We start from the raw sequence: 288,358 nt of genomic DNA, 5'->3' as shown, positions 1-288,358 counted from the left end.
TTTTGTTGCCTGGTATAAGAAAAAACTGTGAGTTTAGTAGATGTCGACTGAGAAAGCATGACAATGCAGAGCCTGTTTTTTTTTTTGCTTGTTCTTTTTTTTTCAGCGTGCCCTTGAAGTCTGCGCGCTGTGAAAGACCTTGGAAGCGGTTGGTGGGTCACCCGCTGGTTGCCGAACCGACGTCCCGGTGGTTAAATAATCTCACACGAGTAGCGGGCACCGCTCGTGCGGACTCATGGGCTCGCCCGGGTTGCACTTGAACGCAGCTGAAAACTCTTCGAGGTTGCGCACGGCGGCGTTGCACGAGCTGTTCTCGTGCCCGCACCACTTGTGACAGCTGCTGATGAAAAAGATCTGGTCAGGGGTGTAGACCTCGAGCCCCTTGAGCAGCACGTGCTGGTGCGTCCTGCGGAAGGCGTGGAAGGCAAGGCGCAGGGCACTGCTCTCGAAGAGCGCCTGGCCGCCGCCGCCGCCGTGTCGGCACTCGAGCCTGTTCCGGAACTCGTCGGCCGTCGCGTCGTCCCACCAGTTGCGGGACCGACCGCGCTCGTCGTACCAGCGCCCCTGTTCGTCGAAAGAGTGCAGCAGTTCGAGCGCCATGCGCTGCCCGAGTCCAGCGTAGTTGAAGGCGGCCGGAAGTGTATCCTCGAAGAACGGCGTGTTGAGCATGCCTGCCGACACAACGATGGTGTTTCGTTGAGCCGTGTAGAGGACGTCGACGGACGCCTGGTTCGCCTCATGTGCGTCCCTGTGGCCACTGTGCTCGGTGACGTTGATGTACGACTTGAGAAAGTCCTTCAAGCTGAGGTCGCTGACGCGAGCATAGGCGCGGTTGACCTGCGCCTCGCTGTGGTGTCGTGGCAGCACCCAGGTGAGCTTGCGCAGCTTGAGCGTCGCCATGGCCTTGGGCCGGTCGCCCATCCAGTGGCTGGCGCGCACGCTGTCCGTGGCGGCCGCACGCAGTCCGTCGGCCATCGCCTCGACGGCCCTGCGCGAGCGGCGCGTGGCGAAGTGGCGCACCACAAAGGCGTTGTAGGCGAGCGGCATCAGGTTGGCCGCGTGGGCCAGGCAAGTGGTCTTGACCAGGTTCGGGTTGGGCTCGAGCCGGCCCAGCTTGGTCTCCAGGGTGGTGCGGAACAGCTCGTACTGGGTGAGCGAGCCGAGAACGCGGGCCGTGTGCCACGCCACGTAGCGCCGCAGCGCGGCGTCCCCGCGGTGGCGCCGCAGGAAGTTTGCGTACCAGCGCACAGCTATCGGCGCCTCGACGTCCACCGGCGTGTGCGAGTTGGTGCCAGGCAGTTCCGTGAGCCAGTCGCTGAGCGAGCCGCACTCCTCGGCCACCACCTCCAGGGGCACGGTGCGCGTCATGTGATCGACGGCGGGCGGCGTGGCCAGCTCCCGCTCGATGAGTTGCAGGTCGTGCGCCACGGCTTGCGGCTCGTCCAGCAGAGCCAGCTCGGCCACGCGGAGCACGTAGCTCGGCGGGCTGCTCGCCGGCGGCGGTTGAGCGGGTCGCAACGAGACGCTGGCGTTGTGCTCCACGGCTAGCAGCAAGTGCAGCGCGTGACGCGTCGAGAGCCGCAGTAGCGCCCGGAAGGCGCTGCCCACCGTCGCGTTTGCGGGGCCCAGGCCCAACTGCACGATGAAAGCGCGTAGTGTGTCGGGCTCACCACCGCCGGGCGACAGTGAGGCCACGCAGCTCTGATACAGCGCCACGACCTTGTCGACGGCCGACTGGCCCCGCCGCGGCACCCGGTACGCGGTCCAGGCGTAGTTCATGATGAGCTGCACGCGCGATCCGGCCCTCTCCATGCGCGGCCAGCCGTCGCACACGAAGCGCTCCAGGTCCTGGCAGGGCCCCACGCTGCGGCTCAGCGACATGTTGAGCGCCAGCGCGGCCGTGCGGCACGCTGAGGTCGAGCAGAGCCCCGGCGAGGAAACTGTGCCCCGGCGGCCCAGGCACGTGGCGAGCCCCAGCAACGACAGGGGCAGACCGACGAGCATGGCTCCGGTGACGCCGCAGCGCCACTTACTGCGACGTTGCTCGCACGACATTCTCCTGGAACGGGCGCTGATGGCCGCTGTGCCGCCTCAAGTGGCCATTGTCATCATGCGCCACGAGACGGCGGGCTTCGCTTCGTTTTCCTTTCACGATGGCGCATACCCACTGTGGGGTGTATTGGCCAACATTTGTGTGATATCAGGATATTGTAGTTGCTGCTAAACTTGGTAACATTTGTCAGGAAGAAATGAATGAAAACTTAAAAACTTGAAGAAAACTTTAAAAACCATGAAATGAAAACTTAAAAACTATGAAAAACTTAAAAACTCCTTGAAACAACTTTAAATTTCCTCCGCGGCTGAGCAAACATCCCTGTGGCACTTTCTAAGAGAGGAGACTCCTATATAGAGAAAGAATATTCTGAATGGAAAAATTGAAACGCAGTTGTATGAACCTTAATTCCAAAATGTTTTATTTCGATAGCAGTTATATGGACACTCCAGGCGCATTTCTGCCGCCGCTGTGAGGTTCCGTACAAAGCCCAAGGGTGATAAAGTCGTCGCCGCGCGCCCTATGCTATATGTTCTCGTCAAAGTGTGCGAGGGTGAGCCGGCGCTCGCTGCTCAATCTCGTGGTTCCAAGCTCGGGCGCGTGTGCATGACCAGGCCGAGCCCGGGCACGCAGGAGGAAATTTGTTGATGGTGATCGTTATTATTAGTGCCTTGCCCTTTGTAGCGGGCGATCAGACGGAAAACCCGGTGTGCATGCATGGAAATGTTGCTTTTACCGCAGTGCTAGCTTAACGGTTAAGCTGTTGCGCTGACAAGCTCCAAGACGCGGGTTCGATTCTCGGCCACGGCGCCCGCATTACTATGGGGGCGAAATGCGAAAACAATCGTAGTTGATGTTCGCCTCGATGTCGGTGAGAGAAATTGAACGTGTTGTGGATGTCCCGAAGTCACATTTCAGTAGGCAAGGCTATAATGCTGATTGCAAGGGGTTAACTGTTTATTAAGATAGAATAGGCAAGCGATAGAATGGAAACTACAGTTACACAGACATCGGACTACGAGTCAAAAGTTACAATGATGTTACAATTTTCATCCTCTTTCTCTTAGCCGAATCTCCACGGAATCCCCCTTCAACGGCCATGCACGTACCTAAAAGCGATGGTACCTGTGGTGCGCGCAGTGTGCACACAATGGGGCTCCAGGGTGACACTATCCTGAGTTCCAATACGCAGGCCGTTGCCACAAATCCTTTGCAGTGCTACGGGTATCTTGTCTCACAACCTCGCAAGACACACTTCCACAAAGAAAACACGTCCACGCCCGTTGGGGCATATCTGGTCCGTTCGCGGAATGTCTCGGCATGGTGCGGTTCAGCGGCGAGGGGTTGATTTCAAAGCCACGGCACTGCTTCCGCGAACACTCCGACTGGCGGAAGCCCCAATTCAGTTAGACCGCTTACACGCTCTCCGTACGCCGCGTCTCACTGCACCCACCCCCGACGGCTAAAACTCTCCGCCACAGTCTTGGTGTTGTTGCGACTGGGGGTGCGAAGATGTGGAATATACTTTGATCGTGGAGGAGTAAGGGAACATGGGGCTGGGCCCGATATCCAGGACGTTTTACACACAAGTTTATATTACATATTTACAAGAAATTCAAAGTAGTACAGCAAAATAAGTTCATGACGTAGTTGTAAACCAGCCGATCACTCCAGGCGGCCGTCGCTCTTTTTATCCCCTGCGTGCTCATTGTCAAGTCGCCTCACCCAATCTGGTGTCAGGAGACCGGTGACATCAGGTGCCACCAATCCGGAGGTTTGTTGCCCTTTCCCTCTGAAGGGAGCTTTGTCGGAAACACGCACATCACTGGGCACAAACAGGGGATGGGGAATAGCACACTGACCCCGTCTCCGGCGTGGACGCGCCAGTTTGGGCGGATGACAGGTGAAGGACCATCCCCACTCTAATTGCCCAAACCTCTCCTCACAGAGGTACTCCACCGGTGGCCATAAATCATCCCATTTGAGAAAAATTTTGACGAGGCCGTCGGCCCGCTCCCTATAATTGCGCTATCCGTGAACGGAGGCTGTCGCGGGGTGAACGGCCGATCACAACAGTGTCAAACCACGCGTCTCTTTCGACCACACTGCATGACCCTTACATGTAGCCGCCCGCACGAACAACGCTGAACTCCACTCCCGTGTACTTAGACTTAGGTGCACGTTAAGGAACTCCAGGTGGTCGAAACTAATCCGATCCTCACTACGGCGTACCTCGCAATCATGTCGTGGTTTTGGCACGCAGTACGCCAGAATATAAAGGAAATGTTGCTTATGCGCTACATGAAAAGTATTTGCATTATAAAAGTACAGGGGCAATAAAACACAACAAAAAAGATTTTAAAACGAGCTTTACAACTAACATGAAAAAGCGGATAGGAGCAAACCCAGGGCGTTCTTTTTAATGCTCTTGTCTACACTTCATGTTGGAAACAATAATGATTGCAAATTGTTAAAAGAGGCTCTTGATTAATAATTTGTTGCGGAAAATAAAAAAAAGGTTAAAGTTATATATGGTGAACAGCAAGTAAAAGCAGATGGAATGTAAATTGCTCATATTCTGACTTCGACACGAGACTCAATCACGAGGTACAATATAAATTATATAATCAAACTGCCCGCACCATGCTTCATGCTATCCCTGCAGATAAGAGGTCCCTCCATTTTTATGAAATAAACATAAAAAATGCGCTCAAAATAACACGCATTGACACAAAAAGACTGCACCCGAAAACAATGCTGCTGGAATATGACTGTGTGAAGGCCAGCAGAGAGGAAAGCTGCATGTTCTTGTGCAAAAACAGCATGTTGTCCAGGCTGTCCGGCTTCAGGCAGGTCCGCCTCTCTTGGAGTGCTGTTACGGTTGGCGTCTAGCACCCCGTGCAAAATGGATTCTCGACCACCATGCCTCACCGAAACGAAGTGTGACTTCCTAATTCACCATGGTTGTCTCGAGTGTATGCCGGCCTGGCGGACGCCCGGCAGTGTTTACAGGCCCCTTTTTTGTGTGTGTGCGACTTGAGAGGGACCCTGTCCTCGAACTGTCAAGCTCTGCAGAACTTCCGCGAACCAGCAACGCGCATAAGAGAGGGATAAGCGGTCTACAATCCCGGACCTGCGACTTTGTACATACGGAGGCGGGACGCTCTTTCCTTGCTGCAGGCTTGGTATCTACGGAGGCGGAACGCCCTTCTACAAACCAGACTCTGTGCCCGTCACGTGACGTCGACGGGAGCAAGATCCCTCCCACGATTTTAGAGAGCCTATTTAAGCGGCTCCGAAATGTACTTTTTTAACACTTCGTTCCCTTATCATCTTTCACCAACCTTTGAATAAACCGTGCAAGTTTCGCATTAGAAATCGTCTCGTGCTTGCCTGTTCGCCATGGTCTACCGGATGCTTGAAGCCCGCCGACAACACCACGCTACCCAATAGTAACGTCGGTCGAGCTTCGATAAACAGGCGTCGCAACAACTCGGCAGCAGTACGATACGCTACCTTGGAGTACGCAACAGTGCGTACCCCGCCGCAGTAAAATTGCGTTCGCTGCTTACAGATTGTACCGTACGTGTCAGCCTCACCTTCTCGGGGTCTAATCACCTACAGTGTATAAGCAAGACCGAAACCTTTGTTTCTCTCATGGGAGCATCAGTGATCTTGGCCCATTGCCTGTGCTGTTATTTTTCTGCTGGTGCGCATGCATTTGCCTTGATCGTACGATTTGGTCCTACGAGGTCTTTTAGCATTTGAATATATATCTACAGTATAGACTCCCTTTAAGACGAACTCGAAGAGACCATGAAAATTTGTTCGTCTTATCGCAAGTTCGTCTTATCAGAAGAATAACTGGTAACATGACCAGGTGCATCCAAATTTCTTACTTCAAAGCGGTAAATGAAGTAGGCTTAGAACGGGGGAAAATGACATAAAAAGCATTTATTTAGGTGAACTTAATAGAAAACGGTTTTCATGTTGTACTGTTGCTTCGTTTCATCCAGTCCGTAATGCATTTTTGGCGCTTCTGAATAAATCGGCGAGCAGCCACAAATGATGTCATCTCACCTAATGACCTTAAAATCCTTCTGTGCTTTCGTGCTGCTGGAAAAAGTTCATCAGTGAGTTAAAGTAGGCATGTGCCGCCTCACAAGTCACCGGTGCAGGCTCCGTGCTAGCGAACGTGCGAAGGAGCGCGCTGAGCGCGCGGCAATGTAACGTCTAGAGAGAGAGAGAGAGAAGGAGATTCTTGTTGATGGAAAGGAAAAGTTGGGCCTAAAAGTGCAGCGCAGTAACTGTCTCTCAGCAGAGGACACCTCAACCACGCTGCACAGGGGGTAGGGAATGAAAGTAGAGTAGAGAGAAGTGGGGAAGGAAAACCGAGGCGGAGCATCGCGGAGGAGGCGGGCTGGGTTTACCTTTTCTGCCAGTTGCTACAGGTTTCGTTTGCGATACGGACGTACCGGGTTCGTCCCGTTATGACATCGTCCTCGCGTGCCGTACAACAGAACACAGCCGTACGCTGTGTGTGCGAGTGAAAGCGTGCGACGGTGAGCCCACGATGGCTGCTCAATCTCGCGTGCGCAGAGGAAAAAGGTGGGGGGGGGGGGGCGGTGAAGCGAGCCAGCTTCTGTCGCCTGCATGGCACCGGGGAGGGGAGGAAGGAGGATGTTGTACTTCGGCCAGAGTGTACTTCGGCCGCGCGGGCTATATCTTGAACGCGACCTGCTTTTGGGGCACAGTCTACCTGGACCGATGGCTCGTAGTTTTGCGTGCGCTGTGTTCTCGCCGCTCAGTTTGTATTGAAGCGATGGACAGCGCGAAGTTCGCTCGCTGCTTCTGCCGCGATTCTTCATGCCAGCGTTATGACAGCGAGCGTCCGCGGTGATAGAGTGTGATGTGTTCATGTTTGCCTGTGCACGTTGACACCATGCTTGTCAATTTAGTTAATAAGCGAATGTTTACAAGGAGGCGTTCTACTCCGGCGGCTGCGGCCTATGGCGCGGCAGCGCGAACCCTGTCTTTAATACGATCTGCGATCCGGACAGTCTAGGTGTCACCGAGGGCAGATAGCTTCTTATTGTTATGTTTGGGGGCTCAATCCCATCGCTCGTGATCCGTTGTCAAGATTGGAGTCGGGCATGAATTAGAAGGTAGCTGGCCCATGCCGTCGTCCAAATTATTCACGCTGAGGACGTTGATGAAGGGAAGGACTGCTTCTCATCGAGAACGAGGAATATGGGTTTATTTACAGTATTTATATCAGTCTAACGTGACTGTTTGAGAAAGTACATCAGTCTAACATGAGTGCTTGAGAGAGAGTGACCTGAGCAGCCGCACAACAGCGGTTTTTAAACACTCGGTCCTCTCCCGATACAAGGTGATGCGAACGTTCGTTTAGTCATCGCAAACTAGCCGCCTCCCCGCAACACGGTTTACACACACACACGCATACACACACGTGTTTACGGTCCGAAACCGACACCACACGAATTTCATAGAACTCGGAGCCGTTCCGGGTAGCGCGTTGTCTTGCGTGTCGGTCGGTGCGTGGGAAGGAGTGTCCGTCGGCGTTCCCGCGGCAGCTCCCCCGCCCGTAGGAGATCAGGTCCGCTTTGTCGTGTTGCGCACAAAGCCTGCTTCGTCGAACTCCTTCAGTCACAACGCATCCTAGCTGAACCGACGGAGAGTGGAGGATGCGCGTATTGATATCGACACAAAGTCGACTTCGCCACGCCGTGGCTAGAGGTTGGCGGCGATGCTCCCGAGATGTTGCTTCCACAGTCGCAACTGGTTGGCAAAACTTGCACTGGAGCTGGCCGTTCTTAACAGTATGCGCTATAGCACCCATACGCTTGCGTGTCACCCGTATTCACGAAGTAAAACGTCACTGTTACCTTTTGTTTTCTCTTCTTGTTTTCGCCTCTGTCTACGGGTGATGTGCGCCGCAGGCCTGCGGCAGGATGCCTTGATGCGCGCGCTCACGGGCGCGGCGCATCTGGGCACCCTAGCCTCGAGGATCGGTAGCGGTGGCGGTCACTCCTAATGTTCGTCTTAACCGAAGAGCACGTCTGAGGCAGTTCGTCTTAAGCGGACATTGGGTCTATGGAAAATCAAACAAACGTTCTCATGTTGTTCGTTATATGCAAGAATTCGGCTTAACCGAGTTCCTCTTAACGATAGTTCACTGTATATATATGTTCTTTTTGATAATGTTTTGAAACAATGATCGTTTTTGACGAGCTCTTTGCGCGTGTCACTTCAGCTTGGCACAGAATGCCTTGGACCATGCAATGCAAAACGTTCGCGTGTGCTCAAAGGTGTGACTTATGCCTTTTAATGAGCGGGCCCGAGACCGGCGCGGGCCCGAGCCCTGCCCTGGCCCGCCGAGAAACGCTTCGGACCGCCCGGCCCGGCCCGTGGGTCGGCCCAGGCCTGTGCAATGCAGTAGGACAGAGACCGCCGTGCGCTGTTTTCGCGGCTTAGTTCGCGTTGATGTGAGACGCAGCACGAAGGTCTATTCGCTCGCTGCTGCTTCGGCGGTTCCTCACTCCAGCGTTTTCACAGTGAGTTTCCGTGGTCATCGAGTGAGGTGTGTTCATTTTACAGCGAAGCTGTATATGGCTAGGGTTCCGTGCATTTTTGTTCTCCGTGAACAAAAACCATCATCATCAATTACTCATACCCCCGTATGCATTCATACTCCTGTAAGCAAGCAAAAAATGCAATGGCTCATGGCCCCGTAAGGCAGAGGCTACAAGCACTCAGCAAAGTGAACAGGGCTTAAATTCTTTCTAATCGCGCATACAAGATACAGAACAGCATCTCGGAAACTGTCCTCATCAACGGTTCATACCCCCGTGAGCAACGGCTCATATCCCCGTAAGCAAGCAAAAAATGCAATGACTCATGCTCCCGTAAGGTTCATGGCTACTCACTCTGCGTGAATTAGCAGCGATGACACGTTGCCTCTGTTGTCGTTGTCGGTGATATCAACGTGGATGTGTTGGTGCCGAAAAGGGAGCGGTTTATGCGTTCCGTGTTGGAGACATATCCCACCCGCCGTGGTTGCTCAGCGGCTATGGTGTTGGGCTGCTGAGCACGAGGTCGCGAGATCGAATTCCGGCCACGGCGGCCACATTTCGATGGCGGCGAAATGCGAAAACAACAGTGTGCTTAGATTTAGGTGCACCTTAAAGAACCCCAGGTGATCGAAATTTCCGGAGTCCTCCACTACGGAGTGCCTCATAATCAGAAAGTGGTTTTGGCACGTAAAACCCCACAATTTAATTTTAGACATATCCCTTGCGATGTCACATCGCTCTGGCCCAACCGACCACCCAGCGGCGTACGTGCATCGATTTGACATTATCAAAGAATGTGATTGTAGTTACAAGTGAAATAATGACCACCGATCAAGACAATAAATGAGTGTGCGTACCTTTCGTCACGATGACCACCCATCTAGACAATAAATGAGTTCGTACCTTTGTTCAAAATTCAAAACGCTCTTTTCTGCATTGAAGCAGAAAAGGAACTGGGACGCCCATGTATTTCGTCCCACCACTTTGGGAAATATAATATCTCAAAGCTGGTGTCATCCTGGAAATTCATTTCAAGTGGATACCTCATGCAAATTCACCGGCTAGAATTCGTAAATTGCAATATGTGCCGTAAGGTGTTTAATTAAGAAGGGGACAGGGAAATTTGTCAGCAGTGGCGTAGCTAGGTCGTCTGGCACCCGGGGCCCTTAGCTCTTCTGTCACCCCCCCCCCCGGGTGTAGTCGAGGAAGGCGAGGATATCGACAATTTTCGGGTGTCTTCAGACGTATATGACACCCCCCCCCCCTTGCTGGCCCCGTGCACCCGGGGCCCACGGCCCCCCGGCCCCCCCTGTTGCTACGCCACTGTTTGTCAGGCATTTGTATGCCTTTAGACCTTGACTCCTCTCTATTGTACGAGAAATCAATAAATCAAATTTACACATTTTCGAATTTTTGGTAATTGAATAAGTGCTTCGATTTCTTGGGATCGTAATATGCAACTCTACGAATAATCCAGCTCGAGGACAAGAATTATATGCTATGTGCCACAGGCGATCTTTAAAAATTCCGGAAAACTTAAAATGATCACCCCTTATATTAGCACGTAATTGAATGAAACTAGAATTATTCAAGAATACCTTATCACTCTAAGCTGATTTGGCGTTTCTCTTTAGTGTCGCTTCAAGACATACATGATGGGCTAGTTGATAATTAATGACTTAGTTATTAGCAGTACACTTGAATAAAGACATGGACACAGCAAAAATGAGGGCACGCACGAGGCGCTGAATTTTTCACTGCTTCTTTTTGTGTGTGCGTGTGTGTGTCCGCGTTTTTTTTTTTTTTACAAGTGCTGTGTGAATAAGTGGTAAGGAAGATTATAAAAAAGGACAAGGTGCCTCAGAAAGGCTGGTCAACGTTTAGATAGGAGGACCTATCTTCGTTAAAGGCAGCCTCGTCATCCTCGGCTTGTTAATTTTAACGGGTTAGTAGAGTGACGTCGCGTGTGGTTGTTGTCGGTGGCGGCTGGTTGTACAAGGAGAGACCAAAGAAAATGAGCGCTGTCGCCTGACGTCTGTTAAGCGTGGTTCCTAAGACGAGGGGAAAAGAGCGGGAGAATGGGAAGGCGGGGAGAAAAAAAGGAAAAGAGAGAAAAAAGACACCAAGAGGGAAAAAAGAACAAGGAAAAAAAAGGCAAGGGAGGGTGTTGGGGGAGCGAGAGGTTAGGGAGCATTAGTATGTTATGTTTAGAGGGTATGTGGAAAATATTTGCTGCGATGCGCAGACATTTTTTGAAGTGTGTTGGGTAATTAAGGGTCAAATAATAATTATCAAACCTTCGTTATGTTGCCTGTGTAGAGGCGTTCTTAAAACTCTCACAAAGTTCCCCCACTTTCTATAATTGCAGAGAATGGGGGTCATGTTACGGGTGAACTGTATCGAAAAATTAACAAGCGTATTTTACGAATCGCGCAGGAAGTTTGTCCAATATCTTGAAAGAGCTCAACGGGCCACAGTGTTGACATTCTGAGGGAATAATTGGCATATCATGCGTAGGAAAAGCTTCGAGAGCGTCAGTTAATTACCTCCTTTGCAAAAAAAAAAAAAAGAAACTCTTTAAGGAAGTGCTCTAGGGCGTTATATGGCGGTTGTCAGCTATGCTTCTCTGCGTCCCGAGAAAACTCATTTGGTCCACCGAGTATGTATTTGGTGAAAGCACGAAGCATGCATGGTAAGTGTAAATTGGCTAAATATTTGCGTTTCTGGCGAAATTATGAGATTTGGAAATAAATACCCAACCGACATTTTCTCCATATTTTCATGTATTATACGAACTTCGTCGTTCGTTTGCCCGGTGTCTTCAGTGAAATAAACAAAGTATACCTTGTTTATATTTTGTGAAAATAAGGGGAATGTTATGGGTAATGTGGTCGGCGAAGTGCAGAATATGTGGGTTAATTGTACAGCCTTTGAAGCAAATTACGCATCCAAGTGTTCCGCAACGTTATAGGTGTGTTTTAGGAATGGCGAATAATTTAGCCCACTGTTTCGAGGAACTGTAATTGTCACCCATATCACATTTGGTGTAAGTGAGGGAAACGTTACTCGACGTTTAGTGGCTTCGGCGTTGCGCTGCTAAGCACAAGGTCGCGGGATCAAATCCCGGCCGCGGCGGCATTCCAATGGTGGGCGAAATGCAAAGACGCCCGTGTGCCGAGCATTGGGTGGACGCGTTAAGGTCAAAATTAATCCGGAGCCCTCCGCTACGCCGTACCCCGCAATCAGATCGTGGTTCTGGCACGTAAATTGAAAAGGGAAACGTTATGGCCAACGAGCATGCGAACTTAAGAGGAAACTTAACTCGGACCCAACTCCGACGCGGCCCATTCAAATACATGTAAAACGCAAAAACGTTTTTCGTAGATAACCCCAGGGGCAGTTTTAATGAAATTTGTTGCATTTGAGAGTGAAAGTTAAATTCTAGTGACTGTTGGAAGCGGAATTTCGATTTAGTGCCTGAATATTGTTACAAGAATTTTCAAAAATACGAAAGTTTGAAAAAAAAATATAGAAGCACGAAGTTTACAAAAAATAATAGCTCCATATCAAGAACAGATATCGCAGTTCTGTAAACGGCATCCATTAGATCATTGAAAGTGGACAAATTCGATATGTCATTTTATATCTCAATTGAATTTTTTACGTTGTGTACAAGGGTTTTGCAAAAGCTGTATTTCCATATTATATTTTTTTTGAGATTCATATGTAACATATCAATTTTGTCCGCTTTAGATGTGCTATTATATGCAAGTCACAGAATTGTGCTATCATTTTTAATTGCTGAGTTACAGAGTTGTATACTTGATAGTTTCGTTTTCTGATTTTTTTTTATTTTTGCCAATTTTTAATAAAAAATTGACAACCGAAATCAAGAATTCGAAACCACCAGTCTGTAGATTTTAAGGTTTTCTTTTAAATGCAACAAACCTCATCAACTTTGGTGTAGTGGTTGCCGAGAAAAACGAATTCTCCTTTTACATCTTTTTAGATAGGAGCACCGGAGCTAAAGCTTCCTTTAAATAATGAACCCAAACTGAGAAGGTATTGGAACTCCCGCTCTGCTTACGTAGATTGCCACTTTGTTCTGGACTAAATGCAACTGCAGCCGGACCACTTCACCAAGTTATGGTCACATACTCAAAGATATACAGGACATCTTAGCTAACGTTAGCCAATTGAGCTACTAAGAGAGGGAGAAAGAGAGAGAAATAAACTTTTTATTTTCTGAAACTGTAATCCGGAGTCAAGATCCGGTTCACCCTAGGTGGGAGGGTTCCTTATTCCAAGAACCCTCTGGCTTGGACTGCCTCTTTGGCCCGGGCGACGAGACTGCGTTGGTCGTCCAGGTCATCGGAGGAATGTTTTGCCTTCCACGTTTCTGGGGTGGTATAAATGTGTGTTGTGGTGAGGAGGAGGAGTAGATTTTAATGAGATGAAATCAAGAGAGGTCGGTCTGGAGAGCGTGTCTTTAGCCTGTTATATACTCCTCACATGGGGTAAGTGAAAGTGGGTGATACAGGAATGGTAGGTGGCAGATGATTATGATATGGTACATTGAGCTAGGTGTTGTCCATTACACGGAGTAATCTTGCCCACACAAAACGTTATCGCGCAGACACATTTGGCACTGTCTTCAGTTCTCAGAGGCCCTGGAGACGACCGTCTAAGTCGGTCTCACATAGAAACTTCAAAAGTGATATTATGGTGCGTTGGGCATGGTCAACTCTTTTCCACGTGCCTAAAATATTTTCTTCCAAAAAGGGGCGCGAGTCCCAGCAGTCAACACTAAACTTAAGTGTCCTTCGCTCGACCGCATATTGAGGACACACGCAAAGTATATGTGATTCATTTTCTCGGGAGCCGGGAGTGTGACAGACTCTACAGTCAGGGTCACGTTACCCTTCAGTCTTATGAAGGTATCGGCGAGTGTACGCCACACCGAGCCGTAATCGACTGATGAGTGTTGCCTGCAGCCTCTCCGCAACCGAAGTGGAAGCCCGAATCGCAAACCAGCGTCGAGTCTATGGAGGCGCTCTTGCCGATGTTCGGGGTTGTACCATCGTCGCGCTATATATATTTTGATGGAGTTATGAAGCAAGGCGTTGATGTCATACCGGGAAAAAGTAAGGTTTATAATCTTCCCGTCAGTGTGTGCCTTTTTTGCCTCCGCGTCAGCCTGCTCATTTCCCGCTATTCCATCATGGCTAGGACTACATTGCAGCAAGACGATATGCCCAGATTGAGACGCCTCAGCAAGCAGAGTCATGATGTCGTAAACCAGATGACTATATGCGGTTCTGTGATTCATATAATTGCTTATGAGTTGCAGCACCGGTTTTGAGCCACAAAACACTGTCCATTTCTCGAGGCTTTGTTGAAGTATGCAGGGGAGTGCTTCTCGAACGCCGGTCGACTGAGCTGCTGTTGATAACGTTCTGTGTCCTATCTTGAACCGTCGTGTAATCCCCATTCGAGGAACCGCGTAAGCTTCCGCAGAAGAGGTCTGTGTTACCGAACGACATACGAAAACATGTTCGCTATATTCATACATGTAAGCAATGTAGGCTAACGCGAAATGCTTGAGCACGGCAAGCGGCATTTTCGATTTCTTCGTTATTCCGGCAATGGAGAGTCTTACCATGGCTTTGCCCCTGTCCACAGTGGAACTTCCGGTATGTCAAACGGTGCGAATTTCGACTGCAGTAGATCTTGTTGCTTCAACACGGCTTCTGAGTAGGCGACGTCAGGCCGTATGCTTGTGACGTTTGTCAGTGGATGATTCCTGTGCCTAGTCGGTAGCCTTAGATCTAGATGCACTCGCACTGGCTCATGTCGCAGATAAACTCGAGCTGGGCAAGCGTGCCTTTGCAATAGTGTCCCATGATGTATAAGCGCATCCTGGTAGTCCTAGGCAAATTCTTAGCGCGCGCCTGAGTACTTTCAAGTGTGCACGGCAGATGTACTAATCCGATTAAGTACAAGCACACTGTAGCGGAGGTATCCAACAAAAAAGTGCCTGGTAGAGCTGCAGAAGAGATTATTTGGATGGCCTCCACGATTTTCCAGACATATGTCGAATGACTTGAGCAAAGCTGTCCAGCTTTTTCCTTAATGCCGAGATGTACTTCGACCAAGGTAAGTCACGGTCGATGGTGACTCCAAGAAACTTGTAATGGGATACCGAAGGTATAACCATCCGATCAATCATAACGGTGTAGCAGGCCATTGACTTCCCTGTAAATGTCATGGCTACGCTCTTTGTCAGTGAGAGCTGTAGTCCACGAATGTTTAAGTATGTTGGCGTTATTGACAGTGCACGCTGTAGCTTCGTTTTTACTTGCAAGTGCGTTAAGCTCGTGGTCCATATGCAGATGTCACCTGCGTATACAGAGACCATGACTGTGCCTACGAGTTTTTTGATGAGTCCAACTAGAAAAAAGTTTAAAGTTTGGCTCAGCAGACCTCCTTGAGGCACCCCACGATAGACGGGATCGTTCCTTGTGTCACTGTCTAGAGTTGTCATAAATATCGTTTTCTCTTCGAGATAGCTGGCTATCCACTGATGCAGACGGCCACCAATGTCATATTCTTCAAGGACATTTAAAACTGCATCATGTAAAACATTGTCAAATGCACCCTTGATATCAAGAAAGACAGCAGCCGTCACTCGATGGCGGTGTGTGTGTGCTCTTCAGCCTCTATGGGGCACGTTGTTTGGAGTCGTCTTGTGAAGTGGGGTCTCTGTATGCGACACGGAGTGGGCAATACTGGAAAGTGTTGCAGGGTGTCTGCGTGGCTGCATATGTCTATGAATATAGGGTAGGATAGAACTTGTGCATGATTATTCCGTGTACATAAGCATTTTTCTGTAGGCGGCGGAGGATGACTCCTTCATCTTAGCTCAGGTTCTTGAGGTTCTTCCGATCGCGAGTCGGTAGTTTTGCAGAAGCTACGAGTAATTTAGGGTAATGTCATCAACGTTGGTGGCCGGCCTGGTGTGGGATATGGTAGGAAAGCCCAGCTGATATATGCATGCTTGATCACAGGCGCAGATCATCAATCCTAGCAATAGACATAAAGGACACATTTGATGACGTGAGCCACGAAGCCATCCACCGCGACATCGAAGATAAGGCTGCGGAGAGCGGATCTATAATTACATCAGCAGCTGTTTGACACACCGAACGGCAACAGTAGGCATCTGCAACCCCCGCAGTGATAATTTCGGCTACTCAAGAAAGAAACCCCACAAGGATCAGTTATTTCATCCCTGCTTTTCTACATCGCAATGATCAAGCTACCAAAACAATGCCATTTATGCCGATGATACCACGCTCGGGACAAGAACGCAATGTACAAAAAGCCGTCCATGCTATCGAAACGTACCACAGAGACAGCGGTCTCAATTCGCACCCGAAAAGTCGGAGCTTCTCGTTCTCATAGCACCGACACGAGGAAGACCACCCAACTATATCTAACCCGATCCTAGCGTCTCCCTCAACGGAACCAAGATCCGTACAGTCGACTCCCTTTGCGCACTCCGACTTCGCATTCACAAGGAAGGACGGATCAGGGGCGGCCACTGTACCATGGTGGCTAGACACCATAACTGTACCGCGTCTCCATCGCACAGTGTCACAAGTTATACGCTCTATTAACTCTATGTTATACGCACCTCGTCAAGAGAATCACAAACCAAGCTGAAAAAAAAAATACACAGAGATAAAAAACTGGCACAATATGCGGTTATGAGAGTGTATAAGTAACACCTTTAAATTAAAAAAAAAGAATTTGTTTAAATAATCTTCTCTAATAAGCCAGCTAGGTAATTAGTATACAAAATTATCCTGGTGACGGAAGCGGACTGGCGACCTAATGAGATATCGTACCTTTCACCATCTTTCTTTTATCGCCTTGGCTAACATAAGCAATGCCTTTACATTAGCTAGGATCATAAAGTTTCCTTATGGCTAGGATATCCTGTGGGTACGTTCGATTCGCCTGCACCACTTGAACCAGTTCGCGAGGTGCTGCACCCTGCCATTCGTTCCAGCGGTGCAGCAATGGCGCCCGCAGAACCACGACGTTCGTTTCAAAAGGCGCAGGAAAGGTACAGGGCTGGTTCATGATTTTGCTGCACCCGCTCCACTGTCGGTGCAGACTTGGTGCAGGCATATTGGTGCGAAGCAGCACACGGGCGCGAGCACTGTTAGAACCCCGCTTACGCACGTCTGATGTGTCTACGCAACTGGTGTGTATTTACGCCCCAGCAACCGATCATACATGCAGTTCAGGACCTCTCAAACTTACGCACTCCGTGCACATTATTGTCTGCTGCACCGCGTCTGCACCTTTGCATTCGTTTCGAGTGTTTTGCTGGGCCTGCACCTCCGGAATCGAGTTGCACAGTTTCTGAGAGGCCGCCGTGAACTGGTTCACAGTGGTGCAGGCGAATCGAACAGACCCTGTATATCTTCGAGTATATGACCAGTGGCGTAGCAACAGTGGGGGGGGGGGTGTCATATACGTCTGAAGACACCCGAAAATTGTCGATATCCTCGCCTTCCTCGACTACACCCGGGGGGGGGGGGGGGGGGGGAGGTGACAGAAGAGCTAAGGGCCCCGGGTGCCAGACGCCCTAGCTACGCCACTGTATATGACACTACCTTGGTGAAGTGGTCCGGCTGCAGTTGTATTTAGTTCAGAATAGCGGCAGTCGACGCAAGCAGAGCGGCTGCTTTTGTTGATTTGTTTTACGCTGAGCATTTACGATGGACAGAAACAGTGAAATAAAGCACGCAATTCCTGCTTTGCTAACTTTATTTTCGAACCCCGGGTCGCATTCAAAAGCGCCGCCACGCACTGCTGGCAGCTCTCCAGCGGGCTCCATTTCGCACATGGAGCTTGCCTCAAACCGGTCCCCCTAGCGCGTTGACGCGATTGTTTTCCTTCTCTTTTGAAAACGCTCTTCTCTCGTTCTGGTTTATTTAGACAAATGGCGTGCTTTTCACTTAACCGATATTTTACTGCCGAAGATGTGAGGGAAACCCACTAAACACGCAAGCAGCTATTTGATGTCTAAAAGATGTCTTGAACGGCTCATTCAAAAGCCTAGTAGCTGTCTTGATCAAGACATTTTGTAGCCATGGACGTCTAGAAGTACTTCAGTAAGCCCTGCTAACGTTACGCTAAAAGTTGGCTAATGGACAGCTTGACAAGAACAACTGAAGACTTTTATTAGACATTCCCTCAAATTTTTGCGGCAGCTGTTACAGTAACACGACGTTTGCCCACAGTTACAATTTATTTTAAACGGGGCATGGACATCAGAAAAAAAAAAGTTTATATTGTCGGATAGAGTGATGCAGAGGTAGTTTTTCCAGATGTGAACCATGGGAATAGTGTAGTACAGCCTCATTGGTCAATTTGTGCTTTTAATTAGACCAATCAATTGAATGCCACCTGTCAGAATTATTTTGCAAATAAAACAAGATCTGTATTGTATGCTGATATAATTCCAATGTTCACTCATTGACCTAAACAAGAACATCTCTGCATGAAACACGTCATTATTGACAAAACTCCACCCTGCTGGGTCTCCACCAAATTGAAATAGTTTCTAGCAAAGAAAAATTTTGTCAGTGATGCTGCAGTTCAGGCAAAAATTACATCCTTGATTCAGCTACAGGGGGCACAATAGCCTTACACCAGTATACGAAACAGAACACTGTGCTGCAATGAGTTAAGAAATAAAGGATAGTACACATCTGGAAAAACACTCTGCGAACCACTCTAACTAGCAATATAAATATATTTTTTCTGATGTCCATGCTTCATTTAAAAGTAAATTGTAACTTACTTTCTGGGTGCCTCTTGTAAGGTAGCGCCACATGCTTGCACAGCATCACGCAGAAATAATGGCGAGTTCTTCAGCATACCATCCATTATTGAATTCCTTGTATGTTGCATGTTACAAGAACTGAAAGATAAATCATAATATGCTGTTATTTTTTTTCATAAACTGTATGATGAGCTTTTCATGCATAAAAGGTGATTGCAAGCAAAAATGCAGCAAGGCATCAACTTCACACCATGTCACATACTCATACTTTATTACCTAATAAATTAGAAAAGATGCAGAAAGTGTAATTAACGAGAGTGACAAATAGCAGCAAAGGTGATCATGGATAAATCTTGAAGATGATTGCCGCCGCTGCCAGAGTAGGCCAGCCTTCGTAGGAGAGCAACTGGCTGCCCACAAAAGCTTGCTGTCACAGGCCACGCGTGACGGTTCTTGTAGACATAGGAAAGCAATACCTGCACAGAACAGGAAAAAAAGGCAAGGGAAGAAATGGGAATGTTGAAATTGGAACTTCAATTAGCAATATGTGCTAAGTAAGAAGTTTGGCTCACATTAAAAATAAATTTAAGCACTCCCATTTCTCTTAAATTACGGGTATCTTAAGGTATGTATGCGATGATGTTTAAAATGACTAGTATATTTCCTATCATAAGAAGCCAACAAACACTGACACCAAGGACAACATAGGGGAAATTACTTGTGCTTAATAAATTAAATAAAGAAACGATAAATTAATGGAAATTAAAGTGGATGAAAAAACACCTTGCCGCAGGTGGGAACTGAACCCACAACCTTCGCATTTTGCGTGCTATGCTCTACCAATTGAGCTACAGCGGCGTCATTTTCCCATCCACTTTCTTGGGTATTTATGTGTCCTAGTCGAACGCTGGGAGTGTTAGCCAGCGCCACAACTCAGAGACCTCGTTCCTGGCATATAGTCATTAAGTTGCATAGCAGAGTCAAAGTCAGCCTTTAATTTATTGTATGGTGTTTTGTGGCTAAAAAGCCACTTATCAACCTGTCAAACAAGTCTGAGAAGCTTCCTGCAAAATATAATCAGTTTAAAACAATAATTCACTCTGCAGGTAAATGATGTACTAACTTAATTAAAAAGTTAAATAGCGTTTTATATAGTTGAACTAAAAGCAAGTTTGGCATTTTGCACTGCCTAGCTGTTGCCTTTCTTTCAAACTTAAACATGACACAGTACAGAGTAAGCAGGTAGCATGCAAAGGAGGACTGGTGATAAAGTAGTGTTCCAAAGCAACAATCCTAGCTGGATCAATCACTTTGTTGATATATTTTCATGTGACCCTAATTGGCTTCGGGCAATACCTCACACAAATGGCGCAACACCTTGGATGATGCGTCATACAAAGTTGAATGTATCTCATGATGTGATCAAACAATAACATTGCCCACTGACTTGGAAGTGTTAGCATGCTGTTTGCGTGAGAAAGTGCAAAGTGATTCGTATAGGTGGCAAATTCATCAGTGTATCTATAGCCTCAGGTAATTCTGAGCATCTATGCTGACTTGCAACTGAGAAGTCACTGCACACAAAAAGGTGTATTCAAGTAATGGTCCATGCAGAATAATTGCCCACCTAGTGAAAAGGCAAATGTGGCAGGCTAATGGGCCAGGGCAAATAGATTGACAAATTCTGATAATACCTCCAATGATATTATCGAAATAATGATGATGATGATGTGTGGTGTTTTATGGCGCAAGGGCCAGGTTTGGCCAAAGAGCGCCATGACAGGTGGTAATGTGGACGATGTATTGTGGACGACATGCACAATGAACTCATCATGGTAGATGTGATATGGCTGTAAAAGGGCCTAAAATCTGTAGCTGTAAGTGGCGTAGAATATATAGTTGCTAAAATGATGACGGTGAAAAGGCAGTGATGTGGGCTATGGCAATGGGCTGTCGTTAAAACATTGTGCAATAAAACAACACTGACACCAGAGTTTTAAGAGAGCCCTTGAATGCAGGGCTGTTAGTCACGTGCTAAAAATTGCCAGGCCAAATGATTTTCAGGATGTCAGTTTCGTCTAAAAAATCTAAGACTGTTTGCAGTTTGAAAAACGGTTCGTCGCCAAGAAAAACTGCAGGATGGAGAGGTATATTTTCGCGATATGCAGAAGGGAAATACTTTTTCCTCTCCGTTTCTATTGCAGGGCACTGGATAAGAACATGGATGACTGTCAGGCTATCGCCGCACCTATTACAAGTAGGAGGATCCCCGCCAGTCAAGAGGTAGGAGTGAGTACTGTAAGTGTGTCCTATCCTTAATCGGCAAAGAAGTACTTCCTTGTACCGTGCTGTTTTGTCACTTATCTAATTCCGCAATCTTGGTTTTATAATATGTAGCTTATTCAATGTTTGTGTATCCCACTCTGCTTGCCAATGTTTCCTCAATTCACGGCGCAGAAAGGGCTTTAGGTCTGTGGCAGGAATGGGGATATTTCCATCTGTGTCACTAAAACTCACTGACGTAGCGTTTTCGTCAGCAGCTACGTTGCCTGTTATACCTTTATGGCCAGGTACCCAGCATAGGATAATCGCTTGGTTGCAGATATATGCGGAGCACAACAAACTATATAGCTCATTCAAAACGGGATTTTTATGCTTTCGTAAGCTAATCAGCGCTCTCACGACACTTAGTGAGTCTGTAAAGACAACAGCCTTAGCGACATTTCTGCGCCTTATGTGTTTAATAGCCGAAAGTACACCGTATGCTTCTGCCGTAAAGATACTGGTGTGTGGGTTTAGTGGCCCTGATGTTGAAAATGAGGGTCCGAGAGCTGCGTAAGCAACACCAGCAGGAGACTTCGAAGCATCTGTGTAATATTCGTCACAGGAATACTTCTCTTTAAGTTCAATAAAATGTGACTGTATGTGAGCCTCAGGTGCTTGTTTCGGTAATTCTAAGAAAGAGATGTCACACTGGATAGTTTGCCACTCCCAAGGCGGTGGAAGCCGAGAGGGCGCCATTAAGACATTCTCTAAAAGAGAGACCCCTGTTTTTTCTGAGAGTGCTTCCAACCGGAGGGACAGAGGAGGCCGGACACCTGGGCGGTTACGGAACAGCCTGGCCGTGGAGGAGTCGTGAATAATTGAATGACATGGATGATCCACAGCTGATTTTACCTTCAAGGCATATGAAAGACTTAAATATGTCCTTTGGTAGTATAGGGACCATTCATTAGATTCGGCGTAAAGGCTTTGCACAGGGCTAGTCCTAAAGGCACCTGTAGCAAGGCGGATGCCTAAGTGGTGGACAGGGTCTAGCATTTTTAGAGTACTAGGTCCTGCAGAATTATAGACTATGGCGCCATAGTCAAGGCGTGTTAATACTAGACTTTTGTACAGCTTTATTAGGCATCTCCTGTCGCTTCCCCAAGCTGTGCGTGACAACAGCTTCAGAAGATTCATAGTCTTGAGGCACTTTGCCTTAAGATACTTCAGGTGTGGAACAAAGGTTAGCTTACTGTCTAGAAGGATCCCTAAGAATTTGTGTTCACAGCTCACAGATAACCGTTCTCCATTGAGATTGATTACGGGTTCCGCCAGTATACCTCTCTTATTAGAGAACAGGACGCAGGTACTTTTTCTCAGATTTAGCTTAAAACCATTTTCGTCCGCCCACTTAGACAATTTATTTATGCAAAGCTGTACATGTCGCTCACAGATACTTAGATTACATGATTTAAAACCTATCTGGATATCATCTACATATACAGAATAAAACATACTACGTGGTATGGTAGTCTGTATGGAATTCATTTTTACAATAAAAAGAGTGCAGCTCAGCACACCTCCTTGTGGAACACCAGCCTCTTGCGTAAATGGACGAGACAGAACGTTACCAACTCTAACACGGAAAGTGCGATCCGAGAGGTAACTCTGAATGACGCATAGCAAGTTGCCTCTAACTCCCATTTCAGACAGATCACGGAGGATTCCAAAACGCCAGGTTGTGTCGTATGCCTTCTCCATATCTAAAAATACGGACAGGAAAAACTGTTTGTGGACAAAGGCATCACGGATATTTGTCTCGATGCGGACAAGGTGATCTGTTGTGGATCTACCCTCTCTAAAACCGCACTGTAAGGGATCGAGTATCTTGTTGCTTTCAAGAAAATGGATGAGGCGACGGTTAATCATTTTCTCAAATAATTTGCATATACAACTTGTCAGAGCTATAGGCCTATAACTGTCGGGTGAGGAAGGGTCCTTGCCCTCTTTGAGAATGGGGATTACGATTGCTTCTTTCCAGGTAAACGGAATGTAGCCTGCGGAGAACATAGAATTGAAGAGTGACAGTAGTGTTTCTTGGGTTTCAGGGTGTAGGTGTCTGATCATCTCATACATTATTCTATCACTTCCTGGGGCGGACTTGTTGCAACAGTTCAGTGAGGCCTGGAACTCAGCCATTCCGAATGGACGATTGTATGCTTCATTGGATGAGCTGTTCCAACCCAATTTCATCTGTTCTGCTAGTCGCTGGTATTTTAGGAATGTATCTGTGTAATGAGATGCACTAGAAATGTGCTCGAAATGTGCTCCTAGACAATCTGCCTGATCCTCCAGTGTGTCTCCTTGTGTATTTAATAAAGGTAAGGGATGAGTTTCGCGGCCTTTTATTTTGTTAACCCTGTTCCAGGCTTTTCGTTCGTCTGTATACGAGTTAATGCTGCTTACGTAGTTTTTCCAACTTTCTCGTTTAACGCGGCGGCGCGTTCTTCTACCTTGCGACTTGATCGCCTTGAAATTAATCAGATTCTCTGTGGTTGGGGAGTTACGGAGGAGGCTCCAAGCCTTGTTCTGCTTTTTCCTGGCTTCCCTACACTCCTCATTCCACCATAGAATGCGTCGTTTCGAGGGCAACCCATTTGTTTGGGGAATGCATACTGATGCAGCCTCAATAATGAACGCTGTTATGTATGCTACTGCGTCGTCTAAGCTTAGTTCAGAGATATCATTCCAGGGCAGCTGTGTTAGTTCGCGAAACTTTGTCCAGTCGGCTGAGTCAACTTTCCATCGAGGAAGATGTGCATGACACTCACTTTGTTTTTTAAGGTTTAGAATGATGGGGAAGTGATCACTTCCATAAGGGTTATTAATGACATCCCACTCCAGATATGGCACAATTGTACTAGACGCTATGCTTAGATCTATCGAAGAAAATGTTCTGTGTGTAGAGCTGTAAAATGTTGGCTTTTTCTTGTTCAGCAAGCAGGAACTTGAAGAGAACAGGATGTTTTCTACAAGCCGTCCTCTCGCATCACAGCGAGAGTCGCCCCACAGTGGGTTATGCGCGTTTAGATCACCGACGACAATGTAAGGGTGATGCAGCTCATCAATAAAGCTTTGAAATGTTGTGCTAGAGAGTTGATAACTTGGGGGGATGTATACGGACGTGATAGTAACTAGTTTATTGAATAGTACTGCTTGGATAGCAACTGCCTCAAGAGGAGTCCGGAGTTGCAGTTGCCGACAAGCAACGCCTCTGTCTACTATTATTGCTACACCGCCGGACGATGCAACAGCATCATCTCGGTCCTTCCGGAAAATAGCGTATTGCCTAAGAAAGTTTCTATGCGTAGATTTAAGATGTGTCTCCTGAACACACAGCACCTTTGGATTGTATTTGTGCAAGAGTTCTTTGATATCATCGAGGTTGTGGATCAGGCCTCTCACGTTCCAGTGTAATATTTGTGTATCCATCTTGTTTGTGTTTATGTGCTGTGTGTCAAGAGATATCACTTAGGTTGGTTCAAGGGACCTTTCCAGGCCCCTTGATGCGGGGTATTTCTTTTTTGTTGGCGCGCTCCAGGGAGCAACGCCGTGCCTTCGGCGTCTGAGACGCCGGAGAAGTTTTTGTTACATCCATCGCCTCATCAGAGGCGCTGGATGACGCCCGCTCAGCGGGCACGCGCGGGGGTTTTTCGGGCCTGTCTGCACGAGCAGTGGCCCTGGGACCGGCAGGCTCGGAGGTCTGCTGGCCCTTCGTCGTAGGGGGCGGAAGAGCCGTGGCTGCTCCCACCAGGGGGGCTGATGGCGTAACCGCCGTCACACTCCGTGTGACTTGCGCGGCCGCCTGAAGATGTAGCGCTGCCCCCCGGCGCGCCACATCGGTGTAGGAAGGACTGGACTGATTTTGGAATGCGAAACGCTTACGTGCCTCTGGAAATGATAGGTTCAGTTTTACTTTCAGTTCTATGATTTGTTTCTCCTTTTTCCAAGTAGGGCATGATCGCGAGTAGGCGGGGTGGTCTCCTTCACAGTTGGCACAGTGGTTTGTTGATGTACAGATGTCGGAAGCGTGCTCAGAAGAACTACACTTGGCACAAGTAGCACGTCCTCTGCAGTTCTGCGACCCATGCCCAAAGCGCTGACACTTGAAGCATCGACGCGGATTTGGGATATACGGTCTGACGCGAAGCTTACAGTACCCAGTTTCTATTGTTTCAGGTAGGTTGCAGGTTCCGAAAGTTATGATTATGTGTTTGGTAGGTATTTGCTTGTCATCTCGCCTCAATGTTATTCTTTGAACTTTGACTACGTTCTGGTCTTGCCATCCTTCAAGCAGTTCGCTTTCGCTCAGTTCGAGGAGGTCATCTTCTGAGACGACACCGCGCACTGTGTTCATTGATCTGTGTGGGCCCACTGAGACGGGAATTTCCCCAAATGCTACAACTTTCGACAGTTTGTCATACTGCGCTTTATCGCGGAGTTCGAGCAGAAGATCGCCACTTCCCATCTTCGTTACTTTATAGCCTGGGCCATTTGCTTCAGTGAGAGATTTCGCTACAACAAATGGTGAGATCATTCTGACGGTTTTCTTATCGTGCTGACTATGTACACATTGGAAAAGATTGTTTAGGCTGCATGAAGGAAGTGAATGTTTCATCGGTGCGCCCCCTCTTCAGGGAGCGATCAGGTAGCGGATGAAAGTTGTTTGCCATATAGAGCTGGGAAATTCGGCGGCGATGGTGGCCACCCACCACCGAGCCCAACAAGGGGACGCTACAAGGTTGGAAGATTACCTGCAGACGCCAGCCATGCATCGCCGCTATAACCTAATATATATATACCCAAGGCAGGATATATTACACACGGTTAACCCTTGCCGCCAGGAAATACGGAAGTAATAAGAAGTGAGGAGACGACAGGAAAGATGTAAAAGTGGGAGAGAAAGACGAAGATTGGAGAGGAGGACAGGAAAAGGTGACTGCCGATTTCCTCCAGGTGGGTCAGTCTGGAGGTGCCGTCTATGTGAAGCCGAGGCCGAAGAGGTGTGTTGCCTCCGCCGGGGGGCCTTAAAGGTCCAGACACCCAGCTTCGGCTCAACCCCCAGGATCCCCTTTTCCCCAGACACGGCTAAGCCGCGCACGGTTACACGCGGGAGGGTCCAACCCTCGTGTGCTCGGGTACGTGGTGTCGCAACACACCAAACGCCTGCTTACGCAGACGCCCCTGCGGGGGATATCATCGAAATAGGTGATAAAAAACAGCACAGGTAAAATTGCAGTTATGACAAAATTATAAAAGCACCTCTGCAAACTGCTGGAACCCTCAGCATCATGCCTGTTCTACACGCACATATGTTGCAGCGCAATCTATATCTCAGACGCAGGCACCTCCACAGATCACTTTGTGACCTACTCACAATAAGGTTAAAAAACAGTCTGGCACAAGCTACTTGATGTGATTCATTTTGCAAGCGCCAGCCAAGTGCTGATGGTGGTAGAGCGAAATTGAAGTTTGTCCTTGTATGGAAGCCTTGGCCCATGTTTTATCAATTCTAGCGGCAAAGCACACCTTTTACAGCACACATAAATTTTAAATTAGACTGCTTGCTAATGCTGTACAGTAAGTTCCTGTAAAGAAACTAAATCACACAGAAAACATTTAGAATACCAAACTAATCAAATACTGGCTTGAATACATTTGTGCATTAGGGAAGCAAGGTGTAATGTACACTGTTGTAGAAAATTTTTACTCATGTATGGAATACTTCTATGACACAGCAGAGTTAATTTGCGGGTTCTTACATAGCAATGACTACCTACAGGTAAATTTTGTAAGGCTTAGGGAAACTAATTGTTAGTAGAACTGTGTATGTACACTGGCACTGAGAAATTGGTTATAATAGTGGCAGCTTATAATGGACCAGTGCAAAAAAATGGCCATTTGTGAAACACCAACTAGCTATTTTACCACGAAGCGCTCCCTGGCCTTAACCCATATAAAAAGCACTGGGAGGACCAGAGAGGGTGCAGTACATTGGCTTACACTGATCATGATGAGGTCCCGTCATCCAGCTAGTGCCAAGGTACAAGAAGGATGTCCAGCCGTCTATAGAGTGAAAGGGACAAAATAAGATAGCATCAAGTCAGTTGAAAGGCAAATTTGCAATTACAAATAAGGTGACCCGGTCACAGTCATTCATTAATAAATGCCAAGCTGTCGTGATTTCACTCCCAGATGAAGCACCTACTAGGTTAAAGGTTTTGCTGCTTATTTAGAACAAAACACAAGTGAAATTTGTACATCAGCAGACGATTTAATTTGGAATTGTATAGATGAAGTGAACACTGCAGTTATATTTTTGTTTTGCTATAAAGTAGGAACGCTACAAACTGCATAGTCACTGACACACACGCGCGCACACGCAAGAACAAAAGGACACAAAATAGGGCGAGTTCAGTCTGGTTCAGCATTACAGCCAGCGCGTCGTCTTCGAATGCACTCCTTTCGGTTGGCTCGTGCTACGTTAACCACAGGCTAACAAGCAGGGCAAAGTTCTGACTGTTGTTGCGGAAGTCGTGGAGCGCGGTAGTGCTGAACGGCTGAACACAAGCAGAACCCTCGTATAAAAGTAATGACGAAAACTCGAAGGGCAGAAGAGCCCATGTATCAAGAATTGTCGCGGGTAACACCTAAATATATTCACATTGTTGACGAAAAACGAAGCGCAATGTATTTCACTTACCGGAAAAAGTGTTATCCGAACGTGCGACGTACAAAGACGCACCGAGACACGAAGGCGGCGAACGCAGATCCCGCCATTGTGGTAGTAAGCCGTCAGCGAAAACACGCAATACAGCCGATGTCACGAAGCACTGATGCAAAACACACGGCACACAGCATCAGCACAGCTAAATGACTCCAGTTAATATCCAGTATAAATGTACAGAACGGCTTAGAATGACGCACAACTGGATAACGAACCCACGACCGAGACAGAGGGCGGCAATGGCCGTTTTTTCCGTGGTTTTTTCAAACTTCCTGCCTCCCAGTGTCTCCAGCACAGAATGAGATGTCCGACAAATTTGGATTGTGCCGCCGAAGTGATCGCAGCGCGGTGGCTCTGTGACACCGCTGTGCAACACCGGCGTTTCGCTCCTGCTGCTGTAAATACCTGCTGTGCGAGCATAGAATGGTTTCCAGGCGTCGTGTGCGCGCCCCGGATGGAAAACAATAACACGCCCTTGATTGTCGAAGTTCTGGTGTGAAATTATTTAATATTAAAGCCAATTAACTTATGTTGCTTCCAACAAGTTCGATTTGTCTGTGGCGTCTTTTATTCGCTAACGACGACGGCCGACGGTAACCGCACATTTAACACGTCGTTTGGCATTTTATGCACTTTTAGGCAAAAAGATCTAGAAAAGTTCTTGAGTTAGACATTCTGAATGCGTTTACCAAAACAGACTCTAGTGACACCAGTAGTGGGTTTTGCCGCAGATAGAATATATACTAGCATATTCCAAGTGCTGAGGTTATGTTTAGAAGAAATTCTATTTTCAGTCTTATCATAGACCAAGACGTCTATAGCCGTTTGTAGCCGTTTCAAGAAGTTTTTAAGAGGTTCTGTGTTTCGTGGGAAGTAATGAATTACAGCTAAAACCAGAAGGAGCTTTCACCGAACTACGTTGTGTTCTTACTAGTGAAGTGGGCACGATCAACAGGTGAAGCCGGAGATAAGACGGGTAAGCTGGGTGACTATGGTTATTCGATGGATGACTAATAAAATAAAAAAAGCGCACACAATTTAAAACACTCATTTGTTTTTTTTTCCGTTTGTTAATTTATGCTGACTTAAATTTTCGTTTTTTTTTTTGCGCTCGAAGCAATTACAGAAGACGTAAGATGTTTTTCAAAAGAAGGCGCATTTGAATATATATACGTGTATTTTGCTTGTCTCCGGTGACAGGCAGACAGCGGAAGCCAGCATCGATATACAGGGCTATCAACGCTCTAGGGCATTGCGGTAATGGTAGGCTTCTTTTGGATGCCGGCCAAGTAGGCACAAGTTTCTCTCACAAAATACATGAGAAACACGGTGATACGCGCCCTACAAAGCGCCGTTACTGCTCCAACGCTCGCATTTTGCGCGCGATGCATCCGCTCAACAGCGCGAACAATTGAATAGCGAGTGGCTGAATTATGAATGGCTAAATAAAATTTAAAAAACTAAAAAAATTTTCTGAAAACGAGTGTGCCCAACGCGGCGTTTAAAATCGTGCCTATAAATTTTCTTAAGCTGTATCAGGCACCACAGTAACCAACATTACTGATAGGGACTATGTTATTGAGCGGAAGGCTTCTGTTGCGCATGCGCTAGGCGTCTGGCCGGCATCGTCATTGTTCGTTTTTTTTCTCATGCGAGTGTGTATGGCGGGAAGGCCAAGGAAGCGCGAACCTTGAAGAATAAGTTGAGGATTCTATTTTTCGGTAAGAACATTTGCAAATTCTTGCAGTATATAACACGTATGCCAAGTGTGCTGCAGGACCTACGGAAATATTAATATTGTGCGTCCTTTCTCTGCAGGAAATTCAAACTTGACCGCGAAAACCGTTGCGCGCGCAACGGCCGCGCAAACCAGAGTAAGTACTGTTTCGTTTGACTTGAACAATCATTGCATACCTCATTTTTGAGATTTGGCTTTACATGTTAACGCTACGCACCCATGGAGTCTGTATGTGTTCGTTAATTGCGGTTGTAAGCAACGCTTGTGCTACGCCGACCCATGTGGTAGCCTTCATGTGTGGTACCTTCTTTTTTTGCGCTGTTGCTTTTCCTTGCTGAAACGCTGCAGACGGAGTAACAGTAAAACGTTGTCCGGGCATTCGATGCTGTTTTTCTGTTTGATGGATATTGAAATTGAACTGTGTACGCACTGTGTTGTAGCAATCTCACCCGAAAGGTAGCTGTGCGAACACGTTCAGATTTCCTTTGTCGTAAGGTGAACTCAGGCGCTACAAGTTCTGAAGCAGGGACTCTATTCTTGGCTCATCATTTTCGGGGATGCTGTCAGGTTTGCGTGATAACAATCACGGCCCTTTGCTGAAGCGGAAGGCATCTTGTCCGTTCGCTTATCCCCGAGAGGGATTGATCGATAAAAGCGGCTCAGAAACCATCACGTGCCTATTTTCAGTGTCGTCTCACTGAATTTGTCTGTCTAGAAAGAGCTATGCAAAATGGATGCACACCGTTCGGTATTCAGACGCATGCAACATTTGCAACTGCAGAGACGGTTTGTTTGGCAAGAAACCAATACACGTATGGAATGGCGGCTCAAAGTGCGATTCCACACGTTGTTGGGTGTGCACGAAGTGCTTTACTAAGTGCATGCAAAACGTCTGAACTACGTGCTTCCCTTATGCCCTCGAAGAAAGGGCATAACCAGTTTATGAACATAATGTTGGAGTTTCTGCTTAACTCGTTAGTATCATTGCATCAATGTTGAAATTGGTGCGACAAATTTTTACGACTGTTAAAGGAGCACCAATGAGACCTCAAAACAAGTGCAACATTTTTAAGTCCTGTACTATAATCTGACACAGCTAAGCGAAGTTACCACTCGAAAATGTGGCCATCACCTAAGGCTATTAACAGAACAAGACTCTCAGAAAATTGAAGATAATGGCTTGTGGTTACTAGAGGTGAAAATGACGCAGTAGCCTTGTGCCGACATATTACAGGGTTCGCACACCTCGAAATCCTTGAAGACCCTTAAAGTTGAGGGGAAAAAGAAAGATCCATGGTCCTTAAAACTCAGAAATAATGGTGCTCCTTGAAAACTGGAGTTGGGGTGCGATTTTTGCACCTTTTTAACCCCCTTATGAGGGCACCTTGCCACGTATTGCGCACGGTGCGGATGGAAGCCTCCGTTTAATCACACCCATTTGCTGGCCAGAAACCCTGACCAGCTCACTAGAGAAATAGAAGCTGCAGAGATTAGGAACAGGAATTGTGTTAGTTGCGTGTCAGTCTCCTTATTGGAGAAAGAAATGGTTTTATTGCATTAGCCACCAGTGTCAATTGAAACTTGCTGGGTTGATTTGTTTGTCTCCCTTCATTTTGTAAGGTGATATATATATATATATATATATATATATGTCTGCTTTTGTGCAATAAACACGCAGTTGTTAGTTAGCACTGTGTCCTGTCTGTTTCTTTCATCATCTGTGTGCTTCTGTGCTACTGTCTAAATAATATATTAGGGTCATTTTTTTACCTGCACTATGCAGGCGAGTGTAGTGTAGGGCAGAGACTATGATGTTTTGTGCTGCACTGGGCTGACTGGGTTGTAGCCAATAGCAAACTGCGCGTCCTCCCCATTAACAAGTGAAAAGCGCCTGACTGCACTTCACCTAACTTTGCATCCGCTGGCTGCATATATACTCTTGTGTGATTACGTGGTTTCTGCAATAAATGAAACTGCAGCTAAATATATTATGCTATAACAATGCTATGCTCTAACACTCTATCACTGTGCTATGACACAGCACTGAATCTTAAACAGCCTATCCGTATACACGTGATCCCTGAGTAAGATAATTTATTTTCTTGGAAGATAAGTTCACCCTCTTATGTGAGGCATGGTTGTGCTAGCACTTCGCTGCTGTGCCCGCCGTGAATATTCGCTGTCGTTGCCATATATGTGTACTGACAATTGCAGACAAAATAGCATCGCATGTTTGTGTCGTCTGCTACCTACACTCATTGAAACTGCATTGTAGAAAGTTTAGTTTCTATGCTACACTTGTGCCATAAAAGTTGGCTTTGTGTCGGTGGGCAGAGCTACACTTTTTCTGCACCAAGACGAAAATGTGACTTATTGCACTAGGTACACATGCAGCCCTTGGAGGAAAAGAAATAGTTTTATTGGCATGCAGAGAGCGATGGTAGACTTATAAATTAATTATCTATCAGTCTAGTTGGGTTTTTTCTCTAGTGTCCTTTTCAACCTTTCTTGTCACTTTTGGTGTCGTATGCTACATATGCAACTTTCACATGCTTGCTTTTGGTATTTAACGAGATTTGCAACAGTAGCGAGTGAAGTCACTCTTAGTGATATGGCAAGTAAACTGCTCTCATATCTTGAATAATTGTATCAGAGTTGTGTGTGACGCAGGAAAAGCATGCTATGTTTTCTGAAATATAGTGTGCTTACTTTTTCAGGATGGTTTGGTATCCGAAGATTTTTGCCATTAAAAAGAAAGGGGCAACGGGCACGGAGCTCCCGTTTCCATCGGGGCGTTGCTCAATTGGCGGGTAGGTGTTAACCTTTGGACTTTACATGTTTAGATGGTGGGAGTGCTGAAGCTTCCGTGTTGATCAGGGTTTCCACATTGTACCCTCAAAGAGCTGAACGGTCTTATCCTCACCCGCAATCAAATGCTTACTGGCTGTTTTGCTGCTGTGCAGAGAGAATTATTGATTGACGAATGCTCGAAATCTTGGAAGAGGCTTATAATTCTTTTGCTTTCGCAAGACCTGCGCGAAAAGTAGCGACATAATGGACTTGTCACATGTATGTTGCATTAGTCATTTTCTGGAGTGCTGACAGAGATATCCAAAATCACTTTTAATTGTTCGATCTTGAAAGTGTGAAGGGCATAAGAAATCTGTGTGTGTCTTCGCAGTTTGGCTCTGTTTTAGTGCATCAATTTTTATCAACAGATTTTGTTAGAAACAGTTTGAGCTCTTAGGACAGAGGCAATAAAGTTACCTAATTTGGCAATATGCTGTTTTATCTTTTTAAGAGTACCAAAATCCAACCACTTTTATGGAACATGTACTGTTTTGATATTCTAATGAAATCTTTCCTGAACTTCACATTTTGCTAGTTCTGGGAAAACGTGGAGTATAGCACTAATGTACTTTTGCACTACATTTTGAATACATATTTATGAGAAGTTGCAGTGGCCACAGGAAATTAAAAGGGGTATAGTCTGTGTTCTGGCTGGCTTTCTCAAGATTGCATTTAAATTTATTGAGAAGCTGGTAGTTATTAGTTAAGCTGGTAATGAGGCACTTAATTCTGTTCATGCATTGTTTAATTGATGTGTATCTGAGGCACTGTTTAGTAATTCTCTAACATATTTCGTGACACATTCAGCATAGTGATTTACTTGCGTGCATGCACGTGGACTTGTGAACTGATGTCATTCAAAGAGAAAAAAAGGAGAAATATGTAAGCACACACACTGTAAGGCTAAAGCTAGAAAATGGAGGTTTAAAAACATTATTGCCACATGGAAGAAAGTAATGCGTCTGCTTGCCTTTCATTAGATGACATTGTGTTAGTTGTATGTCAATGACCATGGTTTGACTGTGGTTTTTGCAGAGATAGTTGCATTCATGCTTGTTTGTTAATATGCCAGACAGAGGACAAAAAGAGAAAGATAAATTGTTTTAGACTCAAAGTGAATGACACCGGAACATCTGGCTAGCTGTATCACAGTGGAAGCAGGAAGCGTTGCTACGCCAAATTCTAGACCGATTATAGCAGGGTATCTGTTTTGCTCCATACTTGACAGGAAGTCACTAGTGTAGTTCTAATGTAGGGTTCATATTCAGTGGAAATATCAAGACACAATAAAAGTTGCATTATTTTGATCATTTTGGTAGTGCAGTTTCACTGTCTGCTGCCTGTTTATGTAACAAAGTTGCCTGAAATGGCAACTGTTTTCTTATCGCTTGCATTTTACAGAAAATATGTACCTTGAACCTTGTTTTTTGGCTGTCTGGGGATGCTGTGCACTTGAACGAGTACTGATGCAATTCTTTTAAAATCATGCTGCACATCAGAATTTCCAGTAGTCTTGCTCTTCGAAAATTTTCCAGCAGAACCCATCTTGGATGGCTCTCAACAGTTAATCTGATTAGCTTTGAACAGGGTGTGCACAGGTCCTTGGCACCCTTGAAAAACCATTGGATTTCTTGAGTAATAAAGTGAGATGATCATGTGACCCACTTTCCATCGGCGATAAGCATGGACCTGGCAAGCTCCCCATTTTGGAAACAGTGGTACTGTATAAAAATTTAAAGCCGTGGCGATTGCAAACAACACGTTCCGCTTCGTGTGATGACTTGTGTGGAATTGTAAAACCGTGCACTGTGAGAGAAACTGTGGCTCTTGGTGCTGGTTCCCCTCTCCTGTTTATGCTGCTTTTTTTGCGCCTCATTATGAACTTGAGAACTTATGAACTTAAAGCGATCAAGGCTGTAATTTACGATATAATTTTTGTACTCCTACTGCAATAAAGCTAACATTGTTACAGTAAAAATTTCTACGTGGGACGGCATTTTGCACCCTTGAAATAGCTTTGGCAAAGCCTTGAAGGTCCTTGAATACCCTTGAATTTTTGTCTCTGAAATCTGTACAAACTGATTGAAGCAATTTAGTGAAACAATGTATTTCCACCGCTGAAACGCGTCATGAATGAGGCATATGCTACAGTGGGGCTCTTCTCTCGAGCTTCCCCTGGACACGCTGCGGCACCTAGTGCCGCCATCATGAACTCCTTGGTGTGGCCTCTGAGACTGTACTGGTGGCGCGCCGGTGTGTATGAGCTCTGTACTGTAGCTGAACTACTCTTTCGTGCTTCCCTATGGATGCGCTGAGCCATCTGGCAGCGCTGCCGTGAAGTCCACATGTGGCATCTGAAATGTTTTGCGCGCTGGTGCGTGCAAATGCTGAAAAATGCATCATGTAAGAGGTGTGTACGACAGCCAGGCTCCCCTCCCACGCTTCCCTCTGGACATGCTGCACCATCTGGCGGTGCTGCCGAGGAGTTCAGGTGCGGTGTGCTTGATGCGGAGCACACCAGCGCGTGTGAATGGGAAGGTTTGTTTCCTTACTAGGTGCATACCCAGTGAATAAGTTGGTGCGAAGGAAGCTCATTGAAGAGTGGCACGTACCAAGTGAAATTGTGGCGCAGCTCGCTGAAGTGTTGGCATGAAAGAGGTTCATTGAAGGGAGGCACATACCAAGTGTATTCGTGGTGCAGCTCACTGAAGTGTCGAGCTGCTGTACTTGATGCATCCAATGTGACATGGGTTCGATTCTGCCTAGCAGAGGAGAAATTTTAAAGGTTTTCTTTTTGATTGAAGAGGTTGAGGAAAACGTTTAGATGCCCAATGGTCACCGAGCAAAAATTTATGAAGTAGCCCAAGAATGCCAATCGTGTTCTGTTTGCTCTAGTGGATCCCTGCTGGAATTTTCTTTAGGATGAATGTCAAGCATGTTAGACAAGAGTTTAAAAGGCACCAAATGCTTGAAGTTTTACTTCCGTAGCCATAACAATGGCATTTAATATTTATTCTTTCTCAGATGAACCTGTCTCCCAGAAGAAGGGAACTTAAAACTGAAGTACAGGAGTGTGATGAACTGCACTGGTTGGTGCATGTTGAAGGGAATTGAACTGCGCAAAAGAGGGTAAACAGTGTAAATGACAGACACAGCGCTGACTAATAACCAATCTTTATTGCCCATTAAACACAATAAATAAAAAGACAAACTTTGCAGATAATATAAAAATACGAATTCATCACGACCCACTGCTGCCGGCGGGCTATCACTCATTTGATAAGTAGCATATTTAATTGCACTGTACAGATGCAAAATGCACACTACCACTTGAATTGCTGTGTTGGTATATGTGAAAAGCTTTTCTAATCTCGAGCACATCCTCTAATATCCTCTAATCCTCTAATATAATAATATAATAATAATAATAATAATAATAATAATAATAATATCCTCTAATATCCTACAAACATGCAAGTTTTCAAGGTATGGTCCAGAACCACATGTTTTGAAATTTTCTGCCAAATGACTTTCAACTGAGCCTTTAAGTAAGTTCTGTAAATGCTCCTTGTTCCTGTTACATTGGGCAAACAGGTCAATGTATTAATGATCGTTTACGGAGTGTACAGAGAGGATGCTACAGGGAGCAACGTCCCCATTGAGATTAGTGAACTTTCCACATATACCAACACAGTGATTCATTTGTTGGTGTCCCTTCTATATCTCTACATTGCAGTGAAATGCGATACTTGTTGAATGTGTGATAGCTTGCCAACAGCAGTGGGTTGTAATGAGCTTGTGTTTCTGTTTTTTGTGCAGATTATCTCCTACCATCATCATCAGCCAATTTTTGTGTCCGCTGCAACAAGAAGGCCCCTTCGAGTTACCTCCAGTTAAATCTCCAATTACCCCTGTTTTGCGCCAGCTGATTGCAATTTATGCCTGTAAATTTAATTTCACCACACCACCGTTTATTTGTCCTATGCATTACATGGCCTTCCCAGGTCCATTTTTTACCTTTTAGCCATGTTTACTCTCTGATCCACTCCACTCCGCTCTCTTCCAGTCTCTTAAATGTTATGCCTAACATTTCTCGTTCTGTAGCTCGTTGCTGGTTCTTTGTTAACCCTACAAGCTTCTGCCCCATAGTTTAGTACCTGTAGAATGCTCCCGGTGATGATGGTGTATGCACTTCAACTGATTTTTATTCCTCTGCAAATTTTCTTCTCAGGATCAGGGCCCCCTGTCTCAGTCTGTCCTATATATCGCAGTTAAAAAGTTATTTATTTGTATATTTGTTTATATTTTATATTAGTTGCAGTTATATATTGCTGCCTGAATGTTTCGCCAGAGTACCTAATGGTGGCTTCTATAGGTACTTAAAAATCTCAAGTTATTTAAGAAGTTATAGTCACAAGTAGTCATGTCACATCCAAGCTTTGCAGTTTATCATGTCCTCCCATGGTCTGGTCACTTTTTGTTTCTGCTTGTAAAATGTAATGTACTTGTTTGCAGTGTGGCTATGTGGTGGGCTGTGAAAATGTGATCAGTGTGTTGTATGTCAAAGTGCGTCTTATGAGCTGGATTCAATTCTTTTTTAGGGACCCCTCCTGTGACGTACAGATACGGAGTGCGGGATCAGCACATTGCCTCCTTCTCGTTGACGCAAACAAGCAGGTAAATATATAAACTTTTCTTGACTGATAAGTTTGATTGTTTGGAATAATTGCCAGCATAGCTGTTACACTTGTGCTGATAAGTTGCCCAGTACTGTGCAAAGTTTTTTTGTGTGTATGTGTTTTTATCTATTTTGTATTTTGCATAATGTTACCATTTCATGTATTGCAGCAAAAAATGCTTTGGCATGAGCCAATGATGAGTTTCTCACTTAGACCTCCAGCTTTTTGTATCGTTATGTCTTTGTCAAGTTTTCAATGTCCAAATTCATTTCTAGCATTATACTTGAATCTTACAAACCTTGAGTTTGGTGATTGCTAGTAACTTCATAGGCAGTTGTTTTGTTTGACTCTCCATTATGGCTCAGTGGCTATGACATTCCACTGTAGAGCATGAGGTTGTGAGTTCAGTTGCCGGCTGTGGCAGCTGTATTTTGATAGGCAAAATCCATATGAACTTCTAAATACTAGTCACTATGGGGCACTTTGAACAAATTTGCATGGTTCATTCAGTGCGCCGTGCTTACGTCCAAAATGCTTAGAGGTATAGACTGGCAAAATAGAAATTATTCAAGCCTCACTGAAAAAATTTATCTAGTTTAGGGCCAATTCAGACTCATTAGACCTAGCTAGACTCACCCAGACACGCGGTGTCATGGTTGAGATGGAGCAGTATGGGGATGGCCATAGAGGAAGGAAAGTGTAGGAGAGGCCCCAGACAGCACGGGTTGGAGAAAGTGTGGCGAAAGTTGCGTACCATTTTTTGCAAAGAAACACTGGGACTGGCACCTCAAAAGTCAACGTTGCTGTAGCAACCGCACTCCTGAAGCTCTTGCAGCTGCTCTAGGCCTCTGAAAAGTGAGATAAGGTTTTTCTGGCCCGTGTCTTTCTTGCAACGCATTCTGTTTGCAAGACAACCTGACTTTGAAGCATGGTGTGTAAGTTTGAAAGTTGTGGTTTGGGCCTGTGAGTGTGAGTGTTAGTTAGCAAGATACAATCACGGTGCAGGTCTTTGTCATCTTCAATGTGCGATGGAAAAGCATAGGAGTGCATCTGCTGTACTAAACCTGTTACAGACGTTTTGTAGGCTTTATCCAGGCGCGTGTCGGCAGCACACACTTCCAGCGGCTCATAGCAATGCAAGTTCAAAGTTCGTGCCTACCTGCTTCGGCGAGCTGATCAGAGGCGCAAATGGAGATGGCACACAGCAAGATGGGTGCATTTTCGGCTTCAAAAACACGACGTCAGGGCCACTCCTATATTGCTTCTTTCCTCCATAGGGATGGTGCACGTTGTCAATGTAAAAGTTGCATACCATATTGTTTCAGTAGTATTTCTTCCCTCTGTTAGCACTCAATTGCCTACACAACCTTACACTTTACATAGGCAGAATTCAATAAATGGTCACGGACCCTTTCTTTTTTTTTATGTAATCCTCACTCAGGCTTACTCGTTCCATTGGAGTTTAACTATCTATAAGCAGTACTACTCAGCCTTGCATGCTGTCTTGTAGACTCAAAAACATTTGCAATTGCATGTGATTAAGATTTATTTGAGCTTGCTCAAACTCGCACATGCTACAATTCATGGGGAATCCTTGAGTCATGTCTGCTTCAACGCTCGTCAACTCTGAGAGACTTGTCCCTATGCGGATACACTTCAACTCTCAATGACTTTTGCCAACCTCTTTTCGGTGGCACTATTACTTTCAAACAAGGAGCTGCAACTGTGATCTTTCCTGTTATGTGGCTATTGCAACTTGTGTGGTTGCATGGCATCTACTTTCATGTATGAACATGAAAATGGTATAGCTCATGATGCCAAGGTATACATTCCGTGGCCTGCTCCTGATTGCGCAGAATGCCAGAGTTCGATATGATGCCTCAATGTGTGTGTGCCGCCGTGCACTGACAGAGGGCGGGTGCTCACATTGAGGCACCCTTGAGTTCGAGACAGAGGGGAGCTGCGTCAAAGAAGGATGTCCGAGTGTGGGTGTGCACTCCGGCGTTGACGCAGCCCCAGCGTGGTGTAGTAACTCAAGATTCATAATGGCAGCCTGCCATAGTGTCGCAAGACAGCCGTCTACGCTGAAGAGAGTAAATGCAAGTGCTCAGGCTGTGCACGCTCTACGGGCTGATAAGAGTGCCGATGCGCATGAAGCTCATGAGGCCTGTCTTGCCCAAATGCTTGGAGGCCCTAGAGCAGAACAAAGTTGCCCAACAGATGCATGGCTGCCATTACTCTTGAAGAATGTAACGAGGGTCTCCTTGGTTGCAGTGCAGCCACGGAGACCCGATCGGAGTCGACGCAATTGCATGTGAAATACGATATGATTAAGATACAAAATTAGTAAATAATGAACATAAAAAAAGACAGAATAGCAAAATATAATCAACATTTTAGCATCAACACTTAGTTGACCCTTTGGAGGGGGTTTGCGAGTGCGCACCTTGTATGTCTGCCATGTTTCTTTACAATAAAAGCAATGCTGATGGGTTACCGCCTTCAACTTGATTGGTCTGGTAAGTTTGGCTTGAACAGGCAACCCATGGCTCCAGTCTTGAGCAGGTTCCACACAACTGCAGTTGGAGTGCGGTTGGAATCAGTGGAATGCACCATTAGATTTAGTTGCATGGTAAAGAACCCAAGGTAGGTAATCCTACCTGTGAAGCCCACCACTATGAAACTTGTGTTGCTTCATGACATTACACCTTGTAAGCCAGCTAATCAAAGATATCAGTCAGTCAATATCATTTTCTCTGCATTTAGCACATGACAAGACACTAATTAATGTGTAATTGTATAATTTATGCAGGCCCATGTTGTCAACGTCGCTGGTACAAAGGAAGTTCTAAGGAATAATGAACACGTTCCAAATCAGGCTTTCTTGAGCCATGGTGACATTGTGACAGTTGGCTCACGCCAGTTCCGATTTGAGTGGGTGTCCACGCAGAAGAAAGAAGGAAGGCAAACTTCGCCTGCTGCCACTGGTTCTCAGCAGCGCAAAGGTAACAACTAATATTGCAGTCCTTTGTTTATTTTTACATTTACAGAAGTTATGGATAGGCTCAATGAGGTCTGAATTGTTATTCTGTCAGCACACTCTTATACATAGCTTCATTAATGCATCTTGTGTTATTGCTGCAAAGCAGTAGGTTGCCACTGAGTATGCTTTGAATGCAAAATGAGAAGATGGTTTCTTATCGCTGCTGCTGATAGAGTTCTTGAATACCAGTGGGAATTTGTTGCATGTGTATAGGCTGCCAGTGTTGCAGCTTCATACAAAGCAATTTTTACAGCCATGTATGATGTAATGTGCCTTAAATATTCACGTTTTGTACTGCGCTTAATTGTACCTGGAAAACCATAATATGGGTACAGAACATTCGATTTCTTCGTATGCACTATCATGTTCAGTATGAGCTGCAATGAATGAGCCGTAGTCGGAGCGCTCGTCTGGTCGAGCGGGTGGCACTCGAGAGAAAAGTGGAGTTTCAGCTTCAATTCCAGCAATGCGCATAACCCCGTGCCTTCATCTTCTGCTATCTTTGCAGAACGATGATACACTATGGAACATCTCAAGACTGGCATTAGCCTTGATGTTCCTAGTAAATAAACATGTCTTCAGCACTGTCTATCTTTAGTCTTACACTTACAGATGGACCAAATCCTTAAAAATTACAAATGGTAGTTCTTATAATTAATGTCTTTATTAGTTACCATAGCACACTTCCCAACACCTTTTGCATTGGATTATATTGTAACGAACAATTAAGGGAGTCCAGACACAACTATTTATTGTGGGCGAACTTGTGCCCTGGGGGTAAATAAAAAGGACTGCCGCGTTCTGAAAAGGAGATCAAGAATGCCTTCTTCTTCTATCTCGAGCGTCGCTTCACCTCTTCTTCTTGCAGACGCTGACAACGGCCATCTACGATGCAAGTGCGTGCGGCGAAAACAAGTGCCATCATTTCGTCGTCTTTTCTTTCAATGCGCCGTTGTCGTGTTGAGGGGGGGGGCGCACGAACCTGCGCGCGTTGTTTAAATGTTTCTGCCTTGTGTCATTGTCCCCCCTCCAAAACGCATCGTCCCGATGCGTACAGCGACTACATTGTTCACAAGCTGTTGTCCAAGTGGTATATGGCACAGAATAGACGTTTGGTAGAATATTCACTGCCTGTCATAATATGGCTTCAGTCTGACCACATGTACAGTTTCCGTGCGACGCCGGCATCGTGATGAGCTGACTTGTCCTTCTGGCGTAACTTCGTAGTTCAGGGGACTGATGCGGCGAAGTACTCGGTAAGGGCCGAAATAACGGCGCAAAAGCTTTTCGGACAGGCCGCGCGTCCGCACGGGAGTCCACACCCATACTCTGTCGCCTGGGGCATACTCGACTTCCCTTCGCCGCAGGTTGTATCGGTCCGCGTCGATGCGCTGCCTTTGTTGAATGCGATGTCGCGCCAGCTGACGTGCTTCTTCGGCCCTCTGTGTAAAGTCGCTGATGTCAGGGTTCTGTTCTGTACTGTCGCTGACAGGCAGCATTGCGTCCAAGGGTGTAGTAACTGTTCGACCAAAAACAAGCTGGAATGGCGTTACCTGAGTGGTCTCTTGCAATGCGGTATTGTAGGCGAATGTTGCATAGGGTAGTATCTTGTCCCATGTACGCTGCTCTAAGTCTACGTAAATTGACAACATACTGGACTTCATTTCCAAAATTAGTCAGGAAGACATTCGAACACCCGTCACGCAGCTGAACCAGACCTCTTGCCATACAGATTCCTTTTTCGAGGAGGAGCCCAGTGTTACTATCTGCTATTCCTTCATAGTCGCTGAATACGGTACTTCTTATGGCAACAGCTATGCTGGACCTTGGGGGTATCGTGACGTCGTCGTCTATAATCTGAAGAGCATCAAATTGTTCTTCACACTGGAATGTCGCGATGGCGTGCTTCGTTGAGAACGACACACAGGATTCCTGCAAGTTGATAACTGCACCGTTCGCCTGCAAAAAGTCCATTCCAATAATTAAATCCCTTGAACATTCTGGCAGGACAATGAAACTGGCGACGTATGTAAAGCCGCGTATTCCGATTCTAGAAGTGCACCTGCCCACCGGGTTGATAAGGTGTCCTCCGGCGGTTCGAATTTGCGGTCCTCTCCAAGGAGTCAGCACTTTTTTCAGTCTTCTGGCAAGCACTTTACTCATAACGGAATGGTCTGCGCCTGTGTCTACTAAAGCGGTAATTTCGCAGCCGTCTATAAGCACACATAAATCTGAAGCAACGTCACTTTTTCCGCAACTGCTCTCGCGTCCGTCGTTCAGCGCTGGAGGCTCTGTTCTTGCGTCGACAGCGGCCTCACCTCCACAGGTCGCCGGTATTAGTTTTCCCGACGTGGGCTTTGAGGGCGTCGCCTTGGGGAGCTTGAGGATGGACGCGGGCTCGGTGATCGATACCTCAGCGGCACTGTTGACCGAGGTTGATGTTGCTGTGAAGTCTGCGGGCTTTGGCGCGTTGACAATCTTGGATCTCGAAAGGGCGTTCACCGCTTCTTGGGCAAGGAGCATTTACGGAAAACCCCCGAAGTCCCGCTCTGCGTATTCGCACATCCTGTAGAGATGACCAGCTTCGCCGCAGTGGTAGCACAGTGGGATTCTATCAGGAGTGCGCCATATGTCAGCCTTCCGGAATCTCGTCTCCGGCGGAGACGGCAAGAACCGAGGTTCGGGCACATGCGCAGTTGCCGCGATGAAAGTACGTCCTGGAGATCCTCTGAGTACCTTGGCGTACGATACCGTCGGCCGTACCGGTGACGACGCTTGCGGCTGTGCTGGCGGGTGCTGTTCGCGGACTGCTTGTCTCACTTCTTCGCGAACCACTTCCGCTAACGAAGAGACCGCTGTTGGGCCGTTGTTCAGCTGTTGCCTCTGGAGCTCTTCTCGAACCACAGATCTTATGAGTTCTCGTAAGACCTCGACGCTGTTCCCGAACATTGCCGACATCATATCCATGGAGGCGACGTTCATATCGCGGTTGTAGAGTCTCGCACGCTGTTGAAGAGTCCTTTCCATAGTTGTCGCCTCGGAGCGGAATTCGGCGACGGTGCGTGGAGGGCTCCGAACCAAACCGGCAAAAAGCTCCTGCTTCACACCGCGCATCAGGTGCCGAAGCTTCTTGTCCTCGCTCATACTCGGATCGGCCCGGCGGAATAAGCGGGACATATCTTCGATATACATTGCCACGCTTTCGTTGTTTCGTTGGCTTCTTGCTTGCAAAGCGGCTTCAGCTTTTCCCGGCGGTCTGTGCTCGGATACGTGGCCAACAGCTCCCGTCGGAAGTCATCCCACGACCGGAGGACAGCTTCATGGTTTTCAAACCACGTTCGCGCACAGTCTTGCAACGCGAAGTAAACATTGCGGAGCTTCCGGTTTTCGTCCCATCCATTGTAGTCAGCGACGCGCTCGAAGCCTTCCAACCAGTCCTCGGCGTCTTCGAAGGTGTCGCCGTGAAAAGGCTCCGGCGTCCGCGGCTGATCGACGACGATGTGGGTTGAGGCTGTCTGGGACGTCATTTCAGGATTGTCTGCTGCTGCTATTATAGTTTGCTCCGGCACAAGAGGAAACTCAGGCGGCTCACCACGTAGGCGACGGCTCGCGCGCTGGTGGACAGGCGTGAACTCGTTGGGTCTGAGATGGCGTGATTCCGGGCTGCTTTCTCCAACTCGAATTGGGCTGGAAATCATTACCCCGCACCTCCACCAGAATTGTAACGAACAATTAAGGGAGTCCAGACACAACTATTTATTGTGGGCGAACTTGTGCCCTGGGGGTAAATAAAAAGGACTGCCGCGTTCTGAAAAGGAGATCAAGAATGCCTTCTTCTTCTATCTCGAGCGGCGCTTCACCTCTTCTTCTTGCAGACGCTGACAACGGCCATCTACGATGCAAGTGCGTGCGGCGAAAACACGTGCCATCATTTCGTCGTCTTTTCTTTCAATGCGCCGTTGTCGTGTTGAGGGGGGGGGCGCACGAACCTGCGCGCGTTGTTTAAATGTTTCTGCCTTGTGTCAATATGTCGTAATGTAAATCTCTCCTTTTTCTCCACTGCAACCTTTTTTTTTAATTTGGTTTTTCATCCATTTTCATTTCCATTAATTTATCGATTTAACTTTATTTAACTGAATTTAATTATTAAGTCCCCTTTGTTCTTGTTGTCTGTTTGTTAGCTTCTCGTGATATATGATTAATAAAAGAAATTAATCATTTATACAGGGATAACAATTCCCAAATACGGAATCACCAGTTCTAGCTTTACCTCCAAAGTCACGTTTTAAATAAGTTTAAAGATTTGTATATAATTTACAAGCCTATAACCAGTGCAGTCAAATTCAGTTTCCACACAGAAAAAAACCTAATTATATTGAACTCTGAATTTTTTCCAAGTGATGTTCAAAGTAAAAGGTGCATTGAGATATACTGCTAAATGCACCACAAAAGTTAGTTCATGGTGGCTGTGTTGAATGGGCTTGACTCGATCCTAGCTGAGGTCTGGCTGCAAAATTTTCGTCATGTAATGCTGCTGGTTGAAATGGTAATGCAGTGAAACCTCCATATGGGGTGATCAAGTTTCTCAAAATTTTTAACGATCGCCTGTAGCATATGTGTTGCAATTTACAAATTGTAGCTGGTGAGTTTGCAAATGTATTTTTAACATCCTTTAACAACCTTAATCTTTAAACAGTGAGCTTGATCATATTGTTACATAGTGTTCTTCCAATCGTTTAATTATCAATCCTTCAAAAACTAAATTCCTGATTTTCCGTTCTAGCCAAAGAATACTACCTGGCCTGCCTGAGATAACTCTAGATGGTTATCACATTCCCGTCTCTGTGTATCATTTTTGTGCATCAAATTAGATTCTAACCTAAAATTTTCTCAACACATTGCCTTCATTAAGCAAAAGTGTACCTTTGGTATTAGAGCATTTATCAAATCAAGAGCATATTTCTCCAAAGACACATTATTAGCATCATACTTTGCTTTCATTTACAGTCACGTTAATTATGGCATTGTTTCCTGAGGAAACGCATATCACTGTCATATCTCGTCTATTCAGCACTTACAGAACCAAGCAATACGCGACAGTGGGTTTTTCACGAGTGCTACTTTATTACTTTGTGAGAATAACATACTTGTTGTAACCAACTTGTTCCACTATTATCTAATAATTATGTTTTATAAGTTGCTTACTAAACAGCTTCCATACCAAATCAATGATTCCAGGTACCTCATTAAAGGGACACTAAAGGCAAATACTAAGTCAACGTCGACTGTTTGAATACCATTACAGAAACCTTGCAACGCTTGTTCCTTGCCAAGAAGAGATTTAGTTTACGAGAAAATTGCACCTGAAGGGTCCGAATACTTTTTTCGAAATTCAAATCTCCTGCCACCCAATCGGGAGAGTGGTGACGTTGCATATGCCATCACCGCCCTTTGCTGCCGTCGGTGAGTAAAAGGGCACCCAACAGATGGCGGCAGTGAGCCATGACAGAGTGGTGGATTCGCCGCTGCAGCTTCTTTTCGGTCAAGTGGCGCAGACCGTTCGGGCATCCCGTGACATCGCATGGAAGTTGAATTCTCTACTACTTGCAGTTTGTCCGAGTTTCGTGAGTCAGAAAAACCAGTGCAGCACTACGGGATAATTACTGAAACGCGAAAGCGTGGGCGGCGCAGAGTGGAGCGAAAGCGAAACCTTTCGACCGCCCGCATCGTTGTCGAGGGAAATTTCAATAAGTTGTTTTTTCTAAAGTGAAACAGAACTGGACAAGTAGCATTTTATTTCATCTTATACAATACGAGGATGTTTTGTGGAACGAGTGGTTGAGTACTAGTGGTAGAATTTAACTGAGCGCCTTCGTCATCAGGCAAGTACTTGAATATCCCGGGTGAGTCTCTAATCATGTCCTGCATTTACCTCAATTTCTCGATTATTAAGGCTCTGTTTGCAATAATATTGACACCTGAGAGATTCTCGAGCACTAATCTATCACTTTAGCGTGATTAATATGTGCCTTTAGTGTCCCTAATAATAGTAATACCAGGTTTGCACGTAACTCCAATTTTCTACTGCCTATGGTTCATTCTAACTATGTAAAAATGACATCTTCATTCGCTGCTATAGAACTGTGGAATAGTTTACCGAACATCATTAACTCTTCATCCTTTCATGCATTTAGTCATGGCCGTAAGCTTTTTTTATATGTATATAACTAAGTTTAAGTCATTCAGTACACTGCATTTGCCATTTGTATGTATTGAGTTTTTTTTTTTATGCACTATAGGCTTGTGTTGTATTTTCACAATTGTGTTTGTTTCTTTTAGTTAGCTTGCTCATCTTTAATACATCTCTCCATTGTTATTATTAACCGAGGGTCCCGTTACAGGCGTTGACTTTGGGACCCTCGTCTGTATATTGTCTCTTACCCATTCATTGTATTTAAAGAATAAACTGAAACTGAAACTAATGTTCCGGATGACACCGGTCGATGAAATCAGTTCCGATACGTGGCGAAACCACGACATGTATCTGAGGCACGCCATACTGGGGGAATCAGGAAATTTTTTTACCACCAGTGCACGGGTGTTACTGCATTTTGCCCCCCATAAAATTGCAGCCGCCGCTGCTTCTGGGATTTGATCAGGCGCCCCCGGGCTTAGCAGTGCAATGTCAAAGCCACTACGCCACCACAGCGGATAAGTTTTTTTTTTTTTTTTAACAGCGAGTTTGATCGTGCATATCGTCAAACTGCTGTCATTCTGGAAATTCATTCCAAGTAGATACACCTTGCAAGCCCACCGGATACATTTAGTAAATTACAATATGTGCTGTAAATTATTATTTAGGAAGTTAATTAGTGATTTTTTTACTTAGCTGAACATGTGTTTTGATTTCTCATGCAAGTAATGTCTACCTTTTACCAGCTCAAGAATCCAGGTCAAGAACTAGAATTATGTTATGTGCAGCAGGCAATTTTTACAAATTCCAGAAAACTTAAAAATTATCACCCTGTATAATAAAAGTCCTATTTGTAGCAAACAGATTTAAATCTTTTTTTTTCGTTGAGCCAATGTTTCTGTTCCAGCAGTAAAATGAGTTCCTAAGTGCTTAGAACAGTCTTTTTGAACAGTCCAGTATGTTGTCAATAAGACTTCTGAACAGAGTCCAGCAAGAAACTTTAGCAATAATTGCTGAACCAAAGGCACTGGTGAAGGTGGTAGAAATCTGGTTGAAATGAGAGCTTTGGAATAGAATGTACCTACTAATAGTGGCTGTCTCTTCTCAGCGCTCACTTATTTTTTGCCACTTGCAACATTTGCATATTAAAAGATGCGTGCAAATGATGAACCTATTTTAAGGCAGTGTTTTGTTTGTCACCAAAACTCTAAGTAAATGCATGCAATATGTATGCAATTTTTAAATTGATACGTAACGGAACCAAATTGTTCTGTTTTGTCACGAGAAAAAAAAATGTGATAATTAATTGGGAAATTTAACAAAAAGAAAAATAAGCTTGCTACATTGTAGATCGTGTAGAATTGAGATTCATTATATCGAGGTTAGACTGTATTTGGTTGGCAAACAGACACTGGGAGCATTGGTTATGTTGTCTTTTCTGCTGTGCATAATGCGTAGTTGACATTAAGCAAGAGCAATTTTTGTGAGATATGCAGCTGTATACCACTCATTCAAGAGGCTTGTCCTCAACAGTGGCACTCAGTAAATGAATTACCAGAGACGTGTGTACCTGAAGTTCTCTTCATCGCCTGCATAATTGACATTGCTCCCTTGTCAGGACTTAAAGGCAAGTTTAAATAAATTTCACTTTGAGCGCTACAAGCCATTCGTCAACAGCAAAGGAATATACAATCTTGTTTTAAATGGAGCTGCCAGGGCATCACTGTGCTAGGGTCACACGCTTTGCGTTAGGTAGTTATAAATAATCATGCTACAGCATCCGACAGAGTATTGGCAGTGGGAAGGTATGTGCTACTGCCCACTCAATTGTATTGAGAACGGTTTCTTACAAAGACACGGTGATTACCACTTGTGACTGCTGCAAAAAAATAGCATGCATTAGTAGACAACCACATTTAATTAACTGTCACTTACCTTTGTGTGTGTCAGATTACCGACAGTTCTTCGTATTCATTATCATGCAGCTGTGGCAGGACCCAAGTGTTCGAATTACCAGGTTTGCACTGTATCTCCAGCGTGGCAATAGCCACTGCACACATTTGCAGGTGGAAGACACATTGCTTCGGAGAATTTCGCACTGCTTCAGGGCTGATATTTTTGCAACACAGTAACCATATGTAGTTCTTTTGTTATATTTGACATTTGACAAGAGCTTCTGGTGCACTCTGAACACCAGGTCATATCAAGTGACTGTCTGTTCAAGGAAATATATAGCTTACTGTGTCAGATCTTGGTCACTTGTGACTTAACTATTGTGAAGGAAGTAAATAGTACTGGTGTAAAGCTGTGTAAGTTAATATGTTGATGAAGTGGGACATATATCTGACTGCTTTTGCACCTGCAGGAGGCCCAAGAGAGAGTTCAACAATGGAAAGTGACATGGGCAAAGAGAGTCCTGCTGTGCAACAGGTGGACGGGACACCTGGTGTCGCTACACCTACAACTAGCTTCTTTGACCAATCACTTTACAAGACACCTTGTATCCCAACAGAAGTGTTTGTATCACCTCTGTCTGCATCCAACTCAAGTAATGCTGGCCATCAAATTGAAAGGCGAAGCCGTTCCAGGAGTGCTATAGTGCATGGAGCTGCAAGGAATGGTGAAGCCACTGTGCATGCTAAGAGGCTGTCTTGGAGTGATGACCTACCAAACTCTCCTAGTGAACCGTCAGACTTCACTGGTTCTCGTAAACTCTTGAAAGCAAAAAGACAAAGCGCTATTGCAACCACCTTTCTCGCACCAACGCAAGCTGTAGGCTCTCCTAAAGGGTGTGATGGTTCTGGCATTGACCCAGTTGCCGAATCTCCAGTCAATGGCCAACTGTATGACTCATCAGCCTCAACACCTTTAATAGATGAGCCAAGAATGCGTGCAATGCGCTCAAGAAGTTCTTTAGCTAGCATGGCAGATACCTCTGCTGAGCATGAACGGTCTGCATCACTCAGGAGACTGAGCAAGAGCCTGGTGAAAAGACGCCAGAGTTCCGAAATTACCACAGAGGAGAATTCTCCCAAACTGAGGCGGCAAAATGACTGTGAAGATGCACAGGATACGTCTTTGGCCAGTCACAGTGATTGTAATGGACAGTCTGTTTCCAGAAAATCACTGGGTGAAAACTCTGTGGAAGAGTGTACAACACACATCAAGGGTCTTGCAACATCAGGCACAGCTAGTGGAATTCTTGTTGCCAGTACCCCAGTTGCAGGTGTGATTTCAAGAAATAGGAGGAAAACTGGCAGTGTCCGAAAAAGTAACAAGTTGCTGTGGCAGGCGCAGGCAAACAGATCTGTTTATTCCACTCCAGAAGTACAGAGCAGCTGCCCAGCTTCTAGTGCTGCCACACCTGAACTGTCATTCTTAAGTAGCCGTAGCAGTTCTCGCATGGCACTTCGAAGGTTTAAAGGGAATCAGTCACTGGATGGGTTGCAGACATCCGACATTTTGGATGACACCTTAGGCTGTGAGTTGATGTTCAAAACGCCTGGATCATCATTTAACTTGAGTATCACAAAAGAATTCAACTCTAAAGGAAACGGCATGGTTCATGATGTGTCTGATTCTTCAGCACATAATGAACCTGCCCACAAGTCATTGGTGAACGCTTCACAGGCCACAGATACAAGCTTATTGCACACCTCTGGAAGAAGGCGAAGCACTGCTTTGGCGAAGATATCTGAACATAATGATGTGCCAGAGCTTGAGGTGGTTGGCACGTCACCAAGTTTACACAGCCTGAACACTGCTGTGGAGAATAGCTTCAGCATGACTCGTGCAAGGTCCAGCCGCACATCAGTATCAAAGAAAGAGGACTCTGAGGTACTAGAGGGTGGTGTGTTTGGCACACCGAATGCTTTGAATGCTTCAAGAGCTAAGCGCACTCCTGCATCTAAAAAATCGGGTGAAGAGACCACAAAGCAAGGAGTGGTTGCCACTCAGCAGTCCCTTAAAGTTTCAAATGCTGGACACACTCCAGCTTCAAAGAAGACAAAGGAAGAGGAGGTCCCAGATCAAGAAATAGTAGGCACATCATTGTCAGAACAGGTCAGTTCAGGCAATGTCAATGTTTCTCTGGGAGATTCCTTTGAGTACGGCAGTGCTCCAGCAGCAATGAATGTCAGTGCAGGCAAGCCTGAGGTAGTTCGCACACCTAGCAACTTAAGTGCTTCGAGGTCTAAGCGGACACCGGCTTTGAAGAAGGCTAACAAAGAAACAACAAGGCAAGAGATGTCAGGCACCTCGGAGTCTGTGAATATTCTTGGAACAAAGGGAACACCAGCTGTGAACCATGTAAATGAAAAAGAGCACGATGCCGCTAGTACGTCTTTAGTTAAAGATGCGAGTTCAAACAACATAGATATTGCTCTGGGAGAGCCTGTCGGCTCTGCAAGGGCCGCTAGATCTGGTCGTGTGTCGGCTTCAAGAACACCAGCTTCAAGGAAACCAAACGAGAAGTTGTCTGACCAGGAGATTATCAATACTCCACTGATGAAACATACATTAGTTTCAGATAAAATGGATGGAGAGAACCCACAGCAGGGGATTGGTGACAGAACTAATGGATACACGACTGTGGAAAACAGGGATGCTGTTTTAGAAGAGTCGTTCAGGTCAAGGAGCACGAGATCTAGCCGCACACCAGCCTCATACGTGGTACAAATGGACACCTCGGAGCTCGGAGCTGTAGGCACGCCAAACAGTTCTAATGCTTCAAAAGTGAAGCGGACTCCAGCTTTGAAGAAAGCAAGCAAAGAGGGATCAAGTCCAATTGAAGTGGACACTCCAGGGCCCTTGAACATCTCGGGACCTCACAAAATAGTTGCCTCAAAGGAAATTGGGGGTTTTGAACAGTGTGCAGTAAGTGCTCAGATATCAGACAGCATGGGTGTCGCTGCAGGCGAGCCTGTGAGGACAAGAAGGTCCAGTCGCATGCCCGCTTCAAAGGAAGCAAATGAAGAGGTACTGGAGCAGAAAGTACTTGGCACGCCAGGTACACTTAATATTTCATCGGCAAAGTGTACGCCAGTATCTGCGAAGACAAATGACTCTTCAAGGCAAGAGGTGGTGAACACTCCGCACTCCAAGAGAGTTTCAGTCTATAAGCCAACACCAGCTTCAAACAAGGCAAATCGAAAGGCTTCAGAGCAGGAGACAATGGAAACATCTCCATTCAAGCATTTGACTTCAGGCAACACACATGTTTTGAAAGAACCTGCCAAGACTAGAGATACAAGGTCCAGCTGCACACCATCCTCAAAGGAAGCAAATACAGAGATTCCAGAGCAGGATGCAGCTGGCACACCAGGCACAGCCGCGTCTTCGAAAGCCAACTGTACCACACCATTTGTGAAAGGGCCGGAAGAGACAAAGGAGGGAGGTGTAGCACAGTCCATCAGAACTTCAGGAGCTAAGCGGACACCTGCCTCAAAGAAAGTTCAGCAAAATGAGGCTGCAGAGCTGAATTTACTGGACACATCACCATTGAAACAGCCGACATCAGTCAGTATGCATGTTGATCTGGAAGAGTCTGTAAGGACTAGAAGTGGCAGGTTGAGCACTGCTCCGGCATTAAAGAGTCCAAATGCAGAGGTGCCAGGGCAGGACACAGTCAGCACAACAAGCACTTTGATTTGTTCAAGAGCTACACGCACACGAGTATCTATGAATGAAGAGACTGCAAAGCAAGGTGTGGCAGACACTACCAAGTATTTTAGAGCTTCAGGAGCTGAGCATACTCCCGCTTCTAAAAAGCTGAACCAAGAGAGTGAACCCTCGGAGCAGGAGTCATTAAGCACATCGCCATCCAAACATATGACTGCAGGTGTTACTGAAGTTGCTGTGGCAGAGTCTATCAAGACAAGGCACTCAAGGACCATTCACACGCCAGTCTCAAAGAAAGCCAGTGCAGAGGTGTCGCAAGAGGAAGCTGTTGGCACACCAAGTACAGGGAATGCTTCAAAGGCTGAATCCATGCTAGCATCTGATAAGAATTTGCAGTCGTCCAGAATTTCAGGAGCTCGGAAAACACCAGCTTTAAACAAGAGAAATCAAGAGGGAAAGGCAGCTGAACAGGAGACAAGAAGCACATTACCACTGGAAGATGCAACTTCAGACAATACATATGCTGCTGTGGAAGAGTCTGTCAGGAAGGGAAGTGCGAGGTTGAGCTACACAATGGCATCGAGGAAGCTGAGTGCAGAAATGCCAGAGCAGGATATAATCCGAACTCCAAGCGCTTCGAGTGCTTCAAGAGCCATGCGCATGTCTGCCTCCACGAACGAAGAAATTGCAAAACAAGATACAGTGGACACTCCAAGGCCATTCAGAGCTGCTGAAGTAAAACAAACACCAGCTTCAGCCAAGGCAAACAAAGGAACCCCACAGAATAAGACAGGCGGCGTGTTTCCATCTAAAGATGAGACCGTGGGCTTGTCACCATTTAAGCATGAGGCTTCAGGTAGTGAAGATGTTGCAGATGAAGGGTCTGTAAAAACAGGTGGAAGGCCTAGCCGCACATCAGCATCAAGAAAACTTAATTCCAAAGTGTCACAGCAACACGCAGTAGGCACACTTGACACCTTGAATGCTTCAGGAGTTAACAGCACTTTAGTATCCATGAAGACAGATGAGACAGCGCAGCTAGATGTAGTAGGCAGTCTGCAGTCTTCTAGAGCCTTAAGGGCTAAGAGGTCATTGGTTCCAAACAAGGTGAATGAAGTGAAAGAGGCACCAATGCAGGAGACAGTTGGTAGTTCCCCATCCAAGCACATCATTTCAGACAGCACAGATATCACTGGAAAAAAGCTATTTGGGCGAAGGAGTGCAAGGTCTAGCAGCACAACAGCTTTGAAAAACGGTGAGCAAGAGAATTTGCAGAACAAAGCAACAGGCACACCTAACACAAGTTTTTCAATCGATAAACAAGTGACATTTGTGAGGGAGCCAAATGATGTGAGCACAGAGCACAAGACTGTAGATGCTCCAATCAAGAGAGCTAAACACACACCGGCTTCAACCAAGCTATGCAAGGAGCAGGAGGTGCCTGGACAGGAGACTGCTAATGAACCTTTATCTGCTGCTGTGGAAGAGTCTGTCAGGCCTACAAGAAGCCGGTCCAGCTGCACATTGGCATCAAAGAAGGTATCTGTAGGTGCCCCAGACCCAGAGGTGGTACTAGGAGATAAGCAGATAGCATTGTCAGGGAAGGCAAATGAGGCAAAGAAGCAAGAAGTATTTGCTACTCCAAAGTCTTCAAAAGTTTCGGGAGATATGCAGAAACCAGCCTTGGGCAATGTGAGAGTAGAAGAAGATGCACAGCATGAGGCATTGGAGTTGCGATCTGAACGTGGGACTTCAAATGGTGCAGATATTGCTGCGGAAGGTTGTGTCATGAAAAAGAGCGCAAGGGCTAGCGGCACACCAGCTTCAGAGAAGTCAAATTTAGAGACAGGGGACCTTGAGGCAGCTGGCACACAAAGCAGTTCAAGATCTAAGCGGACAGTTGCCTCGAAGGTTAGTGGAAAGCTCACAGAGTCGTTGAATGCTGGAAAATCCAGACGTAAACCAGCGTCATGCAATGTGAATGACCAGGATGAAGCACCAGAACAAGAACTGATAGGCATGTCGCCATCTGAACATGTGGCTGCAGACATAACAGATATTGCAGTGGAGAAAACCCCCACCAGGAGTGTCCGGTCAAGCTGCACGCCAGCTTCAAGGCACATGGATGCAGATGTAGCAAAGTTGGAGAGTGTAGGCATGCTAAGTTCTCCAGGAGCCAAGCGTACACCAGCTTCAAAGGTCACAAATGAGCTTGACCAAGACAGAATTGACACTCTGAAATCCTCGAAAGCTGCGGGAGCTAAACGAACATCAGTTACTAAAAATGTAAATGAAAAAGAAGAGCCATCAGCACAGATAAACAATGTCAATGTTGCATTGGAGGGCTCTGCCAGGCCTGTAAGAAGCACGAGGTCATGCCGTACTGTGGCTTCAAGAAAAGTAAATGTTGAAGTCTCTGAACAGGAGACTGCAGAGCAGCCACACCAGAAGAAAGCATCTAGAGCTAAACGTGCACAGGCTTCAAGGAAAGTAAGTGAAGAATGCGAGGCCCCAGTTTCATTATTTGAACCACTTGCAGAAAATGTGGTTTCGTCTGAAAAGGAAACCGTTCAAAGTACTGTAAAGGGTCGAAGAAAGCGTGCAACTGCTGTCGAGCAGGAAAAAGAACAAGACCAAAACTGTGAGCCTGCTGAGATTTTATCGTCTCCGAGAATGCCTGAGCAAGAGCGAAAAGATGAAGTCGTCGCACTTCCACCGACCTCTACCACAAAGCGAGGGCGAGGAAAGCGTGCAACTGCTGTCGAGCAGGAAAAAGAACAAGACCAAAACTGTGAGCCAGCTGAGATTTTATCGTCTCCGAGAATGCCTGAGCAAGAGCGAAAAGATGAAGTCGTCGCACTTCCACCGACCTCTACCACAAAGCGAGGGCGAGGAAAGCGTGCAACTGCTGTCAAGCAGGAGAAAGAACAGGACCAAAACTGTGAGCCAGCTGAGATTTTATCGTCTCCAAGAATGTCTGAGCAAGAGCGAAAAGATGAAGTCGTCGCACCTCCACCGACCTCTACCACAAAGCGAGGGCGAGGAAAGCGTGCAACTGCTGTCAAGCAGGAGAAAGAACAGGACCAAAACTGTGAGCCAACGGAGACTTTATCGTCTCAGAGAATGCCTGAGCAAGAGCGAAAAGATGAAGCCACACTTCCATCGACCTCTACCACAAGGCGAGGGCGAGGAAAGCGTGCACTTCCTTTGCTAGAGGAAGGTGCAGAAACTAAGCCGAGCGCTGTTGAAGACAATGTTGGCACTATTCAAAAGAAAAGGGGCCGTCCACCAAAGCAAGTGGCTCCTTATGTGGAAGTATCTGAGCAGAATGACGCTGAAGAGCCAAGCAAGAATGTGGGCGTATCCTCAAAGACCACAAAATTGCGCCGTGTTGCCTCATCAAAGCAAGAAAAATATGATGAGGCTCCAGCAAATAGTGTTTTATGTACCGAGGAAGCAATGTTAGCAGCATCATCGCGAAGGAGCAAGCGTAAGGTCGCTGAAGTGACTGCCACTGACATTGACCACAGCACGGCGGAGGTTACTCCAAAGAAAACCAGGGGAAGGCGTGCCAAAGCTGTGGAGAGCGTGCATGGTGAGTAGCATTTTTTAGAACCTGTACCCAGATTCTGTAAACATGCTTTTTCCAATCCACTCTTTTCATTATATTCATTGTTGACTTGTGGATTGACATGCGGCTGTTATCAGAATCGGCCGCTGGACATACTGAGTGATAAAGGAATGGAGTCAAGATGAGGGAATGATTCAGAATACAGTGTCTGTGCGTGTGTCTGTGGGGCTTTTACAACCCATTAGTGACTGCAAAGGTTGACATTATGTGCACCAGTTTCATGAATCATATTATTTATTTGTACATTACCTATTCAATTTTAATATTTGGCTCTTTCTATCATGCTATTTTCGGATTTCAACTTTTCACTAGCAGATGGGCCATCATTGTGAATGTTAAAGATCAGAGGTTACACAAGTCAACAAGGCTGTACTCACAACTGCCAAACCAAGTTTGGTGAAACCCTGGTGAGGATAATATTTAGGCCTATGTGAACTCCTTCATAAGCTTATTTTGGGGCCTTATCAGTGGCATGCCTTGCTTGAAGGTGTCTTAATAGTGCCTACAGTTGCACAAGAGCAGATTGTATTTTTTCAAATGAATGAACATGGTGATGGCAGTTTTCACAGTTCTTGCATTGTTGGTCAACATGGATTCATGGACTCTACATTCAAAATTATATTTTGCTGTTTCTTCTCGGTCATATTTGACGTACGAAACTTTTGCAAGCCTTAGTGACGACTGGTGTTGTTTGTGGTGCAACTGAGAAAATTCATGTATAGAGTGCTCTTTTTTTGTTTATACTTTTGGTGGCAGCACTAAAGTGCAAACAAGTTGTACTTTAATGACGTCTTGCACCCCCCTGTTCCTAAGAGTGATTTAACTGTGCTGTGACATATTAGGGCTAAGATTTTTCATATTTCAACATCGTAAAGCTTCGTTATAGATCTGATGCACAGTGGTATGTATTTCGTTTTATCTTGTGCATTGCAGTGAAATGAGGGTTAAGTTTAATGAACTGTGCTCAAATCCACTACTAAAATACTTTCGCTTGTTTGAGCCCTCTTTAATGGCCGCTCACCAGGCCTATTTGGAAATTTAGGTTATGTATTAGAAGGTATATCTCCCTTCGAAGAATTTTTCAAATCGGATCATTATTAGAGAAAGGTAAAAGAAATTTAAATCTTGTGTTGCATTGCTGTTAGGCATTGCCAACATCCACACTCTCTCCCTTTGCCTCGGCTAGCATCTGAACATAGCATTCCTTGCACGACTTCTCCCATACCTAAGCCAATGGACTAAATCACATTTATGCCAGTAGTCTCACCTCTTTTTTTTTTTTTTTTTGCTTCTTCCTTTCTTGCTGTGGGACATACTTCTGTGCCAGTTTTGCGCTTTCTCTATTGGCTGATTAATTGAAGTTGCATGCATTATTCGGTGATATGGCAGGCAGTGCGTCTGATGTAAAGCCGTTTATGCATTTGGCCTTGACTATTGTGCAGGAAGCAGGGCTCCTTAGAGAGGAAGGCTCACGGCATTTAGTGTTAAATTTCAGTTGTTTTTTCACGATGCAACAGTTTCCTACTTTGCAGATTTGATCATCAGCATGTGATCTACACACCATGCTTGTCTGTTTGCAATGCCCAAACTTGGTGAAGAGTCCTTTAAGTATCACCATGAGAGCACTAATAATAATAAAATAAAATAATAATAATAAAAAGACAAAGCTTTAAGCACATTCTCTCCCCTTACCTCTTTCTTGGATAGCGGGCCATATCAGTCTCACTTTTCAGGTCAGTTTTACAGTGGCTTCACTACCGTATTTGCATGATTCTAATGTGCACTTTTTTTTAAGCTAAGGTGCATTCAAATTGGCATGCACGTTACAATTGTAACTAAATCTACTCCAAATAAAAAATGAAAACAATTCTTACTAAAAAAAAATCGTGAACCATTCCACCCTGAAGGTGGGTGACTAGCAAAGCTCTTTAGCACACAACACAGGTGACACAGATTTTTGAACAAAGGTACGAACTCATTTATCATCATTTTTATATACATTCGCATGGACGACTGGCCCAAGGAGCCAGAAGAAAGTACACGCGTGATGTTTCGATGCGACCACCTCCATAGGAGTGCGGGGGAAAAGGAAAGTCGATACGCAAGCCTTTGGAACACCGACAAAGAAAGGGCCGTGTGAATGTAGACATGGCCGACACTGGTCCAAATGTAGTTAATCAGATTAATATCTGATACGGCTTCTATTTATACGTGAGATATTACACTTACTTTTGCAAGTTGGTGAAGTGCTTGAATCATGCTTCACCTCTGCCGCTGGTCAGCTCGGTATTTCACTCTCTGGGATTGGCCCATTGTTTTAGCGTATGCAGAACAAAAATGCACAGAACCCTAGCCATAAACAGCTTCGCTGCAAAAAGCTCGATGCAAGGTAGATAGCCACACTGCCATCGAATGGGTCACCCTGAAGAAAGCAACACTCGGAGACATCGCAGAGTGGGTCCCTGGTGCGTGGAATGCCCTCCTGCGTATGATGGTTGCACGAGCCTCCAGAAGTGTGGCATTTGTTATGAATCAAATGGAACTGAAGATGACTTTCTGTGGTCGGTCGACAACGAAAAGGATTACAAGATTACAAAGAAGGCGCCAAATAAAACAACAGACGAAGGATGGAGACACGAGACAACCATGCTGCGCCTACGTGGTTGTCTTGTGTCTCCATCCTTCGTCTGTTGTTTTATTTGGCACCTTCTTTGTAATCATGTATAACCAACTAGCCCACCAGCACGTGCTCAGTAACGAAAAAGAGGAGTCATCGGATTTCCATAGCCACTGGCCACCGAGATTCAGCTGTGTGCGTGTCTGTGTACCTTTGTATGTTCCATAATATCGTTTCAACAAGGTACACATCGACTCTGGTTTCGTTACTTGATGTGTGCAGTAGAAACGGCACTAAGTCAATTTCTTGGACATTTGGGCAGTAATACAACTGCCTGTTACAATCAGTGGCGCGGTAGAATCGTGCAGATACGGTATGTGTTACTCCTAATTGAGATTTTTTGATATGGCTGCATTTCTGCTTTTTCTGGAAAGGTCATTCATTATCTTTACATTTTTTGCCATAAGGAGTAACTGTATTTCTTAGTTTAAATATTGCTCTTTTTTGACCATCTTCTATCATGTTTTCGAGCTTTTTTAAGCTTTCACTGGCTAGAAGTGTTTTGAGTAAAATTTTCACTTTTTGCACTGGATCAAGGATTTGAGAAAAGCCTTCGCATATTGTTTGGCGAGCTTGTTCTTTGAAAATGTTTGACGTTAGGTGTAGTTGATAAAGCATTAAGTCAAGAACTGTCTGTCTTGGATTAAGTACATTACTATCTTGAGTGTGTCTGAAATTAGCCATACATGTGCATGGGTATGAGAGCTATGAAGCAGATTAAAAACTGCAACCTGGTAAGCCCCTGAAACATGATGGGGAAATGGGGGCTGAATCTGGTGCTCTGTAATCAAGCAAGCAGAGACGAAATGTCATCTAGCACATGACAGCACAGTACCCTCCTGACATGTATTGCCATTTATAATTTGGCCAATGCTACTACTAATAGGTCACTCATTGACTTCATCGTAAATTACACAGCTCATTGAGAAAAACACACACTTTGAGGCATCCTCAGGAAGCATTGGTTTCCCAGCAACTCTTGCAATACCAGTCAACTTGGAATAGGGATGTTCCTTCTGCTATTCTTCTACAGATTCAAAGGGAACTGGTACAGCATAAGTGCAGAACTCTAGTGTTCCATGGTATGAAGCAGTGCTTAAAGTCGGGGATGACCTGCTCCCCCCCCCCCCCCTTTTTTTTTTTAAGGGGCTCGGGCCTCCCTTGGGCAAGTCAATTGTAGCTCTGTGGCACCTATTCGACAAACGCAGGAGGTGATTTTATTAGCAGTAGTGCCTTGCGTGGGGCATTTATAATTCTCCAATTTTTCGATTAATGATTTAATCGTGATTCATCTGTTATGTAACATGAGCACACCAGGAAAGCAGAAGATGGGCGTTTGATGCATGCATGCATGTGACCTTCCCGCTCACCCAGTCTTTTGTACGGTAAGAAGGGAGAGGTGAGGACTCGCAAGAGGGGAAGAGGGAGACTGATGAGCTGCGCCTCCAAAGCTGGCGGAACCGCCTCTGCGTTTGGCACTTTTGAGTGTGGTCATGCACACCCTATCTTGCAGTTAACTTGCGGAGGGGTACGGAAATTGCGGAGATCTCTTATGGCTTTGTGTGCACTCTGTCCTCGTGTGCCTAGTGTAGAAAGTCATGTAATCTCAAGCTTCAGAGACGCGTTAAAGGCAGCATGAAGCGTTCGTTCACCGCTGCTGCCGCTCTTCATCACGCCATTGTTCCGACAGCGAGTTTCCGCGGTCATTGAGTAAAATGCTTTCAGGTTTGCCTGTGCGCGCAACACCATGCTTGGTAATTTATCTAGTAAGCAAATATTTACTGGAATTTATATGGCCGGTATAACTGTCAACCTTACTTCTTGTAGCTGCTTATTAATTTGCTATTGCAATCAATGCTTAACCTTTCGGGCGAAACTGCAATTTGGTCCCTATGTGCTTCTTGTCTCTTTTGCCTCCTCTACTGCCATAATCCTTTGATCCTGTGCTTCACTTTATATATGAGGGCTATTTTTATTTTCTAGGTCCGACCGGTCACAAAATGAAAACTGCAGTTAGTCAAAACTGTTTTATTTGGAACATTTATATACACTTTCCAGCTACTTCTATGCATAGTCCCCGCTCCGATGGAGACATTTGTCATAGTGTGGTACCAACTTTCCCTAAAGCCTCGTCATAGAAGGCAGCTCGCTGTGCTTTCAGCCAATTCTGTACGCTTGTCTGCAGCATGTTGTCAGAGTCAAAATCCTGTCCTAGCCAGCGTTTCATGTGACCAAAGAGGTGGTAGTCAGATGGAGCCAAGTCCGGGCTGTATGGTGGGCGATGAAAGAATTCCCATCGGAAATGCTGCAGGAGTTTCTTTATTGCAGCTGCACTGTGTGGGCATGCATTCTCATGAAGGACAATGCCTGATACAACATTCTTTTTCGCTTGTTCTGAATTGCCTTCGTAGACGTTCTAGAGTTTTGCTGTACAAAGCTGCAATGATGGTCGTGCCACGTTCCATGCATTCCACCAAGAGAACGCCATTGCTGTCCCACAACACAGTAGACATGCATTTTCTGCTGGAGAATGTTCGCTTGAACATCTTTGCCTTTGGGGAATCAGAATGCATCCACTCTTTGGATTGCTCCTTTGTTTCTTCAGTTTCGAAATGGGCTCATGTCTCGTCCCTTGTGACAATTTTCTTCAAAAAACTTTCTCCTTCATCATGGCAGCACTGGAGAAACATTAAGGCTATGCCCATTTACTGTGTCTTGTGATGGTCGGTCAGCATCTTGAGAACCTACCTCGCACAGAGTTAGCAGTTCTGGAGTCTCTTACTCGTGATGGTATAGACCCTGCAGGGGCGTCTGCGTCAGCAGGTGTTTGGTGTGTTGCGACACCACGTACCCGAGCACATGAGGGTTGGACCCTCCCGCGTATAACTGTGCGTGGCTTAGCCGTGTCTGGGGAAAAGGGGATCCTGGCGGTTGAGCCGATGCTGAGTGTCAGGACCTTTAAGGCTCGTCGGCGGAGGCAACACACCCCTTTGGCCTCAGCTTCACGTAGACGGCACCCCCGGAGGGATCCACCCGGGGGAAAATGGTAGTTGCCTTTTCCTGTGTCTCTCTCCTTCCAACCTTCGTCTTTCTCTCACTTTCCATCTTTCCTGTCTTCTCCTGGCTTCCCCTTCCAATTTTTCCAGGCAGCAAGGGTTAACCTTGTGTGAATAGCCAACCTAGGTTATTTCATATTTGGTTATAGTGGTAATGTACAGCTCGCGTTTGCAGGACCTGTTTTTACAGTTCTTGTAGTGTCCCCTTGTAGGGCACCACGGTGGGTGGCTGGTGTTATTGCCAAAAACTACACATTCCTATACGGCTAGTTCCTTTCGCCAACTCCCTGGTTGCCCTCAGAAAAGAGGGCACACCGACAAAGTATAGTTTTTTTGGTCGGCAAAAACAATCCTTCCCCCATTTCCATGTCAGTCATTCTGAAAAACTAGATAAACTAGTTAGAACAATTTCACCCTTCCTTGTTTTGAAGTCATTGACTGAAGTGTTTGGGGAAACCCAAGTAATTGTAACCCTGCACCGTACTATGAATACCACTCGTGGCGTAGTATCAGATGATGATCTTTTGGAGCTAACTGAAGGGGAACTCCTAGAGGGCTTCAGTGAGAAAAATGTGATCAATGTCAGAAGAATTAAGATTAGGCGGGACGGCAAAGAAATTCAGACTAAGTACCTGATACTCACCTTCGGCTCAAGTGTTCTGCCCGAGGCCATCGAGGCCGGGTACATAAAGCTTCGCATAAGGCCATACGTGCCAAATCCCTTCCGATGTTATAAATGCCAGCGTTTCGGTCACAGTTCACAGAGCTCCCGAGGCAGCAAATCCTGTGCGAAATGCAGTGTCCACGAACATACCTCTGAATCTTGCGAGAACGCTCTCCACTGTGTAAACTGAGATGGGGAGTGCGCCGCATACTTGCGATCGTGCCCATCTTGGAAAAAGGAAAAGGAAATTGTTAAAATTAAAGTAAAAGAAAACGAGTTTAAAGGAGGCACACAGGTGGGTATCCTTCCTGCCAAAGAATACCTTTGCCGATGTGATGCGTCAGGCGGCAGCGACACAACGGCTTCCGCCAGCTGTCCAGCCCACACGAAGCGAGCTGGCGATTACGCCATCTCCCCCCCCCCCCCCCCCCCCCCCCTTGCCGGCTACACCAAGCGCTGTTCCGCCACCCCAGAGGAAGGGACCAGCGACCACCGGTTGGTGGCCTCAAAGGTGTAGTCAAACGTGCCGAGGCCTTCGTGTCAAACAGAGCGCTCGGAAGAGGACGTGTCCAACGCCTCGCAAGAGGCGATGGACACAATGACCACACAGACGGCGCTATCAGCACTTAAGGAGCTGCAAGCCTCTCTGGAGCGCTCCAAAATATGCTCCAAAAAAGACAAAACTCGCGTCACGGCGCCTGGAAAGGGCTCGTGAGCTAATACTAGTCTTTTAACCCTTTTGCTGTCGGACCTTTCTGGCCGTGACGCACCCCCAGTGTCGGCTTGGTTTCAGGGAATGAACGTAGCAATTTATTTTTTATTATGATTGGTATACAAATAACATAGTCAATGCAATATGCACATTTCAGTGTTGTGCAACTGTTGCTAGTAAACATCATCATCAGCCTGACTATAACATCCGTTCAACATCCGAATCCGACGATGCGGAACTCGCCTCTTCCTCGCGTGAGACTCTGTCTGAGTCCGAATCCAAGCTCGGCTCGTATTCTGAATCAGGAGAGCCACCGCTCCAATGAGCAGACTAAGGTCCCGCGCGCTCAGCCATCCGAAAGTAACCGCGCGCAGGGAGGATGCGCTTTCAGTCGCCAGCACAACGGAGAGAAATGGGACATTGTGTGATCAAGAAGACAGAGGGAGATGGAAAAAGGCTAAAACAAAGTTCGAAGGGCTTTACGTTTACTGCTGCAAGTTGGAAGCGAGGGTGCGGCGAGAGAGCGAAAGCAGCAATTGAGTCACTCTTTTCGGAGAGGCAACGGCACGTGCCCCTGAACTTGACGCACCGTAGCAGACACACCAACAGAAGAAAAATAAAAACCTTCAAACCAGTGGAGATGGCAGAACAACCCTTGAACCCATAACCACACGCGCGACACACATGATTCAGCGAACACGGAGCCACCTCGCCACTCGGCAAAGAGAGAGGGGCGAGTGGCAGTCGCACCGTACTCTTCAATACATGTACCAACACAGGTCGGAGCGAAAATACGAACTTGTAGAAAGAGTCAACAGATGGTGTGGCCAGTCCAGGAGCTCCAGCTTTGCGCTCAGGCGCGGAATTTTGAATGCACGATAGAGAACTTACCGGTACGTCCGTGACAGCGAAAGTAATTAAACACATAGCACACAACATATATATCACAATGGAGACAGATATTACAGTGGAATGCCAGGGGACTCCTTCGTAACCTCGATGACATTACAGAACTACTGCACAAACACAGTCCAAAGTTGCTGTGTGTTCGAGACACATCTGAAACCTACGAAAACAAATTTTTTTTGTAATTCATCTACCGGAAGGACCGCGATGAGTTTAACGCCTCTGGCGGTGTAGCAATAGTAGCCGACAAGTCTGTAGCTTCCCGACAAGTCGCCCTTCTAATGCCCCTTGAGGCATTGCCAGTATGGGCCATTCTTTTCAATAAATTAATCTCTGTCTGTTCCATTTATATACCCCCAAACCATAATCTTGAAAAAACACATTTATAACCTCATTAGCCAGCTTCCCGAGCCTTACATACTTGTGGGAGATTTTAATGCTCACAACACGATGTGGGGAGACTCACGATGCGATGCGAGAGGTCGATTCATAGAGGACGTTTTAGTAAACACTGGTGCATGCATGTTCAATAAAAATGAACTTTTTATAACGTTTCACATTTCTCATTCTTCCATAGACCTCTCTATTGGCTCAGCAGCTCTTATTCCTTACTTAAAGTGGAGCGTTATTAAAAATTCTTACGGAAGTGACCATTTTTCAGTTCTTTTAAACTTAATGGAACAACATTAATGCCCACCACGTACGCCTTGGTGGAAGCTAGCTTCTGCCGACTAGGACCATATTAAAGAATCGAACTACCTATCCAGACATTTTATCACAGATTTTAGCATTGACGATTCGGCAGCATGTTTTACCGCTTTTATCATCGAGACAGCGAATAAGATTATTCCACAATCTAACGGTAGCTCATCCAAAAGACGAGTTCCCTGGTGGAATGATGAGTGCAAGGAGGCGCGGAAAAAACAAAATAAAGCATGGGGCTTACTGTGCCGATCCCCAACTGCAGAAAATTTGATAGAATTTATAAACATTAAATCACAGGGAAGGCGGATGCGACGGCAAGCAAAAAAGACAAGCTGGGAGAGATTCTTGTCCAGCATTAACTTGTACACACAGGAGGCAAAAGTATAGAATGGGCTGAGGATACGTAAGGGACAACAAATCCATCCATTGCCCCTGGTTGATAAAGAAGGAAACAGGTTGGAAGACAAGGCCGACACAAGGCCGAGAGCGTGTCTAGCTCGACTCACTATTCAGAGAACTTTCTTATGCATAAAGCAATAAAAGAACTTAAGCCACTGAATTGGAAATGTATACGAAACGATTCGTATAACTGTCCTTTTACCATTGCCGAACTTAAAGCTTCCTTATCAGCATGTCAGAGCTCTGCACCGGGCCCCGATACAATCATGTACGACATGCTTAAACATCTCCAAAGCGATACTCAAATAACGCTACTTGCACTTTTCAATGCTATATGGGTTGCCGGGTACCTCCCATCTAAGTGGAAAGAAGCTGTTGTGATTCCTGTTTTGAAGCACGGTAAAGATACATCATTGCTGACGAGCTACCGTCCTATAGCGCTTAAGAGCTGCCTTTGTAAGCTTTTTGAAAATCAATCGCTGTCTCGCTAGAGTCCAGCTAGAGTCCAGCAAAATGCTTGACCCACTTCAATGTGGCTTTAGGGAAGGGCGATCTACAACCGACCATCTCGTGCGCATCGAAGCAAACATTCGCGATGCTTTCTAACAGAAACAATCCTTCCTATCCATGTTTCTTGACATGTAAAAGGGCACGATACAACTTGGTGGTACGGAATCCTGTGCGACCTGTCGGTGCTGGGAATTCGCGGCAATGTTAAACATTATCGAAAGCTACCTGCACAACCTATATTTCGGGTGAAAATAGGTTATGCACTGTTGCATACATTCATACAGGAAACTAGAGTATCCCAGGGTGGCATACTCAGCTGCACGCTCTTTGTCGTTAGGATGAACACGCTTCGTGCATCATTACCACCAGCTTTATTCTGTCTACGTAGACGATATACAAATAGGCAATCTCGCAGTGTGTGAGAGACAGGTACAGCAGGGCTTAAACAAGGTGTCCAAGTGCGCAGATGAAAATGGATTTCTAATCAACCCCCACAGAAGTTCTTGTATTCCCTTTACAAGAAAGAAAGGCCTGCTTCCAGATCCTTTTATACAACTGTGTGGACAACAAATACCTGTCAACGAAGAGTACAAATTTTTATGTACTTGACTATAAGCTTACTTTCATTCTGTACATAAAATATCTTAAAGCAAAATGTCTAAAACAATGAACTTAAAATCTTATCCCACACAACATGGGATAGCGATAGGAAGTGTTTATTGAATCTTTACAGGAGCCTAGTTCGATCACGGCTGGACTATAGTGCCGTAGTTTATTACTCTGCCGCCCCGAGCGCGCTAAACGTGTTAGACCCCGTCCACCATCTGGGTATCCGCCTGGCCACTGGTGCATTTAGAACTAGCCCCGTCGAAAGGCTATACGTAGAGTCAGATGAGTGGTCACTCCATTTTCAGAGAACATACACCAGCTTTACCTATTTTCTGAAAGTGCGCTCTAATAAGGAACATGCGTGTTTCGCAACCGTTAACGACTTGACATGTGAAACTATTTTTCGTAATAGACCCTCCATGACACAACCTTTCTCACTGCGTGTGAGAGAACTTGGCAAAGAAATGGATGTCCCAATGCCCAAACATCGCCTAATGCATGCAGCTAAGCTATCACTGCCCTGGGAGTGGCAGGTGATCGAATGTGATGTATCCTTTGTAGAGGTCACAAAGCACACTCCTGAGCTTGAAATTGCTATGCATTTCCGTGAGCTACAATCTAAGTACTCCTGCTGCGAATTCTACAGACGCGTCAAAATCGTATGCTGGTGTATCTTACGCTGCTGTTGGTCCCTCTTTTTCTGAATCTGACGTGTTGAACTCCCTAACAAGTATCTTCACTGCAGAAGCCTATGCAGTACTGTCTGCGGTAAAACAGATAAAGAAATTAAAACTTGACAGAGCAATCATATTCACAGACTCGTTAAGCCTTGTAAAAGCGCTAATTTCTCTACAAATGTGCAGAAATCCTGTCTTCAATGAACTTTACTCAGTCTTATGCAACATCTATTTATCACATAGACATCTAATGTGCTGGGTTCCTGTCCATAGAGGAATCGAGGGTAATGTGCTTGCCGACAAGATCTTCAAATCAATAGCATCACAGGGTATTCGTTCTGCTGCTGTCCCTACCACAGACATGAAGCCTTTAATTAAATCGAAGTTAGGTTTCTGGCACCCAACTATTAAAACACGGACGAACAGATGTCCTATTCACTAGACTAAGAATAGGACACACATTTGGCACTCAACTTTCTTTTGACCGGTAACGAGCCTCCAATCTGTGGTAGATGTGGGGACACGCTGACCTTATTCCACTTCTTCCTGGAGTGTCTGGAAGCCGAAATAGCATACCGCTATTGCGTCCCTCTACATCCGGCTATGTGTCTTGGTGAAGAACCGCTTTTTAAGACCAAAGCAGTCCTCACTTTCTTTAATGATGTTGGGCTACATGTTACAAGCCCATTAAATTCGTAGCGCATCCTCTTTCCAAAGGATGCCGCTGTGATAGTTTTTTGTATTGCACATGCCTCTAGGCCCTTGGGTCTCAAGGGCTCTGGTGAGGCAGTAGTGCTCCAGCCAATTTTAGCATCTAGCATATTTTGTATATTGCATCATTCTTTCGCAGTGCATTTTAATGTTCATAGTACATGTCATTAGTCATTGCTATAATATTATTACACATAGATTTTATGCAATTTACATCAACACTTTTAGGTCCCTTTACAGCCACGTCACCTTAACTTCACAGAACCCATCAGTCCACTGTGAACTTACTAAAACACTAGTGCTCTTTGGCCATACCTTGCCCTTGCGGCATTAAACATCTAACATTAATTCATTACGATGGTATAGAGAGCTGACCGTGAAATTTCGGAAAACGAATCGCTCAACATGGAAATTCAACCAACAATTTTCTCGAATCGCCTGATCCTTCGCTGAACAAGGTCATGAGTTGACACTTGCTTCCTTCCCTGCCCGCCTGCATCATGAACGTCTCTGCATCCTGCTTCAAAGTTCCTACACTATTGCCACACTTTGCTATCGCTCTGTACCGCACACTTTACTCATTCGTCGATGGATTTCGGCTGCATTGCACCCCTGAGCATGCAGAAATCGAATGATAGTATGCAATACAAATTTAGCGGGAGACTCCATTGTTCAAGGCATGTTTACAAGCTCACTGCGCGCTCAGAATTGATAACTGCGACCTCACGTGATCGACGGGCATGCTAGAAACACTGCGCAACCCATCAGCACACAGCATCATTGGATTTTCACTGTGGTGTTCATTTTGCGACCGATCGGACATTGAAAAAAAAAAACTCGTATATACATTGATAGCTGTAGCATAATTGGTAGTGCAACGCTCACCTAATGTGGTGGTTATAGGTTCAAATCCTACCAGTGGCATCTTATTTTTTACTCTACATTAATTTTCCTTTCTTCAGTCCTTTCTAGATTTTAATTTCAACGATAGCTGATGTAATATATACTTTCCTGGGCTTTGCAGGTAAATGCCATGAACCCCATTTTCATGAAGTGGAGCTCATGTTATCTAGACGCTAAATTTTGTTGAGTAATCCAATGTCTCTATTGTTTTTTGTTTGTTTTTGTTTTTTTAAATTCTCCCCTTGCTGTAATGCTGCTTCTGTACCTCAATAATAAGCACTCGTCGTTAGTGCAGACTAATATCAAACAAATCTGCATGGTGCGATGTCTGCACATGCTGTTCTAATCTTTCTACCGTTGAAAACATGTGACATCGCCGAATAAGTGCAGTCAAAGTCGCCTCAAGAAGAGTAATTGCAAATTTTTTTATGGAAACGCATACACTAGTTAACGAAGTCAGCAAACACACAGGTTAATAAAAGTGCGTGTTAGCGCTGTACCGTCGATGCAGTGCTGCTGCATACGCCGATGAACTGCTGTTCTCGATGCGGTTTTCGCAATTGTAAATTCCCCAAGGGAGCTGCTTGGAAACGTACAAAGCTAAAGTCTGATGATGTTTTCAGTACTCATTTTTAATGTTACCAGAGAGACGCCACATGATATATTTCAAAGCAGAGCGGCGCCAGTCAAAGTAGAGGAGCGCTAATGGCAAGGCCGGGTTTAGTCCTCTGCAGCGTAAGCACAATAAGAAAGAATTCAGTTGAGTAGAAAATTCACATGCAAGAGGGACTACATTGTAAAACACAAATCACTCGGCGTGTTAAGTCTGTGCACACAGCATCGAGGTGTGATGACTTCCCAAATGTGAGGCGGACTTTTCAGCGAAAATGGAACAAAAATGCCATATGCGGCAACTATAGCAATTCTCGCTCTGAACTACCTATTTTCTGAGCACATTTCCCAAAAAACCACAGTATCTAAGATGCCCTCAGGTGAAAAGAATAAAGCTGTTAAAGAAGCACGTGCCTGGTATCATTCCGATAAGACAGCTTGATTTAGGCCCTTTACAAACGAGGCAGGTTGAAAACCTCGCACCTAAAAAAAATCAACAAGAGTTATGCATGAAGCAACTACCGACAGTTCAACATGCGCGAAGCTACTCATAAAATCGATGCAAAAACATGAAGTGCGCGATAGCTGGTGCAAGGATTTACCCGGGCGCATAAGACCAACAATTTCAGTTCTTGCAAGCTTCAGTAGCTTTACCATACAACACAATGCGCTCGTGCTGTCATGCTGCCTAGCTAGTGCAACGTGGTAAAGAAGTGGCAAACAGTATAAGCGGTCAATAGTATTCAGAACTTTAGCGAAATGCCTTTAAACTGCATGCTGTACTGCAGAGAAACTTCGTCACTTACCCATCTAAATATGATAGATTAGAAAAAACACTGATGTGACAAAGGAGGATGACAACAAGAAATTTCCTGCTGAATGGTGCCGATCCATTGCTACGGTTGCTCCCGCTGGTGAGGCTTTGCGGGGAATTACTAGAACTGTTTCGCTGGCACGTTTTCGTTGGTATTTGAACCCCCTACCACGCAACAATTCTTCTTCGACATTCCTTGAAGCTTTCGCCACCGCACACATGCGAAGGGTGTTGCTTATTTTGCTCTGAAGACATGAATAAGACAGAGAAGCACGATCAACGATGCAGCAAACTATGGTGCACAGCTGGCTCCTTCCCCGAGTGTTCTGCACAAAGTCACCACCAGTGGCACGTCCATCAGTGCGCACTACGTGAATAGTCAAGAACACTAGCACTTTAAGCACACTGCCGTAATACCATAGATAGTTTTTGTTACATTATCAACAGTGTCGTGTCGTGGCAAACTATTGTAATAATGTCAATAGTGCTATCGTTTTTGCACTATTGAATAGTTTAAAGAAACTATCGGTAGGCAATTTACTAATAATTTTGGATCACTAGTATGTGAGTGCTTGACAACTGCTCTTCTGTGACTAGTATAACAAAGTGTGCACCACCTATGTTATTAAACAGAAAATGAATACAGAGAGCCACCCAAGCCTTGCCAACCCCTCCCAGAAGGGTATTGCCAGGTATTGCTTCCATCCCTCATGAGGTCGGTGCAACCCATGAAGACGGGAAAAGCATGCACCGGCATTCGTCCCTCTGGGCGGGGGCTGTCCTGTGTCTTGGCTTGTCCTCTGACCATTCGCTCTCGTACTAGGGTGAGAACTGCTTCTTGGCATAGGTCTGACTTCTCCCACTCGTGCCCGCTAGTGCTTCCATGGTTGATGCTTGTGACAGTTACCACTGTTCTCGTCGATATGGAGCTTTCAAGGTGGCCCCTGCACTATGTAGTTGTAGTCTCAAGTCTTCGTTGCTTTCTTCAGTTCGCAATAAGTCAAACATGCAGCACTAGTTCATCTGTTGGTAGATACCTGTCGCTTTAAGTTTCAAGTTTCCCTTCCATCATTAGCATTCACCAAAATTTGACTTAGTCTCTCTTATCCTGGTAGCACTTCAGAGCTCAAGGTTGAGTTAATGATGCACGAGCTGCTGAGAGGCGCTGTTTGGCTGATTGCTGGGATATCATTCACTTGTTACATTAAGACGGTGAGCAAAACGAGAACAAGGTGAAAGCAGGAGCCAATGTTTCGACAAATGAACTTGTCTTCTTCAAGGCGACATATGCATTCCTTGCCACAGTATATATAGGTGGGGTTCTTCTAAAGGGAAGAGGGCATAAGGCGGGTGGGTGCGGCAAGGACCAAAGGTGTGTTAGCAGCGAGGGTGTCGAATTGAGAATAAAGAAGTGCTGTGCACAAGGCCAGGGATACAGCCGTCTGTCAGTCACATGTCAACGCCTGTGTGTCAGCCGGCATGTCAACGGCATGCACAGCAGCAGCCCTCTATTACCGGTTTCGATGATGGTCATGGGCTATCGTGTCTCTGAAAGAGATAATAGAAGGAGCGACAAAAACCGAGGCTTGTAAAAAGAATAAAAAAAAAGGAAAATAGTGAAGCAGTATACAAAATAAAGGGGGAAAATGAAAAGAAAAAAACGCTAAAAACCCTATAGCTTGCCTATAGCTTAAATTTAGCTACTACAGCTAAATTTATGCTTAAATATAGCTGACTATAGCTTGAAATTTAGCATAGCGCTTATTCATATGTCTCCTTGATGAAGACAAGTCCACTTGTCGAAACGTAGGCTCCTGCTTTCACCTTGTTGTCGTTTTGCTCATCGTCTTGAATTTCCATCTCCCGCCTTCCCCGTGTTTTCACTTGTTACATTAAGTATCAAAGAGTGTACACATGACACTGAAATGAATGTGACTCACTCATTTCTTGTTATTTTTCTTTTCAGTTACCGAGCAGGGCTCTGCTGTTAAGACATTGAAGAATGAGCAAGCCGAAGAGGTGAGAACACAGTGTATTATTTTTGAAGATAACAAGTATTCCAAATGTACATGTGACACATGGGTGTTAGTGTGTAAAAATTTTTTGTTTGTCCAGTGCTAACTGAAGAATGATGAGCAAATAATGGCATTACTACAACACAGCCATCAAGTTCCATCTGGTGCTGGAATAGTTCAAATAATTTTTGCTCATTTTACAGCTTAAGTAGGGATCAGCACCTGTAGCATAATTTTTTATGTTGCAACCTTGGGGGTATTTTTTATTACTACGTTTTGGATGTTTTCACTTATGCCGCACATTGCATATGGTGCAATGCCTCATTGAAGCTGTGAGTTTTCTGCTCACTAGCTTAAAGGGACACTAACGGTTACTATTAAGTCAACGTGGACTGTTGAAATACCATCCCAGAAACCTCGAAACGCTTGTTTCGTGCCAAGGAGAGACTTATTTTAAGAGAAAATGCGTTCTGAAGCGTCCGCGTACCTCTAGCGCAGTTCAAATCGCCCGCCCTCCGATCGAGGAGAACTGACATCATGGTCTCATAGTGACGTTGCGCCATCGGTGAGTAGAACGGCGTCCGCAGACGGCGCTACGGCTTTTCTGCGCAAAACGCGAACGCGCGGCCAGAAACAGAGCCAAGACAGAGCCGACAGCAGAGCGAAAGCGGGAGTATGGTGGCTAGCGGAAGGAGAAACGAATTACGTCCCACGTTACGTCCCACGGCACACGGAGAGTCCGTTTTCGTTAAACTATAGGCTGCAGCGAGCTCGCAGCGTGGTCGGCGTGGTCTATGAGAAGCGACGAGCCTTTTCGCACTCGCAACAGGGCATAAAAATGTGCGAATCGACGCAAAACTCGGCCTAGAAACGTGCTTCGCCACAGCCAGGGCTCAATACGACCCAAGCTGGCACGACCCAGATGTCGTTTCCCGCACCGCCACCAGGCACCGCTACTATACCTCACACTCCAGCGCAAGACGCCCATAAGCTGGTACTTCATTCTATGACGCTAACTTCGACGCTCGTCGCAATGGACCCTGACACCGACAGATTGGCTCGCGATGGTGGGCTCAACTTCAGCGATTTGAGCACCGACGAGCGCGACCTGCTTCTGAGGGCTCGCACTGCCGGCGTCGTTGCGTACTACGACGGCGGCCTCGACACCGGCTCTCCGGAGCGGGAAAGCAACGAGGGCTTCCCACGACATCACATGGACGTGGCATTCTCGCTGCTTGTTCCAAATGAAAGTTTCGCGAGCAGAACCCTCACAGCACGACGCGATAACGAAACTACTGAAACTCCAAAGCGTGCGCGGCGCAGAGTCGAGCGAAAACGAAACCTTTCGAACACCCATATTACTGAAGGGTAACGTCAAAATGTTATTTTTTCCTAGAATCGAATAGACGTAGACAAGTAGCATTTTTTCCGGCTTATAATCGAATGAAATGATATTTTTAATACGAGTAGTTGAGTATTAGTAACACAAATTATGAGGAGACCTTTCGTCATCGGGCTAGTACCGGAATGTCGCTGGGGGGTCTCAAATCGTGTCATGCATTTACCTCAATTTCTCGGTTACTAAAGCTCTGTTCGCGATTATATTGACGCCTTAGACGTTCTAGAACATTGCTCTACCACTTTAACTTGAGTTTCTGGTAACCTTTAGTGTCCCTTTAATGAATTAGCATGTACTGAAAGTAATTGATTCAGAATGCAGCATTCATTATCAGTATAAACATCCTTTCATTGATTTCTTTGAATTGCTTTACCCATGGCAATAATGACAATCCATTTGCGAAAGCATCTAGGTTCTCTGCACAGCTATAAACCTTAAAGGGCCCCTCACCTGGTCTGGCCATTTTGACAAGCGCAGAGCATACCTTGCGCGATAACAATCCTGTCTGCAAAGTATTACGTCTCTACGTGCCGCGGAAAGGCCTGAAATTTCAATTCACCGTTTCCCTCTTCACTCGCAGCGAATCCGCCCGGAGAGGGACGGTGACGTAGTTGGGCTCCTGCACCTATGTAATCGTTTCCGCAGTGTGAAGTCGCTCGTGGTGACACGTGACTTCGAGAATTATTCAAGACGACATCTGTTATCGGTGCAACCTGTTGCTTGAATAGATGAATTGAAGTTTCTGTGGGTTGTCTTTCAAGAAAGAAGGCAACGTGTGCTCATAAAATGTTTTCGACTCGGCTAAAGCATTCTTGTAGTCGCTCAAGGCTATTGTGTAAGCATTCCAACCCTCATCACTGCCAGTTATTTTTGCTCATCGAAAAAGCCTTTTCTTTTTGTTCAGTAGATGTTTAAGACACGAGTTGAACCAAGGTACGCGCGAATTAGAATAAATGTTTTTGCAGGATGTACTGGTTAATTAAGGAGTTAGCTTTTTCTCTGAATATTGACCAGTTTTCTTCAACCGATCGGGAGTGGAAACCTTGAATGTAGTCGATGATGAAAGATTCTAGTTCGTTATTAATTGCAGTGAAATCAGCATTTCTGTAATCATTAATGACTTAAACATATAAAACTTTTTAAAAATTTAAAACTTTAACATATGCTGGGCTCCTGGCCATAGAGGAATTGAGGGTAATGTGCTTGCCGACGAGATCGCCAAATCAACGGCATTGCAGGGTATTCGTTCTGCTGCTGTCCCTGCCACAGACATGAAGCCTTTTCTACGAAATAAACTGCGAAGCCACAGGCAATGCTTGTGGGATGCTGAAACGAGTAATAAGCTTCACCTAATTAAGCCGAAGTTAGGTTTCTGGCACCCAAATACAAAAACACGAACAGATGTCCTATTCACTAGACTAAGAATAGAAGACACATTTGGCGCTCATAACTTTCTCTTGACCGGTAACGAGCCTCCAACCTGTTGTAGATGTGGCGACAGGCTGACCGTCCGCGTCTTCCTGGAGTGCTGGGAAGCCAATGAGACAGGAGGAAACATTTTCCTTTTGCATACAGCCATTGCGTCTTTCTGCATCCAGCTATGTTTCTTGGTGAAGAACCCCATTTTAAGACCAAAGGAGTCCTCGCTTTCTTGAAAGATGTTGTGCTACATGTTACAAGCCCATTAATTTCGTAGCGCATCCTCTTTCCAGAAGATGCCGCTATGATAGTTTTCTTTGTATAGCACATGCCTCTAGGCCCTTGGGTTTCAAGGACTCTGGTGAGGCAGTAGTGCTTTAGACAATTTTAGCATCTCACATATTTTATATATTGCATGAGTCTTTCTCAATGCATTTTAATGTTAATAATACACGTCAATGGCCATTCCCATAATTTTATTACACGTAGATTTTATGGAATTTACATCAACTCTTTTAGGCCACTTTACAGCCACGTCACATCAACTTCACAGAACTCATCATTCCACCGCAAAATCATTAACACTGTCATGGTGCTCTTTGGCCATACCTGGCCCTTGCGCCACTAAACAACACACTTTCAATTCAGCTGGATGGAGGAAGGTGAATGAATGAATGAAGTAACTTTATTTTGGTCCAGAGAAGACGCAGGGGAGATCCCGCGCCACCCGGCTAGTCCCACGTAGGGACCGCCAAGCCGAGCTTGACGGCCCGATCGCGGGCACTCTGGACGGCCAGGGTTTGGTCGTTGAGTTCGGGGCTGCCCAACAGCGCAGCCCACCTATCTTCGCTGAAGGAGGAGCCGATGGCTTCACACTCCCACAACACATGGTCCAATGTTGCCCTTAGTCCACAGGCAGGGCAGTCCGCACTGGGATATCTTTCGGGGTATATGGCATGAAAAACCGCGAGGTTAGGGTACGCACGGGCTTGTAAAAGTCGAAGGGTAACCGCCCGCGCCCTACATAAGGCGGGGTGCGGGAGGGGGAAGACCCGTCTTGACAGATAGTAGTGCGTAGTGATCTCATTAAACGTAAGCAAGGGTTCCCCGCGGGGCTGAGGGACTGCTGAGGCGGCGCGGTCAGTGAGTCCTCGCGCGGCCTCGTGTGCGCCCTCGTTAGGGTTAGAGGGAGAACCCTCAATCGACCCCAAGTGAGCGGGAAACCAAAATAAAGAATGCGGAGAGATACTTTTGGCGCTTTGGAGAATGCGGAGGGCCTGGGGGGAGACCATGCCGGTTTGGTAGGCCTTAATGGCTGCCTTGGAATCACTATATATTGCCTCTCTGCGACCATCGAGCACAGCCAGCGCGATTGCAACCTGTTCGGCTACCACGGGCCTTGAAGTGCGTACCGTAGCGCAGCAAGTGAGCCTTGAATTGGAGTCTACGATGGAGACGGCGAATGCCTCTTGTTGGACATATGCCGCGGCATCCACGAAGCTTGCCTCAATGTGGTTATTGCGGACATGCTCGAGTAGAGCTCTACCCCTGGCCCGACGTCTGCCGACGTTGTTTGCGGGGTGCATATTGCGGGGCAGGGGCGCGATGTGCAGTTGAGACCTGATGTCGCTGGGAATCCGCATGGCGTCAGGGCACTGGTCGACAGGATTGAGGCCCATCTCGTCGAGTATCTTGCGGCCCGTCGGGGTGCCGGATAGCCTGAGCAGCTGTGAGTGCTCTTGTGCCTCGATAATCTCTTCGAGCGTGTTGTGGACTCCGAGCTTCAACAGGTTTTCGGTTTGGGTGCTTGCAGGCAAGCCGAGGGCAAGCTTAAAAACCTTTCTGATGAGTGAATTGAGCTTGTTCCTCTCAGCCACATGCCAATTATGCATGGCCGCCGAGTATGAAAGGTGGCAGAGAACAAAAGCATGTATAATGCGGATGAGATTTTCTTCCTTGATTCCCCGGTGCCTGTTGGCGATCCTCCGAATGAGGCCGAGAGCACTCTCCGTCTTGGCGGTGATCTTTCTGAGTGCGGTTCCATTGGAACCGTTAGACTCGATATACATCCCCAATATTCGGAGTGAGTCCACTCTAGGCACCGGAGACCCGTCACCAGTGAAAAGCCGTATTTCGCTTTCGGACGCCGGTTTCCAATCACGATGGCCGCCACCTCTGGGTCTTTTCTTGTAGAGAAGTAGCTCAGATTTTGATGGAGAACATCTGAGCCCAGTGGGGCGGAGGAAGCGCTCGGTCGCATCGATGGCGCTCTGCATGGCGGCTTCAACTTGGCCGTCGCTCCCGCCGACGCACCAGATGGTGATGTCATCTGCGTAGATAGTATGGTTGATTCCTTGAATCTTCGCGAGCTCCTTAGAAAGCCCGACCATTGCGATGTTAAATAATGTTGGCGAGATGACTGAGCCCTGAGGCGTGCCGCGTGAACCGAGGGTGATCTCTTGCGAAAGGTATCCTTCGATCTTGAGCTTGGCAGTTCTCTGGCTAAGGAAGGATCGGACGAAGTCGTAGACCCTCTTCCCGAGCCCGAGGCCGGCAATAGACTGGAGAATGAACTCGTGTGAAATATTGTCGAATGCCTTCTGCAGGTCTAGTCCAAGGATGGCTCTGGTATCTCCCGTGCTCCGGTCGATGATCTGATGCTTTATCAGCTTCATGGCGTCCTGTGTCGAGAGGCCGGCTCTGAAACCAATCATATTGTGGGTGTACATGTCATTGGCCTCGATGTGCACCTTGAGCCGGTTGAGCAGGGCATGCTCTGCAACCTTACCAACGCAGGACGTCAGGGAAATTGGTCTTAGATTCTCTATTCCTGGTGCTTTACCGGGTTTGGGGATGAGTATCGTGCAGGCCGCCTTCCACTGTGTGGGGACCTGTCCACTGCGCCAGACTTCATTAATTCTTTCAGTGAGGAAGTCGATCGACTCATCATCGAGATTCCTCAGCATCCTGTTAGTGACGCCATCTGGACCAGGGGCAGATTTGACGTTGAGTGAGAAGAGGACATCTCGGATCTCGGCCGCGGTAAAGTCCTGGTCCAACTCCGGCACCGCACACCCCGCGTAGTCCGGGAACTGGGTAGGGGCAGAGCTATCCGCGACCGGCAGGTACTTGTGTATGAGCCTGTCGACAATCGACACGTCCGGGGTAGAGTCCGTAGCGAGGTGGATGGCTCGCGCGAGGGATCGTCTCTGGCTGGATCTGGTGCTGCCCTCATCGAGAAGGTGTTTGAGCAGACCCCAGCTCTTGCCTGATCTGAGCTGACCCTCGACGGATTCGCAGAGCTCATCCCATTGTTGCTTACACAGGTTCTTGCAGTGATGTTCGATCTGCCTGTTAACTTCCGAAACCTTCTTGCGGAGCCGCCTGTTATGCTTCTGCCCCTTCCATCTCGTGAGGAGGGCTTGCTTGGCTTCCAGCAGGTGTGCCAATCTGCTATCCATCTTGTCAACGTCGAGCTCAGTGACGACCTCCTTGGTTGCCGCCGCGGCGTCATCCCTGATCCCTTTGCACCAACCTTCAAAATCTGTCTCCGCCGTCGGCGCGCGCTCGGCTCTGATCTTGCGGAAAACGTCCCAGTCGATCAGCTGGAATTTCCTCGTCTTATAGCGGGCTATCGGGAGGGAGACTTCGATGACGTAGTGGTCACTTCCGAGGTCTAGAGCCGTGTTTACCCACTTGACCTCCCCTACGTTCTTGACAAAAGAGAGGTCTGGGGTAGTGTCCCGGCATGCGGAGTTGCCTCTCCTAGTGGGGAAGTCCTTATCGGTGATAAGGGTCAAGTCCAGTTCCATCGCAGTCTGCCACAGTTCGCGTCCCTTGGGCGTGTCATGGGTGTAACCCCACACCCTATGTGGAGCGTTGAAATCCCCGACGATGACAAGGGGGTGCCCACCGGCCAGGCTGACGGCCCTCTTGAGGAGAGAGTTCGCCCTCGCCCTGCGGTAGCTGGGGCTGCAGTATACGTTGAGGATATAAAGGCTGTTTCTTCTGAGGCCCTTTCTGGGTGGGTTCATGAGGATTTCAGTCATGACGTACTCGATGCCATCACCAACTGGGCCGAGGTCGCGAGAGAGGCAATTGTACCTTTTGCTGACAAGGGTAGCAACTCCCCTACCTCCTGAATGTGAGGATACTACCAGATAACCTGCGAGTTTGATAGGAGTACTAGTTGCAACTTCCTGAATAGCGATGATTTGGGGCTTAACCATGAGAGTTCTTAAATATTGCTGCAGAAGCGGCTTCTTGTTGGGAAACCCTCCGCAGTTCCATTGCCAAATACTAAAGTTCTCGTCCGCACTATCCATGGCTAGGCTGAGAGGAGGCTTGAACGGCCCTGAGAATCGCGCCCTCCGTCGGTGGTGCTAGTACATGACGTCGTGCTGCGACTTGCGAAGGAGCGGGGCTGGGTTCTCTCCTGGCATCGACCTCCTCTAATTTGCTTATCCGTTCACTGAGTGCACCTAAGCCCATTTTTGGGTGCGATATAGCTTCCTGGACCTTTGCTAAGCTAGCCTGCATGCTGGCGAAAGCATTCTTGAGTTCTGAGAGCAATTTTGTAGTCTCGTCTTCCTCTCTGTTCTCTACCGCTCGACGCTTGGGCGCGCGCGCCGCGTGGGATGTCTCGGATGTATCCATGGCGACCGGGGCCAAAGGGGGTTGCGGCGAGGAGGGTGAAAGCGCGAGTTTCCTAATCTCTGCCATCTCCGCAGCTAGCCTGCACATTTCTTGTCTAACCTGCGCGTTTTCTTTCCTCAACTGCTCGTTAACTCGTCGCAACTCCTCGAGCTCGTTTGCGTGGTGCGAATCGCGAGGCGGGTCGTCACCTCTTGGACCCTCACGTCCCCCTCGAACCTTGTCGGCCCAGGAGAGCGTTAACTTGCTTCTAAGAGCGGTGGGCGTGCGGGAGCGGGACCTGGTCCGCCTTGACGTGTCGCGCCCCGGCCTGGAGCTGGAGCGAGGCCGAGAACCGGAGCGTCCCCGGGAACAGGCCCGTCCTCTGGACCCACGGCGGGAGCCGGAACGTGCCCTGGAGGCGGAGTGGCCCCTGGATACGGAACGGACTCTCGAGCGGCCCCTGGAACGGGAGCGTCCTCTGCGCTGAGCACCCGGAGTGGACGAAGCCTGGACGAGTTCCGCAGTGTCCGAGCGCTGATGAGGGGCCGGTGACACGGCACCGGCCATCTTGGCGCGCTCACTGCGACGACGACGCACGATGTACGGGATCTTGAATCTTTGAGCACAGTCCTTATTAGCCGTGAGATGCTGGCCACCACAGAGCTGACACTTGGGGGTGCACTGATGCTGCTCATCGGGACTAGGGGCACCGCAGCCACGGCAAATAGCGTCAGCTGGATTGGGACACACGTCGGCGCGATGACCGAGGCGGCCGCACGTATAGCACACGTCGAGTTGCTTGCGGTAGAGTGAGCACTGCATGAGTAACGGTCCATACCTGACAAAGTTCGGTACACGATGCCCGTCGAACGCGACGATGACCGTGCCGGTTTGAGCTATTCTCTTCGCTGCTAAGGCGAGTGGATTATTGGTGTTGACAATCTTGGCATCGATGATGTCAGGGCCGTCTTGAAGAGGGATGTTGCGGATCACTCCCTTGCACGTGGAGTGCGGGGCCGTCTCGTAGGCACTGAGCTCATATACCTTGCCCGAGATGAGCATCTGCTTCATCCGGACGTAGCGGTTCGCATTCTCGCGCTTGGGAGTACTAGCAACCATAATATTTTGCTGTAGATTCGGGCATAGAGTATCTTGGCATAGATCTTCCTGACGAATGCCAGCGGCGGCGAGTATTGCGTCAGCCACCGTAACAACGCCAATCTTGGAGATATTGAGTCCACCTCGCGGCCTGATCACAATCTTGATATCATCTCGAGGAAGTGAGGGCATTCGTCCCGCCCGTATCACTCTGGATTTTAGCGCAGCACCGCCTGATTTGCCACGTCGCGCTCCCGGCTGGGGCGATAGCGCATTAGTGTCAGCCGTGCGTGTTTTGGCGCCAACTCTTCTGGCCCCCGCAGACTGCCAGCCTTGATCTTGGGTAACCTCTTCCGGGGAGATATCCTCCCCCGCCACTTGATACTCCATCTTGAGTATGAAGCGTACCCAGCCTTCAAAGGGCCAGTACGCGGCGGGCAGATGGTTCACGAAGCGAAGAGCTCGGTCTCAAAGCTCGGGCACGGGCAGGAGGCTCGTCATGGAGGAAGGTAGTGGAGAGGAGAACTGGCCTCCACGTCATTATAGTTTTCTCGGAACAGCTTTGCCATCCCCCATTTCGCTTTTTTTTTTTTTTTTCATGCAACCTGGTTATAACAGTGGAATTTTCGTGGCACTTGAATGTTGTTATAAGTGAGTTCGACTGTAATTCAGTGGTGGCATAACTGAACCCATGGCACCAAGAGTATTCCTTAGCACCATTTTGCTTAAAAACGCCATTATAGCATAAAATTGCGCCAAAGGTGCACCAAGCAATCAAATGAAATGAAAACATAGTTTTGTTCGTGCTGCCTAGCTAGTACAGTTGAAACCAGAAACAAAAGCACCCTATCATCATCCTGCAAGGCAATGAATCTCGGCAGTAGCCACAGATATCCCCTTCAGGTACCAGTTAATCCTGGTGATTGAAAGTTTTGGTTCATCACATTTCTAGTGCCTTCAGAATTATGATAATGGTACAGCTGCAGAATGAATTAGAAATTTTAATTCTGCAGCGAGTTTCCCCAAGTGGGAGAAAATTCAGTGCGTTAACTCTTTTAGGAGCGTCAGATATGAGAATCTTAACTATTTCATGTCTAACATTCTTCAAAAGAACCTATCCAGACACTTTAAATATATGTGTGATGTAAAACATTCTGAAAAGTGAACCTGCTACATGAAGACAAACTGACACGGCAAGGTCAAACTAGCCATCTACATTGCAACTCATTTTACTAAAATAATTTGCACCTGTTATTCAAACTTGCAGCACAGATCCATTCAGAAGTGCTTCAAGATGTTTGCGGCATATTTACAGTATTATACAATATTATTACAATATTATAATTTTAATTGGTGCTTTTGATTTTGATGCACTACTTTTGCATGCACATTTCTCTTGCCAGAGTTTCCTATCTACTGCTGCTGTCTTGTTTGTGATGTTTGTGCACAAGTTTTTTTTTTTTATTTATTGATGTGGATGGAGCTCGCTTAAGGGGGGAGATGAGGGTCCTCAAAACTTTTTTTCTATTTTTCAATATAAGTAGCTTAAATTTTGTGTGGAGATATATTGTAGAAGGCTGATTTCAAATATGCGTTTAGATTTCAAATATCTCACTTGGAAGAAAAGATACAACAGAATACAATACTCCTAATTAGGTCATTTCTTATGGACCTGTTGAATAATTTCTCATTAAAATAAAGTGTATTTAAGAATATGTAGACATTTCCAAAGGCCCACTGGATACCCTAAAGCAAAGCAAATACCAAAAAGTAATTGTGATTATCACAAATAGCAAACTTAGAAAAAGGAACAATGTGGCAGTAATGAGCCTACATTTGATCTAATTAATAATCTATCACATTTAAGAAAAAACGGAAAGCTTTAGGATATAGCCAAGATATTATTAAAAGAATGATATGTTGCCCAGGTGTTGCTGAGCACAAGAACACCGAATTTACCGAAATGAATTCATGGAAACTTTATCAAACCTATCATAAGGCAAAGGCACTTGACAAAAAAAAAAAAAAAAACACCCAGAAAGTCACTCAAGTTTTTGAGGGCTCTCACAAGTTCACACAAGACCTGGGCAGTAGTTTTGCATCCTGTCAGGCTTATGCTTCTTGGCCATTCTCTTCATCTTTTCAGTCTTTTCATGACCTTTGTTAGACCTGTAAAGCCTTCATTTGTCCTTTTCAAGGCGCCTTTGAATGAGGGAGCTGCCAGGGCTATAGCCAAGCTGCACTGCAACAGCCTTGCTGCTTTGTGTCATTGCCTGATTGTAGCATGACACTGCTTCAGCAACACTCCTTTCCACAGCCAGCAATGAGTCATGTCTGTTTTTGGAGCTTTGGGTTCAAATCACAGAGTGCAGGCACTCAATGGCATTTTGTGTCATGCCATCACTGCAGCGCTGTAAGAGGGCCTGGTCACCAAGCCTTGCAAAGACTAGCTCTAGTGCATTGCAAATAAACCTTGGCAGAGGGTTTTTATGCAGTGGTGGCTCCTCTTGGTAGGCCAGGGCACAGTTGAAGAAGCACCAGGAATCATCACCTTTAGGACAATGACTGTGATCAGGGGATTCGATCAGGGGATCAGGGCAACAGTGTGGCCTGCACTGCCAGAATAACGGCACAAAAGCATTGCAGGAACGTCATGCCTGTGGCTCCTCAGGGCGTACCCATAATAGTTTCTTTTTTATTTTATCCTGGATAAGTGTCCCCTTCCCACCAAGAGACTCTCCTTGGGCTCTTTCTTCTCCACCAAGGTGCGAAGGGCTGCCCCCATTCGCTTATGGACATGGTTCAGACTGTCTTTTTTTTTTCTATGTCTGAGTATCCGTAGATGCCGTCTTGAGTCAGTGCATGAAAAGTGCAGCTATCGCCATCAGACAGAATCGTGTAGCGCAGCCCATTCTTCTGCAGGGACGACCTGAACAGGATCAGTGCTGCTTCTGTCTCCATCCGTCCGGCATTGCAGTCAATGTTTTTTTTGACACTTGTGGGTCATAGCCCAGTCACCGTAGCCATCATCATCGGGGTCAGGTGCTCCTTGGCAGCCAGGGCAATACCGAGAAAGGACAACATGGTCCAGCACCAGGCCTGTGTAAAGTTCAATAATGCACCCCACAGCTATGTTAGAATTATGGCCACGGGTATTCCAGGTGCGATCAAAAATGACGTCCACGTTTCCTACAAGGTTCAGGAATTCCTTGTAGAGGGTTCTGACTACTTAGATGCCTGCTGCCTCTGTGGCTGTAGCTACTGTCTGGCAAGCTCGCACCATGGTTTCCATGTGTCCCCTGAAGGTCTTGTGGTGGAGGCGCCAGTGGGAGAGGTTCAGGGTGGCACATAAGCCCGCGAGGGCAGTCACTCCTTTTCCTATGCTTCGTATGCCTTTCATTGCCCTGAGGTTGACCTCAAAGGGCGTGATGTTTGATGATCTGATGACTCGTGACGACGAAAAGTGCCGCTCCGCGAAATCTCAACTTGAGCACGTGAGCCGTAGCCTCACTGCTAGACCGTACTGTTTCTCATTGCACTTTTTGAGCTCGATAGTAGCCTTCCCGCACTTGCTGCACATTGTGGACGCAAAAAGTGTCTGCAAAACTTCCATGTCCACAATGACGTACAGTACTCCATGCCGCGATCGTTGTCGTCTCTCACCGCGCAGATGCCTAAAAGCTCGAACTTCCGCGAAGTCGCACACTTTTTTGTCAAGGAAGACTTCATCTTGTCTGCACGTTCTTCGCGCTCCGCACACTCAGCCTCTGTGTAAAACGACAAGTCAATGCGATTCGCACGCGAGCTTGTTGCAGCTGCGCCCACTGACGATGCCGAAGTTGACGGTCTCGAGGAGCTTGAAGCAGCCGCGTCGACCCGCAGTGCCGTGGCTTGTGGCAACACCGAAGTTCTCGAGGAGCATGGAACAGCGGCGTCGATCCGTAGTACGATAGCTTGCGGTAACACCAAACTGGGTGATCTGGATGAGTTCGCCGCAGCAGCCCCGTGAGACCGCGGTACTGCGGCTTGCAATGACACCGAAGCTGCCGTAGTTGTTTTCGACGATGCAGATAACTTGTTCCAAGCACGTCTCCTCTTGCTGACCACTTTCTGCATGCTTGATTTCAAACGAGAGTCCCGCCCCATCAGAATAACGGCACGCACGCACGGCACGGCAGCCTGGCTAATAAACGTAGTAACGAAAGTGCGAGCTAAAAGGGAGCAAATTAACGATGAAAATATTTACATGAACGATGCAAAAAGAGGCTGTGGGGCGCGAAACACTGCACAACAAAGAAGCCTCGGGCGCACGCAGACTGTGTAGACGACGTAAAGGCACCGCGCCGGCTCGAGAAAGAGAGGAGGCGCGCAGCAGGGCCAATTCAAGGGCTGCGCCTCGGAGAAACTCGCACTTCGCCAAATTAGCGTTGCTCTTTCCTAATTTCACCCTTCGAAAACGTTGCCGATGACGTCGCTCACAGAACAACTTCATCATGTTGAAAGGCGCCAAAATGAAGTACGGGAAACCAGCTTTCAAACGAGACCAAGATGGCGGCGATCGCCCTGCATCGTCCAGAGCTTTGGCGCCTTGAAATTAGGGCAAATTTTTGAGCTGGGCCTTCAATTCCAGTCCACCGACACTTACAAATTGCCATTTTTTTTTAGAAGGAATTGAGCAATAATACTTTGTGTGGTGATACTTTAGACAATAGAGAGTTCTAGAATAGAGGCCCCAAACGTTTTGGGGCCCCAAAGAAATAGCGTCGAAGCCACTGCGCATGCGCAAGACGCAAACTCCGTTTGGGTTTTACGTTGGGAACGCTATTTCACCGATTTAGGGGGAGCCCAAGTAGTGGCCCCAAAAGCTTTGCGTCGGCAAACATGGCGGCACCCATCGAAGCGACGGCTCTAACCTAGCACAAAACTGGGTTCGATTCACGGTAACGCGTGAAGTTCGCAAGCTAGGAGAAGTGAGTGCGGTTATCGCTTTCTCACAACTAGCGTGTGTTATGAAGATTGACTCATTAGACGCCGCTGATTTTGAATTCTATTGTGGATTTTATGGCTCGTAGGCCTAACACGGCTAAGCTTGGGTGGTGAAGGCTAGTAAAGTTGGTGTGCTCAAAACTAAACGCTACCCGCCGTGGTTGCTCAGTGGCTATGGTGTTGGGCTTCTGAGCACGAGGTCGCGGGATCGAATCCCGGCCACGGCGGCCACATTTCGAGGAAGGCGAAATGTGAAAACACCCGTGTGCTTAGATTTAGGTGCACGTTAAAGAACCCCGGGTGGTCAAAATTTCCGGAGTCCTCCACTACGGCGTGCCTCATAATCAGAAAGTGGTTTTGGCACATAAAACCCCAAATATTATTAAAACTAAACGCAACTAATTGTTTGCTGCTTACAGAGAATAACCTCTAAATTGTAATTAAACGCGAATACACGCAAGTAAAAATTATTATTCCTATCATAAAATGGTATATTTTATTTAATTATTTCTAATAGTTTTTCTTTGACGCCGTAGTGGCGCTGTCAGCGGAAGACGCTATCCGCAAACATTAAACCCTATTCTAAAACTCTTCACTCCTACTTGCCCCAACGCTAACACCCACAAAGCTCTTTGGGGCCCCAAACTATTGGGGCCCCTATTCTAAAACTCCCTAATGAAGACTTCAAAATCGTGATTTTTGAAAATTGGCATCTTTTTTATTTTTTCCGATTTCAAGATCTGCGTCACCCCTTAAGGAATGAGCGTCAGGTAATGTCCGACTGCACTAATTTATTTACTATTTCATTAAACAGGCACTTTAAAAAATTATTTCGCATGTGCAAATTATCCTTATACAGTTCATTTTCTCTTAATTCTCATTATTTTCTCTTAACCCTTATACAATACTAAAAACGGCACTCTTATTGCAAAAAGAGGCTTTGTAAGCCAGAAAAGGTTAAAGAAAAAGATAATGACTGGCAACACAATTTAGAAGTTCCCTTACGAACTTGCTGTGGTGTCATGTATTTTGACAGCGTCTGCTGTGGCCTAGTTAAATGAGTATTGGTAAGAAATTAATTACTTTTTTCTGAAAAATTTAATGTGGTAATGTTTCAGGAAATCTTATTGAGCAAACATGGCCAATACGAAAAGATATCTTAATATCCGCTACGTCATGCTGACGTAATGGCGCTGAGATCTTTTGGTACGAAATTCAAAATATTGCACTTTAGGTGTCATTTTTTTGTCTAATAATCACTGAAAATAACAGAAAGTTTTCAAAGAATACTTCATCAGTCTAAGCTGATCTAATGTTTCTCTTTAGTGCCCCTTTAATATGGAGACCATATGGTGTGCAAGTGTGCATTTGACACTGCACTGCAAGGGCTTATCACTGCACCAAATCAACTTTTTCTCTGCTCTAAGATTGGTGCCAAAAAGTCATATAGCTGTTCCACCACTGATAACTGTTAGCAACAAATTAGCATGATTATGCTTGTGCCATAGCCTTCCCCCCCCCCCCTTTTTTTTTTATATCTGAAAGGACATCTTCAACTACATTTAAAATTAACAGAATTAGCTTTAAAAATCCTTTTAAGTTTGCATTCAAATTTCTTGCATGTTGTCAAGCTGCAATTCATGCATTGCTACGTAATTACATAAACAAATAGTAGGTGCCTCACTGCAGAAATATTACGCATATTTTTTTTACTGTGCTGGATAATTTTCTTCAATATGAACTGATCTTTCAATGACAGCACTCACTTTTATCACTTCTCGCACTGAAATACTCTCTGTAGCTTTCGGCTGCACGTTATGAGCTGTTTAGTTTTGCATAGCCCTGTAGCTACCATAGTGGCTTTCGTTTTTTTATCTTAGCACATTGGGACTAATGAACTGCAGTTGGGCTACTTAAGTTTTAGTAAGCGTTTTTGAATGCAAAAAGAAATGTTTGTAAGGCATATCAGTGGTTGCGATGCAACTTGGCGATTCACGCTAATATAATACTTATACTGTGTTTCATACTAAGCAAACAATTTGGTGTGCACTAGAACAACTTGTTACACTACTCATAATTGAGAGCATAAAGACTTATGTTGAATAATTCAAATTACTTCACCATGAAACGCACTCAGCAATGCATCTTTATAAATTTTCTTGTATAATGTTCACGGCATTGCCTCTAAGTATTAAAAATTGTCTAGTTCCCCCATATTGGGCCTGGGAACTGGTGTGCAAGAACTTTTGATTCCTTAAACATGTGAAGGCTTGCAAGAGTCGTACTAGCTGTGCCTCCTGCGTGTCAACATATCACTTTGAAACCTTCACTCATTGCATTAGTTTTATGGAGCGTTAACTCCATTTATATGTCTTCCTCCCCTGCTACATTCTAACTGCTGCTCCCGGTGCTGCATAGGCAAGGACTCTTGGCTTCCTGAATTTTGCACTTTCTGGGCATTTCTTTCTTTTTTTTTTTTTTTTTTACTGTGCTCACCTGAAAATTGTGTCTATGGGTCTTTAGTATTGTATTTTGATGCAGTTACTACAATGTACTTGATGAATGTGCAGTTTTCACTATTGCATGAACAGTGCTGGCCAGCTTTTGGAGAGGTGTGTAACCTTAACATTTCTTTTCAGATGGCACCTGCAAAAAGGACACGGAAGAGGTTGTAAAGATACTTTTGCTTCCATTTTTAATATTTTACTTTTTAACTTGCAATAAAGGCATATACTTCCATACAGGACTATATGTATTGCTGATTTCATGTCTTTATGCCCTCAAATGGACAGACATTCTGAACCAGGGTGTGCACAAGTTCTTGAAACCCTTGAAATTGAAAAGTAATTTTCAAGGCTTCTTGAAAGACCTGGAAAACTTGAATTTCTTGAGTAGTACAGCTTTAGATGGATTACGTAACCTTTTCTATGGCGGATAAATGATGAACTGGCAAACTTCACATTTTAGAAACAATGGTACTGTCTAACCCACTTATAACAATACCGGTTCTAACAATATATTGGGTATAACAATGAGTAGTCGTGGTGCCATTAACTTGGAACAATAAACCGCTCGATGCAGTGCTACCAAGGCGCATTATTGGTTGTAACATTTAAATGTGGCACCAAAAAAAGCACACGAAATGCGTGGGAAAAATATGCGAGCCGCTGCGCATCCCGCACGGAATGCATTTGCCACACCCTTGTGTATTTCTCTCTTGTCTCTCTTTCACCCCTTCAACATTGGCATGGTTGGCGCATTCGACTCATGTTTCGGAGGTGTGGAAAACAGACGGGAGAGAGGTGTGCAAGGCTGGCAATAGAGCGAAATTGTGCCATGGGGTGTGTGCGGCACAAGGGTACCCTGCAATCCGGTTTTCTTTTTGTTCTCAAGATTTTGCTTTGCTTTTTCTTTTGGTGCAGACACGCAGTGGCCAGATGTATTGGTGAAGGCAATGATGCAGCATGAGAATTTTGTAGTAAGCAGTTCATTTTACTATAGAACACATACAAATGTAGACGGTATGTGTGTACCCTAACACTTGTTATGTACAGGGTTCTGTGTATTTCGCTTAGCGTGTTCGAAATAAGATTTTGCGCTTACCGCTGTGCTGTTCTTGCTTAAATTTTGCAGAATAATCGCATTTTGAAGTCTATGTTGTTCAGTGTTACTTGCCACAGTTAATTGCCTGGCTTTAAGAAAAAAGTGCGAATTAGCCTTTGCTTGTGAGGATGCTAGCTGCTGCCATGATGACGCAAGCATAAATTTGTGTTGCTGCCTGCCTGCAGCTGCAGAAAGCAGTGTTTCAGGGAGGGCTGACGTGTGTAACATGTGGTGACGCTCTCGGATTGGATGCTTTCTGTAGCTGCCGGCAGGCGGCGACACTTAAGGGACACTAAAGGCAAATATTAAGTCAAGCTAAAGGGCTAGATTAGTGCTTGAGGAGCTCTAAGCCGTCAATATTATCACGAACAAGGCCTTAATCATAGAGAAATTAAGGTAAATGCAGGGCATGATTAGAGACTCTCCCCGGACATTCAAGTACTTGCCCGATGACGAAAGCACTCATCAGGTAAATTCTGTCACTAGTACGCAACTACTCATCGGAAAAAACATCCTTGTATTGTATTATAAGACGAAATAAAGTGCCACTTGTCCAGTTCTATTCCATTTTTAGAAAAAAGAACTAATTGAAATTACCCTTTACAATGACACGAACAGTCTAAAAGTTTCATTTTCGCTAGACTCTGCGCCGCCCACACTTTCGAGTTTCTGTAGTTCCGTGATTACGTAGTGCTGCGCTGGCTTTGCTGGCTCGCGAAACTCGCACAAACTGCAAGTAGCAGAGAATTCAACTTCCAGGTGATGTCGCAGGATGCTTGAACAGTCTACGTTGGAGTCTATGCCACTTGACCAAAAAGCAAGTGTAGCGATGAATCCACCGCTCTGTCTTGGCTCGGTACTGCCATCTGTCGGGCGCCGTTTTACTCATCGACGGCAGGCAGCAAAGGGTGGTGATGGTGTATGCAATGTCATCACACCCCTGGTTGGGTGGAGGGAGGTTTGAATTTTGAAAAAAATATTCGGATCCTTCAGATGCAATTTTCTCGTTAACTGAAATGAAATGAAACATGGAACAAGCGTTGTGAGGTTTCTGGAATGATACCATATTTACTCGCATAATAATTGCACCCCTGAATTTTGTCGTCAAAATTAGATTTTTTAAATTTCCCCGTGTAATAGATAGTTTTCGTATAGCGTACGCTATACCATTGCGTGCGCTAAAAAATAGCGGGTTGTCACTGCGCATGCGCTGAAAGCTAAACGAAATAGGGGGGTATAGCGGCCGTATGCAACGCAAACGAGTTAGCGTTTTTGCGTGGTTTGCGGAGTTTGCGGAAAACATGGCGGTGGTCCCGGCTGCCCGCTTCAAATTGAATTTGGCGTTGCTTTTGTACAATGCACTTCGTTCGTAGTAAATGACTGTGTAAACGGCTTTCGCTTAGTCTCAGGCAACTTCGACGACAGAGTATTATGGATAACCTCGTGGTTTTTTCGAGATCGCTTCTTGTTTCGAACGAGTCGAAGCCTAACGAAAGAAACGTTCGAGATGTCAGCGCCACCTATCGCTACAGGCGCGAAATAGCCACAACGACGGCATATGGCCTCTGAGATTCGAAGATATCGCCGGCCAACTAAAATTGTAGAAAGCGTGCACTGCTTAGCGTACGCTATATTATAGCATATAGACAAGAACGGCACCGAGAGCGGCGCTGCTGCGCCGGCGTTGAGAGCGCCGCATGCGAAGCAAAATTCTATTAGCGGGTGGTACCCCTCTCCCATCTCTCGTTCGCGCCGCCTTGATTTCCTCCTGCACTGCGCGTGTTTGGGCACGTTTCGTGCCACGCGCGGTGTGTGCCTACGTGTGTGCGCGTGGACATTTCCTTCGAAAGGCGGTGTACAGTCTGTTTCACATTTAGGGGAAAACTCGAAGCGCATTGCATCGCGATGCGGCGAGCGCTTGAGTCACGCAGCGGCAGCAGCTCGCGCAGGTGCTCGAGGGGCGGGATCTTGAACGGCGCCGTCTGCTACGGCGGCGCGCGCTGGCCGCATTGTCGGGAAACGTTCTACTGTCAGGTGCAGGGCGCCGATCACATCGTTACTGCGTGAAATGAGCTGGTATTCTTTGCTAAGCGTTGCGCGACGCCCACTGATACGCCTCGAATGTAAGTTCATCGCTGCAGGGCAGTCATAGACGACGTACTGGTGCTGGTACTGGCAGAATTTCACTGGTGGCATCAACCATATCATGTTTACATTGCTGTCGTGACAGTTAACAACACAATAATAATTTCCGGTTATTCGAAAGGCGCCGTCGCAAACAAGAGACGTTTCGCGTGCAGCGCGAACTGAACGCGGGCGCGACCGCGAAGGGAAGCGGCGACGGAAACTTACACCCGTTGGAGATGAAATCGCTCCGCCAGGGGAGAAACGAGCGCTGGCGTCTAGGATGAAACTTGGCGTGCGGTAGTCTATAGCGTACGCTATAGTTGCGTACGCTAAACTAAAACTGTCTAATGATCGCACCCCGAACTTGCCACAGCGATGTGTTGTGTGCCAAGTCTAGCTAATAATGATCGCGCTTACCATTTGTCAAATGCTACGCGAACGACTCTTCAAGACAAACCAAGCGGTCTGCACGCACCAAACATTCTTATGTAGATACCCCATTTCATTACTTTCATCACTTTTCGCACTTCCATGACAAAAAGAGGTACTACCAAAGTTGCCTTTATTATGTGTAGGCTTTATAAAGGTTGTGGTCAAGAACAACAAAAAAGGCGCCTTTCGAGTCTTCTCATCTGCACTCGTGGGCACGCAAGAAATCACGAGTGGCAACAATAGTAGCCACGTTTACACTGATCCGTTAGAAGTGTGTCCTATTCATACGCCGATGCTTGTAGCACAGCTAAGATATTCGCCCACCCTTATTGGAAATGGGCCGTATTAGGATAGTAGTTTAGACAGATGCCGCAGCTGGCAGCTAAGCATGCCCATCTGTTTCTGTCCCCTCAAAGTGGACATGGCTATGTTATTGTCGCAAACTTGCTGATATTAACAATATTATTCATTACTGATACAGAAGAAACTGTTTCAATGCACATAATGTACTTGCGAGAAGAAAAAAATTGCGTTCAGCGCGTTCGGCTTGCTCCGGCAGCCGCCATTTTTGTTTTGGTGTCCCGCTGTACATACAGCGGCAGCTGCCTATTTGTTGACCTGTGTTCATCCTGCAGCAAAGGCGGGATGAAAAAAAATTACTTTTCACGGTGCATATAATCTGCATAATGATCACACCCCTGAATTTGTGTCAATTTTTTTGACAAAAGAAGTGCGATCATTATGTGAGTAAATACAGTATTTAAACAGTTCATATTGTCTTAGTATTTTTCTTTAGTCTCCCTTTAAGGCCAAACTACATGTACGCTTGCCAGCACATGAAAGCTCGTGCCCACTTGCCTTGCATTTTCCGCGCCTCCCGAGTAATGGCAGTTTGAACTTACAGCGCACATCCACTTGGCTCACATTTTCGCCTTGGTAGACATTGTTTTGTATTTTTGTGAGGCAGCCAGAGCACCGATATTTGTCTGGAGAGACACTTTTAAAATAGCGTTTGTTGCCTTAAGTACATTAAACTCTAGCACCTTTGTGGAATGTTTTGCTGTATGTCCATTCAAGACATTTAGTTTAACATACAGGAACGCAAACACAATGAAGATTTCTTGAGCGTGATGTTGAAAACTAATTTTGCTCAAAGAGAAAATGCAGCAGCCATGGAAGCTTCCACTTTCATATCCAGTAACCGAGCATTATGCAAGATGTATGCGATGACAAGCTCAACAAGCGCTGGCATAGAAATCTTGACGTCGTAATTTGCGCAGGGTTCTTTCGCAGCTTGTTGCTCTGATCTTTCAGAGGGTTTGCAGTCATAATCACATTGTGTGATCACAGCCCCAAAAAATGTTTTCTCGGCAATCATATTATAGGCATGAGCAGAAGCACCATATTACTGCATCTTTGGTAAACATTTCTTAGTTCACAACATGGGTTAAATCACGCTTGAGGAACTGTTCCTAAAAGCTTCCTTCGGCCACAAGTGGTGTAATTTGCTGGTCTTGTCGGCACTGAGAGCAATACTGCTTTAGGCCCCCATGATAGTTCAGAGTGAAGAAAGCAGTGTGCTTGTAGATCTCTGAAGCAGAAATACCGCCACTATTTAGTGTGGACTCCGCTTATTCGCCATCGGAGATGAGCTTCCGCTAACCATGCTGCTCACCTCTTCATTGTAGAAGCTTCAAAATATCTTAGAAACTTGAAAACACGCACTAACAGAGACCTGTATCTCCTGATTGCACAATCTGACGGCTACAGATGAGTTTTTCGCTCTGAGTGCCTCATTTGTTGCCTGCCGTCTGCCACAAGTACCAGACGACATGCACCGCTAGAACCGTTGTACTGACCGCACCGCTAGTTTTGTGTCGCGATACGGAGAAGTGGCGAACCACGCTCCAGACGGGTTTGTCAAGTATGTCTTTCTCTATGGGTTGGTCGGCACAACTACTGCTCTAGCCACCATAATCTTGTTGTTGCTATGAGGACGCGTCTCATTAGGCCTAATGATGCTAGAATTGCAAAACGATCTCGCAAATTGGACGCGCTGTGTGCTCATAACTTAGCGAGTTTGGAGAAAGCGAAAGCTCATTTCAATAGTTACTGGCAATCAACGTGAGTGAGCATGACGCCATCAAGAGAATTAACGCTGAAGCGGGAGCCATGGGTGCCGCCATGTTGGACAACGCTATTTCTTAGCGTGCGAAAACATGAAATATCTGTGCTCACGCCGCGCTTTGATGTGTACAATTTGTCCTGCACCATCTGCGCATGCGTGAGGCATGTCGGCATGAGCTTTCATGCGCCAGCATGCGTAGATGTAATTCGGCCTTTGTGCTTGTGCTGTCAGCAGCAGCTTGCATCCCCATAAGTGAAGGCAAATTCACACTTTTTTCTTAAAAACCAGGTATTTAACTGTGGTGTGTGTTGCACTTGACAATGTGGACTCCAAAATATGGTCCTTCTGCTAAATTTCAGCAAGAACAGTGCAGTGGTAAGTGCAAAATCTTTTTTTGAACGCGCTAAGCGAAATATGCAGTACCCTGTGCTTAGTCCACTTGAGGTGTCTCTTGATGTATGATTTGCGCTGCTCGATCTGCTCCAAATAATGGCTTTAGCATGTCGACATCATAGCCTAGCTTAGCAAGGGTTGGCCTCCTTGCTTGGGTCAGTAGTAGTCCGACTTCTTGAGTATGTTTCTCTACACCACGAAATTCAGCCATTGCCATTGAGGCCACTGCAGCTCGAGCATGTCAAAGCAGGTTTAACAAGGAAGGATTTTTGCTATGGTGGTGTGTTTTGTAGTTGAGTTGCTACAATGTTTGCATTTACGTGAGAGAGAATCAACTTTTATTGAGCCCTTAGTAAAGGTTGGTGCGTGCTGGCACCAGACGGGGTGGAACCTTCCTCTCAGGTCCCGTATGCGTCCAGCAGTTCCTGGCCCCTAGCCGCCAGCGCGAGCTGGGTCGGTAGGTCGGGGCTGAATAACAAGGTCTCCCATCGCTCAGGAGGGGTAGGGCTGGGGAGGGGGGGGGTAGGGCTGGTGGGGGGTTCTTGAGCTTACTGCACTCTGCAAGGATGTGTGCTAGAGTGCCTTCTGATCGTCTGCAAAGCGGGCATGAAGTGTCATGCTCTGTTGGGAACATCTTGTGCAAGAGCACGGGATGCGCTAGTGACCCCGCTTGCGTGCGTCGCACGATGGTTTGCTGCCTTCGGCTGAGTTGCTGATGCGGATGGGGAAGCCTACATCTGCCACTTCTGTACATTTGGGTGATGTCTTTGTAATTTTTCACGGGGTGTGGTAGCTCTGGTCCGTCCTCCGCCCGAATTGACTGTTCTCGGGCATAGTGGTCGGCGAGTGGGTTGCCTTCCACTTGCGAGTGAGCCGGGACCCACACATTGCTGTGTACAACAATGTACTTGGTCTTTTCAGGGGGTGTACAAAGCCCCACTTCATTAGCATGCTCATGGATGGTGTCCAGTGCCATCTGTAAGGCTTCTCCCCTGCCAATCCGGAATGTGACAAAATGGTGACTTCATTTGCTTACCCTACATGCTCAATGTTCGGCATCTTTACCAGCTTGTCGGGCAATTGGTGCATTGTGATATTGAACAGTGTCGGTGAAATCATCAATCCTATTGTAACTTTTCACGCTTATTCTTGCCCTATCTGGTCTTGAAAGCTTCTGTCCTTAAGAAAAGCCGCAATAAATTTATACCTGCGTCCTTGGAGACCCAGGGCTTGTGCTTTTTAGATGATAGCGTCATGGAGAACTTCGTGAAAAGCCTTCATGTCCACACCTACTATGACCTCTGGCTGCGATGACGCAAGATTGAGCCTGTCATTCTTTAGCTGTAGGAGGATATCTTGCCTGGATAAACAAGGGCGGAAATCACCTGCATTCGTCCGAGAAGTTTCTGGTCTTCCAGAAACTAACTTAGACATGCATTCACCATGCTGTTCATAGCTTTGTATATGTATGATGTAAATGATATTGGTCTCTGGTTTCTTATGGCGTGTGGTGGCTTGCCAGGCTTGGGTATAGTAGGCTTTACAAAACTTAGCCAAAGGCAGTTATCCTTTGTCCCAAATGTGATTGATTTTATCTAAGAATACCTGTTTGCGAGTATCGGGAAGGTTGCAAAGGTGTGCTATGGAAATCGCGTTTACTTCCGGTGCGCTTTTGGTAGTAACAGGCAGCAAGGTCTGAATAGGTTCAGGCATCATGTCTGTTTATGGCCTTGTCATCTTTGTCAGAAATGCCCTTCGGATATGTTGCTGATGGGGATGATGTTTGTGGGAAGAATACAGTTGTACATTCAACTAACTCGTTCCTGTTGGTGTCTTCTCGTAGGACCACTCGCGTCGGTCCATCACCCGCCTTGCATTGGCCTTGGAGCGAGTGGAGTATTCCCCAATTTTTTTGAAGTTGCTTCTGTTTGTGTATCACTTGACAAGTTTGCATCCACCGTTCGGAGGCCAGCTCGGTGGTGTAATTTTCTCGGGGTTTGAATCTACGTAGGCCATTCACATGTCAGAGTCATTGTGTAGCGCAATGTGAGTACTGTGATGAATCTTGATCTGTATGGGCAAATGATTGCTGTCAGTGGAGTCAAGGGCTGCCCATTTTCAAGCACAGGTGTTAGTTGCCCACATTATATCGGGAGTCATTTCTGCTTGTTGCTGAGACTTGCCAATATGAACGCCAGGCCATAGGCAATAGTGTCCTCCATGATTCTTTGGCCCCAAGGGTAGCACTTGTTAATAATTCCTAGCGGTGTATTGAGCATTGTTCTTGCAGAGCAGAATTTGATCACTAGGATGCAGCTTCTCATTGTGTGAGACAAAGGCACTTTCAACTGTTTTTTTTTTTTTTTTGAGGGGTTTTTCGGAGTGTTGTAAACTGAATAGGGGGGGGATCACTGTAGCGCTGTGTGGAATTGGTTCCATCTGCACACAGTACACTTATGTTGTGCCAAGGTTTGGAATGTAGATGGGTGATGTTCCTAAAGAGCCATCTTTGTGGTTTCTTCGGGATCTTGCAAGACAGTGCATGCTTTTCAATGTGGAAAGCTCCAGCGATTTCACTGGTGCGCTGGATATGCCTCATAACTATGAATCTGGTGAACAGCAACATGACGAACAATGACTTGGTACATGAGAGCTGGGTGTACCTTTTAGCAAGGTGAAATGTTTTTTCAAACATTGATGCACCACCCAGTTTAAGCCTTGCCGCAAGACAGTGGAACTTAGTAAACAGCACGTAACGCTGATAGTGTGGTTAACGGCACACTTCACCCTGGCGAGTTGCCCTACCCTCCACTTTTCTCTGAATGACTACACCAATGCTGCTGAGCGCATTTATTGCCGAAAAAGTGGAGGACGTTAAAGCTTTGCCTTCAAAAGTGGAACGCATTAGCATTCAAAGCTCCCTGACTGCTTCTTGTGTTTCCTGGCAACTGCCGCTTATCTAGCCGTAATGTTTACCGGGAAACGCTGTCTGTGAATGCTATGCATGAAGAGCTTTCTGGTAGAAATGTGGCCTCTTGCGTGGGCCGATCCCGGAGGTGGCGCACAGCCTCCCCAAACCTAGAACGGCAGCTGGGAAAGGTGGTTTGTGTTTGAGTTTCTATGTAACAGAATGATGTTTTCTCGTATGTTCAAATTACAGTCCTACGCTATCATGTCTGTAGGTTGTGTGTAAGCCGTAATTTACAAATTTCCTGACCCATTTTACTTTGAGAAATTCAGTTCGAGATTATTTTTCTCTCACGGACAACACTGCCGACCCTGACTTTGAGATGGTGATATCGAGTGCAGGCACAGAATAACGACTATTTTGCACTCTTCTGGAGTAACTTTTTTTTTTGCAGGCCTAAAGACTATTTTAGCTCCTGTGTTGCTTCCAAGTGGCGTGCTTTTCTTTGTACTTGTAAATTTGGGAGCACAAACTCGTGTGGAGTGAAGCCCACCTTCGTTAGTGTAAATTTTTTTTAGCTTGGTAAACTTCACATTTCTGGAAAATTTCTTGCATGGTCTTGCTTTGTATGACCATTAGAATCTTTTGCACATGATGGTGGGATCATACACTAACGTGCATGCAACGGAGCCAACTAATAATGTTAAATTTTTTTTCGTAGTAAAGTTTGCCTGTCTGCCCAAATGTTTTTCGCGGTCTTGCTTGATATTTGATGTGCTCATCAGACTTGTTTGCACTAAAACTTTGCTGCAAGATTTTTAAAATCTTTTACCACCCTTAAAGGGGCACTAAAGGCAAATACTAACTTGATGTGGACTATTTAATTACCATTGCAGGAACCTCGCAATACTTGTTTTGTGCCAAGAAAAGACTAAGCTTACGAGAAAACTGCATCTGAAGGGTCCGAATACCTTTATCAAAATTCAAATCTCCCGCCGCCCAATCGGGGGAGTTGTGACGTTGCATACGCCATCACCCTTCGCTGCCTTGGGTTCGGTAAAAATCCTGGCTCGGTGCCGCCGTCTGTACAGTGATGGATTCGCCGCTGCAGCTGCTTTTTGGTCAAGTGGCGCAGACCGTTTGGGCATCCTGCGGAAGTTGGATTCTCTGCTACTTGGAGTTTGTGCGAGTTTCGTGAGCCAGCAAAACCAGCGCAGCACTATGCGATAACGAAACGCGAAAGCGTGAGTGGCGCAGAGTCGAGCGAGAACGTAACCTTTCGACGGCCCGCGTGCTTGTCAAGGGTACTTTCAATTAGTTTTTTCTAAAAATGAAATGGAACTGGATAAGCAGCATTTTATTTCGTCATATACGATACAATGTTTTTTTTTTTTTTTTTTTTTTGCTACAAGTGGTTGAGCGCTAGTGACAGAATAACTGAGGAGTGCTTTCGTCATCGGGCAAGTGCTTGTATATCCCGGGGTAGTAAATTATGTCCTGGATTTACCTCAGTTTCTCGATTATTAAGGCCCTGTTCGCGATAATATACAGCTTAGAGATTCTCAAGCATTAATCTATCACTTTCGCTTGACTTAAAATTTGCCTTTAGTGTCCCTTTAAAGGGTTATATTCGGGGCGCATTACAAGTAATATGCAGTTCAGTGTGTGGGCTAATTACCGTTTTAGCGGTAAATTACGTGTGCAGGTGATCCGGAGCAACTCGGAAGTTACCTTGCCGCCTTGGGAGAGCTATGAACGCAATCGAGAGCAAACTCTGCGAGAGAAAACATTGTGGCCAACGTAGTGGCGAAGTTACATGTGTGTGGATTATTTAATACCTTTGTAAAAACTGAAGTCCTTAAAAACATTATATTCGGGCAACGTTTTAAAAAACATGATTTAGTTAGACACTGCAATACTTATTGCAAGTGCTTGAAAGGGCACGTGCCCGGTGTGTGCCCCCTCCCGTCCCTGCAGCTACGTCCCTGGCTTAAACCACTCATCCAGCTGCTTCTCGGCTTCAAGCAATATGGAAACCAGTGGAGTTGACATTTACAGGCCTCTAGCGCTTGCAAATGCGCATTTCACGGTCTGTTCGTGGACCCAAGATAGCCAGAGTTGAGCCATAAAGCTGAGGCTGCCGCTAAAATAGAGATAATAGCAACTTTGCTTCCTGGAGAAACATTGTCGGGGTTCGAATTTGAGTGTTTCAGTCCGAAAAAACACGTACGCAATCGGGCCACGAGAATATAGCAAGATGCTGGTATGGGCGAACCAGTTGATAGCCAACTGCAGCATTGCGTGTATCTTAAACAGTGTTCCGAAAATCAGACAAGAATTGATTTGGTGCGAGGAATGCCGGTACGTACGTATGCAGTTGTAAGTTCCTATGAAACAGAGCTAAAGAACTCTAAAATACTTTAAAAGATAAGCGAAACGTCTAAAGGAAGTCTCGATCGTATCAAACATTTGGATGTACACTTCTAGAAAACCTCTTGTAGCTTTGCTAACGCCATGTTATTAGATGTCTAGAAAACTTGAAGTTTTCGAGAATTCTTTAGACCTTTATTTTCATTTGCAAGTAAATTCAATATCAGTAATCACAATCTGTATCGGAACTAATAGCCATTTATTCTGTCGAAAAAAAAACGGCTGCAAGAAAAAAAAACACCGCTGTAGAATTCAAAATCGGGACCTTGTGACCCAATTCGCACTCCTTAACCGCTAGATCACGTGAACTCTTGTGAATTTTAAGAATAGTGGGGAGCATGTTATGTAACCCAACGCAAGTACGCATCACTGCGTATGCGATGCACAGGGAGTCTGATGTTTTGTGTACTTGCCGCCATGTGCGACTGCAAAATAATAATAGCTACCCGATTTCTCCTAGGAAAACTAAACCGTAGTCATAAACGTAATGCGTAGCAAAAACGGGGCATGTAAGACGAAAGAATAGGAATACAGTTGTCTTGACTTGTGTGCCCCTTTTACGCTACACATCACGTAATGCAGTATCAGCTATGGTCCATTAGTTTCTCCTGCACAGGTATATATGTTACAAGAATTAGCAAATGAGCAGCCTCTATACGTCTACACGGAGAATGGCGTAAGAGCTCTGTTCTGTGTATGGACACGTCCTATCTGGAAATGTAGAATTTCTTTGCCTACAATAATTACGGTTTTTTTCCCACATACCCAGTGCAAACACTTCTATAGGACATCCGAATAATGTCCCAATTTCCGTGCACCATTTCGGATACGGATAGGGCCAGTAGACGTCCCGTTTCTGGTATCTTACGGATGTCCCAAGAATATCGCACATGGACCTGGTTCGGATATCCTGCTATTGATGTCCGAAGGTTATCCCACATTGGCCTTTTTTGACATACACAAGAATATTTGTCTTTCAGTTTAAGCTCTGTGTTTGAGTTTCCTCGTAACAGAATTTTTTTCTCGGATGTTCAAACTGCAATGCGAAGCTATCATGTCTGCAGCTCGTGTGTACGTTGTACTTTGAGAATTTTCTGACGCAATTTACTTTGAAACTTGAATTAGTTCAATAAACGAAAGGCCTAGATGTGTATGAGGAGTATGCTGTACTTCCGCGCACGTGTGTTCGCGCGTAACATGCGCACAGTGTATCTGTTGATGTACGGACGCTGTGCCCATTGCATCTGTTGCACAGCATGTGCTGCGAGTCTGTGGCCATATGGCAGGCACTGCAAAAGGCACTGGCATATGTCCGTAAAGTGTACGCAGCATATCCCCTTAATGTCCCTCGCAGACATGCAAGGGATGTTTGCAGGGCAAGTAAAATTGCGGCCAAACGATCACGTGAGGGACGTCCGAAGGACGTATTTGACACATGCCCGAATATACATGTCTGGCAGTGGATGTTCATGGGATATCCATAGGACGTCATTATTGTCACTGGGTAGGTGGCCAATTAGTGAATTGTACTTTTCTATGCTCATTAAAATGCATGCGTTTTACTCTGTGTGGAGAAATGAGGCAATACACCTTTATAAACCAAATCTACCTTCCTGAACCTTTTTGCAAATTATAAAAACTTAAAATATACGTTGTGCAAGCGGCGGCTGCGTATAGACGCCCGCACGCCATGTTTCATCCTAGACGCCAGCGCTCGTTTCTCCCCTGGCTGAACGAATTCATCTCCAACGGGTGTACGTTTCCGCCGCTTCCCTTCAAGGTCGCGCCCGCGTTCAGTTTGCGCTGAGCGCGGAACGTCTCTTGTTGACGGCGCCTCTTCGGATGACTGGAAATTATTGTGTTAACTGTCACGACAGCAATGTAAACACGAAAAGATTGGCGCCACTAGTCAAATTCTGCCGATTCACAAGAAAATGGTACGAAAAAGCAGTCGACAGACATGGGTTACACGGCCGACGATATTTCCGGCGGCACATACGATGTCGTTTCCAATTATCTGCTCAGTGTCACTTACATGGGTAAGCAGACGCTGCCCTTTCGCCGCATTGCAGCCATGAAAATAATCGTAAAGCGTACCGATATTCTTAAACGCAAACAGAAGCGTGTACATCGTCCTTCGAATAAAACGTCCACGCACACATACGTAGGCACACCGCGCGCGGTACGAAACGTGCCCAAACGTGCAGTGCAAGAAGCAATCAGGCGGTGTGAACGAGAGATGGGAGAGCTGTACACTCGCTAGTTGAATTTTACCCCGCATGCGGCGCTCTCACGCCGGCGCGGCAAAGTAAATAAACAATAATAAACACCGACAGTACCGTCAAGGTAAATAAAAACAAAAGGCAAAATTAAAAGCTGAGCATGATGGCAACTGCCATCACCCCGTTTCAAAGGGGGCGCTCCTACCTTCCATCCCTCCAGGCAGCTCCGCTCGGCGGTGCCGTCGCGGGCCCTATCTTTAAATCTATCTGCAAAGGGCACAGATTTCGCCAAGTGCTGATAGCCTCGTGTGCGCTGTGTTCTCGCCGCTTAGTTCGCGTTGAAGCGAGAGGCAGCAATTGCGAATGTCAATTCGCTAGCTGCTGCAGCTTCCGCGCTTCCTCACTCTAGCGTGTTGACGGCCAACACGTGTGCGTGGTCATCGAGTGAGATGTGTTCATGTTCGCTTGTGCGCGCATGAAACCATGCTCGTTAATTTAGTAAGCGAGTGGTTTTAAGTTCATACGGCTGATAAAACAACAATCCTTGGTATAGCTGTCTTCTAATTTGCTATCGCAATCGATGATTCGCCTTTCGGGCGTAACTGCGACTTTTTTTCTCGCGCAATTTACTTTGAAAGCTTGAATTAGTCCAAAAAAGTCGCAGTTTCGCCCGAAAGGCGAAGCATCGATTTCAATAGCAAATTAGTAGACAGCTATACGAAGTAAGGATAATAGTTTTAGCGGCCGAATGAACTTGTAAACATTCGCTTAATAAATTAACAAGCATGGTGTCACGCGCCACAAGCAACTATGAACACATCTGACTCGATGACCGCGGAAACTCGCTGTCAAAACGCTGGTGTGAGGAAACGCGGCAGCAGCAGCGAGCGAAGTGAGCGCTGAGAACACGCAGCACACGCAAAGCTACGAGCCGCTGACGCACCTAGACTGCCCCCAACGCAGATCGCTCTGCAGATACGGCCGGGCGACCGCGCACAGCCGCCACATGCGCAGTTGCAGCTTAAGTAGAACGCTGCCCCCTTCTCTTTCACCCCCTGGTGCCTCGCGCACGACGGTAAACGGCGTGCTTCCTGCCAGCTTTCGTCTCTTTCGCGCGGGCGAGATTGAGCCGCGATCATCGGGTCCCTTCGCACGTCTTCACTCGCACGTACAACGTAGGGTACACGGCGACGGCGTTATCGCCCTTGGACTTTTTGTGGAACCTCACGGCGACGCCGACGGTGGAAATTCGCTTGGAGTGTCCTTGTAGTTGCTATCGCAATAAAAATATTCACCGACAATTACGATACTCCTTAATGCGAAATTTAGGCACAGTTCTATACGTTTTCATTTCGCGATATATTGGCTGGCGTGGACAACGGGTCACTTGCGGCACGTTGCAAACGGAACGAAGTGTGGCGCCACTGCCTCGTTAATCGGAAGATCGCGAGCGCCCGCCTGTGGGTAACGCGTTGGCGCGATTCACATAATCCGCCGCCGACAAAACACCCAGTCGCCGCGCGCCATTGTGTGTCGTGTACAGTAATTGCTAGAGGGAACTCTGGCATTGCAATTGTTCAGCCACCGTGGGAATGATGGGAAGTACATGGATTTGTCTGATCTTCGTGTTTGTGGATTCAAGCCTTCTTGTGGCTTTGTTTATTACGCTTTATATGCCTTCGTTGTAAATTTCCGAGCAATCTAAACTTTTAGAAGTGCAGAAGACGCTGCGAACACGCACAATCGCTACTAATTGCAACGGTTCAGCTTGTCGAGGTGGACAAATCGAAACGCGCCAAGCGTCTAAAGGCACTGGCTCGCCCGCAATAGATTCATAAGGGCGTTTTATGTCGCTTGTCAATGCATGTATCCGTGGCTTCTATGCACTAATATATTATCAGTTAAAACATGGATGCATAACAAAGGTATTTTTGTCCCGTGGTCCTTTAACTGCTTCTTATGCAAACGATAGAGCACGCGTTTATAGGATTGCTGGGATTCCATCTTTTTATGGGATGCGCTACAATGGACGTTAAAGAAAGGGTTACCTTTAGATCCACATGGAATAAGATACTTACCGGTAGAAACAGAAGGTTTTCCGTATGACGCTATAATGCCCCTGGGCTTCCAGTTTGTGGATAGTTAAACTCTTAAGCAATATTACACCCTTTTGCCACACAACGATAATCGTCATCTGTCTTGTCCGCATTTCCTTGCTTTAACGTAAACAGCCCGGTGCTTTCCAGTACCGAACTGCATTCGCGTTATCAGCATGACATAGCATTCCCGACAGGAAAGTAGCGGGCGTGGCGTTTTCAAGAAAGGAAACGGAAGCAAGGAGATGAGTATTGTTGTGTAGCCGAGATACACCCCAAAGAGTGTACCTTTTGTCTACACTCATAAAAAATTTACACTTTTTGGGGCGTATCTTGTCCCATAACAATAATCGTCATCTGTCTGGCCCGCGTTTCCTTTCTTTAACGCTGCGAGCCTGGTACTTCCCAGTCACGAACGGCATGCGCGTTATCAGTGTGACGCAGCTTCTTGACAGGAAAGTAGCGATCGCCGAGCTTTCAAGAAAGGAAACGCAAGCAAGGCAGATGACGATTATCGTTGTGGGACAAATATACACCCCAAAGGGTGCAACCGTTTTAAGAGTGTAAGAGTGTACACTCGAACAAAATTACACCCTTTGGGTCGTATCTTGCCACACAACAATAATCGTCATGTCTTGTCTGCGTTTCCTTTCTTTAACGCTGCGAGTCCGGTACTTCCAAGTCACGAACGGCATGCGCATTATCAGCATGATAGAGCATTTTCGACAGGAAAGTAGTGAGCGCAGTGTTTTCAAGAAAGGAAACGCAAGCAAGGCAGATGACGATTATCGTTGTGTGGCAAGATACCACCCAAAGGGGTACATTTGTATAAGAATGTAGAACACAGCTCAACAATGCTGATGTCAGTTTGCGACCCATGGACACGCGATCACTTCACTGAAGGTGAAGGGATGTCCATCGGGCACTCCCTAAACAGACAACATAGATTGACATGCTAGATAAATTGGCAGCATTGAAAAAAATTCAATATGTCTTTCCAGCAAAATCCTTGCTTACACGTTTTATCTTTTGTGTATTGTTTGTTTGAATGTCAAATCAAAGAGAAAAAAATGACCGTGGCTTAATGGCTTCAACATCGGGTTTCTGTGCTAGATACTCTTTGTTCAAATCCTGCCTTCGGTCAATTTTGATAATGCTTCTTTAATTATTTATTACGCATAACTTTGTTAAAAATGACGATTGTACAAAGTCACGAAGCTCTTTGAGTGCAAGAGCTGCGCTCTAAGATCGCACACTTTAAAAAGAAATGTACACCCTTTAGGGCTTATCTTGTCCCACAACGATAATCGCCATTTGTCTTGCTGTATTTCTTTAACGTTGCGAGCCGGGTACTTCCAAGACACGAATGACATGCGCGTTATCGACGTGACCTACCATTCTCGACAGGAAAGTAGCGAGCGCTGAGTTTTCAAGAAAACAAACGCAACCAAGACAGTTGACGATTATCGTTGTGGGCCAAGATAAGCCCCGAAGGGTGTAAACTTTAAGAGTGCACACTCGCCCTCAAAATATTGCAGGGCGCGCAAGCGCATGGCAAAATATGGCGAAACTAGAGTTACTGTATGTGCTACCTACGGTAGCACATACAGTAACTCTAGGCGAAACGGCCCTCCGCGCCTTCTAGCGGCGCACCCCTGTTGTCGAGACCAGGCACGCACCCAGGATATTTTTTTCGGAGGGGCCCAACCCAAGGTAATTTTTCTATGCAAATGAGGGGGTGGGGGTACCTTTACTAGTATAAATGTGAATAACGCCCGCCGTTCGCCATAAAGACGCGTAAACCCGCAAAAGAGAAATGAAATAAGGTGTATCTCATGGGTACAGCCTTTGAGGTGCACCTCTTCTTGGCAAACAAGGAACCACATCGAACGGACTCGCGCAGGAAGAACACTGCCAAGAACAAGTAAACAAACGAAAGTGCAAAATAAAGATTTCTGTCATCATCGTCAGCATATTTTATGTTCATTGCAGGACGAAGGCCTGTCCCTATAGTAGATTTCTATAGTAGCATACAACTTTAAAAAGCAGCAGTTAGCAACCAAGGCACACGGACCACACGGGGTTCTGTTACTCCGCCAGCCAATCACAGAAGCAAACAAAATCGTCGTCATGCGGCCTTTAAATGGCGTCGTACTTGATACCTCCGGAGCGTCTGCTGTTCTTGAAGAGTCTTTCATCGACGGAATAAATGAGGTGTGCAACAGAAATGGACAAAGCGTATGGAGTCTGAGCATTTCATTCTTCAAAAGTCTACCCGCCGTGGTTGCTTAGTGGCCATGGCGTTGGGCTGCTCAGCACGAGGTCGTGCGATCGAATTTCGGCCACGGCGGCCGCATTTCGATGGGGACGAAATGCGAAAACACCGGTCTACTTAGATTTAGGTGCATGTTAAAGAACCCCAGGTGGTCCAAATTTCCGGAGTGACCCACTACGGCGCGCCTCATTATCTGAACATGGTTTTGGCAGGTAAAGTTCCATAATTAATTAAATCTTCAAATGTATGCGGTTCTTTTCACTGCTGAGCTCGTTTTACTCATGAAATTTCACTGCCAACTGAAGTGAAACTTGACAATAAATAAGCAAGCATTTCATTTCACTTCTGTAAAGAATTAGTCATTCCACTGTGATAGGCGAGGGAAAACGTATAACATTACGCGCTAATAATTTTATTTTTGTGGTTACCGCAATTATTTGTGTAACAGGAAAAGTTTGACGTACGGATTATTTGCAGCCTCGCGGAGGAACAGGCGGTTATGATGGCGTGCGAGGGGCTTCACTGCACACTTAAGTTGTATCCGACTATAGTGGCGTTGTTTTTTTTTATTATTAGCTCTGGAAGAATTATAGAGAAATATATATTTGCAGAACAATCACAGTCCTTTTAGATCCCTCGTTTACTGCTCTACCAAATGAAGTGCCAAAACAGATTCATATTGTTATTTGGAAGTTGCGTAATGATGCGTCGCCGCCAGTCCCGTACAACCGCGTAGAGCTCGACTGATAACTGTAGAAGTGTCATTCAAATTACACAGAATTGTTTTCAACTTTCGGCACCGTTTTCTCTTCTTCCTCTTTAAATAAAAAGATTTTGATCCATAAATATTTTCATAAACAATGGTTAAATTTGTCCATTTTCGCTTTTCCTGCATGTTAGACTGTTGCCTTGGCTTAATTTCTCAACTCCTTGCGACTCTTGTTTTCAATTGCGAATTTTACATGAAAAGTGCTGTACAATTAGGGAAAAACCAGAAGATGTAACGGGTGACAGTAATGATGCTAATGGGGTTATTTCAGGGTTTGATGATGGACACTGTTTCGCATTATTTTAATTTGCACTTTATTTAACCCATGCCGCGGTTATATGGTTCCGACGATCTGCCAGCGTTGAGGCGAGCCGCCACTCGAGGAAATAATGAAGCAAAAGGAATAAACTCAACTGGCGTTTTCTCCGGTCGCAACTCGTTCCACGAGCGTACAGACCAACTGACTACGAACTGAATCCCTTTCCTCATCTCTGGATCAGTCTAAACAAAGAAGGTTGAACTAACGAAGCAACAACCATGCGCGTGACCGTTGAATAGATGGTGACAACTGAACCATAGAGAAAGAATGACTGAACGCATCTCAAGTTAATCGCGCGGGCACGGAATCGATGAGAAAACTGGCTTTCACACCCCAGGAGATGCCGATAAACAGCGTCATCCAAAAGGAGTGAAAAAGGGAGCAAAAAATGTTGACCACCGAATAGCTGTCAAGTCTCAATAGTGATTTGGCGGCGTTTTAGGAATGTATGTGAGGATTGGTGGCGTGGGCAGGGAGGGGGGGGGTTATGCCGCTTAATTTCGGGGCCCGTACTGCAGAATATCACGAAGCATTGAAGATATTCAGAACCTCAAATGATGGCACTACTCAAATGATTAAGCTCCTTTTCGTTTATTCTTCTTCGTGGTGCTCTTCTAAAACTATGTTTTCCTATATTAGAAATGGCCATGGCTACGAGTTTTATACACTGCACAGAAGAACAATTAATCGAGGACCAGCTATCTTCTGGAAAAAAGTGAGACTCTGGCTTTTTGTTCACGACCCTTCGAATTTCTTAGGCTTTTATAATATCGACACACAGTTGTATATAACAATACTGTAATATGGGATATTCGCTTAAGTTTTTACACCTCAGAAAAGGGAGCAAGATGCTAGTACTTTCAAGCCGTAAAGGACGCCTTTGTCTAGGACATGGCTGAGTCTTTCTTTAGGAGCATCTAGCATGCAGAAAATAAAACCGGTTTCTTAAAGGGACACAAAAGGCAAATATTAAGTCAAGCTAAATTGATATATTAGTGCTAGAGAATCTCTAAGCCGTCAATATTATCGCGAACAGAGTCTTAATAATCCAGAAATTGAGGTAAATGCAGGACCTGGGACATTCAAGCAAGTTTCAGCATTCAAGCACTTGCCCGATGACGAAAGCACTCCTTAGTTAAATTCCGTCGCTAGTACTCAACCATTCGTTGCATAAAACGTCCTTGTATTGTATTATAATACGAAATAAAATGCTACTTGCCCAGTTCTATTTCATTTTTAGGAAAAAGAACTAGTTGAAATTGCCCTTGACGACGACGCAGGCGGTCGAAAGGTTTCGTTTTCGCTCGACTCTGCGCTGCCCACGCTTTTGCGTTTCAGCAGTTTAGTTATCGCGTAGTGCTGCGCTTGGTCGTCGGTACGCATGTAGGGTTTGCCTAGCCGAGTTCACGGCCGTCTGCGCACGTGCGATTCCGGAACTACGGGGCCAGAACCACTTAGGAATCGTTCTATAGTGAGTTACCCATCGCGATAAATCAAAACCTTTAGGCATGTAGGACTCTATGGGCTGTTCTTGTCGGCGATAAGGTATGGGATTATCTGACTGAGCTATGTCACATGCTCGGTTGCCATAGTTGGAAGTTCCAATCCCTCCATAATGTTTTTTTTTTCGATTATGAACTTGAAATCCACCTCCTCCAGTGCACAACACCTGCAGGTTTTGAGTGACGCCTGTCACCGGCAAAAGATGCCGAGAGCGAGTGGGGCTATGCCAATCCATGTACAACCAAATTAGGAAGGCCCGTGGCTTAAACAATACACTCCCTCACCAGAACAGGAATTGGCCTCCCTAGTGCAGTATTCGGTACTCTCTCCCTAATGACTCACTCAATTACCCAATGGCCCTCAGTCCCCAGCAGCTGCGGAGCACCTGACCAAGGGGACGGGTCGACCTGTAGCGCAGCAGAGTGCTAAAAATCTCTGGGTCCGGACACGCCGCCAATGGAAACTGACCCTTGCAACGTTTAACATCCGAACCCTCTCGAGTGAGGCTAGCTTAGCAGGACTCTTTGAGGAACTATCAGACATTGTTTGGAATATCATCGGCCTTGGTGAGATTAGAACTATAGTGAGGCTTATACATTGCCGAATAACGGACATGTCCTCTGCTATAGAGGTCTCCTAGATAAGAAGCAGTAGGATTCAGTATGGAGTAGGATTCCTACTCCATAAGGATATAGCGCGCAACATTGACGAATTCTACAGCATTAATGAGAGGGTAGCTGTAGTTGTAATCAAACTTAATAAGAGGTATAGATTAAAGGTAGTACTAGCCTACGCTCCAAGATCCAATCACGATGATGAGAAAGTAGACCAGATTTATGAAGATGTTGAATTAGCGATGAGAGAAGTGCAAATTGAGTATACGGTAGTTATGGGCGACTTCAATGCAAAAGTAGGGAAAAGGCAGGCTGGTGATCAAGCAATTGGCAACTATAGCGTCGATTCTAGGAACGCTAGAGGAGAGATGCTGGTAGAATTTGCAGAAAGGAATAAGCTGCGGATAATGAACACATTTTTCAGGAAGCGTAGCAACAGAAAATGGACCTGGAAAATCCCTAATGGTGAAACAAGAAATTAAATTGATTTCTTACTTTCCGCCAACCACAGCATAGTGTAGGATGTAGAAGTGATTCGTATCGGTAAAGTGCAGTGATCCATAGGCGTGTCTACTGAGGGGGGGGGGTGCAAAGTAGGTCATTTGCCCTGGCCCCTCCCACTTCTGAAACCCGGGAATATATATATGCGCCTAGAGTCCTAACCAAGATCACTGACGTCTATAGAAAGCGGCTTGAAACACTGATAATGAGTATTTGGCCTCTCCACCAGCTGCACGTGGAGTCTCGGCCACATTGGTTATTCATCAGTGGTATTCATCAGGCTCATCAGTGGTATTTATATAGCACACAGAGTCCACTCGGTAACAGTTCATAAATTTCCCCACCTCTGTAAGTCTGCAGTAGTCTTTCTAGTCTTGATCTAGACATTGATTCGGGCTGCTTGGTCTGTCAATAGTGCAATTGAACCTCAATAGTGCAATTGAGGTTACCTGAACTTTCAAGACTTCTTTCCCTTATTTGGTCGTGAAAGGTGTTCTCGCGGTGAAACTGAGGCAGCACGAAGCGTTCGCTTCTCGCTGCCGGCGGTCTTGTGACGTCAGCGTTGTGACAGCGAGTGCTCGTGGCCATCGAGTGACATGTCTTTATATTTGCATGTACGTGCGTGACACCATGCTTGTCATAGGTACATCTACCGGTTCGGGGGGAGGTGTGCCCCCCCCCCCTCAGTCAGAATTGAAAAGGAAAAGTAGGCCACTTGTTCGCCACCCTACTCGCACACACTTGTGGATCAGTGGGCACTGTCGGCTGCACACTGCACAAATACAACAAAACAACAGCGGAGGCCAAGTTTTCTATTATACTTGGGCTCACATAGGTACGATTTATTTATTACGTATCCCCTGCTTTCGGGCCTCGCCTGTGTACGTGCTGTAGCAGATGACGCGTTACTCCGTACTTTGCGGTGCGAGACGCGTGCGGGACGTGCCTTGCAAGCATGCATTGCTGAGAAAGCTATCGCTAGTCTGTCCAAAACAAGTTTAATCTACCATCACTTGCATCATCCCGTATTTGTTGGGGCCGTCCTACCCAACCATTTTGAAAACACAAAATCAAATTTGCTTTTATAATTCACCGGTATTTTATTTGTGTTGTCATTTTAGCGATTTTGGCGCTAGGTTTAGTGACTTTTTTCTCTGTTTATGACAAAGTTTGCTGTCAAGTAAACAGTGATATTTTTAGTGACTTGAATGAACAGTTGGCGATATTTTAACGACTTATAAGGTAGAAAGATTGCTTCGAAACTGGCCTTCAAGAACACGCTTTTATATTCAAAAGCCACATAGAAATGGCCAAAACTCGCTGTACGATGCATAGGCTCCTTGACCATGATGAACCAACGTTTGCCTTCACAATGGTAGCCTTCATATTGTGATATTGCTTCACAGCACAGTGGTCACAACAGCCTTGAAATTGTGGTCACAAAGTTGAAGTTTATTCATTATTTACAAAACCTATTGAACGTACATATAATTGAATGTGACAAAACCTATGTTATCCCTCAGCGTTTAAACGCTGCGGGTTCAGCGATGTCACTAAACCAGTTTTGTAATGAATAAACTTGATTTGATTTGATTTGATTTGATTGGTAGACGCTTGGCAAGCGCGTCAGAGAACTACTTTACCAAAACCAAGTGAATAAATTTTCTGTTCAGATTTAGAACAGAGCAGATGAATAAGACATATCAACTGCGTAAAAGCGTAAATATCGGAACCGCTTAGCTCGTTCACCGTGCGACTGAGCAAATCGCTTCCGTTTCTCACGCCTTTTGAACCAATCAGTACTTCACGGTGGCTTTCAGCTATATCAAGGGCGAAAATATGGTATTAATCAGTACAAAGTTCGGGTAATTGTCATTGTCATGTTAACAATATGCGGCCAAGTGCGTTCCACAGAATCTAGTTCTGCTAACGCGAATGTCGACGAGCACAAAAATATTTAGGAATAATATGCAGACTAAATGCATTTTCATGCTGGGAAATCTACGTTGCCTGTATTCTTTTGAATCGTGCTGTATTTGTAACCTTTAAGGTGTCATAATCCAGTATGTAAATATTAGAGGTAGACGATCAAGTATCTACTTTTTTCACATACGAGTCGAATACCAGTAGTAAGTATCGAATATCGAACAGACAAACGCAGACGCACATATTTAAAGCAGGAATATTTGTTTCAGTATAATTGGGAACACGCTTACACTGAATAGGCAGTCAACTATCAAGCACAATTAATATCGGTTTAAACACAAGATCACAACAGTCATGAAAAGAATTACTCGAATAGCCGCTTGACACCTTTAAGCCTGCTGGCAAACAAGCTTTCCAAGAATGACAGGTATTAAACTGACCAACTTTTAAGAAACGCATAATAAATTGTTGAAAAAATATCAGAAGTTATGTAAAAGGAAAATAAAACGCTAAGGAGGTGTTTGTGCGCCCTAAGAGGATACAGAGCCTTTTACAAGAAAAAAACATCACTGCAGGGTTGTAACGTGAGAGATAAAACTCCTACATGCTGCAAGAAAGACTAATTGGTAGGCCATAAGCACAATTATAGTCAGTTGTCAAGTATTGGACGAAAAGGGAACCGAGGGGCCCGGTTTTGTAAGAACGCTCGCACGTATTTGTTGGTCAGAACCATACGAAAAGAACAGATAATGAAGAAACAAAAAGCATAGGATAAATTATTTGTAGTTTCTAATTGAAGTGCAAAAATGAGAATCTATTCGGTGAAAGCAACCTCTGCATTACTCATGCGTTGCACTAAAAATTGTGTTACGGCGACAATGGCACTTCTCACGTCCATGCAGTCTTTGGTGTTTATGTATGTATAAAAGATCTAACCCAAGGAGTGTTAACCACGCTAAACTTCCACCACAAAACTGAAAAAATAAATAAATTATGGGGTTTTACGTGCCAAAACCACGATCTGATTATGAGGCACGCCTGCTCCTTCCCACCCGGAGGAGCCAGGTGGGACGGGCGTGCAGGGCTTTGTGGTAAAGCATACGAAAAACGATCATGTACTGCAGAAGTCAAAGGGAAAATCATATGCAGGGTAGTGCAGCTGCCGTTGTTGGCGAGGGGCGTCAATGCGAACAGAGTCGGCAGAACGATCCCAGGTGGCACGTGCGGCTTGCGCCGATTGTTTTCCACGGTTCCGCGGTGCGAGGATTTTGGGTAGAGGCAGGCATCAGACATCGCGTGAAACATTGGAAGCCTTCTACATCAAGATAGCGAGTCCGACCTGTGGTCGTGACACATCGGTTTTCATTTACGGGGCTGAGCTGAAGTTTCTATCGCGCGTACTTTGATAAGACTTTTTACTCCATATGCTGCCTTGTACGCGTGCGCGGTGTTTTGGAGGGCTATATATATCGAGTGCTTTCACCCTCATTAAACAGTTGAAGTAGCGCCCGTGGTGTCGTCGTCTTTCTTGTGTGTGTTATTTTTGGCGCAAAATCTTTTTAGTATGCAAGATCACCAACTAGCCCAGCATGCAGTTATCTCTTCTAAAGTATATTCACATGTATGCCGAAAAAGGGGATAACGATATCCGTTCTAGGATATCCGAAATAAGTCCATGCGTGATATTCTTGGAACATCTGTGGTAAGATATATCCTAAACTGGAATAGTGTATATGACGATTCGCATGTCCTACGGACGAAGTGCTTTCACTTGGTGGTGGTCAAAATTAATCCGGAGTCTCCCATCACGGCATGCCTCATAACCATATCGTGATTGCGGCACGGCACACGTTAAACTCCAGAATTTAAAACCAGCAGCGTCACGTACATGGTCACTTTCGATCGTTATCGGGCCCGATAGCGATATCGTGCTGCTACGTGGTCACTTTAGATCGGGATGTTGCTTGATCCGGATCCAGACAATAGCGATCGTGGTCGGACTACCATGTAGTTCTGAGAGAAATGTGAAAAATGCTTTAGACCCGTTAAAGACAACTGATGCGCTCTCTCTCAAATTCGGTCTGGATCGATCATTGGACCGTGCAGCTGCGATCATTGTCGAGCCAGATCCAGATCGAATTTCTTGACCGAGATTGGCTGACTTAATCTGCAGCTCGCGCGGAGGAGCCAATCGCGACCGAGACATTCGATGATTTCGATCAATGTCTTGACCCGTGAGTGCAATGTTCCAAACGTGAAGTGCTAGCTGTCATGAATTCAGCACAACTCATTGACTCGGCAACGCGGATTATTAATTCGCGAAGTTTATACACTAGCAGCTATGGTGTCGGGCTGCTAAGCACGAGGTCGCGGGCTCAATTTCCCGGCCGTGACGATCGCATTTCAATGCGAGCGAAATGCGAAAACACCCGTGTAGTTCGATTTATAGGTGCACGTTAAATAACCCCCGGTGGTCCAAATTACTCCGGATTCTCTCACTGTACGGCCTGTGCATCACAACAACAACACACACACACACACACACACACACACACACACACACACACACACACACACACACATATATATATATATATATATATATATATATATATATATATATATATATATATATATATATATATATATATGCCCGCCAGGCATTGAAGCAATTGAAGCCGCAAATATCGCATCATTCAATTCGTTATTCGAAAGTGCGCGCTCCTAAAGAGGCGCGCAGAAACGCATCTGAAAGGCAAAGGCACAGCCGCTACTACTTGCAAGGCAATTAAACGACTGGTTTCTTGTGCGCTCTTTGTGAACCATCATTTATCGCTCAAATTCGGGTAGCAGTCACGCACACGTTCCGCCGGTTTGTCTGGGCGCATTGGCGAATCGGCCGCGTAGGATGCCTAGGCATTTTTGCCCGCGCCAGCTGCGCAACCTGCACCGCCCGCGCTGTGCGCTGTAGTCATCATCACACGCGCCTTGTTTGTGAGAAATTCAACACAAATGTTCCGACATGTCTGACCGCCAGTGAGTCGTCAGTGTTGATATTGCGTGCTGCGCGGTCAGGACGGCGGCTATGAAGGCGGCGTGAAGTGCCTCACAGTCGGATAGCTGAAGGAATGAAGCGCCGAAGCCATTAAATTGCAAATGCAATGCAGAACCTTGCCCTGTAATTTTGCGACGTCCAGAGATGAGCCTCAAGGACAGCCCCCATATCGCCTATCTGCTGTCTGCTCGCTGCACGCGAACAGCTGCGCTTCAGTCGACACGGTGAATGCTGCGAAGACGTAGTACGTACGTATCTTTGCGTGTCGACATCTGGCGCTATGCGCAACGCAGTCTTTCTGGCTTATGAACCGCTGTTATCGTCAGGTGGTTTATTCTTCGCTTGTGTCTACGTTGGTAGGCGTTCGTCCTTCGTGCTCTTCCGCACGATGCGAGGACTGCTCGTAGTCACGGGGCACACGTGGAATGACGCTGAGTAAAGCAACAATAACAAATTACCGTTGCTCTGAAGCGTTGCTAATATTGCTGGAAATCGCCCGGAAATGTGGGCGAATGAAATGCGAACTGCCATGTAAGAATGGGAAAGGGCGAGCTGGTTAAATAATTTTAAGGGGGATCTGGAACGAAAACTTTTCATTTGTCCTTGATAGTACACGTTTTTGTTCTGCCTGCGTTGGCACTAGCTTTTCTCACGGTTGCAATGTGTTTTTATCTTGTTTCTCTTTTTCATCTTTATTCACACAACCTTAATTCGTCCGTGTAATATATAAAGCACGCTTCAATATCTGTGTCGCGCTTCCGAGTCGAAACAGAGATTGGTCGGAAATATGAGACTGTCTTACTAAGAATTAATACGTATGGTGTCACTCAGACACATTCGATCGCGATCGAGCCCGATCAGTATCGAAAGTAAGTGCAGTCATAGATATAGCACGACCTTTTTCGGTCCACACTTGAAGCTGCTCCTGCAAAGCGCTATTTCGGCAAAAACAATGTGTGAGACAGCATAATGAACAGTATAAATTGTATATTTTCTGAACAAGATGGAAGGGCATATGTGAAGTGCCACTGCTGCTATGTTTTCACTCTGTATGTGCACACTCTTGTTTATAGTGCAGGTGATTATAACAGAACAGTGCCTCTTGCCATTGTCTCTCTCACTGTATGCTCTGTATCGCAAACTTCTGTTTAGGCTGCCAAGTTTGCAGAGTCTTAACGAAAGTATTCATATTAAGTGTCCTCACTGAAGTATAGGACACTTAAGGCATTTATTTAAGGCAAGTTCCTTGTTTAATGTATATTTGAATGGACTGAATGGCTTATTTTGCTTTCTGCAGGCTATCGTTTGAATGCCCTGTGAGCTGGAACACCCTTTTGCCATGGCTCCACTGAAGATTCGTCTTTTGAAGTTAATTGCTATTGTCATTGTGATAGCATTCCTTATACTTTACTGGCAGAGCACCAGGATTCTTGACAGGACACCTGTTGAAACAGTGCAATGGGTGGCTGATGTGCTTACTGATCCACCAACCACAGCAGCTGCAACTCATACCAGCTTTCAAGAGAGCCTACGATTGCCGCCTATCCAGTTTGATGAGCGCATAGTGCATTTTGACCTGAAAGGTGCACCACCTAAACTTGAGTACTACGATGCAGTGTTTCCCCTGTTGCACAAGCTTGGAGCCACTGGACTTTTAATGGAGTATGAGGATATGTTTCCTTACACAGGGATGCTCAGTCCTCTTGCAGCCACTAACGCCTATAAGGAGGCTGACATTGCTCATATCTTGTCTGCTGCTCGTGCCAATCATTTGCAGGTGATTCCACTGGTGCAAACATTTGGCCATCTTGAATTTGCACTTAAGTTGCCAGAATTTTCAGATCTTCGAGAATTGAGTCATAGTCCTCAAGCGATATGCCCCTCACTGAATGGATCTCTCATCCTGGTAAAGGCTATGCTTGACCAAGTGCTCAATTTGCATCCTAATGCTCAGTATGTGCATATTGGTTGTGATGAGGTTTACTCATTAGGACAGTGCACTCGCTGTGAGAGGCACATGAATGTGGCAAACATCACGAAAGATAGGCTTTTCCTAGAGCATGTAGAGAAAGTTGTAGCTCATGTGGCCCAATATGGGGTTCGTCCCATTATGTGGGATGACATGTTGCGCAGCATGGAGGCAAATGATGTACAGCAGTGGGGTGCTGCTAACCCTGTAGACCTAATGATCTGGCAGTATTCTCCGAACATAACCAAGTATGTGGAAGACCAGCACTGGCTAAAATATGCTCGTTTCCAAGGGCTGTGGATAGCAAGTGCCTTCAAGGGGGCTACAGGTCCAAAGCAGTTGCTTCCAGACATCAAATACCATTTAAAAAACCACCATTCGTGGCTGGAAACACTTAACAACCACAGGGAACTGCTCAATATACGTGGCATTGCATTGACGGGGTGGCAACGGTACGACCACTTTGCTGCACTTTGTGAGCTTCTGCCAGCAAGCATGCCATCCTTGGCTGCCAACTTGGTATACCTGCAGCATGGGTGTTTAGATCAGGTGGAGCTGTCTCAAATTAAGGAACACTTGCAGTGTAATAGGCAGCTGCCCATTTTTGATGATGGAAGCAGCCATTTGCTCTTTTGTCAGTTCCCTGGTGCAAAGGTACTCACAGGAATCCAGCAGCTAGTGACACTATACAATCAAAAGAAAGTGATGGAAAAAAACAGTCATTATGTTGGATGGCTAGATAGTTATCATGTTCGACTGTCATTTGTCAGTCCCGATCACATTGTCGAGGCGACCAAGAACCTGACTGAGCTCCTGAGCACATCGAAGCATCTGCACAAGTTCCTGGGTGATGCAATGTCTCAATTGTATGATGTGCATACTGTGGTAGAGTGGATAGGTACATTTCTTGATCCACTGCATGCTGAGCTCACACTACTTGAACAGCAGGTCCAGCGGCTACTTAATTATAGCGTATGGCCTAGGAGACCTCTAGAACAGGTAACATGAATTATTACAGAAATAGGTGGGCTGGTGTTACATTCTAAACTAAGAAAAGGTCAGCAGTTGTTAGAGCTAGGGAAATCGAATTTTATATTGATAATTTATGTATTTACACCCATGAGCCACATGCACTATTGGAAGAAGCTTCCTGTTACTATATGACCCTTTGTGTGTGCATCTCCGTCCTTCTCCCTGCTTAGACATTGCTCCGTTCTTATGTCCACTTGAGGCACTTTGATTTTTTACTGAAACCAGTATACACAGATGTTTTTTGTATTTCACATTCACTGAAACAGTGTCCCTGTAGCAGGTTACAGTCCAGTATGCCACAAAAAATGTATAATTAGGGTAAGATGCAATGTTTAAATTGATAGGAGGGAAGGAGGGAAGACAACACCAGGAGATGTTGAAAGCTAAGGCCCATAGCGTTGTGTTATGTGATTGTGCTGTACCAACTGAAGCATGTTAGTTGCTTTTTTTCCTCTTTTATTGCTTCATTTGTGAGTAAGCTGCATGTATATTATGAAATATGCATGTAACTTATCTAAATGTGTTAACCAACAGTACTCTTGACAAGTGACTTACACTTGAGGCTGCATAGTGTGTGATTGGAGTTGGGGACAGAAACCTAGACGGGCTTCTCTTGTTTTAATAATGATATCAAGGATGCCAAATTGGAAACTCCCACTGTTCAATTGGCTGCTGGGTACTTGTGAGTGTGAGGATCAATACGATCCAGTCCTCACAGGTGCCTTTTGTTTCTATTTGTTTCTTTTACTACATCTTCACACTATATTTGAGTGACACTCTTTACATAAGAAATCATATGAAGAGTCTGGCTATGAAGCTAGAGAAAGTAGTGGGAAAATGCATTGCTTTGTTTAATTGAAATGACTTGTCATAGTGGCTTTGATGTTGCACTGCTAAACCCAAGGGTACAGGATCAAATCTCAGCCACGCTGGCCACATTTTGCTGAGGGTGCCTGTGTGTTGTGCATTGGGTGCACGTTGAGGAATCCCAGGTGGTCAAAATTAATTTGGTGTGCCTACTATGGTGTGCCTATAATCATATTGTAGTTGTGGCACGTAAAACCCAATAATTTAATTAAAATTAATTGAAATGTGGGTATAAGATAAAGGGAAATGAATGTATACAAACGTAACTTGTCACAGACGAGAGCTGAACCTACATATTCCACATGACATGTGCAGTGCTTACCAGTTAAGCTACTGCAATAACACCCTCCCAACTACTTTATTGGGTATATTTGTATGTGTACAAGATTAACCCTAAGAGCATTAGCCAGCGCCGCCCCTGGCCACAGTGGAGGACTAACAAAAGGATTGAACCCTCGGTTCCCCTTTTTCTTAACACTCTTAAACCGGTAGCCCATTCCATGACCTCTTTGTTCATACTCCTCAAGGTTGTATGTACTTGTAGCCTATAATGTCGTAAGCAGTACCCTTTGGTGCCATCTGCTTTACTGCCACAGTGTATTCTGATTCACTAAACAATTATCACAGCAGCTCGCCTACTTATGCGGCAGCTTAGCATATTCCTTATCTATGTGTCAGCATGGTAGAAAGCTTTTTTTTTAGATGCAAGTAGTACAGGTCATGATTTGATATCCATATTTGGTTTTTGCTATATGTTGTGCTGTTTCCAGCTTGTGTTCAATTTTTTAGAGTGCAGCTCCTAGGTGCCTATTCCTGCGTTGAGCATCGGCATCGGCGTAACCGAGTGAACATGGAGCACTGCGGGGGATGAAAGATGGCAATAGCAAAGAGAGTGCGAAGAGGAAAGTGGAGGAAGAGGGTAGGTCAAAAGCGTGAGAAGAAAAGCGTAGTGCCGCCCAAGATGGTCTCTGTGGTGACGACCGCTATGAGATGGCATCAAAGTAGTGCGCCATCGTCTTTTCACTGATGGCATGCAGCAAGTGCATCCACCGATACTACATATGGAAACAAAGTGATGCAGAGTTCTGTTTGCGGCGACTGCTATGAATTCCACCCACACGTCACCCATGCGCTCCCTCTCTCGCGATCTCCTGATTAGCAAGGCAGGCGTGCCACACTTCGCTCGATTTGCAACATGCCACACAAGACAGATCGTCAGCCCCAGCCAATATATTGCAAAATGAAAACATGTATAGAAATGCGCTCAAATTTCACATTAGGATGTGTGGTAATCGTTGGTGAATTTTTTTTATCCATGTTTATGTGGTATCCATCATTTAGCTCTTTCATGCCCATAGGCCATGGGGCCGCACATGTAGTATGCAGGCTCTGTACCCACAAGGCCTTTGCTTGTAGCCCACATTGCCCTTTCAAGCTTTCACCTCCTTCCCTCTGTATAGTTGCCTAAGCTTTAATTAATGTTCTGAATCCTTGAAGCTCCACAGTGTGACCTACAAAGAGCTATGGGCTAAGCATGTGGCAAAGTTCCAGGTTTGAACTTGAGATCCTTGCGATAATCCTTGGTTTTGGAACAAAAATGCAGAAAAAAAAGGTGAGGCAGTAGTGCAAAAACAGGTACACCAAAGCTAGGGCAACAAGACAGTGTTTCTGTGTCCTGCCTTGGTGTCCCTTTTTTTTTTTGTGCTTTTGATCCAAGATGGATATGTTCCGATTCCCAGTTTGCGTTAGTTCCATAGACTGCTTTCTTGCATAATGTCCTCTACGGTAGTGGTTCAGCTCCCACAAAGTTCTTTACGCTGTTTGTTCATGCCAGAAGTCCATGCACATTTGAGGTCAATCTGCTATGGATTGCTTGTAGGTCTTTTTCTCCAGGACTAGGCTGTACATTTTGTGAAGTCAATTTTATGGGTATATGCACCTGTAGTTCGGTTTCACTAGCTACTCTGCAACAAAACTTCATGCTGTGATGTTTAGAGCTCTGTACAATAACTTGGGTTGGTGCTTTACTAGCTGGTGCAGTCGTTGGAACACTTGTCTGGAGCACTTTAACAGCGTGCTTTGGCCTGAGCGGGTGACGTCTTCTGATAACTTTACATCTGAGCATGCATCATTACACTGATAGGTCTGCCTTAATATTTTTAGCCTTGTCATTTAGCATGGCTTCCATTGCTGTAATTGCCTGTGATCACTGGTGAACATGCCGCAAGGCTGCAGAGTAAAAGAGGAGATGGCGCGTCACAAACTTTTGGTTGAGCATGTACCAAGATTTGTTGTCTCCACTTTTGTTCCATGGCCCTGTGGGGCTTTCCGCCGTGATCACTGACAATGTCAGCAGCAGAAGCTATGATCGCCTGCAAGGCAGAAAGCAGGTTCAGGCGGTCTCACCACTGTGGTGGTGTATGTTCTAGATGGGAGCTATTGTGAACCAGCCATTATTAGTTGCACACACAGTCTAAAGCATGCATCACTCTAGACAGCAGTGCCAACAATTGCACACTTGAAAAATGGTATGCAAGGCTTTTCGTGTATTTGTGCTGCCACCTTTGAAAGGGAGGACTGGACTGCTTTTCAACAGAATTCTTCACAACAACCACATTGTTTTGTCCTTCCCCCCCGCTCTTTTTCTTTCTGTGTTTAGTAGAAATACAGCAATTCAGTAAATAACACATAAAATGAAAAATACTGAGTCTGTAATGTGGCTTGCAAGTGTTGAACTCATTGGAATACATTGACAAGTTCCTGGCTTTTGCATCCCCCATATCTTTATTTTTCCTGGTTGCTGCAGCGCTACAGCCTAGCTGCTCTAAAATGTCTGTGGACTAGTGTGTGTAGCCTGATGGGCTTCCAAATACCAAACAAAAAAGTGGTGAAATTTCAGACCTCGGATTACTAAAAATGGCCAAAAGACATAAGAAGATGCTTAGAATATATGTTTCTCTGTTAATACTGAAGTTCCCTGTACAGTTGTACCTCTTTATAACAGATTTGCATTTGACATAAAAATACCTTTGTTGTATTTGACATTTTTTATATTTGCATATATTCACTATATGCTAATATTGGTGAGATGCATTTTAGATTTACTTCATTAGATCTGATAATTCATTATAACATATTTATTATAGTATGGTTCAACTGTATTCCCACTACCTTTCATATCACTGCAATTCTCACTACATATTCTGACTTGATTTTGTTTGGTGTTATCATGAAGTGGAATGGCAAGTTAAATGCTGTAAAACTGCATAAGCCTCCGATTCCTAACTATATTGGTGCAGAAACATTGGAAACTGCGTAAATGCATGGAATATGGAATCCTACTGCCATTTCATTTTTCGTTGTTTTTTTGCTACTGTACTTCATATGAAATGGGCCTTGAGAAAGAGAAGGACGCTGCTTCCTATTTACATTTTAAAGAAAAGTTTTAAGGTTGGCACATTGCTCTACATTGGTGTTGAAAGTAAATGCCATTAGAACTTGTATGAAAAGAGGCATGAATGTTTGAATCTTATGTCCTCACAAACTAGTTCTACACATGATCACTGTTGCAGCATTTAACTAAATAAGCTTTTTTTGGTGCCCTGTAATGAGTGTTGGAATGAACAGTGGTAGGGCATAATAGTCCCGGAAGCAGCAGTATATGCTAGGAAGCCAATATGGGTAACTGATGTTCTAGTTAAAATTTTAAGATGAAGTGGAGTTTGGCAAGTCATCTAAGGCATAGAGCAGCTAATAGGTGGTCTGTTAGGTTACCAGGATGGCATACCAAGGAAATACAGCCAAGGGTTTCATATAATTGTGTGATAAGATTAGAAAATTTGTTTGCGCAGGATAGCGTTAGATGACAGTAGGTAGAAGAGGTTACAGGAGATCTCCGAGAGTTGCTTGATGGGGTCCTGGCAGTGGATATAAATAGGCTGCTGCCACTGATGATGATGAATTTTATAGGTATTTAAAAAATTCGGCATGTGTTTCCATGGAATGATAGCATGTGTTCTTGGATCTTGTATGTATATTTCGGAAAGGAAAATTTTTTTTCAGCATTGTTGGTTCTCACTGACAAGCCTGCACTTGAGTGGATTTTAGTAAGGAACATTTGTGACAAATGTAAAAATTGGCAGGTAGTTAGCATGGGTAAAATGTAGGCAGGCTTTAGCATTGGCTCCTTATAAAGCCTTGGGGAAAGAAGGCACAAACTAATGACACTGTGTGAACTGTGCCATGTTTAAAGATTTCACATTTATTATTGAACTAATTTGAGAAAAACCGTGTTTAATATAATCAACATGCAAACTTTAGACAGTGCTCAATCATTGGAAACATGGTTTAGGAGTAGTATGCACTTAATTATTATTATTATATTTACATAGAGGTACACTTTTGCAAAACTAAGTTCGTATGAATGTTGCTGGGTTAAAAACTCGCAGTGTGCATAAACGTGCATGCATGCACATATGTATGTGCACATATGCACATACATGCACGAGAACCAAAATATTGTCCAGGCGTGCCTGGACCACTTCTGAATGAAAATTTTCCACAGTTATTTTGATCGGCATTTACTGTACTCCATAATATTTTTTTATAGTCTCGTTGTATCATATATCTCGGCTATATCATATGTTTCTCATCACATATGATGTATTTCTCAGCTATACTTGTCTGTTTCAGTTTAGTCCAATCTTTTGCCTTCCATATTATTGTTTGATGGTAATTTTGCATTGTTTTTCCAGCTGGTCTGTTGGTAATGCCTTCATCTGTGGCAGTCTGTATTTTTCATTATTTGGAAGATGCCGCAACTGTAGCCCTTGCATAATAACATTAGGAAAGTAAAATAATGTGAGTGGTATAACTGTGTATTGCTTTATTCGGATTGATTTAACACATCCTCGGTGTATAAACAGCAAACAGCTCATTGTTGCTAGAGGCTTACACTGCTGGTCTTCCTTACTCTTTTTTATTCTGCTTTTTAAGAGCTCTGCTTAGCTTTGATGTAGATGTGGATTCCAAATGACATAAATTGATTTCAAGCTGTTTATGGCTATGTCATTCTCACACCTGTTGTGGCAGCCATTTACGTAGTATGTAGTAATTTCCCTTCACACATCACAATTTTTGTGTCAGTCGTTAACTGAAGTGCCTTCCTAGACATAATTGTTGCCAAATACTGCAATACCTCAGTTTATTGCAGGTGTTGTAGTTGTAGCACCTATAAGCACTGCACTTCAAGTCATTGTGCTGATCATCTGCTGTGCTGTCTTGTTATCAATAGTATGCATAGGAAATCCATGGGCAGAAATTTTCAGTGACTTATGCATGGATCACTTTTGCACGCACTCTAGCCTGAGGCATACTTTTTTCTGTAAAAGGAAAATTGTATCATAGCTAGCTTGATATTTGACTCCCATTCAAGCAGATACATCTTTACATTCTGAGAATATTATCATTGTTGATCCTGTTCTCAAAAGTATTAATCTTACAAACTGGCTGCAGATGTCCACATATTAGATATACCTGTGTGTGGGAAATACCACACAAGGTGTTTGTAAAATATCTGGCACTATTAACATCTCTCAACACGCGTGCTGTCCAGTTCTGGTCTTGCTACAGTGTGACAGGTTTATATACCTATTAAGCCACCAATCTGTCAGGATTTGTTAATTTCATTATTTACACTGCACAATGAAATATCTTTCAGGTTTCTTTATAATTATCTTGATCTTTATAATTTTAAACGAAGCTACCTTGGTGGTGTTGTCAGGCAGTTCTTTTTTTTTATAAAAGTGCAATGATTGTAGGCATTGAGAGACAATGATCAGAGATGGTATTATTGTTTGATTTCTGGTGGTGGTGTAGACTAGTTAAATTTGTTCTGAGGTTTCTACACTGTGGCATTAATCGTTGGTCACTTTTATGTGCTCCCTTAGTTTGTCTCTCATAATTTGTGGTGGTCTGAACACATGTAACAAAATGTGTGGCCCTACTGACTGCCTTGTGATTGTACCATGGGGCTTGCTAAAAAGCCCGGCCACCACTTGCACTGCTGTGGTATAGCCACAATCTGTCTGACAATGAAAGTGAAATTAAATGACTCGGCTTGCTTTGATGGCACAGCTGGTTTTATCACTGCAACTGGCTCTTTCTAAACTTACTTTAGTATTTATTGAGGCAAAACTTTGTTGTTTCTTACTTCACACTCGCATGAGATAAAAAAAATGACATGACAGTACTTGTGCCATACGTCATGATGTATCTGTTGGTTTTTATCAGCCCACTGAAGCTTTGGGCCTGTTCTGTCATTGAGAGGGAAACCACCTTGAAATATCAAATGTTGATACTTCCTCTTGTGGCATGGAATTGTTCAAGTGTTCAATCTTGAGCTTGAGTGAGACAGTTAGGGTGACCACTGCAGATCACCCTTTTCCACCCTTAGCAACTATTTCCCTTCACTTGTACTATGTTGTCTTTTATATACTGCACATTTATATGTTTCTAGCAATGCTTACTGTTTCAACAAATATGTCAGAAACTTGGATCCACATGTGCTTGGACAAAAACAGTATTATATAAGTTCACAGGTCTCTTGTATATAGTTTTCTCAGAGTGTAATAAACTATAGCCTATAGTGCAGGTGCTGTGGCATGGCCTTTGTGCAACCTACTTATTGTTCAGTCTAAATGAAAATTAATGTCTTCTAATGAAGAGTTCCATGACAGTTGAAGGCATGTGCAGAAGTTAGTCTCCTATGCTGCTATGTAAAAATATTTCAGCAGTGTTGCCCCCCCCCCCCCATTTTTTTCATGTAAACAGCAGTATATAATATGTTTAACATGTTTTCAAAGCAGTATATTGTCTATTGAGGCACTGATTGTTGCAGTTGTAATTAGGTGGCATTGCACTCAGTAGTGTTAGCTTTATGCTACAGAATGCAATCTGAGCATTGTAGAGTTCTACCAATGCAAAGGTTTTTATTCTTCTATGATGCTGAATTAATTGTAACTTACACGTCTCAAATACTCTGCCACTTAGTTGGACCTGTGCAGAACAAGAAGTTGGTGTAATTAACTCTTGTAATGCTTCATATTATACAGAAGCCTTAAGCCAATTTTATACTGGTCATTTTTATGGGTGGACGTCTCTGACATTGTCTTAAGGTGTATTATATTGCTGTATTATAACACTGCCTAATTAAGCAATTAAAAAAATTCCACCTATTTTAACAGTTCATTAACTGGAGCTTTTTCTTTTTAATTTTCAAAAATAATTGACTTGGTATTTGTGTTTTTTGCATAAATGAAACATTATCTGTAACTGAAGTATTGGCTTAGGGTTCATACATTTTATGTCTTTTGGGAAATCATGGGCAAAGCTACTCAGTATGACAGTATTTGTGTTAATGCTTGTACTCATCTAATGTAAGCTAACCCAATGAAGTGTGTACAGTTTGCTTTTTTTGTAGCTTATGGTCACTGCAATGGTGAAAGGAAAGTGTGACTGCTTCCAGAGCTTTTGCAATTTGGAGTGTTTTGTGTAAAATCCTCATGTGTAGTACCAAGCATCTCTTGCAGTCTGTTTGACAAAGGACTATGCACCTACTTCAATTCTTAATAAAGAGTACTGTAAACACAGCTGGCACATGAACATCCATTCCTTCAGTCTTGTGTTGTACACTTTGGACAAAAATTTGTACGGTTATTTGCTGTTCTGTATGTATACGTTTTGATAACATTTTCAGCTAGTCTCAAGCAGCCACCTACTGAATTTGGTACACCTAAATGATTTCATTGTAGGTAGTCATTTTTTTATATGTGCTGCACATAAAATCAAAAGCTTTGTTTAGTGTCCTTGTGTGTGTGTGTGTGTTTTTTTTTTTTTAATTGGGGGTGTGGGTTATAAATGATGTTTTTCAGAAGGAAAAGGGGGTAAATTGGGCTTTCTTATGAGCAGACCAAAGTTTGGGATTTTTTTGCCGACTTTCACAAACAGTTAGTATAGGCATCAGTCTCCTTTTTGGACACGAACATTTTATTTAAACAAGCAAAATCACTGACGCTGACATGAACATATTTATTTATTTTTTATTTATTTTTTAAATAAAATACTGTGGACACTAACTCCAAGCAGGGTGAGCAGAATTCACAAGATTATTTACATAAAAGAACAGGATGAAACAAGTTCGTAACACATTTTTCAAACAAATTCATTGGTCATAAGATAGATGATTAAGAAATTTTAACAACTTGGTTATAATACAACTCTATACACGAAATAACATTATTTACACAAATGGTACGCAGGTCATGGACGCTGGGGAAATGCTTCAGTTGGCTTATTCCAGTCAGCTATTGTTTGTGGAAAAATGGAGTACAGAAAAATGTCAGTCCTTGCAAAAATTGGTGTTAGAGAATGAGGCTAGTGGTGTAGAGTGAGTCTGCTTATCAAGGGGGATATGTATGTTGCGGTGTCTATGGCTAGCCTATAATTAAGTTTGAAAGGAACTCTAACTTTTCTTTCTTTGAATTGGTTAGTAATGTAGTGGGGGAGTCAGTAGGCATAAATTTAGTGTAAATAAATCGTACTGCTTTTCTTTGGATTCTTCCTAGGTTCTTAATGTTAATTTTTGTGTGAGGGTCCCAAACTATGGAAGTGTACTCAAGTTTTGGCCTAATTAAAGCAAAGTAAGAGAGTGGTTTAACATTAGGTGGGGCAGTCTTGAGTTTGTGGCATAGAAGGCCTAGTTTCCGGAAAGTGGCAGGGCAGATAGTATTTATGTGCAAGTTCCACGATAAGTCACTCATTAATGTTACACCTAAATATTTATAGCAGGCTACTTTCACTAAAGGTGCTGCAGCCAGATTGTAAGTGTAGTCTAAGGAGACTTTTTTGTGTGTTATGGGGAGAGAGACGTTTAGTTCCATTAAGAAGCATACCCCATTGATCACACCATTTTAACACATTGCCCAAGTTAGAGTTAAGGCCACATTGGTCACTAATGCACGTAACTTCCCTAAACAAAACACAGTCGTCAACAAATAGACGAATTTGTATTGAGGTGTTAACCACAGTGACGATATCATTTATATATAGAAAAAAAATTAGGGGGCCGAGTACGCTCTTTTGTGGAATGCCAGAAGTTACCGGAAGGCAGCCAGAGAGCTGTTCTTCTACCTGAACATATTGGTTGCGGTTGTCCGGATAGGCTGAAATCCAGGAAATGAATAATTTTCGTATGCCTATCAACCGAAGCTTTATAATTAGTTTATCATAAAGAACTGTATCAAATGATCTGCTGTAATTTAGGAATATTGCATCAATTTGACTGTTAGTATCAAGACAAGCTGCAAAGCTGTGAACTATACTGACCAGTTGTGTTGTAAAAAATCCTTTTTGAAATCCATTTTGATGATTTGTTAAAACTAAGTGTTCTAAGTATTCGTTTAATTTATAAGCTATTATGTGTTTGCTAAGTTTATAACACAAAGATGTCAAGGAGATTGGCAAATAATTTTGTAGTAATAGGCTGTCGCCTTTTTTGAATGTAGGCGCAAGTTGAACTGACTTCCAGTCATCTGGCACTTGAGCTGATAACAGAGAGACACGAAAAGTAATAACTAACTATTTAGCAACAGACTCAGTAAAGCGATCAACAAATATGTTGCGGATTTTGTCGGGACCGCAAGAAATTTTGGACTTTTAGTCAAGCAACGTAACAATGACACCAGGATAAGAAATGAAGTTTACGTTTACAGCATGGTCCACCTTTTTGGTGGGTAGAGAAGCACTAGGGGCAGAAAATGCACTATGGAAATAGTCATTGAAGTGTTGAGAAATGGTGGTCTGATCAGCTACCATTGACCCATCGCCAAAAACCGGTGATATAGGTTTTTTTTTCACTAATATGGTTCCAAAACTTCTTTGGATCATTTTTTATGAAGTTTGCGAGGAACCTATTGAAGTAGTATTCTTTCGAGGTATGCACTGCATGTGCAAGGTTACTTAGAGCGTCAGCTATAAGTTTGGGGTCAGCATGCTTTTCACTTTATGTTTGAGATGAATCATGCTTCTCGTCATCCAAGTATGTTTATGCACTTTTTTCCGTTTAAATGGTATGAAGTTTTCAATGCACTACAAGCATATGCATTTAAATTGGTCTCACAAACTGCAAACATCAGTATCAATAAAATCTATTGGACAAGTTTCTAGGTGGTCGATAATATGTGCATCATGGGCACGTGTATAGTCTTTCACACAATCAAAGGATGGGTTCATAGTTTGCGAAAGCGGCACCAGGGAAATAGAAGCTGAGACAAGGTAGAAATCGGACAGCCCTTGATAATTCAAACAGTGGATGTACCGAAATGATGAAGAATAAATACCAAACCTAAAGCAGATTTATAGGCACCTTGATAATGCATTGGTTCATGAACTAATTGTATCAAATTATGTGTGAGCATGTGAAATACTGCATTTGCATGGCTGATATTGGTTCAAAAGGTCTCAAAACGTTCCTTGTCTACTCGAGGCAGATTAAAATCCCCAATAAAAAGGACTTTGTTGTGCTGGTATTTAGACATACGTACCTTTAATTTTAGTAAGTATTCAAGAGTAGAGCCAGGCAGTGTATATAATGCATATAAGATGAATGAGCGGCTCCACAAAGTTACTTTAATGTAGATACATTTAAGTTCCGGTATGTCCTCCAGCAAGACGGCGTCAAATTTGTTTCAGATCAGAACAGCCACACCACCTCCCCTTGATTGCCTGTCCTTATGAAAAGCCATATAGAAAGGCGGGAAAATGTCATCATTCACACGTTCATGTAACCACATCTCAGTTATTACACTAATCTGAGGACCATACTGCAGCAGTAGAATTTCAAGGGGCTCAGTTTTATTCCTAACACTACGGGCATTCAAATTAAGGAGACGAAGTTGCTTATCGTGCGCATGCACGTTCTGCCAAGTTTTTGCCTGTTGAGGGGTGGTGTTGTTGTAGTTGGTCATTTTCACCCACCTGTTTTGCACCTCGTCCTAAATGTACATATCCTTATCGATGTTTAGTTTATCGTATATCTTTTGCCTTGTTCTATCTCGGCTTTTGTGCTCTTCCAGAGCAGACTACGTTTTCTTAATGCCGATTTGGAATAATTATTCTTAATAAAGATATTCGAGCCCTTGAGTTTGATTGCATTTTTCAGTCCCCCCCCCCATACAATCTTGCATTTACACTATTACAAGCTGCTTTCCCACCTGCTTACCTAATCGATGGGTACTCCCAGCAGATTCGCATTTGACCTCAGGTTTGTCTTGAAAAATACCCTTCGCAACCTTGTTCTTTAGCACCTCTTCTGACTCTACTGAGATCTCAGGTATACCATGAATAATTAAATTAGAGTTTGAACTATGGTCTTCAAGGTCTGTTAGCTTTTTAGTTTGAAAACACATCATGTGTTCAAACGATTTCAATGTGGCTTGCAATTGATATGTGTTCTCATGCTTAACTAAGCGCTCAGACGCCATATTTTCCACCGTACGCTTAATGTCGTTCAACTGTTCTTTCAGTTTAGCAAATTGAGGTTATTTCTAATAGTTCCTTATGAATTTCTCTCTGACCTTCAAGTAGTTGCTCGTACGGTTCCTTCTGAGTAGGTCCTGGGTTTTCCTTGACATCGCCACTAATTAGTCGTTTACACACAACAAAACAGCCATACACCATTACAAAACAACCCCGTTGGCATGGCAGAACCACTAGGCCTCCACAGTCGCTACATATTGAACAAGGGTGGGGGTAACCTGCAGCAAGTGGAGAAACGTTCCATTTAGCAACATGGCAGCTTTGGGTCCACCGTGCCCACAGAAGATGAAACCATGTCATTCTTCTTTTATACCGGCACCAAGTGATGACACCACACTGAGATGCATGAAAGGAAAGTTCAGTAGAGTTTGCGTTGACAGATGACGACAGCATTGAGAATGAAGGGCCTTTGTTGATGAGCTGGTTCTTACCATCGCAAGATGTATCAAGTGGCCATACACATCCAGAACAGCGAAGCCAAGAAAAACCTGCAGCAAGTAGAAAAGTGTTCCATTTGGCGACATAGCAGCTTTGGGCCCACCGTGCCCACAGAAGGCAAAATTATGCTGGTCTTCTTTCATATAATGGCAAAAAGAGCTGTTTGTAAGTTATGACACTGGCAACTACCTATACAAATTCTTGCTGGCAGGCATTAGTTACACTTTTAAAAGAAATTATGTAAACAAAAACAAATAGAATCATTCTTGGTTATCCCTTGTTTACCTTCTTCTCTGCACTTTCTTACAGAGGAAAAGAAGAAAATTACAGAAACTACACAGCAGTTGTCTCAGTATGCGTAAGCATTGTGCCACTTGCTCATCTCCATGGAGCCAGTGTCATTATCAAACTTGATCCGACTACTATAAACCCTTATCAATGCTTAATGGATTCAATCCAACCATTATCAACCCTTATTGGTTGTTATCAACCTTATCACAATTGATCTGACCCTTAACAACTCTTATCTGTCCTTATCAACCTTATAGGACTTGATCCGACCGCTATCGGTCCTTATCAATCTTAACAGAATTGTTCCGACGATTATAAGCCCTTTTCACTCTTTGGCACCTTATCCATCCACGTCAAACCATTATCAACCGTGATGAGGCCCATATAGCCCCTCATCACTCCTTATCATCCTTATCAACTCATTGACTGCTTATCTGTCTGTGTTGTGCGATAAGCATGAACCCTCAGAGATGGTAGCATTTCAGTCGGTGAAGGGACACTTCAACGAAACGTGCATTCCATGACCACCAAAATGTGTCGGGGATGTGGCGTGCTTGGCATTAAATTTTTGCTATATAAGAGTTTTCCTAATGTCCGTAATGCTCCAAGTTGGCTCTACATGTAGTCCTAGAGATGGCTTTTATTCCGCCATCACCAAATCTTTCAACGAAGCCGTCATACAAACTGTTCTTTGACACTTGTTTTGTACCGCTGGTACAACACATTCATATGATTCAGATATATTCACCTTTTGCAAGCATGTGTGTTTAGTCCAGTGGGTGAGAGCGTGGGGTCATAGGTACAGAACTCATTACCGCCAACTTTTTTCCTTTCTAATTTATTCTGTTTTCTTGTAAATTAATTTCTTTATGGCGATTTGTCTTTTGTGACAGACAGACCGACGAGTTTTCTCGTTGGGTAGGCACAGAAATGCTTAAGCAGCTTGTTATATGTAAAGTGTTCTTTGACGGACCTTTGTTCCATTGGAGGACATTTTGTTTCAATCAAACAATCTTGCAACTTGCTATTCTTCTCAAAGCATTTGCACTAGCAGCACTAAAATAGTGTTTGACATAAAAATGTTTTGTTAATGCAATAGATTGCATCAACATAGCATGAAAATATGGGAAGAAATCAAAGTCATTGTCTTTAAGAATATGGCATGAAAATGATGAAAAATAATTTTTAGCAATGAATTCATTATTCAGTTTGCTCTGTAATGTATCTTGGCACTGTAGGCTACGGCATCTACAAAACACTTACGGATGGCCAATGCTATATATGATATCTGATATTACACATATAAAGTAGGTATGCAAGCTGAGGGTTCCAAGAAAAGCCAGTGTTGAAAGCCAAGTCAAAATACTGGGTGTTTCTGCGAAGACTGCCGAAATTTTTTAAGTATCAACTGTGGCAGATAGCACAATTACAGTCCCCGAGCAGGATTACCGAAAAAGGCAGACATTATTTGCAAGAGAAATCAAAATGCGTAATTGACGAATTACTAATTACCTTACAACAATGTATTTCTTTGCAAAGTTCAGCAATATCTCGAAACTGGTGTCATCCTGAAAATTCATTCCAAGCGGATCCGCCTTGCGAACTTTCCCGGCTACAATTCACAAATTTCGATAATATGCAATATATAATTAGCGAATTTTAGTAATTAGTAAATTGCGCATTTTGATTTATTGTAGAAGTAATGTCCGCTGCTTTGAGAAATCCAGTTGAAGGAATAGAATTGTGCTATGTGCCACAGGTGATCTTTAAAGATTTTTGGCTGTCCTTGCAGAAACACCTAGTGTATTGAAGTAAAGAAAGGCGGGGTCGGGGGGAGGAGCTTTAATTGTATTTTCCAGTGGAACACAATTGGATGCTGTTGTGTCTGGCTGGTTCTAGATGGACACTAAGGTTGTTCACTTGCTGTCAAGATGCAGTAAACTCTTGATAAGACGAACTCAAAGAAATTGCTCAGATGCTTAACAGAAGTGATCCACAGAACTAAAGATCTGCTATTCCAAGTGCACTCACAGATATCCACAACACAAAATAATAGATGAAACAGCATTAAAACCAAAAGGCCGATGCTAAAAGAGTCATTTATTAGATTTTGAATGGTAAATTGTTGCTATGTGTATTGTTACAGCAATTTTACTGAATAGCATAAGACTAACTTAATAGGAACAGATTTGTTTGTTGATGGCTCCATGAAAATCTGTGCCCTACACCAGAAGACATTTCACCCAGCTTGCTCATAAACCTTGAGTCTCCTCACATTCTACAAAAACCTGCATGAAAGTAGGTAGAGCTTTATCAGCTGCATCATGTGTGAACGCCACTAGTTTTTGTTTCTCCTAGACAGTGTTCTTGTCTAAATAGCTTGCAGAGGCACCTCGAGGACTTCCTTAATTATTGTTTATATGGTGACAGCCTAGCAGGTTTATAATGTCATCGTCAATGCTGGTGTAGCAGTTTATGTCCACAAGAACACCATTTGCTTCTTGTCTAGCGAGCTAGTTCGCCTCTTCCAAGTCTGCCGATTAAGGCCTTTTGCCGACATAAATAACGGGTGTCGAAAGTGGCTGCAGAAGTTCGACAATTCGTGTTAAGCAGATTTTGTTTGCATTGGGTTTATGCGAAAGTAACCAAATGTTTACGCATTCGTCCACATATTAAAAACGTTGGCTTAATCAGGTTTGTCCTAACGGGAGTTTACTGCAGTTCTTATTGGACAGTCTGATGTGTCCAATTGGACATCATTACGAGTCCAATTGGTATAGATGAATCAAACTGGACCTTATTGTGTGTCCCATTGGGACATATTTAAGGGGCTGTGTTGCTCAGTTGGTTATTCAGGAGTTTCCAGAGGCATCGATTGGAACATAGAATTATCATTTGGTTTTAATGGGACCCTAACTGCCAGCTAGTTTTAATGAGACTGCTGCCAATGAATGAATGCCAATTTGGCTTAATTGGAAGTTACACAGATAAGCAATGCCACGAAACAACAAAATAGTTAATAAAAATAATAGCACAAATAAAGTGTAAGCCCTGGAGTATATAATCTTTGTAGTTTGGTATGATCAATAGAGAGCAGCATATATTGCCATAGTGATCACTTCAAGGGGGGGGGGGGTTCCAGGATCCCTAGCTAACCCTCCCCCTGGTTACACATGCCTGCACCAAGGTATTTGTGGGATGTAACGGAATCAAGTGGAAGGTTGTTAAGTGAGTACTGAGGACAAGGTGATCAGTGACACAAGATCCTCATCACCTTGCATTTAATAATGTTCAGTCTCATGTGCCATATCACAGACTAAGCAATAATGTTGTTAAGGTCAGGATATAGGGTCAGATTCGTTGGTAATTTTATAGTACACAACAGAGTTGTCGGCATAAAGACAAATAGAGCTGGATATGTGTGCAGTACAAGTTATTATAGTAAATCAAGAAAAGTATGGGAGGAATCGTGAGGCACTCCTGTGGTAACCGACACTTTACACAAGTAATTTTTTGTTAGCAGATACATATTGGGTATGGTAGAGAAATTTGGCAACCCGCTGGAAGACCAATGGGTCATTTTTTAAGGCAGTTAAGTTTTAGTATAAGGAGCTGACAGTTAACTTTATCAAAAGCTTCAGAAAAATATAGAAACATGCAATCTGTTGCAAAACAATTAATAAGGAATAAACAAAAATCATTCGTAAATGTTAATAATCGAGTTCCACAAGAGAAATATTTATGAAGTCTGTGTTGTGAATGGTGGAAAAAGTTGACTGTAAGATGTCAAGGTGCGAATATACTATATGCTCTGACATTTTACATGAAATGAAAGTTTGGAAAATTTGACAATAATTGGTTGAAATATGTGTTTCATTAGATTTATGAAGTGGAATAACTTTACCTACTTTCCACTCTCAGGGCATCAGTATTTCAGATGGAATGTGCATATTTTAAATTTGCAGCTAGCTGATATACTGGAGCCGTAGAAATTTTGTTCCAAAAAAGATGCAAGGCAGCATATGCAATCTTAAGCACGCGCAATAAGTATGAGCATTGCAAGTATATGCTTTGCAACATCTTATGAGAAAACAGGTTTGTCACAGCGTTTATGGAGAAGGTGCAATGGCCACGAGAGTGAATATGCACACAGCCCCAATCACAGGTGTGTCATTATGAAGAGCAGGTTTGAGATATCGAACAGAAGCACATTGTTCAGCAGCTTATTAGAGAGAATAGGGGCCCCAAAGAAATAGCGTCAAAGCCACTGCGCATGCGCGAGACGGGAACTGCGTTTGGGTTTTGCCAAGAGGAGACGTTGGTTCTGCGTTGGGAACGCTATTTCACCGATTTAGCGGGAGCCCAAATAGCGGCCCCAAAAGCTTTGCGTCAGCAAACATGGCGGCACCATGCGGCACCCTTCGAAGCGATGGCTCTTTGGTTCTTTATCCTATGACTGGGTTCGATTAGTGGTAACGCGTGAAGTTCACAAGCTAGGAAAAGTGACTGCGGTTATCGCTTTCTCTCAACTAGCGTGTGTTATGAAGGTTGATTTATTAGACGCCGCTGATTCCGAATTCGATTGTGGATTTTATGGCTCCAAGGCCTAACACGGCTAAGCTTGGCTGGTGAAGGCACGTAAAGTTGGTTTGCTCAAAACTAAGCGCAACTAATTGTTTGCTGCTTACAAAATAACCACTAAATTGTGATTAAACGTGCATACACGCAAGTCAAAATTACTATTCCTATCATAAAATTGTATATTTTATTTAATTATTTTAATAGCTTTTCTTTGACGCCGTAGTGGCGCTGTCAGCGCAAGATGCTATGAAAACAGATGCTATGCAAACAGAAGCGTACAGTGAGGGGCTAGTGTCGTGTGGTTCTTTCTCTGTCTTTTTTGCGCAGTTTTTCTGTGTTCTCACTATGCAAACAGGTCCGCAATAGACATTAGTAAGAGGCGATTGGAGGATTGGTGGAAGAAAAGTAGGGAAACAACAAAAGACGGAGACAAACAAAAGCACAGTTCGCAATAGGGGATCAAAAATTTGGACGTGGTAGTTCATAGTATTTTTTTTTTCTTTTTTCATTGGTTAACCTAGGTAGGATATTAGGCGGCATAGTAGCAAGAGCTTGGTGGCGCAACCCGCCGCCCCGTTCCAAAGGGGACGCTCATAACATCCATCCATCCATCCAGCTATATAGTACCGCAAACGCAAAGCCATGGCTGGCCATGGCAAAGCCCTATTCTAAAACTCTTCACTCATGCGTGCCCCAGCGCTAACTTCCGCAAAGCTCGTTGGGGCCCCAAACTTTTGGGGGTCTCTGTGGCGATATGACTGTACCTGGCTATATATGCTAAGCTCCTATTTGCCAGGTACTTTTCACTGGCGGATCCAGAGGAGGGCCGCTTGAGGCACCCGAGCTGGCCCGATTCCCCAGGATACCGAGAAGAATCATGAGCTGAATGAGTTCGTACATGCTGTTTCACACTTAGGGGAAAACTCAGAGCACATATATTGCATCGCGATGCGGCGAGCGTTGGAGTCAGGCGGCGGTAGAAGCTCGCACAGGCACGAACGCTCGAGGAGCGGAGTCTTGATCCGCGTCGTCTGCTACGGCGGCGCGCCACTATGGGCTCGCGCTTCATGGGCTCGCTCGCCTTCATTGGCGATAATGGAGTTCTACAAACTTCTAATTGGCAGCATGCTTCGTTTATTATTTCAAAAGGTCGGGGTACTGAGTGCGTGCACGTATATTTCTTCACTGTATGTGCTACCGTAATACGCAGCGACGAGAACGAGACACCAAAATATGCGCGCAACGTGCTCAGTCTTTATTTGACACGAAAGGAAAACGGAGACTCGACAATAAGAACTATATATATGGGGGTCAAACATGATATAGATGAAACAAACGGATACGAATAAAGAAATGTTTTAGGTTAAGAGCTGGAAGTGATTCTTCTCGACAATAGTTCATTACACTAGACAGACCCTGCCCGCCGGCAGGGAAACGCACGCGTCACGCTCCGAACTTCACTAGTATCTCGTCATATCCCCAGCAGCAGCGATGACACCGCCCATTCTGAAGTGCATTGGAGTGTACAGTGACTTGGTCAGCGATGTGTTCATTCGCAGCACGTCCCACTTGCTGACGATGGTGGACCAAAGCCTATCCTCGGACAACCCATGAAAACGATGGCGCGCCAGCGATACTTTCAATGAGCCCCAGACATTTTCAATGATGTTGAGCTCCGGGGATTGGGTCGGCCACTCCAGGACAGCGACTCCGCCCTCTTCGAGCACTTCTTCCACAACACGAGCAGTGTGGATCGGCTTCCGGGAACGGGCCGTCAAGAACGTGCGGAATCAGTACATCGTCTATGATTGCCCGGTACCGTTCAGGGATGAACTTGCCTTCGAGGCGTATCGGTGGGCGTCGCACAACGCTTTGTAAAGCATGTCGGCTCAGTTCCCGCAGTAACGATGAAATCGGTGCACTTAGCACGCTTCCCAACAATGTGGCCAGCGCGCGCCGCCCTAGCAGACGATGCGGTTCAAGACCCCGCCCCTCCAGCCTGCGCGAGCTGCTGCCGCCGCCTGACTCACGCCGCATCGCGATGCACTTGATGCAATGCGCGCCGAGTTTTCCCTCAAGTGTGAAACAGCCTGTACATTTTGGAACACTAGAAACAACGCACAAAGGACAGTGAAAACAAAACACTCGCCGCATTTTACCATGATGCTTTACAGAAATCTTCGCTAGTTTAAGCAACTGTAGCTTTTTCACTTTTACAGAAGCAGTTAATGCTTAACATCGGTTACACGGCATTAAAAAGAATAATAACATACGCCTTCGAATAAGCTATATTGAACCATTGAATGCAGCGCGCATGGCTCGTGCGCTTCCGCAAACATTGGCTTCCGCATGGAATAAAAGAATAAAGAACCATGAGCAGACCACGAGCCAACGTTTCCAGACCAGCAAGGAGAAGAAGCCACTGTTGCTGAAGGACGAAGCTGAAGCAGCAGCTCGTTGTCTGCTGTTTGTTCTGTAAAAGTGATTGATAATTACTTAAGCATATGGAATTATCGTGCAGTATGTGTGAATGGAACTGATAATAAATTCGGAATTGCACTGATAACTTTAAGCAGCGTAAGAAACAAAACAATTCAAAACCGAAACTAATGTTATTTTGCTCATTTCAAGACTCGCCCACTCGCCCGCTTCTTTTTCATGTTACTCAACGCAAACTTCAGTGATGCGGTGCTGGATGCGGGTCGCATAGGCTACGATTTCTTGCGGCACCCTCTCAGCGAGACCGAGCACTGTATACAGATCTGCATAGCCTGACAAAAAAGGCAGCTTCGTTAGCGTGCTGGAATAGATCAGCTCGTGTCTGGCAGCATCGACGCGTACAGCGAAGAACCCATCCACCGTGCCCTCCGTTGCGCTAGCGTGAGAAGACGCCTGCTGCTGCTGCACTCCGCCTTCTCCATCCTCTTCTCTCCACCGCCTGACGTCGCCTATGAGCGGCGGCAGCTCCACTCGAGAATCCGTGCTATCTCGTTGCGGCCTCAAACTTCTTCGGTGAGCACTTCCTGCCGTGTACTTCACCCGGACAGATTACGCTGCCTCCACCGCAGATGGAGATAAATCTTGTGTATCTTGGTTGCGTGGTAGAATACAAAACGCAATGGCTCTGGCGAAACTGAGTCCTTCGACGTGCCGTTGAAGCCAGGCCCCACTGCACAAACCACTCGGAAAAGCATGCCGTTGGCCGCTCAGCTGCTACGGCTCGGTGTCGTGGCCGCCGCAGGCGTTGACCAAGTCCTGTGTGATCATGAACGATCGCTGAACACTTCATTCGGGGAAGGGACGCCGACGCCTCTTCTGCGAGTCTGGCAGCTATGGGCTCCCACATACGAGCACAGCTCATCTGTACAAGCCCCTTCGGACGTGCGCACCTACCAAACGTGGGTCTTCTCCATAGCGGCAGCGTGCGTCGTGGGTCTCAGCGGTGTCTTCCCGCTCCTACTCGTGCCTGTTGACACCGGGATCAACCTGAAGCACAATCGCAGTGAGTAATATATATCTCCATCCGTTAACACGTAGTTGGCTGGAGCCTGGAGCCGTGCTCTAAGTGAACTAGTCGTGAAAGTCGTACGCGTTATTTTTCACAGTGTAACGTTTACTACGTTTCAAAGTGAAATGTAGTGTGCCATCTCAAGCGCGCTCGCGCCCCTTGTAAGAAAAAAGCAAAAAGAAAAGAGAAAGAAAAAAAATATAGAGAGAGGAAGACAGGGCTCGCTAGTTGTAATACCTCCTCTATTTTTCTTTTTTTTTTTTGAAATATATGCTTGTTTGATTCACGTTGCCGTAGCGACGAGATGCTGCGAGCATAAGGATGCTTATCAGCATCGCGAAGTGGTGAGATACGGCCAGAAGAGGCTGAGAAGCAGCATGTGCGCAGTCGGAAGTGCGGTTCTCGACACGGTTTGAGAACTTTATCTCCCACTTAACAAGTCATTTGCTCAACCTGTGGAGAGTGGCAATGTCTTTGCAGAGAATGCAGCCCTTTGCCTTGCCACTAGTAATTCCTGAACCGCTGCAGTGAGCGCACAGCTTTCCTGCACAAAGTTGTCTTTATATAGATTGTCAGTGCTTGTTCTTGCGTAGAATGAATAGTATTGCAGGGATTTAAAGAGGGGCAGTGGCGGGTGTATGTCTGCAGCTTGGCTACATTTCTATCTCATTTCTCTGCAAAAGTTCGTTTGTGGTTTTGTATACCCACTATATTTGTTACAGAGGCTAGCTTACTGTTCCGCTTCTTCCAGGTGGCTGCCGGACACTGAAGCTACTACTCAGCTTTGCTGTTGGTGGCCTTTTAGGTGATGTGTTCCTACACCTTTTGCCAGAAGCCTGGGGGCGTCTTCGAAGAGGTGTGTCTCGAGATCTGCATGTATTTACTTTGACCACTTCACAGGTTTTAGGCTCATTCTGTTTAATGCTCACATTTTGAGGCTGCCATGGTAACAAAATGCTCCAGCTCACTGAGCAATACTGATGGTGGTATCAAACCTGTTGCCGTTTGCTGGAAAATAAATCAGCTTTCTTGTTGATTTCTTTTACGGCAAACGTACTAAGTTTAACAACTGAATACTGGTAAGCGCAATTCTAAGACGGGTCAGAAGATAGACACAGAAGCACAGGACAAACGCTAACTCGCAACTAAATTTTATTCTGAAGACTTCGCCTACTTAAGTACACAGCAGACCTGATCAAGCCAGCCAATGCATCATATCAAGAAGCGTATAGATTACAGCATCATTTCTAAAAGTTGCTTTCCTTTGCTACGCAAAACAACCGAAGTATCGCTAATACAGGCACTTTCTTTCTAATATGATACGCCTCCGTGATTTCTCTGGCCAAATCATTTGCCACTCCTGCCTAGAATTCGAATAACGGAAAGAAAATGATGCTGTAATCTGTACGCTTCTTGATATGATACGTTGGTTGGCTTGATGGGCAGTGCGCTTGCGCTATCCTGGTCTGCTGTGTACTTAAGTAGGCGATGTTTTCAGAATAAAATTTAGTTGCGAGTTAGCGACTGTCCTGTGCGTCTGTGTCTAATGCTGTCTCGTCTTAGAATTGCGCTTACCAATATTCATTTGTCAAGCGTGAACCAACTAGGCTAGCAACAAATTTTGTTAACGTACTAGATTTAAATGTTAGATAACTGCTGTGTGTATTTCTTGTGTGCAACTTAAATATGATAGTTGGCTGTTGCACAACTGTGCAAAGTATTTGCTGCACTATAGTGGGAGACTGTTTTCGGCGCACTTTTGAACTGCGTGAATAAACGATCTGTGAGCGTTTATACGCGCAGTTAAAACATGTTTGCTAATATGCACCAACTCGCCCAACAACAAGTTCATCAAGAGAGAAGGTGGAGAGGGGAGAAAAAAAAAAAAAACGCCGGATGGGACGACAATCTTACATGGTCTTAGTCGAAATATCGCGGCAGCTCGTTTGACACGTGTTTGAGGCTTCGTCGGCAGTCGGCACCATTTAACTTCTTTTTAAGATTAAGCGCGTAGTGTTGGCTGGGTGTGCATCTGACTTTTTGGTCGCTACACAATAGCCCCTTTCCGTGCGTGCGTGTGCCTGAACAGTGGATACGAATGTTCGTAGTGCACAGGTATACTTGTATGTTTCCTTTCGTGCAGTGATGCTGCAGGTGCAAAGCCTGTTCATGCCACCAAGTCAAGTTAACATCTGGTTAGGGCATTCCTATTCGCGCAGTCAGTCATGTTAATGAAGTGATAAGGTTTATCTGGTGTTCCGTATATTTAACCAGTGTGTCTGAACCATGCGCACGTTTCGGCAGTCCTTCTTGATTATCCCGTTTTCGCACCTACATGTTCTTACTGATATGTGACGATGCAAATTAATAATTCACAGAGTAACATTACAAACATGTTACTTCTAATTATTCTATTATGTTAGTATTTTTGTGCAAGAATTGACAGTTTATGCAGAACAGCATTGAAATTGCATCAGCTCACGTTTCTAGATGAATGGAATTTTTGTTGTTATATAGCGACTAAGAACTGCAGACCGCATAACTTTATTAGTGCTCATTGCGAAAGCGAAATGCTTGCTCCACTTGCTTTATGTTAATCTTGACATGCTCGGCACTTGCCTTGAAGTCTGGCCGGAAGCATTTCTACGATTTTGATGTGCATTCTGGCTATGCAACATTTCTTTTCCCCGAATTGGAGTTTCACTTTCTTTTTGCCAAAGGTATAGCTGCATCCCAGTCACCATTAATGTTTGTCTGCACATTCGAAAGACACGCAAACAGCCGACTTCTGTCACAACTTAAAAATCATTTTGTTTGATATATTTAATCTTAATTTAATCGTTGCAGCCATTACACAAACACAGTCTAACGAGCGTTGCATAGTTCTGCTTTTTAAAGTTGCATAATTAGATTTTAAACACCGGATAAATTTTATCGCTTTATTAACATGATTGACTGCGCGAATAAGAATGTCCTGAGGAGATGTTCACTAGACTCAGACGCATGAGCAGTCATTGCACCGGAAACCGCCGTCGTTGCTCAGTGGCTGTGGTGTTGGGCTGCTGAGCACGAGGTCGCGGGATCGAATCCCGGCCGCGGCGGCCGCATTTCGTTGGAGGCGAAATGCGAAAGCACCCGTGTACTTATATTTAGGTGCACGTTAAAGAACCCCAGGTGGTCAAAATTTCCAGAGCCCTCCACTACGGCGTGCATCATAATCAGAAAGTAAATCGTAACGTAAAACGTAAATCCCCATAATTTTTAGTCTTTGCACCGGAAGCATCACTGCGTAAATTAAGTTTCGCCGCAGTGCAGTTGCATATGCGGTGAAGCACATTAAAATTAGAAATGTTCAATTACGAAAAAAAAAATGCTGCAGCAGACTCAACGGTAGACCCAACCAAACCAGCTAATAAAATAGCGACCAGAACAGCTGACACTCGACGTGGTTGGCGTTCCAGCCAACCATGTGCGACGTCAAATCTGGAGCACGAGTGCCTGGACTTTGAGGCAAAGTGGCTTCTCAAGCGGCGAATTGATATCATGGTTGATAACTCAGTTATACGCAAGCGAGTTTGTGAGGTTCTCTGAGTTCTGTGGTCTGAGTTTTCTGAGCTCTGTGGTCTCCATATGACATGCAAAATGACAGCGATTGACGTATATTGGTGCCGGAACGGCGCGGCACGACAATTAGATTAGCTAACCTGGCTCGATCGCCGTGTGACACCCGTATTAGACTCTTGCCCTTAATTGTACTCATTTTTTTTTCAGTCTCGCTATGTGTCCACACATTGGACACGTTGATTACCGCAAGTCCTTGCTCAAATAAATTGAGTCGAGTTTCCTCATTCTCCAGGTATCCTATCCACTGCCCGTTTTCTTTCCTTGATTTTTTAAAAAATATTTCCGCGCTATCTCATCTTCCTCACAATGTTCGTACGCTGGGACGAACGACGCTCCGTGCCTATAGCCATGTCGTTGACGCGGTTTAAACTGACCGTTGTAATTCATCGGTAGAATTTTCGCACATATGTGTGGAGGAGCGCGCATGAAAGGATGAACGCCTGAAAACTGGACGGCCAATGGGAACTCGACCTGTGCCGAGAGCGTGTGTACAGAATGTGCAATGTGCACTGTGCAGTGTGCACTGTGCAATGTGCACTGTGCAATGTGCACTGTGCAATGTACATTGTGCACAATGTGCAATGTGCACAGAATGCTCTCGGCACAGAATGTGCCGAGAGCACAATCTGTGTAGAATGGGCTAAAGTTTGGTGGAAACTCTTCCGGCCTGTCTCTTATCTGGTTGTAATCTTTGCCGAATGCTACCTTTCGAGCGTCCGACGCAATCGCTTTGCCAGCAGGTAAACCATGTCTCCTCGCCACTGAGATACCAGTCAGTCTCGTATTCATGCAGTCCTTGACTCGACCCTTGCCACGACGATCACCCCGACATCTGGTTCGATGAGGCATTGCTCCTCCGGTCAAAAGCTATTCTGCGTTGATTTTACGAGGATCCTGGCCATCGGTACATTATATAAAGTTTTATATAAAGTTAAGCATACAGATGGTTCTCAAGCTTCATTTAGATGTCTCTACACGCTGTTAATTGGGAACCTGGCTAGTATTAACCTCGCCGTAGATTGCGCTAATTCCACGACGTACAATGATTTAGCTTTCGCTAACGGAACAAGTAAGACGTCAGAACAGTTCACAATGCAGTCGATGAGTTAAATGTGCAGAGGCGATATATGTGCCGTTGTAAATTCATTTTCCCATTATAAGCTGAAATAGAAATCCTTGTTTTCTGTCGAAACTATAGAGATGGACGCACTGCAGTGAACTTGTGCCGGGCGCACCTTTCTTACTTTTTAATTTTGCAATAGAATTGGCCAAGTTATTGAGGTACAATCATGGTGCCGTGTAAACACCACACAGATATAACCCAGTGCATCTACAGTAACGTCTGCCCTCGCCAACTGTGTTGCCTCTCCACGCTAACTGCAATCCGTTCTGCGCATTCCTTTATTTTAAAACACCCGCGCCTTCAAACATCACGTGCGCGTTGAATCAAGTGACTTGCGGTTGGTTATTGGCATTTTTTGTTTGTTTGATTTCCCCTCCCACCCCCTTCTCTCGACCTCAAGTGTGCGCCGAGAACCGTCTCCCCGTCAGAATAGCCAGTGACAAGAGTTTCACACAGTAATTACTAGATGGAACTCTGGCGCTAGTGTCTATGGGAGCTGCAAGCGGCGCAGCGGTTCAGTAATGTATATGCTATGTATATGTATATGTAATGTATATGTGTAATATGTATGTAATATGTATATATGTAATGTATATGTATATGTAGTGTATATGCTACCTACGGTAGCATATACAGTAACTCTAGTCAGCATGAGAATGATCGTGGGCGAAGGAAAAAGATAGGCGAGAGCATTACGTCAAGCAGCCAGCATTGGAAAGCGAACGCTCCGTGACGCCAGTCCCTTTGCTCAGTGTCGGCCCTAGAGTTACTGTATGTGCTACCTGCGGTAGCACATACAGTAACTCTAGTCGGCCCAATTGACACGTGACCTCTTGCGTCGAGATCACGGAGCGAGAATCGAGATTTGCCGAGACGTTTGGTGCCCGGTAGTTGGTTCTTTATTCCACGAGTGGCTTTTAGTAGATGCACGCTCGGCCGGCAGCTGCTCGGCTTCTCAGCCTGTATATCTGGTCACGTGTATGGACGACACCGGCTTTAATCGCGTTGTGCGAAGCTCCCTGCTATCTTTCCTTCCTCCATGGGAATGATGGGTATATAGTACATGGATTTGCCCAAACTTCGTCCTTCTGCATCAAACGGCTTTGTGACTTTGTAAACTCGTCATTTTTAACGAAGTACTGTGTAATAAATTATTAAATAAACATTGTTAAAATTGTCCGATGGCAGGATTCGAACACAGGACGTCTAGCACAGACGCCCGATATTGAAGCAAGGTTTGAGTACGGGCTAGTTGGTATTCCATGGTTCAATCGTCACTTACAGCGCGTACATAGACGGAGGACAAAAAAGAACGACGTAGACAAGCGCTGACTTCCAACTGATTTTTATTTTCAGAAACAAACGTATATACCCTGAAACACCAAGACAAAAGCGCCCCCCACAAGCAGCAACCCGACATGAGAATGCATTCAGAATTTGTTGCCTAAGATGAACGAGAGCGCATGTGCGACCTCAGGAAAACCAGTTCTTTGTCTGTTAGTGCGATTGATGGCTTACTAACCGAGTCGCCATCGGCGATCGCTGCTGCTTCAATGATAATTCTGGTACTTTCATTGGAATGCCTAGCTAAGATAGTCGTCTCCTCAAAAATTGGGACACAGCCGCATTGTGCGCAGTGAACACCTAGGAAGCCTTCCCGCCCTTTGCGCACTTTATTGCTGTGTTCTTGTAGCCTAACGTTAAGACATCTACCAGTCTGTCCTATATAAGACCTGCCGCATTTCAGGGGTATCTTATACACTACACCTTTCGAACAACCTGTAAACTTCTTCCTATGATTAATGCTGCAAATACTACGTTTCTTAGCAGCAGGATTGGTTCTGACACAAAGCTGGGCAAGTTTTTTTGGAGCAGAGAAAACAACGTCGATACCTGCTCTTTGTCCTATTTTCTTAAGTTTGTGGGATATTCCATGGATGTACGGGATAACAGCTGTTTTTTTACTTCGTTCATGTACCTGAGACTCAAAGCTGTGAGGAACGGTACTAAACTTATTACGCAGGCTTTCCGAAACTGAGACCAGAAGGTTGCTCGGGTACCCTGCAGTCCTTAACCGAGCTATCTGCGTACTGAAACTGGGTTCTATCAAATGATAACATGATTTCGTTAGAGCATTATGCAAGCAAGCCTGCACGATACCTCTCTTAACGATTTTTGAATGGGCAGATGCATAGGATAACAGAAGCTTGTTAACTCGCGGCTCGTACATCCAGCAAACATGTTGCCGGGTAAAAGATAACTTCAAATCTAAAAACCTAAGTGACCCATTATCGTGAAGCTCATGAGTGAGTGTGAGGGGAGATAAGCATTCTTCGAACAGGTCTAACACTTGACGAACAGAGGCCGCTACACAGCTCTCCTCACAATTAAACAGAACCAAAAAATCATCGACATAGCGAAAGGCTTTTTTGATTTTTGTGTTGCCCATCCGTGACATGACGTTCCTGTCTAGATAAGCCAAAAATAAATCGCTCAACAAGGGGGCGATACATGACCCTATACATATCCCACTTTTTTGAAGGAAAACATCTCCATTCCATTCGGCGAAATTTTTGAGGAGACGACTATCTTAGCTAGGCATTCCAATGAAAGTACCAGAATTATCATTGAAGCAGCAGCGATTGCCGATGGCGACTCGGTTAGTAAGCCATCAATCGCACTAACAGACAAAGAACTGGTTTTCCTGAGGTCGCACATGCGCTCTCGTTCATCTTAGGCAACAAATTCTGAATGCATTCTCATGTCGGGTTGCTGCTTGTGGAGGGCGCTTTTGTCTTGGTGTTTCAGGGTATATACGTTTGTTTCTGAAAATAAAAATCAGTTGGAAGTCAGCGCTTGTCTACGTCGTTCTTTTTTGTCCTCGGTCTACGTACGCGCTGTAAGTGACGATTGAGCCCGATATTGAAACGATTTCACCGTGGACGCATGCATAGCAACTGGCATAGAACGCCCTTATGAATTTCTCGTGGGCAAGCCAGCGCGATGAGACGCTTGATGCGTTTTGATCTGGCCACCTCCACAGGCTGAACCCCTGCAATCAGTTGCAATTGTGTGCGTTCGCAGAGTCTTCTGCCCTTCGAAAAATATATATCGCTATGAAATTTAGTACAATGGAGCCAGATAAAGCGTAATAAAGCCACAAGAACGTATGAATCCACAAGCATGAAGCTCAGACAAATCCATGTACTACCCATCATTCCCATGGTGGTTGAACGATTGCACTGCCAAGTTCCCTCTAGTAATATTGTTGGAAACTCTATATGGCCAATGGTATTAGTAATATGGCCAGATGCTTATAAATGAAGCACCGAGTCAATATGTAGAGGTGCCTGAAATTATGAATCAGTGTAGCTATTTTAACCGAGTGGTTTGTTTATATACTGCACATTGTGTGTTCGAATGGCTTGGTTGTTAAAAATTGATGCCTCTGCATGGTGCTACATATAATCAGCATATATGTGATTCAAGTGCATAGATTTTGTTATTTGTTCTAGTTTTTTTTTTGTTAAACCTGTCACCTCAGCTAGCATCCATTTCTGATGGCATCTGGCATCAACTTTCTTTTTTCCCTTTTTTTTTCGTTTTCTTTTTTTTTCGTTTTTTTGTAGGCAGTGTCTTTGTGGGGCTTTACAGTAATGCAAAGTGCACCTTTCCTTTGTGTATGTCTATTTCAGCACTTTTACTCAATATAGAAAGTGGTAATGGAAAGAAATAAGTGCACATTAATATAAAGCTAGTGCTCTCTTCACACCGCATACAACATATATAGTTATTTCTGGAAAAGCAGTTTTCCTTTATCATGAAAAGATAAAAAAATATCTTGTTTTACACCTCTGCCAATCGTGATTAAATGCAATAATTATTGAATTTAATGATATCACATTCCAATGCACTAAAATGTATCACAGGTGTGTGGAATTTCTATCCATGACAGCACTTATTGTTGGCAGAGGCTGCCTTTCTTGTGTAATATTTCTTTTTGTATATCAAACATAATTTTTAGCACAGTGTGATGTCAGTTTCATAAAGTGGGAAACACATTGTTCCACACTTTATGAAACTGACAGCACACTGTGGAATAATCCTGACATGTAGCTGTATGATGTCATAGCACAGCAAGTGAAAGTGAAAGCAAGTTAAAGTTCACAGCAAGTGAAAATGTAGTCCTCTACAAAAGTTTCTGAATAGCCTTCGCCATCTCGCGCTCACCCTCATGTTCACTGACCTTCACGAGGTTGTCCTCAATAAAATTGCAGTCACCGCAAGTGCATTTGTGTGTGTACTATGCAAATAGTGATGAACGTCCTATGGGCTGTTCTCGAAGCGTATAGGCAACAGCCACCTGGCTTTAAGTAGTCCACCACAAATTTCACCAGCACACCCTGTTTCCTTTTTGGGCGCATGACCCGAACATAGCTTTTGTGTTGCATATAAACCATATGTAGTTTGCTTTCGAACAGTTACCAAATGTATTCGGATCGGGTTATCTAGACGTAATCGGGATCTTTGCTAGACAACCAAAGTATTTTTTTTTTTCGCAGTTTCCGCATTCCAGAAATCTCGTGGTTGTCGTTGCCTCGAGAACGTAGTGGGATGGGGAGTAAAAGGCCGCCGTTTGTAGAGAGCGCGTATAACAAGCGCTACTACGTTGCGCTGTGGTCGCGCTCGTGTCTCGCGCCGCCCGCCGCCGCGGTGGCCCAACGGCGATGCTGCTGCACGAGAACGAGCCCGCCGGTTCGATTACGGATCGTGGCTGCTGCGTATTTTGTTAGGGAAGCAGATTGGGAAAGCAGAATGCAAAAAAAAAAAATGCTCGTGTACGTACGTATGTAATAGATTCAGGTGCGCGTCCAAGAACTCTCAGGTAGTCAAAATTAATGTGGAGCGTTTCGCTGCGGTGCCTGTAAAGGAACATCGAAGGACATCAGCAATGCTTTATGCAAGACAAACAAGTCGGTTACAGATACTAGTTCGCCTGAATATATAGCAAGATGAGGAGTACCCGCCGTGTCGGCTTAGTGGCTATGGCGTTGCGCTCCTAATCCCGAGCTCGAGTATTCAATAACCGTCCGCGGCGGCCGCGTTTCGATGGGGGCGAAATGCAGAAACGCTCTTGGTACCGCGCATTGGGGCACGTTAAGGAACCCCAGGTAATCAAAATTAGTCCGGAGTCCCCCGCTACGATGTGCTTCGTAATTATACCGTGGTTTTGGCACGTAAAACCTCCCCCCCCCCCATATATATATATATATAATATTAGGTTAGAAGGAATAGGAAATTAAGTGCAGCCGCCTGGAGCACGCTTTTTCGAGCTCCCGGCGAAGCCCCATTTTGGGCAAGTCTTTTTGATCTTAGGAGAGCAGTTATGTTGGGCTAGTTGGTTGAAATGCATACTGAAAAAGTTTGCGCGGAGACACGAGGACAATGCCTCGTCCCAAGCAAGCGCTCGTCCCTGTCTTTTCTCGGCATTGTCCTTGTGTCTCAGCGCAAACTTTTTCAGTAAGCATCTTTTTGATCTTTCGGGTGTCCAAACCACGTGTTCGTGCTTTGAGTAATACGGGTGTCACACGGCGCACTTTTGATCGCGATCGAGCCCTATCCGGGTCTCGTGATTGGCTCCTTTTGCACAAACTGCGGGACGGAACCAATCGGAAGTCGAAAATTTAGATCCGGATCGGGCTCGATCGCGATCGAAAGTGACCTTCTGACACCGGTATAAAGGAAAGATAAATTCAGCGAAACAACCCAACAAATAACGCGTGTCCCATATGCTCTTGCGACCCCTGTACATTACAATATAGTTCAGATTGCAGTGACTATGTAAATATTGCTGTGCCCCAAATCGGCAGTGCGCATTCTTTGGGTGCTTCCCCCGAGGCATCCCCCTTCATCAGCGCCCGCCTACCTGGCGACGGGGCCCGACACCGACTGTGACGCGCAAACAAAGAAGTTCACTTAGAAGTGACATCTGCCACCCTCCGTGTAAGCGATAACGAGCGCGAAGACCAGTCTCCTGACCCTGACAAGATGACCGTCACGGAGAGCAAGAAACCAGGTCGACGACTTTCGTGGAAGGAGTGTGAACGTGAACACTTGTTTCTAGATTGCCTTGTCCTTGCTTCGAAGGTTGGATATCAGAGGCCGAGTTCTGTGAACAGTGCGACCCCTCTGATTGGCCGCAACAAGGTAATCGAATTTACGTGGTGATAGGCAACTAGGAAAGAAGAACTGCTTAAAAATGACCTCTCGAGAAGTGCCCTGACGTCTGCAGACATGTGTGTCCTGACTATAGAATCTGACTACTTGTTTCAACATGTAAATAATCTAAAGTAAACCCCTCATCTTTCACTCCTACTCCCGGACCTGCTAACCCCTGTGCCCGAAGGATTCCTTGCCTAAACGCTACCCCGAGTCCCAGCAATATCCATCCCTGGTGGTGGCGCTGGTCAAGAAAAGCGGCTTTTACGAAAGTGAACATCGGGAGACGGTTACTTTTCTCAGCGTACGTGGAGCTGCTGCATTCCGCATGTATTTGATTACCCCCTGTTCGTAAACATATCGATCGCTAAGAATAAAACCGACTTCAAAAGCGATTATACCCCTCGGCTGTCTTCGGTTCTCAGAAGGACATAGCGCGTTGTAGCATTGCCGCGAGCAGAATAGTCTTAAATTCGCTTTGCGACGCGTGCGACTTCTTTCGCTCCAGTTACAGCATATGGAGCAGGCTTAGCGAAAACAATAGAAAGAAAAAGTCGCAGTTTCGCCTGAAATACGAAGCATCGATTGCGATAGCAAATTAGTAGACAGCTATACTAAGTAAGGTTAGTAGTTTTATCGGCCGTATAAACTTGGAAACATTCGCTTACTAACTGAATTAACAAGCATGGTGTGAGGGCGCACAAGCAAATAGGGGGCGTTTTCTGGGACGATCACTTTCGGCGATAGTATCGCCGAGGTGATCGTCACAGAACACGTCCTATATGAATAACACATCACACTCGAGCGCAGACACTCGCTGTCTCAACGCTGGTGTGAGCAAGCGCGGCAGCAGCAGCAAGCGAAGTGACCTTAGGGTTGTCGAGAACAGCGCGCACAAAAGTATGCCTTCTGCAGATCACTTTCAAGATAAGGCGTGGGCGACCGCGCGCAGCCGTGCAAAGTACGCACTTGGAGGAGTCGAAGCCCCCCCCCCTCCCTCCTCCCTTCCTGCTGCGTTGCCTCCTCACTTTCCTCCCTCTCGCGCGCGAGATTGAGCCACGATCGTCAGTTCCCCTTGCGCCCGGTCGCGAAATGCGCAGTTGCTGCAGGAGCACAACGCCCCCCCCCCCTCCCTCTCATCCCTCCACGGCCTTTCGGGCGACGGAAGACGGCGCGTTTGCTCTCCGCTTTCTTCCTTCGCGCGCGCCGGACTGAACCGCAATCGTCGGCTTCCGTCGCGTGCTTTCACTCGCACATGCAGCATACGACACGCGGAAACGGTGTTATCACCCTTGGATTTTAAACGGAACATCGTGGCGACGGCAATAATGCGCCTGGAGTGTCCATATAATTGCTATCGCAATAAAATACGGACACACGTGGTCTCCCCGCGCATGATGCTGAATTTAGCGTCGGCGCAAAATGACGCGCGCGCACGCACGCAAGCACGCGCTCTCTTTCGCGGGTGACACAACCTGTTGGTTTGCACGTAGTACAGTGTCAGCAATAGGCGGCGGAAAGTTTTCATTTTCCCGGGGGAGGGTGGCGACCAGCTTTCTGAACCATATATATATATATATATATATATATATATATATATATATATATATATATATATATATATATATATATATATATAGGGCGCTGCTCTAGATGCTGGTGGGAGCGCAGCCACGTGGTATTTTTCATATTTCGCGGGGTTTATTTATCGATCGGAAAAAATATGTACGTAATTAGTACGCCGCTGAAAATACCGCGGTTAGGTGTCCCCTGGCTGTGCCTACAAATGCCTCATTGACAATTTTATATTTAGGACGGTACCTCTCGAGTTAGATAATTACAATTGCCTAGATAACTCTCAGTAACGAAAAGATTACTGGTGCCCAGTACACTGTACTGGAAACACTATGCACTAGGCTTTCTTTAAGTAATGTAATTGCACTTTTTTAAAATCTTGGTGAATCATAGTTAATTGGGACACCCTGCATATATTTATGACCTCTGCATGCAGGGGACGATGTTTCCATCCCTAACAAATCTTTTAACTTATTGGAAGAGTTTCTCTTATTTTTTTCATGAGTTAGCATTGCTTACTGGAAAGAGAAGGAATACTGAAACACACATCATTCACGTGCATTTCTTGCGCCATTGATAAAAGACTCTGCCGAAGGGGTCAGTGAAGCTGCATGTTTTTTTCAGGCTGAAAAAGAAGCACGCAAAGCAATTTGAAGCGAGGGGAACATACAGCAACATATTCATTCTCTAGGCATAGGCTAACCATACCTTTAGAAATAATTGTTACTTGGCTACCTCCTCCTATTTCAAAAAATATAATAAATTTTGTCCTGTGTATATATTTAAATCTATTGTGTTTGTGCATGGTGTTTACAGTGAAAATTTAAAGCAACGTTGAAGTTGGAAAATACGGTGACGCAGCCGCTGCAAATGCTTCTAATGCGCTTTTCATCCTATCGTCAGGATTTGAAGAAATAAAGGGAAATTATGAATTAGAATCCGTGCTCGTCCGCGTCAACAATGATGCAGTGCGCTATCAACCACAATAAAATTTTAGGCGAATAGTTAGAGGCAAGTCAAAAGGAATCTCAAATGATGTGAGTGACAAAACTCTGCTGACAAAACTCTCCCTCCGGAAAACTTCGGAGTCTTCAGAAGTTCGTAGAGTCTGTAGACAAAATAGTTGCCGTCGTGGTCATGTCGCTGTGCTGGGGAGCGCATGCTCGCGGGTGGCGGCGGTACCGAATTCGTCTGCCACATTTCGATGAAGCGGTCGTTTACTTGCGGTTAGATGCACGTGAAAGAACTCCTAGCTTGTGGATCGAGGACATCGTGCAAGGAGACAGCCGGTTGACCCCTTGTTCTCTTTAACACCAAACAAGCAAACAAAATTGTTATTGTAACCTCAAAATAGCTCGTTGTGAATGTAGTGTTTCAACGTAGCATAGGATAGGTAGCATATGAGGTGTCGAACTCAGCTAAAGCGTTCCATCTGCGCATGTGTGGATCAAAGCCAACGGCGCTCGGAACTCCATGGATGCTATGCGCGCATAGGATTCTATGCGCTCAAGAGCTTACCCTCACTATTTGCAGGGGCGCTCCGTGACCGCCGTGTCGGTCGACGAGCCCGTGAGGTTGCAGAGCTAGGTGTACGGACATTCTGCACGTATAGCATTTGTGATACGTGGCTCAACTGACGGTTTTTTGTCTTCATCTTACATATAAAAAAAAAAGAAAAAGAAAGAGACAGAGCTGGGAGGGAGGTCGCGTCTGATTCAGTTTATGCGACGCATGGGGGTTCGGTAACGGCCATTTCCGTGTTGCGATTCGCTGTCTCCGGCCACCATTTCGCGAATCTGGCAGCGCCGTGATGCCAGAGTCGAGTTGGGCCTGGTGGTGCGGGGGCGTTAAGCAGCGGCGCGAGAGGCCACGCGCCGCAGACACCCAAGGCCGTCGGCGATTGCCGCCGACGGATGCCTTCTCCTTGCCGCAGATGTTGGCAGCTGGTGGGGCGTGTTTGCTTCAAATGGAGATGCGTGGGAGTCGAACGGCGAGATAGCTTTTACAATGCTGTCCATTCGAATGTCGATGCAACGCGATACAGCTGCCCTGTTTGGCTGCAGTCTGACCATTCCGTCCAGTGGCAGTTGCCAGCCGACGGCAAATGTTTGATGTCACTGTGGTTCGAACTTGCCTCGCGGAAGCAAATTAACAAGCCTCGCGAATTGCGACAGAGCTGGCTCCTGAACGAATATTGTGCAAAAAATTTTTTTTTATTTTTCTCGTGGCTCCACCGGCCACTGATTTCTAAATTATAGTGGAGGTCGGCGAGCTCCACTTTATTGAGTGGAACGTCTGCCATGGCACAGCATATACTTATTTACTTAATGCACTGTGTGCCGCTAATCGGATGATGCGTGAGGTGATGACGGGTGTGGTAACATTAATTTTTAATCCTAGCACAATCTTCAGCTCATATGTAGAATAATTCCTTGCTACGGGGACTTCAGGAGTCCCTCTTGCCGAAACTCTACAACAGTCCAGTGTGCCTACAATGACTATGGATGATTCGTTCGAGTGTGCATGGCTTCTGATTCGCTAACAGGTACATATGCGCTTCCTCCATGTGTGCCAGTAGCTTGAAAAAGTGTGGTAACAGGGGCTAGTGAGTAGGCGTCCACTGTAGCAGTATATACCTTTATTCATCCCTATTAGAGCTCAAAGAGTAAAGCAAGCAGAACAAAGCGCAGCGTTTCACGTTTCATTTATTTAACGTTGTGGCGCAGCTAGACAGCCTAATGAACACTTTGCTGAAGCGAAAAGTGCCATTAAGTTCATAAACGCTGGAGACGTACGGCACACCGTTTTGTCTATGTCGGTATTTATTTTCTGCAACTTTGCCTTCGTGTTATAGGTCATACGGAGCCACCTTTTTGCTATTTCTCTTGGTGCTTCTTGCCTTTATCGTATCTTTGCCTACCGATTAATGAAAATGCCTCAAAAATAAATAAATAAAGCTTTCAGTGAACGTTTTGAAAGCTGCAGCGGGGTTAAAAGCCGAAACATCTAAGTATATTGTTTTCTCACAGGTTCATTCGCAGTTCTATTTTGTAATAGGCTCACATTTCGCTGCGAAATAGATATAAGAGAGAGAAAGAGGGAGAGAGAGCGAGAGATCGTGAGTTCTTCCCAGTTTGTTCACCACAGCTTGTGAGAAAGTGTTCTGTTCAACGTGCGTTTCCTTCTTCTTTTTTTGTTTGTTTGTCAGTGGAATTTGAGAAGTGGGTGAACTTGCGCAACCTTGCAAGCCTATTTGGTGCCAAAAAGCCTTGTACATGAGAGTGCTTGTGCGATATATTATATATGTAAGGAATGAGAGCCCGCATTGCGACCAGCCCTCTGGAATTGCGAGAACACAATGGAAAATTTCAAGGTACATTTTTTTTTTTAAAGCTGTCGGCCTCTTGAGAGACTCATGCTGCGTTCCGTGCAGCAGACTCAGCATCGAGCAGGCGTGCACTGAGACGAGGCTATCGCGGGCGCAACCTCTGACTTGAATGCCGTCACTATCACAAAGCAGCAGCGTCGCCATGCACGAAGCTGCGGCTCCTTTGTGCACGCCACAGCTGCTCTGCGTCTGGGTTGTCGCCGGTGGTCGCAGCCTCAGTTAGACTTCATTCCATTGTCCCGCACGCGCGCAGGTTAAAACACAAAGCTCAAACAAACCTCAAACAATAGAAGACCTTCGCAGATGTATGCCGATCCGAGCAACTCATACACCAAAGAGAGCGAAGCTGTATAAGGGAGTGATCATGCTGTTTTTTCCACTGCCTGAAATCTACCCAAGAATATGCAAAGACGTCATATACCAGGTGTTTTTGCGAACACTTTAAATAATTTTTAAGAATCGTCTGAGTCAGATGGAACAATTCTAGTCCTTGAGCTGATGTACGTATTCGATGAGGCGGGCATTACTTGCACGAGAAATCGATATGCATAATTTACTAATTAAAAATTAATAAATAAGTTTTTAACTAGGTACGCCACATATTGCAATTTACAAATTATACACAGGGAGATCGCCAGGCGTATTCAGTGGGAATCACTTCTCAGGATAACACCAGTTTCGAAATATGAATTCCCGAACTTTGCAAAGTAATACATTGCCAGTCCAGTTACTTTCGTGCTTCAATGCGTAGAACGGTGTTGTGTTAAAAAGATGTGGAGCAACAGTGCATTTTTACTGCACGTTTGATGCCGCATATCTCGAAAAATAGTGTCGTCCACAGAATTCTTAACAAGTGGTTATGCCTTTCAGTTTCACGGCTACAATTTGTAAATTGCGATAAGTGCAGTAACGTAATTCGTTACAAACATAATTAGTGATTTTTGTTAATTAGTCAATTATGCATGTTGGTTTCTCATGCATGTCCGCCTCTTCGAGTGTACCAGATCAACTACTGCAATTGTGCTATCTGCTACAGCAAAATCATCTGGTATGACCGGTGAAACTCCTTCGCTGTATACTAGAGCATTTTTAAATACTACTTAGTACTTATATTCCTGCGCATACTGCACCTGCCTGACCGACGCCGGTGTCTGGCCGCGCAGAAGGGTTGAAATCTGGGCCAGTTGGTACATACTTGAACGAAAAAACCAGTCAATCCTTGTGGCTGATAAAGCACACAAGGATGAAAAACAGCGATGTCTGTCTGAAGGGGTTGACGTTCTTCTGAAGGTTGATAGCCCAGTCGTTGTGGTGTGAACCTCTCCTCTTGTCCTTTGTGTTTTTGACTGGTTTTTTCGTTCAAATCTGGCCGAGCGTTCGGACAGCCTGGTAGGGTTTCCCTAGAATAGCAGCTTGGGCTTGTTGCTTTTCCATCCTGGTGTTAACAGCGCAAAACGTAGACGGGACACAAGACGGGAAGACGACACCACAAGCGACACCACAGCGCTTGTGGTGTCGTCTTCTCGTCTCATGTCCCGTCTACGTTTTGCGCTGTTAACACCAGGATGGTAGGGCTGCGTTGCCGGCTGTATTTAGTGACGATTCATCGCCGGCGTCTGGCCGCGCGTTCGGACAACCTAGTAGGGCTACGTTGCCTTCTGTAATTAGGGGCGATTCATCGCCGGTGCCTGGCTGCGCGTTCGGACAATCTGGTAGGCTGCGTTGCTGGTTGTATTTGCTGACGATTCAGTTGTCGGTTCTATTTGTGACGATTCTTCGCCGGCGTCGGGCCGGGAGTTCCGACAACCTGGTATGCATTGCCACCTTTATTTTGTGACGATTCATCGCCGGCGTCTGGCCGCGCGTTCGGACAACCACGGCCGCGGGATAAAAAATCCAGCGGCCGTGGGACAACCTGGTAGGGCTTTGTTGCCGGCTGTATTTAGTGACGATTCATCGCCGCTGCCTGGCCACGCGTTCGGTCAATCTGCTAGGCTGCGTTGCTGGTTGTATTTGCTGACGATTCAGTTTTCGGTTCTGTTTGTGACGATTCATCAACGGCTTCTGGCAGCGCGTTTGGGGTAAGGCTGCGTTGCCGGCTGTGTTTGGTGACGATTCATCATCGTCGCCGGCGTCCTTCTGCGCATTCTCACCGGCGCCCTCGTCATGCGACGGAGTGCTGCGCGCGCTACTGGCTCTTCTTTGATTGTCACTTATAGCGGCCGCGCCGCCATCGGCTTTCGCCTTCGCCGCACAGAGAAATTTGTGTGCAGGTGTATGCAAAGCCGAGCAACTGATGCATAAAATAGAGCGAAGCTTCGGGAAGTCTGGTTCTTTCCACTGCCAGAAATGTACCAAAAACATTGCAAACGCTTCATATGGGTACATATAATTCACTACATCCGAACTTTGTAGAGAGATTTGTAAAGGCCGGTGGTTTGCGTTTGTGTGCCAACTGAATTTCAATAACGCGCTAAATCTACCAAAAATTACTTCGATCGTATACAGAAAAGCGTGCATATATAAACACTGCTATATACACTTACGTTCGGTTTTGATGCGAAGGTATAGTACATATGTATGACACGTATACAAATATTCATCTAGCCTGGACAGCGTACGGCATACTTGCGCGGGAAAGTGCTACTTTGAAAAGTAGAGCTTAAGTTCTCTTTAGAATCTTATTTTTTCTCTTGCTCTATTATCATGCCCTGTAGAGGCTCTGACTGGGTCAGTGGGGCCGTTGCCCGAGTCCTCCTCGTACCTCGACGGGCCTTCCCTAGACCTTGCGTCGAACCAGCCGCGATGGCTCTAACGTTTATAGGTGGCTGTATCGCGTTCTATTCTGAGCAAAGGCTCTCGGGTTCGGTTCCCGACTACATTTTGATGGAGGCGAAATGCAAAAACGCTCGTGTGCTTATTGATTTACGTGCACGTCATAGAACTCTACGTGGCCATCCACTGTGATGTCCCTGATAATTATGGTTCAGCGTTTTCGGTGTTATCGTTATTTACGGAAAATTCGGCGTACTTTTGGTTTTTATTTTCTTCCGAGATTACACTTTCCACGACATCTTTTGGTTGACAAGTTTTCGAGTTCAGCTTGCCGTTTCTTTTCCTCTTTGAATATATATGTGCAGATTCACAATTTTTGTCGACGCTGAAACGTGCTGTAGACTGCAAATTCCGCTCTGGAAACTCTAGTTGCATCCAGTACATAGAAATACACAGTTTTTGGAAAATAAGTTTATATAGCAGAGGCATAACGCCATACGGCGTTGTGACTATGTATGAATTAAGAGAAAAATACATTTGATATTTGAGCACTGATAGAATTAGACTATTTGTAGCATGGCGCGGGTAGAGAATTCCAGCGAATAAAAAAAAAAAAATATAGGACAAGGCAGATACAACGCCGCGTTGCTATCTGCGAACTTCCTGAGTCCATCCAACGCAACGCGAAGACTGCAATGGACTCGGGCCAGGGCACCCCTGACCCCTGTACGTACTCCCACTACTACCCGGCCGTTTCTCTTTTTCGTCGCAGCCATATTCTGCCTATATACAGGCAGAATGGACGCAAATAAAGAACAAAGTAAGTCCGGGACTTTACGTGCAAAAACCACGATACATATGACTGAGGCAAACCGTGGGACTCCGGATTAATTTTGACCACCTGGGGTTCTTTACCGTGTACAGAATGCACGGTACACGAGCGTTTTTGCATTTCGCACCCATCGAAGTGCTGCCGCCGTGGCCGGGTTTTGATCCCGCGCCCTCGGGCTTAGCAGCGCAACGCCACTGCGCCACCACGGCGTGTAATGGACGCGAATAAGGGCAAAAAATTCTTGGGCAGCAAGAAACGTTGACCTCGCCAAGGCTCTATATTGCATCGGAGCTCATGTTGGCTCGCAGCTGCGATCCAATCGTTGTCTTAACTGCCTGGTAAGCTTGGTTTCACTGACCCTTTTCGAATTTCCTGAGAGAGAGAGAGAGAGAGAGAGAGAGAGAGAGAGAGAGAGAGAGACGCCACAATTTTCAACCTTGCGTCGAAGTCTCGATTCGTCGACTCGCGTATATTACGAAGCGATCCCGCAGGCTATGGCTTCGTGGATGCCTGCACCCTGCGGTACCGAGCCCATGGGAAGCGGTCTTCTGACAGGTCTCTTATCGTATCAGAGCTTTACGTGTACTCTCCGCGTTCGCGATAAGTGTGTCGGCACGCGCAAGCGGCTGCGCGGCTCTTTTGCAGTGCGCCTTGAGTCAACATCTCCTAGACATGCAGGAGGTGCCGCTTGAGTGCGCGGGCCAAGCGAGTGGGCTGCGACCACGAACGAAATCCCTTCTCCTAGTACGCGCTCGGGCGAGGCCGTTGTTCTCGTGCGCGCGACACCGCTGTGCAACCGACTGGCCACTTTGCGACACTTGGCTGCCAGCACAATAACGCCAGGGCCTTTTCTGTCGGCGGGACAAAGTGGTCGCAACGGGGTCGTAGGCCGGCTTCACGGGCGCAAGGTCCGTGTGCGCGCTGTGGTATAGCACACGTCGTCACAGCCGATCACAGCAGCTATTTTCGGCGACCTTGGGACCCCCTCGGAGAACTCGGAGTGCGTCAATACTAAATAAGTGCGCGCCATGCGATGTATGTTCTTTCACGTGCAGTAATTTATTGTCAGCTGGTTGCTTGTGCTCCCTGGCCGTGATAATTTCGCGCGAATGTGTTGTAGTAAAAAAAAAAAGGAACAAAAAGAAAATATATATGATGGAAAAATGGATAGCGTCTAAAGAATTTGCAGTTAACTGTCCATTCTTTAACTGGCCTTCAATGCTTCGCCATCGGGCGAAATTTCGCCCGATGGCGAAGCATTGAAGGCGATAGCAGGGTTTATCCAGCTCCTCGCACGGTTTTCTAACAATACGCGGAGGCTCGACATGACGTGACGCAGCAGGAAGCAGGCTTGTCACTGAGAGCAAGCAGACATGCGCGCTTCTGACTTTCTTTTTCTGTGCGTGCGCGCGCGTTTTGCGACGCTTTTCAATTTCGCCGTTAACATGTGTTATATATTCCATCTGCGTGGTTCTTTTTTTTTCTCCTTTCCACTGGACAACATTGCTTGTCTAATTTTTGCCACATTTCATTCACGTTAATTCACTGCATCCCTTTGACGTCCCTTCAGTTTGCTCTCCAGTGCTTGTCGAAATGCGATTGATCTGCGTCATCGTATTTTTCGCACGACGCGGGTTGCCGTGGCACAGTTTGCCTCTTAACACCACAGAGCACAAAGCATTGCGTAGCAGAGCGGCCCGTTGTCCTCAATGTGCAGTGAGCGAGAGGTTGGGGGCGACCGCGTTGAGCCCGCACGGCGGTATGGTGCGCCCCGGCTCCAGGTTGACCTCCCCGGAGCTAGAAAGAAGCGTGCATTCGCAGCGGGGCTTCATCGCGCCCACAACGCGCATATCGGGCAGGCCACGTGGCCACCGAGTGAACGGCCCTTTGAGGTACACAGGGTACACGCGCGGAGTTGCGCACGTCTCTGGGAAGCACTTCCTTACCTGTTGTGCCTTTGTCGTATAAACAGCAGGTTCTAAGTTACTTTTTGTTTGTTCAGGAAACTGCCTCTTAAGCGGTGCTCTGGAGAAGCCGTGTGAAGTGACATCCCTCGCGAGCTCTTCCTGCTGTGCGCTAGAGCAGTCGAGAAAGTCGTGCTTTCGTGCCTCGACGAATAACTTGAGGCGATTACAAGCAATATCGTTGTGTCATTTCACGGAGCGATGACCTTCGGTGTTTCGTTTACGCGTGACTGCCGGAGCATTCACCTTGTCGTCGGGTCGAAATCGCCTGCTTCAGATGAAAGCAAGAAGGTGAAGCGATTATCAACAATATGTACCCCGCGCGATATATGGCCCGAGGCTTCACGCAAATTAATTTGCGGTGGAAACTATATGAGACGGCTGCAAGGTTAGTGATGAAAAGGCAGGGAAAACATGCAATGAAGCGAACTTTTTATTTGAAATAATGTAACTTAGTGTAGATACACTAGAAAGCTTGGTGGCATATGTGCTAGGTACCGTCCGACAATGGAGTCCTAAGGAATGCGGGTCTGGTACGCGGGAAGAAAGGTTTTACGGCAAACTATAGATGGGCGGTGCTCTTGACTCATTTTCCGTGCGCAGTCTTCATCGCTCTAGCAGTTGTCTAACACTGGCGGGCTCCCGGCCGTAGTTACCGTATTGATATCGTGGATGAATTCTGGAGTTTTACGTACCAAAACCACGATCTGATTATGAGGCACGCCGTAGTGGAGGACTCCAAATTAGTTGTGACCACCTGGGGGTCTTTAACGTGCCCCCAATGCACAGGGCACGGCCGCTTTTGCATTTCGCCTCCATCAAAATGCTGCCGCCGCGAGTGCATGTGAGTGAATATGTGAGTGCATATACTACTCGTGTTAATAGCACACTTACTATAAAAAAGACAACTCGTACATTTGCGCGCGCGCGCGCGCAAATGCACACACACACACACACACGCACACGCACACGCACACGCACACGCACACACACACACGCACACACACACACACACACACACACACACACACACACACACACACACACACACACACACACACACAAAATAACATCTGACTTATTTTATGTGCTTATACAAGCTTTCCACGATAGAGGACTCATGAAAGCGCGGGTTGAGCAAACACAGCTCAAGATTTGAATTTCGTAAAAGGTATTCAGACCCTTCAGATACAATTTTCTCGTAAACTAAGTCTTTTCTTGGCGCGAAACAAGTGTTGCGAGGTTTCTGGAAAGGTATTTAAACAGTCCACGTCGACTTAGTATTTGCCTTTAGTGACCCTTTAAGGCGCTGAATTTTTGGAAGCCCGCATGTTACGTTCGCTGATTAGTGAAAAAATATACATAATCTTTGCGTTTGGGAAACTAATTTCTTGGCATGATTTCTAGTATTATTTAACGGTTATTATCTGACGTACGCGTCGGTATGTTTAAAGCGTCAGTCCATCACAAATTCACAATTAGTCTTAAGTGCCGCATCGGCATGCAGCACGGACCAAAAAAAAAAAAAAATAACAGAAGGGCATGTTCTTCAAAACAAGAAACATTTTATTAGGCATTCAATCTTCAAGTTACAAGTACATTACAATGTACGTATGCACAACGTGGGCAGCAAGCATGTTTAGCAACCTTTCTTTTTCAAAGGGTTGAGCAGGGCCCCTGAAAGTTGGGGGCCCGGGGCTGCAGCCCCCATAGCCCTCACCTTAATAACCCTGATATAACCCACTGGATGTGGGTTATATCAGTGTTGTGCTTACATGGCGCCATGATTGTAATTCAATAACTTCGTCAGTTGGATTGCAAAATAAAGAGTAGGAAAGGTCTGCCAGGAGCGAGTTCATGATAGCAGTGCGTGCATATAGTTTCGACAGAAGGAGGAGGAGGAATAAACTTTTATTTTCGAAACAGTATCCCGGGGTTCCAAGCCCAAGCCCCGGTTCCAAAGCCCCGGTTCCACTCTCGGTGGGAGGTCTCCTCATTCCAGGAACCCTCTGGCCTTCGCTGCTTCCTTGGCCCTGGCGACGAGGCGTCGTTGTTGTTCCAGGTCCTCGGAGACGAGCTTGGCCTCCCACGTTTCTTTGAGGTCTTCGCTTTCTTGTCTGGCGTTACAACAGTCTCTCGGAGAAGGCAATGCGTCTTTGTCTAGATGCCAGACATTCGAAGATCAGGTGCGCTAAGGTGTCCGGTACGCCGCACATTGGGCAGTGGTATCATTGCAGCGTTGGGTATATTCTATAGAAGAGTTAACTGCTGGGCTAGTTGGTGATCTTGCATATTGAAAAGAATTTTGCGCCAAAAAAAACAACAACACATATATATTATATTCTATGCATGAGGATTCCGTGGATGTTAGTATTACTTTGCAGTCTTCTGAGTGTAGTGCTTTCTTGTTTGTTGAGCTTTGGGTGAGGCGGTGTGTACACCCCGCGTTCCAGCCTATGATGTTGAAGGATCCCTGAGTAGGTGATGGGTACGGTCTCTACCTCCGCTGACGCATACCGGGCGTCTCGAGAGTAGGAAGGGTCGCCCGGCAGGTGTGGCTTCGCGCCGCGGCGTGTGCCGCTTCGTTCCCCTCCAGCCCCTTGTGCCCAGGAACCCATGTCACGCAGGTGTAGGGGATCGGAGTACTGCGGTGTTTCAATATCTTCGGTGCTTCTGTCGACACGCGACCCTTAGCGTAGTTCCTGACAGCTGTTTCACAATCGGAGAAGATGACAGCAGAAAACAAGGATTTTTATTTCAGCTTATAATAGGAAAACGAACTTACAACGGTATATATATATCGCTTTTGCACCTTTATTTCATAATCTGCATTGTGATCTGTTCTGAGTCAAAGCTAAAGCATTGTACGTCGTGGAATTAGCGCAGTCTACGGCGAGGTTAATACTTGCTAGGTTGCCAATTAACATCGCGTAGAGACATCTCAATGAAGCTTGAGAGTCATCTGTATATAACTCTATATAAAACATTATATGATGTACCGATGGCCAGGATCCTTATAAAACCAACGCAGAATAGCTTTTGACTGGAGGAGCAATGACTCGTCGTATGAGAAGTAGGGGTTATCGTCGTGGCAAGGGCCGAGTCAAGGACTGCATGAATACGAGACTGACTGGTATCTCAGTGGCGAGGAGACGTGGTTTACCTGCCGGCAAAGCGATTGTGCCTCGGACGCCCGAAAGGTAGTGTTCGGGAAAGATTATAACCAGATAAGAGACAGGCCGGAAGAGTTTCCACCAAACTTTAGCACATGCATTCTACACAGATGCGCTCTCGGCACAGGTAGAGTCCCCTTTGGCCGTCCAGTTTTCAGGCGTTCATCCTTTTATGCGAGCTCCTCCACACATTTGGTAGGAAAATTCTACCGATGAATTACAACGGTCGGTTGAAACCGCGTCAACGACATGGCCATAGGCACGGAGCGTCGTTCGTCTCAGCGGACGAACATTGTGAGGAAGATGAGATTGCGCGGAAGCATATTTAAAAAAAAAAATCAAGGAAAGAAAACGGGCAGTGGATAGGATACCTGGAGAATGAGGAAACTCGACTCAATTTATTTGAGCGAGAACTTGCGGTAATCAACGTGTCCAATGTGCGGACACATATCGAGACTTTAGTCGATGTCATATTGTATCTCACATGGAGGCCACAAAACTCGGAGTATTCTCTCTCAAACTCGCTTGCGTATAACTGCATTATCAACAATGAGATCAATTCGCCTCTTAAGAAGCCGCTGTGATATGAAAGTCCAGGCACTCTTGCTCCCGATTTGACGTCGCACATGGTTGGCTGGAGCGCCAAGCGCGTTGAGTGTGAGCTCATCGCGCACTTGCGAGCTGTTCTGGTCGCTTTTGTATCAGCTGGAGCAAATGGTTTAGCTGGTTTGGTTGAGACTACAGTTGTCTGCCGCATATTTTTTGTTTTTCGTAATCGAACCTTTCCACTTTTAATGTGCTTTACCGCATAGCCATTAATTTGCGCAGTGATGCTTCTGGTGCAAAGACTGCTCATGCTTCTGAGTCTAGTGAACATTTCGTCAGGGCATTCTTACTCGCGCAGTCAATGATGTTAATAAAGCGATAAAGTTTATTCAGTGTTTAAAACCGAATTATGCAACGCTCCTTAGACGCTTGCCGATTTGTTTGGGTAACGGCTGCAGCATTTAAATGATTAACTATATCAAGCAAAATTATATTGAAGTTGTGATAGAATCAGGCTGTTCTCGTGTCTTTCCAACGTGCAGACAAGCACTGATGATGACTGGGATGCAACTACATATAGCTTTGCTAAAAGGAAAGTAAAACTCCAATTAGAGGGGGGAAAAAAGAAAAAGAACGTTGCATAGCCAGAATGCACATTAATATCGTAGATATGCTCCCGTCACGTCAAGTTTTACGTAAAACCACCAGAGCAATAGCATTTGGCTTCTACAGTGACAGTGAGCACTAATTGTGCGGTCTGCAGTTCTTATATAGATGCTATAACAAGAACTAGTCCATTCATCTTGAAAGATGAGCTGAAGTAGTTTCATTGTTGTTTTGCATAACCAGTCAGTTCTTGCACGAAAATATTAACATAATATCATAATTGGAAGTAGCAGGTTCGTTATGTTACCGTGTGAATTAATAAATTAATTTGCATCGTCATATATTAGTAAGAACGTTTAGGCGCAGAAACGGGAAAATCAACGATTGCCGAAACGTACGCATGGTTCAGACACACTGGTTGAAAATGAGGAACACCGGATAAACGTTGGCCCTTCACTGACATGATTAACCGCGCAAATAAGAATGTCCTAACGAGATGTTCACTGGACTCCGTAGAGCATGAGCAGGCTTTCGTGCATCACTGCACGAAAGGAAATATATAACTGCACACTACGAACATTTGTATCCATTGTTTAGGCACGCGCACGCACGAAAAGACAGATGCACACAGCCAACACTACGCGCTCGCTTATTTCAACACGATCAAGTTGAATTATGCCGACTGGTTCTTTATTCTATGACGAAGCCTCCAACGCGCGTCGACGGAGCTCCCGCGATATTTCGACGTAAGATTGTCGCCACATTCGGCGGTTTCATTGGGAATTTCGAGACTTTTACGCTGCCTGCCTTTCTTTAAAACGCGCACGTCGTCGTTGATTCGGAATGGCTTATTAAATGAAAATGCGTCCACACCGAAGGGCATACGAACAGATTAAAAATACCACTGGACTGGTCGCCATAGCTGTGGTCACCTCCGGGATGACGACTCTTGGCCCAACGTTACTAGACTACGTTGTCTTGGCCGGAGGTCCCGTTCCATGCTGGCGCACGTGCCCTTGGCCGGCCTCGGCGGCTTTGCTTCCTTTCCTCATTTCAGCCCCCATGACTGCGTGGGCGCGCTGATTGAAGACGCATCTCTGCAGAGGCCCAGGCTGCTGTGCGGCGAACGTTTATTTGGCCAACGAGGGAGGGTACTTTTTGTAACGCTCTTTTTTTCATATTTATCTTTTCCTGCCATAACGGCTGCGCAATGGCGTTGGAGCCGATAATGAAGGACGGCAAGAATGACAAATAAATCGTTACAAAATACGTCTCCAGGCGTCGGTGTGCGCGTCGCCTTGGCCCATATGCCTTGGCCGTATGTTGTGCCGGCTTTCCACGCGGCGCGCATCCCTTTTTACGCGTACTATTGCTCGGATACGCGGGAACGCGGTGACGTCGTCCAGATCCTCGCCGCGCTCATTGTGGGGAGAGAGCTGACTGGAGCGACTGGAGTACTCGCATTCGAGCGCTGCTTGTTTACTGAAGCGACGGCACTGGGCATGACTGACTGGCCGCTTTCGAAACGGCGGAGCACCGCGGCGCCCGTTTACTGGCGAATATGTTGCGGTTGTTTTAAAGGGGCCCAAACCAAACTTGCACATTGAAAGTTGACGAAACGCAAGGTCTAAACAGAGCATGTAGTGACTATACAAGAGCCATTATTTCCTATCTCCTCACTCTGGCCCAAAACACACAGGACGATCGTTGTGTGATCATTGTCTGTTGTTCGTTCTGTTCTTATTCTTCTTTGTTTTTATGTAGAATGGAATCTAATAGTAAACAAGAATGTCCAGGGGCATCGGCACTAAAGGCATACAGCTTTGCCTGGCAAGGCCCCGGGGCACTGAGACACACTCGTATAGTCAAAATAAAAAGTGCAACCTTCACACATGGCAATGTGAGGCAGCCACCTCAGAGTTACAAGTACAGCGACAAACAATAACAGCACATATTGTTGATCATTAGCATAATGTGAGAATATGATATTACATGCAAGGTAACAAGTACAATTTTATTAGGCATTTAAGTAGCTTAATGGGTTTCGTATCATCATATGCAACATATACAACAAGAGAACGATCAAGCAGAATTGCTACGGCATGTTCACTAGTTGAGAACTGTATTTAGTTTCAACGTGCAGTACAATAAACTGAACCGCCCTGAAAGTGTAGGTACTACATTTCACATACTACTATTTTTGCATAAATACATCAGGGAATCGTAAATTTGAGTGAAGACAAACACAGAAATCTTAAGCTGTATTAAGTGTTGAAAAGGTAGCATCTTAGATCGAATGAAATGTGGCATAGAATGTTCATATCTGTCTAAACAATAAATAGCACACGTTGTGCTCTTTGGTAATATGTGAAGGGCAGAAATATTTCGCTGCATTGTAAAAAAAAACAAACCAAGAGCCAGTATTGTAGTTGGGATTTTATAAGGTTGTGATATAGCAGCATTTTAAGCCACACAGAAAGCATGCATTTATATATAAAAGTCCCAATGATTTCAGTAACAATTTCCTTAATAGCGCAACAGGCTCATTCAAGCTTCAGTGCTAATCACAAACAACACTAAGAAGTCTTTGTGAATTTTCATGCTTAATAATATGTTTTCATACCTAAGACAGAATTGGTCATCAAGTTTTTTTTGTTTCAAGCAGTAAACAGAACATACTTTGTTTTCAAAATGTTTAATTGAAGCTGGTTAGCATTTATCCAGCGGGCTGAGTGCTGCAACCACACATTACATTGAACTTAAGGTTATAGTTATTTTGACACGAAAAAAAAATTACTTAGCATCATTCACATATAAAAAGTATGTGCTGTGTACAAGGAATACTAATAAAGTCATTTATATACATAATAAATGAAAGCGGCCCAAGAATGGAACCTTGGGGTGCACCGAGCCTTACGACTCCAAGTTTGAATGAGATCCATTTAGTTTGTAGTTTAATTGTTTTCATTGTGTGCCATAAGAAAGGAGGTCTAATGGAATACTGGCATTTTTCAATGCTATGCACGGCTATCCTATGATAGTTGCAGTTGGGAGTGCAGAATGTAAGTTGGAATCTGAATATTCACAGTGCTGGCTGTATTGCCTAGCAGGCTTTTTTAATGCTGGTCGGTAACAATGCATGGCCATATCAAAACGCTTGACTAGCACGGAGAAACATTCTGCCATTAATACAGGAGTTGTGCTGCATCAAAGCATCATTCAATGCAAGCAGAGCTCAATGCAGTATCCACAGAGAACTAGCAAAATTATGAGCAAGAACAGTCGCATTCCATTAATTTCAGGTCTGCAGGACATGCAGAAGAACCAAGTAGGGTACTTTAGGAGGTATTAAAGTTGTTGTTAGTAAACGATAGGACATTTTTATACATTTGTGGGTATGGATGAGCTTTGGAGTGTGGAGAAAAGTGTGAATAACTTTAATTTTCTGTCAGCTATCATCACCACATGTGCTCAAGAGATATTCTTGATAGCCATACATTAGTTTATCACTATCATCGCTTGAGGATAATAATATGAGGATAATGAATACCTTCTTCCGCAAGCGGGATAGCCGAAAGTGGACGTGGAGGAGCCCGAACGGCGAGACTAGAAATGAAATAGACTTCATACTCTGCGCTAACCCTGGCATCATACAAGATGTGGATGTGCTCGGCAAGGTGCGCTGCAGTGACCACAGGATGGTAAGAACTCGAATTAGCCTAGACCTGAGGAGGGAACGGAAGAAACTGGTACATAAGAAGCCGATTAATGAGTTAGCGGTAAGAGGGAAAATAGAGGAATTCCAGATCAAGCTACAGAACAGGTATTCGGCTTTAACTCAGGAAGAGGACCTTAGTGTTGAAGCAATGAACGACAATCTTGTGGGCATCATTAAGGAGTGTGCAATGGAAGTCGGTGGTAACTCCGTTAGGCAGGATACCAGCAAACTATCGCAGGAGACTAAAGATCTGATCAAGAAACGACAATGTATGAAAGCATCTAACCCTGCAGCTAGAATAGAACTGGCAGAACTTTCGAAGTTAATCAACAAGCGTAAGACAGCTGACATAAGGAAGTATAATATGGATAGAATTGAACATGCTCTCAGGAACGGAGGAAGCCTAAAAACAGTGAAGAAGAAACTAGGAATTGGCAAGAATCAGATGTATGCGTTAAAGGGAAGCTGAAGAGTCTGTCGAATTCAATAAGACGCTCATATACGGATGCGGGAACCTTATAAACCATGTAGGTAAAATTTGGGTTTTTCTTTTCAATTAGGAGCGACGTAATCGTCGGTTAAAATTGCGCTGTAGCTCCGCCCCCCGTCGAATGCCGCGCGCTGCTGCTGACGCTGACGATGCGAGCGGAGACCGGAAACCGCGGTGTTGTGACGTCAACTCTAGTGTTTTGTTCCTTCGCAGCCTGCGCTACCGTGCCTGACCGTGCTTCCTTCTGCGTGCGTGCCATCGCAATCTGCTTCGATCGACCCTGCATTTCTTTGTTGGTGCGTCTGCGTGTATGTTGAGTGGTCTCACGTAGCCGACGGAATTCGCCGCCTTTACGACTTAGGTTACGAGTAGTGTGCGGATGGCGCACAGATGAAGGTCACTACACGTACTGCATGAACCGGGAAGCTTTTCACGCGTTTAAACCGCCTTTGTAGATTGCCGACAGCTTTGGACAGCGCACAAATGCCGACGATCGCATCCCCGCTTACGTTCCACGAGGAGGCATGCAGGAACACAACACTACAGTTGTTTGACCGGAAACGAGCTCACTAGATTGGCGAAAGATCGGCGAGATCACTAGATCGCTTTGCAAAAAACATACTCACCAAAGAGCATTTCCAACACGAGGAGATCCCAAGACTTCGCTTTCGTTCGCGTCGAAAGCACTGCTCGCACCAGCATCGTTTGCTTCTTTGAGAGGCCGGCTCTTCGCAATCGGCTCGTACATGTAGGGAGTAACGCCGAACTCCTCAGAAAAACGCAGTCTCTCTAAATTTTCCATTACCTCTTAATTTTCCATTACAGCAACAAACTACCTGGCACCGCGCTTCATGTGTAGCGGCAGCGGTCGGTCACTAGAGTTGACGTCACGAGGCGCCCGACCAATCACAGGCGGAAACGAGACGCGCGAGCTGGGCGTGTCCACTGCTGCACTTTTCGTCGAAATAAAATATATTTGCGCTTTCTTTCGCTCAATTTCGATACGATATTCGAATTCGGAGGGTTGAAAACCATTATGTACACATGTTCACTCATTTTTTCTGGAAAACCTTTCAGCTTCCCTTTAAGAGACAAAGCCGGCAATATCATTACTATTATGGATGAGATAGTTCAAGTGGCTGAGGAGTTCTATAGAGATTTATACAGTACCAGTGGCACCCACGACGATAATGGAAGAGAAAATAGTCTAGAGGAATTCGAAATACCAAAGGTAACGCCCAAAGAAGTAAAGAAAGCCTTGGGAGATATGCAAAGAGGGAAGGCAGCTGGGGAGGATCAGGTAACAGCAGATTTGTTGAAGGATGGTGGACAGATTGTTCTAGAGAAACTGGCCACCCTGTATACGCAATGCCTCATGACCTCGAGCGTACCGGAGTCTTGGAAGAACGCTAACATAATCCTAATCCATAAGAAAGGGGACGCCAAAGACTTGAAAAATTATAGACCGATCAGCTTACTGTCCGTTGCCTACAAAGTATTTACTAAGGTAATCGCAAATAGAATCAGGGACACCCTAGACTTCTGTCAAGCAAAGGACCAGGCAGGATTCCGTAAAGGCTACTCAACAATAGATCATATTCACACTATCAATCAGGTGATAGAGAAATGTGTGGAATATAACCAACCCTTATATATAGCTTTCATTGATTACGAGAAAGCGTTTGATTCTGTTGAAACCTCAGCAGTCATGGAGGCATTACGGAATCGGGGTGTAGACGAGCCGTATGTAAAAATACTGAAAGATATATATAGCGGCTCCACAGCCACCGTAGTCCTCCATAAAGCAAGCAACAAAATCCCAATAAAGAAAGACGTCAGGCAGGGAGATACGATATCTCCAGTGCTATTCACAGCGTGTTTACAGGAGGTATTCAGAGACCTGGATTGGGAAGAATTGGGCATAAAAGTTAATGGAGAATACCTTAGTAACTTGCGATTCGCTGATGATATTGCCTTGCTTAGTAACTCAGGGGACCAATTGCAATGCATGCTCACTGACCTGGAGAGGCAAAGCAGAAGAGTGTGTCTAAAAATTAATCTGCAGAAAACTAAAGTAATGCTTAACAGTCTCGGAAGAGAACAGCAATTTACAATAGGCAGCGAGGCACTGGAAGTCGTAAGGGAATACATCTACTTAGGGCAGGTAGTGACGGCGGATCCGGATCATGACATGGAAATAATCAGAAGAATAGGAATGGGCTGGGGTGCGTTTGGCAGGCATTCTCAGATCATGAACAGCAGGTTGCCATTATCCCTAAAGAGAAAAGTATATAACAGCTGTGTTTTACCAGTACTCACCTACGGGGCAGAAACCTGGAGGCTTACGAAAAGGGTTCTACTCAAATTGAGGACGACGCAACGAGCTATGGAAAGAAGAATGATAGGTGTAACGTTAAGGGATAAGAAAAGAGCAGATTGGGTGAGGGAACAAACGCGAGTTAATGACATCTTAGTTGAAATCAAGAAAAAGAAATGGGCATGGGCAGGACAGGACATGTAATGAGGAGGGAAGATAACCGATGGCCATTAAGGGTTACGGACTGGATCCCAAGGGTAGGGAAGCGTAGCAGGGGGCGGCAGAAAGTTAGGTGGGCGGATGAGATTAAGAAGTTTGCAGGCACGGCATGGCCACAATTAGTACACGACCGGGGTTGTTGGAGAAGTATGGGAGAGGCCTTTGCCCTGCAGTGGGCATAACGAGGCTGATGATGATGATGATGATGATCAGCGTTTATATCCATGCATTGGTGACGACTCTTCGCACATACCTGTAATGTCAGAAACAATGAGGGTGAACACTTGCACTTCTCATTCTATCCTTAGGTTTTATTGCCCTCACTACATACCCCAGTTTATTAACATTAATCATTTCTTTATGTGGGCCACAAATATTAAAGGATAGCATATACCATTGTTTTCTTTTGAACCGTAAGATTCTTTACAGCTATAACTGCTGTTTATTTATAGCTCTTAAAAGCAGACAGTTGTGTAGAAGCTTAAAAGCCTTTCTGATGCTGTGGATAAAAAGGGCACTGTGGAAATTTCTCTATGTAGGATTGGAACAAGAGTGATGGTCTGTTGTGCACAATGAAGTATATTTTATCCATAGTTTGCAGTTGCAAGCATGAACCCAAAATATTTATTAGGCATTTTTTTTACTGTTATTCCTTGCTTCTTTTTCTGCAAGCTGCTGCATATTTAGGACAGGAAGGGATCAGTGCCTTATCATTGCAGTTTCAATGCGACCAGTTTTTGGTATATGCCATGACTCTCACTTTGTGCTCTGCATGCATGCAACAGGTACTGAGAGCCCTGCACAAGCACACCTGACACTTGGCCTGTGGGTGCTACTGGGTGTGTTCACCTTCATCATACTTGAGCTGGTCTTCTCAGCCACAGGGCCCGAAGTGGAGCAAAGTTTCCCTCACTCTGATGTCAACCAGAATGGTGTTACTAAGCCGGTCCCACCACCACAGAACTACAAAGCCATTCATGTGAGCACGCTATCAAACATCAAAACCATTGAGCTGTGAATGCTGCCTGAGCCACTTTCCGTATGTGTGCATGGAAAGAGAGAATTGTTGGCCAAACCCTTACTGTAGTCATAGTATGATACTGACGAGTCATGTACAGTGCCCATGAGATGAAATGAGTAAATTTGCAGCTACCTAATCCTCACACTTTCATTTCTACAATCTGCAGTTTGTGTGACATTGGCGTAATTTTGGCTTGTATACTTACATCAGAGTCCACATAGCCTTTAGTGACCAGATTTGTAGCAACATGACATGGTACTCTCAAGTAATTGCACATGTGGAATGTTCTAATTATGATTTCCCTGTCTCGTTTTATTTCGCAAGCACTGTACATTGCATCAAAGTAGTGTTTTAACACACTTTCTTGTAATTACACAGTACTGAGCAGAGGAAGAAAGGGAACCGAGGGGCCCAGTCTTCATAAGTCACAACCTGATAAAGCCAGCAGACAATGACAACAAAGAAAGCATTGTTTATTTGAATGAAATGTAGAAGTTGTAAATAAATGAAAATGAAAGTAGACGAGAAAGCAACTGGCCACAGGTAGTATACAAACACACATCTCTGCATTACTCATGCGATGCTCTTACCAATTGAGCTCCAGTTACATGTGCATGCATATGTGCACAGAGAGGGACAGTGTAGGTGACTACTCCATGGCAGAGTAGCTGTCATGTCCTCATGCGAGCTATTGTGCCATGGAGGGCTACATGTGTTGCATGAGAGTCCCCATAGCTCTCATGCCGATTCACAATACGAGACTCTCACAGCACTTTATTGCTCTTGCTTGGTGCATTTGTGAATGGGCGCTGTCATCTTGAAAAAAAAAATTTTTTTTTACAGGTTCCTGTGTATTCTGCACTTGAGCCAATTCCATCATTTAATAGGTTGATGCCAGTGCCACAGTATATCTGAAGCAGTAATTTTGGTCATACAAGTGATCTTTTAATTCACTTTTTTCTGGTCTTTTACTCAATTGCTCTTCTATTTTTGGATCAAGCTAAGGAGCAGTACTTATGAAACTACAAAGGAGAATCCAGTTGTAACAATATCTACTGTAACAATGGACAACTGTGGCACTACTAGTATAGCACCTTCTGTGGTTAAGTAAACCATTTACAATACTTCTTAGGTACTAGGCGCGAACACACACAAGAAACAAGGAAGGAGACGGGACAGCGCGCCTTGTTTCTTGTGTGTGTTTGCGCCTAGTACCCAAGATGAATTGTGACCAACTTTCCCAACAAGACATCCTTTTAAACATTTAAAATACTGCTGTGCTACCTTGTTGGTACAACTGAAACTGGTTAGTGCGAGCAAAATTGAAGCAAAGTTGCCCAGGGTTCTTTGCTAGATGCGGAATGCCGACACCACATCTTAGTGTCAAAGCCCTGCAACTTTTCGTTTTTGCATTTTTGGGAAATTAGACTCGACTGCCTGTGACTTGAAAGGAGACAAAGGAGTTGTAAAAGTAAATTGCATGGGTAGTGCTTAAACAGCAAAAACAGCAATAACGCCTGAAAACGGTGTAGTTGTGTGAAAAACTACACTGAACTGTGTGTACCAGATATATGTAAAAAGGATGCAGTTTAGTTTCGTGTGAGGTAATGCAAAGTTTAAATTGTGTCTTTCAATGTTCTTTTTTTCAATTTCAACTTGATTTGGTTACAACCGTTATTGGTTTTAACAATATACTTTTGGCATTTAAAGATTGTTGCAAGTGGGTTTTACTTTATTGATCATGTGTGCAGAGGGTTTTGCCTGTTCTGCATTCACCTTACCACATGCAATATTTTTTTCTGAATGTAAATGTATGCTACACATAAAACTGCTAATTTACTTCATACACGACGGTGACTTTTAATAGCAGTTTTATATGCAACACAGAAGTGTGTTGTATTGTTGCTGTGTTGTGCTACACTGAAATAAACGGATTATTGTGCAGGACATGCCTCCCTATTTATGTACATAAATTAAATAATTTATCAATAAGCATATAGTTGTTTACTGCTGAATATGTAAATTTGGATGGAGATGTGTAAACTAAGAACTTTTAATTCATGCACTTTCTCAGCTGTAGTTGTACAAGCTATCACCTGAAAATATTTATTCTACCACAATAAAATGTGCATGCGAACACACAAGCACACAGGCAGGATTTCTTTGCAAGAAAAGCTACATGGTAGAATTTCAGCCTGCAGACTCAAGCGCTAAGAAAAAAATTTTATTTTGCTGCTGATAGTAAATTATACACTTCACCTAAATACATATAACTCAATATCATTATCATTATAGTGCTTTACCGCTTGCTTTCTGCTTTTCTACCTGCAGGTCACTGGTTACTTAAATCTGATGGCAAATGGCATCGATAACTTCACCCATGGCTTGGCTGTGGCTGCTAGTTTCCTTGTTGGCATTAAGGTAGGTCATGTACATCTATCAGCATCATGGTGTAATCACTGAAGATAGGCCATGCATGTCCAGATCACATTTTTAATTGTGATGAAGGAAAAACCTAGGGATGCTAGAATAGTGAAAATTTCTTAGTGAAATTGAATACAAATATTAAAAAATGAGGCCCTTCATTATCGAATTGAGTGCTGAATATCTTCCTGCTTCTAAAGTACATAGATGTATAGAAAATAAATTTTAAGAATAAAACATTTATTTCCTTTGGTACATGCGAAAGCTATTTGCAAGCCTGTTAAATTTGGAGCTTGTAATTGGCAGGAAGTGAAAGGTGAAGTGAGAGGTGAACACAGTTGCTGGTTGTCTTACAATGGCTATCTTAAGTGGCCAGTTGACACTGTGCATGGATCCTTTACTATATTGGGCAGGCCCCAGTAATCGTAGTAATCCTGTATATCAGCCGTAATCAAATATTAAAAAAAAATTTGCTAAAATTCAAGAATTGAATACATCTATTTGAAAGAATAATGTTCGATTTGTATGTGTTCGAAATTTAGAACATTCGCACAGCCCTCAATAAAAGAAATCTGGGAACATGAATCTAAATTTAGTTTTCCTGAAGTAATCTTTGTCCTTGTAAAACAGCTGAGTACATGCTGCCACGAACTACTGCATTTTGGAGGTGGTGTAATATTTAAGAGGTTAAGAGTATCCAAGCTCAGTATTTTTTCAAAATACAGTCAGTGGAGGACCAAAGGTAATAGACTTGTTTTGAATGTAAAGTTCACAGCATGGTGCATTTTACACATTTTCATTAGTTTGCTCATTGATATCACAGTACAGTATGACATGGTGATATTGAAGCATGCCAACACCAATTTTTATACTTGTGACAACTTTGCTCATCATTTCACTCAGATATTAAGTAGTAACTGGAGGAACATTAAAAGCAAACGAAATAATGGTCCCCTTCAGTTTCCTTCTAAACTACGTTTATTAAAGCCCAGAATGTGCTCTATTATTCAATAGAAAAATGTGTTACATTAGCTTAATACTTCAGTTGATGGGCACACAATCTTCTTCCACTTTCTTACAAAAAGAATACCTCATGGCAAAATATGGGAAATATTTTGGATCACACTACCATCAGTGGACTTTATTAAAATAAAGTGCACCCCACCAAGTTCAGCCTGTTCAAAGGCTATTGCCAGGTGAAGCTACTGTATATTTGTGGTAACGAGTTTTTCTACACTATCATTCATAAATGAGTTTCAAATGCGCTTTTTATTTCTTTCTTTTATGGGTTTTTTTGTGCCAAAACCACTTTCTGATTATGAGGCATGCCGTAGTGGAGGACTCCGGAAATTTCGACCACCTGGGGTTCTTTAACGTGCCCCTAAATCTAAGTACACGGGTGTTTTCGCATTTTGCCCCCATTGAAGTGCGGCTGCCGTGGCCGGTATTCAATCCCGCGACCTCATGCTAAGCAGCCCGACACCATAGCCACTGAGCAACTATGGCGGGTTTCAAGTGTGCTGTGAACTATGTCACATTAACAAGGATTACTCAGGATTTGTAATTTGGATGATTTTTAGTAAATCAACTTTGATAAAGTGTTTATTTGATCTTGTAACAAAGTAACAAACCTGGCTAATTTATGAAGACCTCTTCGTTCTTGCAGATGGGAATGGTGACTACATTGGCTATTCTTATACATGAAATTCCCCACGAAGTGGGCGACTTTGCCATACTCCTAAAATCAGGCTTCAACCGCTGGGATGCTGCCAAAGCCCAAGTTCTTACAGCAGCTGTAGGAGTGGCTGGTGCAGTGACTGCTTTGTCTGCTGATTCACTTGAAGACATGGGTGAGCACTGCTTTGTGTGTTTCGTGCACAATTCACTTTTTTGCTGTGTCATGTTCTCAACTGATCTATGGGAGAGATGAAGAAAAGTGTCCTTGAAGTGGCCAGAACTCAGCATTTAAGAGTAGTAACACAACGTTTTTGTCTTTTCAAAATGGATAGCTATCAGCACGTTAATTATGGTACGTGTCCATTTAAGAGCACAACAGATAATTACATCTTGCTTCAATGCAACAAATCCACGATGCCCCCAAGTGCAGTGTTACTTTTGGGTTGAAGGAGGCCTCTTTGTCACATCATGGAAGCTGGTCATAGGGCATCACAAACAACTGATGCACAGGTCACTGAATTCAATGCAGTGGTCATAGGCCATACCATGATCACATAGGCAACAGCTGAGCGTACTAGAAACCTGATGGGCTAATAGGGGAGAAAAATTGAGAGGCATGCTTTATATCCTGAGGGAAGCAACAACAGAGAACTAGGCTTATCTTGTGTTAACTGCGGAGAAGAGTACAGTGAAAGAGGAAAGAGTGACTGACATGACATGACTGACTGACATTAAACACGGTCCTTCTTGCTTCTCTGCATGATGCATTGAAGATATCGCCTAGACGATACACTTCAGCAGTGCATAACAACTTCAGATTTATTGCGTCTTTTCACATCGTCATCTCATTTACATCTCTAATTGTTGTCTCTCTCTTGTCCAATGAGTGGATGTTCCATAGTACCCTCTCCACAACAAAGACACTCGTGTCTTTACCAATATGGTCGCTGCTAAATCTCAAGCTCAAACCTAATTTGTTTGAGCTGCTTCTGTCTACCATGACTTCCTCCCCGAGGGTAGTTTGCCCCACATCCAGTGGCGTAGCACCGGGGCGGGTGGGGCCGGGGGGCCGTAGGCCCCGGGTGCAAGGGGCCAGTGGGGGGTGTCATATACGTCTGAAGACACGCGGAATTTGTAGATATTCTCGCCTTCGTTGACTACACCCAACGGTGGGGGGTGACAGAAGACCTATGGGTCCCGGGTGCCAGATGACCTAGCTACGCCACTGCCCACATCCCGACACGGCAGCAAAAAATAGTGCCCAGTCTTCCACCCAGATATTGTGTCGGCCCTCCAAGCACTTTATGACCCTGGCACAGCAGACGCATAAAGTCTAATTTTAAGATCTAGCACTATGCCCTGTTGCTACCCCCCATGAACAGATCCAGCTCTGCATGGCACACTCACAATTCCAAATCATCGCTAACAAAGCCATTCTGCACACAGAGTTCACGCAAGCAGTGCTTTGTTGTGGCTTTCTTCTTCCCTGGTCATCGTACACTCCAGCCTACTTTGTTTCCCTGCAGAATGGGAGTGCACTTGGCCACGAATGGACGCATGCATCCTCTCCTTTGTTGAACCCCTGCTTTCCCTGGTGCACAGATCTGGACATGTGCCCCTTCTTCTGCAGTTTGTTTGTCAATGACAAAGCCCTTCTGCACACCAAGATCATGGAAGCAATACTTAGCACAGCTTTCTTCCCTGGTCAGCATGGTTCAGGTCTCCTTTGTCTTCTCAAAGAATAGGTAGTGCCCGTCGCGACGACAGGCCATGTGTATCCTTAGTCAGGCCACATTGGCCTCTCTCTTCATTGAGCGAAATACCTTCCCTCCAGCTGTGATACAACACTTCTGGTAATGCATCAAATCAGAACAACAGGCTCAATATGTTGGCACAACAGATTTACTGTGGCTTCTCTTCACATCGTCATCTCTTCTATATCTTTAATCAGCGTCTCCTATCATCCCACCTTTGTCCAATGAGTGGGTATTCCCTCTCCACAACAAAGGCACTTATGTCTTCACCAATGAGATCGCTGCAAAGTCCCGGGCTTGAACATCTTTCTTTTGTGTTGTTTCTGTCTGCCAACACTCTCTCCCCTTTTGAGCCGGCCCATGGCTTCGGCTTGGGTGAAGACGGTTTGCAACGCAGCAGCTCCAGATTGTTGATTACAAAGCCATTCTGCATGCTGAGTTCATGATGGAAGCAGTGCTTAGCATGTCTTTCTTATTCCCTGGTCGACATGCTCCAGTGCTTCCTTGTCTTCTCAAAGAATAGTTAGTGCACATGGAAATTACAGGCCTTATGTATCCGATGGCAGGTCATGTGGGCCTTTGTTTTTATTGAGTTCATCAAATGTGCATCTCACTTTTGGGGGTGTGGCCTGGGACCACTGCACCAGACTGACTGATCTGTGCATCAGCAGCTTGTGATACTATGTGATCTATGTGATCACCACCTCTGATTTCCTTGAAATAACGAGGAGGCCTGTTTCAATCTTCAAGCCACAATGCACTCATCATGCATTTTAAACTGGTTGTATTAGAATATGATATAATTACATTGCTGTGTGATGGAGAAATCGAGGATGAATACCGTGATTATGAAGCTGGCGGCTACCTAATAAATAAAAAAAGTGACAAAATTCTTGTACGAAACTACTTTAATACAGTGTGTAAAGGTAGCTTAGGATTAATGATCCCCCTTTTTTTTTTACTAGTGTGCCTCACATTGGTGAGCTGTTTTCACCAACAACCCAAATACCCTTTAATATACTAGTAAATAGGGGAATTGTGGATTTGAGTTTCAAATCTTAGGTGAACGAGTTGTATGAAGCTGGCTATCTACACTCTGGTCCTGGCTGTTCTAACTGTATAAAGAGAACTCAAAGATGTAGTAGAGTGAAACGCACACAACGATAGGCTAATGACTGATACACACCCAAGCCCAGGGGTGTGCTTTAATCAAAACTGTTGTGTTTTTGGGCTTATGCGGGAAAAGGGGTCAGATGATACTAAAACATAGTTTATTTCATGTTGCAGCAACCTTGAAATATTCGCACTGGCATTGCAACAGGCACTCATAAACACATACAGTGAGTGAGAGTGGTGGGTGATATCGGCTGCATGATAGAGGAGCATACATGGCGTTATCATGAGCAAACATGTACAGATATGCCACATCCCCTCGTGCTTATTTGTAAACACAGATGCAATGAAAAACACAAGTTTATGGCACACTATGATCAGGTGAGCGGCACTGTCTCTGGGGATAGCAGTGACCTTTAGCAGTGTTTGAATTGTCGACAGGTTCTTGTAGAATGATCGCACTGCTATTATCATCGATTGTAGAATCAGTCACTGGCACATGCATTGCTGAGCCTTGTTGGGTGTCAACGAACGGTAGGTCTATGTCCGTAGTGTCGTTAGTGTCTTTTGCGCGAGTGTGATTCCTGTGACACACCCACTGAAAAAGACCACCGGGGTTACCACACTTTAAACAGTATGACACTAGTCCTGTGCGGGCAAGAACTGTTGTGCTGAGCCACTTTTGTCCTGCTTGTGTACCCGAGCAGCATCACTTACACTAACGATGTCATGACATGGGCGAGAGCTTGCTTGGCGAAACTGGCTCTGTGACTCCTGGAGCTCATAGGCCTAAAGCAGTATGTTTTCAGCCATTGTGCCCTAATTTGAATTGCCTTCGCAGATGATCGCAGCTGCTTTGGATTTCTTTTGACAGGAAAACCAAGATTAGCCTCGGTGGCAAACGTCCCAAAGAGAAGCTATTCAGCTAAGCTCTGCCTCCTTGGAAATTATTACAGTGAAATCGTGATAATTCAAGATCTCTTCATTTGAATTGACGGATAATTTGAACTGCTCTGTTGGTTCTGGCAAAGTCCCATGTATTTGAATAAAGAAGAACTTCAGTGAATTCGAGCTCTGAAAACCGCGCAACGGTTAATTGAACAAAATTTCTCACTCCCATGGACTGCTTTTCGGACAAACCCAAGCCAAAGGTGAAGGTTCGATGCATCACAAGCTACTGTAATGTTGCGTGCTATAAAAATAATTGAGGAAAGACGTACGAAGTTGAGACCGAACTGGAGTAAGCAGAGTGGCGCGCACCCTCCCTTTGCATCTGGCTTAAAAGGAGCAGGAAGGAGCCCCTATCATGTACTTGATCACATTATTAGCGTGCAATTGATCACATTACCGCATGCACTTTTCTGCCCCCTCCCTCTCTCCTAGCACGCGCTTGGTCACATTATTATGGGCTCGATCACACCATCTCAACATTGGGCACACTAAAGGACAGCGAGCATCAATCCAGCCTTTTCTACTCACTGTTGCATGTCTTCCCTCACACCCACAGCAAATGGCCCGCGATCTTATAGCACTTGGACTTCGTACAGAACCTAGGCTTCTTCTGGCACATGTCACGCACTGACTGAGGAAAGATAGGACTTTCAATGCGAGCTCAATTACGATTTTGAGCATTGTACTGCCCAATTGATCGGCTGCCACACTTTAAATTGAATTCAATTTGAGTTTATTTGCAACAATGTTGCTGGAGACCAGGAGTAAAAGCTGTTTAAACAGCTTGAGAGGACCTGGCCACCCTACACACACGTTGGCATTACGGTAGTTTCAACAGGGAAAAAGAAAAGGGGTGGGGTGGGGCTCTCTTTGTTTGGAGTCCGTTTTATTCGAATAAATTTTCAGTCCTCTTGGAGTTCAAAACAACACGATTCTACTGTGCTTAAAGCAATAAAAGTAGCATAACAGGATGCACGCAAGAAAGGTGGACAAACAGTAGCAGTGTGTGTCCTGTCACCTTTCTTGCATCTGTAATGTTAATGCTACAGTTATTGCTTTAAATATTAACCAACTAGCCCAACAAAGAGTTTTGACCTTTCACCTAGAGTTTTAAATGCATAACAAGCGCACATGTAGTGATATAATTTGGGATTCTATTTCTGAAGCACTGCTTTTAGAATTTTCGCCTGTAACCATAAAGGCGTTGCAAGCACTTGATGCTAATGCAAGCCCAAGACCCTGCACTCCAAGGGTGCTATTCTGGACATTGTCAAATTCTATAATGGTGGCATTTTAAGCGAATCAGAAAATCTGTAGCAGCCAATCAGAGCTGACAAGATGGCGAATTCAACAATATAGCAAAATTTGTCAATGTCAACGTAGCACCCTGGGTAACTCGAGAATGCAAACGGGCCGCTGGTTGTGGCACTACCCTAGGCTTGGGTGCCACAATTCTAAAGCTTTCTATCATACTTGTTACGTAAGACAGCTCATGTACTGAAACATATTGGTGCTTGGTTTAATGTAGCTGCATGTATGTCCTATTGTCAGCTAAAAACAACCTAGAAAACATTTGCTCCCAAACTCATCTGACTTCTGACAAACAGCAAGAGGCTTGTCGTAGGTATTTCTAACACTGGTTACTTGATTGATTTTATCTTGTGTTAAGGTTTATCTGAGCCAGTCAGGCCATTTTATTAATGTATGCCTTAAAGAACAGTGAATATCCTTGAAAGCATCGGAGCCATTTCATCTGGCAGCACAGTTGTGATTGCTATACTTTTTGCCATGAAGCTGAGGTTCTTTCATAAACAAGTCAGTTCATACGATAAACAGTAGATGCGCATTAAATAATAAAAAAAAAAGGTGATGCGCGTGTCAGCCTACCATGAGTCATACTTCACAATAACGTATTTACCTTTATTGACTGATAACATATGTGGAACAGGTAGGTTTTGATGACTAACTAGTGATTAACACTACCTTAGCTTTGCTGTGCATGCATGATTAATTCTTTTGATGTGCATATATATAGGTGCTGTTTCTAAACGAGGATTTTAGTGTCAAGTTAAGCACTTGTTCTGTCATGCCGCTTCAAGCATTAGTTCCCTATAACAAAGCCAGATAAGAGAGATAAGGGCTTCCGGATAAGAGAGAATAGAGGGTAGGATTTTTCATTCATAAGGACATAGCAGGCAACATTGATAAATTCTACAGCATTAATGAGAGGGTAGTAGTCGTTGTAATAAAGCTAATTATAGATGAAAGGCAGTACAAGCCTACGCTCCAACCTCCAGTCATGATGATGAAGAAATAGAAAAGTTTTATGAAGATGTTGAATTAGCAATGAGAAAGGTGCAAACTCAGTAAACTGTAGTCATGGGCGAGTTCAATGCAAAAGTGGGGGGAAAATCAGTCTGGGGAACAAGCAGTTGGCATGGCATCGATTCTAGGAATAGTACAGGAGAGATGTTGGTAGAATTTGCAGAGAGGAATAGACTCTGAATAATGAATACCTTGTTCAGGAAGTGCAGTAACAGGAAGTGGACTTGGAAAACCTTAATAGAGAAACAAGAAATTAAATGGATTTCATACTCTGCCGATCCCAGCATAGTGCAGAATGTAGAAGTGTTAGGTAGGGTAAATCGAAGTGATCATAGGTTAGTGAGATCTAGGATTGCTCTCAATCTGAAGAGAGAAAGAGCAAAATTAGTCAAGAACAAACCGGCCAACCTAGACATAGCAGACAAATTCAGGCTGGTGTTTGCAAACAATTATGCAGCTTTAGAACAGATGATAACATTGAGGCAATGAATGAAACTGTCACTAGGCTGATTTCAGAAGCAGCAATTGAAGTGGGCAGTAAGGCACCAAGGCAACCAGTAGGTATGTTCTCTCAAATAACAAAGGACCTAATAAAGAAATAATAAAGGAAGAGATCAGACAGAATCGGCTGAATTGTCAAAGCCGATAAACAAGAAATTAAGCGATATTCAAAATTACGTCTGAAAGATTGAGGAAGCAGTAAAAAAATGGCTGCAGTATGAAATCAGTGAAAAAAAAAAAAAATGAAAGCTAAGCAGGGTAATGTCATGAGCAAATTCGATGATATAGTAAAAGCAGCAGATTAATTCTATACTGACCTGTACAGTACCCAGAGAAGCCACGCAACCTTGATTGGAAGTAGTGACGAACAGTATACAGAAGCTCCTTCTATAACTAGCGATGAAATTGGAAGAGCCTTGCAAGACATATCTCTAGGAAAAGTGGCAGGAGAAATTATAAAAACAGTCGATTTAATCAAAGATAGAGGAGATATTAAGCTTGGAAAGTTTGCAGCCCTTTATACGTAATGCCCCATGACTTCAAGTGTGCCATAGAGCTGGAAGAATGCCAACATTATACTAATTCATAAGAAGGGAAATCTTAAAGAATTTTAAAAATTTCTACGCATGTAGTCCTGTTTTTAGCTTGCTTTCAGTGTTCTATAAAATATTCACCAAGCTAATTTAGAATAGAATCAGGGCAAGACTTCAATGAACCAAGAGAACAGGCTGTCTTCAGGAAGGGATCTACAATGAATCACATCCATGTCATCAATCAGGGGACGTATTCTGTAACAATCACTTTCGGGGACAGCGTCGACTCGGTGATAGTATCACCGTCAGGCACGCGCAGATTGGCTGGTTGAGAAAATTGGATGACGTAGTGCTCAGCCAGCCAATCAGCGTGCGCCTGATGGCCAAGGCGTGTCCAAGGCGATAGTATCACTGAAGTGGATCGTTGCAAAATACGTCCCCAGGTAATTGAGACATCTGTGGAGTACAACCAATACAACTATATGGCTTTCATACATTATGAAAAGGCATTTGATTCAGTAGAGATACCAACAGTCATGGAGGCATTGCTTAATCAAGAAGTACAGGAGGCATGCATGAATATTGTTGGAAATATCTACAAAGATTCCACAGCTACGTTGCTTCTCCACAAGAAAAGTAGAAAATTACCTATCAAGAAAGGGGTTCAGCAAGGAGACACAACCTCTCCAATGCTATTCACTGCATTATTGCAGTATTCAAGAGACTGGGAAGACCTGCCGTAGTTGCTCAGTGGCTATGGTGTTGGGCTGCTGAGCACGAGGTCGTGGGATCGAATCCCGGCCATGGCGGCCACATTACGATGGGGGCGAAATGCGAAAACACCCGTGTACTTAGATTTAGGTGCACGTTAAAGAATGTCAGGTGGTCGAAATTTCCGGAGTCCTCCACTACGGCGTGCCTCACAATCAGAAAGTGGTTTTGGCACATAAAACCCCATAATTTAATCAAATTAAAGAGACGGGGAAGGCTTAGGAGCGAGGATCAGCAGCAAGTATCTCAACAACCTTCACTTTACAGATGACAATGTCCAGTTCAGGAACACTGGGGATAAATTGTAAAAAATGATTCAGGACCTTAACTGAGAAAAAGTAAGAATAGGCTTAAAAATTGCCTTTGTTTTTTGCATATTAATGTTCAGTAGCCTGGCAAGGGAACAAGAATTTATTATTGCCATTCAGCCTCTAGAGTCTGTGCAGGAATATGATTATCGAGGTCAGTTACTCACGGGGGGCCTTGATCATGAGAAGGAAATTTACAAAAGAATAAAAATGGGGTGAAGTGCATACGGCAGGCATTACCAAATCCTGATTGGAAGCTTACCACTGTCATTGAAAAGAAAAGTGTACAGTCATTGCATTCTACCAGTGATAAGAAATGGGGCAGAAACTTGGAGGTTAACAAAGAATCTCGAGAACAATTTAAGGACCGTGCAAAGAGTGATGGAACAAAAAATGTTAAGAGACGGGAAGAGAGAGCGTAGATCAGAGAGCAAATGGGGATAGCTGATATTCTAGGTGACATTAAGAGAAAAAAATTGAGCTGGGCAGGCCATGTAAGGCATAGGACCGATAACCATTGGAACATTAGAGTTACAAAATGGGTGCCAATGGAATGGAAGTGCAGTCAAGGATAGTAGAAAATTAAGAAATTTGCAGCCGCAAGTTGGAATCAGCTAGTGCAAAACAGGGGTAATGGGAAATTGCTGGGAGAGGCCTTCATTCTGCAGTGGACATAAAGATAGGCTGACAATAATGATGATGAACATAGCCAAAACTGCAAGCTACTACGAGCTTCCGTCACCCAAACTTCTCAGAACCATTCTTGTGAAGTAATGCGCCATTTTTCTCTGCACATCAGTGCAGGTGCAAGCTCTTATGTTAAAAGCTGATTTGCTGTCATACGATGAATGTATCACAAAGTCATGGCAGTAATTTATTTTCAGACACATCTACATCCTGGATACTGCCTTTCACTTCCGGAGGCTTTTTAAATATAGCTTTGGTCAGTGTGCTGCCAGACCTCCTCAAAGAAGAGGACCCCTGGTGAGTGTTAAGGCGTATGTTATGAACGTTATGCAAAACCAGCATTCGTCCCACAACTGCCGTTTGATGGAAGCAGGTACTAGATAGCACCAAAAAGTGCAGCTGACTTTTTTTTTTTTCATGACTGAATCAGCGAGTGTGACATGATGTATTGATGCCTTAATTAATTTGTTTAGCATACTTCCAAGGCCCGAGGGCATTACAGGAAGGCGTAGTAAATACAAATATTTGCGCAGTAAAAGAGAAAAAATAGTTATAACAAGTGAAGAAAAAACATGTTAGCAAAAGGCTTCATGAATGGCAGTCTTGAAGCTGTCGATGTCGGTGATGGTGGCGATGGAAGCGGGAAGGTGGTTCCATTCTTTGCTAGTCTTTGGAATGAAAAATTCGCTGTAGGTATTGGTCCGATAAGATGGCACATCAACTTAATAGTTCTGGTCTAAACGCGATGACATGCAGGTTCATATTAAAAGCAGCTTCAGACTGATGTGGCCTTCCATTTCTCCACCATGATGATGCCATCACATTACATAACCAATCAATACAATCAATATTGAACACCCGTGCAACCACTTTTGCTTCCTTACATACAAGGCAATGACCTTTACAGAAAATTACCCAAGCACCTTCTAGTTCTTACCCTCTGCATCAAAGGTTTTGAAGATTGCAGTTAACTTTTTTTCTTTGCAAGCTGGCCATAACAGATTTCATGGATAATGTTTCTTCAAACGTAATGTAGTGCATTATAATAGGTTGTACTGCTATATAGACATATCTATTTAATAGCTTAATAGATCAATAACATCAATGAACAACCGTAAGTTCATATCTTGGCATTTTGCAGTGTTGCATTTATAGAGGGCTACCTAACAGCCTCCAAATAATGACTGCAGTGTTTTTTTTTTTTATTTTTTTTACAGGGAATCAAGCAAGCAACTCGGGTGTGTATGCTGCGGAATTGCTGTGATGGCAGCTATGCAAGCATTTTTGGAATAGTATCCAGAACATATGAAACAAGGTGCCCAAAACTAGTCACCGAGCCAGTCATGGACCAAGTCACTTTTTGGAAGTTTTATTCTTGTCACATGGTACAGTAATACATACTTTAGCAAACTCAGGTGGCCTCGTGTGTTCACTTTGGTATCCTCCTGAGCAGCTTAAGCTCGTGAGTGAGCCAGAGGGCCACCGAGAGCAGGGTGACTGCTCCTGCCTGGTGTGATGATGCAAGCGAAACAGGAACATAGGTTAGGAGTGTCGACACTCCCAGGGTAGCCTGCAAATGGAACAACACAGTGCCTCAGCAGTGCCTGAGGAGGAGTAGATTTTAATGGAGAGAAAGGAGGAGAGGTCGGCCTGGAGAGCGTGTCTCTAGCCTGCTACTCCTCACTGGGGAAAGGGGAAGTGGGAAATACAGGGAAAGGTAGGTGGCGGGTGATTATGTTATGGTACAATGAGATACTATATACACGTTGTCCAATATGCGGATGCGCACTGTAGACGCAATACACGTGAGTAATCCAACATACGAAAAGTAATCTTGTCACAAAAAGTTATTGCGCAAACACATTTCGCACTGACTGCACGTCTCACAGCTTCTAGAGGCAATCGTCTAAACCAGTCTCACTTAAAAAGTTCAAAAGTGATTTTATGGCACGATGGGCACAGTAAACACTCCTCCACACGCCCAAAAGCTTTTCTTCTGAAAAGGGGCAGGAGTCCAAGCTGTCAACTGTAGATTTAAGTGTTCTTCGTTCGGCCGCATATTGAGGGCACACGCAAAGTACGTGAGATATTGTCTCGACAGTGTGACAGACGCTACATTCAGGGAAGCAGCTAAAATCGGAATGTACCCCATCTGAAAGCTTCACTTTGGGCTACGACGGCAGCTATGATGTGGGGATTCCCTGTGAGCAAATAAGAGCACAGGGGGAGAGATGAGCATTGCACACAGTGGCAATAGGCTTCCTAGCTCGGCCACTGCCAAGTGACATCATACTGCATTTGCATAAATAATGACATATTGTTTTCCCCCTTTATTTTGGTTGAATTAATTCCCAACAAAGCACTCTGCATTACATTCAGAACAATAACCAAATATATTGTTTATGCTTAAAAATTTGATGGCCTCAATCCGCCACCTCAGCCACCTCAATCACAGCCGGTGCAAGTCTAAAACCAGTGAGAGGGCAAAAAGTGTAATTACAGTGGGTCAGGGGCTTTATGCCTAATGGCCCCATCTACTATAGCGATGCACAAGCTGCTCCATTTTGTGGGATCTCAATCGTGCCCTTGAGACAAAGGAACGACAACACAGTAGTGCAAACAACTAAAAGGGCATTTATTACGCCTTTTGTACACCAATACCAACCAGCCGAATTAAATCTAACGGAACATCCTGATGGGTGCTGGTGAAACCTGGAAGTCCGACTCCCCACGACAGGATGCTGACCAAATATGCTCGTCCCACGAACGCCCAATCGTTCATGTGTACAGTCACGTGAATGGTGGTGCGTTCGAATGATTGTGCTTGTCTATCCCAGTACCCCGCTCCAAAGCCTATCGTGGAATGGTCCCGCAAGGCGTGCGAACAGGTGCGCGACATGTCCGTGTACGCCACCAACCCAGAGGCAGAGATGGTAGCTTCTTCCCTTTGTGGCCAAATATCCACGGCGTCACGTGAAGCCAGCATCAGAACATTAGCGCCACCTCTCATACCCTGCAACTACACCGACCAGCTGTGGCACACATCTACACGTGGAAGCCGGATTACAGGCGACGCGAGAGAGTCGAGCGTCCTCACAAGTTGAAACACTTAATGTAGCATATGTGTGCACCCATGGTCACTGCAACAAGGGATTGTCGATTATGCTATCCTAGAGCCATATCATAAACCCCACATATGCAGCTGTACTATTATGATCGTTAACACACATTACAGTCGCTGACTGATTTTTCGGACTCCGAAAATTCGGACATGCTCGATTATTCGGTCTGCTTCGCTGCACCGCCAGTCTCCCCAAAGACCATAATGTATAACAACTGCCAAAAGTTCGGACACTCCCTTGAGCCAACTCGATAAAAAGCACCATGCACCGACTCTGACCGGTGCATGGTTTGACTTGCTGAATGCCATTTTTGTTTTGAACGGAGCCTCCTTGCTGCCCCACGAAGTGGCGCTACTGCAAATCCCCACTCATCATCATCATTTCTGCCTGCTTCGTGGTTACAGCAGTTCTGGTCTCAGCTTAGTAAGCCATGTCAAGACAATCCAGCAGCTGATTTGTTTGTTTCTTTGTGCAAGACGCTGCGAGTAGGCCACGTTTTTCGTTTGTGCGACTGGTATCAGCGTGACGGCGTGGTGATGTTTTGCTTTGTGTGCTGTGTCGAGGTTACGCAGCATATGGAAACATCGCGTCAAGTGTCTAATGGCACTGACAGTGCCCGTGCAGACTGCGCTGGGGAATGCTGGCAAGCGGGTGCCGGGAGGCCTAGGATTTGTCGTCTTCCGATGTGCTCCCTACTGACGTGGAAAATGTTCTGCCTAGACCTGTGCAGTCGTTCCAGACACCGTCTCATTTGACAGTTTCACAGGTGCTCACACTGCTGTACGGACTTGCGCAGAACTCGATGACGGCGAGATCATTCGTCAGGTTTCTGCTCTGCCACCGGACGACGACTCCGAGTTGGAAAATGACGCACCATGTGCTACGCTGCCGTCGCATGCGGAGCGTGCACAAGCAGTGACTGTGCTTTCAGCCACTTATAGTGACTGTACGACCCTCTCCGAGATTCAGGCTTATCTGATTGTGCGTAAACGGAACAGGGCGCAACGGCGCATTCACAATTTCTTCAAGCCTACTGCCGAGCCTGAATAAGTGCGTGGAAATAAAGGATTTCCTTTTTTTTTCTTAATCTGCTTTTTCGGACACCTGTTTATTTGGACATTTCCGCAGTCCCCGTGAGGTCCGAAGAAATGGTCGGTGACTGTATATATAACCCCTTCGCATTACCTTTGTCATTCAAGATATATTCTTAAGGATAATGTATTTCCGTGTGCGTCATGTGGAGTTGTGCGGTGGTGGCAGAAAAGGATGCCACAAGAACCATGCAATTTCTTTTCACATTCTAGAAGGTTCTAAATTTAGAAGGCACAAACAAAACTGTCGTTGACTTCAGCTCCTTCAGATGCAGGGAGTTATTCTCGTAAAGCCACTTCCACAAATAGGCACCGGTATTCAATACTAGAATTATTTTAAAAAATGTCTTGACAAAGCACATTACTCCTCATTCCAAATGCTCACTGAGTTCTCAAAGGTGACTGCCTTACTTCAAAATATGGCACACCTGTCATTATTTCAAGAGGCAAAGCTTCTGCATGGATTGGCTAAAAAGTAAAGTCATCGGAGTGTGGCTCAAGCTAGAATTGAATTGTGTCTGCCATGTAGGGTAAAAAAACATCAAGTGGTACAACAGCTGGTTTATACTTCTCTTACCTGGAGCCAAGCAGCAGCTAGAAGACAGTGGAGTGCCTTCCTTGCTCGCGGGGGCAGAGGCTGCCTCCGGCCCCAAAGCCAGAGACCAGTCACAAAGATCACGACACTTTCACCCTGTAAAAAAGGCAAGTTTTCTGAATCAAGCCCATTCACCTTTCTTTTTTCTCATGACAAAGATAACATAAAAGTAAAAATAAGCACATTTTCTTGAAAGCCAATGCTTCAGAAATCCAAGTGCCCCCTTATTTTCACGATGGAAGAGTTGTGGTGAAATTAACCTAGTTAAAAAGCACCCCCTTTGTTTTATATCTGGGTACTCATTGCTCGAGTGAATAGGTGATGCCCAAGGCATGGCAGACATTTTGTTATCAATGTCATGTGGTGCCTGCTATAAGATACCATATATACTCGTGTAAGAGCTGCACTTTTTTTCTTTTATAATCATGGCTGGCTGCAGCCCTTACACAAAGCTGATGACAGCCTGCTAGCGGTTTGTACTGTTTCCGCAACTGTAGCAGAGGGTAAGAGAGGTGCAAATGACACGTTATAAACATTATTATTTTAATTTACTGGCCCAAACAGGGCTCCCTTCTCTAGAGGTGAAATGCCACCTATCCGACTGGAAACACTGCTAACACAGCCGAGACGATGCACCACACAAAGAAATAATGGCGCAGCAGCGCTGACCTGAGCGGTGTCGACGGAAAAGCAGCTAGCAGCAATGGAACTAACTTCGCTTTCCGGCGGGATACATTGAATTTTTTTAACCAAAATTTTGCCCTCCAAAGTGAGGGTGTGGCCCTTACACCAGGGTGGCCCTTAGTCTCATATAGTATCATAGCTCCACTAGCAGTAACCTGATATTAATGGATTTTTCAAAGTCAGCTCCAGACAAGTCACAACTTTGAAGCCATAAATTACATGCAGCAAAACAAACTTAGCTCCTGCATTTCAGCTTGTGCACAGTACCCGGGATGACTACCAGTAAAACGACCACTATCCAAAGATCATACCTTTCAAGACTGTGTACTGTAGCAACAGCAGAACACTTATATACAAAAGCCATGCAAAGCTTTACAGCATTTTTATGCAATTGGACAGCATATAAAATAAACAGAATGCTTTCATACTGCTTTCTGACATCTTTTTTTGTTACCATGAACAATCCATGCCTTAAAGTGAAGTGGTGCCTACATTTGTTTTTCGTGACTTGCCGTTGGCGTCCTTTACACTAAAAGCTTTACTGCTTTCAGACATCACCTATGTTGAAATTGCGTGTCAAAGTTCTTTTTTATGTGATCACTGGCTGTCATGTATTTGAGACAACTTTAGCTGTTGGGCTTTGACATATGGAATCATCCAAGAGTCTGCTGAAAGCTCACAAATGACTGTTGTCGACAATTTAAGGATGATGTGGACCTTGTTAAAATTCTGACTGAATAAGCATTCACTGCAGAATAGCAAAAGAGTTAATGCTTGTCAAAAGTCGTGCTGTTTGCCTACGTCACAGAAGTTGCCCACACACAAAGTGAGATCTAGGACACTGTGCTGTCACTACATGTAGTGAAGGGACCTTTTCAGGAAGTTGCGTGAGCCCCTAGCGACAGTCTGCTGGGAAGCCTGGATGAAAGCGTGCTAGCTCCGCTGTTTTCTGCTACTGCCACATGTTTGCATGGTCGTGACAGGTGCAAGCATCGTCCAGTATTTTTCTGCTGTTTTTGGTAAGCAAGTACCTACTAAGCAAGCTTCCCAAATTTTTTTTTTTTTTTTTTTTTTTGCTGATGTGCAAGTACAGCACTTGTGCATCATGCTTTGAGGATTGAATAGACATGTAAGCCATATTTTTATATTGTTTGTTACTGGGACTACTGCCTCCTTTGTTCAGCTTTTTGCTAAGTTCTTGTGGACTTGCTTTTGACACGTGAAGGATACATGACAAAAACAGTTTGCAACAGTGATAATGTAAAAGCACAGGCATATACATACACTGATACAATGTACAACTATTGTCTCCACCCTGGGAAAAACATTTACTGAAGAAATGCATTTACCATGTACCCAAGTTGCTGCCAATGTTGGACGTGCCAAACATCCTCTTCTGTTGCACTTCTTTTGATACAAAGCTGGATACTGTGCTTGAAATCATGCCATTGCTCTTATTAGCAGCACAAGCTACACACACTTATATCATGCATGCCACTTCTGTCCACAGTGCACAGCCAAGACTGCACCGAGGAAACTTTTCACTGGTCACTAGACTGGTTTAGAAACAGTGACACGTAACCTGCCAACACCCACTCGACGTGCCGATACTAGAGTACACTGATTGCTACAGCGATGTTTGCTAACCATGGTTCCATACTCAGCCTGTTCCTCTTATGTGCTAGCATCATGACTGCCAGCTATGCCCTACTGCTGGATTTAATAGGGGCATGCTACCAAAAACTACTAAAAGAGAGTAATCAAAGGGAGAGAGTTGGGCTAGTTGGCGTTGATGCAATTGCTGTGACATAGTTACTAGCACGAGCAAAGCTAACAGAAAAGGTTGGGACAAGACAGAGACAGGGCAGTAAACGCTGGGAAAAAAGATGCCTGCATTAAGAAGCATGCCACCCGCTTGGTAAACTGCAATGTGGGGGTGGCTACAAGATTCCGCTTTCTTGTGGAAAATGCTATATTGGGCAAACGGGCAGATCCCTGAATGACCGGCTTAGGAAGCACCGGACGTCTGTAAGCGCTATAGCAGTCTCTGACCACTTGGCTGACCATTGCCGAAGATGTATTTGCTTCCCGTGTTTCTTTAACACGCATGTGCTCAGATGGTGTGCCAGGCCGTTGGGGAAATTTTTGAGGCATTTTGCATTTTAAATGCTGGTGATGAATGTGTAAGTGTACCATCTCTGGTACTCACTGATAAAGAAGTGTTGTACCTTAAGAAGAACCTTGTCATCAATGATTTGTAATGGCACGTTGTGGGCACCTATCCGCTTCGTTTTACTCTTGGTTACCTCCTTTCTGGCACTTTCGTCTTTGCGTTTGCCTGCGCATTTATTTGAGTATCTGGTGGCCTCTTTGCATGTTGTACGAATAAAATTTTCTCAGTTGAAGTCTAGCACTCTGTCCTCTCCCAACCTTTTTCTGTTAGCTTTGTTCGCGCTATTAACTATATCACTTTCTTATATATCACTATATAACTTTCGTCGAACTCTTGACTACAACTATATCACAGCAACTACTAAAGGAGGCAGCATTGACGGAAAGTGATTGTTTATCACATAGATTGTTTTCCTTACTCATTTTCCTTTATGACAAGCCCATGAGAAAGTCTACTCATAATTTTCATGTTTCAAAAGCATATGAAAGCAATAATGTGTTCACACGAAGTTTAATGATTGTGTGTCTAATGGTAAAGCCTAAGTAACAACCAAGTGAACACTTGTTCATAGTTGTCGATGAGATGCCGCTATCTTTCAGCGTATAGTTGGCGCAGCAGTGTGCGCAGCACGTTTGCACACCAACTTTCTTCTGTGGCATGCTGAAAGCAGTAAAATGTTTTGCTAAAGGTTCAGCAGTATACACACTTCCAGCCAGCCAATGACAATAATAATAAAAAAAAATTATGGGGTTTACATGCCAAAACCACTTTCTGATTACGTGGCACGCCCTAGTGGAGGACTCTAAAAATTTCAACCACCTGGGGTTCTTTAACGTGCACCTTAATCTAAGTACTTGGGTGTTTTCACAATTTGTCCCCACCGAAATGTGGCCGCTGTAGCCGGGATCCGATCCCGCGACCTTGTGCTCAGTAGCCAAATGACAATCATTAAAACTAAGTAATCATCATCATCATCAGCCTGTTTTAAGTCCACTGCAGGATGAAGGCCTCCAAGGCCTGCAATCTCCAATTACCCCTGTCCTGACCGATTATCCCTGTCCTACCAAACCGATTCCAACTAGCGCCCGCGAATTTCCTAATTTCATCGCTCCACCTAGTCTTCTGTCGTCTTCGACTGCGTTTCCTTTCTCTTGGTACCCATTCTGTAACCCTAATGGTCTAATGGTTATCTAACCGGCGCATTACATGACCTGCCCAGCTCCACTTTTTCTCTTGATGTCAATTAGAATATCGTCTATACCCATTCGCTCTGTGATCCAAACCACTCTCTTTCTGTCTCTTAATGTTATGCCTAGCATGGCAATCTTCGTTCCATCGCTCTTTGTGCAGTCCTTAACTTGTTCTCGAGCTTCTTTGTCAGTCTCCAAGTCTCTGCCCCACATGTGGGCACTGGTAAAATGCAGTGATTACAGACCTTCCTTTTCAATGATAATGGTAAGCTTCCAGTCAGGAGCTGACAATGTCTTCCGCATGCAATTCAACCCATTTTAGAGCGCAGCTCTTTGGCGTCCGTTCCTGGGTTTCGCGTCGCCCCCCCCCCCCTGTTCTTGTGTGGCGGATAGGGTGCTCTTCAGTTGCCGACGCGCCGGTTATTTCACGTAGGCCCCGGCACGTCGACGAATACGTGACCACCTTCCCACGGCTAGACCTGGTTCTTAGCGCTGCGGAAGCGAGGGTATCATATTGTTTGTGTCGGCATCGGCGGCGTTGTCCCTGAAACCAACTCCGCAGCTGGGGTTGACTCACTATCGGCGTCAGCGGCATCAGTCAGTCGCTGCTATCTCTTCCCTCCTCCCTTTATCGTGTTGTCCGCTTGCTGCGCGCGCTTCTGCCCCCATCGTTTGCCGCTGGGTGTACACGCCGCCCCCCTCCCCCCTCTTCCTGCGAGTCTCCGGTTGTCAAAGTGCCGGCTCGAACTTAATTCCTTTCTTCGCTCCTCCTCCAATGCAACCCCTGTGCGGTGGCAATCAGAGAGCCAGATCGGTGGCGGCGGATCTGTATATGTGCACCGCCCGAGCCGAAATTGCCGCTGCCGTTCGCCCTGTGCGGTGGCAATCAGAGAGCCAGATCGGTGGCGGCGGATCTGTATATGTGCACCGCCCGAGCCGAAATTGCCGCTGCCATTCGCCACTGCGAAATTATCTGCCAGTTCTTTCTGAGCCATGAGCGAGACGACCGATGGAAGTCCTCCGTCTGCTGCTGCTGCTGCTGCTGCTAAACGAGCTGCCAGAGCAGAGGCCCAGCGCCGTCGCCGTCAGAATCCAGAGGTGCGTGCCGCCGAAGCAGAAGCTTACCTAGTGGAGTCTTTGTTAAAGGAATACGTGTGAAAAATAAAAAAAAAATTCTGTGATAGCGCATACATGTGTTGCTCGATTTCTTTGCCTCAATCTATCGAAAAGGTGAAACAGCTTATTTGCTGCGCTCAAATTTCGCATTAGGAAGTAACGTAATCGTCGGTAATTTTTTTTTATTCTTCTATGAATGTCCTTCTCATAATCAGGGTTCCCTGTGATTAATTGACCTAGGTAAACGTACTCCTTCACAGACTCTAGAGGCTGACTGGCGATCTTGAACTCTTGTAAAAGTTTGTTAAAGTCTTTACAGTCGCGTAGACGGTAGCTGCCCAGTGCACCCTCTCATCACATGACATCATCGTGGGAAAGTGCAGCACTCATGTTTTTAAAAACTTCCATTCATAACGTTTGTTATTTGGGCCTTTGAATGTTGTCATTGGTTGAAACTATGGATATTACATATCTTAAAAGGGCACCTACTTTTTTCTCTAATAATTGATACCGTAAATTCTTATCGCAGGAGGAGCCTTTGTACATGCCACAGGTGTACTGAACATGAGCCACAAATAATGAATTGCAATGTATATGCCTATGTACAGCCACGAGCAAGAGCTTTTTGGCCACTGGTGCAATGTAAAAATGCAGTTTCTTGTGGGCTAGGCAGAGAGCCTACAACCTATAGCTGCACTATAGTGCTCACAGACTCCAGGTTGGCCTGGACTTCTGGAAAATGAGCTATACATGCCAAGAGCAGAAAAATTCAGTCCTTTTAAAGCATGCACGGTCAATGATGTGTCCACAACAGTACACAAGTGTACATCTTCAGTACCAAATGTAGGCCAGATGTACACTGCACAGAGTGCAGTTTCCATTTGTTTGAATGAAAGCACATATTAGTAACAAGAACTTCTGGGCTGCAAAGAAAGTGCGAGAGATATTATCCAGAACAAATGTTCAGTAATCGAGAAATTGAGGTAAATGCAGGACACGATTTGACACTCCACTGGGACATCCTAGTATGGTAGAATCGACCAGTCAGCACACATATGCCTCACCCTTATGGGGACCACATTAGCCGCCCCTTTAGTGGCAGCGTCTGTCTTGGCAGAGCTTAGGGGACAGGAAATGTGCTGAACACACGTCATCTCTCGCCGAAACCGCCTATTTCTGGCCTGTCCTAGGAAGATTTTCAAGCAATAACCGCAGCTCACAATGTCTAATTACAGTATTTACCCTATTCTAACGTGCAGCTCTTTTTTTTCTCTCACGAAAATTGGGCCAAAGATTGCCTGCAATCGAACACGAAACTAAAATCGCCTTTGCGGCGTTTGCATGCTTTACCGCCTAACAGGAATGTATTGCGGCGAAGCTAACTTCAGGACTCGGCTGCCATGGTGCAACACATAGTAGACCCTTGCATATTTTTTTTTTTTGCTAAAATATTGGTTGCACATTAGATTTATACTTTGTTTAGGATTCTTAATGTCACATCTATGTTACCTTTCTACTTTGGGCACACAGAAAGTTGGCACACCTTTGATCTGGGGGTGTGTTACAATCAGGCAAATATTGTCAAATTACTGATCAGTGGTGCATTTTCGCATATTTTCTGCATCTTGTCTGATTCGACCCGCCGGATAATTCGATCAATTTCGTCAGTCCCGTCGGAATTGAATTAACGGAAGTCGACTGACATAGTAATGACATAGTAACACCTCATTATAAGTCTGTCAGTTATACTCAACCACTGATAATAAAAAGATCACTGCACTGCATTATAACATGGAAGAAAAGGCTACTTGTATACTGGTATTTGTTTCTGAAAAATGAACTAATCGATGTTATAACTTTGACAAAGTGGTGAATGGTCAAAAGGTTGTTTTTGCTCGACTCCATGCCACCCACACCCTCATGTTTTGGTAGTTTCTGTATTGCGCAGTGCTGCGCTTATCTTCCTGGCTTGCAAAGCTCATAAAAGATAGGCAACCACATGCATGCGATATTCAAGCAACAAGCGTTGCGATGGGCGGACCCTGCTGTACTGTCGCATCTCGCTGTGGGACAACAATATCATTGGCACGACATCGAGAAAAAAAAAGGGGCAAACTTTTGTTGTTGTCTGAACCAATACAATCGTACGCCCGTAAATAAAATCTCAAATGCGCTGCAAGGGCAACGTTTTAACAGGAGGGTACTTTTGTCTAGTTCAAATGTGTTGTCAACACCAGTAAAAATGCACTGCCTGCTGCCAGTGGTAAATGATGTGGTGCCATCAGACAGCTAGGCATCAAAACACTTTGGTGACTCCATGGCCTCCCAGACATCGGTGTGTGCTTTGTACTCAGTGTGAGATTACATGAAGCAAAGGCTGATTTTACCATTTATTTCTTGCTGTCACTATGGTGAGCAAGTAACAAGAGCAAAAAAGGTTAGTGAAACAACAGTGCATTTTTAGTGTAAATTTGACAGCACTTATCTCAAAAGTGGTGCTGCTATTACAATTCATTTCAAGTGGATGTGTTGTGAAATCACTGTCTTGAATTCGTATGTTGCAATGTGTGTGCTTAAGTAATTAGTTAAAAAGTTGATTTGTGAATTTTTAGAGATTAGTCAACAGTGCATTTTGATTTCCAGTGTAAGTAATATCAGCCTCTTCGAGTAACCCAGCTCAAAGAGTATATCTGTCATATATGGCACAGGCGATTTTTTTTAATTCTGCTATTAAAAAATAAAACACACATCGGCAAATTAATATTATTGTATTGTCCAACTGCCTTGCTCTTGAATGAGAGTAGTAGCAGTATTGTAAATGAAAAGAAAAACAAAAACGAATTATGAACAGGGATTTCAACAAGTGCTTCTTGTTGGAATTCAGTGAGGAGACAATCTGCTTTTTCCATATGCCGCCCCCTCCTTGTATAATTAGTCTGTGTCGAGATGACGCTCCGCCCGCCTGGGAGGTTAGATGCTACGAGCCGCCTCCTTAGACTAACGAAGAAGACAATCACTGAGACGCGTGTGTTCAGCCATTTTCCCCATCTCTGTCTTCTTATAAATTGTGTTTTGCCTTTCATATATTAGATGCCCCGTCACAATATGTTCCAAAAGTATGGGTGATTTAACAGTACTTTACGGTGAAACAGTGAAAGCAAGACTGCTTTAAACTTGTTTACTGTATGCTAAGCCTTAATATTTATTGGGGAATAAGGCATAGCATGACTTTTACACATAACCATTTACACACATAGAAAAAGAAATAAAAAAGCATTATGCACCATTTAGCAAAACATGATCAAGTCATGCTTTAAAATTTTAGTCCTGTGAGGCAATAACAACTAGAGACTGTGCTGCTCACTCTTAGCAAGCTAGAAAACAAGCCAGAAATAAGAAAAGGCAAGTTTACCAGTATTCGGTGATCAAATTGGGCTGTTGTTGGGTTCTCAGTGAAGTTGCGCAGCTTGGGTTCAAGTGCCAATATGTCAGAAGGCACCCAGCGATCGGCCATCTTAGGGAAGGAGTTGTAGACAAGACCTGCTCGCAAGCCTGCCACAATTGCACCCGACATGGCAGTCACAAACACCAGCCCGAGGACTCCATGGGCACCCCTCCGCATGTTTGTTGACAGCAGCGCAGAAGTATGCATGGGTTGTATTGACAGGTGGGAGATGCCTGACCAGAAGGCCAGGCTATACCAGGCCAATGCTGTGCCCAGGTGAGCAGCCAGCCGGTACTGGCTGACATGTGGCTGGTCCTGGAGGCCGCTTTTCACCATGTACCAACCCAAGAACCCCTGAAAAGCCAGCCCCACAGCTAGAAGGCTGACATGCACCTTGGCTCGGCGACTCAGGCAGTCCCGCCACCAGAACCAGGCAGCACCCGTGTAAAATACTGCACCAATAGTGCGGCCCCACATACGGTGAAGGTATTCAATGTACCAAATACGCTTGAACTCGGCCAGTGTCATCTCCTGGTTGAACCTGTACAAGTCAAGAAAAGCAGAGCCGAAGGGAAAATACTGATTTCAGCATCACAAAGCGGCACATAATTCAAACCAACTGTTATTTCTTTTGAAAAGGCTTTCTGAGAAGGGTGTGATACTGGTAACAGACTGTGGCCAACAAACTGTATTATGATTGTTAACACAAATATTTGTGCTAGCTGGTGCATAATGTTACAATCCATTACAATTACAGTGGAAAGGCACAGAGGACTAGTCGGCAGAATGGACACAAGCAGTGAAGGTCACTACACACATGACCAAGCTGAACACAAGTCTTCAGAACAGTGCACCATTTTATGCATAATACCAAACAAAACAAGACAATCCTATACCATCCATGCCACTATGCTTACATTCATGAACTGTACATGGACCATGCCAGACAAACATATCCTAATTTTTATCGCCACCGATTGTGTACTTGCATGTCACCTTCTTTCTTAATTTAGAAGTATTCATAAATTTCCCTAAACATCATCATCAGAAATGTGGGAGGCTATTAATATGCTTAAACTTTGGAATGCATGGGGGCTGGCAGCAATACTTAGCCAATTGTTCCACCTGTTGCTAGTGCCTGCACTGCTGCCCAGTGCTCATGGAATTTTTCATGTATCATGTATCACAAGAAACTGTTGTTTTTTATACGATGGCAATACTGCATTCAATTAACTTCACAGTAGGCTTTTTATCACAAGTATTTTTCTCATGATCCCCATTCACCATACTGCATGTACCATGAAAGTCATTGCAAATCCAAAAGCGAAATGTGGATGCCACACCTATGAGCCTATTTAGGGCAGCGTGATAATTTAGAGGTACAGGATCTTGCTTGCTTGACTCAGTGTCAGGTGTGTCAATATGGGCCTTTTAGTCCTCCCTTTAACGCCTTCATGGAGCCTTCAATCACTCAGGCAATCATTTCAATGGGGTAGCCGGCACTACTGGACCTCTGCAGCTGGTAGAGTGTACTGTGTCCCATCACAAAAAGTATACCTAGAGTAGTGTTCAGGGTGTTTAAAGAGAAGGTTTCTTTGCGATCCCACCTTGACTTTCTTGACTGTGGCTGCTGCCTGGCTGGGTGCAGCGCCTTTTATGCCTACTTTCCTAGCCGTAAGGCCACAATCGTACATGTACTTCTATCGTGCCAAAGCCAACTACCTTTTTGAGATAACTGACATGTACTATTGATGATGGTTCCCATACTATGGCATTTACCCACAACAGGGGATTGGCCAAGAAGAAGGCGGTACATTTAAAATAAACAAGAATGATTATATTTGTAGACAAGAGTCGTGACATGGTGTGGCAAGGGTGTGCGAGAGCAGATGCACATGCGCCAGTTTCCTTTATGTCAAAGATGCAGGAATTGAATGGACGAATGTATAGCATTTTATTAAATGCTTCCCAAAAGCTTCATTTCATATAAATTCCAAAATGTGCGCTGGATCTGCACAAGTTTGAACTTTTTTTTTTATAACCGCTCTCTTTATGACGTTGATCCATTCAGGATGCATGATTTTGATAGTTAAGGATACTTTAAGAAGATGTAGGCAACCAACCTCTGGAATCTCAAGTGTAAAACACAACCCAAAAGCACACAATCTGTCATTGGTGCTCATGAGTATTCGAGTTTGTGCTTACTATCGCCCTGCACAAGTTTCCTGTGCAGAATTGTTGGGGGATACACAAAACTTTCTGCATTAAAAAAGATGATGGCGTGAGTAAACACTCAATCTGTAGCAATATAATATAATGAATACGCTAATCTTTAGCAGTGTCTCCTGACCAGACAACTTAAGGCAATGGCAATTGTGCATGGAAAAATGAGTGACAGCTGTGCCTATTCGAGATTCACTGCCTTCACAATTGCCAATATTGCACCAACACAGCCGGTGAGCACGGAGTGGTCATGGCACAGGACAAATGAGCTGGGGCCATACTGCTGTTACATGATGGCCATGTTTCACATAGACATATTTCTTCACAAAAGAAAGGAAATGCATTAAAGTTTACACATGGTAATTAAGACAGTAAATATAGTTTGATGCCAGGGAAGTTGATGCATTTTGACCATAATGAAGGTATCTAGAATGGTATGTGGTCATATATACATATCCCCTTCAGGCGCTACGTATATGCCAAGAGATAGTGCATCGAAACTAAAAGCACTATGGAAATAATGTTTAAAACTTATTGGGTGTACAGCTTGAAATGCTTCCGATTGGACCTGTGCTGCAAGGTTTTAATAATAAGTGTAAAGTGTTTTGGTAGAATGATTCGGAAGGTAGAAGGCTGGATGTTTGCTCACATTGTCAATATGTCATCATGCAGAGAGTTCATTTTCATTGTTTTTCACAATGTTTTGCATCAGGCATATTTTTCAAGTGGTTGATAGGTTCTTTCCATGTGTGCATGACATGAAATAGTTCACGTTTTCGTGTCTTGATGTTCCTGCAGGGAGTTCTCACATGGATTCCACATTCTGTAAATTTGACAAAACTCGCTGAATTGAAAATCCTTAATCCATTCTGCAGCTATAGGCTGTTCATTATTCTGAAGATTCAAGAAATGTGGTGGAACTGAATTTTCAATAGACAGAACTAATAGGCACCTGAAGGAGATATATACATAAAGTATCATCACGGAGCAGTAACACGTTCACTGCAGCATGGGTCACATGTGGGTCACTGCAGTTATTTGCACTGCGTGGCTGCGCAAGGCTTTCCTGTAATGTGCAAGCAACATTTGCCAAAAATCAATAAAAAGGAAAAATGTTTTTTGCTTCTGTTCTGACGCATTGTGGTACCATTTCTCTACATCTAGATGAAGATTCAAAGGTGCACAACTTCCTGGTGGGTCACGACGCATCAGAGCAATATGACAAGTCACTCTACAGAAGATCACCCCACACAGAAATCGAAGTGAATGTGTTAATCTTGCAGTTTTGTGCAGCTTTATTGTCAATGTAAAATTATGATTTTCTTTATGACTGAGAATCTCATGTTCGACTATATTTATGTTGTTGAAAATATCAATAAAATACATGATTTTTAAGGAATCCTGATCAGTTGTTAGTCCTTCAAGTAACTAGGCAAAGCTTCATATCTGAAATCGTACATTCTTTCAAAATGATCACTGACGATCGACTGCATATATACAAGGTTTGAGTGCTCTTTTCACATGTTCTTTTAGTGATGGTTCACATATTAGTTGTGCATGTCTTGAACTGGATTTAACCTTGGAAAAATAAACAGGTACATTTATTACTGCACTGTACTATGCAACTACACAGTTGCACAGGCAGCAGCGTAATGTTAAGCCATCATGTGCCAAGCACAAACGCTCTATCAGTACAATGCACAGTGTTTTGCTTCATACTAAACACCCCTGGCACAGGATGGATCACAGCTACGACAATGTACATTCAAAACACTACTAATGATAGTGCTAAAAGCATAACATATGTATAACATACGCCAGAAAGTGTTTAGTTTTTAACCGCACAGTGCACTTCAACGTACATGAGAGCAAGCCAGTAAACCTAGAACACTTTGCACCAGGATTTCCATGACTCACAAGCTGCATATTTCCATGCTTGTTTATCTGTCTTCGAGCCGAATCGGCATACAAAAGTCAAATCCACTAAAATATTTCTTGACAGAAACCTTTTGATACCTCATATGAAGCACCTATGTTATCTGCAATTTACATATTTCAGACAATGACTGCTCTTTGGAGACAGGTTACAGGGAGAGGAATTTATTTTTTGCAGCTCCGGTACGCACGCTTTGTATTCTGGATATTCTTGGTATTTCAGAAATTCCTGCTCCCACTGCTGTTGTCCGAAAGGCGGAAACTCGGCAAACGGGTTCCAGTGCACCATTGAAAGGCCTGATTTTGTCAGCCTGGAAGGATGAGTACAAATGTGAGAAACGACAGCGCGTACACAGCGTTACAATGAGCTAGGCTCGTTACAATGTTTCATGGCTGTGTACTGCGCCGCACAAATCATGCGCATATCACCTCGTGACACCTCCGAGCACGATGGAACCAAAGGCCATGCCACTGCAGGCAAGAAGCCATTTTCCTACAACCTTTCGCGACTTCTCAGTCAGCTGTTCGGTTGCTGGTTGTGCAACTGTCACTTGAAGTCGACGCCCGATTATCTATAGAAACAGAGGTAAAAACGGTGAGTATAACAACATCGTGCGTTGTCAAAGTGCGCACCTGAAGCATCGGCTTGCATTTCTGATGTACCAGTAAGCGATGTTGCACGTCCCGACGAAACAAGATCGCCTGAAAAATGAGTACAAACAAGGGATACACAAAATCCCAGTAACCTCCAGTGCGTCAAGCAGGAAATAATTGAAAGAATATATGTATAATCAATGTTCACTCACTTTGCAAGTGGGTTTGGATGCGCCCAAGTAGAAACAACGCCGAGACACATTCATTGTATACGACCAGCTACACCGAGAAACGGTGCCTCAGTTCTGTAAAACTGTCGAATTCTCTAAGGAAACATGACAACAGTAAACATACGTGAATCGGTGCATCGGAGGTCAGCAGTACCTGGCAGTACTTCTTTTAGATAGGTTACTTCATACAATGAGAAGACACCAATAGCAGAACGTGGTTCTGAACGGCTTCCCTAATTTTTAGCAATCAGCAGAGATCACACGGGAAGCATCATGCCACCTCAATACAACACGAAGCTTCGCCTGGCCAAATGCAACTAAGTTCAAACTTTTCGCACGTAGCACAGGCGAAACTGCGAAACCACGACCGAAATCGACCGGCAAAACGTGCCTCAGCGTGTTTGCGTGTTTTTATTTTCACGGCAATAAGCACAGAGTTAACAGATTGTTTTTTTCACCCGCTAAATATTTGAACAAACAAGATACTTCGGAGCAACGCTGATATCAGAGAAATTTCTGATTTGTGCAATAGTTTTTCTTTCTTAGATTTAGCTCATATAAAAAAAAAAACTAATTAACCACGAACCAAAAGATGTACAATCGGTACAATCGTACAACCGTGGTTCATGTTGTGAGCGCAGCGCAGTGCGCACGTGCGAATGGGTGTGGGCAGTTCTGTCTGTAGTTTAAAGTGGTTTAAATGTGGTGACGTGAGCACTTTAGAACGAACTCTATGCCTAAGACAGCCGGCGAAGGCACAACGTGTGTGGTGTCACCTAATTTCTGTTACTCTGTCATTTTTGAAGCAGTGTGTTGGCGGAGCCGCGAGTGAAGCCGGCGGCGACCAAGCGGCGCCAGATTTGAGTTCCTTTTGTGTGCTAGTGTTCCGTTAATTTGTCGAATTACGCAAAGATGGTTTCTGCGGACATCTTTCCACTACATTCCGAGGAACAAGAGGACTGCAACGGTGACTGTAAGTCGATTCTTATGTTACTTTTCTAGCAAATGTGTGCATTCTAGGCACATACAGGGCGTGCATATTTCGCTTGAAATGTTCGAAAAAAAAAAAAAAATTTTCGCGCTGGACAGATAGATAGATGGTGGCTACACCCTTTGTAACGGGCAGCGGCTGGCGCCACCTAGCCTTTTGCTCTCCCTCCTATTCTTTTCTTTATATCTCCTTCTTAAACTAGTTTTCACACCCCTCCTCCCCCAAAATAAATATCTAAAATAGTATAGAAAACATTAGCTCCCTTATCTCTCCCTTGACTTCCTCCACCAATCCTCTAGCCTCCCCTTCGTTACTGCCACTCTTTTCTCGTCTATTTGCCCTCGTTCCCCGGGAAAACCCCTTCCATATCTGTCACTGTTCCATCAGCCATAGTCGGGCGAAGGTCTGTGCATCTCAGTGCTCTGTGGTCTCAATTTCGGCCCCGCAAGCTGTGCATAAAAGGTCCACCGTTGCAGCGTTCTTGCCCAAATTTCGCGGAAAGATCGCATTTGAAAGACTACGTCGTTTAGTGTAACACTCAGCACAGTTAATTGCCTGGATTTTAAGAAAAATGTGCAATGTTGCGTTCTTTTATAGAGATGCAAGCTGCTGCCGCTACCCAGCGCAAGCATAAACTTGTCAAAGAAAAAACAGCGCCTTTAGACGGGACACAAGGGAAGAACCACACACACACTTCGCTGACTAACATCTGCGTGTTTATTATCTTGCGTAGTCTTTTATATAGAGAACTAAGGCAGTACCAACAAGACCATGACAAGAAAACAAGGGACGAAATGAAAAAGAAAAACACCTGCTCGCCCAATGCATTCTTGTTGCACTGCAGTAGCAAGAAAATTGATTTTTTTCTTGGATAGCTTTAGAGATGGGACGCCCACGCAATCAACACTGAAGCGGTTAATCCCAAAATTCTCTAAAATTTCACTGGTGCATTTATCAGGGCGTCTATGCCCAGCTTATTAACGCAACTTTCACGTGAAGTGACTGTCTCACTTTCCAAGGTAAAAAGAATGGCACTACGTTTGTGCCAGGAGCTTAAAATGGATGCACTAGCATGCTCTATTGATAAGAAAGATGGTTTGTCTCTTAAAATTTTTTTTTAGCACTAAGACCCACAAAGTTGGTTGTCCGGTTCGTGTTAGTGTTTGATAAGGGCAGCTGGCAGAGGGCGGTTCGCAGCTTTCAGCTGGCAAAGCTCGTGCACAGGGTACACATTAAAGATCCCCTGGTGGTCAAAATTAATCCGGAGTGCCCCACTACAATGAGATTGTGGTTTTGGCTTGTAAAATCCCAGAATTCATTCATTCACTAGCAAGGCTCAAAGTTCTTACTGTTGATGACCGTTTTCTAATTAACAAGCCGGACCATGCGATTACGTACCTTAAGGATATCCTTTAGAAGAGCTATACATTTTTTCAGTACTCTTACTACTATTACAGTACTTGGCGCAAGAAAAATGAAGGATACCGTGAACAAAGACCTCGGAGCTTTTTCTGTTGACATTAAAGACTGCAAAAAAAGCCTCTCAACATCTTTAGAGCCTGGTTGGAAACAAGCTTTTCAATAATGAATGGCTGCTGTATGAAGAACTTTCCAAAAATGCTAAATAAGTGCATGGCTGTGAAGAAAAGATGAACAGTTGTGGAACAAAAAAATATAAGCTGCTGAAGGATTTGTGTGCCAAAGACTCATGTAAAAGGTTATGTTTCAAGAAAGACATCACTGGTTATAATGTAAACGATAAAACTACATGGCTATACTGAAAGAAACACTAAATTAGACTACAAACAAAAATTGGAGAATTTCATGTAGTCTACCGCCACGAACCCGAAAACACAGCTTGCATTACTATTTTTTTTCAATTGGTTCCAAAGCTTCTATACTTGTTTCACTTCTGATAACTTGCGATACATTGTTTAGCAGATGGAGAATAGTAACCACACTTTAAGAGTCAGTTGTGAAATATTTGGTTAGTTTCAATATTCAAAAGCATTGACTAGTTCATTTTCGAAACTTCGAATATTCGCCCACCCCTGAACCAGTCTGTAACACTGCAGTTGCCTGATTTGAAGTTTGGTCACAAAATGCACTGTCGTTCTCACGTGCTGAACTGCCTGGCACAATCCCTATTGTGTATGTGCGTTCATTCCAGGAGAACAGTACCAGCATTGATTCATTCGTTTGTTATGTGACTATATATTGCTGCTTAGTAAGATTTCTTTCATATGACCAGTCTTTGCCCCTCTTCTAGAGCACATCTTTTACAGCCATGGCATGGGTTTGGTCACAGGAATGTTTTAAGCTTTCCTTTCTTTTTTTTCTTTTTGCAGATTCCTTTATTCCCTATTACCCTGGTTAACTTCATGTTAATGTGCCAATGCAGATATTATCTCTTGTTTACCTTTAATTAAAAGAGCACATGCTGTGGGCCATGTAGTCAACAGCATGCAGTCGTCATATCTCAATCTTCAGCAAATTTTACATCAAATCCTGGCCACGGCGGCCACATTTCAATAGAGGCAAAACGCAAAAACACCCATATATCGTACGATGGGTGCACATTAAAAAACCCTAGGTGGTCAAAGTTCACTATGGCATGCCTCATAATTGGATCGTGGTTTTGGCATGTAAAACCCCAGGATTAAAATTTTTTTAGCAAATTTTAGTGCTTAATGTATGTTTGATCTCAACACTATTAAAGCTTCACATAATTATGGTGTGAATATAATAAAATATGTAATTCCGGGCATTATATGTCAGTGGCAAACAAGTTACATTCCACCTCTCAGTAACATAAAGTGATTTAAGAAATATAAAGGCAATAAACTCTGAATGGTTCTGGGGGCGTAGACTGGACAAAATGATGCAGATACCTGCAGGCACTTTGGCTGACAGTCTTTGACCTGACACCATCTTGCACCTGCAAATTTCTTAATTTTACAACAGCTACCATGCTCTGCTGTCCCCAGATATGCTTACCTTCTCTTGGCACCCATGCTGTAACTCTGCTAGACCATTGGCTATCTGCCCTACACATTACATGTCCTGCCCAACTTCATCTCTTCCTCTTAATGTCAACTAGAATATTGACTACCTCCATTTATTCTATAATACATATTGTCTTCCTTTCTCTTGATGTTACACCTATAATTTTTTGTTCCATTGCTCATTGAGCAGTCCTTAATTTCTCAAGCTTCATCTTTCTGCCCCATATGTCATTACTAGTAGAATGCCATGATTGTACACATATCTTTTCAAGGGTAGTGGTAAGCTGCCGGTCATTACTTGGTTGTGTGTTACAACCCATCTTAATGTAACTTTCTTTCTTATGATCAGGGTTCCCTTTAAATAATTGGCCTCGATAAACATACTCTTGCGCAGATTTTAGGGGCTGGCTGCCAATCGCAAATTCTCGTTCCCTTGCCAGGCTATTGAACATTACCTTAGTCTTCTCCATATATTAATCTTCATACCAGACAGGCATAAGAACTTACTTCGAAAGTTATTATGCCCTTAGCTGCAGCTGCCTTCTGGTCTCGGGAGAATGTGGCAATAAACACCAAAAAGTCTGCAAAACTTGAGTTAAAGCAGAGAAGATAAAAAGAAAAGCATGATGTTGAGATTATCAGTAGAGCCGAACCTTGTTGTAACAGTCACATTCAACACAAAAATACCTTTGTTAGATGCGATAATCATTATAAGCATATATTTGTTACGTGTCAATATTGCCCAAAACATTTTAGATTTGATTTTATTCACGTTTGTTATATCAAGGATAGACTGTACTGGCACAGTCATGCAGTTTGCTTCATTTAAACCAGTCATAGGCATATAGTAGCACCTGGAATGTGAATTTTGAAGTTATGAAATATTTATAAAATTAAATTTTTAATATAAAATCCGAAGACACCTAAGCGCTTCATATAAGTTGGGAATGTGGAAGCAGTAATGTCTAATTGAATGCTTCTGGGCGGTCCTTCAAGTTCTGAACTCTTCGTGGGCAAGCGAGCATGTCGAGACACTTGGCCAACGCCTCCTAGATAGCACAAGGCCAGTGCATTTTGATCTGTGACATCATGCTACCTTGCCTGACTGCCATAGAATATAATGGGGACACTACTGAGTAAGCCGCGATGATGTTGATGTCACTGCTTTCGTCACGCCGGGCTTGGCAAGGAAAATTTCGGTCCAAGTAGGATGGTGTCATAAAGCGGAGTATTCTGATGCAAATAGAATTAGACTTTATTTGTAACATCGCGTGGGCACAGAGCTCCAATGAATAGCAATGAGAAACTGACCAGGTAGATAAAACACTATGTTAGAATCAATGAACTTACCCGGTTCATCCATCATAGTGGCTGCAGCGCAAAGACTGCAAGGGCCACAGCCAGGGCTCTCCCGACCCCTGTGCTGTACCTGTGCCAGGTAAATTGGGTGCAAGTATATGAAAAAAAACCAAACATTGCGTAGGTGGCAGGCTGATGCGCAATTTTGACTTTGCCAGGTTCCTTGCTTCGGTGCACATGTAGGCTCGAAACTACAGGCCGATGGCAGTCTCATCTCATTGGTAAATTATTTTTCACCGACCATTTGCCCTAAATTCCACAAATCAAATTTTGCTTACTTTTTTATTATTAAAAGGAAAATGCTGAACCCTGTCTATATATATATATATATATATATATATATAGACTCTTGACAAGCTTGTATTCCGCTTTTATGCTCAAATCTCAAATGGTTAGCCACTCATCAGGAATGTTTCAAGACCCTGAAGCTACTCAACTGTTACTACTGTTATCGTAGCTGCTGGGGAACACTGTTGTAAAACTGTGTGCTCCAACACTCTACGATAATTTGGAATAATACATATTTGGGGAGACTTATTACTGGGACGTACTGATGCTCATAAGTGTTGCATTGCTTCATTTGTTTCATGACCAGACGGCACATGTTCAGCTTCATTTCCTACATTGTGCAAACAAAGAATTTTCACAAAGAATGAAAGTGGTTGATTTACTGTAGCTTTTATTCCTATATTATAGACCAAGTTCACTGCTCTTTCCAACTAATTGCCATATCACTACCTTGTCTAGTCTCTTCAGAACGGCTCGCTCTGCAGAATATCAGCTTTGACTAGAAGGCTCGGACCTAACATGGGTTTATCAAACAGCAACTTAAGCTTTCCCCTATGCAATAAGGAAATACTACCATGCAACATTTACTTTGGCACTTTCCCTGAAGGTGGGCTCAGATGCTTGACCAATTTTTGTATGGGCAGCATTGCACGTATGTGAACAATATTGACACTTACTTCAAATTTTAGAGCGACATGAAGAGGTGTATGTGTGATGCTGCTATTGTATTTATTATGGTGCACTACTTCCCCGAATTCTTCCACTCTGGGGGGCATGTTGGGTTTCAATCAGTGATTTATATTTGTGAACTCTGTGGGCTATGCAAGCTTTCTCACAGTTTCGGTTCATTTTGAGCAGATGATGAGTGCACAGCAGAAAATAACAATTTTAAGATGACTTCAAATTCCATGCATATGGCATGTTTTATGGACAAACATACTTGCTGAAAGACATGCCTTTGGTAAAGAAATGAAAGGAATGTTGGAGCAAGCAAGAAAACTATAAATGGCGTGTTTGCAGTAATGGTGAGAGAGGACTCGTGTATATAGCAGACATAATGGCTGGCTTTGGAGATTAACTGCATCAAAGCCAAGTCTATTGTGAAAACAGCGGCTTCAATTTGACTGGCATCTTCGCATTTGTAACAAATTCTGTGCTGTAAATAAGGCGCATTGCAGTGCATTCTCAAGGCCATTTTTTTCCCCCAGTGAAGCTGTTATTGGCTAGGTTCTCGCGGATCTTGTCTCCATGGACATAGACCAACAATTTTTCGTACTTGGGCCGATCCCAAAGGTAGTGCAGTGTCAGGCCGACCTGCGGCGAAGGTGCAGTTCACCATTAAGGGTCCACATTCACAGCTTCGCTGGTCATCCTTCTTCACAGAGCGGAAGGGCACTGAATTTTTTTACAGTGAATAAGTGCGAAATAAGTGGGCCTGCAAAGCACTGAAAATGAGAAACCCTCTCACTTCCCCTTCTGCATTTACGGTAACTATCCTGTGGTGGACATCTGCCAATTAATGGATCTATTATACAGCTTGTTACATGGATATGAGTCTTCCTACAATATAACAACATATAACAATCTAAGGGTTTGTGAATATCTGAAATTTCACTTATGAATTGAATTAGCCTTGCTATTCGATGCTAGTCTGAACAACACTTTGTAGCCTTGAGGGACAAATACTAATGCAAGTGGAAACTGTTCCAAATGTTTCTGCTGCAGGAGAGCCGCAATTGTTCAACAGAGTTCATCACTTTCTGTGTGAACTCAGAGTGCAGATAACTTGTGCCTAAGAATTCGCAGTCATTCACTTAGAAAGCCTCACTTCAGGCATCCTACGTACGAATTTGTCCTTCCAATTTAGGCTATAGCATTCACTATCTGGGCCTGCCTCACAGGACTTTAATACCCTTAAAGCAATGCAAGGTGCTATAGTATCACACTTCTGGATGGGTGAATGGAATAACTTTAATGAAAGGTCCTGCGAGCTACGGGGCGCAAGGCCCCATAGAGCGAGCTACTCGTAACTCCCTGGCCGCATCGTGGGCTTGCTGGATGGCACAGAGCTGCTCCGCCAGGTCCATGCTGTGTAATGCTTCTTGTAGCCCGGCGGAGTCTTGATTCATGTTTGCTTGAGTCCGACCACATGGCCAGAGCAAGTGATATACGTCTAGTGTGCTATGGCAATTTTCGCAATATGGTGTTGTGTATAGGTCAGACATGTAGTGATATAGTCTGTTCTGCGTGGGGTACGTGTTTGTTTGAAGCATTCTGAATGTGAGGGCTTAAGGCCTGGTGAGCTTATTGTGAGCTGTGCTGTATATTCTGCGGTCCAGATAAAAGTGCTTTGTGATCTCGTTATATGTGGAGGGAGGGTCCCGATTCTCGCTGGGATGGTCACGACCAGAATAGGTGGCGTTGCGGAGTGTTAAGTCTCGAGCGCTCCTGTGAGCCATCTCATTGAGATTGGGAGGGGTGTCCTCGATCTCTCTGAGGTGTGCCGGTAACCAGCAAATGGTGTGATGCTGCAGCGGTGCAGATCTATTGATTATTTGCAGTGCTTGTCTTGCAAAGGCTCCTTTCTGAAAGGCTTTGACGGCAAAGCGTGAATCGCTGTAGACGTGGGTGGTGGTCGGATCTGTGAACGCGAGTGCGATGGCGACCTGTTCTGCCATCTCGAACTTGTGGGTCTTGACTGTGAGGGCCTTTGTGACTTGACCTTGCTTATTGATCGTGGTGGCAACGAAGGCCTTCCTGGATGGGTACTGTGCCACGTCTATGAAACAGGCTAGCATCTTCTTATCGCATATTTCGCACAGGATGAACAATCCGCGTGCCAGCCTTCTGGGTTGATGGTGCGCGTGGTTCATGTTCCGCGGGAGTGGGCGAACCGTGTAGGAATTGCGTGTGTATGTCGGAACGCTTTTATATAGATTCTGGATTGCTGTGGTGTCATGACCTAGTTTGGCTAGGATTTCTCTACCCAGTTTGGTTCCAGAGAGTCTTGCCAATTGAGCCCGTTCTTGAGCTTCGGCGATTTCTTCAAGTGTATTGTGTACACCCAGTTGCAGCAGGAGCTCTGTCTCGGTGTTCTTGGGGATTCCCAGCGCTAGTTCGACTAGCTTCCTCAGTTGAACATCGAGTTTGTCCTTCTCCGCTACCTTCCATCTGTGCATGGCCGCCTCATACGTGAAGTGGCATAGCGCAAAGGCATGTGTTAGCATGCGGAGATTTCCTTCCTTAAGGCCGTGTTGTCTGTTTGCTACGCGTCGTATGAGATTCAAGGCATTATTCAACTTTGTCAATGGCGCTCTTTGGCCACACTTGGCCATTGCGCCAATAAACACTACATATCATCATCATCAACTTTGTCACGATCTTCTCCACTGTTGCGGCGTTAGAGCCGTTGCTCTCAATGAGCATCCCGAGGACTCTGATTTTGTTAACGTGTGGAATGGTTCCTCAGTCTTTTGTTCTGAGAGTAATGGCGTGTCTGTCTCTGATTTCGCTCTTTGGCTTGGGACCGCTTCTCGATGGTGTGTAGATGAGGAGCTCTCACTTCGCAGGCGAACATCGCAGGCCCGTGGGAGCGAGGTATACCTCGATCGCATCGATCGCTTGCTGTAGAGCATTCTCAATTGATCCCAGGCTACCTCCGGGTATCCAGAGTGTTACGTCATCTGCATATATGGAGTATTGGACGTTCTCGATTTGATCCAGTTTCTTGCCTAGGCTGGCTAGCGCAAGGTTAAAAAGCGTCGGAGACATGACAGAACCTTGCGGGGTGCCCTTGCCGCCGAGTTTGTGTTTCTGGGACTTAATTTCCCCTAGACGGAGGGTGGCCATTCTGTCGCTCCGGAACGATTTTGTATAAGCGTAGAGTCTCGTGCCGAGGTCGAGGTTGGAGATCGTGTCTAGTATGTAGTCATGTGATAAATTATCGAAGGCCTTCTATCCTTCAATGAGCACAACAATCTCATGCGTCTGATGTTCCCTTGTTCCATTACTGTTATCAAGTTGCTATGCATCCTATAATTATGCCGGCATCACATGCATGTATCGAATAACTAAGTAATCCTCTGTTCTTAGTGGGCAGACTCAGCTCGATATTTGCATATCATTTTGCTAGAATATTTGTATTCAATTTGAGTAAGAAATTTCACTATTTGAGCACACCTATAATGATCACAATTTGCACACTCTGGGTTCTGCAGCCTGGAGCTCTTCATAAAATGTTTACGCTCATCTATATCAAGCCAAGCATCTGGACTGCCAAGAAATCCAGCTTTTCAGCAGCAGCCACGGTCCATATGCTTTTCTTCATGTATGTACACATTCAAACGGAATGCAGCCACGATAACCCTAGTTACACTACCATCATGAGGGAAAAAAAACCTTCAGCTTTCTTTGAATGGTGAAAGAAATACTACTGAGCTCCTGCCATAGTCGAGCAGCATAATCACAGCACTGTTTCCTTTCTCATTTGCAAGAATGGCCGGCTGATGTGATTTATCTATACAGGGAATAGTTTGCTGTAACGTGAATGTTTAATTCAGTTCCGAAGAATGCAGTGTTTGGCATTTTATTTACTGTTCACAAGTTTTTGGCTCTTGCTATCCTCATAGGGGATGTAACTACACAAACAAAGCAACATTAGAGGTGCAAAGCCTGTTTCACACGCAAGCGACGGCACGGCGGCTGAGTGGCACCACGGCGCACAGACACAGCTTCGTTTCATGCGGACTGTTTTGGCGCGATACGTGCCACTGTGATGCAGAGCGTTGTTTGCGGAAAGTGCACGTGAGCCGCCAGTTTCACCGGTCTTCAAGAGCTGCGCCTTGCTCCACATTTCCCAGTTTTGGCGTGCTTGAGCTGCGGGTTTCATCGGCGTATTAAGTTGGCGCTGCACTTTCGTTCGTGCTTGTAAATGTTGCAGAAAATAAAAAGTACTGTGTGTCCAACTGCTACAACTTTTTTATTCACCTTTAGCTCTTTATAAGCAACAGCTTAAGTCTTGCTAAGTACACACACACAGAATTTGCCATATGGATGCAAAGGAATGGGTTGGTTCGCATTTCTGTGATTTGGGCTTAAAGCATGTGCATGTCTGCTAGTGGCTCTTGTTTTTTCATGTCGCAAGGCGTTCGGGCGCCATCTTGGCCAGCCGGATGCAAGAGGCCTATGGACGATTTTCAAAAAACCTTGCATCACTTTTCGCCTCTAGGCATCCGAGTAGAAAGGCGGCGGCCCTTGTAGAGATCAGGGTATGTAGCCTTTTGACTGAAGAAACAAGACGAAACAAAACTACGAACACACTAGCTCGGAGTCGTAAAGAAAAGACACCTACTTGTGCTGTAAACGAAGAGTATGGTTGCCATTTTGTCCTGTTTGTCCGGGCCCATGCATATGGGGTTATCATCGGAGGAAAAAAAAAGACAAAAAGAAGAAACACACATGTGTGGGCAGTTTGGCTCGTACTTGAAAACTACAAACGAAAACAAGCGGTACTTCTGAGGCACCTATGGACATGGCCGACTCGCGCGACGCCGACTTTCACTTTATGGAAGTATGCATCACTTGTGACGACGACTACCCTCAGCTTCAGCAGCTGTAATTCCTTCCCAAAGAATCCGCCTCTTATCTTTGTTGCAAAAATCCTTCATTTTGGCATCCCAAACAAGTGTACACTGCACAATTTGAGAGATGAACGGCTCGTTGAAGACAGTACGAGACATTGCAAACTGGCAGCGGATGTCGTCTGCTACAAATGTCGTCCGTAAGAACCGTTTGCTCGAGTGGGCGAGTTCCCCACGTTTCAACCAGGCCCCTGTCACGTGAGCTTAACGTTGCTACTCACTGGCGCTCTGCCATTGGTTGCCGTTGTCACTGCTCGTTAATTTTTCCAAATGTTTTGATCGTGATCGCAGCGGCACGCATTGCTCGGAAAACTTCTTTTGGGAAAGGAGGCTTGGAAAGGTGGTGGCCACCATGCCGTTTCTGGCCCAAAATCGCTTGCATGTGAAACAGACTTTACACTATCACATGTATGAAAAAAAAAAAAAATATATATATATATATATATATATATATATATATATATATATATATATATATATATATATATATATTTTTAGCTTTGAATGGATAAGAGTCCTCGGTAGGTGTCTTGGTGAATGACGACTGGAACCTTCTCTTGTGACATATGTAAAGAGAAGTTGCTGTTTCTGTGCAGCGTTTTCTGGTTAACTAGAGCCACATTAAAAAAAAGAAAGAACGAAAACATGCTTTAGCTAAAGCCCTTGGCTTGCTTGTTTTATATTTTGGCCATTTGGAGGGCATTGGAATTGGGGACCACCTTTAGTGAATACATAGGATAAATCAATTTTACACAAAAAAATTTCTGAATTCAGGGCCTTGCCAAAATCGTCAACAGTTAGTAGTTTTTTGGGGGTAGAGCATACTTTACCTTGACAAACCAAGGTATCAGTAGGTCGCTCCGAAGTGTTTCCGAACTGTAGTGTCACTTCTCACAAATTCTTGCATCGTGAATAGTGGCTGATTATAAAGAGTACAAAATCACCCCAGAAAAACTTTGCAAAATTTGCAAACTGTTATTCATTTTTCTTGGTGTTACACCTCATGCCAGGGTGCTGCCATTTGGAACGTGTATTTTAACAAAACTCGAATGGTTCTAATTAGTGGTCACATGGCACTCTTCAACAATGGTAACAAATAACCCTGGTGATCACCTTTATTCAGTTATTACTCGGAACTTGCAGTTTCATACAAGTTAACAAGGTTGCATTGCTTCAATGTCCAGTTAGTGTTTTTTTGTAGCTGCTAAAGGTCCATCCTTGAGGTGCAGTTTGGAGACAAGTGCTGCAATTGTGTTACTGCACCACTTGACAACTATATTTTCTAGAAGGTTGCATTTCAGGGAGAAATAAATAGGGCCTAAACAGATCTTTATAAAACCAGCGTAGTGCGAAAAAATCTAGAGGAATCCGGTGTTGCCTAAAACAAATGACCAAGTGTTGAAAGGTACAAGCTGCAGTGCCATCAATGGTGGGAATTTCATCTGTGCTATGTGAAACAGATGACACTCCGCAGGAGAAATGCGGAGATTACACAACAAAACTGCTGGCCACAGAACTGATTGTGTCCTTGCATGATAAGCTGCACAAGACATTGATTATGACGTCAATTTCATTCTGAGATAAAGTAAATCTGTGTGTATTGCTCAGACTTGCAGGTGCCTCCTTTGGTGCCACTACAGACAGCAGCATGTTACTGCCTTGCTCTTTCAGTAGATTGCAGGCTTATCGCACAGCAGTCTCATTGCAATTGTTGCTTTGACTCTAATCTCTTATTGTTATATTTTAATGTACAAAAATTGAAAACACTTCTGTGTCATGGGATGCATAAGCAGATATCAAAGAAAACCACAAATTTGTCATGGCCTTGTAGCCTCGAGAGCTGAAACCGTTCGATGAATGTCGCTCTCTGACGTTCTCCAAAGAATGAAAGTGGCCATGGTGCCCTAGTGCCAAAAATTTCTCCATTGGCTCACGGACAGGGTAGTTATACTTTTTATTTTGTTGCATCCTGACTGGCCATTGCAGCTTGTCATACGAAGCCTGAATATCTCAGTATTCTGTGCACATGCATGGTAAGAAATCAGTCACAATAAAGGTTTAGTGATGTTGGTTCCAACCTCCTAATGCTGTTTTAGCACATATGGAAAACTATCGCAAAGATTTACATAAATAGAGCAAGATGCAAATACAGTCAAACAACTCTACAGAGAAAAGACCTGTAAAAAGGATTGATTATGCCCTAGGCAAATACGTAGCTTTCATATGTAGTGTGAAGAACTCTACAATGAATTTTCCTGTATAACAAAGAAAGTTAAAGAAACACTAAAGGCAAATATTAAGTCAAGCTAAAGTGATTGATTAGCGCTGGAGAATCTCTAAGGCGTCAAACAGAGGCGTCAAACAGGCACCTCTGTCATATTAAGGCTCTGTTGACGCCTCTAAGGCGTCAAACAGAGCCTTAATAATCGAGAAATTAAGGTAAATGCAGGACATGGTTAGACTCCCCCGGGACATTCAAGCACTTGCCAGATGACAAAAGCACTCCTCGGTTAAATTCTGTCACTAGTACTCAACCATCCGTTGCAAAAAAACGTCCTTGTTTAGTATTACAAGACGAAATAAAATGCTACTTGTACAGTGCTATCTCATTCTTTAGAAAAAAACACTAGTTGAAATTACCGTTCACAACGATGCGGGTGGTCGAAGGGTTTAATTTTTGCTTGACTCCGCGCTGCCCACGCTTTCGCATTTCAGTAGTTTCGTTATCGTGTAGTTCCGTGCTGGTTTTGCGGGCTTGCGAAACTCGCACAAACTGCAAGTAGCAGATAACTCAACTTTCACGTGATGTTGCGGGGTGCCCGAACGGTCTACGCCACTTGACCAAAAAGCAGCTGCAACGGCAAATCCACTACTCTGTCTTGGCTCGGTACCGCCATCTGTCGGGTGGGGTTTTCTCACCGACGGCAGCAAAGGGTGGTGCTGGCATGTGCAACGTCACCACTCCCCCGGGTGGGTGGCAGGAGATTTGAATTTCGAAAAAGGCATTCGGACCTTTCAGATGCAATTTTCTCGTAAACTAAGTCTTTTCTTGGTGCGAAACAGGCGTTGCAAGGTTTCTGAAACGGTATTTAAACAGTACGCGTCGACTTACTATTAGCCTTTAGTGTCCCTTTAGGCATCCCCGATGGCTGATTAGTTGCTCTACAAGAATGCAACATAGCGATGCCACCACTGCTTTCCGCAGATGTCACCGAGGTGCGCATTGCACTAACAGCAGTACAAGCGACGCACTTGACAAGTGTGCCAATGCCGAAAGTAGTCCTGCTACAAGAATTTCGGAACCCTTACGCCACTTGTAACTAATCAGCGGGTGCGATGGCTGACAAATGCGTCGTAGTTGATGACGACGTGATGATGTAATTCTAACTGATGACTGGCGGCACCAAAAAGAATGCAAATGTCACCAAGGTAACAGTGATGAAAATTTCGTAAACAGACCAAAACTTTTGATGGCAAGAGAGATGAAAGCAGCATTCAACGATCCGCACCTTTAATTCGCCACATATCTTGCTGTAAACCTTAATGCAATAAGGCTGGCTGCCCACACGTATTCAGAGTGTGCACCGAAATAAATAGCGACTTGTTTCACTAAGTCTCCTTGAATTCCTGTTCAATAAATGTTTTTTGTGGAATGTGCTTAGCCTGCTCGATTGGGAGCGGCACTATGCACAACCTTTACAATGAAGTATACCTGTATAACATAGAAATTTAGGAGTTCCGGAGCACTTCATTATAAAGGCTTTTGACTGTATAAAGCATCGCACTTGGCAAGCACACTTCACGGCATGCAGATTAGGTTTGCTTACCCTCTAAATTTTTTGTTGCCAGATTCAGATTCTCATTTTGCATGCAGCCATTTCTTTTTTCAGCCTTTTGAATGTTCGACCTTTAGAAAATAACTTAATTGTAAAAACTTTAAAACCATGGCACGATATGCTTATTGTGCTATGTGCCTTGAATTTCTCCCCCAGCTTTTCCAGCCGATGAGATCTCTCTGGGTGTTACCATAATGCCCTCTTGTCTGTTAAGAGTCCATATGAACACCCCAAAAGCACTACGGATGGCATCAGCATGTGGAATTTGTGCCCACGCGCAACAGTCCAGACAGGGGGTGTTCTTGCGCCCTGATGGAAAGGTCTACAGTCCGAGTAGGGAAAACCAATGCAGTGTTGTCTGTAATCACCACAAGTCACAGAAACTTGTGTTTAGCTTCTGTTTTCTTCGATTTTTCTTTTGTTGTTTTCGAATAAAAGAGAGCCAGAACAGAAACAAAAAGGGGGAGCATCATCATGCAGTGCTTTCAAACCCGATGAGTGGGCCTGTTGATGGTGATGACTAGACGGTGCACACTGTACTTTCTTGCTATGCTCTCCGCTGTTCATGTTTCATTTGACGCCAATAGTACATGAAAGGGATAAATTGAAAGCCACCCGAATGATAGCGCAAAGCCACAGAGGAAACCCATATGGGTTTCTAAGAAAGAAAGCCTCAAGTTGTCGATTGATTTGCCCTCACTGTGCGATCTCTTGGTTAGCTTGGAAAGTAGAGTAACCGCCCTGAGAAGGTGCTGGTCCCATGTTAGAATCCCAGACCAGGACGAATTTTTCTTCAACAGTGACACTTTCTTTATGAGAAACCTATGGGGGTTTCCTTTGTAGCTTCGCGCTACAATTTGGGCGGATGTCAATTTTACGTTTTCAACTAATAGCGTGACATTTGCAGCAGTTCATGATAACTTCACTGTTCCGGTCTGCTTATCAGCATTGCAGACCTGCAAGCACATTCCAACATATTGCATCCCATTTAGCAATGTTTGAGAAAAACAAATTTCCTTGATGCAGAAAAATTTAGTCTGAAATGTAGTGCGGTGATGATGATGCCTGTGACCACATCCCTTTTGAGATTGACGGGAAATGCCGGATTGGGCCATAAAGCAAATGGCGAAAAAGGTTAGAAATTCTTCTTGTGTGCCTCTACCAGCACATCTGGTGCACGCAGAGAACTCGATGTTTTCTACAAACAACTTTCTTGTGTACGCAGTAACTGAAAATCAACATTTAAGAACATAAGTGTCGGGCATTTAACAGGCCCTGTAACACCCTTTTGCTTGGTGAGCAAATGAATCCTGCATGTAGAGCATAGAGCTGGGTACATATAGGCCAAGCTTTGTAGCTATATGTGGCACATGAAAGTAATAACCACAATGTCAACATTGTTGCTGTTTTTGAGTCGAGAGTTCTTCCTCACAATTTTTTGGATTTGTCTGCCAGCAAATATGGGGCAGCAGTTCATAGACATCAGCCACTGGCAATCATTTCTCGCCATGAATTACTTGCTCACACATGAACATCATTTCACAACTGCTATGGATTACTAGGAAGGGGAAAGAAGACAGCAGTTGTTACTGTGTCCTGCCCTTCAAGTGATTGCTCCTTTGTTGCTCTAGGGTAGCTTTGTCAGAGGACTACATCGAAAAGCATGTGCCCAACATCGATGAAGCATCCCAGGCACAACCTCATTCGTAGGGGCTGTACCCCAGCACGCCAGCTTCCAAACATTGCAACTTGGACCACTCGCAATAACCTAAGCGTTGGTGGGATAGGTGAGGCATCGGTATTTGCCTCGCCCTTAGTAAGGGGAATATAGAAAGTGAATAGTTGTTAGGTCTTTTAGAGTACAGTGTAGTCGATTTTTACCTAGAAAATTTTAATAGGCCTGTGCAGACGCCGTCACAATCTGTTACGGTGATCTGGTGTAGAAACTTCAAAGTGGCATTGCCAACTCTTGCGTTTTTGCACCTTTTCTGGCTTTATAAGCCTATCGTTTCTGACAAGCATAGCTTCTTTATGTATTAAAGAAATGTTGTTACAAATACGGTCGAAAATGTTTTCTCTTTAGTGTTTGTTTAAGTATTCCTTCAAGTAGAAGGCCAGCCTGAGCTGGCTTTATAGTAATCCTTTTATTATCCACACAACTGGCTGATCCTGGTGATAATATAGGCAGAGCACTGTCTAGACCACTGACAAAGCGCGAAAAGTAAAAGGACCGAAATCGTTATATTATCCCAGCTCTGTTTCAAAAGGTTATTGCAATCCACGCTGCCATAGTTTTACAGATTACATCAGTGTTTCTTTAAAAGCTTTGCTGTAGTTTTGTGGGGTGCCCTGAAAACTTTGCAGTTTGTGTAGCTATGAAGGCGACAGTGATGATGCCGTAGTTTCTACATACCACACAGGCCATAATGTGCCTTTTGTACATCTAGACTAATGCTTAATGTATGCACAGAATGAATGAGTACATCTTTTCTCAGGGTTTATTGCTTATATAACGAAACTGTAAACATGCACAAATGCAACAACCAGTTAGCCTTGAGTCACATCTGCACAAAACAGTGCAGGAGAAATCATTGTGAGCCCACAGCATCAACAGGGACGGTTCTGCATAGGGCGCACAGCACAGTATGGAGCAGCAGACCTTGAATCATAAAGCAGTGATTATTGTAGGGGTGTGCCTAGGTGGGCAGGCTAACAATAGAGAGAGACCTGGCAGCAGCCAGCTGCTGTTCCACAGGGTTGCGGGTCCCCGGAGCCATAAGGTCGTGGGCACGGGTGGCTGCTTGCCCCCAGTGGAGTGTCTGGCTATGCACCAAAGCCTCAAGACATGGCTGCAGGTAGAGGCTGCTGGCTGCATACCAGCGAGGCAAGTCTTGTGCCAGTAGTGCCCCCTGGGTGGCCAGATCAGCCCGGGCTGCCTCTAGCGCCTGTCGGCATTCACTCAGACGTGCCAGGTTGGCGCCTGTTGATTCGCGGCCGCTTAGCCGTTCTGCACGCTGCTCCAGGCGCAAGCACTCCTGGGCTGCCTGGTCACGCCGTTTCAGCGCTGCCTGCACCTCGGCAAACACACTCTGGTAACTGTGTATGGGCAGCAGGAAAATGGCCAAATGAATCACAGACAATGTACTCGGGGAGCATCACTTTAGCCACACCTCATGTGTATAACCTGACTATACTGCTATGCTAAGTAAGCCCAGAGGTGTGGGTAAATAAAACGCAATACAAAATGTTTTTTTTTTTGTGTACTTATTCACCATGACAGTATGCAGTTAAATGTGTGCTGGTATTGGATACATTCTCCTGGCTGCTGAATATTATTTAGTGGTCCTACGAGTATTCTGCACAAGGCTTGCCAAGTGACTTGTCATACTTGGCCATGCTGTGTTAAAGAATGCAACACAATTGCATAAAACATGTGGGCAGTTTCAAGAGTGTGAAGTCTGCAAGTAAGGAGGCCCTGGTGGCAGCTAGCACAATATTGGAAATTGTTTGCAATAAATTTCAGAACATTTTTACAAGAGCTGTGAACTTGCGCTGTATACTTGTAATCTCGTATGTGCACTTACCGTTTAAGAGGGTCCACTAAGCAACGTCGAATGGCCACAAGCTGTAAAATATTGGCAGATTTTCTGTGTTAAAAGTTTCACAGTCTCTGCATTATTGCAGATGCTTTACAGTGTAGTAATACAAGATCACTGAATGGTGTGCATACACGTATTTGCAGGATTTATCAATATAAATAATGGTTACTAATCTAAAGGCACGGCATGAAAAACATGCAACATTCTCGGCATGCATTCCGCTGCAGGGCTAAATGTAACTAACAATTTGTAAGCTCAGTATTAATGTAAACTTCGTGCTCACATGGTCATCGACGGCCGTGTCCATAGATGAAGCAAAGCCAAGCCATTCTTCGACGAGACGGCGCAGCTCGGGACTCTCGTTGCACAGCTCGCCACTAGCCAGGTCGCTGCTCATCTTTTTCTCGCAGTGGTACAGGGCTAAAAAAAAAAACATTAACTAGGAATATCGTTCAGATTGTTGCAAGCACGGCAGATATCAAGTTGCGTACCCAGCATTGTGTCCTCGTACTTCTTAGCATCATTGTGGAGTTTCTTCGTGTCCCTCTCGAGCCTGCGTGTATCACAGGAAATGAATCTGACAATATGCCCCCACAGTCTTCGCCCTTAGTCTTACCGAACGAACTTAGACACGAACTCCTCGATAGTTCTCTCGTCCTGTTGAGAGAAATGTATGGGGCGCGGGGAGGGGCTACTGTGAGAACCTCGTACCCCAAGAGCTGTAACAGCGGCGTTTTAGTACTCACAAGCTCGGCGCCCGGAGAGTTCCTCGACGATGCCTTTGACAACCGTTTCAGTGGGTTCCTTAAAGACGGTAAAAATGGCAATTGCTAGGTTTACTTCAGTTTCACCATAACTTAACACAGTCGAAGGTCATCACACCTCAAAGTTCGGAAATCGCGTATAGTCGCTTGTTTAGATTACAACACAGAAAGCCCACTACGTCAAATGTTGCACTCACCAGCTCATGACGTGCTTGGTTTGAGTCATTGAGTTTCCTACAATTATTGTATGAAACTCTATGGTTTGAGTAACTTAACCGTGTGCATAACCAACACGAGTGCATTGAAACTCTCGACCGAACTTGTAACAGGAACTTCGCGCTCTGCTCTACTCGCTCTAGCGGTTCTAGTTGCTCTAGCCCCTGTGCTAGCCAGTGGCTCTGCATGCAGCCATAAAGAGCGGCCACTGCTGGCGCTGGGATCGATTTTGGGGGAAAGGAAGCGAAGAAGCGATGCCAACAGGTGTAAGCGGTGTGAGTTGTCGTGTGGTTTGGGACGGTTCCCATTGTGTTCTAGCCAGTCAAAGCACCTGAACGCCAGAGTAATAATGGCACTCCCTTCCTATTGATTTTATTTGGTTTTAACTCTTTTTATAGAGTGCGACGTTGGTAATATGGAACCATTTTAATGACTGCAGTGCAGTGACTTTTGTATATGTCCCCGTTATTCTGTGGACACACACATCATGTACAGCTGGCACAGCGAGTCTCGCACAGAAAAACATTCTTAAAGCAGCTATGTCTTGGTGGTATGCCGTTCGCTGTAAAGCTTGCCTGAATATTTTACTCGTGCTGCTACCTTCCAGCAGCTGAGAATCCACTATCATCATTCGTTTTCTGTCGCGATAAATGGGTTGTCACGGTTACCAGTTTGTTTACACGGAAGACGCGTTTGGTTCGGTCCTTTGCACCTTTACAGCATCAGCGACTTCATTAGGAATGTTTGGTACGAATATTACCGTGTCTGTTGGCATTTAATGACTGCTTAATAGCTATCAACATGTATATGTGTGCCGAGAGAAGAGTGGTAATTTGGGTCGCGCACCCAGCTTTGCGGCGGACGTTGACCGCCTTCTTGCATGCTCGTTGCTTCGAACGTACGCTTTTCCCCGGCTGCGCCCCCCCCCCCCCCCTTTCTTTTTCTCTCTCAGTTCCGCGTTTTGGAAGTTGCGTTTTATGATTGCGGCTTATCGCGATGCGCCGAGTTCGTGGTTGGGATGTCGCACTGCTTTGTTAACGCCCCTGACGTCCTTCGTGCTTATTCAGGACAGCTGTACGCGTTCGCGTGCGTCTTGCGCAGGTCGTGGTATGCAGCACGCATACGAGCGCATTTTGCACTTCCCATTTGGTTGCGGCAGCTTGCCGACGGCTATCGCAGTTTTACAGAAACCACGTTTTTCAGAACTCTTGTCGAGCCATATCTCAGGCGCTCACGGCATCAACACAGATCAAATTACTGAGGTAGTGCGCCAAGATAACCACCTCTCCATTTGTGCAGCCCGCGCCAATCGTCGGCACCCACCGTACTTACGTTTTTCGGGGCAATGTTAAAAACACGTCTACTTACTCGGCGTTACATTCTAGCATCGGCTGTTGGCCTAACGTCCAGCGCAGGCACAATCTATAGTGCAGGTGCCATCACAGATTTCTCGTCTTCGCTGCAAAATAAGAGCTCGCTTATACACGTCGCACAGACAAGTATGATCGGAATCAATTTCCATTTAATCTTAATGTGTGATCGATGTAAAAAACGCGACGCTACACCAAGATTGATGTGAACTGTGTTTTTGCAGTGCTCAATCACCCAACCGAACGTGAATTTACTGTCAAATGTGCCCATGTGAGAGGCACTGGTTAGTCTAATGCAAATTAAAGCTGTACATGTTCAGAATTAGTAGGAGCTCTTTCATTTTGTAGTAAGCTATTCAGTAAAAAAGTTCGGACATCCCAATTGCTTGTATTTAGATTGCATAAGTTCTCGTGTACGATTCGGTTAATGATCTCAAACCAATGCTGTAAATGAAGGAATTTCAGTTCACCCAAGTGTATTGCAGCATTACCATATGCCCCAAGGATTCTTTTTTCATAACACACCTTGGGTAATAGATAACTGCATATGCAAGCCCCAAATATGTCTTTGCATGCTATATATGCATTAAAAAAAAATCTTATGTTCTGCAGTCTCAAATGCAATACTGTATGCAAAAGCTGAACAAATAACACAAACGTTGCTTGGAACAGACTTCTGTAAAAACATGAAATATCATGGCAAGTAAGAGAAATTTCCAAAGCAGCGTACAGCTTTAGAAGCCACTACATACTGCAGTCTAGTATTGAGTGACTTCTACAGCAGCAGTGGACATCAGTGGTGAAATGAAAAAGGAGATAGCCGCTACCAATACACATAAGATAAGCAGCTGTAAACTCTAACGTAGATAAGCAGCTATAAAGCCCACTACCCCCGCCTTGGCTCCAATTATGCAGGAGCAGCGGTTCATGAAGTGGTGCCCAGCCGAGGGCTGCTGTTCCGCGAAACCAGTGCGCAGCCAGTTCTGTGCAAGCCCAAGCTAATGCCACTACAGAGCATTAGCCTGGAGAAATTGGAGCGCCTGCAGGCTCAGCAGAAGACCCAGCAACAGCAGCCACCCAAGAGTCACTAGTGCCACAAACACAAGTCAACAAGTGGCCAGGCTTTTATTAAAAAATATACGGCCATCGAGGGGAGGCAGGCTGGCCCTGGAGCTGCTTTGTTCTATTGCTTTATTCAGCCCGGGGGTGACCACAGTGTCACTTGAGCGCAATTTTCTCTGCCTGTCCTGGGTTACGGGAGGGGGGGAAAACAATGGAAGACAAGCACCGGTCCAGGGGCAGAGGCCCCCCACACATGATATGTGACCAGCACGAGCTCCCCCGGGGGCCGGAGCCCCACCCTGCTCAAGATTCCTGCCACGGAGGCCTCACTGCAGTCGTCCCAATGAGCTACCTGCTGCCAGCTGGTTCATAGAAGGTGCCGCTGGTTTTGCATACTTGCTGGTCAAGCTCAGGTTGTCCACACTGATGTTAATGCTACCGGAGTCCACCCACGTTTTCCCACACTTTTCTTGTGGTGTTTGACCACCTACTGTTCCCCCAAATATGGAGGGTGGTGCTCCAGCAGGGCTTGGTGTCAGAGGTGTGCAGCCAGGGCTTGGCTGCCGCACAAGACCTGGTAGCCCTTGGAATGCAACAGGTTGGGCAAGGCCAGCCTGAGGTGCAAGTGTGTAGCCCATGTGAAAGCCAGCTGGCTGTGCTGCCATGGGAAAGCCCATGGGGAGGCCCACCATGCCACCGGCTGGTGACTGCAGACCAGTGAGGGGACTTGTTTGCAGCTGTGGTTGCAGTGGGGACAGGGGACTGGTCTGCGGCATGCCTGCCAATGGACTGGCAGGTATCACTGGTTGCAGTCCCGCCAGTGGGCTCGCTTGCAGGACAGGCTGCGAGATGGGACTCGTATGCAGACTTGGTGGCACACTGGTTGCCGGCAGGGCTGGTGGCACGGCGGGACTGGTATGCAAACTGGGTTGGACACTGGTCGCCTGCACAGGCAGGTCTATCAGGCCGCTTGGAATGCTGCTCGACGATGTGAAGGACGCGAAGTCCGAGAATTCGTCTTGGGCGCTGTAAGAGAAGACAATCTGTGATGCCGGCCGCCAGCGGCGGTGCGATTAGCCTACCTGGGCTGCGGTGCCGTAGCACTTTGGAATTGGCTGAAATCGGCAAAGTCGCCGTTCGCGGTCGGCGTCGTGGTCGGTGTGCTGGCGATGTCACCCAGCAAGTCGGCTGCTGGCACGCTCGGCGCCGCCGCGGTGGCGGCCGGGCTAGAGGGCGGCGAGGCCTCCCGGCCGTAGTTCGCGGCGGCGCCCATGTCCAGCTTCTTGGCTTGCGGCTTCCAACTAGGCGTCCGAGGCTCGTCGCGGTACGTCACGCCCCCGCCTGGCCGGTCGTCGCGTTCCTCGTCGTTGCTGTTCTCGGGCGAGTCCTCGAAGCTGTGCCGACGACCCAGACGCGACCCGTGGTCCATGTCGTCGAACTTGTTCCGGTCGCTGTACCGGAAGCCCAGCGACTCGCCAGACAAGCCGATGTATTTGTCCTTGGCCTTCTTCGCCTTCTTGCGCTCCTCGCGTAGCCTCTCGTCGTCCTGAATAAAGTCGATGAGGTCTTTCACTTTCTGGCGCACATTGACGCCTTGATCCTTTCCGATCTCGTCAATGAATGAATAGTTCTCTAGACTACGCAGGTCGTAAATGTGCTCCCGCGCTGAGGTGACGACCCTTTCGGAGCCGTTTCGCACTAGGTAGTCGAGCAGAAGCAGGCCCTTGTAGGGCCGCCGGTAACAGCGCTTGTTGTCCTGCAGGATGCGCTTCCACAGCATGCCCATCACCTCGGGGAAGTGGTCGTACGAGAAAGTGGCCTGCGCGATCTCCTGCATCAGCTGGCCCGGTGGACCCCAGGCCACGTCGTTGGTCGCCTCGCGCACCTTGGCCTCCATTTCGGTGTAATTCATCACCATGTTGGTGCTGCGCAAAGAGGGGCCCGTCATCAGTCGACAGGGAAAAACTATCCGGCGGCGCCAGCCTAGGCCTACCCGACAGCTGGAATCGGCGGCCTGCCGACGACCTACTTACGCTTTATCCACCAGCTCCTTGATCTTCCACGGCATGTTCATGGTGCTCGGACGGATCGGGCCGGCAGCTGGCGGCTTCGGTGGTACTCTCTAGGGGGGCCGCACAAATAAGTAGCGCACGGTTGCAAGCAGTCACCCACACGACATGAGCGATGGCGGCCCTGTCACGTGATCTAACAAGTGCATTTTTTTGCACTCCACGCTAGGTGGCGGCGGCCTTGACGCCGGCGACACCCTTTGCGCCGGCACAACACGGTGCCCCTCCCCCTGTCTAAAGTTTAGGCCGGCCGACAAACATCCCTTGATCACCACGAGTCCGTGTGTTTCGCTCTGGTCAGCAGCGAGAGCTGCCGCCGATCCAGCCGCGAACACATTTCCCACATGCTCGTATCTCGCCGGCGTCTGCTGCTGCCGAGATCGTCAGCTGTTCAGTGCCGTCGCTCAGCTGTTCGGGAGGCGTGCATCTTATCATCGCTCGCTCGTCACGTAGGCCGCGTAAAAATACCTCTCTTGTCCGCCGTCATATGTGCACAACCGGCCACCGATAAGGCTGCGACGAATGCGGGCTTTGACTTGACACACTGTTGCAAACGCACGCGCACGCAACGTGTCTTAGCAATTTGTGTATTTCATCCCGACAACTTAGAATAACGAGCGTGAGTGAAATTGAAAAAAATGTGTTGCAATCGTTAAAAGCGGAAGTAAAGGAACTGGATATGCAAAAATGAAATTAAAATGGAATAACTTTGATACGTCGTCTTCACTTGACGTTCTGATCACGTAGCTACCCATCGTAGCATACGAGGCGCGCGCCTCTCCTCGCGCTTCCTGAGATCATGTATCATGTCTATCGCTTCGTACCAGAACGTAAGACGACACAGCCTGCGAAAAAAGTCTCGGCCGATCTGAGTCCAGAGCCACTACGCAGCGATTCGAAGAAGGCTATTTTGTCAAGTGAGAACTCAAGGGAGTGTATTTTGTGCATTGGTTTACCGTTGTTTGAAGCGATCGCCTACGCACCGCACACAATTTAGTGTGGCATACCAATACAATCGATCATTAGGCATTGCTGACGGTGAAAAGCTGTTTATTTACTCTGTTGGTTTCATTGTCACAATCGCTTAATCCCCGCGAGTCTTCTGCTCTGCATCACTTTTTCAGAAATAAATTTGTCACTCATCTAATTGAAATCAATTCGAAGCTTGTGGAAATTTTATTACACGCATTGGAGCAGGTGCATCACTGGTGTTTTGTTTACTATGACCTCAAATTTTGTTTTCCTAGGTGGGTCGATTTTGTAAGCTGTCGGCCTTTTAGCACTCCAGCCTGAACTACGCGCGTTGGAAATTAAAAAAAAAAAAAGCACTCTTCCCTACGTGCATTGCGTTCTGACGTCATTTTGGCGCTTCTGTCGGACAGTGCGCCATCTTGAAATCGTTTTCTACTATTGGTTTGTAAATCTAAGGCCATCGAATGAAATTTACATGTCTAGAGGCGTCTGACACTCTTAGTTAATTTTTCAAGAAGTACAAAGAACTTTTTGCGTTATTTATTGCGGTTGTAATGGCAGGTAAATGCGTGTTTCTCATTTGAAAACTCCGCTCTACTGTGCAACTTCGATAATGGCAATCGTTTTGACGCCGGCCAGCGACAAAAGTCGTCAAGAATTTCATTGTGGATATTTGTTGCGTGGTTTCAGGTAATGGAGAGATCCAGTGGTGTTTTTCTCAAGTGAAGGGGACGCTAGATGACGATGTAACTGAAGGTGAGTGAACTGCGACCGTTATGCAAGGCCTAAGCAGCGGTCAAATTTTGGGAAGTTCAGTGGAAAACTTGCCGTTGTGCTTTATCTCTATTCGTGATGGCTTGTACTATTGGTCTTTAAGCCGTTAAACTGACAGGCTTGATGGTTACAGTGCTTTACACTGCATTCTGCACACTACTGCATGTCCTGAAAGTGCCCGCCGCCGAGTGCGTTCCTAGTTCGATGTCATTGCTGTGATAGTGCGGAGGGAGGCATTAGATCAGCGTATCGGAGAGACCTCACAACCGTCGCCGGTCACTGGGCGCGGTGACAGACCTTATTATGAGGAGCCGCGGATACGCCAAAAGTGACCTTGGCCGCGCAACCAAATTTTTGTTGTTGTCGCGGACGCTTTCAAAGTACCGGCGCAGTGGCGAAACCTCCGTGGGCGCTGCATTTTCGCCGAAGGAGACCTGCGAATCTATGTGCCTTTCAGCTTGCATGATTGTTATGGTGTGCGCGCTGTATGTGTGTGGCGGTGATGCCTGATGTGAGCCGGGCGCGCGCTTTTTCCACGATGAGCAGCCGTAGAGTGTAAACAACCCGTTGCTCTCTGGCCTTTCCATGCAGCGGACATAATTTCGTGCGTGGAGTTCAACCATGACGGCGACCTGCTGGCGACAGGCGATAAGGGTGGCCGGGTTGTCATCTTTCAGCGAGACCCCGCGGTGAGTGCGGGCACGCCTTCCTGGCGCGCGCCGGTTGGCCACACACCGTGGAGCAGGCCTCGCCCGGCCGCCGCGAGCCCTGCTCCATGGGACGCCACACCTTGGGCATTCCCAACGTACGGCGAGTGCTGACGTTACCGTCGGTACCTCGGTGCTCGACGTTCTGCTGGCAGCCGCATAGGTTAACCACGCTTGTTTGGGTTCGTAACACCTTTGCGGGCTTGCCTTTGCACTACACGTGCTTTTTTAATATAGGAGAGTTCCCTGCTGCACCACCTAAGCTTAAGTTGTAAACAAGCATGTTAAATGTTTCATATATTTGACACACTATATAGCATGCTTCAAGAAGGGCAACGCAGGGATTTGACCTGCCTATCACATATTGCATGTCTAGCGTCATGGCATTAGGAGCTGCAGTGTCTAACATTTTCTGTCTGCATGCATAACATTTTATAGTAATGCAACTGGTTGAAGCTAAATGTTATGGGAAAACTTCATTTGAGCTATCTTGTGCGACATAAGATCAATGTGCTCCTGTATATGTGCTTGGCACTCCAAAGCTCTGAAGGGAATGTTATTCCCCTCAATACCAGAGGTCTTCGAACAATGCTTTACAGACGCTTCAGCAAGTGTCCGACTGTAGGTCTGAAGTGATGAGCAGTGGTTGAAAAAAAGTCGGGAGCCAAGGCTTCTACAAGGAGTCTTCATCAGGGCAGCAATTGCATCATGAAGACGAGTCCCCTTGTAGAAGCGTTGGCTTCAGCGACTTTTTATTCAACCACTGCTTATCACTTCTAACCTCCATCTTCCTGTGAACCTCTGTCTTGTTTGGACCACAGCAGATCTTGTCATGTGCTGTGCTTTTGGAACTTTTGACGAAAACTTCGTGCTAAAGGAAGGCACTGGTCAGTGCATGGCCAGATTTTTTGCCATATTTCTGCGAAGAAACCCATCATAACGCACAGCATTATTCGCATATTCACCTTCCATATATATAATTGAATCTTGTAAAATTGCATTTAGTCACCTGTTCATAAAATTACTGACAGGCTTTTCATATGTGACAACACTCATGTTTTGTCATGTACTAACTTGCACTCACTACTGAGGATGACTAACAGTTTGTCGCATATTGAGAGGGTAGCACAGTGACTTATTCTGTACCATGGCCTGTAGACTTCAGAGCACTTGGGGCTTATGCATGAAGATTGCCTCACTTTTGTCACACTTCGGACTTTTGTTGCAGAACTGATCATATTACCCTAGTCAGCACACCTACATTCTATTCTGTATGCACTTCTTTGAAGACAATCTCATCCATTATAGTAGATGTTTGGATTAGCATCGTTTTTATTGGCCTTAACTAATCCTTCAGCATATTTTTTCCCAACAGCCCTGGGATAATGCTACTTAATCATGGTAAAGATAATGTGCAATTCATTCCAATTCTGATGTTTTGCTCTTCATCAATGGACTAAGCGTTGCTCAATGTTAATTAGTACCACAATCAGCTAGTTGTGGGTGGTGAGTAATAATAAAGAATTTTGTGAAAGTAATCATTATATTATGCTGGCTCCAATTTGTATTGCTATGAACTTTTGGTTGCGCTTTGGTAACATACTTTGCATGTACTTGTGCCTCCCTTTGCCCGACCCTTGTTTTAAAGCCTGTTTGTCAGATTTGTGGAAATATCCAAGCACAAATTTTTGCATGCTCAATGTCTTAATCTATTTTCAGAGTCTTATTTCCCATTGATTTTTATCTCTTGCCTCTGTTAAGCCTGAAGTACTCAATTTTGATACAGCATTCTGGTTGGAAATATTTGTTGAGCCATGATGCTCGCAGAATAGCTTCATTGCAATGTTATTTTGCTGTGTTCTCACACAAATATTTTTATGTACTAGAGCAGTTCCAGGGAGGTCGTAAAAAAAAAAAAAAATATTCCAACACTGCTAAGTGCATGATATTGTCCCGATGCACCTTCTGTTCTATGGCCGAATTTCACTTGAGAAAATTGCAGACCAGCAAAGCATTTACAACTCGAGGGACATTAACCTGCACTGCTGCAGAACGGGATAGGTTGATAACATCATTCTTGTTCTTCCTGTTGTCTTGGGTGGTTCATAGTTGTTTGCTACGGTAGCAAGCCTTCTTGCTGTTTTGTGCTTTCTATATTTGGCATGGTTGTGCATGTGTTGTCACAGCATGTGGTGCAAAGAAATTGTAATCGTCTGCTGCAAAGTTGTGCCAGCTGTTCAGCTGTATATTTCCTTATTGTCAGCTATAGATGCTCGAGTAGCAGCTTCTGCGTTAAGCTTTGTGGACGATGATATACGCATCTGTTCAGCGAGCATTTTCCTAGTTCTGCGTGCAGTAGCTTTCCCTAGGGCCCTCTTCAAGGAAAACGTGGAAGTTTGGTAGTTTTTAGGCTTCTTAAAAAATAAAGTTCATTTCATTGAATTGATTGCTTGAGTTATTCGTTGGCTTGTCCTTTGCTTTAAGTTGTTTCATCATACTGGACTAATTTTTGGCTGGCAACTTGCAACTGTCGCTGGAGATACACAAATACTTCATCCATCGGGCCCTACCAGTATGGCTCGAATTGTTTTGAGCACCTTTTGATCAAGTTGCACTCCTGTCATATCACTTTCATAAAGGAAGCCATGGTGCTGGTGTGTTGCCAACTAAAATGGTAATGTTGACACTGCTGATGTGTCGATTCAGTTTGTTCAGTATTCAAAAAAAAAAAAAAGTGCTGGAAAAACAATTTTGCTTTTGTGAAGCTAGCAGCACAAGAAATGTGTGTACAAATGTGGAATTCAAAGAATAGTGAGAAATGCTACCCCCTTCCTTTTTTTTTCTTCTAAACATACCTGTTCATTTACTGCAATATAATCTATTCGCTAACCACCATGTGCAGGCGCTTTCAGCTTAGGTGCAAATTAAAGGCTGATAGTAAGAAAATTAGTTACTCCGGCAGTTTTGCCAGGATTGCTTCAATAGTATGTACTATCAACGTCAAATGAAGTGCAAACTACAGAGCAGAGCGCATGGCCCAAGCATAAGTGAAGGTATAGTGCGTGCCATCCAGTCATCATCATTGACAGGCGCACACATTCGGTTTGGCTGCGCTGCGTGACCCCCTATAGTGAGATGTTTTCGCTTCTGTGTTGTCAAACTCGGCACGCTCGGCACGCCCACCTCGGCCACCATCGCGGCTGTCTGTGACCCTGCACTGCACAAGTTTGCTGATAGAAAGAATGAATGTGGCACGCATGCGGCAAACTGCATGAGCCAATCTTGATGATGGTGCAAACTGCACCACACGCACTGCTGTTCGTGTTTCATTTAGGGCCGATAGCACTTATGGTTTCAGCGAACTGTGCAACAATACTCGACGTAAACTGCAATATTTTAGCTTCCTTTTTCTTTCATTTATTTTCTTCATTTCAAACACAAAGGAAAATATTCCACGATAGGGGGATCACGCAGTGCGTCCAAACCTGAGGTGCGCGCCTGTCAATGGTGATGACTGGACACTGCGCACTATATACACACTTGTGCTTAAGGCCGCGCGTTCCCCTGTTCACATTTCATTTGACGCTGACGGACGTATTACATACTCATTTAAACCAATTTAGTCAAAGTGAAATTTCTTCCTCTAACCTCCAATTCAATTCCAGAAAAGCGTACCTAATTTAAGAAACTTTTTACATGGTCAATTTTTCTATGTCCTTCCGATTCTGAAAATATAATACTTGATTGAGTTCTAGTGAGAACTAAAATAAAGAAGAGTCTGCTCTTAAGAAGGCAGCATTCCATCAATGCCGTCACCCTTAACTCTTAGGCCGTGGGAGGAGCAGAACATCGGGCTGAACGAATGTGGCTCGTCATTGGCAATATTGGTACAACCTTCCATGACGAGTACAGCTCGGGATTGGGGGTTATACCCCTGGCACACAGGCAAACTAAAGTACTTTGAGGTAAACCCCTTTACTTTGCGCTGAAGGACCCTTTGCGCAAGCGGGCAGTAAGCTGAAAAACACTGATACTTAATTGATAGAAAGATAGAAACTGTTTATTGGGACATTCTGCAAACTGCTTGAATCTTGACTAATTATCTAATTAAGCAAAATACAAAAAATAGCGTGATACACTACATACAAAAGTGAGCAACATGCATTTGGTCGTGTCGTCTTAGAGTGCAGCGGCATATTTTTAAACTGGCTAAAGTTAACTGAAACACCCTGTGTGTGTGTGTGTGTGTGTGTGTGTGTGTGTGTGTGTGTGTGTGTGTGTGTGTGTGTGTGTGTGTGTGTGTGTGTGTGTGTGTGTGTGTGTGTGTGTGTGTGTGTGTGTGTGTGTGTGTGTGTGTGTGTGTGTGTGTGTTTCAGAAAGCTTGCATGAAGTGGAAAGCGCTACTTGCTTAGTCTGAAACTGACAAAAATACAATGTGTGCATCCGGGCAGTGCAAAATGAAAATGAAGAAAGCTTAAAGCATACAAGAGAAAACGTAATGCATGAAAGGCCTACTGCAGTATTGTAATTTGTTTATTCGTTATCAAATGTTTTTTGTAGCAAGATTAGTTTCATTCAGCAGCAATGAGCAAGCACGCTGGAACGCAGCCAGTCTGGAATGCCTGTCGGGCGTCTGACCAGACGTGCGCTCCAGACTGGCTGTGGGTAGAGCTACGGTTTGCTAGACGCATTCAATAGTTAGCAATGGCAGCGCCACCGCTACAAGCACAACTTTGCGTGACATGCACAACAACATGCGGCACATGTCGGTCTTCACGCTGCCTGTATTATAGTGTACTAAAAGGAAGTAGTGTGGTCAGGTAGGGCCCGTGGATGAGGCTTCTTTTGTAGAGGTCGCCAGGTAGCGCTACTTCAGCATGGGCTTTATGGAAGGCATCGTGGTTCCCCCCGACACGCTTGTGAATGTTTGTAGCTTTGTGTTTTATTCAAGGTCGTCACATGCTCCGAGGTGGAGTATTTTGTGAAGGGGTCTAAGAAACTTCAAAACATATTGAAAAGGAAAGCAGGCCAACTCGTTGCTTCAATTTTCACAGTATGAAATCAAGTGTTAAGCCACAATTATTGCTTATACATCGTTGGGCTGTGGAAAATAAACAACTGTGGAAATGCGCATGCGATTCTTACAATCACTTGTCACACACGAAGCAAAATTATCAATGAAAGAAAACTTACCGTATTTACTCGCATAATTTGCGCACTTCGCGATTTTAGAGCTCCGAAAAGGGGGTGCGCAGATTACGCGGATATTTCGTGAACACATCCGAAGTAACATGCAATGTGTAGTAACACGGGCGGTATATACATTAAAAAGAAAACAAATTGTTGCACAAACGTCGCAGCAGGGATCCTTTTCTCCTGCGCTATCTTTCTTGCCTCGAACTTCAGCATCTCACGCGACACGGCGATACCAGAGGACCTAAGCTCTTGCACATATTTGAAAAGGTCGTCTTCAATGGCAGGAAGCTTTCCTTGCTTCGGTCTTTGGAATGTTCTCCTTCCAGATCTTGTATTTACAAATGAACTCTTCTTTCTCCAGTACCGAACGTGACTCGCATTCACGCTGAAGTGCTTGGCGGTGGCACGGTTCCCGTTTTCTTTGGCAAACTCTATAACAGTGAGCTTGAATTTCGCCGTATAGTTATTGTAGCCCATCTCAAGTAAACAGCGAAACTTGACTGTTTGATGGTGAAACCTAAACTTCCGAAGTCAACCAAAGATGTGCTGCAGCGCGGAGAACGAGGGGCAACGAGGGTAAAAGTTAGCGCGACTGGCCTTCACGCACGTCCGATGCAGAAAATAGTCCTTGCCGAGTCGTATGCATGCATTCTCATTGCGGGAGAGAAGGGGAGATAGAGGGAGGCAAACGCTCAAGCACTTCCAACAACCCGTGAACAGGTTCACGTGTTTGGGTGCGGTCCACCGCAGTTCAGAAGCTTCCGGAGAAAAGTTACGAGAAACGAAGTCCTCGTAAGAAGGGACTTCACACTCGCAAGCCAGTCTTCTGTATGACTGCGCTCGCCTGTGCGGCGAGGGGCGCGGCCGTCCAAAGTCCCTCCGTGCATGCGTGCGTGCGTGCTGGCGAGCTGGCTCGGGCAGGACGGGGAGTGCAAAATATGCCAGTAAAATTTTTTTTGTAAAGCTGGTTAAATATTAGGGGTGCGCAAATTATGTGGGTAAATACAGTACTACTTTGCACACAGCTATCCCTCAAACAATACATGGACATTCTGTAAAGAGACTGGCTACTTAATTTCTGAAAGTCCCAGGATCAACACTCTTTTGGACATAGCAAAAACAATCAATAACAATATTATTATTTACCTAATTACTAAATTATTTTGGTAATATGAGTAATGCAACGAACAGCACACTTAGTTTTAATGAGCTGATTAATTAATTTAAAAGTTGGATCGTTAAAATGAATTCATTTCTTTATATTGCGGTGTCAACCGCTGTGTATAATTCTGACTGGAAAACCTCAGGGAAAAGCAAGCCTTTATCTTCAACTGCGTTGTTTGAACTACATAAACAAAAAAAAAGATCACTAACAACACAAAGTTCGCCGCACGCGCTAGTGGCTCACAACCAGCACAACTGACAGCAGCAGGAATGAGCGGCAGGAAACCCTATGCGACGGATGTTGGCGGCGGTGCTGCTGTTGCATGGGCTGGCATCCAAGTGCCGGACCTTTGCACACTTTCTGTCTCACGGCAATGCATGGCGCATGCCACGCCTGAACACATTACCCCCTTCTAGTAAGCTGTACGTGTATATTCAAGTTGACTGAAATTCTGTGCCGACGAAGCTGCCCGAGGCACACCCAGTGATGCGACTGTTGCGACATCCGCAAAGGTATGGCTGCAATAAAAGTTCTCTGCAAGATATATAAGAAACATTTTTGGAAGCAATTAAATTATTGCCAAGACTACGAAGTGTTTCGACAACTTTTGTGTCGATTAGCTGTGCACGAGGCTACGCCTATAAAGTAGTTTGGATATCTCCCTGTCTGCAAGAAACATTTACCAGGAAGGACGCACTCCTTTATTGTGTCACCTCGTGTGAAAGCATTTCCAGTTGAGGTCCCTTGGGTAAAGGACTTTGGTGTGCACATGTGTCACGGGTATTAAATATTAAAGGGATTCTGCAACCATTTTATACCCGCCAAGTTCTGCATCACAATGCATTCCTTGTGTTATCTCAAGGTGAATGCAAAAAGAATTACGAAAATCGACGCGACCAAACAAGTTATTCCACCTAAAAATTCAAAATGAAAGCAGACAGAAAAAGGCATACCCTTTTGCATTTTATCACCTAGAGAGGACTTGTGCAGCTTTCAATCAAAACTTCACTTATATCCCGCAGTGCCGTAAGCTTTGTTCCCATTGTGGCCTTCCCACAATATACTGCAGCCACACTATTTTACAGTGCCGTTACCAATGTTGCAATAACCTTGTCTAGTGCAGTTAAAAAGTTGAGTTCTCAGTACGAGTAAGCTGCAAGCACAAACGACGAGTTGCTATTTAGAGACAAGACTCTCGATCACACAATCCCGAGTTGATGATGTAATGTGGCTAAACTATTTGCAACGAGCAGGCATGTCACTTGTACCTCCTAGCCTTTCTGGATATGGTGGCACGATCTAGTTATGGTACCTGCAAACAAACCTTCTCATGCACCGCCGTAAATGTTAGAAATAGCCATCATATGTTTGTCAAAAATATAGGGAATGACCTTTACACACTGTTTATACGTATATAAGCTACCTGCAAATGATATTCTTTTTTTTTTTCATTATATTTCCAGTGTAGACTGTCGGACAGCACACTCAGTGTTGGTTGCAAATGAAATTAACTTGTACTGCGCAAATGTGTGTCCTCTCTGTAGCTATAAAAAGCACAAGACACTTTTTATTTTTAAAGTAGTCATTGCAAAGTAATCAATAAAAAGAGTTGGCTAGCTGGTGTTGGTGCAATTGCTGTGACATAATTACTAGCACAAACAAAGCTAATGAAAAGAAAGTTGGGACAGGACAGAGCGCCAGACTTCAACTGACCACAAAGTCTAGTGCTCTGCCCTGTCTCAACTTTCGTTAGCTTTGCTCGTGCTAGTAACTGCGACAGAAATTTTATCAACACCAACTAGCCCAACTCTCTTCGTTGATTACTCTTTCTAGTACAATGGATCCTTTCTTAATGTCTAACTCCAGAGGTCAATTGAAGTAAAACGCTCTGTCCTGTCCCGAATTTTTTCCGTTATCTTTGTTCGCGCTAGTAACTATGTCGCAGGTGTTGCATGTACAGAATAAACCCACAATATATTTTTAATGCCCAACCAATCAAAACGAAAGCAGAAGTCGCCTGCCTCTGCATCACATCCGCTGCTGAGAATTGTTCATGCGTGACGCTGCAGTTCGAATGGACACTGATTTCAGGAGCAATTTAAAATATCAAATTCTCCAATTTCAATGCTTTCACTGGCACTGGAGGCATCGCCGTGTTCCAATTTGAATTTGATTTAATGGGTTTTATTGACCCAAGTTCCAGTTAGACAGACTGGCTTGTGTCTGTCTGTGCAATATATTCTTTTCCACATGACAAAGGAATACAGTATAGCCCTCCTTCCATTCATGATACAAACTGTTGTTTTTTATTGCAGCCATGGCACTTCTTTTTGGTATTATTTACTTTCACGCACAAACCAGAAAATTTCAAAGGGGTGGAGAAAACAATGTCGACACCAACTCGTTTACCAATTTTCTTCAGATTATAGATAGCTTGGTGAAAATAGGATACTACAACCACTTTTTTGCCTCGGAATGGTTGGATAGAGGTGAAATCTTTCAGTCGATAATCCGAGCCAGTTAATTCATCCGCTACTCTATAGCGCCTTATATTAGTGTGCATACTTGAGTTTTTTTCCTCAGGTTCAGCTAGGAGGGAGCTCTTGCCTTATAATCGAATAAATGTATTCTTTGTGGCATGGGTTATTAAGATTCTTGAATGTGGTCGGGTAGGGCGGCCTACTATTTAGTGGACAAGTAAACACGTCTGTGCTGCGACTCGATGGCCCAATTGTATTTTCACATAGCACAGGGTATGGCACACTTAGTTTTCAGTTTGCTGCATCTGCTACAGTGCCATACTGTCCCCTGCTTCAAATGTTACTACAGGGAATAGTGGAACACACAATGACAAAAGCTTTTTTATGGCCTACATCAATTTAATTCCACTTATGCCACTGCCCTAATATTTTTTGTCTTCAGTCACCAGATAATTTTGGTGAGGGTTCCTGTTGTGTAACAGTGATGTCTTTATAATAAATTAATCTACATGAAAAGCTCTTGTTGCAACTGGTTGCAATTGACATGACATATGTTTGTCTAGCCTATTGTGGCCAGTTGTGCTCAATGGAGGGAACTGTATATCCACTGCATCCCTAGTCACAAATGACATCTATGCCTAACCCGAAGGTTTTATCGGGACTGTATTGTGCTGCCCAGTTTGGAAGGCTCAACTGATGCTTGGAAAACCTGAAAGAATGCTAAAAAAATGATTTATATCTTGCAGGACAAGTGCTGAGAGAGAGGACATACACTTTGAAGATACGGAAGTTTTAGCGAGACACAGCTCACGCGGGAAATTATAAAAACATCATTTTTTATCAATTACCAACTAGCCCAAGCAACCACCCTAGTTCACTGAAAGAATGCACCTGCCTTCATGTGCAGATTGGGTGGGTGATAGCTCATTGTGGGAGTCTGAAATAACTTGTGGCTCGGATATCCAAGCGCCTACTAAATTTTGGTGCCACGCTATTTTGGCTAGAGTAAGAGGCTAAGATACACAAGTGTATCACTGGTGGGTGACAAAACACCTGTGACATGGCTTGTGGCCTGCTGGTGGGTTATAAATTGCATAAATTTGTGCTCCTAGAGAAACTTCAATAAATGTTGCTGAATTGGATCAGGTGATAATATGGAGAGTACTTGAGACGTCTTCGTGTTGCTATATTTGCTGTAGTAGAAGTGCGTTGTGGCACAGTCTTGAACAGTAGCATTTAGGAAATGTAGGTGGTGATATGGCGAAAATTCAACTTGGTCACCTTGGCAACTAGAAATGTAGCCGTAAAAAGTAATTAATTGATATGAAGTTGCAGGGTGTCATGTCAGAGTAATTGGCGTAGCAGAAATTGGCTGTGGCTCAGTGACTGAAGGTCACAGTATGCTGTTAAAGAGAATCATTTTTTCAAATGTCTTCATCAAAAAATGAAATTGATAAGAACATTGCTTTTTTTCTAAACCTCTTTACTGTTTAAAATCTGAAATAGTATAACTCGTTTTGCTTCTGAAGTTGAAATGGCATGAAAAAGCTGCAATGCATGCATTCTTGAGGCAACTAATTTGTGAGCTCCAGCATCCTCTTACTGTTTGTGCCACTGCTGCTAAATTATTGTCAGTTGGTTAACTGTTGGCCGTGCATGCCTTCTTGCTGTTTATTACCTGCTGGGAAGATCTGTAGCGTGCATTGCAGTGCAGCACATTTACGTGGAAAGTTTACTTATGACACGGCATGTAATGTTGTCAGCATGCTCTCAAGCTGCACATTGACACCAGCTATTGCAATATTTAACGAGAGGCAATGAAAGAGAGCTGTTTGACTGGTGTGTGCCGCTATCAGAATGTATAACTTCTCTCTGGTGCATGTTGTGTGGCGGCGCACATAATTCCCATAAAGCAGTGGCGAGAGGTCCTCAGAGTTGCAGTTTGCAACCTGATCGAGTATGGTGGAAGCTTTCAATCAATGAAGTTTATTTTCATTCTGTCAAAAATACAGAAAGAAGGACTGTGACAAAAAGCTGTTGTCAGAACAGCTGGACTACATCACAGCCCCATAGAAAAATTTCGGAGCGGTAACAGCACTACCATAAAATAAACCAAAACTTGAAACTTGACAGAGTAGTACTATAAGGCACACACCAAGGTATGGAAATGTATAGTTAATACAGAAAAGTTAAAGCAGTTTTTACAATTGTCATAAAAATAAATACAAAACAGTTTCTTAGAAAAATGAATATCTGAAATGCTATCAAATTACAAATATCTAGAATAAATACACTGAGAATACAGGAAAAAAGCAGTATAGAAATAAACTTGTTTCAAACAGTTACATACAACCATATGAAACAATTCCATACGGTTATGGATTTGATAAATGAGACGAGGTTTGTAGTAAAACAAGTGTAATAAAACAAACATACCATATCCTGATATGAACAATCAAACAAGTCAAAATTGTTAAGTTCATAGTATTTCAGAAGGGAGGGAAGAGTGTAAGACAAGCGCTCTTTTCCGGAGTGTAATCATACTGTGTCTACTTCCCAATTTTCTCCATGATGCGTGGGAGAATTTAAATGCCTAATTCTTAAATTGGCCAAAGCACGCAAATTTGTTATGTTTTTACAAGTTTCAAATTTGAAATTTCTGCTTAACGTATAATTGTATGTCTTGTGTACTTTAACTATTCCTGAACTGCAGAATAAAACATTAGTTGATGCCACAAAATGCACATTGAAAATATGCCTGTTTTCTGTTTTCCATTTGATTAAGATTAGTGACTGTCGTTGTACCCCATGCTAGTTGGCAATAATTTAAATGAGAGCTAAAGAGCGAGTGATAGAGTAGAAGCTTGATTCCTTTTGGAACTGAGTATTGAATTACACCTGTCACCTGAGCTAATTTTTGCAGGACATGTCTTAGGTCGTAATCCCAGCTCATATTCGCGGAAAAAAATATGCCCAGACATTTAAAATGGTCAACTATTTCAATAGTGCGAGTTCTCAGTACTATGTCTTCATGAGGTCGAATAATTTTATTTTTGGTTGGAATATAACAGCTTTTTGTTTTATTTTCGTTAGTACGCATAGCATTTGCTGCTGACCATATCTAGCGTTTTCATTGTGTGATTACAAGTTCTTATATGCTCGTGAATATCATGCCTTGAAAAAAAGTATGCTGGTATCATCAGCATATATTATGTATTTAGCCTCGCAATTAATATTTACAATGTCATTAAGATAGATGTTAAATAATAGTGGGCCTAGAATACTGCCCTGTGGCACTCCACACAGCACAGGTTTCACTCTGGAAATAGTCACTTATCTGAATGACCTGCTGTCTGTTTGATAAATAAGAGTCAATAAGCGTTCAGGCTTGTCTACAAATACCATAGCAATGCAATTTCTTGAACAATATTTTATGGTTTACTAAATCAAAGGTCTTTGAAAATCAATAAAAATACCAAGAACGAGCGCTTTATTTTCAAATTGTCTAATACACTCTTTTTGCTCTAGCAGCGCCAGTTCAACCGATTTATTTTTCGGAAAACCAAATTGATTAGGTGTAATTAAATTATAATTATCAAGGAAACTTGAAAATCGAATGTGCAGAATTTTTTTGAAGGCCTTTGAGAACACAGGTAAGATAGACACCGGTCTATAATTGCCAAAGTTATTTCGGTCACTTTTTTTGTTAAGCATGGTCACTTGCTATTTGCATATTTAAAGGAAAGACAGTTAGTTAAACAAATGTTAAAGGTATCTGGTAAAATCTGCGCGATAACATCAGACATGTCTTTGACAGGACGTATTTGAATTCAGTCAATATAATTCACAACTGGCGCTACTTTTTAGACTTTTTATTGTTGATAAGACTTCATGGGCGGTGACAGGACACAAGTACAATGATTGAGTGTTGTGAACACTTGCGTATTCGGGCACACATCAGCCGGAGTTGCGGTCGTTATCATATCAGTGAAAAAATTATTAAATGTGTCAGCCAATTCTGATCCATCCATATCTTTACTGTTTACTTCCAGTTTTGAAACGGGCGGTAAAGTCGCCGCGATGGAGTGTATTTAATCTAGACCACAGTACGTCAGAACGATTGCCTCGCGGATCGCAGGCATTTTGCAAGTTTGTTGCAATAATAACACTTGAAGGCCAGCCAGTCTTCCGATAAACGAGTATGTAGGAATGTTTGGTAAAGCTTATCTCTTGTTTTCATTTGATATGACGCATCTCGGGCGTTATCCATTGTTTCGTGTTTTACAATTTAATCTGCGCTCTTTTAGCGGAAAATTCAATGATATAATCACTTGAAAATTACAATAAATTTATCATAAGCATTGTTTGTGTCTGCAGATTTTCTGATATCGCTCCAATCTACCTGCAATAAACTGTTACGAAATGCACTGAGCGCCACAGCTATAATTAACTGAAACTTAATTATTTGAGGCTTTGCTGTACCTTGTGTCAATAGCTCCGCACATAAAAATATTGGAAGATGGTCACTGATACAACATCAGGGTGTCTACCAACCGGGAAAACCGGGAATTCTCAGGGAATTTGAAATAGTCTGGAAAAACTCTGGGAATTCGTGCTTCTATCAAGGAAAATTAGCTGTAAGTTTATTGAAAGGGAGTGAAAGTCGTGTTAATGCTGGCTCCAGTAACAGGAATTGCAACGAATTGTCATTGACGCCATGTCATCGGCACGAGGTATTGCCAGAGTAGTTAACGACAGATTTTTCGGCCATTCCCGATAATTTGCACGGCTTTGTGGCACCACCACATACTCCATATAGTCAGTGTATATTGCCCTGACTACAGGTCCGGAATGGCATTAATCAAAGCCACCACTGCCACCATTTTGATTATCTCGCCGCTTTGAACTGGCACTCGCATACAGATCCGCTGACAGCCGTAGCCACCACCGCGCCAACGTTAGGCCTAGCTGCTTCTACGTTCGCTATTAAGTTCCTTGCCGTGCGGTGCCATGATCTTCATTGAAAGAATTCGCCGCTGTCAGCAATGGCTCCGACTCTGCCTTTGTAATCCTCGCAATTGGCTTCGAAGCTTGCAGAGCACAGTGCGTTGCGTAATGTCAGTCTCCGAAAGTTAGCTTCGCCTCAGTATAGCAGTGTTACACAGTGAAGCATAACAAGTTTGGGAAGGGGCAATTGTCACGGGGCACAGTATGTATTCCTTAATTATACACGCAGGCACCCCCGTCTCCTGTCACAGTATGAGCACCGATATCCCTAATAAGTGTACTGGCAGCGTGAGGCTTATAGCGCGTTAAAAAGACAAGGACGAAAGGGAGACGTGACACACACAGGCGCTAACTTGCAACAATCTTTATTTCGAGCAAGGGACCCATAGATATATACAACTTTTTCACGTACATCGTACATGCACTGTTTGCAAAAAAAACCTTGCACACTATTGCGCAGGTACAATAACTCTTTGCGGGAAAGGGCAATTGGTGGTTTAGACACACAGTTATTGCCAAGCCTATCAATAATTTCTGCTTCTATAATTTCGCGTGTTATCCTACCTTGGGCTTTTCCCACAATGGAGCAGTCTCTGTATGCTGGAGCACAGGTCGAGTGGTCACCATCATCCACCCCGGCGACAGTGTAGCTGCAATGCCTGCAGTGGCCGTCAAGGAACCCACCCCGCATTTGTGCTACATTATACCGGTGTTCCTTTAAACGCTCGTTGAGGCACCTTCCGCTTTGCCCCACGTAGTTCTTCCCACACTTTAAAGGAAGGTTGTAAACAACTGCTTCTACACATTCAACAAACGGTTCCTGGTGTTTCTTTTTGCACGTGCGCTTATCAGAGAGGCCTGGTCTGGTTAGTCTGCACAGGCATTGCAATTTTGTAGAAGCTGAAAACACAACCCTAACATTTGCACGTTGGCCTATTTTCTTTAAACGGTGCAATAAGCAGTGGATATATGGGATGACGGCAACGCTCCTCTCATCTACACAAGGCACGCTGGCGGAATTATTTGATAGCCTCGACTTGAGCAGACCCTCAGCAACGCTAATAAGTACATGTGTAGTACATGTGTTTTTTGTTTGAACATGCTTACTAGAGAGTGAGCATCGGGCAACATGGTGTCAGCATGGTGTAGACGCCCTGAACATGACAGAACACTTAACATTCATCTGACAGATTTGTAATAAAAAGATCTAGGACTGACTCGCATTCAAGTGCCACTCTCGTGGGTATGTTATTGTGTTTATGAAACCATTAGACAGTATGATAGCATTAATGTCATGGCTAACAGAGCTTGTAGAACTAGCAAGAACGTGTAGAACTAACAATACATTGAATTTCATGTATTGTGTAATAGTATACAAACTCTGTTGATCAGAACATCGTAGTGAAAGTAAATTCTCAAATTTGCACAAGCTTTTAGTGTAGTTTTTTTAGGGTAGCACATTCACTTTGTTATGCGAGTGTTTCTTTTTTTCTTGCAAAAAAAAGATTTGCCAAATGAACATTATATTGAGGCATGCAATCTTTTTGGGAAGGATGAAAATTATGCACTTGGCTTCACAGCTTGTACTTGAACTAGCTGCGAGTGAAACATTACTCTGCAAACAGGTGTGGCGCAGCATATACTGAAGGTCATGTTGGATGTTAAGTTTTTATTGGGTATGCCCTATCAGGTAAAGGTAAGGATCAGATTGGCTGTTGCCAGACCAGCTGGCTTGCATTTACCTTTTGTGATATGGTACTCATGTACATGGGCATTTATTATGCTTCCTTTTATGCTTTCTCTTCTTTTTTTTAGAAAAACTGGCATTAAAAAGACTTTTGTTCATCAATCTTTGCCACTGTTTGAAATTATAATTTGTTTTTGCAATGCACCTAATCTAGACAAATATTGGCGCCTGACATGGTATACAGTAGCGCTAGAGGGACTAGGCACCAAAGTAGGGTGGGACACAAACAGTTGCGCTGGCTCATTCACTTGAACAGCCGTGCATCATGCCCAAGTAATAATTTACTTGCCAAATTAGAATCTAGCATTGGCGCTATGACCAAGTGGTGGAAAACCAATTTCACTATAAATCAGACCAGGGCTGTGCATCTCAAAACCAGCAAGCGCCAAAAGCAGCTGCTCTGGAAGCCACATGAGCTACACTTTCGTGAGAAATGTTGCATCTTTTTTGTGGTGTGGTGTTTCAATGTTTCAAATAGACAGCATTTGCAGTCTGTACAGTGTCATTCAGTTAAAACATTGGGAAAATATAGATGCTGCACCAATAGTGTGATCTTGATGTTGGTAACTTCACGACTATGTTTGGTGATAATGTGTTTTTATCTGCTACCAACAAGAAATCCTACACTTCCACACCCTTTTTTGCTATAATGTTCCTGAAACTATCAACGGTTCATATTGTATTGTTTTTGGCGACAAAATTGACATTACTTCATTGTATGGCCATGCTCCAATTACAGCTCTGCAAGCCATAAAAAAGTCCACACTCTGGTCACACGCTGTGAAGCCCTGGATTAGACTGTACTGGAACATTGCATTGAAACAGTGAAGTTCAAACACTGTTTCTTACCAATAGCAACAATACTTGGCCCACTTGTACAACTTAGTACCACATTTGAAAGAGCTTATAGTATCAGCTGTTAGTATGGTCTGCAATGGCCGTGAAACAATGAGGTTCAAACAGTTTCTGACCAATAGCAGCAATACTCTGCATAGCGAGCGCAACCTTTGAAACCAGCGCCTATTGATTTTGTAACTTTGTTGTGCTTACATGGTGTTACATGGTGGTGCTTACATGTGTAGCGGAGGGGCGCATGACTGTCTTTTTTTTTTTTTTTTTGTTTCAGTCTCGGCAGAGCCAGCCTAGGAGAGGGGAATACAATGTGTATAGTACATTTCAAAGCCACGAGCCTGAGTTCGACTACCTCAAGAGTCTTGAGATTGAGGAGAAGATCAACAAAATTAGGTGGCTGCGCCGAAAGAACCAAGCCCATTTTCTGCTTTCAACTAATGACAAGACGATCAAGTTGTGGAAAGTGTCCGAGCGGGACAAGCGCATAGATGGCTATAGCTCGCGAACAGAAGTGGGCGGCATGACAGCCCTGCGAGTGCCTACGATACAGCCCATGGATCTCTTGGTTGAGGCCACACCACGGCGAATTTTTGCCAATGCACATACCTACCACATCAACTCCATCTCGGTCAACAGCGACCAGGAAACGTACCTCTCCGCAGATGACCTTCGCATAAACCTCTGGCATCTGGAAATAACCGACCAAAGTTTCAGTATCCTTGTTGCAGAGTGCTACATGCTTGTGAGGGAGGGGTGTAAATCTCGGGAAAACCTTGTGTTCCGAGTACACCACCACCAGTAATGTTTATGTGGATGTGTACATGTTGGGAGTTTTGCATGAATGTGACACAAAGCCACTTGCCATGTTCGCTGCAGGGGCTGCACTTAGTGATAAGTTGCACCGTGGCACTGCTGCAGCGAAGGATGCCAGTAGCTGTGGCCATTGGGGTATGAAGGGCAACCATGATCAACCATGAAGAGCCACTCACCTAACAAGCATATTCAAAGTATATTTTGGTGCACAACTTAGCATACATATTTCTTCTTGCTATGTGCTTCAGGCTTTCACTTAAAAATACCCTTACAGTCCAAGTGTTTCGCTCAGCAGTGCTTGGTCTTGTTTTTAATTGAAGGCTATCATGCTTTGCTTTACAGGGTAATTATACTTTTTTATGTGGGATGACATAAATTGCCTTCCACGTGCAGCCTTAGTGTGATGTTCTTTGAATGTACCAAGTGCCCGAACCTTCCTTGACAGACGTCCTTCAGATATCGTAGACATTAAACCGACAAATATGGAGGAGCTGACAGAAGTAATAACTGCAGCAGAATTCCATCCAACCCAGTGTCATATGTTTGTTTATAGTAGCAGCAAAGGCACCATCCGACTGTGCGACATGAGGGCAGCAGCGCTTTGTGACCAGCATGCCAAACGTAAGTTAATGGCTTTCTCTGTAGAAGAGAGAGAGTTAAATCTGCATGTATTCTGCAGTGTTTGAAGAGCCCGAGGACCCGACCAACCGCAGCTTCTTCTCCGAGATCATCTCCAGTATCTCGGACGTGAAATTCAGCAACAATGGCCGCTACATGATCTCCAGGGACTATTTAACTGTTAAAGTGTGGGACTTAAACATGGACAATAAGCCAGTGGAGTGCTACAATGTGCATGAGTATCTTCGCACCAAGCTCTGCAGCCTCTACGAGAATGACTGCATTTTTGACAAGTTTGAGTGCTGCTGGAACGGCACCGACAGGTAAGCCGGGTTACATATCTACTGAATGTACTTAGAACCAGTGGCATTACTATTTTCAGTTCATACTGTCCCCCTAACTCCTGGAGCAATGCTGCCATGTAGCACATCATGATGTAGCCTAAAGCAAAATAAATCTGTCAGAAAGTTGCTAAACAAAACTGGTACTAAGGGAAATGGTAGCCATATTTACTCATTGTTTAAAGTATTAAGAATTGTGAAGCATTCTCACTTGAAACTACTGTTCACTATATGCGTTTAGTGTAGAGGTTCCTTGCAACTCTGCTTGACAATCCTTTGAAGTGGCTCATTACTACAGTTGTATTCAAAATTGGATTCCTTATTAGGAATTTTAATAAAGGAACGCATTTAAAAGCTGCATCCTCTAGCCTAGCAGGACAGCATAGTTAGTGCGCACCGCAAATTCAGCTGTTTATTAATTACCGCAAAGTAAGAACAGTTGTTTGTACTCGCTACTTTTTACTATATACTTTGTTTGAAGAACCATTGCATCTACTTTTTACTATAAGTGTGCGTGGCCAAGTTCTGGCAGTGTCAGTGTTCAGTTTATGCAGCATGCCCGCTATGTGTATCTATGTCACTGGCAGCTACGTGCGCCCACCTGTTTCTGTACGCTCAAAGTGGACACAGCTACGTTATTGTCACAAACTTGCCAATATTATTCATTACTGATACGGAAGAAACTGTTTCAATGCGCATAATATACTCGCGAGAACACAAATCTCGTTTGGCACGTTCGGCTTGCTCCGTCGGCCGCCATATTTGTTTTGGTGTCCCGCACTGTTACATCAGCAGCCGCCTGCTTGTTGACCTGTTGTCATTCCGTAGCAAACGCGGGATGAAAAAATATATATATATATATATATATTCGTGGAAAATTTAACCCACGTAATGATTGCACCCCTGAATTTCTGTCAATTTTTTTGACCGAAAAAGTGCAATCATTATGCGAGTAAATACGGTATTGTTATAAAATGATAAATTAAGAATTAGTATTTTTTGTTAATTAGTTGCATACATGTTTTGATTTCTCGTGCTAGTAATGTCCGCCTCTAAGTAATCCAGCTCAAGGACAAGAATCACGCTATATGCCACAGGAATTTTTTCTTAAATTCCATAAAGCTTGCATATGATCACCCTGTAATAACTGGTACATTCATGTGCAGTTAAATGTGCACTGTTAAAGTAAACACGTGATTGTAGAGCCAGCAAGAATTTTTCCTTCTGCTGAATGTACAGCCCTGCTTTGCAGCAGATAACTTGTGGTTGATGGCGCTAGCACCTTTCTACAATACTGATGTAGACTCTGCTGGCACTTGCAGCTAGAATGCTGGCAAAGTGAGAGCCGCACATTAGTGTCTTCCTTTAAAAGTGAACCACACTGTACAGTTTCGTTTTTTAAAAATGCAGAAAAGCAAAAGTTTTCATAAGGTGAAACATGCCTCGAGAAATTCTATCTGTGTACAAAGAAATGGAAGGGTTTCTAACACAACCTATTCCCCTCTTTTATCTAAAATATTTCCAGCACTAAGTGGGCCTGCTTATTCGACCTTTTGCCAAGAATCTGTGCTTCCTAAAGCACTACCTCACAACCCCGAGTTCATGTGCTCTACCAAATGTGTGCATTCTTTTCTTATATTCTAAGCGTGCTCTTTGGGTCATTCATGTACCCTCCTGTTTGACAGATGTAGCCCTTCCCACAGGACCACTGTATGTCTTATGCCATTCTGCTCGTATTTTATCGCCTGCTGCAACTGTACAAGGGCAAAGACAAGCGAGCTTGTGGATTACACCATTTTCTGCAATTTCATAAAAAGATTATATTAAAAAAAGAAAAGAGCCTGAAGCCGGTGAAGATGTGTGAAATGGGAATATGGTGTAGAAAGCAAGGGGGCGCTTTCTTGGTAGTTTGTGCCAATTTCGAATAGCTGTAAAAGTGGAGGGAACCCCGCAGGGCCGTCTGGGACAGCAGGCATTTGGTGTGTTGCGACACCACATACCCAAGCGCACGAGGGTTGGACCCTCCCGCGTCTAACCGTGCGCGGCTCCGTATTTGTGGAAAAGGGGATCCTGGGGGTTGAGCCGAAGCCGGGGGTTTGGACCTTTACGGCCCCTCAGTGGAGGCAACAAGCCCCTTTGGCCTCGGCTTCATGTAGACAGCAACCTCGGACTGATCCAGCCAGGAGAAATCGGTAGTTGCCTTTTCCTGTCTCTCTCTCTCCCTCCAACCTCCTTTGTGTCGCTTTCCTGTCTTCTGCTTCCTATTTTTCCAGGCATCAAAGGATAAACCCTGTGGGGGTTAGCTAAGCTTGGTTATAACAGGTTTGGTTATAATGGCTGTGTACAGCTCGCATTGGCAGGCCTTGTTTAAACTCAGATCCTGTCATGTCCCCTTGTTGGGCTCCGTAGTGGGCAGCTGGCACCGCTGCCAAAAACTCCACATTACTAATGGCAAGCTCTTTCCCCCCCACTCCCTGGTTGCCCACAGAAACGAGGGCGCACCGAAGATATTTTTCAATTTTTGGCAACCGATTACAAGACTTCCCCCAATTTCAAGTCATTCATTCTGACAAATCTTAAAAGACCCTGAGGATGATTTCATCTTTCCTTGTGTCAGAATGTCTCACCGAAGCTCTTGGCACAGGCTACAAGGCATCGAGGATGTCTAGTGGAGATTTTGGGGCTCCGCAACGTGAAAACACGAAAAGCTTCCTAACCTAGTGTCATTTGTTGGAAATCCCAGTGACAATATCCCTGCACCGAACTTTGAACACCAGCTATGGTGTTGTCTCCGATGATGACCTAATGGAGCTCACACAAGCTGAACTGTTGGAAGGCTGAAGCGAGAAAAATGTGATCAGTGTTAACCGAATTATGCTGAGGTATGACATCAAGGAGATAAAAAAAGAAACATAGAATACCTACTTTTGGCTCAAACGTCCTGTCCGAGACAATCGAGGCAGGCTATGTAAAGCTACATGTCAGGCCGTATGTTCCAAACCCTCTTCTATGCTTCAAATGCCAGTGTTTCGGCCACAGTTCTCTGAACTGCCAAGGCCGACAGACATGTGCTAAATGTGCATGGTGACCACGCCTCTGAAACTTGCGAAAGTGCTCCACACTGCGTGAACTGTGGTGGCCAGCATGCTGCATACGCGCGGTCATGCCCATCATGGAAAAAAGAAATTGTTACTATAAAAGCAAAAAAAAAAAAAGTATCTTGTTAAAGGAGGCACGCAGGCAGGTGTCATATCTGCCAGAGTGCAGGTTTGCCAATGTGACGCTCTAGGGGGCAGTGACACAACTGCTTCCGGTGACTGTCTGGCCCACACATAGTGAGCCGCCATCCACCCCCTTGGCGGCTGCAGCTAGCGCTGCTCTGCCGCCCCAGCAGAAGGGGCCATCGCTCTCCGGGCTCGTGGCCTCAAAGGCCTTGTCCAATGTGTCGAGGCCTTCACGTCAAACACCAGCGCCTAAGGAGCGGCGAGATTCTCGCAATTTGCTCCAAAAAAGACAAACCTCGCATCATGGCACCTGGAAAGGGCCCGTGAGCTAACGCGTCTTTTAAACACACAGCACAAAGGACTTTCACCATGGTTACACAAATAATACAGTGGAATGTCGGAGGACTCCTCCACAACCTCGATGATGTTAAAGTAATCCTATGCAGGTTTAATCCTAAGGTGCTAACATGCTAATCCTAAGGTTTAATCCAACCTTCACCGGCAATACTGCTTCTCCACCAAAAGCTTCTTCACCACCGGATGACGATTTCATGTCGTCCTGTGGTGTAGCAATAGTTATATAAAAGTCTATAAATTGTCAGCATGTTGCCCTTCAGCTGGCTCTTGAGACAGTGTCGGTATGGGGAATTCTTTTGAATAATTTGGTTATTGTATGTTCTATATACGTACACCCAAACTATCATCTTGGGAAAAAAATTATTTTTGTAATCTCATTGATCAGCTCCGGGAACCCTACATACTCGTGGGTGATTTTAACGCTGACGACACGTTTTGGGGAGACTCGCGATGTGACCTGGGAGGTCGACTTACAGAAAACTTTCTTCTGAACTCGTGTGTGCGCCTCTTCAATAAGGAACCAATGTACTACTATCTTTATCATAATTCATATTCATCAACAGGCCTATCAATTGGCTCTGTCTCTCTATTCCCCGATTTAGAATGGCATGTAATCAAAAATCTATTTGGAAGGGACCACTTCCCAGTAACTCTAACCCTACTAACACAACATGACTTCCCTCTGCATGTCTCTTGCTGGCATCTAGCCGAGGCTAATTGGAAATGTTTTAAGGAATGCACCTACGTATCACGAGATTTTATGAGTAATTTTAGTATGGATCATGCCATATCATATTTTACCACTTTTATCATTGACGCAGCAGAAAAGTTGATCCCTCGAGGGAAAGGTTGTTCACTTGGAAGATGAGTTCCTTGGTGGAACGATGACTGCACACAAGCTCGGAAGAAGCAAAACAAAGCATGGAGGCATTCTGTGCCGATACCCAACTGCAGAAAACCTCGTTCAATTCAAGCAGTCTAAATCGCAGAGAAGGCACATGCGATGGGAGGCTAGGAGAACAAGCTGGGAGAAGTTTGTCGGGAATAAATTCGTATACCCAAGAAACAAGTGGGGAATGAGCTTGGAAGGCTAAAGGGGCAGGAACTGCATCCGCTGCCCTTGGTAAATACCGTATTTACTCGAATCTAATGCGCACTTTTATTCCGATAGAATGGGTCCAAAAATAGCCTCCTCATTAGAATTGAGTACGACCCTAAATCTACGTTAACATATTGCTATTCGCATTTCAAAATGGCCGCCTAGCTGCTGTAGCTTTCTCCATGTGCTGTAGTACGTGCTTAGGTTAGTGCATCATCCGTCGTCCCTTTTTCTGCATTTTCTCTATCAGGATGGAAGTGCCAACTGCAAAGACATGCCTAGTTCATCACAGTGCCACAATTAAAAGGAAAGTGATCACGTGTGCGGAGAGGGACAGAAATCGGGCCGCATCACGGGCGTTCGGAGTTCCCGAAACTTGCTTGCGGGACTGACGCAAACAGAAGCTTTCTACTCCGGCGGCGGCTCTGTATGGTGCAGCCCCTATGTTGAAAGCAATCTGCAGTGGAGACGCATCTACGGCGCACCATGCTGTGTTCGCGTCGCTTAGCAGCATTGCAGCGAGAGTCTGCACAAAAGTCAATTCGCTCACTCCTGCTACCGCACTTCCCCACTCTAGCGTTTTGATGAAAAGTTTCCGTGGTCATTGCGTGCGACGTGTTCATGCTTGCTTGTGCGCGTGTGACGCCATGCTTGTTAATTTAGTTGGTAAGCGAATGTTTAAAGGTTTTTACGGCCGATAAAGCTGCTATCCTTACTTTTCATATAGCTGTCTACTAATTTGTTATCTTAATCGGTGCTTCGCCTTTCGGGCGAAACTGCGACTTTATTTATCGCAACACTGGTGTATTGGGAGTAAATATTTGTTTTTCCAAATGAGAGACAGGTGTATTCCTGTATGAAAGAATGAGGTACCTAGTACTGTAAAGATCTTTTCCTTCTTTAGGTAGTGGCAAATGGGTGGGCATTAAAATCTAGGGTTATTATTTTTTTCCCCTTTTTTTAGTCATCGAAAACTGGGTGCGCGTTACAATCGAGTAAATACGGTAATCAAGGAAACAGGTTGGAAGACCAGGCAGAGGCTCCTGGAACACATTTTCAGTATTCATCGAGCTCCGCATGCTATATACGGACATTGCTTAAACACAAGGAAACGGAAGAATGCAAGACATTGGACCGTAAATGCGGAGGAAACAATCTATATAACCGTCCTTTCAACACTGCCGAGCTTAGAGCGGCATTGCACGTCTGCAAAAGCTCTGCACCAGGAGCAGACAGGATCATGTATGACGTGTGCAAGAACATGCACACGGACACCGTGTGCATGTACACGGTGTCCGCCGTAATCTAGCCGTACACCTTCCAGCGGCATGGAAAGAAGCTATCGTTGTCCCAGTTTTGAAACAAGGTAAAGGCTCATCCTTGGTAACAAGCTGCCGGCTGATAGCACTTACAGCTACCATACTTGTGTAAGCTTTTCGGAAAAAAAAAAATAAATCGCCGTCTTTTGCATTTCCTAGAATTAAAGAACATGCTTGATCCCCACCAATGTGGTTTTCAAGAAGGCAGGTCCGCAACCGACCATCTTGTGTGCATTGAGGCAAACATCCGCAATGCATTTGCCCATAAACAACACTTCTCATCAATTTTTCTAGGTATGGCAAAGGTCTATGACACCACATGGCACTAAGGTATTATCTGAGACCAATCAGGAATGGGCATCCGTGGCAACTTGCTCAGCATTATAAAGAACTTATCTCTCACATCTTACTTTCCTTTTATAATTGGTAATGGTCTGTCTAGGTCATTTACACAAGAGACTAGGGTACCATGGGATGTTGTGCTTAGCTGTACCCTTTATATGGTTAAAATGAATGCTTTATGTTCATGTATTTGACAAAGTATATTTTATTTGGCATATGTCAATGATGTACAGGTTGGATTTAAATTGTATAACATTGCAGTCTGCGAGCGGCACATTCAGTTTAGGCTGAAAAATGTCTTGACATGGGCAAATCAGAACGGATTTAAGCTGAATCCCCCAAAAAGCTCCTGCATCCTCTTTACAAGGCAGAGGAGCCTTGTCCCAGAACCCAACATCCAGCTACATGGTGAACGCTTACGTTTGAACATACAGCACAAATTTCTTGGTGTCATATTTGACCTTAAACTTGCATTCATTTCACATATAAAATATCTGAAAGCCAAATGTATGAAAACAATGAACATTCTTAAAAATCTGGCACACACAACGCGGCAGTGACAGGGGCTGCTTAATGAACCTGTACAGGAGCTTCATACAGTCACACTTCGACTATGGTTCCGCAGTGTATCAAAATGCCACTCCAGATGCATTGAAGCTTTTGGGTCCCTTTCACCATTTAGCTATTTGCCTGGCCACAGGTGCCTTTAGAACAAGTCCTGTACAGAGTTTATTCGTAAAATCTAGTGCGTGGTCATTTCATCTGCAGAGAACCTACCGTATTTACTCGCATAATGATTGCATGTTTATGTAAAAGAAATTGATGCACATTCAAGGGTGCGATCATTATGCGGGTTAAATTTCCCGCGAAAAGAAAAAATTTTCAGCCCGCGTTTGCTGCGGGATAACAACAGGTCAACGAACAGGCGGCTGTCGCTGTATGTATTACGGGGCACCAAAACAAATATGGCAACAGGCGGAGCAAGCCGAACACGCTGAATGCGATTTTTTTTTCTTGCGAGTACATTATGTGCATTGAAACTGTCTCTTCCGTATCAGTAATGAATAATATCGTTAATATCGGCAAATTTGCGGCAATAACTTAACCATGTCCACTTTGAGGGGACATAAACGGGCGCGCTTAGCTGCCAGTGACATAGAAACACATGGCCGGCATGCTGTGAAAACTGCGGCATCTGTCTTCACTACTATACTAATACGGCACGTTTCCGCTAAGGGTGGGCGAATATCTAATGTCTTAGCTGTGTTACAAGCGTCGGCGTATGAATAGGGTAAGTATCAGTGTAATGGCTCATTCACACTGGCGACTTGAGGAGGTCGCGTGACCATTTGCGACTTGCGACCAAAAAGCGACCGAAGGCAACTGATGCAAGCCCAGCAAGCCCGGCTGATGAAGATGAAAATGAAAGATGAAGGCACCAGTAAGCCCGGCTGAGCACGACCCGCAAGTTGCAATCCCGGAGATTATCGTTCTCAGCGAGAACCATAGGCAAGAACTCTCGGAATCTAAGCGGAATTTGCCGCAACGCGGGAGGAGGCCAGGTGTAGACACATGAAAGATCACTTCCGGTGCGCCGCTGATTGGTTTATCAGTTTTGCTAACATGGTCGCACAACTGAAAAATCGAGCAGCGAGCGACTGGCCCAAAATGGCCGCTTTTCTCGAAAAGCGGCCATTTGCAGCTGGTCGCTTTGCGACCAACTTGGTCGCGCGACCACTGTCAGTTGTTGTTGTGAATGAGCCTTTAACGTGGCTACTATCGTTGCCGCTCGCGATTTGTTGCGTGCCCAGGAGTGCAGGTGAGAAGAATCGAAAGGAGTCTTTTTTTTGTTGTTGACCACAGCCATCATAAATCCTACACGTAATAAAGGCAAGTTTGGTTGTACCTTTTTTTTTCTCTTCCTTTTTTTTTTTTTTGATGAAAGTGCGGAAAGTGATGAAAGTAATGAAATGGGGCATCTACTTAAGAATGTTTGGTGCGTGCAGACCCCTTGGTTTATCTTGAAGAATCATTCGCCTAGCATTCAACAGATGGTAAGCGCAATCATTAGCTAGACTTGGCACACGACATATCGCTGCAGCAAGTTCGGGGTGCGATCATTACACGGGAAATTTTTAAAAATCGAACTTTGACGCCGAAATTCGGGGGTGTGATCATTACACGAGTGCGATCATTATGCGAGTAAATACGGTATATAAGCTTCACATACTTCCTCAAAATGCAGTCTAATCCTAAACACCCTTGTTATAAAACCATTAATGATTTGATGTCTGCCACACTATTTAAAAACTGACCTTCAATGAGAAAGCCTTTCTCACTACACATGAGGAAGCTGAGCGAGGAAATGAGTCCTTGAGAGGCTGTTGCCACCGTGGCTGCGGCAACTGATAGAATGCAACACGTCCTTTGTCGAAGTTACAAAGCATGCTCCAGAGATGCATATCCGTATGCACTTTCTAGAACTTCGGTCGAAGTACTCCTGTCCAGAATTTTATACCGACACATCAATCACCTAATGGGGCGTATCCTATTCTGCATTCGGGCCATCCTTCTCGGAATGCAATATTATGCATGAAAAAACAAGCATCTTTATGGCAGAGGCTTATGCATCACTCTTGGCAGGAAGATAAAGGCATTAAAGCTACAAACAGCTGTCATATTTAGTCTCCAAGCATAGTAACAGCTTTACTGTCTTCAGACACATAAGAATCCACTAGTCAATGACCTCTACTCATCTCTGTTTACTATGTATGCATCTAAAGAACGTATCGTATGTTGGGTGCCAGGCCACAGAGGCATAGTGGGCAATATGCTTGCAGACGAACTTGCTGTATCCATAACGAGAGCCTGTAACACTACCATAGCTATCCCTCCCACATACTTGAAGCCTTTCTTGCGCAGAACACTGAGAAACTTTGGCAATCCATCGTGGACCATGAAACCTCTAATAAATTTCATTAAGCTTAACATACGAAATTGGCCTTCAGTAACAAAACCTTGACGAACTGATGTCAGGTTCTGTCGACTGAGAATGGGACACATACAGTACTCATTCTTACTTGTTGACTGGTAGGGAAACTCCCCACTGTGGTAGGTGCGGTGAGAGACTGACCATTCTCCACGTCTTGGTGGAGTGTCGGGAAGCAGAAGCTGAACGAAAAAGACTTTCCTCTGGCATACTGATGCCACATTCCCCTTCATCCGGCACTGTTTCTTGTAGCAGAACCAATTTTACAGTAAAGCTGTCTATGGCTAAGATCTGGCAGATCGCGTCCTTGCGTAGACCAGTTTTCCATACGTGGGTTGATTCTGAAGATGGTGCAATACCAGGCCGACCTGCGGCGGTGGTGAAGCGGGCATTAAGCACTCCCTGTGCGTAGGCCGATCCCGAAGATAGCGCAATACCTGGCCGACCCGCGGTGGAGGTGCAGTTCACATTAAGGGGCCCACGTACACAGCTTCACTGGTCATCCTTCTTCGCGGGTGGAAGGGCAGCACAGTTTTCTTAATTGTAAATCAGTTTTAAATTTTTTTTACACGATGTCGATTTATTGCGCCTTATAAGTGCATGATATTCGTAGCGCATCCTGTCACGAGAAGCTGATGCTGCGATAGTAGCGACCTGTTTGGCACTGCTTAAGGGCCTTGGTGAGGCAGTAGTGCTACTTGTACCAACATATTTTAGTATGTCACCTCATCGTAGTACATCATTTCTCAATAGCATATGTCATGTATCAATGTCTAGTTTTATTACAAATATATTTAGGCACTTTCAAACTGATATTTTTTAAGCCTCTATACAGCTGTGTTTCATCCACATCTTAATATTCATTATTTATTTACTAATGGCAGTCTATTATGCCCTTTGCACTCTTTGGCCGCTTCTGGCCCAGGCAGTCCTTTGTGCCCTATAAAGTCCGATCTCTGACAGATGTAAGGCCATATTTAAAAACACTGCAGCAGTTATACCCAAAAGGGAAAATATGTAAAAATTGCTCCAAATTTGAAATTTGCAGCTCTGCAAAAGTTTTTTTTTTTTTTCCTGTTAATCTGCTCCAAATTCACAATATTCTGCCCCAATACTTGGAACACTAAAGGAGAATATTAAGTAGAGCTTGATTGAAAGATTAGGCTTCTGTAATAGAGAATTCATTATTCATAATGAAAACAGGTTTTGTGAATGAGAAAGAATTGTAAATGGTGGCAAAAATGGAAAACAGGAGTGGGGCCGCCTATTGTGGACTGGTACCTCCTGTAACCCTTTTAGGCGTGAATTATGACAGACGTTCTATAAACGTGTCAAGATTACACAGCCTTCCCTGCAGGGGCATCTTACGTTGGCAGGCGTTTGGTGTGTTGTGACATCACGTACCCGAGCACACAAGGGTCGGACCCTACCCGCGTGTAGCATGCGTGGCTGAGCTAATGCCGGGTGTTTGAACCCTTAAGGCCCCCCTGGAGAGGCAACACACCTCTTTGGCCTTCGCTTCACATAGATGGCACGTTCAGACTGACCCACCTGGGGGAAATCTGCAGTCTCCTTTTCCTGTCCCCCTCTTCGATCTCTTTCTTTCTCTCTCACTTTAACTTTCATGTCTTCTACACACTTATTCGTACTTCTGAATTTACGGGCGACAAGGGTTAACTGTATGTAATATATTCAGCCTTCGGTATATACAGTAGGTTATAGTGGCAGTTTATAGCTGGCATCTGCAGATTTCTTGGAACGTGTAGTGCCCCCTTGTTGGGCTCGGTGGTTGGTGGCTGCCACCGCCACCGAATTTTGAAACCATGTTATGGCAGAAGCGTTTCGCCGACTTTCAGATTGGCCTCTGAAAAGCGGTTGCACCGAAGCAACTTTCCAGTTCCTTTTGAAACCAAATAAAGACACATTTCCAAGATGCCATGTTCTTCACAGGGAAGGCGTCACAGCCGTAAGAAAACTGTCGCCATTCCTAGTTTCTAAATGCCTAGCAACGCGATTCGACCTAGCCACAAAGCCTCAAAGATGGCTAGCAGAGACACCTCCTCCTCGAACTGGCCAAGAAAGATCAACTTGAAGAGCTTGCTGAACTCGCCAGTATCAGTGACATTAAAGGCCAATCCATCCACATCGCTCACTGGGTACAAGCAGGGCAGTTATATCTGAAGACTTCCTGAACATCAGTGACGAAAAGCTCCTCGAAGGATTTCAGGAGAAAAACATAAAGTACAAAGAATTGCACTACGACTGAATGACCAACAGATCCCCATGAAACGTGATGCTGACATTTGGTACCAGCACTGTACCCAGTTCACATGGCGCAGGATATTTGAAGATCAATGTCTGACAGTGCATACCGAACCCGAGGCGGTGCTTCAAGTCCCAGAGGTTCGGGCATGCATCACAATCGTGCAGAGGCAAAGAAACATGCGCGAAGTGTAGTGCCAATGGCCATCCTTCTGATTACTGCAATGCTCCCACACCCCCGCAGGGGTGTCTTGTGTCAGCAGGCGTTCGGTGTGTTGCGACACCACGTACCTGAGCACAAGTTTTAGACCCTCCCGTGTGTAGCTGTGCATGGCTTAGCAGTGTCTGGGGTAAGGGGTACCCTTTCCTCGCACCCGTTGCTGTGTGTTCGGACCGTTAAGGCCCCCCAGCAAAGGCAACACACCTCTTTGGCCTCTGCTGCTTCACATAGGCGGCACTGGCAGACCAATCCACCCGGGGGAAATCGGTAGTTGCCTTTTCCTGTGTCTCTCTCCTTCCAACCTTCGTCTTTCTCTCACTTTCCTGTCTTTCCTGGCTTTCCCTTCCAATTTTTCCAGGCAGCAAAGGTTAACCTTGTGTGAAAAGCCAAGCTAGGTTATTTTATATTTGGTTATAGTGATAACGTACAGTTTTCGTTTGCAGGACCTGTTCTTACAGTCCCTGCAGCATCCATTGTTACGGCTCCATGGTGGGTGGCTGGTGTTTGATGAAAACTACATTTATTTATGGCTAGTTCCTTCTCTCCACTACCTGATCACGCTCAGAAAAGAAGGCGCACCGAAGATGTATTCCAGTTCTTTGGACATCAAACACCCAACTTTCCACGATTCCACGTCGGATAAACAAGTACGAACAATCTCACCATTTCTAATTTCCAAGTCTCTAACTGAGGCTCTTGGACCAGGCTACAAGGCATCAAGGATGGCAAGTGGTGATCTCCTCTTGGGGCTCCATGATCAGACACTGTACGAAAAGTTGCCCAGTCTAGTGTCATTTTTGGGGACGTTCAAGTGGCAGTAACCCCGCACCGCACTATGAACACCACTTGCGGTGTTGTCTCGGACGATGATTTGCTCGAGCTGACTGAGGCTGAACAAAAGTTTGGAGGGCTTCAATGAGCAGACTGTTATCAATGTCAAAAGAATTAAGATGAGGCAGGACGGCGAAGAAATCCAGACTAAGCACCTGGTACTCACCTTCGACTCAAGTGTCCTGCCAGAGTCCATCGAGGCCGGGTACACCAAGCTTTGCATCAGGCCATACGTGCCAAATCCCCTCCGATGTTTCAAATGCCAGCATTTCGGCCACAGTTCAGAGTTGCCGAGGCCACCAAACTTGTGCGAAATGCAGTGCCCATGAACACACCTCTGAATCTTGTGAGAACTCTCTCCACTGTGTAAACTGTGATGGGAGCACGCCGCTTACTCACAGTCGTGGGCATCCTGAAAAAAAAAAAAAAAAGAAATCCCGAGAAACATGCACCCTGAATACCACAGAGAAAGGAAGCGAGCGAGAGTGAAAGCTCTACGTAAGGCCTACGAAGGACCAAAACAAGGAGAAGTCCGATACACCGACGCGGCAAAGTACAAGAACAGAGCGGCCCACGCTATCAGCGTGATCAACGGCCAAGGACAAGAGGTAGCAGCGGCCTCGGTAAGCACTCCAGACAAGAAACGGCGATAGCCCTGGCGGCCACTACGGGCCAGCGAGAAGAAGATCAAATCACAATCATCACCAACTCACAAACAGCGTGTAGAAATTACCAAAAGGGCCGCATTTCTAAACAAGCCCTGAGCATCCTCGAAAAATTAGACAATTTTCCAGAACTGTACACTGTCTGGGCCCCGGGACACGGAGTCCCTGGCGGGTAATGTAGCGGCTAATGCTGCTGCCCGAGATCACATTCTCCGGGCTATCCCACCAGGTTCACGAGCACCGGTAGACCAACAAGATAGCGTCCCAAAAAGATATACCGATATCCTGAGCCACTACAGACTGGGTAGGAGGATCTATCCAACCCCGCATCCCAAGCTGACAAGAGAAGAGGCAGTGATCTTCCGAAAACTACAGACCACCACATTCCCGCACGGCACCCTGCTACACGCCATGTATTCTACGAGCTATACTCACAAATGCACCTTCTGCTCTACGCCCAATACCCTCTACCACATGGTGTGGGAATGTCAACAAAACCCATCGACACCGCCCATTACCGGACCAACTGTCGAGCAGTGGGAGGCCCAGCTGACAAGCTTGAGCCCTGAAGACCAGCATCGCCTGGTGAGCAGGGCCAAGCTATCGGCTAAGGCCCACAGCATCCTGGACTAGGGATGCTGCCCACCTCGGACGATTTTACCGTCGGCTCATTGCTACTAATAAAGTTTATTCCTCCTCCTCCTCGTGACAACAAAAGTAAAAGAATATTTCATTCAAAGAAACATGCACGTTGGTATCCTACCTGCCAAAGAACAGCTTTGCCAAATTGGCGCGTCGGGGCAGCACCACAGCGGCTTCCGGCAGCTGTCCGGCCCACACGCAATGAGCCGGCAGTGAAGCCATCTGCCCCCCCCCCCCCCCCCCCCCCCCCCCCCGGCAGTTGCAGCTAGCGCTGCTTTGATACCCAAGCTGAAGGGGCCATTGACCTCCGGGCAGGTGACTTCAAAGGTCTCGTCCAACATGCCGAGGCCTTCGCATCAAACGCAGCGCTCTTTGAGCACGTGTCCACCCTCTCACAAGAGGCAATGGACACAACCACTAGCCAGACGGCGCTGCCAGCGCCTGAGCGGCAAGACTCTCACAATTGCTCTAAAGAAAGACAACACTCGCATCATGGCACCTGGAAAGGGCCCGTGAGCTAATCTCGATGCTGTTCTCGATTGGCCGTGCCTCGCGCATTTTCTTGTTTACATAAGATCTAGCAACCGGAAAACATACACAATACGATCACAGTTTGGCAACGTACTGAATTTTGGTGCCAAAAAATTGTCTTTTGGGAATGTATGAACCGGTAAGAAATGAGCACAACTCTATTGGGTAAGTTTTTGTGTTGTCTGTTACGAATGTTGTTGCCCACAATATGTGCGTAACGGGAACGTATCAACGAAGTTCTATTGGATATGTATTGCTACCTGCCAACCCTCCTGATTTGCCCGGGAGACTCCCGATTTTTTACTGAACTTTCCAATTGTACCATCACTGTCTTATATCTCCCGAAAAATGGTCTCTCTTTGCGCAATAATGGTTTTTGCAAAACCAGCACTGCGAAATCTAAAGCCACATCGTAGTCGTCAGCATCACCAACAACGGCTGCACTAGCAGCATCGGTATCATCGACTAAGCAGCCGACTACGGTGCCTAGTAAGCCGACCAAAGCCAGAGCCAATGTAGCTCTTGCATATCATGCAGGCCTTCCTCCATGGTGCATCTTGTTGCTGCTTGTGTGTATGATTAGTGTCAGCTAGGCCCGTGTGTATGTGGTGCACCGTGTAAAGTTCCAATCCTCGTGTACTTGATGCCATGGCGCTATCAAAGCCCAAGAAAAGGTATTTGTGGAAGTTTTTTCGATCTTATACTTCAGAATTTTTTTGCTTTTTGACATCAAGAAAAGGAGAACCTTATGCATTTTGTACAACATGTGGATGCGACGTCGGCACACGTCGGCAAAGGTGGCTTGAAACTGCACGTTTCCTTGGCACACCGCTGAGCAGCAAGACAACATATTGACCTTTCTCTGGAACAACTGTGACGACAATGTCATACGTGTGGAGTGACTGTTTACGGGATTCCTCGTCAAACACAACCTACCCCTTAGTGTCAGCGACCGCGTTGGGCCTCTTCTACAGAAAATGTTTCCGAAATGCGACAAGGTGAAGTGTTATGGATGTCGACGCAACTCGGAAGAATGCGGAGGTGGCCAACCTGAAATTTATTTCACAGGCATTGCTCTTGAATCTTCGTTTTTTTATTCAGTTTCCCTCAGCTGCTGCCCCGAGATTCCAATGAATCTGCTGAAAACGCTTTAGATGCTCTCAAAGCTGAGTTTGCCACACTACAGGCGTACAGTCTTCAAGAGCACATTCTGAATAAAGAAAGGTGGGGTGTGCAGTGGTCTATGGTTGTAAAAACGAAAAACACTGATGGAAAACATGTTTCACAGAGTTGCCAAGGTGATGCTCGATTTACTCGTGATACTGCATAGCAAAATGGAGTGTGAGAGGATTTTAGCACAGTGCAAAAAACTAGGACTGAATTCCGCTCAATGGGCAACACAATCCTCCAACACCTGCTGCTAGTGAAGGACCATCAGTCTGGACCATGTTGTGAGCAAAGCTACTCGGACAAATTTTTGAAGTGAGCAAAGCCTGTTACTGCAAGGTTCCTGTGAAAGGACTCGTCGAACACTGCCTGAAAGTTTGACCCCGTTCCCACCAGGAGTTGAAAAAGTGAATGCAACTCCCTCTCCTGTTAGTGTGAATAAAGTCTCCCAATTTTTGATCTCGCCAGGTTGGCAGGTATGTAATTTCATGGCGTGGAATGAACAGTTGTCCCATCCTTTCTTGTTATTTCGTGTTGAGCCCTCTGCAAGTTTTTAAACTTACAGGCAGTACATGCTACCTTTTTTGCTCAGCTTATTGAAATACATTTTGGCCAACATTTAATGGCATTTCAAACAGTTTGGGTGACACTTTCACATCCCAATTGTGTCAGACAAGTAGGAATAATCACTTTTGAAGATTGTATGCAGTGTATTGCCATATAACTGACTTTATTTATAGCTGACTGTCCTTAGCAATGAATGTACAAGACATACCGTATTTACCTGATCCTATTGCAGACCTTCTTTGCAAGTTTAAAGTAAAAAAAAAAATGAAAGCGCTCTTGAATGTAACGTGCTCCTGATGAGAAAAAAAAAAGTTTACCTTCAAAGAAGTTTTTTTTTTTTTTTTTTGTAAGTCAAGCTTACGTAATGAAAGTGTATCGTTGCTGTTTTCACCAAAGATACCACGCACACAGGGGCTGTACTCTAGAGCGATCACTTGTAGATATACTATTATCACTTTTGCAAGATCTTATGCAAGTCTAGAGGGCACCGTACTGTATAACTATGCGCCCCGACAGAATTCTTGCGACTGCACATTAATATTGAGCTTGGCACAGCAGGAGAAATGCTGGCGGCCTTATACACCAGTAGTATCCAGTATTGAGTTGCGTAAATTCTCGCGCAGGTGATAGCATCTTCAAAGGTTCTTGACCGAAAATATTGCTCTAGATAGTAGTAGAGCACAAAATGAACCCGCAGCAGTATTAACAAAAATGTGCTCTGTCACCATGTTCTGATGGCAATGACGTTGCCCGACGCCTGTGAACATGGTTTTGGTTTCATATCCAAAATGTAATGTGCAGGTCATATTAGGATTCGTCTTCTTGGAGAAGTGGTGTGCATTACATTCGAGTAAATATGGTAACTTATGTGCCAGAACCTGTTTACTTGGGTGGCGAGCTCCTTACATGATCTCATAATGCAAATGTGCTTAATTATGCTGGACTGCAGTACACAAGATGTGTGTTGTGATAAAATGTTGATAGTGATAAGGGAAAACCTGGCAACCGTTCCAGGCAATGACAGTTGTGAAATATATCGTCCCTCTTGGAAAAATCAACCTAGTCAGAAGAAATGCTTTGCTGCATATCATCAGTTTGTTGTTGGTAGAAAGACCACCTGCCCTGTTTGCTATTGCTATTGATTTTGTTTAACAGACCGTAGCATTCGTTAATTACAAGGTGGTCCCAAAAAGTTGCTAGACTAGCGTTGCTTTCAAGAAACTAATCTCTTTATGAATGCAGACAAACCTTGACACCCTTGAAATAGTTCCCTTGCATAGAAATGCAGCGCTGCCAGCATTGCTGCCACTTTGTAAATATGTCCTGGAAGTTTCCTTTCCAGAATGAGTCTAGCCCATTTGATTTGCATTTTATTTCACCATTCAATGTCAAAACAACAGGCGATGCTTAAGTCGGATAATTTTAGGAAAAACGCAAAAGTGAAAGCTGGCTCCTGCTGCAAAAAAAAAAAAAAATTGTTTAATGCTGTTTCGACACAATCACTGAAATTAAGCATTAATCGCAGTGCAGGAAAGACTTCCAGGACATATTCACAAAGTGGTAAGCATGCTTGGAGCACTGCATGCTGTGCAAGGGGACTATATTCAAGGTGATAGTGTTTGAATGTACATTAATTACTTTCTTTAAAATAGAGCCAGTCTCAACTTTTAAACCCTCTTTTTTCCAATTATTCGCATGCATTTACGTTCATGCCGCCTGAACTAGTGCAAATCTAGTAAGCATTTTTTCCAACTCTGTTGATTTTTCTGGTGGGGACGATGTTTTTTGGCACACATTCTTGGCTTGAACCATATGTGCCAGGTTCACCCTTGCCACTACAATATATTTCACTGCAATAATACAATGCCTCAATGCATGGCACATCCACCAGGGTTGGCTGCAACAGTATGTGCCAGGTTCACCCTTGCCACTCTCAATAACTTAACTGCAGTAAAACACATTTGCTGTGATGGAGTGCGTATAAGCCCCTTCATGACATTGTATTGAGTGACGTCACTCACCGCGAGCTGAGTGTTCGACGTGTGCAGAAAAAGTTGGGGAAGAATGTCATAACAAATGTATGCAACTGCAAGCACCGCCAACATGACTTACATGGCAACATGGGTGGTATCAGATGCATGGATTATAGATAGGCCGGTTGTTCCCACAAGAAACCATAATTTACTGCACATTGTATGCAGAAAGTACAGACTGTAGTAAAATTTTATTGCATTTCCATAGCACCAGCAGCACCGATCAATGCAGTTTGAACACAAGCCAAATTACATATTCCCTTTCTGGCTTTTGCAGCCTTTGGTCAGTCTGTCAATCAAATCACTTAGTGTGTTCCAAAGTACAGTCGAAAATATGGAACTCAGCCTTTGGTAGACTACTGTGTTGCAGGTCAGGAGATAAGGACATGGGGAAGGGAGTCTGTCTTGGTGAGCTATAGCATCACATGTTGGGCATCTGGTGAGCGTCCAACAGCCACTCCTCTAGGATTGCAGGTCATATTGTGTGTGCAGGTACTTGGCGAAGATGACTCCGCAAAACACTGTACAAAGACCCGAGTACTTGCTCCGGGTGCCTCTTTGAAGGCTACCACATTGGAAGTTGCATGCCATCATTGTATGTCAAACTGTGATCTCGGCTTGGTAGCATAGAATACAAGCAATCAACGGAAGCAAGGGTGGATCAAGCAACCTTGACTAGAAGGAAATCTGGTGCTAGTGTCTGCGGGTTCCACCAGTATGTTAAAACCAAAAAGGGTAGTATGTAAATCGAAACATCACTGTTCTTGCTTTAAAGGACCTCGTGAATTGTTTCATGGCAAATTTGTTGTATGTGAAGTCGTACTCAGACTCTAATTTCTACCATTCTCTGGGTTTCAGAACATTCCCAAGAGAAATTATTGTTTAAAATATAAAACATTACGCACGGTGAGTCTTTGTTACCAAACACTATTAAGTGCTGATCATGCTCGAAAGCATCATGGTTGTCTTGGGTGCTGGAAATAACAAGACAAATTTAGTGTAGATCACTTACCTCCTTGTAAGTGATCTACGCTTACATGTCGTTAGCATGCAACACAAACCACAAAGAACAGCACGAAAAGCTGCAATGTGCTTTAGCAAATTCATACCAAATTGTAAAAATGTGTACTGCCCTGGGATTCCAGAGGTGGCTGAACAATATCAGTGCCAGATTTCCCTCTAGTTTCCTTCATATGAAGCTGTACATGCGTGGAACAAAAGACTGTCTTCCTCTCCTGTTGTTGACATGTACAAAGCCATAAGATGGATGCACAAACTGAAAATACAGGAGTGAGCTACTTCGCCGCTGGGCACTGGTTTTACAGTACAGGGAAGTGGGGTTGAGCTTTGGCTCCATTACATTTGCAGCATTGTTAAGCAGTGATGCCAACTAATACTTGATCTAGGGTTCTTGGTATCAACTTAGGGAGTTGGCAACCTAAGCATTATCTATGGATTTCTAAAAAAATGTGATCTGGTTTGGCATACTTGTAAACATGTTCATAAAACTGTTGTCAGATTTTAGTGAAAGGTTCCCATTTTCTTCTGCATCTTGTCAGAACACTGCAGTTTACAGTAACCTATATATCCACAAATGTTTTCTGTTAGAGTAGAAAAACATTGCTGTGATCACTAGCTTTTCCTTAAAGTATGGCAGCATTTTAAGTGAAGAATGGTGCTACTGACCTAGAGTATGCCTATGACCTCTCAAAAAGTTGTACACTTGCCCCTGTTTAATGCTGCAGTCAGGTGTATCAGCATTTTTAAGCAGGAACCATTGCAAAAAGAAGTAAGCACTTGACACATGCTGCAGTCAGGTTAATTAGCTGCTCCAAAAGAAAACTGCTAGTAAAGCATTTTGCAGCTGCATGAGAAGGGCTAAACATGTCACTTCTTCCCACTGGCTTTAATATGAAACTGCGCTTTTGCAAAATAAGTTGCTGTGGAAACTGAAAGTAATAGTCTGCCATGGAGTCGGTGCTGAAGTGAACTGTTCAAATTAATGTTGACGACAAGGGAGCATTAAAGCGTGATCGGAAAGTTAGACATGTTGGACTTGATGCATGCTGGCATTGTCAGCATAACTGGTGAGAGGAAAGAGTGTAAGGGACAAATGCTGATCTTTTATTTTTTGTCCTTTGTTTGTCTAGCTATTTTTGCCCATTTTTTACCACTGTCATTGCCATCATTAAATGCAACATACTAGAGCTGTGATTGCCGTTGCCCGTGGAAACTGACACGTCCAGTCCCCGAGAGCTAGCGCCGTTCGGCCCAGCCAAGCGGCCGTGAATGCAGCTACGGCTGAGACATTCACTCCCATTGCAGCCCGCCTGACATGGCAAGCCGCACCTTTCTTATATCATCATCATCATCATCATCAGCCTGGTTACGCCCACTGCAGGGCAAAGGCCTCTCCCATACTTCTCCAACAACCCCGGTCATGTACTAATTGTGGCCATGCCGCCCCTGCAAACTTCTTAATCTCATCCGCCCACCTAACTTTCTGCCGCCCCCTGCTACGCTTCCCTTCCCTTGGGATCCAGTCCGTAACCCTTAATGACCATCGGTTATCTTCCCTCCTCATTACATGTCCTGCCCATGCCCATTTCTTTTTCTTGATTTCAACTAAGATGTCATTAACTCGCGTTTGTTCCCTCACCCAATCTGCTCTTTTCTTATCCCTTAACGTTACACCTATCATTCTTCTTTCCATAGCTCGTTGTGTCGTCCTCAATTTGAGTAGAACCCTTTTCGTAAGCCTCCAGGTTTCTGCCCCGTAGGTGAGTACTGGCAAGACACAGCTATTATATACTTTTCTCTTGAGGGATAATGGCAACCTGCTGTTCATGATCTGAGAATGCCTGCCAAACGCACTCCAGCCCATTCTTATTCTTCTGATTATTTCCGTCTCATGATCCGGATCCGCCGTCACTACCTGCCCTAAGTAGATGTATTCCCTTACGACTTCCAGTGCCTCGCTGCCTATTGTAAATTGCTGCTCTCTTCTGATACTGTTAAACATTACTTTAGTTTTCTGCAGATTAATTTTTAGACCCACTCTTCTGCTTTGCCTCTCCCGGTCAGTGAGCATGCATTGCAATTGGTCCCCTGAGTTACTAAGCAAGGCGATATCATCAGCGAATCGCAAGTTAGTAAGGTATTCTCCATCAACTTTTATCCCCAATTCTTCCCACTCCAGGTCTCTGAATACCTCCTGTAAACACGCTATGAATAGCATTGAAGAGATCGTATCTCCCTGTCTGACGCCTTTCTTTATTAGGATTTTTTTGTTTCTTTATGGAGGACTACAGCGGCTGTGGAGCCGCTATAGATAGCTTTCAATAATTTCTACATACGGCTCATCTACACCCTGATTCCGTAATGCATCCATGACTGCTGAGGTTTCGACAGAATCAAACGCTTTCTCGTAATCAATGAAAGCTATATATAAGGGTTGGTTATATTCCGCACATTTCTCTATCACCTGATTGATAGTGTGAATATGATCTATTGTTGAGTAGCCTTTACGGAATCCTGCCTGGTCCTTTGCTTGACAGAAATCTAGGGTGTCCCTGATTCTATTTGCGATTACCTTAGTAAATAGTTTGTAGGCAACGGACAGTAAGCTGATCGGTCTATAATTTTTCAAGTCTTTGGCGTCCCCTTTCTTATGGATTAGGATTATGTTAGTGTTCTTCCAAGATTCCGGTACGCTCGAGGTCATGAGGCATTGCGTATACAGGGTGGCCAGTTTCTCTAGAACAATCTGTCCTCCATCCTTCAACAAATCTGCTGTTACCTGATCCTCCCCAGCTGCCTTCCCCCTTTGCATATCTCCCAAGGCTTTCTTTACTTCTTCCGGCGTTACCTTTGGGATTTCGAATTCCTCTAGACTATTTTCTCTTCCATTATCGTCGTGGGTGCCACTGGTACTGTATAAATCTCTATAGAACTCCTCAGCCACTTGAACTATCTCATCCATATTAGTAATGATATTGCCGGCTTTGTCTCTTAACGCATACATCTGATTCTTGCCAATTCCTAGTTTCTTCTTCACTGTTTTTAGGCTTCCTCCGTTCCTGAGAGCATGTTTAATTCTATCCAAATTATACTTCCTTATGTCAGCTGTCTTACGCTTGTTGATTAACTTCGAAAGTTCTGCCAGTTCTATTCTAGCTGCAGGGTTAGAGGCTTTCATACATTGGCGTTTCTTGATCAGATCTTTCGTCTCCTGCGATAGTTTGCTGGTATCCTGCCTAACGGAGTTACCACCGACTTCCATTGCACACTCCTTAATGATGCCCACAAGATCGTCGTTCATTGCTTCAACACTAAGGTCCTCTTCCTGAGTTAAAGCCGAATACCTGTTCTGTAGCTTGATCTGGAATTCCTCTATTTTCCCTCTTACCGCTAACTCATTAATCGGCTTCTTATGTACCAGTTTCTTCCGTTCCCTCCTCAGGTCTAGGCTAATTCGAGTTCTTACCATCCTGTGGTCACTGCAGCGCACCTTGCCGAGCACGTCCACATCTTGTATGATGCCGGGGTTAGCGCAGAGTATGAAGTCTATTTCATTTCTAGTCTCGCCGTTCGGGCTCCTCCATCTCCACTTTCGGCTATCCCGCTTGCGGAAGAAGGTATTCATTATCCTCATATTATTCTGTTCCGCAAACTCTACTAATAACTCTCCCCTGCTATTCCTAGTGCCTATGCCATATTCCCCCACTGCTTTGTCTCCAGCCTGCTTCTTGCCTACCTTGGCATTAAAGTCGCCCATTAGTATAGTGTATTTAGTTTTCATTCTACCCATCGCCGATTCCACGTCTTCATAGAAGCTTTCGACTTCCTGGTCATCATGACTGGATGCAGGGGCGTAGACCTGTACAATCTTCATTTTGTACCTCTTATTAAGTTTCACAACAAGACCTGCCACCCTCTCGTTAATGCTATAGAATTCCTGTATGTTACCAGCTATATTCTTATTAATCAGGAATCCGACTCCTAGTTCTCTTCTCTCCGCTAAGCCACGGTAGCACAGGACGTGCCCGCTTTTTAGCACTGTATATGCTTCTTTTGGCCTCCTAACTTCACTAAGCCCTATTATATCCCATTTACTGCCCTCTAATTCCTCCAATAGCACTGCTAGACTCTCCTCACTAGATAACGTTCTAGCGTTAAACGTTGCCAGGTTCATATTCCAATGGCGGCCTGTCCGGAGCGAGTGATTCTTAGAACCCTCTGCTGCGTCGCAGGTCTGACCGCCGCCGTGGTCAGTTGCTTCGCCGCTGCTGGGGCCTGAGGGCCGCGGTTTGATTGTTGTGTTTATATAGGAGGTTGTGGCCAAATACTGAACGAGGGTGGCCAATCCTGCTTTGGTGAGGGATGTATATATATGTATATACATAACCAGCAGCCGTGGCTGTACGCTATAGTAAAGCGTACGCTATGCAGCACACGCTTTTTACTGTTTTAGTTGGCCTGCGAGATCTTTGGATCTCAGAGGCCATATGCTGTCGTTGCAGCTATCTCTCGACAGCTATCTCTCACTATCTCTCGATAGGTGGCGTTGACATCTCGAATGTTTCTTTTGTTAGGCTTCGAATTGTTTGAAACGAGAAGTGATCTCCTAAACATCACAAGGTTATCCATAATACTCTGTCCTCGAAGCGGCCTGAGACTAAGCGAAAGCCGTTTACAGTCATTTGCTATGAGCGAAGTGCATTTTACAAAAGCAACTCCAAATTCAATTCGAAGCGGGCAGCCGGGACCGCCGCCATGTTTCACGCAAACCATGCAAAGACACTAATGCTAAATCTGAGAAATAGTGTGCGTAGGTCGTTTAGCGTACTGCGCATGTACGATCCGCTCATACACATGTCCAATTTCCGCTTCGTTGCCGAAGTTCCCGCCAGTTGTTGGAGGTATTCCCCTGCTTGCTTCTGCCATTTGAGCAATTCCGCTGGCTGCGCCATCTTTGTGTCATGCTGAACGCTGCTCCTAGTATTGACCGGCGACATCGTTAGGCCTAGCTCGCTCTCGCCAGGTCCATTGCATCCCGTGTTGCAGCCGTCGCTTGAAACTGCCGACGAGTGGTCATCGCTGTGTTTTTCGGCAGAGTCGGAGCCCTTTCCGAAGTTGTAGTGTGCTCGCTTTCTTTTCTTGCCAAACTTGTTTCGAGTGGCAAACTTCCGACACAGCTACACGCTACGCTAGATGCTTTCAAAATGGCGTCGCGGTTCGCTTTTCAAGTGCATTCGTGTGCCGCAGCAGACAACGCCAGCCGCCTAAGCCAATCGCAGGACTTTTAGTCACATGCACTGAATGGGTGAATGTGGTCGCACCCCGGGACCTTTTTTCAGTGCAGTATTTCTAAATAGCGAATGGGGGACGAACGAAAATGTGGCAGGAAATTGAAGAGTAGTTCTTTTCAACGTGACCAAGATGACCGCAACAGCATATGTTGTTCAGCAGCAGCGTGGCATTTAAAAAAAAAAAAAAAAACTTTTTTGCTTTTGTTAAAATATAGCTTGTGGCGGTTACATAAGTTGATATTATGGCTAAAATATTGATCCATGGCACGGGAAACTTGGTCAGAAGATGTGGCAGTGTTTGTATACAATGAAGATACCACTTTCAAAAAACCCATTTTTTCACTATTTTTTCAACACGTACTAAGCGACGAGACCACAGCGCGGTGCACCTAGATGAGTCACCATTGCAGATCGCTTTCAAGATAGGGGCCGCGCCGTAGGTAGCAGCCGCTGGAGCAGAAGTCTTCTGTTTTCACCAGCCCCACAGGCAAGTTTCGGGAACTCTGAATGCTCATGACGCCACCCGATTTCCATCAGTCTCCGCACACGTGATCAGTTTCCTTTTAATTGTGGCATCGTGATGAACTTGGCATGGCTTTGCAGTCGGTACCTCCATGCTGATAGAGCAAATGCAGAAAACGGGATAACTGGGAAGAATGACGGTGCACGTACTACAGTACATAGAGAAAGCTACTGCAGCTGGACTTGAAGCACATGCGAGGCAGCCATTCTGAAATGCCGATGGTGATATGGTAATGCAGGCTTAGGTTCGTACTCAATTCTAATGTGCATGCTATTTTTGGACCTGATTTATCGGGGGGGGGGGGGGGAGTGCATTAGATTAGAGTAAGTACGGTATGTGGACTCGTGTAGTCCTAACGCAACCTCCAGCACAGAATTTAAGATATTTCTTTGGGGAAAGAGACTGCTTGTTTCTTTTTGGCATAATTATGGGGCACTTTCCGGTCAGTAGATTGACCCTTTAAAGAAAATGTTCAGAATATTTTACTTCGGCCGATGATGCACCTCCACGGACTAAAATGAAGTGCCGTTGATTGACGTTGAAGCAAGGAGGCGTCGGATGCATCGGGAAATGTTCGCGGCATAGTCTACTTCTGTTTTTGATTGGTTTTGACAACAAAATTTGCTAAGTTGGCATTTCCGGCCTGCGATGAACTTAAGCCCAGACCACACTTACACTTGCGGACACGTGCATGTGCAGACTGTGCGGCACAGCTTGTATGTTTCGAAACTCATACTAGCGGTGCCCTCAGGCTGCCTCGCGTCAACACGGCTGGCTACGCATCTACGGCGTGGTACAAGCAGCTCTCAGTGAGGTAGATTTGTCATGCTATAAGGTGCTTTTTCTTTCATTTTTATGATTTTATTTAAGCATTTTGAAGCACTGTCAATAACTCGGTACAAATCGAGGTCTTGCCAAAACGTCTTGTGGATGGAAACTGCCATTCCTCGCGAGGCACGGCAGCTGTAACGCGTGTAGACATGAGCCTGCGCATGTCTACAAGTCTATGGAGTATCTGGGCTTTTTCATAAGGGTCCTTTCGTTATACAGGGCACCCCACGCAACTTGTGTTGAAATTAAAAAGAAAAATGTTTTAAAGCTTACATGAAGCCTGCAAGAGCATGTGACAAGTGCGACATGACTATAGTCATGCGGCAATTTTTCATGTTTCTCAAGCTTTCTTTAATAAGACTTCAGAAAAACTTTCATGTAGCATCTATTGAGCAACAGAAAGATGGCTCGGGAAATTTTCATGGTGGCCTACAATTTTCTGATCGGCAATTTAGTCCAGTATATAATATTTGAGAAGTGAATTAATAATAGCTATTAATGTAATCATACAAAATAGAAAAATTGTATGGCTTGCTCAAAGCACTTGCAAACACTACGTTGGTTCTGGTCAGCTATGTGCCACTCTCATATTTTTAAATTTTGCCCAAGTTACATGGGACACTGTATGTGTGTGTGTATATATATATATATATATATATATATATATATATATATATATATATATAAAATGCTGAGGGCATAATTATTGCTGCTCTGCCAGGCTAAACCGCGGTAGCTCAGTGACTACGGCATTCTGGTGTTGAGCACTGAGGTCGTGGGTTAGATTCGCAGCTGGCGCTGTCGCATTCCGACTGGGGTGGAAAGTGAAAGTGCTTGTGTGCCGTGCTTTGGGTGCATCAAATAGTCACCGCTATTTGATTTGAGCATTAGCTGTTTGAAGTTGTCAAATCTATGCGGTAAAAACAGTTAAGCCTCCAGGGAGAGAGAGAATGGTGGATGTGATGACTTCTGCTCAATCATTTCCAGGAATTAATGAGAATGACTTGCTTTGTGGCAGCCCATATATGAATTCGTTCTGATTTATTATTTGACCAGTCTGACAATAGTTGTATCCCTTTAAAGCAGTGCGCGGTGCTCTAGTATTACACTTCTTTCTTTCAGCAAACATAACACTGTGCATGTATTTTGTAACAAGCTAGTCGTGCAATTCGTAAGTACAAGACACGGGAGTTGCAGTAAAATCTTAATGCAGAAAAAATAGCCAACTGCATTGTCACTGCAGACCGAAAATGGAATTGTCAAGGAAGTTCTCTTTTCATGGCAGCAGATATTGAGCTGAGTAGTATGAAACAGGTACTACTTTACCATAGACTGCGTGAGTTGGCTTTACAAGTTGGCTCAGTTGTGATGTGTGTCTACTGTTTCAGCTACATCATGACTGGGTCCTACAATAACTTTTTCCGGGTATTCGACCGGACGGCGAAACGCGACGTGACCCTGGAGGCGTCCCGGGAGATAGCCAAGCCGCGGACGGTGCTAAAAGCGCGGAAGGTAGGTAGCTTACAACTCGCTTGCTTGAGGAGTGCTGTGTAACAATGCGGTTTCAAAATGTTTTCCTCGTGCAGGTGTGCACAGGCGGCAAGCGGAAGAAAGAGGAGATCAGTGTAGACTGCTTGGATTTCAACCGCAAGATTTTGCACACGGCGTGGCATCCCCAAGAAAATGTAGTGGCAGTGGCTGCCACGAACAACCTGTACATATTTCAGGAGAAGTTCTAGTTATTGCTTCGGCCACGCTACAGCGCAATGTAAAAAATGTACATAGTGTCATTCCCCCGCCCCATCCCTCCTCCAATCCCCCTATCTGTTTTAGAAAGGCAATTTTTAGTTCTCCCCCCGCAGTCCCGTTGTTGTACCGTACGGGTGACTGAGGTTTTTGTAGATCGTACCGATTCTGTTTTACGTAGGTCCCCCTTGGTGTTTTGTTTATGCCATTGCATGTTGTTGTGGACGACGGGGGGGCAGTTGCTCAAATGCTGTGTGCTGCTCCTCAATGGCACTCGGAAAAAAAGGTAAAGCAAACGAAACGTTTATAAGACTGTCGTATTCCGAATTCACGTACGTTGACAGTGGAAAAAAAAAAATAAAACGAAGTCTTAAGAAAGTGCCTTCCTTGTGTGCTTGTGGTTTTGCTCCTGTGGCTTTCAATATGATGCATTCTGCCTAGCATCACCTTCTTTGGCACAGTCTGCGGCAAGTGTTCGCAGTCTGTCATGTTTACGGCAAAACAACTACATGGCAACAATTTGGCAAGGAATATGATGGTTATTCTATCGTTGCATAAACGGAACAAACTGCTGGAAAATGCACCACACCTTTGATGAGGCACATACTACTCGGAACTTGTTTCTATAGACAGCTGGAGCGCGATCGCTCAAGAATCTTGCTGACCGGGGGTTCCTTTCACCTCGTATGTCACTGAGTAGGCCATCTGCGAAATTTTTTAGGACAAACCAGAGCAGCCGCGTAAGTTTGCATCAATTCGCACTTTGCTTGGGGACAATACATTCACTGCAGAGTGTTTCTGGTGCTTACTCTCAACATAATCAGGGCAGCAGAATATCTGCATGAAAATTAAAAATACCTTGATTTTTTGTAGAGCCGTCTGTTTGCAACTGTGTGTTCGGAGCTCATCCGTTTCCTGTCATGTCGCATAACATTAAGCAAGGGCCCCCACGCATCGCAACACCAGGCTTGGCACATACACACTCTGATGGTGCCTGCTAGTTCTTGTCAATTCCTCCTCGGCAGGGTTCATTCCTTGTGGCTATACGATGGCCATAAGTGGTCCATCAACGCAGGCAACCATGCCTGGTATATAGGCTGTTTCACATGGCGCGATTTTCAGTCAGCAACACAGCGAATTCAGTCTCTCAGCGACCGCCGCGACGTCGTGGGCTCTCCGCGACTGGATTCCAACAAGTTGGTCGCGCTGTCGCAGCGATCGGCGCGATGTGGGAGGAGCAATGTCGCACGTCAGTTCTAGCTATGTTTAGGGCTTACCCACCAGCGTTTGCTGCTTAGGAGCGTCATACATTTTTTTTTCCTTTCGCTTACACAATTCGTTTGAAAGAAGCTGCACGCTATCCAGATCGGGAGAAGGACGCCGCTTCAACATAAGGCACGTACCCACTTGATTGTCGCCGTTGTCAACCTCTTCATCCCTACAAATCGCGCCAGCTGCTTATATACATGCACACACAACAGTAGTTTGTTCTTCTGCAAAAGCAAATACTCATCCGGGGAAAGAAGTTGCGGCTTTCATAGTAACAACGAAACTAGAGTGTACGAAACGGAACCACCCCACCGCCGCCGCACAAGCCGCGCACTCATACTTGCGGTGTTGTGCAGCGCCTCACTCACCGTCATCTTCAAGCTGTCGTAAAGTCTCAACCCTTTTAAACATTAAAAACGGTGTACCTATTCTATTATCGAATAAAAATAGGAAAATTCGAATATTTGACTAGTTTCCATGTCACTTTCATTTAACGATGCAGGCATGGATACTTTGTGAGCAAGAGGCAACCTTGCGCATCGCTGCAATGGCTATCGCGCTGCCGCAAACGCATGTGAAAGCTGCGAGCGAAAATCGCTCTGCAACGTGTGCGGCAGAACGATTTTTTTCGCCCTAATCGCGCCATGTGAAACAGCCTTATGGAGGCGGCTTGAAAAAGCCGCCTTGGCACTGGCCGGGCAGTCGGACAGTGCTGCTGCTGTCCCACAGGTGTTCGTATGTGACATCTCTGGCTGATGACCTCCAAAATCATTATCACATTGTACCGAAGGTGAATTAAACACTGCCATAACCGCGTGAGCTTTTTTCCAGAAAGAATAGCAACACCCAACAACAGCAGCGAGCACATGGTCAAGTACATGCATCCGCTATTTCTGTATGGTTAAACGACGGTGCTCGCGTACAGCCTTCTGAAAGAAATACACAGGCCACTCCAAGTCTTCACCATATAGGTCGTTCAGCTGTGTGGTGCAGTTCTCATGGTGCCCTCGACAGTGCAGACAACTGGATGGTGAGCCTTCTTATTGTCAGTCCAGAGGTCATTGGAACTTGGGCATACCAAAGAAGCTCATTTACTTATGACAAAGACTGCATTTGAGAATGGACAAAACTTCTCACGATGGCTGTAAATCAGATTAGACATGCACTCGCAACAACGTTCAAGAAAGCTAGGCGACTTCATAACAGCAATAATAAACAGATACGTGGATCTCCTACAATGCTTTGCTTCACGTTTCGCTTGTTATCCAGCAAAAATGCAACCACATCCACCATGGACTAGGGGGATTGATAAGGAAATGGGTGGATCATTCCAAGTTATAATTTGATAAAAATTTCAAGATTGGTATAGAATAATGTTAAAAGGCAAAATTACATGCTAAAGTGAAATTGTAAGAATGGGCTACGTGCAACACTTCTTGGCCTCTTCCTCTGTTTATAACTGGAAGAGCCACCGCTAACATTAAGGCACCCTTTTACCATACCTGGTTTTACGGAGAGGAACTGAGCGTATCCAGTGATGTATAAGCCACCATACCAAACACTACAATGCTGCCAGTTGTGAAAGCCGAGACATGCTGGCACGATTGAGTGTGCAGTGAGCCCTGCTTTCCCCCCTTGAGGGGGGTAGAGGGGCTCGCGCTGGGGTGGCGATACTTTGGTGTGATCAGTTTCGGGAATACTTCGCAATTTCATGAGGTTTCGTGTCAACGGTGCGACGTACGAATGTCGGCAGTACACAGAGAGTAGCCAAAGGGGCCTTACACGTTTGGCAAGTTGGCATATTTCATTTCATTAGTGCAGGCTTTCCATTTCATTATAAGGCATCCTTGTACAATGCTCCAGCAGGTAAAATTATCTGGTCTGCAATTACACGGCCGCTCGATGCAAAGCAAGGTGCGGCCAGCTATGTCGCACCGCGGACAATAGGCGGGCGCGTCTCTGCCGAGTCTACAGTTGCAACCACTTTTCTTGGTGAGGGCGCCACTGCTCGCTTGGGGATGCTTTCGCGACTTCATGCCGGGGCTAAGCGGGCGTTGGTTCTCGCGTCGAAACGTGTTTGCCTCGTACTCTATGCACTAATCTGATGCTTTTTCACGTGCGTGTGTGTGAGCATGTTGGTTTGCATCAGAATGTGTCTGCCTCGTGCGATATGCATCAATCTCGTGCTTTTTCGCATGCGTGTGTGTGAGCAAGTTTGCCTGTGCTTGCTGTGCTTTAAGGCTCTTCGGTGTGCGTGTGTGCTGTAGCCAGCCTCATTCATGTGGCGCGATGCCGCGCAACTGTTGTGTGCCACTCTGCGACACAAATGCCAAAAAGGACCTGACTGTGAAATATCATGAGTTCCCCAGCGACTTGGAACATCGAGAAGCGTGGCTAAAAAATATATCTTGTCGGGAAAAGGAAGCAAGTGGGAACAAAGCGATAGGTCTCTAGTATGTTCCCTGCACTTTAAGAACACGAAACTTAGGCTCCTGCTTCCGAATGCGGTACCGACCGTGTTTTGCAAATATCCACAGTACCTGCAAAAAGAGAATGTGCAGCCCAAAAAACGCCATCGAAGAATTTTTACTGATCACACAGTAGTTGAGGCAAGCGATGATTGCGGCAGCTCGGGAGAAAGCCGCAACATCGAAAGTGCCTTGCAGTTTCTCAGCGACGAGGTGGAAGCTCTAGTTCCAGAGACTGCCTTAGAATCATGCTCTGAACGTAGTTTTTCTGTTGACCAGGCCTGCCAAGCTACATTAGCTATTGTGGACGTCCCAGAACAGTCAAAGAAAGCAGTTAAGAGATTGAAAAAGTTGCCCGTCAAGGAGAAGAGTTGAAAAAATTGCAGTCCAAACGGGACGAAATGAAAAACCGCCTCCTAGTTTATGAAAACAACGAAATTCAGTCCTTTGTTCAGGTATTACAAAGAGCGGAAAAAGAAAACAAAGCTGCTGTTTTACCCGCCGTGGTTGCTCAGTGGCTATGGTGTTAGGCTGCTGAGCACGAGGTTGCGGGATCGAATTCCGGCCACGGCGGCCGCATTTCGATGGGGGTGAAATGTGAAAACACCCGTGTACTTAGATTTAGGTGGACGTTTAAGAACCCCAGGTGGTCGAAATTTCCGGAGTCCTCCACTGCGGCGTGCCTCATAATCAGAAAGTGGTTTTGGCACATAAAACCCCATAATTTAATTTAAAGCTGCTGTTTTTATCAGCAACCAAGTGGCCACTTCAGGGGAAAAAAAAAACCTGCCTGCAATGAAAGAATCCTGCGGGAATGTGTTTTATGGAAAGCGTGCTCAAATAAAGGGTATGAGCATGTTCGAAACAGAGGCCTTTTGAAGCTTCGTTAAAAGGAGCGCACTCCTTAAATAACCTCTAGCATCACTCAATATGCTTCATTTTCATGAGAAACAATCTACTAATGATTATTTGCAATGATAAGCGTTTTTATTTCATCTAAGTTTGAATTGCTTGGGAAACTGTACAAGTTCTCCCTATGTAAAGTTTTTACTTTGCGTACGTGGTCACGAGAAGTGAATAAAAGTACTGATAGATTGCTTCAAGCAGAACCTCTCGATGGAAGTGCATCGTACGGGCAACCATCACGGATAGCGTTAGGGCGTATTCTAGAACAGATTTCCACCCTTGTGACAATCTGTTGGCGTTTGTGGCGTAATCAGCACTTCCAATGACGACTTGAAAGATTTTGTCAGCAATTTCCAAATATAAAACTCGTTATTTACGCCTTGACTGGAGTGGAGATCGCGCATGCCGACGCAGCTGTGAAGGCACTCTCTATCAGCAGCCATCCCCGAGCAGTGGCCCCGCAGCGGGCGCATGGAGAACGAGGCCCAGACGCAATGAGCCGCACCTTGTGCTTTTGGGATCGAGCGGCCGTGGCAATTATTTGCAGTGGAATGGCGTTGATATAATCGTCATGGGATCTGGAAAATTAAACGTGCCATCTAAAAATTGTATTATCCAAAGCAAGCTTCAAATGTATGAAATAGGCATGGCTGGATGGATGCAAAACTTTAATGAAGGTCCTGAGGTACGCAACTCAGCGCGCTGTGGGCCGCTCCCACGTTGGGACAGTCGGGCCATGCCCGACCGCCGCATTGTGGACCCTCTGGACGGCCCATAGTTGCACCCCGGCATCAGGGCTCTCAATAGCGGAGAGCCACTTGTCCTCATTGATTTGTTCTGTGCCTCGTAACAAGGGGCAATGCCAGAGCATATTGTCTAGTCTAGCTAAATCATTGCAGCCTGCAAGAACTAGTGGCATAGGTGTCGGGATAAAGCCAGGCTGGGATACGAGCCTGTTTGCAATAATCTGAGGGTGTGCTCTATTTAACTTCTTGTGTGGAAGGGGAAAGTCTCTCTTGCCGAGGTAAAAGTGCTGCGTAATTTCGTTGCATGTGGTCGGTTGATCTCTGTTCTCCGCCACTGCGGGCTGGCATTGGAGTTCTCCATGGTCGCAGAAAGCGAGACCTTGCACCTTGGAGTGGGCCAGCTCGTTGGGGTTTGTGGGGCCTCCTATGATTAATCCCATGTGAGCAGGGAACCACGGGAGAGTTTGAGTGGCGATGCTTTTGCCATCAAAGATGCGACAGGCTTCCTTACACACAGCGCCAACGCTGAAGGCGCGGATGGCTGCCCTGAAGTCGCTGAAGATATTGCCATGTTTGTCGTCCAGGAGGGCCAAGGCAATGTCCACTAGCACGGCTGCATGCGACGACACGCTTCGTACGGAAGCGGCATTAACAGTCGAACCCCTGTGGTTTGTCGACACTAACGTGAAGTTGTCTGTTGCCATACTGGGCCGCGTCAACGAAGCAGCTGCTGCCAGGGAGTTCTGTTGCGCGATGTAGGAGCGCCCACCACCCTGGCCTTCCTTCTTTCTACGTTCCGCTGGGGATGCATATTGTGTGGGCCGGGCGATATCTTTCTGCTCTTTCGGAAGGCTCTGGTAGGCGTCTTCGACAGTGGCCGGGGAATGTCCTCTGTTAAGACATCTGCCCGCCCTGGTGCCGGAGAGCCTGAGAATCTGTGCCCTTTCTTGTGCTTCTACAATTTCTTCCAGGGTATTATGAATACCCAACTGCAGGAGTCGGTCGGTGCCTGTGTAGTTTAGTAGTTCGAGTGCGCTCTTGATCCCCCTCCTTATCATGGCATTTAGCTTGTCTCGTTCAGGCCTCTTCCAGACGTGCATGGCCGCTACGTACGTGAAATGGCATAACAAGAAAGCGTGGACTAGTCTTGTCAGATTCTCTTCGCTCAGGCCGCACCTGTTAGCTACCCGCTTGATTAGACCGATGACGCTATCGATCTTCTTTGCTAGTTTGTGAATGGTGATGCTATTTGTGGGCCCGCCCCTTCGAGTGTCATTCCCAAGATTTGAGTGGACGCAACTTTGGGAATGGGATCTCCGCACCTGGTGTAGATTAATGTCGATTTCAGTGGGGGGTTTCCAGTTCTGTGGCTTGCGGCCCTTTCTAGTTGGGCTGTAGAGAAGGAGCTCCGATTTCTTTGGGGAGCACCGGAGTCCCGTGTCTGTTAGAAAGCGCTCTGTAGTATTGACAGCTTCCCGGAGAGCGGCCTTGACTTGTCCGTCACTGCCACCCGCGCACCAGACAGTGATGTTGTACGCGTAGATCGTGTGACCGATGCCTTGGACCTTGCCTAGGTATCTTGAGAGGTCAACCATTGCGATGTTGAAGAGGAGCAGTGAGATGACTGACCCCCTGGGGGGTGCCTCTTCTGCCCAGCTCCATTTTCTCCAATTCCAAATCTCCAGCCTTGAGGATGACGCATCACTTGCTCAAGAAAGACCTGACGAAGGCATGGAAGGACGAGCCTAGGTCGAGTTTGGAGATGGCGTTGAGAGCGAACTCGTGACAGATGTTATCAAAGGCCTTCTCCAGGTCCAAACCAACGATGGCTCTCGTGTCCCGAGTGCAGCGTTCTAGGATTTTGATCTTGATAAGCTTCATGGTGTCCTGGCTGGAGAGGCCTGGCCTGAAACCTATCATGATGTGAGGGAAAAGGTTGTTGGTCTCTATATAATTCTGTTATGGAGGGCTTGCTCAGCCACCTTCCCTACACATGATGTCAGTGAGATGGGGCAGAGGTTGTCCAAGCTTGGCGGTTTACCGGGCTTTGGGATTAGTATGACCTTCGCCAACTTCCTTTGTTCCGGTACAGTTTTCTCCTCCGAAATTCGATTTATCTAATCTGTGAGAGACTCGGATCGATGCGTCCTCTGGTTTCTGAGAGCCTTGTTGTTAATGTGATCCAGGCCGGGTGCTGACCTACCATTGAGGTTGTGTAGAGCGCGGTGGATTTCACTGACTTTGAAAGGCTCGTTCAGTGCGGAGTTCGGCTTCCTTTTATATACTGGGTATGCCGCCTCATCGGCCACAGTTTTGAGCGGCAGGTACTTCTTCAGTTTTTCTTCAGCAGGACTCTCCGGCTTTTCTCCACGGGCGGCGCGGGCCTTGCGAACCTCACGGAATTTGTCCCAGTCAGGGACCGAGAAGGCCTTCTTTCTTTTCTGTTCCACTTGTAAGCTGGTGGCCATGATGTAGTAATCGCTACGGAGGTCTATGAGCAGATTCGACCACACGGCTGAGCGAGCGTTTTTAACAAAGGCTAGATCCGGGACAAGAGTCCCTGGTTGAGGAGCTGCCGCGTCTGGTGGGAAAGGCTGGGTCCGTCAATAGAGAGTCTCGCATCTCCCGCCTCCTGCCACAGGCTTCTGCCCTTGACCGTGTCGTGTGTGTAGTTCCACGCGTGAAAGGGGGCGTTGAAATCGCCGGCCGCAACCAGTGGAGAGTTTCCAGCGAGTTTAGTTTCCCTAGTGATGATGGTTTTGAAACGTCTGTGATCACTCTGGCTGCTATATATGTTAAGTATAAAAATGCTGGAGATGTTGGATTGACTTGGGATGACTTCTACTAGGGAGTTCTCAGTCTTGCTAGGCCGGACACCTAGATCGTGTGCGACGAAAGTGAATTGGCTGCTGACTAATGTGCAGATTCCTCTGCCGTCCCCACAGAGAGCAAGAGCTTTGTATCCCTGGAATGAAACCTGATCAGTCATCGTTTCTTGCAATAATATAACGTGGCTTTGTGAGTGCGAACAAACTGCTGCAGGGTGCATCTTTTATGGTGGAGTCTCCTGCAGTTCCACTGCCAAATCCTAAATAGGGTGTGTGGCCCCATCCTTGCTGTACAGAGAGTCTTCCGGCGTTGCTACTAGGGTCTCGAGGGAGATGGTTCTATTAATCAGTCCGGGGATGTGCAGTGGTGCCGGCGTAGGTACCGACATGCTATCCGGGAAGTAAACGGGACGTACGCTGGTCAACGTCCTGATGTCCATTTCCTGCACCTTGGACTCTACCTCTGGCACTCTGTTTTCTAAGCATTGAATTTTGACGTTTTGCGCGTCTAACTTCTGATCCATGACCAAGAGTCTCTGATCTACTGCAGATAGTCGTTCGTTAATCTTCTTGATCTCGAAGCAGATGGAATTCAATATTTCTCTGACTTTGGACTTGTCTTTAGCCTTCACATTTTCGGGCATGCTGGGAACGGCCTTTCTTTTGGCTGGGTTGCCCGAGTGGCTCGCATCCACGACCATGGGAACGTCTGCGGTTTGGGGAGAGAGGGTCCCCGAGGGGGTTGAACTAGGGACTGGAACGGAGTGAGGTCCCCTAGGGGGTTGGGGAGAGGGGGTCGCCGAGGGGGCCCCTGAGGAGGTTGAACTAGGGACTGGAACGGGGCAAGGTTGATTAGCCTTTCTGAGCTCTGCTATTTCAGCTCGCATTAACTTGATTATGCTGTGCATCTCGGCATTTTCTTTCCTAAGCTGAGCGCTCGGCTATTTCAGACGAACCATGCTCTCGTGCCGCACCCCCCGTTACCTTCTTGGCAGTTCTCCCTCCACTCCGCACCCTGTCTGCCCAGGTGGCGCCTTGTTTCCCAGGACCGGCTGGCTCCTCGTACCGGACACTGTTCTGTGGGCCCCGAGAGTGGCTTCCCGATCTGGAGCAGCCCCGGGACCTGGACCGGGAACGGCTCCTGGACCTCGAGCGGCTTCTTGAGCCGGAATGCCTGCTCGAAGGTCTAGCCGGTTCGCTGCTGGCGCTTGTCTGTACTGGTGACAGGTCTCGATTCCGCATTTCTTTCCCTTCTCCGTCGAACGATGTACGGGAGTTGGAATCTTTGCTTGTGAATCTTGTCCGCTGTGGCGTGCGGGCCCCCGCAGATGCTGCAAGTAGTCGAGCAGGTGTAGTTGTCGTTGGGGTTGTTGGCCCCACATTTCCTGCATAGTTTGTCTTCTGGCGTTGGGCAGATGTCGGCTCTGTGGCCTAGTCTACCACAGGCATAGCAGCAGTCATGCTGCCTGAGGTTCAAGGCGCACTTAACTAGCGCTGAGCCATAGAAAACGAAGTTGGAAACCTTGTGGCCGTCGAAAACGATGACTACCATTTCGCTATTCTTGATTCGCTTGGCTCCCAGGGCTAAGGGATTTCTCTCGTTGAGAATGCTTCTGTCCAGGTCGGCCTGGCTCTCCGACACATCAATTTGACGTATGACACCCTTGCACATGGCGTGCGGTGCTGCTTTGTAAGTGCTGAGTTCCTACTGTTTGATTCCCAGGGTGATGCAATTCATTTTTAGATAAGCATCTGCGTTATCGCGAGACGCAGTGCTGCGGACGATATCTTGTGTTGCGTTTGGGGCAGACGATGTCATGGCTAGCTTGCTTGGACGCGAGTCCTGCTGCGGCGGTGATGGCCCGACCAAGCCGCGTGGAGCCTGTCTTCTGAACATCCAGACCAACCCTTGGCCGGACGATAATCTTCCACTGTTCCTTCGGGAGCTGAGGCATTCGCAATGACTTGATGATCTTGTGCTTTAGGCTAATGGGCTTCCTGCTGCCATTGAGACGCTTGCTGTGCCCCTCTCTGCTTGTCGTTTCATGGGTGCTGTCGCGAAGAGAGACGTGCAGGGCGTTTTTCTTGACAGCGGCGGAGCACCAGTTGTGCTCCGCACCAAATTCTTCCGGAAGAAGATTGTCTCCTTCCATTACAACAACCATTCCTCTGTCATGACGAGGCGGGACTAACCCTGCCCGGCAAATGCTGGTTAGGCCTTGCCGTCAGACTGAGGGGAGTGTGGCGTCACTGAAGAGAAGCAGCTCGAAAAACCGACAAAAAGTCCACCCACCGTTTAAAAGTTGGTATCCGTGGGTTCCTCTTTTCCTTATGCATCCGTTAGTGCAGAGATCATCGAGATTGAGATGAATTTCTCGCTGTAAATATTGAAAAAAGCAAGAGCCAATGTGGGCACGACCGTACTCGTGAAATAGGCATAAAACTAGCAAATTTGTGCGGCCTAGAGTGGTACTCGACGCCATCGGGATGGTCGAGTACCACTGTAACCTTTATGTAACATGAATTCAATAAGTACGTAGTGAAATAAGTTGCTAAATTCTTTGTGCACACTTTGTCTGACAGAATGTACAACTGTAGCCAACCTTGTTTCACTTAGCCACGGCGAAATGCAGGAGCTACGCAAAGTAAAGCTGCAGATTGTTGAATGCCTGCTGTCGCGTCCCTCGCCATCAAAATTCTTGGTTCGTCTGCAGGATCATCACTTTTGCCTTCCGTGCCACCTTAGCTGCCTTTGAAGACGTTGTAGATTACATCATCCACGTCGTCTGCAACGTACCTGTCTGCCATCACGCCCGCTGATCCACTGAAACGAGTAGCTTACGAGTTCAATTCCTGGAGCAATACAGCAGGACTAGTCGCATCGGCACGCTCTTCAATTCTGTAACTAGCACTGCCGTTAGCACTAGCATAGAGCACACCTTGGTGGCACCGCTACGTGGTGTTCTTTGTAAAGCAAGAAATCAGCCATCAGGGACACCTAAATTTCTTCGCTGTAGTGGTCCTCATTGCAAAAGCGTTGCATACAGCTAATTTCGGTGTAGATGCGTTCGACTATACCAGGTTACAGTAAATGCAGACGGCAATAACAGCACTGGTAGCAACATCCTGTGGCACTTTGTCAAACACTTGAAGCCTTTTTTCGTTACGGGGATGTTCAGGTCGAAGTAAGCTAAAACATAATGGAGCGCACATTATTGATTTTGTCACTGCTGACACTTTGCACCACCAAATATGAAATATGGTTAGTTATTGCACTAATGGCTTTATGCCCTCTGGCTTCACTCTGCGTCGTAAGATGGAGCCACATAGCCAAATGTTCGACGAAAGTTCGCCTGGCGAGGAAACATATTGGTGCCAAAAAACGTGTACTCACCAAGAATAAAAGAAAAATACAGAACAGACGTTTTGGGCCTCGTACGGGTCCCTTGATCACATTGAAGATGTAAGCATGGGCGCGTGGCTATTGGCACCAAGGTGGAGCCACCAAACCGGCTGCTTTAGGCTGCTCGTGCACACTCGCCTTCAGGTACAGCTTCCGAGGGCATCAAGCTGTCTGTTGGGGATTCGAACATGCGTAGACATGGCTGGGAGCAGCTTACCTATGGACAGGTAGCAATTTCAGAGATCAAAATAAAGAATTCATTGACTGTATTAAAATGAGACCTCAGTTCAGAAAATCGGGCCAAGCGATACTAGTAAGGTGACTAAAACGCATATGGAGGGTTAACGGTTCTCTATAGTAGGATGCAACTTAAAAAATAGCAGATGGCAGCCAAGGCATGGACTGCGTGGGGTTGTTACTCTGCCAGCCAATCACAGAAGCAAACAAAATCGTCGTCGTGCGACCTCTTCAAAATGGCTTAATACTTGATACCTTGGAGCGTCTGCTGTTCTTGAATAGTCTTTTCATTGGCGGAAGCCGTGAGGTGTGCAACAGACGTGGACAAAGTGCATGGAATCTGAGCATTTCGCTCTTCAAAAGTCGGTGGTACAGTTGCATTTCACTGCTGAGCCCGTTTTACTAGTGAAACTTCATTGCCAACTGAAGTGAAACTTCAAATAGTTGCAGCAAACCAAGCATTTTATTTCGGTTCAGTAAAGAATTAGGCTTTCACCATTCCACTATAATATATGAGTGAAAACGTATAAAGTTG

General features: G+C 45.1%; 9 protein-coding genes, 1 long non-coding RNA gene and 1 other non-coding gene across 23 annotated transcripts; 5 read left to right on the top strand and 6 right to left on the bottom strand.

The window, feature by feature from the left end:
• Nucleotides 1–94: 94 nt before the first annotated feature.
• On the bottom strand, nt 95–2,109 carry LOC142566329 (neprilysin-3-like). The gene has a single exon (XM_075677251.1). It carries the CDS (start codon nt 2,053–2,055, stop codon nt 202–204), a length of 1,854 nt encoding a protein of 617 aa, XP_075533366.1. The 5' UTR covers nt 2,056–2,109; the 3' UTR covers nt 95–201.
• Nucleotides 2,110–18,705: 16,596 nt separating this feature from the next.
• On the bottom strand, nt 18,706–27,783 carry LOC142566407 (uncharacterized). The gene is made up of 3 exons (XR_012825054.1): nt 27,540–27,783; nt 26,840–26,902; nt 18,706–18,987 (listed from the first exon to the last, which is right to left on the bottom strand). It is a non-coding gene; the product is annotated as an uncharacterized LOC142566407 (long non-coding RNA).
• TRNAL-CAA (transfer RNA leucine (anticodon CAA)) lies at nt 19,297–19,369 on the bottom strand. Its single transcript has one exon. It is a non-coding gene; the product is annotated as a tRNA-Leu (tRNA).
• A 496-nt stretch (nt 27,784–28,279) lies between the features above and the next one.
• On the top strand, nt 28,280–87,569 carry LOC142566033 (uncharacterized). Of its 2 annotated transcripts, none has more exons than XM_075676735.1 (8): nt 28,280–28,539; nt 29,382–29,437; nt 32,019–32,111; nt 36,753–36,828; nt 39,643–39,835; nt 48,432–55,280; nt 71,238–71,290; nt 87,463–87,569. In XM_075676735.1, the coding sequence occupies exons 3-8, from the start codon at nt 32,020–32,022 to the stop codon at nt 87,496–87,498; spliced, it is 7,299 nt and encodes a 2,432-aa protein (XP_075532850.1). In that variant the 5' UTR covers nt 28,280–28,539; nt 29,382–29,437; nt 32,019; the 3' UTR covers nt 87,499–87,569. The 2 variants fall into 2 exon arrangements, with proteins under 2 accessions (XP_075532850.1, XP_075532849.1); XM_075676734.1 differs by lacking the exon at nt 28,280–28,539 and adding an exon at nt 29,033–29,284.
• Nucleotides 87,570–113,867: 26,298 nt separating this feature from the next.
• On the top strand, nt 113,868–125,857 carry LOC142565913 (hexosaminidase D-like). 4 transcript variants are annotated; one of them, XM_075676510.1, is made up of 2 exons: nt 113,868–114,368; nt 115,422–125,857. In XM_075676510.1, the coding sequence occupies exon 2, from the start codon at nt 115,434–115,436 to the stop codon at nt 117,099–117,101; it is 1,668 nt and encodes a 555-aa protein (XP_075532625.1). In that variant the 5' UTR covers nt 113,868–114,368; nt 115,422–115,433; the 3' UTR covers nt 117,102–125,857. The 4 variants fall into 4 exon arrangements, with proteins under 4 accessions (XP_075532625.1, XP_075532626.1, XP_075532624.1 ...); XM_075676511.1 differs by having other exon boundaries at nt 113,868–114,376; XM_075676509.1 differs by having other exon boundaries at nt 113,869–114,372.
• An 11,687-nt stretch (nt 125,858–137,544) lies between these two features.
• On the top strand, nt 137,545–186,453 carry Zip99C (Zinc transporter Zip99C). Of its 2 annotated transcripts, XM_075676900.1 has the most exons (7): nt 137,548–138,399; nt 139,157–139,261; nt 171,760–171,953; nt 174,327–174,416; nt 176,086–176,269; nt 185,237–185,336; nt 186,257–186,453. In XM_075676900.1, the coding sequence occupies exons 1-7, from the start codon at nt 138,090–138,092 to the stop codon at nt 186,330–186,332; spliced, it is 1,059 nt and encodes a 352-aa protein (XP_075533015.1). In that variant the 5' UTR covers nt 137,548–138,089; the 3' UTR covers nt 186,333–186,453. The 2 variants fall into 2 exon arrangements, with proteins under 2 accessions (XP_075533016.1, XP_075533015.1); XM_075676901.1 differs by lacking the exon at nt 185,237–185,336 and having other exon boundaries at nt 137,545–138,399.
• LOC142566108 (heme A synthase COX15) lies at nt 186,393–203,863 on the bottom strand. Of its 4 annotated transcripts, none has more exons than XM_075676896.1 (8): nt 203,562–203,863; nt 203,420–203,486; nt 203,247–203,315; nt 203,043–203,185; nt 202,805–202,924; nt 198,423–198,996; nt 189,830–189,943; nt 186,393–186,609 (listed from the first exon to the last, which is right to left on the bottom strand). In XM_075676896.1, exons 1-8 carry the CDS (start codon nt 203,573–203,575, stop codon nt 186,469–186,471), a joined length of 1,242 nt encoding a protein of 413 aa, XP_075533011.1. In that variant the 5' UTR covers nt 203,576–203,863; the 3' UTR covers nt 186,393–186,468. The 4 variants fall into 4 exon arrangements, with proteins under 4 accessions (XP_075533011.1, XP_075533012.1, XP_075533013.1 ...); XM_075676897.1 differs by having other exon boundaries at nt 203,420–203,532; nt 203,592–203,862; XM_075676898.1 differs by having other exon boundaries at nt 203,420–203,520; nt 203,592–203,862.
• Nucleotides 203,864–204,097: 234 nt separating this feature from the next.
• On the top strand, nt 204,098–276,349 carry tws (protein phosphatase 2 regulatory subunit tws). 5 transcript variants are annotated; one of them, XM_075676892.1, is made up of 8 exons: nt 204,098–204,410; nt 229,298–229,363; nt 229,973–230,070; nt 246,810–247,248; nt 247,805–247,969; nt 248,028–248,289; nt 275,609–275,732; nt 275,807–276,349. In XM_075676892.1, exons 1-8 carry the CDS (start codon nt 204,350–204,352, stop codon nt 275,957–275,959), a joined length of 1,368 nt encoding a protein of 455 aa, XP_075533007.1. In that variant the 5' UTR covers nt 204,098–204,349; the 3' UTR covers nt 275,960–276,349. The 5 variants fall into 5 exon arrangements, with proteins under 5 accessions (XP_075533007.1, XP_075533006.1, XP_075533010.1 ...); XM_075676891.1 differs by lacking the exon at nt 204,098–204,410 and adding an exon at nt 228,420–228,552; XM_075676895.1 differs by lacking the exons at nt 204,098–204,410; nt 275,807–276,349 and adding exons at nt 228,420–228,552; nt 267,414–267,461.
• LOC142566111 (bridging integrator 3-like) lies at nt 221,032–223,389 on the bottom strand. Its single transcript, XM_075676902.1, has 7 exons — nt 223,116–223,389; nt 222,901–222,958; nt 222,771–222,811; nt 222,646–222,707; nt 222,438–222,574; nt 222,140–222,180; nt 221,032–221,651 (listed from the first exon to the last, which is right to left on the bottom strand). Exons 1-7 carry the CDS (start codon nt 223,142–223,144, stop codon nt 221,252–221,254), a joined length of 768 nt encoding a protein of 255 aa, XP_075533017.1. The 5' UTR covers nt 223,145–223,389; the 3' UTR covers nt 221,032–221,251.
• BBIP1 (BBSome interacting protein 1) lies at nt 223,598–225,676 on the top strand. The gene is made up of 2 exons (XM_075676904.1): nt 223,598–223,881; nt 225,420–225,676. Exons 1-2 carry the CDS (start codon nt 223,785–223,787, stop codon nt 225,593–225,595), a joined length of 273 nt encoding a protein of 90 aa, XP_075533019.1. The 5' UTR covers nt 223,598–223,784; the 3' UTR covers nt 225,596–225,676.
• Nucleotides 225,611–228,029, bottom strand: LOC142566106 (clathrin interactor 1-like). Its single transcript, XM_075676890.1, has 3 exons — nt 227,600–228,029; nt 226,649–227,491; nt 225,611–226,592 (listed from the first exon to the last, which is right to left on the bottom strand). The coding sequence occupies exons 1-3, from the start codon at nt 227,638–227,640 to the stop codon at nt 225,893–225,895; spliced, it is 1,584 nt and encodes a 527-aa protein (XP_075533005.1). The 5' UTR covers nt 227,641–228,029; the 3' UTR covers nt 225,611–225,892.
• Nucleotides 276,350–288,358: the final 12,009 nt, after the last annotated feature.

The sequence above is a fragment of the Dermacentor variabilis genome, unplaced genomic scaffold (assembly GCF_050947875.1).
Source record: "Dermacentor variabilis isolate Ectoservices unplaced genomic scaffold, ASM5094787v1 scaffold_12, whole genome shotgun sequence".
NCBI classification, from domain to species: Eukaryota; Metazoa; Arthropoda; class Arachnida; order Ixodida; family Ixodidae; genus Dermacentor; species Dermacentor variabilis.
This window is presented reverse-complemented; position numbering and strand designations above follow the sequence as displayed.

Excerpts from the sequence above, each read along its gene's own strand:
- tws (XM_075676891.1), top strand. The coding sequence starts at position 228,435 with ATGTATCATGTCTATCGCTTCGTACCAGAACGTAAGACGACACAGCCT. Across the intron at positions 248,290-275,608 it reads TGCTGGAACGGCACCGACAG|CTACATCATGACTGGGTCCT; the intron begins GTAAGCCGGGTT and ends CTACTGTTTCAG. Across the intron at positions 275,733-275,806 it reads CGGTGCTAAAAGCGCGGAAG|GTGTGCACAGGCGGCAAGCG; the intron begins GTAGGTAGCTTA and ends TTCCTCGTGCAG.
- LOC142566108 (XM_075676896.1), bottom strand. Across the intron at positions 189,944-198,422 it reads AATTTGATCACCGAATACTG|GGTGAAAGTGTCGTGATCTT; the intron begins GTAAACTTGCCT and ends CCTTTTTTACAG. Across the intron at positions 186,610-189,829 it reads TAGCTGCTGCTTGGCTCCAG|GCTACCCTGGGAGTGTCGAC; the intron begins GTAAGAGAAGTA and ends TTCCATTTGCAG.
- LOC142566111 (XM_075676902.1), bottom strand. The coding sequence starts at position 223,144 with ATGACTCAAACCAAGCACGTCATGAGCTG. Across the intron at positions 222,959-223,115 it reads ACCAAGCACGTCATGAGCTG|GAACCCACTGAAACGGTTGT; the intron begins GTGAGTGCAACA and ends ACCGTCTTTAAG. Across the intron at positions 221,652-222,139 it reads TTAGTGGACCCTCTTAAACG|TTACCAGAGTGTGTTTGCCG; the intron begins GTAAGTGCACAT and ends GCCCATACACAG.
- LOC142566329 (XM_075677251.1), bottom strand. The coding sequence starts at position 2,055 with ATGTCGTGCGAGCAACGTCGCAGTAAGTGGCGCTGCGGCGTCACCGGA.
- BBIP1 (XM_075676904.1), top strand. The coding sequence starts at position 223,785 with ATGGGTTGTCACGGTTACCAGTTTGTTTACACGGAAGACGCGTTTGGT. Across the intron at positions 223,882-225,419 it reads GACTTCATTAGGAATGTTTG|GAGCAGCGGTTCATGAAGTG; the intron begins GTACGAATATTA and ends CCAATTATGCAG.
- LOC142566106 (XM_075676890.1), bottom strand. The coding sequence starts at position 227,640 with ATGAACATGCCGTGGAAGATCAAGGAGCTGGTGGATAAAGC. Across the intron at positions 227,492-227,599 it reads AAGGAGCTGGTGGATAAAGC|CACCAACATGGTGATGAATT; the intron begins GTAAGTAGGTCG and ends CTCTTTGCGCAG. Across the intron at positions 226,593-226,648 it reads GCTACGGCACCGCAGCCCAG|CGCCCAAGACGAATTCTCGG; the intron begins GTAGGCTAATCG and ends CTTCTCTTACAG.
- Zip99C (XM_075676900.1), top strand. The coding sequence starts at position 138,090 with ATGCCGTTGGCCGCTCAGCTGCTACGGCTCGGTGTCGTGGCCGCCGCA. Across the intron at positions 139,262-171,759 it reads CTGGGGGCGTCTTCGAAGAG|GTACTGAGAGCCCTGCACAA; the intron begins GTGTGTCTCGAG and ends TGCATGCAACAG. Across the intron at positions 171,954-174,326 it reads AGAACTACAAAGCCATTCAT|GTCACTGGTTACTTAAATCT; the intron begins GTGAGCACGCTA and ends TTCTACCTGCAG.
- LOC142565913 (XM_075676510.1), top strand. The coding sequence starts at position 115,434 with ATGCCCTGTGAGCTGGAACACCCTTTTGCCATGGCTCCACTGAAGATT.
- LOC142566033 (XM_075676735.1), top strand. The coding sequence starts at position 32,020 with ATGGTTTGGTATCCGAAGATTTTTGCCATTAAAAAGAAAGGGGCAACG. Across the intron at positions 39,836-48,431 it reads TGGTTCTCAGCAGCGCAAAG|GAGGCCCAAGAGAGAGTTCA; the intron begins GTAACAACTAAT and ends TTGCACCTGCAG. Across the intron at positions 71,291-87,462 it reads AGAATGAGCAAGCCGAAGAG|ATGGCACCTGCAAAAAGGAC; the intron begins GTGAGAACACAG and ends ATTTCTTTTCAG.